The following is a 288,358-nucleotide window of genomic DNA, read 5'->3' on the forward strand; positions in this document are numbered from 1 at the left end:
ACAATTGAGTAGGACCACAGTTGCTCCAGATATTGAAGTCTGTAGACAAAGAATTCTAAATAACTGTGATTAATATGTATAAGAAAATAAAGAAAAATGACCAAATAGATGAAACGATGGAAAAATCTCACCAGAGAATTGGAATCTATAAAAAAGTGAAATGGACAATGACAGCTATAAAAAAACAACAATATTTGAAATTAAGAACTCAATAGATGGGTTCTATGAGGTTGGACACAGCCCAATACAGACTTAGTAAACTGGAAGACAATTCAGGAGAAAATATCCAAGTTCAAGCACACAGAGACAAAATGATAGAAAGAACAAAAAACAGAGTATAACAAATGTGTACAGTAATCCACCTCTCTGAAATAAGAAAGCCTGGATTTGTAGGTGATATACTAGTAGCCGATTGCCAGGCTGTAAATACTGCCACCATGGCTGATTTCAAGCTACCAATGATTTAATAGTCATATCACAAAATACTTGAATATTTAACAACTGACTCTGGCAAGTTGATGCAAGCTGTCTCCAGCACACCCTTCATGGGAATCATATTCAGAAGGTCTAGAATATGTCAATTAGAGACACAGAAAGAGAGAAGAGAATAAAAGCAAGATTTTATGAGGTTATAGGTGAGAATATTCCAAACTTTAAAAATAAATCAAGCCACAATATAAAGAATTTAGCCAACTACAAGTATGATAAATATGAATAATTCTACATCTAGGCACACCATTGCAATACTGATGCAAACCAAGTTGTAATGGGCTGGGTGGTGATACCCAAATGATATGTCCATGTCAAATCCCCAGAACTGTAAATGTTGCCTTGTTTTGGAAAAAAGGTGTTTACAGATCTAATTAAATCAGGATTTTGAAGTGAGGAGATCATCCTATATTATTTAATCTAGGTGGAATTTAACTGATATCTTATTGTAAAAAAAAAAAAAGAGAGAGAGAGAGAGAGAGAAATACAAATTACCTGTATCAGTTATGAAAAAGGTGACATTACTATGAATTTTACAGACATCAAAAATACACTACTGTGTATTGGCAAACTTAGAATAAAATGTAATTTTCTTAATTTGATAAATATATCTATTAAAATAACCTGTAGGAGACATCACATTAAATGATAAATATTCCAAACTTTCCCTCTGATATTGGGTATGAGACATGGAGGCCTGCTACCGTCACTTCCGTTCAACATTTCCGGGGGCCTAAGGAAGTGCAATAAGGCAAGAAAAATAAGTAAATAAAGATTAAAAAGGAAGAAAATAAACTTATTTTTAGATGGCATGATTGTATATGTAGACCATTAAAAAGAATCTACAACCTCTTCAATCAATAAGTGAATTTAGTACAATTCTTGGAAACAATTTATATGTACAAGAGTTAAGTGTTTTGTTTTTTTTTCTGTACGCCAGCAAAAATGAAATAAAAAAATGAAATTTGAAAAATGATAACATCTACAATAGTGTCAAAGATTTAAATTTATCTAAATTTAGGAATAAATTTGACTAGGGATAAATTTAATAAAAAATGGACAAAAGCTGCTAAATATTATTGTAAGAAATAAAAAACTCTAAATACATTGCTTGATATGTCTTGTTATTGGATTGAAAGACCTAATATTATAAAGATACTAGAGGCCGGTGCATGAAATTCGTGCACGAGGGAGTGGGGGTCCCCTAAGCCCAGCCTGCACCCTCTTGCAATGCAGGACCCCTCGGGGGATGTCCAACTGCCGGTTTAGGCCCAATCAAGATCGGGCCTAAACTGGCAGTTGGATATCCCTCTCACAATCAGGGCACACTGGCTCCTAACCACTTGCCTGCCTGCCTGCCTGATTGCCCCTACCCACTCTGCTTGTCTGCCTCATCGCCCCTAACCACTCACCTGCCTGCCTTATCACCCCTAACCACTCTGCCTACTGCCTGATCACCCCTACCTGCCTGTGCCTCAGCCCCCGCTACTGTGGCTTCATTCAGAAGGATGTCCGGAATGACGTCCAGAAGGTTGTTCAGTTGTCTGGTTTAATTAGCATATTATGCTTTTATCATTATAGATCATTTTTCCTAAATTAATCTATGGTTTCAACACAATCCTAATAAAATTTCCAGGAGATTTTATTGTGAAAATCGAGGTGCTGATTCTAAAATTCACATGAAAACGCAAAGGACTATGAGTAGCCAAGGCAATCTTAAGAAGGAGAACAAAGCTGAAGGACTTACACTACCAGGTACCAAGACTATTACATACCTGCAGTAATAAAGACAGTGCAGAGTTGGAGTTAGGGCAGAAAAACTGATCAGTGAGCACAGAGTAGAAGAATAAACCCCCCTGCATACACAAATCACAGACAAAGGCTACATACCTTGCAGTTCTGTAAGGAGAGGGCTGGCCTTTTCAATAATGGGGCTGGGTTAACTGGCTGACTCTATCTCACACCATACACAAAAATAAAATATACATGATTTCAGATATAAATGTGATAGATAAAACAATAACAGTTTTAGAAGAAAATGTAAGAGGCCATCTTTCTGACCTTGCTGTAGACCTTATCTGTGGCTGTGTTATTTCAACTTTAGGAACCCTAAATGGACACTAGTTTCTTTTGTTTTCTTTTTTTTTCATCTCAGAGTGCCTCCCTCCCCTCAGTCAAGAACATAATAACTTCGACCTCCTTTCTTCCCCATCTTTATGGAGTGTGGGAAACTCTGGGAGACTATCTCTGGCCTGCCCATCAAGACTATTCTCCAGCCAGTCTCGTCCTCCCATTCTCTAAATTGTAGCAGTGCCTTCTTGAACTGCTATGCACGGCAAGGAAAATGAGGACACTCAGATTTGACTTCCTGGCCTCCCCACTACCCCCGCTCTCTCTTCCCTTCCCTTCCCTTCCCTTCCCTTCCCTTCCCTTCCCTTCCCTTCCCTTCCCTTCCCTTCCCTCCCCTCCCCTCCCCTCCCCTCCCCTCCCCTCCCCTCCCCTTCTCTCTCTCTCTCTCTCTCTCTCTCTCTCTCTCTCTCTCCCCACCTCCCCATTGGTTCTCTTTGAAAAGTTTCTGTATCTTTCTTGCTAGGGTTGGAACCTAATTTATGTAATATCCTTGACCTGTTTTCAGGATGACTTAACAGTAGAATCCTATCCTTTTGTTTGAATCCATTTGGCTTCTCTCTCGATTCTTAAAAAGGAGTTGTTGGAATTAAAAGCAAATAAAACTGCAAACAATGACAACAACAATAAAAGTAGGTAAAACTTTTCTTTCTTATAAAGCCTGGATACAAGAAAGTAGCCTCTAGAAGCAAGCATCATTCTCGAAGCAGAAGAGTGACTTTTTTCCTTGGGTACCCATTCTCTCATTATCTGTGCACAACAAAACTCGTGGCTTGATCTAAAAGGGAGGAACACATCAGAAAAACATGGTTTACAAAAGGGAATTAAAAATGCATAATTTTGTTTCAAAATATCTCCATCACACATTCTGTTGCCTGTGCCAGAATTTATTACTTCCCCATTGCCTAGTCAACCTTCAGTCCTTGCAGATGAATCATTTCTTCAGGGAACTCTTCCTAGGTCTTGTTATTTATGTTAAATTCCATTAGAGGCCTGCTTAGCAACCAACCTCTCTCCTTCATACCACTGTGACATTTGTTTTGAAGGATTATGTGATAAATTTCTGCATTTTCTATGTATGAGGTTAATAAAATGACTGGGTTAACAAAATGGCTAATTGCCCAGTTTCATAAGAGCAGAGAACTTTTGATTTTTGTTACTTAATGTATCACTAGTGCCTTGGGCAAAACATGGGATATGGTATACTCTCAACAAATACTGTAAACCGTGTTATAATATGCCCCATCATTAATGAGAAGTAACATATAATGAGTTTGGCAATTAATCTCTGTCCTATGTGCAGCCATTTTTGATACGGGAAGGTGGAGGATAAAGTACATACTTTCTAAGGGAGGTTCTGGTGGGATGAGTGAGGTTAGGCGGTTAAATGGCAGTCAGTTCTATCTTAGGAAGCAGAGGGCGTGTGCCTGTATATTATGACCAAGGATTCTTGCAGTAAACTGATGAAACACATGCCAACTCGCTGTTCTGGAATCACTGATGCCGCCCTAAACTATCAAGAGAAGGACCCACAACCATTCTCACCAATAGCTAAGCTTTAGATTGAAGTGCCACCAGGTGGCGCTAAATCACAGCTGGGGCGGGAATAGATGTGGATCCAGCAACAGAATCCCTGGAATTACTGGACAATTAGCCACTTTGTTAACCCAATCATTTTATTAACCTCACTAGAGGCCCGGTGCATGAATTTGTGCATAGGTGGGGTCCCTCTGGGTGGCCTGCGGGGATCAGGCTGAAACCTGAAGTTCAATGCCACCTGCAGCTCCTACCTGCTGCTCCCGCTCATCCTGGCCCCACTGCACCTGCTGCAGGCTTGCGCCCAATCAGTCCAGATCAGAGAGGCTGGCACCTCTACAGCAGTGCTCTCCAGACATGAGCCCTGAGTCTGGCGCCCTCCCAAGGGGAGTGGCCTGTGGAATCAGGCCAAAACCAGCTCTCTGACATCCCCCGAGAGGTCCCAAATTGCTAAAGGGCTCAGGCCAGGTCGAGGGACCCCACCAGTGCACATTCGGGGCCAGGGAGGGACCGCAGGAAGGCTCCAGGGCGTGTCCAGCCCATCTTACTCAGTCCTGATCGGCGGACCCTAGCAGCAAGCTAATCTACCGGTCAGAGCGTAATCTGGTGGTCAGTGCACATCATAGTGAGTGATTGAGTGGCCTTAGCAAATCATCAGCATATTACACTTTGATTGGCTGAACAGTCGACTGGTCACTGGACGACCAGACACTTAGCATATTAGGCTTTTATTATATAGAACTAGAGGCACGATGCATGAAAATTTGTGCAAGAAATTCCTTCCCCCGGCTGCCGGCACTGGCTTCCCTCTGGCACCCGGGACCCGGGCTGGCTTCCCTCAGGTGGCATGCAGGCACCCAGGTCCCAGGCTGGCTTCCTTCTGGCCCTGGCTTTGTCAGGAAGGATGTCCGGAAGGACGGCCGGTATAATTAGCATATTACCCTTTTATTATATAGGATAATAATGCAATAATACATTTTACATAATCTAATTGTCTAGTTGCCACAACACAGCATAGTGTTTGTTGAATTGATGAATGACTGCTTGAGACCTATGAATGAACACTTAGTAATGGTGGAAAGACAGGGCAGGGTTGGTTATGAGGCAAAGGTATTTTATTAAAGCCATAATGCTTTGAAGTCTCTCACTTCAAAGATCCACACAGTGGTCTTCTCAGTTTATTCTGTGGAGTTACCTTAGTTCTGAGCATTAAATGAATTCAAATATTTTCTTATGGCTACAAAATACAATGCAATAAAAAGGTTTTTTGTGAATATCAAGTCCACAAAATAGATATTTTACCCCCATGATGGCAGGATTTCAAATAAAATCAACAATAAAACCAATAATCTATAAGTAGTAAGTCAGTAATAATTTGATAATGGTAACAGCAGCAGGTAATATTACTTGCCACACATTATAATGGGAATTTTCACATATTTTACCTTATTGAATTCTTATAATAACCTATGAGGTAAGAATTATATTATATTTTTATAAAGGTGATAGTTCAGGCATAGAGAGGTTAAAGTGATTTTGTAAAGGTTATAAAAATATAGCAGAGTTGAAATTGAGAAAACCTTTTATTATTTAAAATTTCAAATGCAAAAGCTCTATTTTGAATATGCCTTATTGGATTCTAGTTATCTAGAAAGATACATTAGAGAGACCTGCCAATATCTCTAGGACAAGAAGAATAGTTTTGATGTTATAATTTGTAAAGAGTTGGCTATTAAAAAAAGCTATAGTAGAATCTTAGTAGGAACCATATTCACAGATACATAGAATCTTTTTATTTTTTTAATTAAAAATTTATTTTTGGTGATTTCTTTTTTAAAAAATTCTTTATTGTTTAAAGTATTACATATAGTATTACATATGTCTCCTTTCCCCACCATTGACCTCTCCTCGGCCACCCTCACCTTCACCCTCGCACATACCCTCACTCCCCTAGTGGCTGTGTCCATTGGTTAGGCTTATATGCATGCATACAAGTCCTTTAGTTTATCTCTAACCACCCCCTCTCCCCTCCCCACCTTCCCCTGCCTTCCCTCTGAAGTTTGATGGTCTGTTCGATGCTTCTCTGTCTCTGGATCTATTTTTGTTCATCAGTTTATGTTCACTATATTCCACAAATGAGTGAGATCATGTGATATTTATCTTTCTCAGATTGTCTTATTTCGTTTAACATAATGCTCTCCAGCTCCATCCATGCTGTTGTGAATGGTAAGAGTTCTTTCTTTTTCACAGCAGCATAGTATTGCATTGTGTAGATGTACCACAGTTTTTTAATCCACTCATCTGCTGATGGACACTTAGGCTGTTTCCAAATCTCAGCTATTGTAAATTGTGCTGCTATGAACATAGGGGTGCATATGTCCTTTCTGACTGGTGTTTCTGTTTTCTTGGAATATATTCCTAGAATTGGTATTACTGGGTCAAATGGGAGTTCCATTGTTAATTTTTTGAGGAAACTCTATATGTTATCCACAGTGGCTGCACCAGTCTGCATTCCCACCAGCAATGCATAAGGATTCCTTTTTCTCCACATCCTTGCCAGCACTTGTTTGTTGATTTGTTGATGATAGCCATTATGACAGGTGTGAGATGGTATCTCTTGTTATTTTGATTTGCATCTTTCGGATGATTAGTGATTTTGAGTATGTTTTCATATGTCTCTTGGCCTTCTGTATGTCCACTTTTGAAAAGTGTCTATTTAAGTCCTTTGCTCATTTTTTGATTGGATTGGTTATCTTCCTTTTGTTAAGATGTATGAGTTCCCTATAAATTTTGGAGATTAAACCCTTATTGGATATAACATTGGCAAATATGTTCTCCCATGCAGTGGGCTTTCTTGTTGTTTTATTGATGGTTTCTTTTGCTGTGCAGAAGCTTTTTATTTTGATGTAGTCCCATTTGTTTATTTTCTCTTTAGTTTCCATTGCCCTAGGAGCTGTATTGGTAAAGATATTACTATGACATATGTCTGATATTTTGCTGCCTATGGATTCTTCTAAGATTTTTATGGTTCCCCATATTATGTTTAAGTCCTTTATCCATTTTGAGTTTATTTTTGTGTATGGTGTAAGTTGGTGGTCTAGTTTCATTTTTTTTTGCAACTATCTGTCCAATTTTCCCAATACCATTTATTGAAGAGACTGTCTTGAATCCATTGTATGCTCTGGCCTCCTTTGTCAAATATTAATTGAGCATATTGGCTTGGGTCAATATCTGGGTTCTCTGTCCTGTTACATTGGTCTATAAGATTCATAGAATCTTAAGGAAAGGTATCTTACCCTGGGTTTCCCTAAAAGTTTGTCCTGAGTCAAAGGCTTATGTAGAGTTAGTTTATTTATGAAGTAATTTCAGGGAGCAGGGTTAATTGATGGGAGAGTGAAAAATGGAGGGAGGAAAAGCCAATCAAGGATGTACTCTTTGTTGGATGCTGTCTGTTGGTTACTGTTTTTTGTTTTGTTTTATTTTTTAAAGATTTTTTTTATTGATTTTGAGAGTGGAAGTGAGAGGGAGAGAGTGAAACATCGATCTGCTGCCTCCTGAGTGCTCCCCTACCAGCGATTGAGCCCACAACCTGGACAGGGAAACCAGTGGGCAACCTTTTGGTACATGGGTTGATGCCCAACCAACCGAGCCACACCAGCCAGAGCTGTTGGTTACTGTTGATCATGGCATGACGTTCTGAGGAGCTTGAGGAACTAAGAGCTGCCCACTTGGAGAGTGCATGGGAGTAGGATTACCTATTGGCTCCTGTCCCACACTAGTCAAGAGTGGCCCTATATGTACTGATATTCCGGTGCTTCCAGGTTGGGCATGCTAGTGCCATCAGATCTCTGCTGGTGTCCCAGGCAGCAATGTCAGAGAGGCTCCTGAGCAGAGAGAGGTACTTGGTATAGGCCACAGTGAAATAAGCTACTGTCAGGTCACACCTGTGAGAAGCTAAGCTTGCAGCCAAAGCTGGGATAAGAGGTAGGGCTGAGAAGATTTGAAATATTGCACAAGAAGTTCTAATGCTGTGGTGCTCTTCCGTTAGAAATATATGGTATTAATTTATGAATTTTGGCAATAATAAGAATTAGATATATATGGATTTTTCTAAAATGATGTTAAAGCTGTGAAACAGTTTATTGGAATTAAAACATCTTTGGGCCAACTAATTATTTCTCATTGTGTTACCATAGAAACAAAGGATGGCTCACTGTTTTTGAATTCCAAATTTATGGGTCATTACTGATTTTATTATTAGTAGCACATAAAATCCAGGTATTATTCAGTTTTTCAACCTCACTAAATATAAAATTTTAGATTAATTTTAAGGGGGTGGTGGTATTCATTTAATTGTGTAAGTCTTTATCGTTTAAGGAAGAGTATTTACTAACAAATTCAGAAGATAGGCTAAAATCTGAAAAACTCATTATTTAGTATTAAAAAGTAGCAGAAGTTTTACCAGGTCCAAACTTTTGATCAGGTTGCTAGTTCAAATAGAGGTATCAGGGTAGAGTGGAAAGAATACTGGCCTCAGAGTCAGCAAAGTTGGGATTTACTACTTACGGGCTTATTGACCAAGTAGTTTAAAGTTTCTCTGAATCTCAAATTTCTTCATTGGAAAAATGGGGTAAAACTAATCATCTTACAGTGTTGTTTTGAGGATTTAAATGAGAATATGCATGTTAAAGCACATAGCATGGTTCCTGGCACATAGTAGGTACAATGAGCAGAGTCAGTGAGGGGAAAATAGAAGAAGCCATTAGAGAGATAATGGGGGACTAGGTCAAGTTGGGCCTTGTCGTAAGTAGAAGAATACCCCCCGAGCCCCAAAAGAGGCCAACTTCCTAATCCTTAGAACATGTGACTATGTTACCTTACATGGCAAAGTGGAATTAAGGTTGCAGATAGAATTAACTTCAACTGACCTGGAGATGAGATTATCCTGGATGAGCCAAGTGGGCCCATTGTAATCACAAGGATTTTTAATGTGGAAGAAGAGGCAGGGGAGAGGGTCAGAGACATGGTAGTGTGAGAAGGACTTGGCTCAATGTTGATGGCTTTGAAGATGAAGGGAAGGTGGCCATGAACCAGGGAAAGTAGGTGGACTCTAGGAGCTGGAGAGGTAAGGAAAAGGACTCTCCACAAAGGAACCATCTTGAGTTCAGCCCAATGAGACCCATTTTGGATTTCTAACCTCAGAATCATCCTATATAATAAAAGGCTAATATGCAAATTGACCAAACGGCATAATGACCAGTTGCTATGACGCGTACTGACCACCAGGGGACAAACACTCAATGCAGGAGCTGCCCCTGTTGGTCAATGCACTTCCAGGGGGAGCACCACTCAGCCAGAAGCTGGGCTCACGGCTAGTGAGTGCAGCAGTGGTGGCGGGAGCCTCTCCTTCCTCCACGACAGTACTAAGGACACCCTCCAGGGATCCTGGACTGTGAGAGGGCGAAGGCTGGGCTGAGGGACAACCCCAACCCCGAGTGCACAAATTTTGTGCACTGGGCCTCTAGTAAGATAATAAATTGTGTTGTTTTATGCTACTAAGTTTGTAGTACTTTGTTACTGCAGCAATAGAAATTGACACAAGCCCAGTAGTTTATAGTAAGGACTTTTACTGAGTGAGCCAGGAAGCCACTGGGAAGATTTGGTTAGAGGAGTGATCTGATCATCTTGACTTAATAGGATCACTCTGGATGCTGAAGGATTCCTTTCTTCATCTAGATTTTGGCTTGATTTTTCCATATTTGTTGAGAGGTCATCAATTTAAGATTTCTAAGAATATGATTTTACATTTTTTGTAAGTCAAGTTCTCTAATCTGTTTTGTTGCCAAAAAAAAAAAAAAATGAAAGTCTGTCCTGCACTTCAAATTAAACTTCTATGAAAAACTCATCAGAATTTGAAAATACTGAGTGCTCCAATATATAAAACAAAATGAGAGTTTCAAACAGATTAGCTTAGGTTAGAGAATACTGGTAAAGAGACCGAAGATTTTTAGAAATTTATCATCCTTACAAGAAAGAATACAAAACATTTTCAGTGTTCATAAAATGTTTCCTATGTTATTGCATTCATAAAATGTTTCCTATGTTATTGTGTTTTCAAGTCTTAGAAAACACAGTGGGGCCCTGGCCAGATAGCCCAGTTGGTTAGAGCATCATTTCTATACACCAAGATTGTGGGTTCGATCCCCCATCAGGGCATATACAAGAATCAACCAAAGAATGCATAGACAGTGGATCAACAAATCAATGTTCCTTCGCTTTCTCTCTCTCTCTCCCCTTTTCTCTCTGAGTATCAACAAACGAAAAATTAAGAAAAAGAAACCCCACAGTGGTGACATTTAAAATTTGCCATTTGAATGATTTTAATAGCACTTTGTTACAATGAACTCTGCTCAGAGAGGAACTTTGCCTGGAAAGAAATGTGTTCATAATGAAAAGATTTAAAGGAAAAACATAAACTTACCCCAAAATGAATGTAGATTTTGTGGAACTTTGCTTCAGTAATATTCACAATGGTGATAGGGACCCAGCTTGGAGATGTTGTTTACCTTTGTGTAAATCCTATCCAGCAAGAGTTACCAGAGCAGTGAGCAGAAACAGATATGAGACTAAGTGGTCAATATGTCTAAGTTGTAAATTGATTCCACAATGTGAGAAGTATGTTTTAAAATATTAAATGGTTTATTTGACTTAATACACAATAAACACTTATTGGCTTGTTAATTACTCTAGCAATTCCACTATTATCTTCTCCACAAATTATTACTTCAGAGCCTTTACTGGCTCTTCACAAAGTGCAGCGGAGAAAAACTCTTCTCATATTGTACTTCTTACAGGAGCAAGCTCTGCTCTAGACTGTACATGGTTCTAAGCAACCGGATTAAAATCGTTATAGAATGAGTTACTGGTTCAAACAAGGATCAGAAGGGTATTTTCTAACTTTAAGAAAGAGGTTCTTATAAAATATTCCATAGACAAACGTCTTCAAAAACCTAAATGCAATACACCTTTAATGATATACATTATGGAGATGGGTAGATGGCATTCATCATTTAAGATAGCTAATTAACAATATCATAAAAGAAATATATTTAACTTTAGAAAGTCTAATAATTTCCTCCATCATTTTTCTTAATTATTTTTCTCTTAACTGAATAATGAAATTAATTTTTCATTTTTGAATGCAGAGTAACTGGTTGTGGAAAGAGATGATCTGGCATTTTGATGAGTGGAGGAGGGAAGCTGGTCTAGGATTACAACTTGAATTTGGATAATTCACATTTAGATATCTAGAAGTTGACTGCATTCTCATGGCATCAATGTTTTTGAGCCAAGATTATTATACTACAGCAGAGTCTTTTGCTCCAGGGTCCCCTGTCCTAGTCATTCCCATCTCCATTCCTTCCATAGTTAAGTAGACCAAACTATAGCTCTCCTAGAGGGGTATGTGTGTGTGCGCGCAATGTTAGGGTGTGTTGTGGGCAATGTTATCCAAATTTTACAGTTACTCATGTGGGCATAGGAGTGGGGTGGGGGTGGGGAGGCATCAGCAGTGTTCCCCACAGATGGCTTTAAGACACTATGATTTATATAAATTTCTTTAGATGTTGGTCTGTAAAAAGATAATAGAGGTGATGTGGTAGAAACAAACTAGGGCAAATGTGAGAAGACCTTGGTTCCAGTTCTGCCCATTGGCATTTGCAATCCTGGCGGTATCCCTTGACCTTTTTGAGACTCAATATCTTACTATGTGAAGGAGGTGGGAGCGACAATACCTGTTTTACCTACCCTCTGGGGTTGCTATGAAGATCAAATCAGATAATATAAGTGAAAGTACTCTGACATTTATAAAGTATTAAACAAACATAAGATGTTGTCTGTTGCTTTAGCACTTAGAATAATTCAGAGATTAAACGAAATCCTATTGTGGTCATAAGGCAGATTAGGATAAAGTAATTTATAAAAGTCATCATTACTAATAAAATATTTATCAGACTGAACCTGGCTGGAGAACCTGGCTAGAGAACCTGGCTAGGCTGCTGATCAACTGAACGCAGTCTCCATGTCATTCCTTCTCCGCCAACTCCATCCACAACTTTGGGAATCCCAGACCTGCTGGGGTTGGACCCCAACAATATCCTTGGGTGAGGATTAAAACATTTTTAAAAATGAAGTTAAAACTCATGTAGATTCGCTTTTATTGCTTGCATTAAAGTCAATTTAAATACCAAAAAAATTAAAATATTTAATCAAAATATATGCCAGTGGTACTATCTCTGTGAATTAAAAAGCACATTTTTTTTTGGCTTTGCTTCCTGTGAGGGTGCCTTTGGAAGCCTCTTTGTACAGCACTTGGAGTTTCCAGTCCCCCAATCTGCTTCTTTCAAGTCCACCATGGACCATCTGCCTCCTGCTCTGGGCAGCCAGATTGCCTCCTGAAATCTGATCGGCCCCATTCCTTCAGAAGCCACACTTCTTTTTCTATTAAAAGGGCTGTTCCAACGAACTGTGAGCACTCTGTCATTTTAATAACTCCCCAGCTCCTGTCGGGCCAGGCAGAGTACACTGTGGTGACGAAGAGGCACGCGAGCTCTCTTTCTCTGCTGATTCATGACAGTGCAGACATGGCCCATGTACAATGAAAAGTTATTTAAGGGCAAGGATTGTATATATTACATTTTGTGTCTAACCTTCCACCAGTGCCTTACGTCGTGTAGAGACTCAGTAGACATATACTTGCTGAATGGACATGCTAAGAAGTATATCAGCTATTTAGCTTTATAAGGTTTTTCAGCTTGGATTATTAGGTTATTTATTTAATTATATAAGAAATATTTAAATCTGGGATGTAGTGAAGCTAAGTCCTGCTCTAGTAGCACCTGCCAACTGACTAACTTCCTTGGTTTTCTCTTTATATCGCTTATTCTTATGCTCCCTTTGTGACTGGGTTAGAATGCAGAGATTGGCTTCGACAGAGGGAAAAAACACACACATCTAGTCCTTGCTCTGGAGTTTAAATGAATGAGAATAAGCCCAGGGATAAAATCAAAATTGAAATTTTAACCTTCTGTTATTAATATAAAAGCCTCTATACGGTTACACCATTCTCTTCTTGCCACTAGACATCTGGTAAGAGATTCTAGCAAATTGGAAGTAGAGAGCCAAGTGGAGGCACCTCTAATTCTTAATCAAACTATACCTTGTTAGGGTATTCTTATTAAAGGCGACTGGCATTTCTGAATGTGTCCCCTTTAAAAAAAACAACGTGAAATTATAACAGCACTGTTATTTTCCTTTCTACACATATCTTCTAATCTTTATCCAAATGTATAGACGTTTTACATATTTGCCTTTCTCCTGTGGGTGCTATATTCCGTTCTGAGTTGCCCTGGGAGGACTGTATCTGTTAGATGAGGGCTCAGAATTTCTGAATGGCTCCCGGAACCCTAATTTATGTCACTGCAGAAATTGACCAGAATGGTCTGATCTTTCCTGGGCAGGTATGCCCTCAAATTTAGAAGGTTAGGGGTAGGGGCTGAAGCAGAAAGTGAGGGGGGGGGGTATAAGATACTGACCAGTGACCTCAACGGAAATGGAATGAAGATTAGGTTTTATAAAGGAAGATGTAGGTAGGTATTCAAGTAACATTATTTCAGATGCTAGTAAGGTTTCTATTCCCACCCAACAAAAGTAAATGAGAAACAAAAGTGAAAACCTAACCAAAGTAACAATCGCCCTAGTAAAATCACCTCCTCACTCGTTAACAAACACTTGAAGTTAGTTTGAGAGAACCACAACACAAATGAAAATTGTATATATTAGAAGTCGACATACATTTCACTAAAGGGTCAAGAGAAGATGGTAATCTCTTTGATAGAATGAGGAGTGCGGATCATGGTATGGCCCCTAAACTCTTTTCAAAAAAGAAAGGGTGCCAGGAAACTAACAACAAAAAGCTGTAAAATAGAACCCACCTCATCGATACTTAATTTTGCCTATCAGGTGCTTTCAGATTCTTTAGGTTACAGAAGCGAGGGCTGGGAGAAAGTGAACTTGCCAAATAGAAATCTTAGACCGGCAACAGGAAGAATCCCTCCTAGACCGCTCTGGAGAGGAGGGCTGACACCACCTGTCTGGCTAGCCTAGCGGTTCAGAGTCCCCGGCGCTCGCGGAGGGTGCGGGGGCGTGGGCCGCACCGCGCACAGGTGGCGGCCGCACCAGCTGCGCCGCGCTCGCTCCGCGGGTGGGCCGCCAGGCGTCGCGCTGGAGCCGCGGTTGCCCGGGAGACCGACAGGGGCCAGTGGGCGGCGCGGAGCCTAGCGGAGCCCGGCTGCTGCGGGAGTAGCTGGGCGAGAGTTGGGGGGAGTGGCTCCCCGGGCGGCGCGGGGGGCCGGCGGGTCCTGGGGCAGCGCGAGGTGGCCGTGGCGCTGCGGGGCGAGGCCGGCGAGCGCGGGACGCCCCTGGTTGCCGCTCAGCCTCCGCGGAGCGGGGCGGCGCGGGAGCCGCACTTGCCTCGTCTGCGCGCCCGACGGTGTCCGCCCCGCGGGGCGGTCTGCGACCCGGCGGCGAGTCGGGGCGGACCCGGCTTCCCGGGAGCGCCGAGAGCCCGGCACGCGCCTCCGCGGCCGCGAAGAAGAGCCGAGCGGGCGGCGGGCGCGCTCCCGGCGGCCCCGGCATGACTTCTCGGGGCTCCCCGCTGGCGCCGTTGCTGCTCCTCTCTCTGCAAGGTGAGTAGCAGAGCCCTCCCGGCCAGCGGGGCCAGGCCGGGCCGGCGGTCCCTGCAGAAGCCGCGTGGGGACCGCCTGTGCCAGGTCGTGGGAGGCAACTTTCTCGGCCCTCCACGGCCGTTCTGTTGGCCGAGGCTCACGCGCCCACCCGCCGCTGCCTTCCCGCCGCCCGCGCCCCGTCCCCGCCGCCCGCACAGCCCGGTTCTCTGATCAGTGGTGGCTACACCTGCTACTGGGTTACCGCGATCCCGGACCGGACTCTGGCCCCGCGTGTTTAGATAATGAACTCCCACACTTACTGGTTCCAGTGGCAAAAACGGCAGTATTTTAGAATCAGTTCCGGTTACCAGGCTGCTCCAGGAAAACGGGAGATGCCTTTGAAATAATTTAGAAAACTTTAAATCGTGCCTTTACCATAATCTTTAATGAGCATACATAGGTTTCACTGAAATTGTGATCCTTATTTTTAAAAATGACTATACAGTGTGCTGCACTAGAAAACAAGAATTTATTTTTTATATTCTAGCATCTTCCCCAAAGGATTTAAATTGACTTGCAAAAATACCTAGAATATAACAATAATAGCACAAAGGGAATAAACGTGTCTTCAGTTTTCTTGTAAGTGGTTTCTAAAAACCTAAATTGAATTTTACACTCTCCATTTACTCTTTCTTAGTTTTATTTTTATGCATAGCCCATATTTAAACAATGATTCTCATCTTATATGGTGCCTTTCTTTTGTGAGTGCACTGTCCTGTGGAATCACATTTTATGTTCCATTTAATTAATTGTTGAGATTTACTGAGATTTATCTGAAGGGTTTTATTTTAAAAGCAGGTTCAATGATTGATGGAAGATTGTGGTTAACCCTGGTCCCTCCCACTCCCTCGAGATTTCAGTATGTTTTCCGTAGTTTTATGGTCTTATTTGAACTGATAATGTACCCATAGATCTTGAAGTAACATCATATTTACTAGCTGACCTAAGTTGTACATACTCATTTGGAAGGGGAGAGATGAATACAAAACTTTGTATACCTTTCCCATAGAAGCCAGTGAAGGAAATAGTTACAGATAACTTTCATGGAGTTCGATAGGTATATTTTTAGTGATGATGTGTAGATTAATAATTAAATGATATCAGTATGTGCTTACAAATAAATTTTGTCTGAGAGCCAACATTTTTCTCTGTCTTCAAGTGTGAAATAAGATTAAGTAAATAGTCTTAAATATTACTATAAGAACAGCTGAAATTTTTGGTAAAAAAATCTGTTAACCTTTGTATATTACAGTAAATGCCACTCTTTTTTGTAAATAGCACTTGTGTTGAGTTTGTTTTTGAATTCTTAGGCAGTACTTTTAAAGAATTGATATAATTCTCAGAATCAGGCTTACAAGGTCATCTGTGTTGTTTCTTTTCCTTCAGCAGAACTATTCCTAAGCCACCCTAGAATGTTTTTAACGGCTTGCAAGGACATTTTAGCCTTCATGATAATCTATTCTGTAAAGGCACTTTCCCCCTCAAAAATGAAAACGTGTGTTCATGTGTTCAACGAATTGTTACTGAGCTACTCTGGTGGGGAGGGACGGTGGTGGAAGACAAAGATGCACAAGAGTTTGTCCTTAAGGAGCTTACAGTTTTACAACAGGCTGTAAGCACGCACCGTTCATTTATGATACAAGGGATACTAGTGTATGATGAGTGCCATTTATTAATGGTGATATCAGGGAAGACTTCATGGAAAAGTTGACTTTTGATCTGGACTTGGATCCAATGAATAGGATTTGAACTGACTGACTTGGCAGTGGTTGGGCTTTCCTAGCCAAGGGAACAACCCGGATGAAGGATATGAAATGGAAAATGCAGGGGCGTATTCTGGAAGGGACAAGCCCTTCTAGCTGCTGGAACAGGAGGTTGTGCAAAGGAGGAAGGGCTAAAGAGGTAGGAAAAGGAGAGTAGAGAGCCTTGAATGCTGACTTGGGGATTTAGTCAGCAGGCGGCTCAAAGGCCACTGATACTCAGTTTCCTTAAGATGGGGGAGGGGAAGAGGGTGAACAGCTTTTGAGTGCCAGCATAACGGTCTCCAGGAGAATACCATGTCCTGACTGCATTAAATTATTGAACCAGCCAACGGCAAAGTTGGCTTCAATGAAATAGGGTCCATCCCTAAGACTTCCAGTGTGGAATGAGGGGGCGGAGTGTATATCTGAACAAAGTTGCTTCCATTATGAAGAAGGAAAAGGGAAATAGATGCTAGACAGATATCCATTGTAGCAGTGACCACTACAATGGCATAATGCACCAAAGGTAGAAATAGTGTCTTAAATTTATGAAAGAAAATGGATGTCAAGATATTTCTGTTTAAATATCTGTGGAGTAACTTCCAAGTGAATTTGAATTGAAAAGTTGACTACTGTTATATAGTTTTTCCAGTGGGTTAGATATATCTAAAATGTTTCTTGTACTACTGGTGATTCCTTGAAATAGTGGATAACGTTTCAGAGTATGAGAAAAGCATAAAATAAAGACCATATAAAATGAAATAAAATGAATTATGAGCCTAATTATTAGCATTATGCAAAATTTATTGTAAGCTTCAGTTTCTTAGCTCTAATTTTAGTTATGTAACTTTTGGAACCATTCACTTTTTAGTAAAAAAAAATCTGTAGTCTGACCTACATGAAAGGCGACAGCCACTGGATGGAAATTTTCGATAAATTAAACTGAATACACTATATATTCAACATGAACTATTTAGGAAACAATTTAAATATTAAATCACCAAGTGCTTCAAAATGTTATGCTTAGTACTGTTGTCAGACCCAAGGCAATGATGCCATGGGTAAGACCCCTTCCCCCCGCCAAGTAACAAACAGTATGTGGCACATTTTCAAATGTGTTTTCACACTTCGGTAGTGAACAGTCTCATTTGACTCTTCATATGTAAGCCATGTGATTTAGTGCCAAACAAGGTGACTTGCTGGTACATAAGATCCTTGAGTCACACTGAGTTATACAGAACAAGGGGCTGGAAGTCCTAGCTGAGTTGGGAGAAGTGGTGTTCCCACTTAAATTCTGATCTATGACTAGTTTATTCAGAATAGGGATTGTGTACCTATTTGTATCTACACAAATGATACCAATTAATTTCTATATGTCAGGCCAATTGAGGTAAGATTGCCAGATTTCTGGTAGTCCGGTCCCCTCCTTGGTTTGATGAGGACTGCTTGGCACTCACACAGCTCACACTCATTTTGAGGGCAGCTCCCAGACCATCTGGAGGCTCTGAAATCCTCCCTGGATCATACTCCGAGAGTAACTGGTTTCAGAGAGGTTGTCAGTTCTTGGGTGGCGTTCAATAGGGCATCTGATTTGAGCTGAATTTGGTCTTAAAAGTGGAAAGTTAATTAGTTTACTTGTGCGTTAATCAGATCTTACTAAACAGTGGAAGGATTTTTTCCTTTCTACTCAAGTTTGAGCAATTGATTCCCTCTGTACCTGGTTTTCTACCACCTAAGAAAGAGACTATATAGAAGTAGTTTGCATTTTGTGATGGTTTTAAAATTGTAGAAATGCAAACTCAGTCAAAGAGAGAAAATCTATTTCCTAATTTCACGAATGATAGACTCAGCCGTTGATCTTATAGCTGTTCATCTTTCCCATTATCAGACACTGCACAATACATGCTATATGGTGTGGCTCTGCCTCACTCATGTATAGTTGGAAGATCACATTTTAATAAATATCACTAAAATTTTTGTTTATAGGATAGGATTAACAATACAGATTCATCAATGTGAACAAAACGTCTATTCAATAGAAAATCCTTGGAGGAAATCTACTTCTTTGTTACTCTTCATTTAGCAGTTCGATCTTTTTTTTTTTTTTTTTTTTTTTTCTGTTCATCAGATTATTTATTCACTTGATTCTTAGATTCACTTGTTGATAGATGCATATTTGTTGTTCATAATTTGTATCTTTACCTTTTTCTTCCTCTTCCTCTTCTTAAAGGATACCTTTCAGCATTTCATATAATCCTGGTTTGGTGGTGATGAACTCCTTTAGCTTTTCCTTATCTGTGAAGCTCTTTATCTGACCTTCAATTCTGAATGATAGCTTTGCTGGATAAAGTAATCTTGGTTGTAATTTCTTGGTATTCATCACTTTGAATATTTCTTGCCACTCCCTTCTGGCCTGCAAAGTTTCTGTTGAGAAATCAGCTGACAGTCGTATGGGTATTCCCTTGTAGGTAACTGAGTTACTTTCTCTTGCTGTTTTTAAGATTCTCTCTTTATCTTTTGCTCTTGGCATTTTAATTATGATGTGTCTTGGTGTGGTCTTCTTTGGATTCCTTTTGTTTGGGGTTCTCTGCGCTTCTTGGACCTGTAAGTCCATTTCTTTCACCAGGTGGGGGAAGTTTTCTGTCATTATTTCTTCAAATAGGTTTTCAATATCTTGCTCTCTCTCATCTTCCGGCACCGCTATAATTCTGATGTTGGTACGCTTGAAGCTGTCCCAGAGGCTCCTTACACTATCCTTGCATTTTTGGATTCTTTTTTCATTTTGCTTTTCCCGTTGGATGTTTTTTGCTTCCTCGCAATTCAAATCATTGACTTGATTCTTGCGCTCCTCTGGTCTGCTGTCGGGCGTCTGTTTAATATTCGTTATTTCAGACCGTGTGTGCTTAATTTCTAGTTGGTTCCCCAATATAAGATCGAGGGTCTTATTAGTTTTCGTGTAGATCTCATTAAGTCTATCGGCAGCTTCTAAACAGTTCTTGAGAGACCTTAAAAGTGAGGTTCTGAACTCTATTTCTTCCATTGACAATTTTGTCCTGTTTCTTTGTCTCCGCATTTTGTTATGCTTCTTTGGTGCACCCCCTAGTGGTCTTTGTTCGCAGTCTTATAGATAAATCTTGATTGTTGTAGCTAATTCCAGGGAGGGTTTGACCTCCAGGCCAAGTGGCTATGAGAATCAGCTGTGTCTGCAGTGAGAGAACTTCTGTCCTCTAGGGAGGTGCTAATCTAGCCTTTGCCTGAGGCTATCCGGCAAATGCCTCTGTGCAGGGCTTGGGCGGGGCGGGTCGAACAGGATCAACAGGGTGGGCCGGAGAGAGCAGTTATGGCGGCTCTCAGTCCTGTCCCCAGGGGCTCTGCCTCTCTGAGTCCCAGCACCCGCTGCAAGGCTCGGAGAGAAAGCTGCACTCGCTCTGACCGAAGCCAGACAGTCCACTTCTCCCGTTTGAGCCTGGGTCCCTAAAGACTCGCCTGTATCTGGAGCTCAGAGTCTGCGACTCCCTCCCGATTGAAAACAACAACCGCGCCCTCCACCGCCAGCCTGCTCCGCGCACTCCGCACCTCAGAATTTGACTTAAGCACTGCGCCTCCTCTGAGTGTCCGTGTGCGTTTCTCTTTCCTCCTAGTTGTAGGACTTCCACTCAGCCAGCGTTCCTGTGGTTCTGGGTGATGTCCGTTCCGTGTTTTAGTTTCACTTTTGAAGTAGTTGTTCAAAGCAGCAAACTCCGGCGTTAACCTATGCCGCCATCTTGGTTCTCTCTAGCAGTTCGATCTTGAGAGAAGTAACAAAGTGACTGGGTTAGACGCACACTTTTATTTAGAAAAGCATGTGGGTAAAGAATGTGAGATGCCAGAGCACTGAGTTCAGGAAATCCTTGTACCCATAGAGTTCTTTGGAAGAATCTTCAGAAAATTTGGTGAATGTCAGCGGCTATGAGTGGAAGCGGGTGGGATTTAGGGTTGGGATATCAGTGGTCGGCAAACTGTGGCTCACGAGCCACATGCGGCTCTTTGGCCCCTTGAGTGTGGCTCTTCCACAAAATACCGACTTCTGCGCATGGGCCACGAAGTTTCAATAGCACTGTACTTGCGCGCCCGCACGTGGTATTTTGTGGAAGAGCGACACTCAAGGGGCCAAAGAGCCGCATGTGGCTCGCAAGCCGCAGTTTGCCGACCACTGGGATAGATGGTTAAAGTATAATAGCTTTGGATATTCAATGATATTTTTCGACCAAGGGTCACAACTATGTAATAGAACAACGTGGCGTTGTGAATGTAACTCTAATATCATGAGGCCACTTCTAGTTCAGTCTTAAAAGACTCCTTGATTCTACATTTTTAAAAATTGAAAAGAAATTTAAATTTTTATTGAAGCCCGTTGAAGATCACACCAGTGGAAATGTTAATAATGCCCTAATTTATCCACCTTTGCCCAGAGTCTCCCTGTTCACAGCAGTTGCTTATGTAAAATCACTTTTCTCTCACTCCTGTATTCTCAGTAACGATGATTCTTTTCTGTCCTCGTTCCTTCTTATCCTCTCCATTTTGGAGGATGTTATCTCCTTCTGCTAATAGCATCAGGTTCTTTTAAGGTAAATAAGTCTAGCCATCCCTGTTCCCCCCCCCCCCCCCCCCGCAATGATTTAACTCTTTCTGTTTGGAGGACTGATATATAAAAAACACACAAAACAACCCAGAGCCAGGCAGGCAGACCCAGAAATCACCTTAGAAGGTGGGCATTGGTGGAGCTATGTGAGGATGTAGACATAGTTCTGTGTTAATATTTTATTCTTGTTCAATGAAGTTAACTTTATGATAGACACAATTCTCTGTGTGTGTGTGTTTTCCCTAAAGGACACTACTATGTTTGGCACATAGTATGTGCTTAGTAGATATTGTGGATAAGTAAGTGTGTTTACTGATATAAGGGGTAATCCAGTGTGCTTGGAGTACCTAAAAAGAATTTTTTTCTCTTTTAAGGAAAATGAGACTTGTGTTAAAATTTTCTTTAGGGATTTGGTGTTACTGTGTCAGCTTCAATTCCTTTTAACTTTAGTATATAGTTAATAGAACAGATAATAGAGATATATTTTAAAATTCTATAACTTTGGAAGTTTATTTAAAAATACAATACAGATCTTTCAAAATCGAGTCTTAGCTTATATTTAATTATAAATTTTGAAGTTGTCCATTTTAGAAATATTTTTTCCTAAGGAATTCCCAAAGGTTTTGCTCCATTTATTAGTTTTTTTTAAGTCAAATATATTGGGGTGATATTGGTTAATAAGATTATATAGGCTTCAAATGTACAATTCTGTAATATAGTATCTGCATATTATATTGGTGGTGTTCACCACCCAAAGTCAAGTCTCCTTCCATCACCATTTACCCCCTTAAAACGTTTTGCCTCATTTAATAAAGAACAATCTTGGACTTTGGGGAATTCACTTAGAACCTTCAAGTTTCCCATTTCCATGTATTCTTAGTTCTGAGGGCCTGTATGTTAGAACTAATAGCCCAAGCACAGATATAAATAAATTAACACCTCGTATAGTCTAAGCTCAGCTTCCCCCACCCCACACCATGTGTATAAAGTACTGGAGATCCTTTTTAGAAATAAGAGCATTAACTAAATCAACTCCATGTAGGGGCATTATAACCTAGTCCCAGTAGAGATTTCCCTCCCCTCCTATTCCCTTCCCTTTTCCTGAAGTCTGCATCTTTCTAACCATAGTTTCTTCCAGCTATGATTCATTTCCTTATTGACCATTGTCTCATTCTGCAGTGATGTTTATCTCTCTCAAAATGTCAGAGGTTTTCAGCTAATCAGAGCCAAGTTGTCTACCATGTCCTCAAGAAGCCTTAAGTAACATCAAACATCGATCATAGTACTTACTCTTTGTTTCTTTGGACCAGATCCATCACTACCAGTTTTACAACTTCTAGCAGCCCCCATGGATCAAGATCACTTGGTAGAACACAAAATAATGGCAAAAGAGGGTTTTGAGTGTAGTAAACATCACGTGTTGCAGAATGTATTTAAATCGGGCTAACATTCTAGGCTTTTATTGGTTAAGAAAGCTTGTAGTACAGTTCACATATGCATATTGCCCATGCGTAAATACAAATTGCTATACTGGCACTTGTTGGCCAAGACTTAAAACAGTAGGCAGAGCACATGAAAATGTGTTAACAGTATACTGCAAGGCTCTTCAACTTTTGACCTCAAAGGTTAATGGGGCCTTAGAGATTATTGAGGATGATAAAAAGCTTTTGTTTGTGTGGATTAGGTCTACAATATTTATGATATTAAAAATTAAAAGTGAGAAAGATTTAAATATTAATTAAAAAACAATAACAAACCCATTATATATTGACATAAATAATGTGTTTTTTGTGTCAAAGTATGATCTTTTTTCCTAAAACCAAAAAATATTAGTGAGAAGAATGATACTGTTTTACATTTTTGGAAATCTCTTTACTGTCTGGCTCATTAGAAGAGAGCTGGATTCCCCTATCTGCTTCTACATTCAGTTTACTATGATGTGTTGTCTTGGTTTGGTTGAAATATATAAAGACTACATGGCTTCACACAAATATGTAGTTTGAAAAATAAGGAGTATTTTGATAGCATTAACAAGTAATTTTCAATATTCTTTGATATTCCACCCAAACTCAGTAAGTAGTACTTTACTAAAGACTAGTGGCCTCGTGCATGAATTCGTGCACATTGAAAGGAAATTAATTAGAAAATATTTTAATATCACTATTCGCCTTTTCTCTATAATAGAAGCGTCAACCAAATTCACGATTCTCAATGACAGATGGGAACACATGCAAGCGATTGGCACCAGTGAGAGCTTTATATGTATTGCACATGCGTGAGTCAACTTAGCCTTTTATAGATATAGATAAACTTGCTTAATTAGACCTGCTTTCTGATTTAGCTAAACTTTCTCCAGCCCAGTGAAGCACCCCAACTTCTCTTTCAGGTAATTGTCAATAACACAGCAGTAAATATCAACATGAAGCAGATTATTATTGTAGATCATGCAGGAAGAACAAAGGGTAAAATATTCAACTGCAACAGCGTTTGATTGTATTCTGTGCAGTGAGAAAACCTGAAGTCATTTTCAAGGTCCACTATTTCTTACTTTTTTTCAGTTGGGTCAAGTTTCTAAGCTTTCTAAATCTCCATTTTCTGGCTAATGAAAAGAAAATAGGATTCTACCAAGTCTTCTACCTACCTACTCCAGGACTTCTGTGAGGATCAAATGAGATGAGGCACCGGAAAACGCTTCACAGACATTTGGTTACAGTGTAAAATGTTTCCACCTGACTGTAAAGCAAGTTGGGTTCTTGGCCTAAAGAAACTGCAAGGAGGCTAGTCGCTAGGGAGAGGAAGCTAGGTGTTGCTATTTGACATCCATTACTTAGATGGTCGGACACTTAGCATATGAGCCTTTTATATATATAGATTGGTTGCAGTGTGGAATCAGAAACCATATCAATAAACATTTCTTACTTTGTTATATTAAAACCCATTGGTTCACCTTGTACTTTGAATGGATATTTTATTCATGCATGATTTTTTTGGTAACATTATGCATTGATAATTTGGAAAATATTGGTTCTTTGATATAGATGTTAAATTAAATAATAAAAATACCACATTTGTTAATATCACCATTGGTCTTTTCAGGACAGTCTTTAAGTTTTGGGAAACTTTTTAACTCACAGTGGCAGATACAGGTTTTCCAAAATTTTAATATTTCCTTCAGTTGGCACCAAACACATATCAGTTATTTCCCTTGAAGTAATACTCCTATTTTCGATTTTGAGAAAATGTCTGCCAAATACCTAAGTCTGTTATAACCATAGTCTGAGTTGTTCTTCAAGTAAAAATGCTGATACATGAAAAAAAGCAAGTAATTCACTCAACTTTGAGCTCCTGCAGTTGCAGCAGGGTTTGCCTTGGGACAAGCACTGCCTTGGTATGCAGCACAAGTGATTCATGTTTCATATTCCCCATTGTGCCACACAGAATATCATAAAAGGTCAAGATTTAATAAAGTCACTGTTATTGCTTCATCAAAGACCCTCTTTAGTGAGACTGGAATTTCTTTTTAGTTGTGAGTGCATGACAGGGAGGACTACAGTGACTTGGAGTGCAGTTGTGCCAGGGCCTTGACTTGTGTGAAGGTGCCAGCAGTTGCTCTCACCACTGCTTCTGCACCATCAGGGCAGATGTCAGCACCGGCAAAAAGGCAAATAGCACTTTACCATTATTTAAAAAAATAGCTTTTTCTTCATGGAATTTTTGACAGGGTCTTGGAGACTGCCCATGGACTATAGTACTTGAACTCTTCGTGTGCTGTTACGGAATGTTAGATTTTTTAAAAAATTGCACCAAAGATAAATAGCCACAGAATCATTTCATGCTATGTGGGATGGCATTAATTGGAGTATGCATATTTTATTTTAAAATACTTAATATGCTCATTTAAAATTTTTTAATTTTGTATTATAATTTTTTAAATTATAAAAGTAACATATCCTAGGCATAAAAATTGAAACAATGCAGCTCTGGCTGGGTGGCTCAGTTGATTGGAGCATTGTCCCGTACACAGAAAGGTTGGGGGTTCCATCCCTGGTTGGGGTGCGTACGAGAGGCAACTGATTGATATTTCTCTCTCACATTGATGTTTCTCTCTCTCTCTCTCTCTCTCTCTCTCTCTCCCCCCTCGCCCTCCCTCCCTCTTTCCCTCCCTCCCTCTCTCCCTCCCTCCTTCCCCTTCTTCTTTCTCCAAAATCAATAAACATATCCTTGGGTGAGGATTATAAAAACAAAAAATCAAAAGAAACCCAATGCAGAAATGTTTAAGAAATGACTCGTATCTCACCTGCACCTGTTGAATTCTCTGGTTTTGCTGTGCACTGTTCCAGACTTGTTTCTAATTACAAACAAAGACTGCATGTACTTTTATTTTTTAAAAAGTAATGCCCTGAATATTGTTCTACGACTTATTTTTAAAACATAATTTAATATGGACATTTTTGCCACATCTATTACATGGGTCTACCTCATTCTTTTCAATGACCTCAGTTTAGTGTTTCCTAGAAAGTCTATACCATAACTTATTTAGCTGTTTCCCCGTTGTTGAACATTTATGTTGTTTCTTATTTTTTTTTGACATAAGAGATGTTATAGTGAACATCTTTGTATGCATAACCTATAAATCTGTGTAGATATTTTTGCAGTCTGTCTTGGCCCAACTGGAGTTATTGGATGTACCTATGTAGCATTTTGCAGGGGGCAAATAGCATTGTGTGAAGGCTTTGCATAGTCAGACATACTGGGTTTGAATTCCTGGATTGTCATTTTTTTGTGCTCTGACTTTGGGAATGTTTAATGTCCTGAGCTTGAGTTTGATTATCCTGTAGAGTGGAGCTGGTCCCCTCAGTGCATTAAGTATGAAGCTAAAGGAAACGACACATCTTTATAGTATCTGGCATAATGGCATCCAGAAAAGGCTTGGTTAGTGGCAGTTATCGTTTCAGGGATTGATTAGCCCCGACCTGCATGAGGAGGTACCAGTGGAGGTGCGACCTGGGAGACAATCATACATTTCCTCCAGGTCTGCTTTCATTTGCAAAATGAGGAGGTTAGATTCGGTAATCTGTAATCTCGTGGCTCTTTGAGTTGGCGTCCAAGTATTGAGAATAATGTCAATAAAATAAGCCAGAGATAATATATGGCTGGTTTTAACATATCCATAAAACTTTTCCTAAAGTAGTTACTTGACTTTCCCTCTGCCTCTCCCTCCAACAATATGGTGATGTCATTTCTATGAATTTAAATCATCTTTATCTGTTGTAGAAATATAAAAAGTGGTTTCAAATATAAAGAATATTATTTTTCAATTTGATTTAATTTTTTTATTTAAAAATGCTTCCTGTTCATGTTAGCTCAAGCTATGTACATACCTCATTATTCTCTTACATCCTTTATATAAAAGATATATGTGTCAGTAAATGGTCAGTTGTAAGCAGGGTATAAAGATGACAAAAATATGTATTATATATACTTTTTATCATAATTACTGTATTCTGGTCTTTTAACTTGATTTCTCTACTTTTCTATCATAATGAATTTTCTTTGTATAAGTCACACTTAGGTGCCTAAATTTTATCTATACTGGGTTATATGATGAATATAGATGTTTTTAGTATTTCTGGTATGGACTAAAAGCGAAAAGACGTGAGCTTTTACAAAACAATTTTGCCAGGGAAGTGGTATACTTAAACTGAAAGCTATAGAGGGGTGTGGTTAGGGCACATCTCAAATCTGACTTTAGATTGTATGTCATAGATAGTGTTTCCCAGCTGTTCTTTTTGCATTTTCATTAAAGAATTTTTTTTTTTATAGAAAGCCAGGTGGTCTCCAAAATGGGCATTCACATTAGCAGAACTTTCAGAATAATCCCGAGATTCATAAATTCACTGCCTATTGTGTTATCATGGCAATTATAGTTTGTTTTCAGATCATTAAATTTTTCCTGAAACTACACCACACTAGTAGAAAGATTATTAAGTTTTGTACTCCAAAATAGTTACAGAAACTTAAACATGGTTTGTTTTCATGAAAATATTTTCTGAAATAGTGACTTTTAGTTCTTCCTAATTCATAATTTCATTGCCCGTAGAGCAAGACATGTTTTAGTTGACCTTTGGTCAATCTCTATTTCCAGTTTCTGTCCTAACATTTGCGCTTCTTTGGACAAATATAGTGTTCTTCCCTCCTCCCTCTCTGGTTACTTTGAATTCAGGGGGTTGGGTTGTCTTTCTAATTAATATGAAAGTGTAATGTTGTGAGCCATGGAGAGCTGGCCCAGTAAGGTCTCTTAGAGCCCTTTAATTCCATAATGTCCTTGAGCTGATGAAGCCGCTCAGTAAATCCCTTCACAATTTCCACAACCAAGCCATCTGCCTGTATTAAAATAAATCAGATCTGCTTACTCCTTCCGTGTCTAGCAAATATTCTGTAAAATAATGATGATGGAGACTGTGACACAAAAATAATTTGCAGTCTTGAGCACTTCCTCTTGAATTCTCAGCTCAGATTCTCTGGACTAGTGGAAGTTGGCATTCCAGCATTCTCTCTGACTTGACTATAAGGGTGGTGAGACCCTTTCCCTTTTTTTTTTTTTATTGTATTTATCCCATGTGTGGCGAGTGAACTAATTCAGCTTTTCCACATTTACATTTAACTTCACAAAACCTTTACTTGTCATTCTACTTAATAGATACTAGCTGATTAGGTAAGCACACACACATTTATCTAATTTTAAATATGGCAGTTTGCATATAGGATATGTATATATGCTGAATGTGTCAGACAGACTGCTTTTGCGTCTGGCACAGGCTTCTGGCACCGTCACACTTTGAGACTGTGTAGGTTGTGGCAGCATCACATGTACCGTGCATGGTCCCGTGGCCTGTTCTTAGGCAAAAATAGTTTTGTGTTCTTTTTTACATCTGATAACCATGGAATCCTTAAGGTATTTGTTCTTAGTGTTCTTAACTCCTTATTATCCTTCCTTCCAGTATCACCTTATTAATGTATATCCTTATTGTTTTAACTTTATATTATTCCAACAGTTTTCTAGCTGCTCTTTACTTCACCTTTCTTCACTTTGACCCGTCTTTTGCTCTCTGCCAGGTTCCTTTTCTGTCAAACACTGCTTTCATTACAGTATTCTCTTCCTTCAACAACAATGGCCACAGCAAACACCAAAAATCTTCAAGGATAAATTCCAGTGTCCTCCATGGCTGTCTACTCTTCCCTCTCCAACCCATCATGTTTCCACCACCCTCTGTTAACACTCTGGGGTTAGCTACCTCTTCAGCATGTTGCTCACATCCCCCATCCCTTCTGGTTGGTCTGCAATATCTCACCTCCTCCTCTTGATATCTATACTACTCACCCATCCATGCCAACTCAAGCCTGTTTCCTTTGAGACCGACTGCCTTACTTTCTAGCCTGACTTCTCGGTGAGAGGTCTTTTTTCCCCCTAGTTTCCTAAGCAGCGAGTTTGTGTGCTTCCATGATGGCATCTCCAAAAGCTGTGCCTTGTTCTCTGACACTTTTTTGGCAGGTGCTTAATTTATTGAGTGAATGGATGCATTTTAGGTCTTTACTTTTCAGCAGCCCTTTTATCTTATATTAGGTAATAGATGATCCACTTCTTTTATTTTACAGGCAAAACATTGAAATTTTATACATGCAGTTGAGATACACATGTGAAGCGGAAAGTTTTATTAAAGCACAGACATTTCTCATTCACAAAAAAGATAAGAATAGGTTCTTTTATGCTGTGGATTGAATTTACATTTTATTTGTGCTCAGGTTAATTTGAACAGGTTAATACAGTTTCTTAGCCTCTTCCTTTGTGTAAATGAAATTTACATGATCTTCCCACTATCTTCTAACCTATTCCCATTGCCTTTCTCTATACTTTGTTCATTCCACTGAAGAGCATTTTTTTAAAAAAAATATGTTTTTATTGATTTCAGACAGAGGTAGAGAGGGGGAGAAAGAGATAGAAACATCAACAATGAGAGAGAATCATCGATTGGCTGCCTCCTACACGCCCCCTACTGGGGATCGAGCCTGTAACTCAGGCATGTACCCTGACTGGGAATCAAACCATTACCTCTTGGATCATGGGTCAACACTCAACCACTGAGCCACACCAGCCAGGCGTCAATATTTCTTTAATTATGATGTATTTGAAAGCCACTGTATTTATTTGAAAAGACAGTAGTGACAGAGATTAACTGTTTAAAAGTGTGAGATATACAAACAGTATAGAAGTATTAACTACTATTTAATGAATGATCATAAGTGAATATACTTGTATACCACACTGAAGACAGAGCATTGCCAACTCCCAGGCTCCCCAGAAACCCTCTTGATCATCCTACCACCCCTTGCCCTGCAAAGTTAATCATTATTTGACTTCTAACACCTGAGGTTAGCTGGCCTATTTTGAAGTTTATACAAATAGAATCATGCTTATTCATTATGCATTCTTTTGAGTCCGGCTTTTAAAATTCAACATTGTGTATGCAGTTTATCCATGTTACCTATAGCTGTCATTTCTTCACCTTCATTACATGCTGTTACTTCATTGCGTGAATACATCGTGATAGCTATTTATCCATTCTACTACTGACAGACATTTGGGTTGTTTCCATTTTTGGCCTATAACGAGTAATACTGCTGTGCACATTCTTACACGTGTTTTCATGCATATCGAACTGCATTCTGTTAGGAATATACCTAAGAAACAAATTGCATATATTCAGCTTTAGTAGGTTCTGCCATTTTTCCAAAGTGGTGTGCTGATCTTTATGTCTGACAGCTGTGTATGAGAGTCTGTTTCCTCTACATTCTTGTGAATAGCAGGTATTGTCCATTTATTTTGCTTTAGCCATTCTGATGAGTGAATGATGGTATGTCCTTGGGTGCGCATGTTTATAGCTGTTTTGCACTTCCCTGATTAATAATGAGGTTGCGCACCTTTTCCCCTTATTACCAGCCATTTAGGTATCCTCTTTTGTAAAGTATCTGTTCAAGCCTTTTGCCAGTCTTTTTAAAAATAGCTTTATTGAGATATAATTCATATAACTTACTCATTTAAAGTGTACAATTTAATGGTTTTTGGTATATTACATTATTAGTTTTTAAGAACTGTTGTAAAATATAACAGAAAATTAGCCATTGTGACTATTTTATATTTACAGTTTAGTGACATTATCATATTCATTCACAATGTTGTGAAATCATCAGTACTGTCTATTTCCAAAACTTTTTCATCACCCCAAACAAAAACACCATGAATATTAAGCAATAACTCCCCATTTTCCTCTCCCCCAACCCCTGGTAACACCTAATTTATTTTTATCTCTATGAATTTGGTTATTCTAGGTACCTCATATAGGTGGATTATATGTCCTTTTGTGATTGGGTTATATCACTTAGTATAATGTTTTCAGGGTTCATTCATGGTATAACAGTTTCAGAACCTCATTCTTTTTGTTTGACAGAATAATTCATTGTATGCCTACACTGTTTTACTTATCCATTATCTATTGAGGAACCCTTAGGTTTTGCCAGTTTTTAAGATTGGAGAGTCTGTGTCTTTTCCCCCTCTTCTGATTTGTAAAGTTATAGAATGTTTTAAAATTATGACTGTTAAGAACACTGGCACTTTATTAGTTATGAGTGTTGCAAAATCTTCTTTTACTAGTACTCTGTGTTGTGGCTTTTCACTCGTATTTTTTGTGTTTAAAAGAACAGTTCTTAATTCAGTACTAACAATTTTTCCGTTCTGACTAGCACTGTTTGCATATTGGCTGAGAATTCTCTGCCTATCCGGAGTCATGAGATACTCCATTGTCTTCTACTCTTTACCTTTCATATTTTGAGCGATAGTCCACCTGGAACTGATTTTGTGTGTGTGTGTGTGAGTGTGTGTGTGTGTGTGTGTGTGTGTGTGTCAGTTGGGAGTCGAGGACTAAAATGTACATTTTGAGAAGGTTTACCTATTTATGTTTATGTCTAGTCTTTTTGGTTAGATAAGTCCTTTGAGGTGGTTTTACACTCCATTTTACCTCCAGGGTCTAGGACAGTGCCTTGTACATAGTAGGTGTTTAAGAAATGCATATAATCAATGGTTAGGCCATAAAGACTCATTTCCTAAACCACACATAAGGACTGAAACAGAACACTATGAATTTTGACTTTAAGTAGTTTTTATTTCCGCTTTACAGCCTTATTTTATTTTCTCCTTTTTTAAGGGGGGGGGGGTATGTTATCTCCCTCTTCTTCTCTATTGCCACTGCCATCTCTATCATCATCATCTCCTTTTCCTTCATTAACATCATCTTTATCATCTGGAACTGAGGTTAAGTTCTAAATCTTGTGATCTTAATTTTACCATTATATAATAATTTCCTTTAAAAATACTAATTTGCATTTTATATTTTTTGAGTACTGTGCATCATAATACCTCCACCTTACATTTGTTTTGTACAATGAATTTTTTTGAAGATGGCAAGTTTTTAAAATTTTATTTTATTGATTTATTTTTATCGAGTTATACTTGACAGGCAGCATTATATTAGTTTAAGGAGTACAACTCTATTTGTATATATTGAAAAATATCACAGTAAGTCTAATTAACATCCATCACCATTACATAGTTATGATTTTTTTTGACGAGAACTTTTAAGATTTATTCTCTTAGCAACTGTCAAATATGCAGTACAGTATTATTAACTATAGTAACCATGTTTTACATTATATCACCTGACTTGTTTATTTTATAACTGGAAGTTTGTACCTTTTCAAAATTCCCTTCCCCCATTTTGCCTACCTCCACCCCCTGTCTCTGGCAACCACCAATCTGTTCTCTGTATCTATGAGCCTGTTTTTTTTTGTTGTTGTTTTGTTTTTTGTGTGTGTCTGTTTGTTTTCTTGATTCTACATATAAGTGAGATCATATGGTATTTGTATTTCTCTCTGACTTATTTCATTTGGCATAATGCTCTCAAGGTCCATCCAAGTTGTCTCAGATAGCAAGATTTCATTCATTTTTATGGCTCAATAATCCTGTATAATAAAGAGGTAATATGCAAATTGACCATCACACCCTTGCACAAAGACGGCCACCCCCATGTGGTCACAAGATGGCTGCCACAAGATGGCTGGCAGGGGAGGGCAGTTAGGGGCGACCGGGCCAGCAGGGGAGGGCAGTTGGGGGGATCAGGCCTGCAGGGGAGGACAGTTGGGAGTGACCGGGCTGGCAGGGGAGCAGTTAGGCGTTGATCAGACTGGCAGGGGAGCGGTTAGGGGATAATCAGGTAGGCAGGTAGAAGCGGTTAGGGGTAATTAGGCAGGCAGGCAGTCAGGCAAGCGGTTGGGAGCCAGCAGTCCTGGATTGTGAGAGAGAGGTCCGACTGCCAGTTTAGGCCTGATCCCACAGGCAGTTGGACATCCCCCAAGGGGTCCCAGATTGGAGAGGGTGCAGACTGGGCTGAGGGAAAACCCCTTCCCCCCCAGTGCATGAATTTCATGCATTGGGCCTCTAGTATTTTATATATTACTAGAGGTCCGGTGCACGAAGTCCGTGCATGGGGGGGGGTGTCCCCTAAGCTCAGCCTGCACCCTCTCCAATCTGGGACCCCTCGGACATCCCTCTCATAATCCGGGACTGCTGGCTCCTAACTGCTTACCTGCCTGCCTGCCTGATTGCCCCTAATTGCTCCCCCCCCCCCCCCCCGCTGGCCTGGTCTCCCCTAACTGCCCCCCCATCCTGGTTGCCTCTTACTGCCCCACCTGCTGGCTTGGTTGCCCCCAACTGCCTCCCCCTGCCGGCCTGGTCACCCCTCACGGCCACCCCTCCAGCCTGGTTGCCCCACGCAGCTTGCTGTTCAGTCGTTTGGTCGTCCCTCACTAACCCCCCTGCCAGCCTGGTTGCCGCATGCAGCCTGCTGTTTGGTTGTTACTGTGACAGTGTCCTGGACAATTTGCATATTCCTCTATTATTAGTATAGATTTATATATTATGTATACATTTTCTTAATCCATTCATCCATTGATGGACATAGGTTGTTTTCATATCTTTTATTTTTTAATATATTTTATTGATTTTTTACAGAGAGAAAGGGAGAGGGGTAGAGAGTTAGAAACATTGATGAGAGAGAAACATCCATTAATCAGCTGCCTCCTGTACACCCCCTACTGAGGATGTTCCTGCAACCAAGGTACATGCCCTTGACCAGAATCAAACCTGGGACCCTTCAGTCTGCAGGCTGACGCTCTGTCCACTGAGCCAAACTGGTTAGGGTGGTTTTCATATCTTGAATATTGTAAATAATGCTTCAGCAAACATGGGGGTGCAGATATCTTTTCCAGTTAATGTTTATTTTCATTTCCTTTGCATAAATATCTAGAAGTGGAATTGCTGGATCATATGGTAGTTCTATTTTTAATTTTTTTGAGTAATCTCCATGTTGTTTTCCATAGTTGCTGCACCAATTTACATTCACACCAGCAGTGTACAAGGGTTTCCTCTTCTCGATATCCCTGACAACACTTTTTATCTCATCTTTTTTAAATAGCCATTTTAAAGGTATGAGGTTATTTTCTTATTATGTTTTCAATTTACTTTCCCCTGATGGTTAGTGAGGTTGAGCACCTTTTCATGTACCTGTTAGCCATCTGTATGTCTTCTTTGGAAAAATGTCGATTCAGATTCTCTGCCTATATTTTTGTCAGATTGGTTGTTTTTGCTATTGAGTTATACGAGCTCTTACATATTTTGGATATTAGCACCTATCAGAATATGATTTGAAAATATTTTCTCCCATTCAGCAGTTTGCCTTTCCAATTTGTTGATTGTTTCCTTTGCTGTGCAGAAGCTTTTTAGTTTGATATAATCCCACTTGTTTGTTTTTGCTTTTGTTGCCTATGCTTTTGGTGCCAAATCAAAAAAATCCTCACCAAGACCAATGTTACCAATGTAGTTATAAATATATTTTACAATTATAACTATGTTTTCTTTTAGTTTTATGGTTTCAGTTATTACATTTAATTTAAGCCTTTAATCCATTTTGAGTTAATTTTTGTGTATGGGGTATGATAGTCCAATTTCATTCTTTTGCATATGGCTGTGCAGTTTTCCCAGCACCATTTATTGAAGAGACTATCCTTTTTCTGTTGTATAATCTTGACTCCTTTGTTGTAAATTAACCACATAGCGGTTGATTTCTGGGCTCTCTATTCTGTTCCATTGATTTATGTGTCTGTACAAGGAATTGTAACCTGTTGTCTGAAAACAGTTTTAGATGAGTCACAGAAATTTTATGCAAAATATAGTGTTATGTGCACTTGCTATTTTTCTTTCCCTAGGGAGAATATCTCAACATTTTGAAGTGTCTTCTTTCATTTTCCAATAAACTGTTGAGAAACCGACTCTATGTACACCACTGTACTAGGTATTGTGGGTTATACAGAGTATTTAATATGGTACCTTGTCGTAAGGAACTTAATACATGTGTAATATAGTTACACTTTATAGTTATAAAGATATTTTACAATTACAGTTACTATTTGGACATTTGTATATATTAGAAGATTATAATCATGTGAGGAGTAATTGTGGAAAAGTTGTTGTCAGAATCATGAGAGGAAGTAGAAATGCAGCTAAAAAAGTGTTATGTGGAAGAAGATAAAGCCAGGTAGTGGCTTTGTTCACTGTCTATCTGGTCTCTATCCCACCCGACAAGGGAAAACACCTGTGTTTCTTCTGTATTAAGCAGTTTTTCAGGAAAAAAAATAGATGATTTTTTATATTCCAGGCATCTGGGGATAGAATGATGAAAAAAGTGTAGTCTAAAGTGTAGTCGTGCTTTAGTCTAAAAGACAAACACAATTCAGCTCATTATGATATATAATGTGTTACATTAATGGCATGAATGAAGTGTGGTCTCCTGCTCAATTTTCATTGTTTTTTTTAACCAAGGCATGCCCTTTCCCTAGGTGGTATGGTTGTTGGGATCTGCAGGCTCTTAAAAGCTCATCACTTTTAACATGTGCTAGAGTGATGGTGTGGAGGCAGTTGCAGAAAGCAGGTGGGGTCTGAGGCGGTGCTCCTGGTTCCTCAGGGCCTACGTTCAGTGTGTAAGGACCTAGTAGTGCTAGTGTTTCCTAGTGAGAGAGACTGATAGAGGTCTGAGGTTAGAACAGAGTCCACATGTGCAGGAATTTTGAGATCAGAGACAAATGATCAGGACCACTGTACAAGGATAGGAACTGGCACATACCCACCACTATTTCCCATTCAACACCACCACCACCACCACTGGCAAGAACATCCCCACAGCCAGCCAGTTGTACCCTACTAGTTACCAGTCTGGGCGTAGCCAGTAAAGGGGCGTTTAGCAGAGGCAGTGCAGACCCCAAAAACTTTGTTTGGATATGAGGTCCACCTGTCTTCTCCTCTGCCTTGGGGTAGTTTGAGGACTCTCCCCTTCATGTAGTCAGATGCCCTTTTGAAGAAAAGCAGGACAAGGGGGAAGGAGTGAAAGACTGATCATTTATCTGAATCATCCAAAAGAGACATCTATACGGTTCCTTCAAGAGGCTGTTCAATTATTGGATCAGCCTTAGATGACTAGATAGGACTGAATTCAGTTCCTCTCCTCCCCCTGCCAGCCCTGTGGTTTTGGGGTGGGTTGATGGGAGGAGAGAACTAGTAAAAAGATCATGTCAGCTTGAGAGAAAATAGACTCTGCTTCTTTGAATATGCTTATTTATTAAGAAAGGAATGTAAATTTACTTATTGTTTTCCTTTTGAAAACATTCTGTTGAGATGCATGGCCAGTCCCACAGAATCTAGAGTCCTCATCGGGCCAGATCCACCAGTCTTAAGCTCTGCCCTGGTTTTTAACTTAAGCCGCTGTACCTACGTGGCAGCCAGTGTGTAAGCAATTGCAAGAACTGTATGCCAGTGCATTGTTGAATCGCAGTAAATGATCTTTTCTTTCAAGAAAAGCCTCTTTATTCATTTGATCACTTGGAGTGTTTTTAAAAAAATACATGGATTTGGCAGGCTTTTTTGACAGAGGTGCCCACAGTGAACTGAATGTGGTTAAACAGCTTGGAACACTGGAGTTGAATAGGCTCTGGGTACATGTGCCAAAGGGTGGCAAGCCAAGTCACCCTGCCTCCACTGCCAGCTCTGACAAGCTTCAGTTCTGCTGGTGCCACCACTCAGGATGCCTTTCTAAATCACACACTCGTCTGCTTTTGGTGTCACAAGTTTCTATTCTGGATGTCAAATTTCTATTAAGATCAGAGCTTCCATTATTGGCCACCCACTATGTGTCATGCATTGCTAGGCATTTTATGTGTGTTTAACTCATTAATCCTCAAGACAAGCCTGTGAGATAGATGAATATTAGCCCTATTCCAAGTGAGGAAATTGATTGTGCTTGTGAAGTTCATTGAATTTCAATACCTTGAGTTAAGTGCTGGAAGATTAAGAAAGATAATATATAGAGTGCCTAATATTGTGTCGGGCTCACACAATCAGTAAGTGGATTGCTTTTTCTCTTTGAAGCTTTATTTAGCTCTGTGGTGGTTTTGTCTCCATTCTAGGGCCTAACTAGAAAAGATTTTTGGGAAGCTTTGTATGAGCTGTGAGCTGGGCTTTAAAGACGTTTAGAATCCTAAGCATAAAAAGATTACGGTGCCCCCTCCTGCGGAACTCAGAATGAGACAAACTATAAAGGGTAAGCAAGTACAACACAGTTGTGCTTTTTCCCTCAAGAAGACTACTTTAATCTTTTGTTCTGATATATCAGATATCACTCTTAAAAATGTTTCTCTCTCAGTGCTCCTGCTGAGTGCCTTAAGTATTTGGTGTGCGTGTTGGTGAGCACCAGCCATATAAAAGAGTTTAAAATTTTATTTATTTATTTTTAATATACATGTTCTTGTGGATTTCAGAGAGGAAGGGAGAGGGAGAGAGAGAGAGAAATATCAATGATGAAAATCATCGATTGGCTACCTCCCGCACGCCCCTACTGGGCATCCAGCCTGCAACCCGGCCATGTGCCCTTGACTGGAATTGAACCTGGGACCCCTTAGTCTGCAAGTCTGCGCTCTATCCACTCAGTCAAACTGGCTAGGGCTAAATTTTTTTTTTTTTATAGAATATGTAGGAGTGTTAGAGTATTTATATGTTATTAAGTTTGAAAGGCAATGATTAAAAATTAATATATTTCTCAAAAATTGTGCCTGGCATTTGTGTTCCACACTGTCAGTGATGGAAAGGAGAACAAAACTCCCTTCCTGCCTTCGTTGAGTTTAAGTTTTCGAGGGAGGAAACATTATTTGAATGCTTTTTAGGTACCAGTTCTTCAATATGCATTGTATAATTGATCTTCACCACACCCTTGCATTATTTCCATTTTATAAACAAGGAGATTGATGTTCACAAAGGTAAAATAAGGTCATAGCTCAGATCCCGTGGTTTCTAAATCTACCTCCTTCCTGCTTCAGGAAAAAGAGAAAAGAAAATGCTGTTGTTTCAACTTGAAATCCTCCTTCCTCCTCTTTTTCCCCCCTGGGCCTGGGAAAGAGTGCTTATGTGTCCAAGGTTGGATGTCACCTTCCAGGTGGTCTCCCTCGGTTGCCTTTTTTCCTTCCCTGACTCCATTGAAAGTTGTTCAGACATTAGGCCATCTCTGTTTACTGTAACCTACAGACTCACCTCTTTAACGTTCATCTCCCTTCCTTGCCCCTTGCATTGGTACATGGCCAGTGCTTACTAGATATTTGCTTCATAAATAATAAGTGATAATTATATATAGCTCAGGCTACAAGTGCAGCTGGGGCTCAGAGAGACTTTATGGAGCAGGTGGGGACTAAGGGTCTTGCAGCAGCTGAGTAGGTTTTAGTCTAGTGCAGAGGAGGCGCCGGGTACACTAAATTGGGGACCGTGGGGGTGGGGATGCCATCAGAAGCTGTCACATGGAAAGGACAATCCGCTAGTTCCTGTTAGGAAGTTAAATTTGGACATCATGGTTATTATTTCAGCTCTTTGAAAACTGCCCCTAATGACATCTCTTCTGTAGTTTCCTCAAAGTTATCTTTTAGTAGCTATGGTAACTCATTTGAAACTCTTATTATGCTTGTAATCTGTACACATTGAACTATTGGCTTCAGCATTCTAAACATTTTCCTGCAGAGTCAATAAAAAATCTGTATTTACAGTGTTCTCTTCCTTCTGGTGAAAATCAGCTTTTCCTTTTAGATTTCTAAAGATGATTTTAAAAAAAATGAGGAATGACAGTTTGATAAATTATTCTTAGTGGCCATCATCTTTGTCACAAATGTTCATGCCATTATTTGCTTGTACTGACATATTTCTAGGCAGTTTACTTTGAGAAATTTTAAACACATGACACACACCATCCTGGTTCCCCCAGTTTCCCTGGCTCTGAGGAGCCCTGCTCCCTCACTCCTGAGAGCTCCCATACCTCCCGCCCTCCCTCCTGGACTCCTGCAGCCCAGTGGGACGCACTCAGTGCCTTTTGCCGGGTCAGCCAGGTACACGTCTATGTTTGCGCCTGTTCTCTTCCTGGGCTGTCGTTTACCTGTCGCTAACCTTCCTCGCTCAGACTTTCTGGCTAGTCTCAGACTGTTTGCCCTTTATGTCCTCTCTGTCTGTCTGTTTCTCTCTGTCTCTCTGTCTTGGAGGAGTTTTGCACCTGCAACCCGGATCACCTAGGTATACTAGATAGTCCCATGTTTTCTTCTCTTTGGCTGCAGGGGTCCTCAAACTATGGCCCGCGGGCCACATGCACATACAAATATTGTATTTGTTCCCATTTTGTTTTTTTACTTCAAAATAAGATATGGGCAGTGTGCATAGGAATTTGTTCATAGTTTTTTTTTAAACTATAGTCCGGCCCTCCAACGGTCTGAGGGACAGTGAACTGGCCCCCTGTTTAAAAAGTTTGAGAACCCCTGGAGAGTATTGTTTAACCTTTGAATTTTTTTTTTTCCATCTGGAAAGTGAGGCAGGCAGGCAACACCTGACTGAGTGGCTGGCTTATGAAGAAGTGGCCTTAATAAACCTGCTACATAGTAAAAGACTTAACTCATTCTTTCCCTCAGCCCTTGTCATTATAAAACTAATTTTTAAAATTATTGTTCATTTATTCACTAAATATTGATTGAGTTCCTACTTTGTGATGGGCACTGGGATGTAGCGGAGGCAAAAACAGTCTAAACACAGGCTAACAACATCTAAGGCAGTAACAAATAAGATCACACTAACGTTTCTTTTTTGCAATTCCTGGTTCTTAAAGTGTCTGTTCACCTATAAAACAGTGGTAGGCTAAGAATAATATAATTGATTTAGAAAGAAATTATGTCAACAACTTAAGTCTCCTTTTTAAAGCGTGGCAACCCTTTCGGTTTTGTTTGTGTTCTCCGGGTGCACAGTGGTTTCCTAAGAAGTCACAGGGCCGGCCTGGTGGTTGCAACCTGCGTTACAGTCTGTGCTGGGTCTGTCTCTGAGACACTCGAGGTTGGGGTTCAGCAAGCTGGTTCTTACACGGAAATGGGAGCTGACTCTGGTTAGTTGTATGGTTTTATTTCTAATTGAGTGTCTCCCTACTCTGAAGAGCAGTAATAACTTTAACAGTTTTGTCTGAGACAGTCATTGCTCAGTATTGCTTATATCAATCACAGCACCTAACACGAGAAAAGTACTCAGGAAAGGTTTATGGGCCCAGAAACAGTTTATTTCTCTGGATGAGCTTGTGTACTTCTCTTTTTGGGACTTTATCAACAATTACATTGGATGGTGTTTTTTGTTTTTTGTGTGTGTGTGTGTTTTAATTTCTTTATTGATTAAGGTATTACATATGTGTCCTTACCCTCCCACCATAACCAACCCCCCCCCCCCCAACCTCCCCAACTCATGCCCTCACCTCCCTGTTGTCTGTGTCCTACATTGGATGTTTATCACCAATAATAAACGTCATCCTAGAGAATGTTTGTTTCCTTTTTCATTTAACTTAGATTTGTACTTTAGAGGTGCAAAATTATTCTGTTTGAATTGTGTTTATTTAAAAAGCAGTTCTATATTGTTTTAGTGTCTACTAAATATTTATTTAACTTTCAATATATATAACAGATACACTTTAGAGGTACATTGAAAGGTTTACAAATAATTACTTATGGATTTGCTTCTGAGTGTAGTGTTGACCATTTCAAACCAGAGGGGAAAACTCACATTTACAGTGGCTTTTTTTGTGAAAATGTCCACAGCTGCCATGCAGTCGAAGACTGAGGTCCAGAAAACTCCTTCAGTCTTCCTTCCCTTCCTGCTCTATTATTTATGTTATTTATATAATAAGAAACCCAGGGAGGTAAAACAATCTTTTCAAAACTACATAGCATATAAGTGGCAAAGTCTGGACCAGAATCAAGGTTAATGCTCTTTCTAATAAGATAAGGGAAATGAATAGCTAAGGAGTATTTAAGTTACCTTTTCTGTATTTTTCAAGCTTAATTTTAACCTTGATAGAATCAAGTCATCTCTTTCTAGGGTCTCTTTGTGTCCATCCCCATATCGCCCCAACAAAATATTACACAAGACCAATGTGCATGTACTGTGAGTGCACAGAGTTGTGTATAGGTCATGCATGTGCTTGTGTAGTTGTGGAAGGGTTGGTTAAGCACAATGGAGGTGTTGTGTGCGCCAGAAAAAATACACATCGGATACCCTGCCCTTAGTCACTTTCATGAAGGCTTCTGTCATGTCCTTGTAATCCGGACTGGGTTAAGTGAAACAGACAAGAAAATACTCAGATTTCATTTCAGAATCTGTAGCAGCTGGAGTGAGCATCAAGCAGATGGGCTTTTCCACCCTGATTATCCTGACTTCCTAAATTTAGAAATACATGCTTTAAAAAAATGTAAATTACCCGAGGGGGTGGTGTAGCACATGCCAGGCAGCGCTAACGAGTGCAAATAGATGTCATCTGCTGACTTAGACGAAATCTCAGCTCCCACTTCTGGGTCTCTGTTATTTCATTCCCTTTACATTTGTTTTATGTCACTGTTTTCCTTTCTGAAAATGCAGTGTCAAGCCTCTTTTTACATGTAGATGAACATGACTTTGAAATGTTGAGATTTTTATGGTATTGTAAACCAAAATAATGTTTAATCTTTGTCTTCATCCAAAATTCCTCCAAACTGAGGTAAAGGGATAGGAAAGAGACAGTAGATGAGAACTCTCTTGTATCTTACCTTTGCAGTTAACTAGCTGGGTGAATTTGGGCAAGAAACGTCCTCTGCCATAACATGGGGTCTGGACTTGGTCTCCGATGTGCCTTTCAGTTATAAAGTTTTTTTGGTTTCTATAAATTACCTGTATCTATAAAATTACTTTGTACTGTGTTGTGTCTCTAGAATCAAGCACAGTGTCTGGCACATAGTAGGTATTTAATAAACATTGCCAAAATAACCAATAGAGTCTTTTATATTCATTTAACAAAATTCACTGGACAGATTATTTATGGTCACCCTGTCCCTGTTAGAAAATGCTGTTTCTCTGTTGTATCTTAAAGTTAAGTTGAGGAGATCAGCAGAGATCAAAGGACATAAAAAAGCAGTATCCAAATGAGTGAGGAGGTTTGAATGTACGCATCAGCTCCCATCGGAGTGTAATTTGTGTGGGGAATCACATTTTATGTACATGAATATGTTGCTAGAACCACCTTTATTCCAAAGTTCCAGGAGGGAAAGCAGAAAATGATCTGTAAGTCCATCACTAAAGGAAGAGGAATAATCAAGTTTTTAAGGTGAGGTCCGGATGCTTCATCTTAGGGAAGGGTGGGAGTTCAGGAAGCAAGGCGGTAATGGGGAAGGGAGAGGAAGTGAGAGAGCTAGCTAGCATTTGTGGACAAAGAGAGTAGACAAGCAGAGTTATAGAGGCATAACATAGTCTGGGAGCTGCAAGTACTTCTGCATGACTGGAGGGTAGGGCTCAAAAGGACCAGAGGCTGGAGATGGGGCCGAAGGCAGGCAAACACCAGGGATCTGGACTTTAAATGGTGAGCGGTGTGTGGGAAGCTTTCCAAAGGTGTTAAAGAGGAATAACTTGCTCAACTTTGCTCTTTTAGCAATCTGACTTTGCAGCATTGAGGAGGAAGTGGACCAAGAGGGAGACAAGGAGATCAGTTAAGCTGCTTTTGTGCTAAAGATCATGTGAGGTTCCTCATAAATGTTAAATTAAGTGTAAGTCTAAGAGAAGAGACACATTATCAATAGTTTTTTTAAAAACTAGGCATAATTACTGCTTCAGCCTCCCTAACATCCCCCCCAATCCCCCCTGCTCCAAAAGGAGTGAAGAAGACTTGTAAAGAGAGTATTCTCTTCTCAGGATAGGGGGGATGTAAGAAGGAAATGTTAAACTTGTGGGAGTTTCATTAATATATGGGTATCTATAATAATAAAAGGATAATATGCTAATTAGACTGGATGCCCTTCTGGACGTCATTCCGGAGGAAGCCGGGGCTGGAGGGAAGCCCAGGTCCCTGGTGCTGAGGGAAGACAATGCTGGCAGCCGGGGGAAGGAAGGCCTACTCTTGCACAAATCTCGTGCATCGGGCCTCTAGTATATGAATAATCAAAAGGTTATTAGTGTTGTATTGAGATTGAAATCTAGCCATTTGTATCTGTTTTCTAGGTCTAGTGTTGGTGACCAGGTCAGACCTTTGAAATCTAGATGGTGTGGTAATAGAAGAAATTCAATTTTAGTTAAACAGTACCCATCTGAGCACAAACTAAACCAAACAACCTTTTCTGGGGGGAGGGGGAGGGAATACATAATTCTGAATATGTTAAATAAAGCATGTAGAATCATAGTGTAGCACTCATTTGGGAATTTCATGAGAGGTTTGGGACATGTCATTCATCATGAATACTCAGAGAATGGCAGACCTTTTCAGCTTCTCCTTTCTTGAATTTTCCCTGAAACACTGACCACTGATAGTTTGACAGTTTCTCCATATTTCTCAGAGGCCCCCAAGAATCTGCCGATCTCTTGGCCTCAAGACTCTTCAGAAATTCTGATTAAGTTGTATCTTATACTCCCTGGAAGGATCCTCTCCCACAATCCTGGAGAGGGGGGCAGCACATTACTCCCCTCTTCTCTCTTACCCTAGACTCCCAGTGGATGCGCCGCCCACCCTTGAGTCACTGGTGCAGCCCTGCCTCCCTCTCCAGCCCTTGAAGCAGCCACAGCTGCTGCTGATCAGGCCCTCCCCCAGCGCAGGCACCCGAGGCCCCTGCTACCCCGCCCCCGATGCTGCGTGCGCAGCTTCCTCCTGTCCGGTCGACCCATTACGGAGTACCAGTTAATTAGCATATTTCATATATATATATATATATATATATATAATATCTAATAATAGACAAACATGGTAATTAACCATACCTCTGCTACACTTCCCATTGGCTAATCAGCAGGATATGCAAATTAACCGCTAACAAAGATGGTGGCCAGCAGCCACACAGCTGAAGCGAATATGAGGCTTGCTTGCTCCAGTGATGGAGAAAGCCAAGGTTCCCCACCTGCCGCGGCCCTGCTCTGAGCTCTGGATGCAACAGTGTTACAATTATGGAAGCTAAACAAACCCCAGATACCTGCTTTCAGCCGGCAGTGGGCTCAGAGCTTAGAGCGCCAGTGATGGCAACAAAGTTTCAATTATAGAAGCTAAACAAACCCAGATACCTGCTTTCAGCCAGCCACGGCCTCAGAGCTGGAGCCAGCTCTCAGCTCCAGTGACAGCTATAGAAGGTAAATAAATCCCAGAATAAAAAAGAAAAAAGAAAAAAAGAGGCTGGGAGCTTCAGTCGCCCGCCAGCCTGAAAACGGCCCTCTGCCCCTCACCCAGACTGGCCAGGCACCCCAGTGGGGACCCCCACCCTGAAGGGGGTGTGGCCAGCTGCAAACAGCCATCAGCCCCTCATTCAGGCTGGCCAGACACCCTAGTGGGGACCCCCACCCTGAAGGGGGTGTGACCAGCTACAAATAGCCATCAGCCCCTCACCGAGGCTGGCCAGGCACTCAAGTGGAACCCCCACCCTGATCCAGGACACCCTTCAGAGCAAACCAGCCGGCCCCCACCCGTGCACCAGGGTAATATACAAACTGACCCTAACAAAGACTGGGAATGACTGGTCACTATGACACACACTGACCACCAGGGGCAGATGCTCAATGCAGGAGCTGCCCTCTGGTGGTCAGTGCGCTCTCACAGGGGGGAGCTCTGCTTAGCCACAAGCCAGGCTGATGGCTGCCAGTACAGCAGTGGTGGTGGGAGCCTCTCCTGCCTCCTCAGCAGCGCTAAGGATGTCTGACTGCAGCTTAGGTCTGCTCCCCGCTGGCAAGTGGACATCCCCCGAGGGGTGCCGGGCTGCCAGAGGGATGTCTGATTGCCATCTTTGGCCCAATTCCCCGGGGAGCAGGCCTAAGCCAGCAAGTGGTCACCCCCGAGGGGTCCCAGACTGCGAAAGGGCACAGGCTGGGCTGAGGGACCCCCCTATCCCCGAGTGCACAAATTTTTGTGCACTGGGCCTGTAGAGTGTGTGTGTGTGTGTGTGTGTGTGTGTGTGTGTGTGTATATATATATATATATATATATATATATATATATATATATATATATAGAGAGAGAGAGAGAGAGAGAGAGAGATTATATATAGAGAGATTGTGGATATTTTTTTCATCAGATATCTGTATTGTGAATATTTTCTGCCATTCTGTGGGTTGCCTTTACACTTTATTAATGGTGTCTTTTTAAGAGAAAATATTTGATGTTTTCTTGGAAAATCCACTATATTTTTTTTTCTTTTCCTTTATGGTTTGTGCTTTTTTTAAGACATTGTGTCTATCAAAAAGTTGCAGATATTATTTTCTATGTTTCCATCTAGGAGATTTATAGGTTTAGCCTTTACTTTTTCAGTCTGTGATTAATTTTGAATTAATTTTTTTATATGTTTGAGGAAAGGGTAAATGTTTATTTTAAAAATGCACATATTCGGGGTCAGCTTTAGCTCAAGCGGTTACTTCGGATTCTGCTTGTTGCAGACACATAAAAATGCACATATTCGGGTTTATTTTTTTTTATTTTTATTTTTTTTAAATTAAATCTTTATTGTTCAGATTATTACATTTGTTCCTTTTTTTTCCCCCCATAACTCCCCTCCTCCCAGTTCCCGCCCTACCCTCCGCCCTCACTCCCCACCCACTGTCCTCATCCATAGGTGCACGATTTTTGTCCAGTCTCTTCCCACATCTCCCACACCCCTTTCCCCACCAAGAATAGTCAGTCCATTCCCTTTCTATGTCCCTGATTCTATTATAATCAACAGTTTATTCTGTTCATCAGATTATTTATTCACTTGATTCTTAGATTCACTTGTTGATAGATGCATATTTGTTGTTCATAATTTGTATCTTTACCTTTTTCTTCCTCTTCCTCTTCTTAAAGGATACCTTTCAGCATTTCATATAATCCTGGTTTGGTGGTGATGAACTCCTTTAGCTTTTCCTTATCTGTGAAGCTCTTTATCTGACCTTCAATTCTGAATGATAGCTTTGCTGGATAAAGTAATCTTGGTTGTAGGTTCTTGGTATTCATCACTTTGAATATTTCTTGCCACTCCCTTCTGGCCTGCAAAGTTTCTGTTGAGAAATCAGCTGACAGTCGTATGGGTATTCCCTTGTAGGTAACTGAGTTTCTTTCTCTTGCTGTTTTTAAGATTCTCTCTTTATCTTTTGCTCTTGGCATTTTAATTATGATGTGTCTTGGTGTGGTCCTCTTTGGATTCCTTTTGTTTGGGGTTCTCCGCGCTTCTTGGACCTGTAAGTCCATTTCTTTCACCAGGTGGGGGAAGTTTTCTGTCATTATTTCTTCAAATAGGTTTTCAATATCTTGGTCTCTCTCATCTTCTGGCACCCCTATAATTCTGATGTTGGTACGCTTGAAGCTGTCCCAGAGGCTCCTTACACTATCCTCGCATTTTTGGATTCTTTTTTCATTTTGCTTTTCCGGTTGGATGTTTTTTGCTTCCTCGCATTTCAAATCATTGACTTGATTCTTGCGCTCCTCTGGTCTGCTGTCGGGCGTCTGTATAATATTCGTTATTTCAGTCCGTGTGTGCTTAATTTCTAGTTGGTTCCCCAATATAAGATCGAGGGTCTTATTAGTTTTCGTGTAGATCTCATTAAGTTTATCGGCAGCTTCTAAACAGTTCTTGAGAGACCTTAAAAGTGTTTTTCTGAACTCTATTTCTTCCATTGACAATTTTGTCCTGTTTCTTTGTCTCCGCATTTTGTTATGCTTCCTTGGTGCACCCCCTAGTGGTCTTTGTTCGCAGTCCTATAGATAAATCTTGATTGTTGTAGCTAATTCCAGGGAGGGTTTGACCTCCAGGCCAAGTGGCTATGAGATTCAGCTGTGTCAGCGGTGAGAGAACTTCTGTCCTCCAGGGAGGTGCTAATCTAGCCTTTGCCTGAGGCTATCCGGCAAATGCCTCTGTGCAGGGCTTGGGCGGGGCGGGTAGAACAGGATCAACAGGGTGGGCCGGAGAGAGCAGTTATGGCGGCTCTCAGTCCTGTCCCAAGGGGCTCTGCCTCTCTGAGTCCCAGCACCCGCTGCAAAGCTGGGAGAGAAAGCTGCACTCGCTCTGACCGAAGCCAGACAGTCCCGCTTCTCCCGTTTGAGTCTGGGTCCCTAAAGACTCGCCCGGATCTGGAGCTCAGAGTCTGCAACTCCCTTCCGATTGAAAACAACAACCGCGCCCTCCGCCGCCAGCCCGCTCCGCGCACTCCGCACCTCAGAATTTGACTTCAGCACTGCGCCTCCTCTGAGTGTCCGTATGCGTTTCTCTTTCCTCCTAGTTGTAGGACTTCCACTCAGCCAGCGCCCCTGTGGTTCTGGGTGATGTCCCTTCTGCTTTTTGGTTTCACTTTTGAAGTAGTTGTTCAAAGCAGCAAACTCCGGCGTTAACCTATGCCGCCATCTTCGGGTTTATTTTTTTTTTTAAAGATGCTATTTCCCCCATTGAATTACTTATTATCTTTATTATTTTCCCTTCTATGTAATTTGTTTTTGCTCTTCTATTTCTTGATTCTTTCAGTGGAACTGTAAGTCACTGATTTTAGACCTTTGTTAAAAAATGTTTTATTGATTTTAGAGAGAGAAAGAGAGAGAGAGTGGGAAAGAGGAACATTAGTGAGAAACATCAGCATTGATTGGCTGCCTCCTGCACACGCCCTATTGGGGATTGAGCCTGCAACCTGGGCATGTGCCCTGACCTGGAATGGAACTAGTGACCTCTTGGTGCATGGGTTGATGCTCAGTCACTGATCCAAACTGCTTGGGCTAGACCTTTTTTATTATAACACTAGAGGCCTGATGCAAGAAGATTTGTGCAAGAATGGGCCTTCCTTCCCCTGACTGCCGGCACTGCCTTGGCACCAGCCGGAGCCGCCTTTCTGCCTTCCCAAGCTGCCCAGAGGCCTGGAGCGGCTGGGATGGTGACGATGCGAGCATCCCGTCCTGCCCCCGCCTGCTTGGCGCCTGCGTATGCAAATTAACCCGCCATATTTGTTGGGTTAATTTGCATACTCACTCTGATTGGCTGGTGGGCATTGTGAAGGTGGGAGTCCATTTACAGTCAATTTGCATCTTTCTCATTTATTAGTGTAGATAAGCATGTACAGTTATAAGTTTCCAGGTAAACACTGTTTTTCTTTCATCCCATGCATTTTGATATGTTGTATTTTTTAGCACATTGTTTGCGGGTAGTTTTTATCGCGCGCTAGCAGGTGGTGCGGGCCATTTTTGTTAATTTTTTGCGCAAATGGCACCGTTCAGTAAAATTATGATAACTTTAGTTTACGTATTTATACATTACCCGCATTCTACCGCTAGTCTACATAAAACATATCCTGCGCCTATGAAATACATGTCCCACGCTCTACTACAAGTCAACGTAAAATGTATAAATACGTTTCCCACATACAATGTGTTAATTTGAATTCAGTTCAGAATGTTTTCTTTGTTTGCTTATTTATTGAATTGAGAGAGAGTGAAACATCGATTTGTTGTTCCACTTATTTAGGTCTTTATTGGTTGATTCGTGTATGTGCTCTGACCAGGAAACAAACCCACAGCCTTGGTATCTCAGATGTCATTTAACCAACTGAACTACCTGGCCAGGGCTAAAATGTTTTCTAACTTCCATTGTGATTTTCTTCTTTGATTCACAGCTTCCTTAAAAGTGTCATATTTAATTTTTAATCACTTGGGAGTTTCCCTAAATATATTATTGTTATTGATTTCCAACTTAATTCCTTTTTAGTCAGAGGGCATACCCTGTATGATGTCATTCCTTTTAAGTTGATTGGAACTTGTTTTACTGGAAAATACAGGCTCTCTATTGGTGAATGCATGACATGCACTTGAAAATGATTCATATTCTGTGGTTATTGGAGGTCAAGGTAATAATGTTGTTCTGATCCTCTTTTTTCATTATTATTTGTTGTCCAGTGTGTATCTGAGAGAGGGATGTTAAAATCTTCTAGAATTGTTTTGTCTCCTTTTTGTTTGTCAATTTTTGATTCATGTGCTTTGAAGGGTCTGTTATTAGGATAATATATGTTTATGATTGAGTTAACTCTTTTATCATTATGAATTGTTCCTCTTTATGTTTGATTTTACTCTAGTCTTTACTTTCATTCATATGATTTTATTATAATTCTTTCAGACTTTGTATAGTTACCATTTTAATAATTTTATCTCTTCCCATCCATTTCTTTTTAATTTATCTCTGTCTTTATATTTAACACACATCTCTTGTAGATAGCATGTATATGGGTATAGGTTTCTAATATATTCTGTTAATTATTTGTGGACTTGTAAACTATTATTCCTCCTTACATTATTATTATTATTATTATTATTATTATTATTGGTGATTGCTCTAGAGATAATAATATGCACCTTTAACTTCTCATGGTATAATTAGGTATTATACCATTTCACACAAAATAATAGACATCTTGCAAACATGGGAGTTCATTTACCATAAGTCACACTTTCCTTTATATGATTGCTGTCATATGTCTTATACCTACATATATTATAAATGCAAAAGACAATTTATGTGTCAAATGGTTATATTTATTTCAAAGAAGTTAAGAAATAGATATTTTGCATTTACCTAGATAATAACTATTTCTGATGCTTTTCATTCATTCATGAAGATTCATATTTTCCTCTGGGATTATTTCCCTTCAGCCTGAACAACTCCCTTTAGCAAATCATATTGTGCAGGTCTTCTCATATCAAATTTTCTTTTGTTTCTTTATCTGAACATGTCTTTGTTTCTCTTTTATTGTTCAAGGATATTTTTGATGAATATAGTACTAGGTTGACAGTTTTTTTTTCTTTTATTAATATGAAGATATTGTTCAGCTGTCCTCTGGCTTCTGTGGCTTTGGACAAGAAGTCTGCAGTCATTGGAATAATTTATCCTGTGTATGTAATGCTTCATTTTATCTGACTGCTTTTAAGATTTTCTCTTTTTTTAAAAATATTTTATTGATTTTTTACAGAGAGGAAGGGAGAGAGATAGAGAGTTAGAAACATCGATGAGAGAGAAACATCGATCAGCTGCCTCCTGCACATCCCCCATGGGGGATGTGCCCACAATCCAGGTACATGACCTTGACCGGAATCGAACCCGGGACCCTTCAGTCCGAAGGCCGACACTCTATCCACTGAGCCAAACCGGTTTCAGCAAGATTTTCTCTTAGTTAAAAAAAAACATTTTGACTATGACATTCCTAGGTGTAGTGTCCTCCGAATTTTTCCTGTTTGCGTTTGGCTGAACTTTTAAAATCTGTACATTTATGCCATTCACCAGATTTTGGGAGTTTGTGGTCATTTATCTTCAACTATTTTTTATCAGCCCTATTTATTCTCCTCTTTCTTGGAGTATAATTACTATATGCTAACATTTTGAAATTGGCACATATACCCCTTAGGTATTATTTATGTTTTTAAAATCTTTTACTTCTCTCTTCTTCAGTTTGGGTGATTTCTATTACTCTGGCCTCAAGTTCATCAATTTACCCTCCTCCCCCCATTCTGCCTTTAAGCTTAACCAGTGACTTTTTAAATTTCAGATTTTTCCAGTTCTAAAATTTTATTTTATGCTCTTTTTTTTAAACCGAGATTGCATATATTTTCATTCATTACAAGTATACTTAAATATCTTTAAATTTACTTATTCATTTTAGAAGGGGAGAGAGGGAGGGAGGAAGAGAGAGCATCAACTTGTTCCACATATTTGTGTATTCATTGGTTCACTCTTGTATGTGCCCTAAGGATTGAACCCACAACCTTGGCGTATTGGGATGACGCTCCAACCAACTGAGCTACCCGGCCAGGATCTCACAAGTGTATTTTTTTTTCTTTGTTGAACATAGTTTGTTATAAGCAATTTAAAATCCTTGTCTGATAATATCAGTATTTGCCTTATATTGAAGTTAGCATCTGTCAATTGCCTTTTTCTTTGGGAATGGATCAGATTTTCTTAGCCTTTTTTTTTTTTAATGTGGGGTAATTTTAGATTATATTTTTGACATTGTGAATGTTATGTTGTGGAGGGACTGTTTCTGTTATCTTGCTCTGAAGTATGTTGATATTTTTGTTCTTTTAAGCAGCCATTTTAATTGTCATGCCTGTGGTAGAAGTAGCTCTGATCTCATTTCAGGCTGTCTTGGGTCTGTCCTGGACATTTGTGGTTCAGGAGTCATCCAGACACTTGTTCAGTATTTATACAAAATTTTGGTTTCTCTGCCTTTCTTTTTTACAGGGTTGCTCCCTCACTCTCTGGTGGCCTTTGTTTCTTTGGATCATGATTTTTTTTTTCTGCCATAAAGACAAGGAATTATTTTATTGGAGATTTAGTCTTCACTTGCTGTGGCCATGGTGGGTGATGGCTCATGCCACAGTTTAGACTAATTTTGGTCTGTCCCATGCATACATGCTTTGAGAGTCTGCCAGAGACTTGGACGGAGTTTTTATATAGAATTTCATGTTCTTCTCATGCTGTCTCCTTTGCAGGGTTTTATCATGCTGTCTGGTGGGCCTGGTATCCCTTAACTCCTCTCCCTGATTCATCTGGTCATTAAGAAGATGGTGTTTTGTTTTGTTTTTAAAACGGGAGTTTAGCTGTCCAGCACCATGACTGTGGCTGCTCTCAATGAAAAGCTGCAAACTTGAAACTCACCTACCCTCGTCACTTCCTCCAAGTTTAGATTTTCCTTCCAAAGGTGTAAACTTTTGTTCACTTGCCAGATCATCAGGTGATTGTTTTTATATGTTGTCCAGAGTTTATAATTCTTATATTGGGGAGGATTATTATGTTAGAAGCTTAATCTTTCATGCTAGAAGTAGACCTTGCAATGATTTCTTTTCCCAAGTACCTACTTAACCTCTAAGTAGGGAGGCTGGATTAAATGACCTTTTAGTTCATTTTTAACTAGTATGATTCCTTGAGTTTAAAATTATGTTTAAGGTAACCAGTTGGTCTTTAGTTTGGCTACCAGGCTTTAGTGTTGAGGTATTAAGAGAAGCATCATGCTGTTTGCTAACACAGGAATGGTTCCAAACTTTCTTTCCTTTCCCTTTCATGTGTTTATCTTCTTTGCTAGAGGCCCGGTGCACGACATTTGTGCACTAAGCAGGAAGTGGGGGAGGGTCCCTCAGCCTGGCCTTCACCCTTTAGCAGTCTGGGAGCCCTCAGGGGATGTCCTGTGGGGAGCAGGCCTAAGCTGCAGTCAGACATCCTTAGTGCTGCCATGGAGGTGGGAGAGGCTTCCACCACTGTCGCGCTTGCCAGCCATCAGCCTGGCTTGTGGCTGAGCATTGCTCCCCCTGTGGGAGTGCACTGATCACCAGCGGGAAGCTCCTGCGTTGAGCTTCTGCCCCCTGGTGGTCAGTGCGCATCATAGAGACCGGTTGTTCTGCTGTTCAGTCAATTTGCATATTAGCCTTTTATTATATAGGATTTATTTTAAACAAGGCTGCTGAGGAATCCCTGTTGAATCTCTAACCTCATGCTCACCACTATGCCAGCGGAAGCTCTGTTCTTGGGTATACTTTATGCTCCATGCAGGGATGTCCCCTGCCTTGAAATAGGGGTGTGGAGGAAAGGAAGCCATGCTGATAGAGCACAGGGCCCCAGAGGGCAGCATATGGGATGACTCTTCTCGTTTTAATTGCTTCTCCTTTCCCTTTTTGTGCCATTCCTCCATCTTTTCTTCCCCCTCATTTGCGCATTACTTTTCCTCCTCCTCTCCTCATTCTGCTTATTGATTATACTAAATTAACACATTGTTTGCGGGTAGTTTTTATCACGCGCTAACAGGTGGCGCCAGCCATTTTTGCTAATTTTTTGCGCAAATGGCAACGTTCAGTAAAATTACAAAAACTTTAGTTTTACATATTTTTTTCAGTGAAACTTTTTGTGATTTACTATAAAATGTATACTGAATTATTTTTCTTAGAATCGCACTGAATGCGTGGCGAGGCAGAGAAGGGATGACTCTACGCAGTTGAATAGATTACTGTTATACCTGGAAGTATATACATAATTCACCATTGTATGTGTTAGAGACCCAAACTTTGTCCTTTGGAATTCGTGTATCTGCATGTTAGCGTCCCTTTAGAGCAATAAAAAAGTATAAAAATAAACATATTTATACGTTACCCGCATTCTACCGCTAGTCTATAAAAAATGTATTAATACGTGTCCCGCGCTCTACTACCAGTCAACGTAAAACGTATAAATACGTTTACTGCATGCAATGTGTTAATACTCAAACTTATATCAAAATAGTATCTTATGTTTTCTAACTAGTAAAATACTATTTTACTTTTTAAGTTGTCTCTGAACTTTGAAATCTAGGTATTATATACTTCAAGATAGATGTTAGGTCTCTTGTAGTACCTTGTTTTCTTCAGTTTGTGGGGTAGCTGAAAAATGGTGTGACTAAACAGTAAAAAATGATGCAAAGAAGCCTATGAAATCTAATTATTTGGGGTCCTCACATACTGTTGTATTAATTTTTACTAGTATGTGGGTGTTTGAAAGGGTGTGTGGAAGAAGGTGTTGGATGGGAAGAAGCTTCAGTAGAATTTTAAATATTTTTCTTTGAGCCTGTTGGTTGGCTTGTAGAATTTATAGTTTAAGAGACAGAACACAGTGGATTACAAGTAGATTAAGGAATGTACGCTCTTCATGCTCAGATGAGCATGTTTATTTGTAAAGGAGGTTAAGCCCTAATTTAGGAAAACTTCAGAGACTTATTTGGAATGACCAAAAGTGTATGAAAAGAGGTCTATAGGGGAATGTAGACGCATAGTTAGCATTCAGCACTGTTGACTGATGCCTCCTCTGAGAAACTCCTTGCTTCTTATTTCCCTGTTCCTCTTTCTCCTCTGACTACCCCTTCAGTTTCTGTGCAGGATCTTTCAGCACTCAGATTTAGGCTGTGCCCTGCAGACATGTGTGTGTCCAAGGGAGGAATAGAAAAAAGGAAGAGGAAAACTGTCCTGAAAAGATTTCACAGTGGAACTTTATTATTGGATTTAGATGTTCAGGAATTCATAAAGTACAAGGCCATATTCCAAAGCAGGCTGAAATGTGCTTTGGATTATGTGTTGCTATATTCCCATTGGCCTTCGGTTCCAATTATTAATGTCTTTGATTTTCTTTTATGGATACCTGAAATAATCTTGAGTAGGGTTCATCTTGCTTGCTTTAGTTTTTTTTAACCAATAAATTTGTATTCTTCTGGATGGAGGGTTGTCATGATTCCAGGCCACACTGATTCACTGTATAATGTTGTCAAATTAATATCTGACAGGTGTTAGCTTCTTGATCTATATAATAAGCTAGATGGAGTCTATAAGCTTGGAAGGTCCCTTTCACTTTGAATCAGTGCCTAGGGGAACATTAAGGAACTTTGATAAGTAGGGAATATGAACCTGAAGCATACATTTCCTGAGGGATGAAGGAGGCGGTAATGGATGTGGGTTATATATTTGGGCAGCTTGACTAGACAGAGGAGAGAAATATGATAATAGTTAGAGGAGAACATTTTCCAAAATAACAAAAGATGTCTGCTTCTTTGAAGGCGCGAAGATAGGGGTTGAAGCAGAAGAAGCTCTTGAAATGTGAATTGGTTGCGCGATGGTGCAAACAAGATATTGGGGACAGGTTGAGAAGAGATTTCAGGCTTCCTCTAGGATGGGGGAGAGAGGTGAAAGTACAGGCGCAATGATGGACACTGTGGTGAGGTAGGGATAGAATCCCTTCAGTTTTCTCTAGTCAAGATGAGAAATGAGTCACAAGAGTAGGGTGGGAGGAGTTTAAGAAGGATGACTCATTGGAAAACTGTTAAAGTTAGTCTGCCAGGAACTAAGTGAGAAATGAGCAATGGGAGTACCCATTTGAGGTTGGATGGTGAATCAAAAAGCTAACTCCTTTTGTTCATTTTGTTTTATATTTTTAGATTTGTGATTTTTGTTCCTCAACAACTTTGGGTGTCAGCTGGTCACTGGGTGCAGTTGGTCACTTGCTTTGTGCCTTTTTGTGACCCAAGACCCTATTTATCTAGAACTTCCTTATGAATTTTTAGAAAGTTTCTTTCACTTTGGGGCTATACAAGAAAATGTGGTTCAAATAAAATTGATCTTCAGTGGATAGTCTTATTAAGTACTGATTTATATTTTGTATTTAATGTATGATGTAATGTAGCACTAGACACGCAAACATTTTTGCTCAGTCACTTCTTATGGGAATTTGTCAAGAAGCTCATGTTTGTACCGTTTTTCCTTGTAGCCCTGAGGACATGAAGGAACCCATTGTAGCTGATATTTCAACCACTGATGCAAAATAGTTTGAGATGAAATTAACTCTAAGGTTGCTATGCTCCATGTGATTCAAGGGGGCATATGTGGAGCAGTTTTCAGATAATAGACATCATTGCGGTAGTTCCTTTATAAAATGCTTTTATCTATATAATTAGAAATAACATAGTTATCCAGTACTACACTTTTGAAAGTATTCACTCTTTTAAAAATCTTATACATGGTTTTCTTTTTAAAAATGTAATTTATTGTAACCAGTTCTTTCTTGGAATAGGCTATACTTACACATAGTTCAGATTTCAAAAAATGTAATATTTACTGACACGTTTTTCTTGGCCCCATTCTCCTAATTTGTCTCGTTTGCAGGCAACCACAGTGGTTAGTTTTTAAAGAGTATCACTCTAGAGTTATTTTAAGCATCTACCATCAAATACATTTATAACCCATCCCCATTGGCTATATAAGTAGTAGCACACTGTACCTGTATGTCCCTTTATTCTTTTTTTATGTCTGCATACCATTTCTGTTGTATTGTTGTACCATAATTTGTCCCCTATTGGTGGATATTCAGATGACATACAATTTTTTACTATTATTAACTGCTAAAATGAATAACTTTATCCATACATTATTTTGCATATGTAACAAGCTTGCTTAATTTACTATAAGCTAATCATGTAAAATAAAACACATTTTAAAATCACATGTTTTTGGGAATGAATATAAAGTGCAGATTGGAATTAAGGTTGTGTCCAGGCATAAAAAAGAAATAAAACCTTTCTTTGTCATCCAATGATTGAAAGTCTAGGATCTTATCTTATTAAAAGAAATGATTTTGGGGTTTTCTTTTTACACACAATAATAGATAAAATACCTCAAAGTGCTTTTTATAAGTACTTTTCTGGCAAATAGCACATTGTGGGGGTACCCTTAATCCCCTGTAAATGAAAATCCAGTTTTTATGTCATATTTTTCCTCCCCCCCCCATTGGATTTTGAAGTATTGGAGACATTTTGTTGTAAATGTAAGAAATCTGATCAGATTTCTGTAATATGGAGCTGGTAAAATCATTTTGAGTTGAAGTTGCAGGATTTAATGTTTTTATTTTTTATTGTCTTATATTTCAATAATTCTTAAGTTTCCTGTGTTTAACCAGTGGTCCTTTATAGATAAAAAAAACAACGAATGATATACAACCAAATATAAGTCAGTTTAAAACCTTCAGACTGTCAAAGTCACCAGACCATTGTCTGTGATCACCTGAGTAAGAAACCAACTGACCAGGTATTAAGCCAACTGTGCTCCCTGGATGAGTATACAGAGGTTCTCAAAATGTCCTTTTTTAAAGGTTAAAATATTTAAATTATTATTTTATATATCATTTAAAAAATTAAAATATAGCTAGATGCCATCACCATCTTATTGAACCTGAAGGGTTTGTATCCAGTAATTAAGAAATACTGATGGTGGAGAAAGTTAAGGAGGAAAAAGGATATTGGAGATTATTATCGGTGTCTCCTACATCTGCATTTGGAAAGGTAACTGTTACTTATTAGAAACTCTCTGACAGCTCTTAGTGTTTGTCGCATTTAGTACTATTGAATGAAGTACCATAGGGATCCACAGTAAATTAAAACATAATTATTAGTGTCTAAAGACCCTGAGAGCAGCTACAGCCTAAGGCAGCTCTCAGGGGCAGTAGGAGAGAGGAAGGAAGGTAACTTTTGCATCTGGTCCCTAAACTGTTAACTCAGTGGCATCCCCAGACTGAGAAAGTGCCTGGTCGTAGCTGTCAGAACACAGACTTCCAGGCCGCAGCCCAGATGAACTGTCAGAGAATCAGAAACGATTTATGATTAACTAGTGGAGAAGTCATTTGGAAATTGGCGAGGACATCAGAGAGCAGAGGTATTGCAGAAATAGTTGGAGGAACTGGCCAAATCCTAGGCTTTGCTACCAAATTGCTCCTTGGAAAGATCCTACCACAGACCCAGTGCTGGAGCAGTGGTTTCTGTTGTCCTTGAAATGCTAACCTAGACCTGACCCAGAGCCTCAAAAGTTCAGATTGGAGAGACACTTTAATCTTTTCTAAGAAGCTGAGCTTGCCTCAGGCTTTATTAACTTGGTTCATGATTATCTAAAATAGTCTTAGTCCCGTTTACCGTAGATGACTCTACTTAAGTGAGTCCTGAAATAGTGAAGCCAGATGTCAGTGAGGATCCAGGCCCATATTGCCAGTTGCCAGTAGGGTAACTCTACTTGGATGTCCCATGGACTCCTCACACCCAGCAGGCCTGTAGCTGAACTCATCACCTTGCCTTTCTCATCACCTGATCCTTTCTCTTTTCTTCTTTCAGTGTACTAGACATTAGGCACTGAGTGTCCTGAGGTAAATAACTCAGGATGTGTCCGCTGTCTTTAGACTTTAAGTGCAATGAGAATCTATTTGAAGAGTTTTAAACTTTAAAACAGGGCTGGGGACTCTCTGGTTCTTGGTCTGGTCCTGCCAAGGCACTAGGGGTGAGTTAATTAAATGTTTGCCCAAATATAGCAGGCTAATTTTTAAGTTGATAATTTTGTATGGCCCATGAATGATGTTATAAATATCCAAATGGTTTTTGGCAGAAAAAAGGTTCCCCACCCCTGCTTCAAAAAGATTATCCTTGGGTATAGAATGGATTGGAGTGAGTCAAGAACAGTGGCAAAGGGACTGATGAAGAGGCTGTTGGAGAAATCAAAGAGTGAGATTTTAGTGGCATAAACTAGAGTAGTGGCAGTGGCGATAGAGAGGAGTGGTGGATAGGTGAAAGGAATTTTGGAGTTAGAATCAGTGGCACTCGGTAATGGACTGATGTGGAGGGCGGGGAGAGAGATGATATGCCGGGGTCCAACCCCAGCAGGTCCAGGGGTCCCCAAAGGTGTGGACGGAGTCGGCGAAGAAGGAAGGGCACGGAGACAGTGTTCAGTTGATCAGCAGCCTAGCCAGGATCTCCAGCCAGGGTCTCCTTCCAAGTTCTGGTCTGGATCTCCAGAGAGGTTCTGCTTCGGATCTCCAGCCAGGTTCTGTGGCCATGTTCCCTTGCTAGGTTCTCCAGCCAGGTTCTGTCCAGGTTCTCCAGCCAGGTTCAGTCACCAGGTTCTAGTCAAGTTCTCTTGCCAATTTCTGTAGTCAGGTTCAGTCCAGGATCTTTTGCCATGTTCTCTCCAGCGAAGTTCTTCTGTCTCTAGAGAACGTTCTGTGTAGGTTCTGTGTTCTGAATTCTGTCAGTTGTTGTCTTGTTGCATCTGTATTTATACCAGTTGATTCCAGTCCTATCAATCTCTATTCCAAAGGTTAGGGCGTTTCTTATCTCAATTCCAGGGAGTAAAGATTATGTAGCTTAAGCATGATTGTTCATAGTTAAAGTGATTAATTACCCGCCTGGCACTTAGTTAAGAGGTTTTATTCCCTCCCTAACTTCAGGGGAAAATCCCTACCTGGGGAAACAACCTTTCTCAGAGACCTTGGTTAAAACACATAGTGCCAAGAAGGTGAGCAAACATATTAAGAACAGTATGCCATATATGCCAGGTCCCTTGAAACAGCAAGCAGTGACCGGCTCCCGGCAATGATAGGTGATTCCAGGTTTCTGGCTCAAGCACCAGCCTCATTCTGGTGCCATATACCAGGTTTGGAGGGAGGGGCAACAGTTCCTTTTGGGAATTATTAGGCTGAAATATCTTTGGGAAAGTCATCAGTTGATAGACATTTGAGTTAGTTCCACATTTTGGCTATCATGAATACTTCTATGAATATATACACTGAGTGGCCAGATTATTATGACCGGCCAGATTATTATGACCACCCCATCAGTACTTCATTGGGCCACCTTTTGCCTTTAATACTGCGGCGATTCTTCTTGGCATTGACTCCATGAGATGTTGAAAGGTGATGTGAGGAATCTGACCCCATGCCTGATGAATAGCATTGTCCAGTTCTGTGAGATTTGATGGTTGTGGAACCAGCTGCCTGATGGCTCTTTTAACTTTGTCCCACAAATGCTCAATTGGATTGAGATGTGGTGATTGTGGGGGCCACCTCAGCAAGGTAAGGTTTCCCTCATGTTCTTGAAACCACTCGTGCACAATACGAACACCGTGGCATGGCGCATTGTCTTGTTGGAAGAAGCCATCTCCATTGGGATACGCCACCAACATGATAGGATGAACTTGATCAGCAACGAAACTTAGGTATGTTGTGCTATTCAGACGTTTATAATGATCTGGCCCTTTAGCAACTTCAGTGCGAAATTATAGCTAATTTGCCTACAAACGTCAGGTGGTCATAATAATCTGGACCAGGGGTGGGCAAACTTTTTGACTCGAGGGCCATAATGGGTTCTTAAACTGGACCGGAGGGCCGGAACAAAAGCATGGATGGAATGTTTGTGTGAACTAATATAAGTTCAAAGTAAACATCTTTACATAAAAGGGTACGGTCTTTTTTTTTTTTTTTTTTTTTTAGTTTTATTCATTTCAAGCGGGCCGGATCCGGCCCGCGGGCCGTAGTTTGCCCACAGCTGATCTGGACACACAGTGTGGGCCTAAGTTTTAGTTTTCCTTGGATCCCAGGAGTGGACTTTCTGGGTCTTGTGGTGACTTTCTGTTTAACTGCAAACTATTTTCTAAAATGGTTATACCATTTTACATTTTCCCCAGCAGTGTGTGAGGGTTCTGATTTCTTCACATCTTCACCGACACTGTCATTTTTTTATTGTAGCCATTCTAGTGGGTTTGAAATGGTATCTCATTATGCTTTTGCATTTTTCTAATAACTAATAGTGCTAAGCATCTTTTCACATGCTTATTGACTATTTGTTTTCTTTGGAGAAATGTCTTATTCACACCCCTTGTTGTTTTTTTTTTAATTTGGTTGTCTATTTGTTATTAAATTTAATGATTTTCTTGTAGATGTTGGATACAAATCCCTTATTAGACATATGATTTACAAATATTTTCTCTCATTTTTTTGATTATTTTTTCCACTTTCTTGATGGTGTCATTTAAAGCCCAAACATTTTAATTTTGATCAAATTTAATTTGTCAATTTTTTTTTCTTTCATCACTTGTGCTTTTGGTATAATAGCTAAGAAATAATTGCTTAACTCTGGCCCAATTTATTGAATCTCTTTCCCTTGAATATTTTTCTTCAATCTCAAGGTGGCCATGGAATCTTTGTAACTTATTGGTGAGCAGACTTGTTATAGCCCAGGATCAGACTCAGAAAGCCAGATCTGTAGGTCAGGTAGGCCAAGATTGTGTGTGTGCATTTGGAGATGGGGGTGAGGATGGTGACTATTTGTTTTGTGAATGTTGGAGAGGTATTTGCAAAACTCTGTTAATCTGGTGAAAACAGGCTTAACAGTAGATTCAAATGATGCAAAAAATAGGCTTTGTACTTTTAAAGTCAATGTTCAAGAAACACCATCTAAACCATGTGCTGGAATCTTAGACTATGGTTTACATTTGCATTTAATAAGAGATTTACTACAGGGGGGATTTTTGGGTGAAATCTACCAGTGTGGGTTGATAACTGGGAGACCCACAGCATCTAGGTTTATATCTGCTATGTGACTTTTTCCAAATGCTAACAATAGTAGTCTTCAATATTTATTTCACATTTTGGAATATAGGTTGTTTGTGATCATTTCTGGTACATTTCCCTGTTCTTCCTCTTCGTGCCAGTTTAAGGAATTGCTAATTGTCCATTCTTGCTGGAAAGTACTGATTTCCATTTGAATATAACAGTCTTTCTGCTAAAACTTTCCTATGGTTGATTCGAGCAAATACAAGAAGCCTCTGTCTGTGGACTGAATGTTCAGCCAGCCGTGACGTAGTAGCCATTATCAATGAAGCTTATTCACCACTTTCCATGAGAGTGCATTGTGCGGGGCTTGCAGAGGGTCTTGGGGACTTTGAATGGAGAGCTTCTCCTCTCTCGCCTCCATACACTGTTGGTATTAGCGCTTCTGTTCTCTGTCTTTTCCAGACCTTGTGGATCTTTTTGATTTCCATTGTTTCCCAATAGCGTCTTACAGACGGGTAGGCACTGATTGAGACTTTGTTCATGTTCTAATAAAATTAGCAATTAATGCTATTAGAAGACAGTTTTACATTCTCTTCCCTTTTATGTGAATAATTATCTTATATCCAATGTCATTTTACAAAGACATAGGCCATATCATCCTATATAATAAAAGGCTAATATGCAAATCAACCGAACGGCTGAATGACTGGTCGCTATGACATGCACTGACCACCAGGGGGTAGATGCTCAATGCAGGAACTGCCCCCTGGTGGTCAGTGCACTCCCGCAGGGGGAGCGCCGCTGAGTCAGAAGCCCGGCTTACAGCTGGTGAGCGCAGGGGTGGTGGTGGTAGCCTCTCCTGCCTCCACGGCAGTGCTAAGGATGTGCAATTGATGGCTTAGGTCTAAGCTGTCAGTTGGACATCCGCCGAGGGCTCCTGGACTGCAAGAAGGTACAGGCTGGGCTGAGGGACCCCCGCCCCCCCTCAGTGCACGAATTTCATGCACCAGGCCTCCAGTGTTTTTATAAAGGAAAATCAAGCAGCAGTTGATGATTTTAGATTAAATTCTTATGCTTTAGGTAAATTCAACTTTTTAATATTTAATCTAGTATACTTGTGAAATAATTAGATTAAATTAACAGGCTAACTGCTAAATTTCACTTGTGTAGATACTGCTGTAGAGATACAAAAGACATTATTTGTCCCTGCTCATGACTAGAATGAAGTAGAGTTACTATAAAACTAAGTCTATTGTAGATTTTGGTAAAATCATTTGCCTTGAAATGTACTAGTAGTTGGCACTTACTGTGAGTGCCTAGTAAAACACAATCAGATCACCATAGCAGAGATATTGGGCCTGTCCCACAATAGTGTTAAGCTAAGTGGAGTTCCCTGTATGTGTTAGTTGTTTCCAAGATGGAGCTATATTTGAATTGTTTCTGACTATATCTAATGACAGGCTTTTAATTCAAAATAATTCATGAAAAATGGTATACACTTTGTCCTACATTCCCCATCCCTATTGCTTTCTCTTAAGAATCACTGAGTTTCAGGGACTCATGAAGCTTGTGATCTCTACTCTAAGGAGGAGAATAGCTCTCTGGATCACTGTGGAGTGTGTATTGGGTTTGGGAGGGCTATACCCTTTCTGTGGAGAAAGGGTAGAGCCTGTGGACTGGCTATAGCTCCAGGATCAGACCCAGAAAGCCAGATCCCTGGGTCAGACAGGCCAAAAATGCGTGTGTCCTTAGAGATGTGGGTTTGAGAGGGCTTAAAATTTTTCCTGTGGACATTTTAGAGAATATTCATTTCTTTTAGCTAAGAAGTTTTCTTTTCCTGTCCACCAGCTCCACACATGCATGCATGCATGTGCGTGCGTGCGTGCACGCGCGCACACACACACACACACACACACACGCACATGCACACACACACCTGCTCTTTAGTGATTCCCTGAACCCATAGAATTCTCTCAATTGAAAATGAGTCTTGGTTTGATATTTGTTGAAGTAAGTACCTCAGGCCTCCTGTGGTACTGAACCAACTACTAGAGGGTCTCAAGAGCTAGTAGTTAAAGGACTATTCTTATTTCCCTTTGTGTCTCCCATAGTGTTTAAATTACTGCTGTGTACAATAGAACGTGCAAAGGAAATGTGCTGGCTACAACTCTTTGTTCATCACACACATGAATCTACTTAGATTATTAAAGCCCAATATCATTTCAGAATTTCACATTTCATCCCAGATATCTCTCCCATCTCTCAGCAGCACACTTACCACACTTACATTTACTGGACTTCCACATTTTCATTCTAGAATTTTCCATTTTATTCTGATATATGTCTTCTGTTTTGTAGTAACCCACTTGTCATTCTGATACTTACTTACTAATCTCCTACTTGTATAATCAGGCCACTTAATGAATTAAGTGAACAGCTATCTAATTAGATTATGATTCATATTGATAAGTAAGGAGTATTATACATTCCTGCCTTTAAAACATTTTTCTCAGCCATTCACTTTTGCCAGTTTCCCATAGATTATTCCATTGTGTTCGTAAATGGACTGTTTTTTCCTGCTGGTCTCTCCCCCTTCAATCTACCTACCACACTGTTGCTGAATAACTTTAATGAAAATAGAAACACATCATTCTAATGATAAAACTATCCAGTGGTTCCCTCTTGTGTTTTGGGTAAAGCCAAAAGCCAAAACTGGAGTCATACAAGTCTTTGAATCTCTTTGTAGCTTAACTTTCTGCCCTTTTACTATTTATTACTGTGCCTCAAATTTATGCTGTAAACATACCATCTTCTTTTATGATCCAGGCTCTTGCAGATGCTCGTCTTCTGCCTGGGGTGCCTTTTGCTTCTCACTATCTCTGACTAATCCTTTGCAGCTCAAAGGTTATCTCATCTCTGGAGCCCCTCTTAGATCTCACAAGCCATTTCTTATCTGCGCTAGCATAGTACAGTATAGAATGCGTCTGATATAGCACTTTATTGCATTGCTTCTCAAACTCTTTGTGGATTGATAATTTTGTAAAATGTAGTAGAAATGAAAAACTGGAAAAATGAAGTGTAATAGATACATGCAAAATATAATATAGAAGCCTCAAATTGTTAGATTCAACAGACCTAAGATTACTACTAAATTACTCTAAAGGTTCCTGTTTACTCTCAATTTCTGAACATAGTTGTCTTCTTATGGACGATTAGTGAGCAAATGGCAGGGTGGCATTGATCCGTTGGCCCATGGGCCACATTTGGAGTGGCACTGCTTTATAACAGGGGATCAGCTTTACAGTTATTTGGATCAGCTTGCCCCAGGGCAACCCCAGCCTAGGGTGTGCATGAGTACAATGCGAAGGCAGCTGGTCCTCACCCATTTCCTGGAGGAGGGAAATACTTGCTTTCCTCACTGAATAGGGGCTGTATATTATATATCTTATTCATCTTATGTTTTTTCTTTGTCTAGCTTCTCAACTTTCATCCCATCTTCTCCAAAAAAATCAGATCTTAAAATAGTGCATGACCCAGAAATGGTTAGCAAATGTTTTTTGAGTGAATTAAGTGTAGCATTGGTCTCATTACCTTATCATTGCAACTCGCTTGTGTTTCAGTTTGTAAAGTAACTTGGGTAGAACTTTCTGTTAGTTTATGTGCTTATTATTTGAACTTCATGAGACCGTAGTGAAGTTCTGCTCGAGAAAGAGCTTGCAGACTCATTCTGAAGTAGACTTAATTATGTGGTAATATGCCTTAATTTCAGTGGTCTCTAAGAAATCATCATGCAAGACATCTTCCCATTCTTAGCATAAGTGATGAAATAGTTCTCTGTTAGGGGAGGAGTATAGAACTAGTAACACCACTGAAGCAACCTTTTAGCAAACGGTTGCTTTGGGAATGTTTGTTGCCAATTGCAGAAGAAATATTTTAATTTTCCTGGCTACTGACATAGACATGCAAATGCCATTCTGTCCTGCAGCTCTCCCACCCCGGAGGACATCCAGCCCTCCCCCTCCCTCTGTCCCCAGGCACAGTCATTAGTCAGTTTGTCTTCAGAGTCTGCGTGTTTGAAAGTGTGTCTCCTCACTCAGCTTCAGAAGCCGAAACTTGCCCCGTCTTCTGCGTTCTGGAACACTGTGCTGCGATGGTAGAAAGCACTGGAAACCTGAGTACCAGCCCTGGCCTTGCTGCTGATGGAAAATCTGCATGAATCTGGGCAAGTCACACCCCATTTATATCTCCATTAGAAAATCCAGACGTGGTGATCTCTAGGTGGTTTCCTAACTCTTCCCTTTGGTCCTCATGGGGGTCGATGCTTACCTGTTTGCTTTCGGTCTTTTAACTCTGGCAGGTGATCTTCATATACTAAGATATACATACTATTCCAGCAATTGCCATATTATATGGACATTCCCTTTGCTTTTTTCCCTCCCCCAGAATATTGAATCTCCCCCAAAGACATTTTATTTATCTTTGTATTAGCTGCTCGTGGCCCAGTGTCTCAATTCGTATACTTTTAGTGTCAGTTGACTTGTTAAGCTGAACTCTGTCCTTTGTTTTTGCTTCAGAGTTTTGTCTAGCAATCTGCCGACCAGGTGAGAAACCTTGCATTGGCTGCATATTTGATACCCCATTAATATATTACTGCTCCAGGTTGTAGAAGTCATAAAGCCCAGTTAGAGTCATGCTGATGTGTCACATGCCTGTGTAAAACAGATGCGCATTGTGGTTATTCATTCATTGTTCTCCTATGAAGATCTCATTGATTATTAGCTTGATGAAGGATCTGACTTGGTATTCCTCTGTCTGGGTCTTCTTGGCCTTTGGCAGCAGAAAGAAAGATGGGAATTCTCTGCCCACAGGCCGTCCAGCCCCACAGGCAGCCTGCCAAGAGGCTCAAGTCACATGCCCAGTGAGTTGCTGCTACATTTTTTTCTTCCTTGTCTTTTTCAAGGCTGGTGCTGTTGGGCTCTCTGCCTGCTGTTCCTGAATTGTAACTCTTTTAGTTCTCTGGGTGATGAACTCCAAACATTGTTCAGCAGCCGATGCAATCTTTATTGGGACTGGACTACCTCCGCTGAGTGGGCCAAGCATGTTTTATGACACCACGCTACCAGGCAGGACTTGCAGAAGAGGGCATTAGGACTCGTTCTAGTCCCGGCTCCTGAGCTTGCAGTCATAGGCTGAGCCCACAGTCCTCAGTACCGACAACTTGCCCCAGGGCAACCCCAGCCTAGGGTGTGCTTGAGTACAGTGTGAAGGCAGCTGGTCCTCGCCCATTTCCCGGAGGAGGGAAATCCTCATCCTCTGGGATGAGCACATGAAATATCCTCACATTTCACTTTTCTAGTTGGGTGTTTCATCGTTGTATTGTTTGCAGAGCTGAGCCCTGAGCCTGACTGTAATGGCTCTCGTATACCAAGATGTACAGGCCCCATTAGGAAGGTTAGTGCTTTGAGCATTTGTCACGGTGGTGATGGGTTAAAACTGAGCCTCTGTCCACAGTGCCCTGGTCCACGTGTTTGTGAGATGGTTCACTAGGGTTAGGAGTTTAGTAGATGGATGTCTAGTGGAATGAAACTAATTAATGTTTGTTTATTGAACCTTTAGCCTTAACCTTTCTTAACACCATGTTCTAGGCAACAACTGTGGTCTTAGAACCACCTATTCTGATGAGAAATGTGGAAAACATGCTGAGACCGGAGAACTTAGGACATTTTCTTTTTAAAATTCTTTGCATTGCCTTTTCTTGCCATTTGATTTCTGTGTTCTCTCTCTTATGTGAGGACTATTGAGTTCATATAAAACCTGTATTACAATTTGACTGATCCACTTTCCAGCCATGTAACATTGGGAGAATTCATTACCCTCTCTGAGCTGTGGTTTCCTTGGAAAACCAATAAGCAATGCACCATATGGGTCTAGGGCTTAAGTGGAAGGTCAGAGCTAGAAATACAGCTTTTTTACCTTAATGTTGATTGAAGTAATAACATAGGAAGCAAGTAAAATGGTCCTTTGTTCTTGCATTGCAACAGGTACAGAAATTAATAATATACCACAAATGAAGCTGTCATTAAAAACATTCAAAAGACTCCTCCCCTCCATTTCCCCTCTCCTTTTACCTTAGTTCTTTCCTTGATAGAGATAGAATATTGTTATCTCCCCCATTTCTCTCAATTCCCATCGTGCCTTTTGGTTTGAAATACTGCTTTGAAATTAAATAATATTGAATTTTGAAGGGTCTTGAATTTTAATATGATACTGTATATAACTGTGCTGCATATTAATGTGGCTCAGCATATCTTGTGAAGCCTCTGGGAGTTCTTCAAAGAAATTGATTATTATTATTTATTATTATTATTTTATTATTAGCTCTCTGACAAAAGTTTAGACAATATTATTAGAAAAATCAGGATGCATTCCCTAGGCTCTAAGAGGGATACACGCTGGTTTTTGTCTTCTCACTTGGCACACCCTGCCTTCTCCCTCCTGGAGACTCCGCAGATTTAGATCACAATCAAGGTGCCCCTGAGTGGCAGCGTTCAGCGGCAGAGTTCTTGCAACTCAGAATTTGTTGGATATGCTTCCACACATTCACCTTTTCCCTCACCATTCCCTTCCCCTTTCTCAGCAAGGAGGACAGACTTTTATCTTATTTCAGAGGACCTTAGGAAATCATATTCTTGGGTGTTATTTTATTCCTTTGTGGTATATAATGTTTTTCTTAATTATCCTGTCAGTATTGAGGTTTGTGGTAACCTGTCCCTTCCCTACCCTCTTCCATCTGCCCTGGCCTCCTTGAAATTATAGGGTTGTCTGGCTTTAACTTCTCTACCTTTCTCTCTCTTTCTCGCTCTCTCCCCTTTTTATATAGGTAAAAATATTCTAGGTCCAATCAATCCCCTCCTTCCCCATATACCTGTTAAATCTCTCCATTGCTCTAGCTACATGACCAACCATCCTTTCCTCCAATACTTCTTGTGCTGGGAAGTTCACTGTGTCATACAGCTCATTTCATTTTTAGCGGCTTTAGTTGTCAAAAGGCTGTCTTTATAACAGGTGATACTGTGATAAATTAACCAATGTGCTTTCCGTTCCTGGTATTTCCTGTTGCCCTCTGATAGTTTTACTTCATCTGGAAATCAGGGGAGGAAAGTGACACCTCAGCAGAATGCAGAGAAGAGGCAAGTGTCTGGTTTTTGAATTCTGGAAATTATAAAGGCTGGGCTAGACTATAAAGCTAAATTTGAAAAAGTCAGGAAAAAGTATTTTATGGACTAGTTTAGGACGGAGAGTCAGCTACGGAGCTGAGAGAGCCTAGATATTGGCCCTGCTAGGAGGATTTGATGAATTCTGGAGGAGGACAAAAATGCAAAGATTACATTTCTGTCTCTCAGCTAAATAGGGGCTTAGAACCAAAATTAAGTTTAGTTACAGAAAGAAATTTACAAAATGGAATTAAATGTATCTGCTATCTCTATATTGAATAGCAGGGAAATACAGTGGAAAATTGCTTAGGCTTGGATTCCAGATTGATTTGGGTTTAAGCCCTGGTTCTGCATGATATCTTAGTCAAGTTACTAAATCTCTCTGAGTCTGTTTTCTCACGTGTGTAACTGGAATAACAATACCCACTTGTGGGAGTGTTTTGATGCTTAGATGATGTATATGTGCAGCAGCTAGAATGATGCCTGGCTTATAGTAGCCACTCAAATATACTCTCATTCACTTAAATTTTCCCTCAGTGCTATGTCTTATTTGTCCTTTCAAGAATCATAGAGACTATGTAAATCCTTCTTTTCATGTGATAGCCTGACAAATGCTTGAAGACCAATATCCTCACCAGTTCCTCACACTGTGTCTTAAATATTTGAGGGTCATGATGACATAGTATATTTTGGAGCTTATTGCTTGGATTTGACTCCCAGTTAGGACACTTCTTAGCTTAGGTAAGTTGCTTAACTTCTTTGGACCTCAATTTCCTTGTTTGTAAAATGAGGTGATAATAATAACAATATCTGGCCCTAGCCGGTTTGACTCAGTGGATAGAGCGTCGGCCTACGGACTGAAGGGTCCTAGGTTCGATTCCGGTCAAGGGCATGTACCTTGGTTGTGGGCACATCCTCAGTTAGGGGGTGTGCAGGAGGCGGCTGATCGATGTTTCTCTCTCATCGATGTTTCTAAATCTCTATCCCTCTCCCTTCCTCTCTGTAAAAAATCAATAAAATAAAAATTTTTAAAAAAATTTTTTAAAAAATAACAATTCCTGTCTCATGGAGTGGTCATGGCTGCTAAAGCTGTTAACACATATAAACATTTCCAGGTGCCTGCTAGTTAATTATGCTAGTTAAGTAGTCAACTCATTGCAACAAAGACTGTGCTACCTATTCACCTAGGCCTGTTTCATGTTCCTCTTTAGAGCCCGACCAAGGCTGCATTTTCCTGCCATTCCTGCAGTTAGTTGGGGCTATGTACTTACTCTAACTGGTGGGGCTGATAGATGTCACCTATGAGCCAAAGGCCTTTTCAATGCAGACACTAAGAAGGAGAGAGAAAGGGATTTTATTCAGGAAACAGAAACTGGGTTTAGACTGGGACATAACTTTTTCTTTTCGGAAAGGGTTTCATGTAAATTCGTGTCTGGGTGATAAAATTATTTGCTGTTTCTTTTCTTGTCCTATAACCTATAATAGAAATTATTTGTTCTTCTGGCTTATTAAATGTCAAACAGTTGTGTTCTGGAATAGTAACTGATAATTTTCTTAATGAATGAGTTTATCAGATCCTGAACTGGGGAGTAGGTTTTATCAAAGGGAGTGGGAGAGAGAACATAAGAGCTCCAATTAGGTTTTTGAGGAAGCAGGGGACATTTCATGGAGGGTGAGGAGGAAGCATGGGCCATTTCTGTAAACAGGGTCAAGTGACAAAATGTTGCCAACCATTGTCCTGACAGTTTCTGTGCTTCCCCTGCATACCACACAAAATGGAAAATGGATTTGACTCTTGTAAAACAATTTTTTTCAAATATCTTTAGACAATTGACACAAGAAAATAAGACGTCTCAAAATATTTTCTGTATCATTTTTCTCTTCAGTATTTAAATATTCACGTGTTTCTCAGATTACGTCATTATGAAGATGGGCAAAGAAGTGCTAGAATAAAGTATAAGAAAAATACAAATCAAGTATTAAGGTAACTTAGAGGTCAAAGGAAATTAATGTCAATTATTTATCTATATCCTCGCCTAAGGATATGTTTATTGATTTAGAGAGAGAGGAAAGAAGGGAGAGAGAGAGAGAGAGAGAGAGAGAGAGAGAGAGAGAGAGAGAGAAAGAGAGAGGGAGAAAGAAAGGAGGAAAAATCATCATGAGAGAGAAATATGGATCCATTGTGTATGTGCCCAACCGGGGATCAAACCCACAACCTTTTGGTATATGGGACAATGCTCCAACCAACTGAGTCACTGGTGCAGAGCCCATCTTCATTTATTAATGGAAGTTGATGTGTGAGAAAATAGTTGGCCCCTAGCATTACTGGATCAGTGGTGACACATCCCATATGTTCACGTCATGTTACCTGGATGCCTGCCTTTGAGAAAATATGAGCATGAAAAGAAATGTGCCCTAAATTTTCTTTTTAACAGGTAGGGGCTGTGTAGTGCTGCATCAGAGAAGTTGATAAAATTCAGTCACTTTTTTTTTCTGCAGAGAATAGAAATTGCCGGTACTGACACTGGAGTGTTATGTTGTGGGGAGCGGGGGGAGTATGGACTCTTCTGTGATTGTTGTATCTCTCCTGGTCCGTTGCAGAGTACCATGGCAGTATGACTTTCATTCGCATGAATAATCTAGATAGAACTGATTTTAGAAATGAAGAGAACAACACCACTTTGGGAAAGAGGTGTTGCCTAGATCTAGTTTTCAGAATGTCCTCTATTTTCAGACTGGGATAAAAAAGTTTGATTCTGAGCTGGACCAAGATGGTGGCATAGGTAAACACTGGAGAATGCTGCCTCGCACAACCACTTCAAAAATACAACTAAAAGACGGAACGGACACCACCCAGAACCACAGGAAAGCTGGCTGAGGGGAAATTCGTCAACTAGAAGGAAACAGAACAGCATACCGAGACTCAGAGGAGGCGCAGTGCAGAAAATACAAAGGTGTGGAGGTGTGTGCAGAGCAGGCTGGTGGCTGAGGGCACGGTTGTCGTTTTCAATTGGAAGGGAGGCTCAGGCCCTGAGCTCCAGTTCTGGGCGAGTCTCTAGGGACCCATACTCAAACGGGAAAAGCAGGACTGTCTAGCATCGGTCGGAATGCGAGGGCAGCTTTCTCTCTGAGGTTTGCAGCGGTTGCTGGGACTCTGAGAGGCAGAGCCGCTGGGGACGGGACTGAGAGCAGCCATAACTGCTCCCTCCGCCCGCCCTGCTGATCCCCTGCGACCCGCCCCGCTCAAGCCCTGCGCAGAGCCATTTCCTGGATAGCTTCAGGCAAAGGCTAGATTAGCACCTCCCCAGAGGACAGAAGTTTTCCCACTGCAGACACAGCTGACTCTCACAGCCAGTTGGCCTGGAGGTCAAATCCCCCCAGTATTAACTACAACAATCAAGGCTTAACTACAACAAGACTGCGCACAAAGACCACTAGGGGGTGCACCAAGAAAGCATAAAAAAATGTGGAGACAAAGAAACAGGACAAAATTGTCAATGGAAGATATAGAGTTCAGAACCACACTTTTAAGATCTCTCAAGAACTGTCTAGAAGCTGCCGATAAACTTACTGAGATCTACAAGAAATCTAATGAGACCCTCGATGTTACGATAAAGAACCAACTAGAAATTAAGCATACACTGACTGAAATAAAGAATACTATACAGACTCCCAACAGCAGACCAGAGGAGCGCAACAATCAAGTCAAAGATTTGAAATGTGAAGAAGCAAAAAAACACCCAACTGGAAAAGCAAAATGAAAAAAGAATCTGAAAATACGAAGATAGTGTAAGGAGCCTCTGGGACAGCTTCAAGCATACCAACATCAGAATTATAGGGGTGCCAGAAGATGAGAGAGAGCAAGATATTGAAAACCTATTTGAAGAAATAATGACAGAAAACTTCCCCTACCTGGTGAAAGAAATAGACTTACAAGTCCAGGAAGTGCAGAGAACCCCAAACAAAAGGAATCCAAAGAGGACCACACCAAGACACATCATAATTAAAATGCCAAGAGCAAAAGACAAAGAGAGAATCTTAAAAGCAGTAAGAGAAAGAAAATCAGTTACCTACAAGGGAATACCCATACGACTGTCAGCGGATTTCTCAACAGAAACTTTGCAGGCCAGAAGGGAGTGGCAAGAAATATTCAAAGTGATGAATGCCAAGAACCTACCACCAAGATTACTTTATCCAGCAAAGCTATCATTCAGAACTGAAGGTCAGATAAAGAGCTTCACAGATAAGGAAAAGCTAAAGGAGTTCATCACCACCAAACCAGTATTATATGAAATGCTGAAAGGTATCCTTTAAGAAGGGGAAGAAGAAGAAAAAGGTAAAGATACAAATTATGAACAACAAATATGCATCTATCGACAAGTGAATCTAAGAATCAGGTGAATAAACTGATGAACAGAATAAACTGTTGATTACAATAGAATCAGGGACATAGAAAGGGAATGGACTGACTATTCTTGGGGGGGAAAGGGGTGTGGGAGATGCGTGAAGAGACTGGACAAAAATCGTGCACCTATGGATGAGGACAGTGGGTGGGGAGTGAGGGCGGAGGGTGGGGTGGGAACTGGAAGGAGGGGAGTTATGGGGGGAAAAAAGAGGAACAAATGTAATAATCTGAACAATAAATATTTAATGATAATAAAAAAAGTTTGATTCTGTCTCTGGTTTCACTAGTAGAGGAGCTTTGTTCTTTCTTGCACCCCGTCCCTGTAGTGGCACAGGGGCATTCTTTGAGCCCAGGACATAGCAGTGGTGTTCGGTACCTCCTTTGACATATTGGGAAGTAGGTGAGGAGAGTCCCAGCATTTGGGTGATGATGGGGATTTGGTGGGGTTATGACTTAGGGACTTCCTGGATACAAACTACTGTTTGATAGTACAGACAACAGCATGAGAGGAGTTAGGGTTTGAGCCTGTTCTTATCATTAGCCATCCAAAAGAAGTTGGGAAGGCAAACCTATTTTTTTAAGGGGAAGATATTGACTTCACTTTTGGACATTGAATTTGAAGTGACATGTGGTGACATGGTGGTTGGAAGTTTGACAGTCCATCTCTTGTATAAAGCCGTGGCTGACAATGGTTGGGATAGAGACTTTTGTTGTTAGGCCCTAATTAAAGACCCCCTTCCAATTCTGTATTTGAGAGAGCATATCTTTGAGACTTTAGGTCAGGTTTGTGAAATTATAGGACTATATAAACTTCTGACAAGCAACTGAGCACATCTTTTGTTCAGCAGAGGTACAGATTTATCTCTTTTATATATAGTCACAGAAACCTACATGAAGTGAGTAAATTTTTTAAAAAGGAAAGATACTATTGAAGAAAAAAGAAAAGTGGGATAGTCTTATTTAAAACATACATTTGACTTTGTGAACAAAACAATTTACCTTTTTTTCAAGGCAACGTTTCTTTAGTAAGAGGAGAGAGAGGCGAGTTCTTGTCTGTCAAATGTAATCTGTAGCCATCTGCTGCTGTATCTCTTTATGTTCTTCATGTAATTAGAGCAATTAGGATGAGGTTTGCACCATGGATTGGTCTTGGAAGGAGGGTTGAGCTATTTGCAGGCTTATTTCGAGATAGTGGAGATGAATGGCCTAATCTTTTAGGAAAACTGATGGAAACTGAGAAATGTTTTAGCCAGTCAGAAGAGAAGGGCAGTTTTTTTCCTCTTCTCTGTAATATTGTCTTTTTATCACCATGGTAACTAGGTATCTTGACAGATATGTTTTTAATGATAGTAACTCAAACAGTGATAGAGCAGAGAGGTTGAAGGAGAGAGGACACAGGTTCTGTGGTGCTGTGATTGTGGGAAGAACCTCTCTCCGGGTTTTTGACTCTGAGCTGGTTGGAGGGCATGGCAAAAGGAGAACTTAAGGGAGACGGCGTTAATCAGTTGTGCCAAACTCTTTGGGAAGCCAGTCACATGAATGTGGTTTGTGTACCGAAGAAGGGGATTGGGTGCTGTAACCACAACCTGCGGAACCTTTGTTGGGTCCCTTGGCCAGGACAGCAGTGCCATTCCACATACCCACTGAGGGTCAGTGTGCCTCCCACATCCTGGAAGGGGCTTGTCGTAAGAGCAGACACTTCTTCCTTCCTCCTCTCTGTCCCCTCTTAGCCCTCCTGTCTTCGCTGTGATTACCCATACACTAGTGATTCTCATTACTGATAATTCAACCACTGCTTTATTTTTCCAGCTGATCTTTTTTTTGTACTTAATAAGTGTATAATGCATATAAAAAATAGGATATTGTGTGGACTTTAAGTTCCAGGTTAAGCTGTGGGAACACAGAGCAACTGATTTAACTGGGAAAGTAAAATTTAAACTCATTTAACTTAAACATGATTTTTAGTTGAAACTTCAAGTTTTGCAGTTCTGAATTTTGCTTTTTCATGACAAGAAGCTATCATAGATCTCTCCACATTATTTTCCTTGTGCTTAGCTACAGTATCGAGTCTAGGATCCTTAGCATGGTCCCTAAAGACCTTCATTTTCTGGCTCAAGCTTCATTTTTTTCACCCTCCTCTCAAGGGACAGCCATAGCCCAGCAACTCCTTATTTCTAGAACTACCATTCGCTTTTACAGTTTTTTTCTTTTGATTAATGACTTTGACTTTCTTCTTATCCATCAAGGATCAGCTCAAATATGACATCTATAATCTCAGATAAAGGCAGTCACTGCCTCATTTGTACTCCTTAATGTATGGTGCCACTTCATAACTTTTTATCACCTTTTATCATAAAGAATTGTGTACATCTCTTTTCTCGCTGAACTATAAATTCTTTGAGCATAAATCTTTTTATTATTTTTGTATCCATACCAACTGATCTTTCTTAAGTCATTAATTACTCCAGTTCAACCTACCTGTGGCCAACAAATACATTTTAATGAAATATCAGTTCATCTTTGTCTTTTTTGTTTGTTTGTTTAAATGCTTTTAGTAAACACTCTGCATTGATCACAATGCCAGTCAAGGTCCTCTGAAGGGAGACTGACCCACATTATTGCCCATAGCTCTTGTGAGTGACCCCTGCTCCCAGATAGTTCAATGTCTTCCCTGTCTTAACAAGGTGTCATGTTCATGTCTGCCATCGCTTCTCCGCACATGCCCTCACTCTGTCTGAAAACTTCCTTGTTTCTGTATCTGTGTCCTAAATCCTTCAAGAGCCAACTCAGTACTTCACTGTTTTCTACCACAATTGTCTTGTATATTTTTTCTAATTTTATTTTTTAAGTGTATATTTTTATTTAGTTGTCCTTACAGTGTCAGAATAGTTGTTTGTAATACAGTGGGTGGTGAAAAGTTGGTGTTGATTGAGCTATAGGCTCTTAGAAGTGGAAGACACATCAGAGACCAAGACGGTCCATCTTGGTTTGCATCTCAGGTGGTTATGACACCAGGTCTTTGGAACTCAGACAGCAAGTGAGCTTAAAGAATTGAGTTGGGTCTTTATTTAATTCCGTTATTTAACCTCCTGTCAGAGCCTTGGTATTACTGAATTTCACCAGGCTCAGGCAGTCAACAGAGAAAAATGTTTTTTTCCACTTTTGAAGGGATTTATCCAGGATGCGTTGAAAGCATTTAGCCTCTGGGTGTGTGCCCAGTGCTGTGTGCAGGGAACAATTAATTCTAGGGGCTGTCCATGCACCACTCTGTTCACATCAGGGCTCATTTATGTGTGCCAGGCCACTGCTGAGCTTGGCACATGCTGGTGGGCAGGAGAGGGCAGCTTGTTTTTCTGCATATGACAAGTTCTGGTCCTGCCGGGTGGAGCATATGCCTGGGTGAGAGATCCTGTGGGCAAGACCAGCAGGGAGAACAAAACATTGGGCCTGAGAGACTGAGAGTGAGCGGTAAAAGCAGAAAGAAAGGGAGATATTAAAAATAGAAGGAATTGGTGTCTACATTCCTAGTGGAAACATCCAGGGGGAGCAGAGTTGTGATGCCTTTCTCAGTGTCATGCATCTTCACTAGGAAGGTCCTAGCACCACCTGAAGGCCACTGACTCCAACTCTTATTCACTTATGGCATGGTACGTACCTTCTCCAACTCCACTTTAGGAAGGTGTTCATTCTTTATGAAAGATGCCCATATTTTAGTTCTCCAAGGGCAACTGAACTCTTTAATTTGCTTTTAGTTTATGCCAGTGATACCCGAATCTACATATCTGCCACTGTTCCATTTATCCTAGAATTATTCCTCCCAAACATGAAGCTGCAGCTTTTACAAATTCAGTGATGGTGTCTGCCCAAAGTGACCAGGCTACAGCTGTCCAGCCCTGTGCCCATACTTGATGTTGCAGCCACGTGGATTTTGTTGATTCAGAATGGCAAATTTATAGCGTGTCAGGATTTGCACAGGTTATACAAATCCACTTATTCAGCAATTATTTATTAAGCAGTGTTCTTTGATATAAAAAATGAAGATCCTTGCCTTCATGGAGCCTCCATTTTAGCCTGGAGAGATAGACAATATTATTATTGAGCATAATAAGTATGATGTGTGGTATGTTACAGGGTAATAAGTACATTGGGAAATAAAGTAGAGACCCATAAGGGGGTGACTTGAAAATACATGAATGAGACTGTAGGTTAATATTTTTGATGTGAACACATTTAAACCTTATATTTCAACAAATATATAATTTGAAGAGCTTGCGCCTTTTCCTGGGTTTTTAGATTGCAGGACCACAAGGAGCCAGGCATTCAGACCCTTGTTTCTAGACCCCACAGGATTAATTGGCCATTTAGTCCTGTCCATCTGGGACTGGAAAGAAGGACAGGAATAAAGCCAGACACCCTGAGTCTAGATGACAATTTAGCGAGAAGAAGCTCCAAAGCCAAAAAGACATGGAATTTACCACTTCTGTTCTCATGGACTTGGGAGTTCCTCCTTAAAGATAGAAATGCAACTTGTTGTAATATTTGTCTTCAATGTAAACCAATACTTATTTGAGTTTTAGGTAGTTTTGATAAATATCTTCTCATTGAATAGATTTAAATATGATTTTGGGCATATGTTATCTTAAATACACTGTTCTTCCTTCATTTATGCACTAAAGTGTTCAGGTGTGAGGGAAGGCTTAAAAAGGTGGTGAGCAGGGGAAGGGTTAACATTTCTTTATCCACCTACTATGTTTTCATATCTTTAATTTTCCCTTTTTCTCCCAGTCATTTCTTTTTAGGATAATTACTCTCACTAGAAATGAGGAAATACATCTCTGAATTAAGATCAAACCACATGGCCTGAGTTTTTGAGGTTCTGTTTTTTATGTGCACACATCAACCTAAAACGTTTTCCTTTAGGAATTTATTTTCTGTTACCGCATTCTCACTCCAGGAAGTTTGCTAATCTTACTGAAGCTGACCTAGTTAATTTATGATGTGGGAATCTCCCTGCTCCCATCCCCTCTCTCTATAGCATGCCATAGTACCCATTGTACGCGACAGTCATTCCAGAGCTTTTTGCTCTCTCATACTGTAATTGACTCATTTCTTCAGGTTATCATCCAGGGGGAGAGTTAGTGAGGTGGCAGTAGGTACTGCTGTAGGTTCCAAGGCCAGGACCCACTTCTAGGCTCTGGTAGGCTGTGAAGCTGGGACAGTACTCATTTTTCTGTCAGCCTCATTGTTGTCCATCCTGCTTCAGTTGCCTAGATACTGCTGAGACACCACTGTGTTCATCTTGGTCTTTTTTTTTGTAGGTAAATATTTTTTTTTTCAAAGAATAAATAATCCATGTAACTATTCCTACAGAAGAGACCATTTAATAGAGAAGTGTGGATGGGAAGACAGATTTTAGTGTTTGAAGATTTAATTTTTTTAAAAAAAGTTCAATTGTGCTTTCTTTCATAAAACTACAGCTATTTGAAATCTGATAGTATTTGAAAGCCATCGTATTACTGAGAAACAGCTCATCATACTGACTCCTAGCATAAGACTAGAACCCATTTTTCAGGTTTGTAAATCATTGCCTTGAACTAGGAAAATCTATGTGCACATAATTCAGAACCAAGTTCAGAACCTTTTCCACTCTAAACTGGCTGTCTTGATAATGCCATGAATCTCAAAAGCTGGAAATCCTGAGTTGATTACATTTCATTTCTTATTTAGTATTCTCTATTTCTGTCAGTTTTTCCTTTCAACATCTGCAAATATACCTACTTACTTTCCGTTCCCAAACATCCCTTGTTAAGTGCCTCTTTACCTCCTGCTTAGTTTGATGTAATGTTTGAGACAATAACCAGTGCCCCTTCCTGTTGTATACTATTATACTTATTCTGTTTTTCATTTGGCGATCTTTTTTTTTCTGGTTGAATATTTGTGAGTGTGTGTGTGTGTGTGTGTGTGTGTGTGTGTGAGAGAGAGAGAGAGAGAGAGAGAGAGAGAGAGAGAGAGAGAGAGAAGGAGAAGAAGAAGGAAGAGGAAGAGGAGGAGGAGGTGGGAGGGAAGGAGGGAGGGAGGGAGGGAGGGGAGAGTAAGTAAACTATAATTGAAAGTAAACTATAATTTTTTCAATTATAGTTTACTTTCAATGTTTTTTTGTGTGTGACTTATTTGTTTAAGGAAAAGATAAACACAGCATATCTCATACCACAAAAGTATCAAGTTATTGACCATTGAGTTTTAGAAGTGATTTTTCAGACATAAAGGGAATTGATCTAGAAGATTACAAATCAGTTCTTCCTTTCCTCCAAAAAGTAGAGCTTGGAGACTTGCATAGAGGTCCTCTGAAGCCCAGCATGGTTGGAGATGGCTGTGAGGGCTGTCTAGTTAGATGGAACTGCAATAGTTTGTCAGTTTTCCATGGCAGCAAGGAGACACCTGTGTGCCACAAAGGGCATGGGCATAGGCAAGAGAGAGGCAGACTTGCAGAAGGCTTGTGGAAGGGAGGTGATGAAGGAAGGACCTAGGTAGACTGCTAGTGGGAGAGCATCAGATGTTTATAGAGATAAAGGCAGACAGTGACCTCGGCTCATCCTCTCCCTGCACCCCCCAAAATCTAACATTTTGTAATCCTCTGGAATTTAGATTCATCCCTGAGAAAGAGGAAAACAGAAATAGGCTGATATAACCCTGAATTGACCGAAATTTAGTTTTTACTATCCACTGGAATGGGGGCTCTAAAATAAATTGAGTTCAGTTATACAGACATAAACTCCAATCTCTTGCACCTCTGAGTTTGTGCTTTGCAGTAGCACCTGTTGCACTGGTTCCTTTCAGTGCTCCCTCTCTCATCTTGCTGCTTTTCATGGGGAAGTGTAGTGGGACTGTTTGCAGTACCCGTTGTGGTTTTCCAGGTTCTTCAGAGTCCGCGTCTACTCCACTGTTTCCCACTGAACCTCATTTAGACAGGCCAGTCCCTTCCTTAGCTTCATGTCTGCCAGGCGACCTCTCCACTTCCCACCCAACACTTTATTTGCTTATTTAGAGTGTCCTAAAAATGTATACACAGACGTTGAATATGATAAAGGCAGTGTTTATTAAAATGCACTTAATTTTCAAAGTAAGCTATTAGCAGTATAATTTTTTGGGACACCCTGTATTTCTCCTCCTTACATTCTGACATGGACTGCCCTCTTCCTTATTTATTTATTTTATTATACACTAGAGCAGCCGTGGGCAAACTACGGCCCGCGGGCAGGATCCGGCCCATTTGAAATGAATAAAACTAAAATAAAATAAAAATAAAAAGACCGTACCCTTTTATGTAATGATGTTTACTTTGAATTTATATTAGTTCACACAAACACTCCATCCATGCTTTTGTTCCGGCCCTCCGGTCCAGTTTAAGAACCCATTGTGGCCCTCGAGTCAAAAAGTTTGCCCACCCCTGTACTAGAGGCTTGGTGCATGAAATCGTGCATGGGAGGTGGGGTGTCCCTCAGCTTGGCCTGCACCCTTTCCAATCTGGGACCCCTTAGGAGATGCTGACTGCCAGTGGAATCAGGCCTAAACCAGCAGTCGGACATCCCTCTCACAATCCAGGACTACTGGTTCCTAACCGCTCGCCTGCCTGCCTGCCTGATTGCCCCTAACCGCTTCTGCCTGCCAGTCTGATTGCCCCCTAACTACTCCCCTGCTAGCCTGATTGACACCTAACTGCTCCCTTGCCAGCCTGATTGCCTCCAACTGCCCTCCCCTGCCAGCCTGATCACCCCCACTGTCCTCCCCTGCCATCTTGGTCACACCCAACTACCCTCCCTTGCAGGCCTGGTCCCCCCAACTGCCCTCCTCTTCAGGCCTGGTCAGCCCCAACTGCCCTCCCCTGCTGGCCTGGTCGCACCCAACTGCCCTCCTCTGCTGGCCTGGTCGCACCCAACTGCCCTCCCCTGCAGGCCTGGTTGCCGCCAGCTGCCCTCTCCTGCTGATCTTATTGCCCCCAACTGCCCTCCCCTGCTGGCCTGTTTGCCCCCCCACCCCCCGGCAGCCTGATGACCCTCAACTGCCCTCCCCTGCCAGCCATCTTGTGATGATGTGAGGGCAGCCATCTTGTGATGACTTCGCATGATGCTGACTTCGCACGATGCCACCTAGGCTTTTATTATATAGAATTTTTCCAGTCTAAATCCTATTTATTTTCAAGGTTCAGCCCAGATTGTGCTGCCTTTTAAAAATCTTTATTTTCAAATTCACAGTGGTCTTGGGTTTAAAAAAACTTACAATACCACGTAGCACCTACAGAATGCTATTTTTTTCCTTGACTTTTGCCCTGTGGCCATTAATTGTTTGTTTTTTTCTCCAACTAGAATCAGGGGTGGGCAAACTTTTTGACTCGAGGGCCACAATGGGTTCTTAAACTGGACCGGAGGGCCGGAACAAAAGCATGGATGGAGTGTTTGTGTGAACTAATATAAATTCAAAGTAAACATCATTACATAAAAGGGTACAGTCTTTTTTTTTTTTTTTTAGTTTTATTCATTTCAAACGGGCCGGATCCGGCCCACGGGCCGTAGTTTGCCCACGGCTGAACTAGATGCAAAGCTTCCTAATTAGGAATATGGGCCATGCACCCCATATTTGTCCTGCATTCCCTTCAATGCTAGCACATGGTAGGCACAGATTAGATAATGAAAAATTACTCATTCATTAGTAGGGTAGACGCCATTGCTGTTTACACTGCTTATGAGATGGATTTTATCTTTATCTGTGTGTTCTTTGTGCATTTCGGTTTCTCCACCACTCCAGCAGTTAAATCAGAAAAGCAAGCAGTGGGTGGATGCACTGTGCATGTCTCTGACAAGTAAAACAAAGCTGATTTGCTCTATTTTTAGAAAGCTTGATGGTGTTCATTTTTCAAGTGTCACTTATAAATGGGTAGCTAAATGCGTGCTCTGAGTGTTTCTAATGCAATGCTATACTCTGGTAAAGAGGCCTCGGGATACAGGCATCACAGTTTTAACATCTTTAGTTGTTACTTGCTCACTGTTGTTGAAGGACAAAGAGAACTATTTCTCTTTCTCGTTTAATATTTTAAAAATTATTAAAAATTTTTCAACATTAGAGTTCCTTTTTGACACAACCTGTAGAATGATTTTGTCACAGAATTTAGTTCTGTGTGTCACTTGTCTGCTTGGAAGAAGCCCAGCTGGTTTCCTGCCCTGTCCTGTACTTTATTTTTTATTCAGTGCTAGGGGCCTCAGCATGGAAGGGTCTCTTTCCTTAGGTTTTGGAGAGCCTAGGTCTTTCTTATGCCACATGACTACTCTGGCTGTAGTAATTCCCCGGAGGCCCAAAGCAGGCAGGAGACCCGGGGGAGGAAGGAGCAGAAACCTGAGAAGCTTCAGGCACGCGGGCATGTTATCCTGTTCCCTTCCCCACCCTCCCCAACAATGCATCTGTTTTCTCCAGTCCCAGAGAAGACACAAAAATCTATTTTGCAGAAGTAGTCCATATGCCCCTGTTTAGGGATGTCCTATGAAGCATGTGTCTTTCTTCAAATGTAAAAATACATAGTGCACCTAATATTTTTTGAATCCTCAAATGACCCCTTATAAATTACTTGAAGTTTTGTTAAAAAGCTCTCAAAAACTATGTGTGTGTATATATATACACACACATAAATATATATATGTATGTGTATGTGTATGTAAACGTATACTTTCATACTGGTAATGACTCTAACACTGGCGTCTACCACAGTACAGTTATTGGAGAGTGTGTTTTTATTGTGAGAATTAGGAAGACTATGCATTAACTTTGGGAAGATTCCTTGCCACATTCTGTGGCACTGCTTGCCAGCGCATAATAAAAAATAAAATAAATAGAAATCCTGCTACAAAGAGAAAGTAGCAAACCTATGTTTATTCACTTTCTTGTTCATTTATTTAACACATTTCAATAGATGCTGAGAAGAAAAAAAACATGGAGTACTATAGAAAGAATGCATAAGAGAGGGTCGTGCCTGAGAAGGGGTCTTTCAGAAAGTGATGTCTGAGCTGACCCCTGAAAGTACAAAGGGATTAGAGGGTGAGAGATTGGAGGAGAAGCTGCTGCCCTGAAGTGGGAAGTGGCGGAGGTGGCCGGAGAACTTGAAGGCTGGACCTGCGGCACAGCCACTCAGGAGGAGAGTGGCAGGAGGTAGAGGCAGCTCATTTAGAGATGCTCATGTTTAATAATTAAAAGATGAGTCTTGGTTCATGGTTGGCAAATAGCTGTGGAAAGGAAAATTGTTTTGGAGGATCTCCTGACATAGCAAATTCTTATAAAGTTGTATGTAACTCAATAGAGAATATGAAGAAAGACTAGAGGAGCCATTCAACACAGGCCAATCATACTATGATCACTGGCTTTTATAAACTTTATTTTCAAATAATGAGTGGGGTATCTGAACATTTACTTGACAAATTGCATACACACACACACACACACATACATACATACATATATACACTTTTATTTTAATATTTGGCATTAATTCTTGAAACTGTTTCCTAGCATCCCCATATGCTCATTAGCCTTTAACTGAGACTATAACAGGATGGCTGGGTTAGAGCCCTCCTTCAAAATCCCGAGGTAACTTGGGAAAGTGTCTGTCTTTTTCCCTTCCCTTCCTCAGCTTATCTGCTAGATAGAATTACAGCGGCGGTGAGAGCAGTTGTCTCTTCCAGAGGTGGTGCTGTGTTACCCTCCCGTGCAGGCAGAGCCCTGGGCGGTCCAGAGAAGGCTTGGGAATGGAAACCAGGGAGAGGAGTATGAGCTGGCTTGGTGACGCTGCAGGGTGTTTGCGTTAGAAAGAATAAACGGGATATAAAGAACAGGAAGCGGCAAATAGTTTTTCACTTGACTCTTAAATCTGAATCTGGCCTTTATTCATGTAATCTGGCTGCTTTTTATTTGGGTAACTATATTTAATGTTCGATATACTTAAGGCTGCTTCTACCTGAGCCTGGAAATTCCTACGTATGCCTTTGGAGAGACAAGCTCGCCATGAAGGTGAAGGGTTTCTTTTTAATTCTGCTCCCTACTAAGACATTGTCGACTTGATAAAGAAATTAAAAATAAATCAGAAAGGTTAGGTGTCCTTTGGTAGACTTTCCACACCATTTCTGATTTTTAACCCGAGTAGAATATAATTAGGATAAAACGACTCATTCAAATTTGTAAAGGAGCTGTGGGGTAGAGGAAAGCCATGTGAAGTCAGGGGCCAATAGCACGCCTGCTCTGCTACAGATTAGCCATGTGTCTTTGGGCAGAACACTAGCCTTTCTCAGCTGTCTTCTCATCAGTATTTGTGAGAACTGAGTCTCTTCCAGTTGCTGCATTTGTTGTTTGAAAAGCATTAGCAGTGCTGTTTCTACATCCGCTTTGATTGAATGGCCAGACCCTGTCGCTCACAGGGTCCTGAGGCACACAGTGGGCCGCGAGGTGGAAACTCACTGTGTTGCCGTCCTGTGGGACCGCCCCTGATCAAGGGGCGGAAGAGTCATCCTAGTTTGGCTGCTGCCCAGGTTGTTGACATGCAGGTGAGTCCACCAGAATCAGGATGTGGAAGGGAGCCTGCAGTCCCTGGAATGATGCTGGGAACCCAGCAGTCAGGGGCGGCATGGAGGCATTGTTTGATGGACACCGTGATGAGTTCTGAACATGAGGGCTGGCGAGCGTGTGGCAAGGCAAAACTTACCTTGTTGGCTCTGTGTTACTCATTATGTGTTTTATATAAAAAAGACACTATTTTTGTGCACCAAAATGGGTTGTGATTATATTTTTATCACACTACTTAGATCTGCTACTACTGCAGTTCTATCCCTGTAAGTCTCCTAAATTTTTTATTTCATTTTCCTTTCTGTGGCCACCTCTTTCTTATCCTTTCTTAATCTTTTCTGAACACTATGAATGTTCCACCCCCAGAATTCATCCACCCAGCCTTTCCTTGTGTTTCTTCCATCTTTCGAAAGCAGTGGTTCCCAATGTTGGGCACATGCCCCACGGGGGGGTGGGGGGGGCAATTTGAGAATGAGTTATTAACAGTGAACTTTTTGCATTTCTTATGGTTCCAGGGGCCTCATGTACAGTATATAAATATAAATTGTGATTTATTATACATTTCAGTTCTCTGTTATATGTTTTGAAACTTTATTTGCTATTTTTTCATATCACTTCATATTATTATTTTTTTAAACAATGTCTTAATGATTTCTTCCTCAGTACTTCAACTGTCCTTTAGTTCTTTTATTTTTCTCTTTCATGGATGCCATGTTCTTTGGAAGGTTGTTTAGACTAAGGTAATGGCCTTTTAGGCTTCCTCCACATGAATAGGAGTCCACTTTTTGAATAATAAGAATTACATGTCACAGGGGGGGCATCAGGATTTTAGAGATGCTTAGGTGGGGCATGGCCAAAGAAAGGTTGGGAACCACTGCTCTAAAGTGACACACACTGCTGTGCAGTGACAATGTAGACTTGTATTTAATAGGTGCTTCTCTAATTCTAGGCATATTACACATTTTTACAAGAATTTTCGTAGATATGGGAAAGTATGAAGAAGGAAATTAAAACTACTTCTGATGCTTTAGCATCTGAGGTAATATCTCCTAAATGTTTGGTATAGTCTTTCTCTCTCTTAAAAATTATTTAATATGAAAGCCTGGGGGAGGGGACGGGAATGGGGAGGATGGTGTGTGTGTGTGTGTGTGTGTGTGTGTGTGTGTGTGTGTGTGTGTGTGTGAGGGAACCATGCCAAAGTCGCCGGATAGCCAAGGCTAATTAGAGTGTAGGGGTCTTGTTGATAGTATGCCAGACAGCCAAGGCCACTCTGAGCATGGGAATCTTAATAAGGTGTCCAAGGACTACGCAGGTGCAAGCACACAAATGTACACTATGCCCTTCTATAACCCAAAGGATTGACGTCACTGTTGGCAACTGGCCTCTTTTGTCTAAGTGGTATAATACATGTTGTTAACCAGCCCGTATACTGGAGACAGGAGAGGCAGGCTCAGAGGTAGCTACTATGTGAGGCTGCAAAAGAGGGGAGGCTAGAGAGGCTAGAGAGGCTAGAGAAGCTGCTAAGGCAGAGAGCTCAGGTGCCGCTCCTATGTGAGGCTGTGAGTACTGAGGCAGTGTGCAGCTGCTCAGATAATAGCTGTGGGTACAGAGACTACTGCTGCTCTATGGGAAAGATGTATTGGTTTATCAGCCAGTGTTGCAGCTACCTGTATGGGATTCTGCTATGAAGGACTGTTTTGTCTGATGGCTATATGGCCACTGGCTTCTACAATAAAGGCTTTCTTATATACACCCACAAGTTCTCATGGCTTCTCCATCTACCACCCACGTTCAAGAAGGTCCAGCCCCTGGCAGAGGGGCTTGGCCCCGACAGTTAGTGCAATGGGCAAGGTTTGAGAAGGAACCTGCCCTGACAGTTGGCTTAGTCCAGCAGAATTCAGAAGACTGTATGGATTCAGAGCACCAGTGCTCCAGCAGTGCTCTGACAGGGGGGTCAATGGGGAAAAGGGGGGACATCTGTAATACTTTAAACAATAAAGATAAATTTAAAAAATATTTAGTAAATGTTTGGATTTTCAGTGCAACCCACATAGACTTGTTGCATTTATAAAACAACATCACATTATGATCTCTGAGAATTTAGAACGATTTTTCCTCAAGAAGTGTAATCACTTCTACAGAAAAGTACTTTTCTTTCCTTTTAGCTATATCTGATACAATGAGACTCTGATTAGTAACCTCAATTCACTTTTGAGCCAACCAAGAAACAATGAAGTGGAAATTAGGAGCGATAAGAGCTCTTCTATTTAGTAACTTATGACACAGAGGCTCAACAGTTGTTAATTTTCTTTTACCTTCTCCTCTTTTTATTTTCTTATACTAATTTTCAACTCACACGTGTAGCTGAGGAGCGGAGCCCCACTGGATCTCTTTGGGGTTCTTGTGTGACGCCTTGAACATGGCCCCTTGGCAGTTACACTGATTCTTCTAAGTTGAAGGCTCCAGATCCGGGGGTATTCATATTCTCTTAAATTGTATGTCAAAATATATTTATATTTTTGGGGAAGATGATTGGCCCATGAGTTTCATCAGATTTTCAAATGATTTTCAAATGATTCAGTGACCTGAAAAAGAAAAAAAGAGGCAGGACTTGACTCCAAGATCTGGTTGTGGCCTAGACCTTGAATTGTCAGTCTGGACAAGTCACATGACCTCTCTGGAAAGAGGGGAAGTTAGTTGTGTATAGTGTACATGGACATTTGTAAAAAATTAATAAAAAATTTATGGCAAATTGGGTTTATGGGTCAAGGGACAGTTTACTGTCAATCTGAACCATAGAAATTATTCTGTAGCTAGCTATTGAGCTGTGAGCTTTGGAGGACAAAATAGGCTTCAGCTGTAGTATGATAGATTTGGGTAAACTATAAAGAGATGTTTCCTATGAGAATTGCAAACACAAGAATGAATTTGCGTAATCTTTTCTACAAGCCCTCATAAATTAGGTAACATTTTTATTTGTTTGAGATGATTTAGAAGCGATCTTATTTGGAGTTAAAATAGGTTGTATTACCTATGAAAGAGCCATATACTGAGTCTTAAAAAACAACAACCGAATACTAGTTAAAAGTATAAAATGTTTCCTCTTATTTCCATTTGTATTTCCTCCGGTTGTCCTGCTTTTCTTCATGCAAGTAACTTGTGTGTTTGCTGTAATGTGTGTACTTACCTAAGAAGAGGGTGTTTTCAAACCCTCTTCTCATCCTGTAATGTACTGGTGGGAAATTTTCTACCCTGACCCCATTCCTTCCCTCTTTAGTTCTGCCCATTCTTTAGCCCATCCTCTGATATACACTCATTACCTGCGTGTATGTTAACTGTCTGTGAAATACTGTTGTTAATACACAATCATAGATAAAACCCATCTGACTTTTGGACTACTTGCTATTTTATTTAAGAATCTGCAAAGCAAATACATCATGTAATGATGCCCTAAGACTATCTTTCCCAAGGTAATTTATCGCAAAGAATGCTACAGATGTGTCTAGAGGAAATAATTGGAGGAACTCAAGAGAAATGAGAACATATTTTAATTAGACTCCATGTGGGGGATGGGAGGTGTTGGAATGATTTTTAGATGGCCTCTCAGGGGTCATCCTGGCTCCAGCATTCTGAGACCTAAAAAGTGTTGCTCAGTCGAAGACCACTGCAAACAAAAGGCTTCTGTGCATAATGAGCTCACTGTGCTGCTGACCCGGGAGGCTTGGCAGAAAGGCCCATCATACGACTGCCATTAGTCAATTAAGGTCAATACCAATTAGGGAATATTCATTAAAACTGTAGGCTCCCTAAGCAAAAAACAGCATTGATTCTCTGTGTGTATAGATAAAAACATCCACTTTATTTCTATGTATAAACAAGTAGAAACAGTTTTTCCCAAACCAAAAGAAAGAGAATAACACTGAATATCTTTTGAATGTATCTAATAATAGTAACCTGGTGCTTTTAGGTTGCATGACTTCTTTTTAGCACCTCATTACCACCATGCAGAACTTTTTCATTCTTATTTTGCATAGTTCACCTAGCCCACAACCCCATCTCCATGGGTGGGGTGGGTCTCCTAGCTACCCAGGAACTTGATTCTCTCCCACAGCTATGGCCTTTCCACAACCTGCATTAGAATAATGGTACCACATAATAGAAATGGATTGATGTAAATGAAAAACCAGTCTTCTGCCCTGAATATTTCTGAGTATTGTATGTTTATCTGGTAATTTTTGACTTTTGGGTGCATTTTTTTTTTTGTAACCATTGCTTTAATATTCTATTTTCAGACAGAGACAACTCTTGAACTATAGACTGGACCGTGGAGAGCATGTCCTCATATTTTAGCATGCATAAGAATTACCTGGGGAGCTTATTAAAGATGCCTAGTCTTGAGTTTTTACCTCCTGAGATTGTGATTCAGATGTCTGAGGTTGAGTCCTTGAATCAGCAATTTTAAACAGGTGTCTCATAATCCTGATGCATGTGGCCCAGGGAGCTCATTCTATAGGTCGCCAAAGCCCAGCAAGTCCCACTCGGGCTCATCTGGGGCTGGGAATGTGGGCTTCTAATTCTGCAGTCCTATGTCTCAGCAAAGTGGCCTGGCCTGCCTCCCTTTAGGAATTGCTTTTGTGAAGACCACCAAAGACCTGGTTGCCAATCTAGTGTAGTTGGCTTGCAGGTTTTATAATAAATTGACTTAAACATACAGATCAATTTTATAGCTTTTTATGTCTGTAACTAGATGCCCGGCACACGAAATTTGTGCGCAGATATGGTCCCTAGGCCTGACCAGCTGGCCCCGCCCCTCCCCACCGCCACCCATCCCTGGTTCCCCATTTGCCATCCGGTGATCGGAGCCTACTGGTGGGGGGGGAGGAACAGAGAGGTAGGCCAGTCCACCCGTTCACCGGCCCCGCCTCCCCCCACCCCCCACCCTGGCTCCCCATTCGCCATCGGGTGATCAGAGCCTAATGGCCGGGGAAAGGGACTGAGAGGTTGGCCGTTCTGCCTGCTCACCAGCCCCACCCCTGCCGCGTGTTGCACTCTGTGTGTGGGGCGACTGGTGGGGCAGGGGACTTGGCCTGGCACTACCCGCGCCCCCCGCCACCAATCCCCAGTTCGCCATTCACCATTGGGCGATCAGAGCCTGCCGGCCAGGGAAAGAGACCAAGAGGTGGTCAGTGCGCCTCATAGTGACTGGTCAAGTGGGCATTCTGGTTGTTCCACTGTTAGGGTCAATTTGCATATTACCCTTTTATTATATAGGATAGAGGCCTGGTGTATGGGTGAGGGCCGGCCGGCCTGCTCTGATGGGGGTCCCAGATTGGGGTGGGAGTCCCCGTTAGGGGGCGGGGATTGCCAGGGCGAGGGGCCACGGGCAGTTTGCAGGCTGGCCATCCCCCCAATCAGGGTGGGGGTCCCTGCTGGGGGTTGGGGCCGGCCAGGGAAAGGGGTGGGCGTGGTCATTCTGGTTTCTGGTCATTCTGCCATTTTGGTCACTGGGCTTTTATTATATAGGATTACTCTTTTTTCCTTCCTTATTCTACCCTCTCTAGGTACTTGTCTGACCCTTCTAGTCATTCGTTCTTGTGCTCTTTTTCAAGTTCCTTATATTTCCAGCTACCTACTGGGTATTTACATCTGCTTGCTCCTCAGAACTTGTCAAACTCAGTGTCTAAAGTTGAACCCCGAATCATTTTCTCCAAAATGTTTCCTCTACCTTCATTTCCTTATGGTATACGTTTTACATGCACATATTTGACATAATACTTTTTATAGAATTATATCTCCTGTTTTTTATCACCTAATGTTACAGCATGATCATTTTCCATTTTCCCTAAATTTTTTTCAAAAGCATTTAAAAGAATAGTTGTGTAATAGTTTGTTATTGAACTATTTATTGCTGGACATCTAGGTTGTTTTAAAATTTTTACTATTTTAAGTGACCCGGTAATACTTTATAAATCTTTGCATTTTTGGTTGTTTCCTTAGGAAAGATTCCTTGAAATGGTATTACTAGGCCAGAAATTAGGAATGTTTTCAAAGTACTGGGTATTAGACAGTTTTAATTTCAGTGATCCTTTTTGAGCCTTGACTAAGGACTTAGCTACATTACCTAGATACAAGCTTTTCATCCCACACATTCATTATTTCTTAAAGAACAACAACACAGCAACACCACCACACACACACACTCACACACACACACACTCACACACACACACACACACACAGTCACACCTGTCCTGTCTGTCTAATCTAGACTTCCTCAGGACATACTCTCCTAAGAATTTAGGGCACCTATTGTCTTTTGGTCATCTTTGAGGTGAATCCTCACACTATACAGAGTAATTGTTCTCCTTCTATAAATTCAACAGGGACAACCAGCTAGAATGGCTTTGATAATCACTTTTTTCACGTGGTCACATTGTCCTGGGATGTTATTCCTCACCTATTGTACGATGAAGAGTAACTTTTGACATGTGTCTTTAAGTGATTCATTGCTGTTTTCTCTGTCTGGAGTGTGGTGCTACCTTTTTTACTGTTTAAATCTTCTCTCTGTCTTTCCAGGTCCCACTCAAGACTCAGACTATCCACAATCTTTCCTTTTTGAGTCTAGCTGTGTCAGTTGCTTCCTTTTCTGAAATCCAGTAGCACCTTAATCTGAACCCGGAATCTTACATAGGGGCTTGGATCTTCTCTAAGAAGAGCCGTGTAGCCTACAGTTCATGCCAGGGATCATAAAAATTGGCTCCTCTTTTAAAGAAAAATCTTCCATACATATTGGAGGGCAGGTAGTTTATTTGTACTTCATGCCTAATCTAGACAGAACCTCCAAAATCTAGCCTTTAACATCCAGGGAATCTGGTGCATGCAACTTTATTTATTGGTAGAACAGCCTGCTCTTCCTCACACATATTTTTTCAGGTGCCTTTGCAGTGCACAACATTCAGCAGATATAAATTACTGCTGGGAGGAAAGGGGGGAGTTAGTGCTTGGAACCTATGAAACAGGATAATGACTTCTATTAATGTAGAGAATCCCAAAATGCTTAACTCAATGCTAAGGACATAACGAGCCCTTACTAAATATCTGTTCTCTCTTTACCTACATGTTAGTTTCATTTTATTTTTATAATAATGCCTCTTGTGATAACTAGGTAGGATTGAAGAACTTACATTATAAAATGAACTTGTTAATCCTTCCAGTCACTGGCTGACCTCGGCTTTAAATCAGATTTTATTCACTGCAATTAAATTTAGCATTCTTCATTTTTTTATTCACTCCAGTGGCAGAAGCAATCATAACTATCCAATGTTTACATTTATTGATGTTACTATAGTGAAAATGCATGTATCCCTTTGTAATATTCTCTTTATCTTGCTCCTCATAACATCATCCTTGTTTTTTTCCACTAAGTAGGGAAAGTTGGAGACTAATAAAATGCATGACCACAAGATTCCTGGCTGTAGTCCTCATATAAGTCATCTCTGAGTACATTGTAATAAAGTAAGGAAAGGGAAGGATTAAACTACCAAATTTAGTCACAGAATATGCCTGCATTCCCCCTTGCTTTTCCCTCAAGCATGCATGATGGTCACAGTGATGGTAATTATGTTTTCTGGATTCTGTTTACTCCACATTTGTCAACTCTGATTTATTTCTCTTCTCCCTTCAGAAAAGAACAACAGTGTGTTCACTATTGGCTGGCAAGGTTAATTGTTCAACTTTGACCTTTTTTAAAGTCCAATTTCCCGTGAAATAGTATAGAGAACTTCGTGGCAATATTCATGATTCTGAGAAATACAAGAAAAGAGGTGATTTGCAAGTGATTGTAGAATAAGCAGTATTCAGTTTGAGTTCCTTTTTCTTTAGATTTTGGGAGGGCTTGTGCAGGTGCTGTGTACCTAGCTCATTTTGCTAATGTCTTCCTAATCAAATGGGCAATATGTAACAGGCCCATTAGCCCAGGGGAAGTAGGAAAGATAAGGAGCTTTAGAGGGTGATGACCTTTCTGGGAGGTTAAGAAAGGAGTACTGGTCACTTGAGCCCTGCTCAGGTTGGTAACCAAACCACCTGTGCCTTTCCTTTAGCCTATAGATGAGGCGCCTTCTACTAAAGCCTCTGAACAGTGGGCTACTGTTTTAAAGTATAAATTACTTTCACTCCTCAAAACAAGGGTGAAGTGGGACCTAGTAATTGCATTGACAAAATTGTGTTTGAAATATTTTGCTTGTGAAATAAGTGATTACAAGAAGTAGGGAGCCTGCAAGAAGTGGAGAGCATGGTGGTTAAGAGCATATAAGGACTCTGGACTCGGATTTTTTGCATTCAAACTTTCACTCTGTCATTTACTAGCAATAAATTGGTAAAACACTTAATCCCTCTAGCTCACTTTTCTTATTTTTAATGTAGAGATAATAGCATATAATGACAGTATCTATGTTATATAAAGGTTGTAAAGATTGAACTAATAAATACATGCAAAGAACTTAGAATCAAGAATTGTTAGCTGTGGGGCCAACCAGGGAGTGCCCTGTGTAAAAGTATTTGATTTGCATTAAAAGACAAAGCTGCACTGATCACTTATCTGTCAGCCAAAATTGTCCATAGATTACCAGTATGCAAACGCTGGTATGAGAGACGCATGAATGATAGTTTAGCTCTATAAAAATACTAAGAGTCTAAAGCTGCGCTAACCATCATGTTAGCCATTAGCTACTTGTAGATAATTACATTTCAGTGAATTAAAATTCAGTTTCTCACTCACACTGGCTCCATTCAGGTCTCAGTAGCCACGTGTGGCTGCCAGCATATACAGTGGTGTGGGGTTGGGAGGCATTGTTTCCTGCCTGGGCTTACACTGCAGCTTTTCATCCACTCTCTAGCAGCAGTTTTTACATTTGTTTTTGAAGTATTTTTTAAAAGCTCTTTGTTTGGTGACCCTAGGCCCCTGGTGCTAAAAGAAAATTTCATAGGGGAATGGAAAGGGTGGTTTTCCTCAGTGAACTTCAAAGGATACATTTTAGTGCCTTTCCAGGCATGAAAGGAAAATTGAGTTGGGTTATATATGTATTTGCATGTGTATATTCCCGCACGCCCCCCACCCCCCCGCCCCATCCCCACACCACTAAGAAAAGCATATCAGTGAGAAACTTCAACCTTTAGATACTTTTAATAAAATATATAAAATTCATATTACCCTAGGGATTTTTTTTCTGTGTCATAATAATGCTGTATCTCATTGTGGCAATCAGTATCTGCTATTGCTAGAATAATGCTTTATCATGTGTAATGGGAAATAGCACGCTTAATCATTTAGTGGTGGTTTGAAGAATTTTTACTAAGTTAAAACCCAACTGGAGGAAGATTGAGCTGGTGGTGGGCTATGACAGATAAAGCTCTTAGGCTTATTTACGTTGTTGGATGGGAAGTATCTCTGTTGCTATTCATGATGGAGCCTGTGTTACTCCTTAATCAGAAAGGATAGAGTACAGAGGGAGCCTATGTGTGCATATGATTTCTTTAGGAAGAGCTGGTAGCATCAAGCATTACAATAGTCCCCCTTTATCTGTGGTTTTACTTTTGCAGTTTTAGTTACCCATGGTCAACCATGGCCCAAAAAGATTAAATGGAAAATTCCAGAAATAAACAGCTTATAAGTTTTAAATTGTGCACTGTTCTGAGTAGCATGATGAAATATTGTATCTTCTTGCTCCATCCCATTCACAATGTGAATCATTCCTTTGTCCAGCATATCCCACTGTATTTGCTCCCTACTTGTTAGCCACTCAGTAGCCTCCCCTTAGTTATTATTAGATTGACTGTCATGATATTGCACTGCTTGTGTTCAAGTAACCAATTATTTCACTTAATAATAGCCCCAAAGTGCAAGAGTAGTGATGCCGGCAATGTGAATATGCCAAAGAGAAGCCATAAAGTGCTTCCATTAAGTGAAAAGACATGTCTGTATAGGAAAAACCAGTACAGATAGGGTTTGCTACTATCTGTGGTTTCAGGCATCCACTGGGGGTCTTGGAATGCATCCCCCTTGGATAAGGGGGACCTACTGTTCATGTGTCAGGGGGAATTACCTATTTTCCCAAAACAAGTCTATACTTGCATTTCTGACTCAATAAATACAGAGTTAAATCTTTGTATTTTCTCTTTACTAAGTTTTGCATTGGTAACTGTCCACATACCTCCCCAACATAATCTGTAATTTTTCCCAAGTCTTGAGTTTGAGGACTACAGCCAGTTGTCAGTGGTGAATAATTTCAGATGCTCACATTAAAATGAATGCATTCCTTCCCCCAGAATGATGTAGGCAGAGGCATATACTTGATTGAGATGTGTGCATTTTTCTTTATGCCTGCTGTACTTCAAAAATTTTACAGAAGATTTAAAGTTATAGCTGATTTTATCTTATTTCTAAGTATTGGATTTATTTACTTTTGGTAAATAAATAGTCTTTCGTGCTGATCAAGCAATTTAAACGTTTATTGTTCTTTAATTTTATTCCTGGTTATAACAATAACAACGGTTATAAATTTTATTTGGTTTATTATGTAATTTTCTAAAATAAGCATTTAGAGCTATAAGTTTTCCTTTAAACACTAGTATAACTGCATCACAAATATTTCAGGGTTATAGAGAAAAAGGCCCATAGCACTAAGTAGCAAAAGTGTTAACGCAAAGCTGACCCAGTAAAGCCATCATCGCCATGGGGAAGGCCCCTAACTCTATTGATACTTATTTGATACCCTCTGGAGGAAGAAACTTACATAAATATGAGCAGGGTAGATAAAATCTTTTCTGAAGTAAATCTAGCAACCACACACATACACAAAAAGCCAACAAGCACACAAGTACTTGGATACTCAGGGAGGTAACAAAATATTGGATTAGAGGTCCACAGTTTGGCCCAATTGGAAATCCAAAGTTTAGTAAAAGAATTTATACAACAAAAAGATTAAAGGGAACTGTTTGACTTTTGCACTTCTACAACATAGGTTCTGAATTAAGTTTAACATTTGTTGAAATGCTCCTTCATGGTTTTAATTGATCTGGGACTCAAATTATAATTATACCTCAGTATCCCAATATATGTAAACAAGGTAACCCTATACACAGGGATTATACTAAATTTGAATAAGGTATCTTCTATACTTAGAGGGAAGTTACCAAATATAAAATAGAGAACAAATAGCATGCCTTAACTTAACCACTTAAATTATTACCTTACCTATATTCCCCATAGTCATAGAATTTATAGCCCTGAAATAGCTCATAGTCAGCATGGGTGTTCTGACTCAGTGAGTAGTAAATTAAATTTAATTTAATTTAATTACATCTTTGGCACTTAAAATTGTCTTGAGAAAATGGGACAACCTTGACCTCCTCTCCAGTCCATGATTAAAGTAGTTAATATTTCCCAATGCAAATTAAAATAGAACCTTCAAGAATTGAAACCCATATATAAGACCTTTCTAAAGAAAGGGTCATCATTCCTACTATTTCTCCATTTAACAGCACAATCACAATTTGACCTGTTGTTAAACTTGGAAAGAATAAATGGTACCTCATAGTGGATTAGCATAACCTTCATGCCATGATCCTACCCATTAAGGCCTGCATTTCCAGTGTTGCTGAAATTACTGACTTCATCTAATCACCAACAGGTAACACTTTGCTGTCATGGATTTGGCTCAGTTTTGTTCAGAGCCTATTTCAACAGCCTCTTAGTTGCAATTTGCCTTCATCTTTGAAGGGATACAATACACCTTTACTCAGCTGTCCATGAAGTACAACTTAATATAGTCTTTGCAAGCAAGGTCTTAGCCACAAGTATGACATCACATTCATGACATTTCCTTCAGGGAGATTCATTTGATGTACTCATTCAGGACATACTAATACAAGGAACATGAGCCACTGCTCCACATAGTGCAGGACCCTGCTTACCTTTGTTAAATACCTGAAAATTGATAAGTTGAGAGCCATTTCATTCCCTGACACTGTCAAGGAAGAGCTATGAATTGCCCTTTCAATATCCACAAATGTTAAAACAGGCTCAGCATTTTTCAGGACGTTTTGGGTGTACCGTGCCAGCACAGCCAAGGGTGAACCTGAGGAGGGGCTGTGAAGGATTAAAGAAGACAGACAAGAGAATACAGCTGGGGTTCGGTGGATCTCCCGTGCCTGGATGAGGACACAGAAAGACCCAGCCCACAAGCTGAAGCTTTATTTTATAGTCAGATCACTCAAAGCAAAGCAAGGGTAGTGGTGAACATGTTTACAATGTTCTTTGAGTTTCATCTTGTTTTGGCAGCACTTGTTGCACCTCCCACGGCCCATTAGCTATATAGGAAGGAGCAAGGGAGGACTATAAGGTCAAGCTTAATTATGCTAAGAGGGCTCTGCCCTCCAAGCTGGGACTTGTTTGTGGCCCTGCCACAGGTCAGCAGCAGCAGTCCAAGGCTTAACCCTATAACCACTCCGTACATCTGGGTTTTGGAGACAACATATTTTTCATTAACAAACATTAAGCCAATTTGTACAATTTGTTACAGGAAAACCAGCCTACAATGGAAGGCTCTAGAACAGGGGTCCTCAAACTACGGCCCACGGGCCACATGCAAATACAAATACTGTATTTGTTCCCATTTTGTTTTTTTACTTCAAAATAAGATATGTGTAGTGTGCATAGGAATTTGTTCATAGTTTTTTTTTTAAACTATAGTCTGGCCCTCCAATGGTCTGAGGGACAGTGAACTGGCCCCCTGTTTAAAAAGTTTGAGGACCCCTGCTCTAGAATTTGTGCAAATTGCAATAGAGGGCTCTCCCATTAGTGCCCCTCTTCCCATGTCAACACTTTTTTACTAAAGGCTTTAGCAACCTACTCTCATGCCTCCTAGAATCTCTGGACCACCCATGATGGCCACAAGTTGTCTGTAGACTTTTTTTGTTCCCCTCACCTCTCCCACCCCCAGTGTCTTGTGTCCATTGGTTGTGCTTATATGCATGCATACAAGTCCTTTCGTTGATCTCTTACTTCCTCCCCATCCCTCCCCAGCCTTCCTGTTGTAGTTTGACAGTCTGTTCAATGCTTCTTTGCCTCTGTATCTATTTTTGTTCATCAGTTTATAGTGTTCTTTATATTCCACAAATGAGTGAGATCATGTGGTATTTTTCTCTCACTGACTGGCTTGTTTCACTTAGCATAATGCTCTCCAGTTCCATCCATGCTGTTGCAAATGGTAAGAATTCCTTCTTTTTTACAGCAGCGTAGTATTCCATTGTGTAGATTTTTGATGCAATCAACTGCCCTCCTATGCTTTATACAATTTGCTTTTAGATACTGAGATCTGGAAATGGAGGCTCTCATAGGCTCTGAGCACATCAACCTCTGCAGTATCTCTGTTTAGCTACTCAGTAACTCTTCTTTATTGAGCTGTGTGGAATCATGTCCTTCATATGTGCAACTAAGTCTTCAGTCAAAGACTTAAGGGAATTCTCTATAGATATCTGGAGTTCTTTGTTTCTACAGTTCCTACTCTCTGGTAACCTACTCCACAAATTCACCCATCTCAGTAGCCCAAACTTGAATTTCTCCTCCTTAGTTTAATGAGTATTCTATGCTCTGCTTTGATACTACCTCTCTACACTAAGTCAGGAATGGGCTTTCAGGCAGCTCACCTGTTTTCCAACTTTTGAAAACAATTGCTTCATGTATTTTGCTCAGTTTTATAGTAATTTATGCACAATGGGAGGGATAGTAGTAGAAGTTATAATACACTGGTACTGGAAGTTATAATACACATTTTACTAGTACTTACTGGAAACTTTCTTATTCTCACCATTTCAGTAATAATATCTGTCTTGCTGAATGGTATGCTTTGCCTTCATAGTACATTATATTTAGCTCCACTTATATAATCTAGACCAGATATTATTTTTACCACAATAATACTTTTATTCCTAATTCTTTTTTTAAAAAATATATTTTATTGATTTTTTTACAGAGAGGAAGGGAGAGAGATAGAGAGTTAGAAACATCGATGAGAGAGAAACATCAATCAGCCGCCTCCTGCACATCTCCTACCGGGGATGTGCCCGCAACCCAGGTACATGCCCTTGACCGGAATCGAACCTGGGACCCTTCAGTCCACAGGCTGATGCTCTATCCACTGAGCCAAACCGGTTTCGGCAATTCCTAATTCTTAAGTAGCTTTTATTTGTAGATTTTTCCGCAGAACCGTTTAATGTTGCCAGCTTCAGTTGCCTATAGCTGTGGTACATATTTGTATATTTTATGCTTTACCACTTTTTATCTAATTCAACTCTCAATATTTCACTAACGTTTAAAAACTGTATTTGAAGGTTTCACATTGCAGCCAGATTATCATAACTAGGATATCCTGGCAATAATTGTAGCCTAATATTTTTTAGGCATTTTCCCTCTGACAGAGCAAGTTTTCAAAGCTCTTATATTTAGTTTGAGCTCATGCAGAAACATTAGCACCAATGTTTGACTTTCTCATTTAGGGATTATTTGTTGAGTTTTCATGGGGATTGTGATGTATATTAGAAGTTTAGGGCACATGAAACATAGATCATTTAAATTATTTAAATAAATTGAGGTTCTTCTCTATAATTTTAACCTCTCTTCATCTAAAAACTTTAAAATAAGAAATCTTCTCAAAATTATTAGAATGGATTGATTTCAGAATCATTTTCTCTCCATCATTCATCACTTGGTAAATGTCCAAATGAGAAATGGGATAAATAACAGTGGAAAGACAAAGAAGTAGAAATTTTAGGCTTCTTATTCATAAATACTCGAGATTTATTCCTGGGTATTTGAGTTTCTGTCTTTTATGCAACAAATCTGATACAGTGGAAATAAAGCTTATCTGGGAATTGAGGATTGACACTAACCGTAATTTTAGACCAATGACTTCCCTGTTGTGGGGGTAAGGTTTTTTAAATTTATGAAATAAAAGATATTGAATCGGATGGCATTTAAGGTCACTTTCCATTCTTTTAACATTCTGAAAGGATCCAAATAAAAAAACAAACATTAAAAAGGTATCTAATGTTTGGGACTTACCTTAAACCTTTATTTTTGAAAAGTGAAAGAATCTGTAAGCTCTACAGGAAATATTCAGGGTGGCACATAAAAACCATCCAAAATAAATACTTTCAAAGAGACTTTTAATGAAAGTAGAGCAAGAGGGCAACATTGGCCAATGCCATCTGGTCGCTGACTTGATTTCTGAACACAGTTTGGGTAACTGATACTCCCTTAGGAATAGAAAACTCACTGAAGGCAGAGATAGGGATCACAAGGTACAGAAGCTAAAAACAACTTGGAAATGAAAACTAGTGAATTTGAAACAATATATACAGTTAAATATTTTTTCTTTAAGCTTTAGTTTATAACATTTAGAAACTCTTTGTTGACTATCCTTTTATTTAAAAGCTAGCTCACTGAATGTACCTCCTGGACACTGGATTGGTTGGAAGGTGTCACTTTTTTGTCAAAAACTCATTGCCTGAGTTGATTGGTTGTATTTTTTCTGACCATACTCCCACGTCAGTTACAGAGCCAGCACCTATACAGTTCTGTCTAGCAGCGTTTGCCACTAAACACTGGTGGCCAAGCACCTAGAAAATGCTATTTTTATTAGCTCCTAATTTAAAAATAGGAAATGATTGTTTTAAGTAGAACAACTACTAAACTATAAATTGGGCTGCGTATCTGATCCAACTCTCAGTCTTCAAGCATTTCTGTTATTTGTGTTTTATACACACACACGTACACACACATCTTGAGATGTAGTGATAGAGTGCTCCTAAGTCAGTGGTTCTCAACCTTGGCTGCACATTAGAATCACCTGGGAATCTTTTTAAAATCCTGATTTCTGGGCTTCAGCCTCCGGAAATTCTGTTTCTTTGTTATGGGGTGGGGCCACAACATTAGTAACAAAGAAACAGAATTTCCGGAGGCTGAGGCCCAGAAATCAGGATTTAAAAAAGATTCCCAGGTGATTCTAAGTTGCAGCCAAGGTTGAGAACCACTGTCCTAAGTACTACAGCGGAATCCTTGTAATTGAGGAATTACAAGGTTACTGCATTTGTGGATTGTTTGACCTCTGGCCTCAGTGTTGTTTTCCTCTTTATTGATCGTTTAGAAGATAAGGTGGGGTTCCCACTGGAATCTGGCTTGAAGGGACGATGTGGGGGTGAAGGAAGCAGATTGTTGCTTTGAGGATATCTTCATTAGGAAACTGGCTTGAGATGGACAGATCTGTGACCCCTCATTTATTCTTTTTTTGTGCCATGAAAAATAAAGTTTAATCCTTGAAAATTGTAGATAATGTGGCAGTCTTACTGTTCTCACAATCTTCAGCTCAATGGCTACTTTCTTCATGAAACTTTATTAATACTGTGTTTTTTTGTTGTTGTTGTTGAAATCTGACATGAGTGATTTTATCTCCATATTCTCAGATTGTACATGCACTCATTTGTTGGATGCTTCTGTGGTTAATTGGTTGCAAGCCGTTTTGCACTTAGTAGCCTCTTTTCAACTGGCTGAACCTGAAAACCACCGACAGCTTTGAAGAGCCACGGAATTGTCTGGAAGGAATAAATTGGAGTGTTCTGAGACTCTTTAGTTCATAGGGTGCTGGAGAGGCGTTGCCTTTTTGGGTTCAGGACATACTAGTAAGATGGTGTTCACTGTACAAAGAAAAATAGTCACAGTCTAGACGTGCTGCTGCTTCCAGTCTCCAACTACAAGGTAGTGTTTTGCAGGGGAGAAAAGGAGAGAACAACTTTTAAAATTGCTTGGAAGGAAAGATTATTAATATTGTGTAAGTAGTTGTAATATCTTAGATCAGATAGGGTTTTGCAATTTTCAAAGCCCTTTCACTCACAAGTTGGTGGAAGCACATATTTTATTGCATGTAACTTTTTTGCAGAATGGAGCTGGATACTCTTAAACCATCAGCCTGGCTCTCACAGGGAGCAGCTACATGTTTGCAGAAGTGGCAGCCATGCAGAAAGTTCTGCCTGTCCTTTGATATCTCCAGTTCGCTATCATTTTTTCTCAGGCAAAGAAAACATCTCTCCACCAGCCTGTCTGGGCTCCCTCTGAAGATCAGTTTGATCAAAATTCAACAGAAGCCCCCTCTGAACCCGAGAAGCTCTGGAAGGGCTGGAGCGGGAGCCGGCAAACCCTCCGCACCTCAGCACAGCTGCAGGGCTCCAGAGAAGCGTTGCCTCTCCAGTCACCCGCTGGGCAGTGGGTGTCAGTCACAGCCTTGGCCTTGGTTGCAGGTTGTTTTTCCTGAGACCTGAGGACTCAGCCGTTTGTTTACAGGCGCGTGGTTCCAGAAGTAGCCGTACTTATTAGAGAAAAGCCTCTCAAATTATAAGCAAATCTCTCAATCCAGAGGTGCCGCATCCTGAGAAATAAAAGTACATATCTTCTGCAAAACATTCATCACCGTTGTGTTTAATTAACAGCTCTATTTCCACGAGATTGTAGGTTCCGTAAGGATAGAATCTGTGTTTCTTGTGTTTGCCCCTCTTTCTTTGTTTGTTTTAAAATGAGATTTTACTTTTCACATAAACTGAGGTCCAGAGTCGGGCTGTTCCTGGGTTGGTCATTAAAAACTAGGGGGCTTTACCACTTTCAACTCCAGGTACCAACAAGGTGCGTGTGATTTGGTTGGTTGCCTGAATAAAAAGTGTAAAATTTAAAACTGGCCTGGGTCGTTATGGCCTGTGGGCTGAGGTAGAAGCATAACAAGCGTGATGTCCCTAGGGCTCCCCAGCCCTCAGCCATTGCCTCCTCCTCCTCTCTCCCCCACCTCCCTGCCATGTGCACCAGACACCCACCAGTGCTCTGGCCTCAGTTTCCTTCCCATCCTTCCTATTAGGCTATTAATCATACTGTTGTCAAAATGCCTTTTTATTCATTTCTCTTCCACTTTACCTGTTGTGTCCATGTCCTTTATTGCCAGTCCTTGCCCGATATTTTAGTAAAGGGAGCCATAAAATTTATCTTCCCATCGCATTCAAATGGCCAGTTATACATTTACTAGGGGCCCGGTGCACGAAATTCGTGCACTGGGTGTGTGGGGGGGAGTGTCCCTCAGCCCAGCCTGCCCCCCCTCACATACTGGGAGCCCTCAGGCGTTGACCCCCATCACCCTCCAATCGCAGGATCGGCCCCTTGCCCAGGGGACCCTCATTTCCCCCCATCACTGGTTCTGCCCCCAGCCCAGGCCTGATGCCTCTGGCCCAGGCATCAGGCCTGGGCAGGGGACCCCCAGACCCCTCCGATTGCTGGCTCTGCCCCTTGCCCAGGCCTGATGCCTCGGCCAGAGGCGTAGACCCCCATCACCCTCCGATCGCCTGATCGGCCCCTTGCCCAGGCCTGATGCCTCCGCCAGAGGTGTCAGGCTTGGACAGGGGACCCCCATCTCCCCCCAGTCACTGGCTCTGGCCCCCGCCCAGGCCTGAGGCCTCTGGCCCAGGAATCATGCCTGGGCAGGGGACCCCCATCTTCCTCTGATCGCATGCTCCACCCCCCTGCCCAAGCCTGATGCCTCTGACCCAGGCTTCAGGCCTGGGCAAGGGGACCAACATATCCCCCCAATCCCTGGCTCAGCCCCCCGCCCAGGCCCGATGCCTCGGCCAGAGGAGTTGACCCTCATCACCCTCCGATCACCAATCACCGGATCGGCCCCTTGACCAGGCCTGAGGCCTCCGGCAGAGGTGTCAGGCCTGGGCAGGGGACCCCCAGCTCCCCGCGGTTGCAGGCTCCGCCCCTTCCCAGGCCTAATGCCTCTGGCCTAGGCGTCCGGCCCGGGCAGCGGGGACCCGCAGTGGCAGCGGGGGGGTGCTGTGATCATGGGCTTCGCTTTAGGCCCAGGCAAGGGACCCCTAGCTCCCGGGACTGCCAGCTTCGACCGTGCCCAGCTCCCATCGCTGGCTCCACCCCTACTTCCTGCTATCACTGGCCAGGGCGGCAAAGGCGCCTGATTCTCCGATCATGGCTGGGGGGGCAGGGCAAAGGTGGCCCCAGGGCTGCCTTTGCCCTGCCCCCCAGCTCTTAGCTCCCCCCTGGGTTTCCGATCACTGTCAGTGGCAGGGGGCTTCTTCCTGCTTTCCCTTTCGCCTCCCTGCATTGTGCCTACATATGCAAATTAACCGCCATCTTGTTGGCAGTTAACTGCCAATCTTAGTTGGCAGTTAATTTGCATATAGCCCTGATTAGCCAATGAAAAGGGTAGCTCGTACGCCAATTACCATTTTTCTCTTTTATTAGTGTAGATGAGCCAGGCCAGTAATAAGGCTTCACCATTTAGTGAGAGAACAAAGTGAACATCTCAGAGTCCCCAATGGGCAGGCCTTCTGGATTCTAGTGTTGACTTCTCACCGGTGTTTAGCACCTTCCGAGATGGTGCCCAGGCACCCAGAAGCTAGGAATGGAAGCAATGAGAAGATGTGTAACAGTCTGTCTCTCACAAGAGCAGGTCTTACAGGGGAACATGCATTCATCTCATGTTGTCATTACCTTCTCAGCCCTAAGAGGTTTTTATCCTTCCTGTAAATGGGGCTGTTGGGGGGCAGGGGGTAGTGCCTTTTCCGGTGAAATCATGTTTCCCCATACCGGCCTGGTTGTAGGACCTCTTCATGCTGAAACCTTAGGTTTTGCATAAACTTGTTAATCCTGAAGTTAACAATCAAAGTTAAGCCCAAATAGAGGAACTCGGACTGTAAACTAGGTCACCAAAGGGTGACCATAGTCCTTTCCTGCTCTTACCTGGCATAAAAGTCCTTGTCAGTGGAACTGACCTTTTTAGTTTTTCTGCTTTTAAACTTCTCACCAGCAGTATAACGTGCAGTGGACACTAAGTCACAATCTTATGGCGTTACTGGTATACCAGTCTTAGTTATTTAGGAACGGTAGGGGAGGCCGCAGCCTATTCTACACCAAACATTGGGAAACCTGATCGGCCTCAAAAGATTTTTTTTTTTCCAGAGATTAGATCTGTCTCACAGTGCTATACTGTAAATATGTTACAGATATAAGCATTGTAGAAAAAGCACAATTGTGCTATGCTGGCTTCATTCTGGTTTTTAGTGGTTAGTCTTCCACAGTAATGTGAGATTTCAGGGAAATGTGTGATTTTTTTCCTTTTAAAACCATTAGTAAATTCAGAAGTTTTGCAGTTTTGTGTGTATATATCATGTGTATATATATTTTATCTCCCCATCTCTTTCTTGCCACTGCAGTTCTGTGGTTGCTATGGAGAAGGTCTCGATAAGGAATCATATCAGAAGGCTAAAAGTTCTTCCTGCATCAGGGACAGAAATAACGATCCCCCTCATCTCTCTGCGTCCTGCCTTCCTGCGTCGATCTTCAGCACCGCACTGCCTGCTGCCGAGGCGAGGGTGGCTCGATGCTCTATTTTAAAAATTACACAGAGAAGCCAATTCTTCTTTTTTACTTTTCAGCTTTTCCATTTTACTGTAGGCACAGAATGGAAGGAAAGAATAGGCACACTAGATTGAATCGTCAACTCAGGACGTTTCTGTTTTGTATGAGTGATTTCCCCCCTATTTTATTTGCGTGTTTAACTTTTAGTCTTTATTTGCTGATATGAGGGAGGAAGAGCTTAGGGAAAGGACCTGATGTAGAACAGTTGGGATTTGGTTAATCTGCTTAGAAATAACATTAATCGGTGTGTCAGATGCTGTCAACAATACAGGGCCTTCTAGCCCATTACCTTCCCCAGTTTTTTCTTGCTTATTCTTCCTGTACTGTCTTTGTTTCATTGAGATTTATGTTTTTGTGTCCTGCCAGTTATTTGTTTTCTAACGTTTCCTTTATGTTTTTACTTTACATTACATGAATTTCACTCCTGCTTTGCCATGGGAAAGTATCCAGTCTTTTGGCTTTTTACTCGGGGAGTGGAGGATAGAGATATGTAATATCACATATACCAAAGGAGGTTTTCTCTTAAGCATAGCTTATATGAGACTGGGTGAATCCATATCTATGACTTTCTTTTATCTGTTTCTCTTTTTTTAAAAAAAATATGATTATTGATTTCAAAGAGAGAAAGGGAGAAGGAGAAAGAGATAGAAACATCAATGAGAAAGACTCATCAATTCACTGCCTCCTGTACACCCCCTTCTGGGGATCAAGCCCGTAACCCAGGCATTGGACCTGACCTGGAATTGGACCTTGACCTCCTTCCTATTCATGGGTCTGTGCTCAACCACTGAGCCACACTGGTTGGGCCTTTATCTGTTTCTTACTGCTTATTATTACGTTGTGTTGTTTTTTTTTTCTTGGCATGAGATTCAATTACTATTTATTGAGAGCTTCCTTATGCCAGGTACTTTAACGTTTGCTTCTTCAAAGTGATCTCATGAGATGTAGATATTTTTATCCCTTTTCTAAAAATGCACCCCCCTTCCCACAGTGCTCAAAGAGTTTAAGGTACATGCCCAAGGTTACATGGCTGTTCTCACATTCTAAGTCCTGCACTCTTTTCACTGTTGCCAGGAGGCTGGGTGGAGTAGACATAGGAAGGCCCTGCAGGCAGACTAGACATAGGTTTGAATCCCAGTTCTATCTGTGAACATTATTTAATATCTCTGGGCTTGGTTGCCCTCGTGTGTAAAATGTGATTAATAACCATATCCCCTCCCAGTCTTGTTTGTTACTAAATTTATATAAAGTGCTTAGAACAGTATTTCACACTTAAGTTCTTGATGAATATTATCAAATACATATTGGATATTTACTGTACTGGGATCTGGGCACAGAGTTTCTACCTAGAATCTGGTGAGAAAGACATGCACTAAGAGAATCTAAAGTGTTACGACAGTTTAAAGGCAGTATGAGGTGCAATGGAAGCATTTAAAGGGGGAAAGAAATGTAACCTGTTCTGGGAGTTAGGGGAATTTTGAGATATGGAGAGGTAGGAATTAGAAGGATCATTTGTGTGTTGGGGGGAAGGCAGGAGAAAGGGAGGTTATTTCAAGCTAGGAAACGAGGCCATACGAATCCAGGAGAGCCCCGTGTACTCCTGGGCCTGGAAAATCCACCATGGACGAAGTTCTGTAAGACTGGCCGGAAAGACAGGCGAACTCCAGATTACACGGGGCATGGAGGGCCCTGGAAAGTCCTCAGACACCTTCTGTCAGCACATAATCACGATGCCACATAACTTCTCCCATCATCCTTAGATTTCTAAGAGCTTCTAACAGGATAAACACCCTATTTCCACATTTCAGATCTCTTATTTTGTTCATGTTGCATACACTGAAGAATGCTTTAAACTAACTAAACGTTAAACTAGTACTGCCACAAACATATCCAAAAGATCAAGAAATGTTTAAGAATAATGTTGTTGGTGAACAAGAATAAAATATTTCAGTTGAGCCATTGTTTAGAATTTAATTGATTTCGGAATATTACATCCTTCCTGATGGTTTCAGATGGCTTTATTTGTTCATAAATAACCCTGCTTGTTGATTTAGCCACTGTTATCATATGAATGCTTCATTAGACAAATGGAGCTTGCTCATTAGCGCCAAGTGGGGCTGTATTCCAGAATGCGGCGAAGCTGAGAGCACATGGCTGTATTTAACAGGAAAGGCCATTTATCTGGCCTTCTGCCATCTGGAGACTCGAGTTAGTCTTTCCTAATATGTCTTCAATCTGCTAACCAGACTGATACTGGCATTGAGCTACAGTGTGGCAATGTCAGAAAGGCCCACCAACATATAAAGTCCTCTGTGGTTTCTCTAGAAAACAAAACAAAACTAAGCCAGGAAAGAAAAATACATTCCTCCCACCTTAGTCATTGTCCAGATTAAAAACCTAGATTTTTTTCAGAAGTTCTTTAGAAAGCTAGACAGTAAAGAATTTTGATTTTTTTCCCCCTGAAAAGGGCCAGTCAAAAGTTTGGATTTGGCTAGAGGGTTACCCTTATAACAAGAGGCTGTGCTTGGACTGAAAAACTAGCCCGTGGACGGTCAGTTTTCTCTCCCCAGGCCCAGCCCTGTCTCTAAACTGATACCTGAAATGTGGAAGCACAGACATAGTGAAAAGAGTACTTCTTGGGACAGAGCCATTAAGATTTATTTTAAAATTACACCTACCTTTCTAGGACCCACAAAGGTTTGCAAGAAATGTCTATTCATCTATTATCTTTAAATCACATGAAATACAAATCTGAGATTCTCTTCTTACCAGTGTGGCAGGAAATGTAATACCAACTATTATTCAGGCCTCTTCCTGTACCCTGAAAGATCTCTTACAGAGCCAAAATACTGGGGGACTCCTTGGATCACTAACATTCCTCGCGTTTACTGCAGGGTCCTTTGGAGTCTTGCTCTGCAGTTTCTGTGCCTCCTGGAGCCCCAGGAACCTTGCCCCCACAGAGCCCCATGTCCAAGGGCAGCCATCCTCTGAGTAGCTGTTAACCTTGGCCTCTAAGGAAAGTAGAGCATGGGTCCCCTCTTCTCCAGGAACTTGGCCAACGTCCATGCTCTTCCCAGTAGCCTTTTTCTTCTTTCTCATGTTCAAAGGCAGCCCCTCCCACCTCCTCTTCCTCAGTACAGTCTCCTCAGTGAGCACTGGCTTTCACAGGGACAGGAAGCCTGTTCGTCTTCAGTAGTTTCAGCTTTCAGAACCTTGCGAAGGCCTACGAGGTAAGGAAATACAGAGGTCTTCACAAAGACAGGCTTAAACGAGGTGGAGGAGAGGAAAGAGAAAGAGAAACAACTCTTACTGTTTCCCTGCTTGCTGTTGTCACCATGTGTCCTATACATGTCTGGCCATCATATATTGAATACTATTTCTACATTTGGAGAAATTTCCACATTATGAGTCCACCTCCCCAGTGTCAGAAGTGAGAACCCAAATTTCCAGCCTCTTCTGCAACTTGGATTTTGGCTCTCCAGTCAGGAGCACGCAGGTGAGACCATCATGTGGATGAGAACAGGGGAGATGTGGGCTCTGTGCTGAGCTTGAGAGAGACCTGGCATCATTAGTAGTTTCAGTAAGGCTTTGGCATTTGAGCTTTGGTGACAGGGACAGTAATTTTCCCATCAAGCCACTTCTACAGCCTATTTTTTTTTTTAAAAAAAACAACAACCAGTGGTGGTTCCACTTCTAGGAATATGTCCTAAGAAACCTGAAACACCAATCAGAAGACTATATGCACCCCTATGTTCATAGCAGCACAATTTGCAATAGCTAAGATCTGGAAACAGCCCAAGTGCCCATCAGTAGATGAGTGAATAAAAAAGCTATGCTATATTTACACCATGGAGTATTATGCAGCTGTAAAAAAGAAGGATCTCTTACTCTTTGAGACAGCATGGAGGAATTTGGAGAGTATTATGCTAAGTGAAATAAGCCAGTCAGAAAAAGACAAGTATTACATGATCTCACTTAAATGTGGAATCTAATGAACAAAATAAACTGATAAACAAAATAAATCCAGAGAAATATGGACACTGGGATCTTTGACTCATGCTTACTTAGGTTGTTGATTATAAAGCTTTCTTCTTTTTTACTACTGAAGGAGTGAGTGGCTGCCACCAGGCTGGTGGGCCGCTGGGATGGGTCGGTCAGCTGAGTGGTGCTCCCGCTATGGGAGTGCACTGACCACCAGGGGGCAGTTCCTGCATTGAGCATCTGCCCCCTGGTAGTCAGTGCGCATCATAGCAACTCGTTGATCCAGTCGTTCCAGTTATTCAGTCGTAATGGTCGATTAGGCGCATATATATATATATATATATATATATATATATATATATATATATAGTTTTTGTGTGTTTTCTTTTACCATTAAATGTTTGTCAGAGTTCACCAAAAAGCTATTGGGACCTGGCATTATCTTGGTGGGAGAATTTTGAAATGCAAATTATATTCAGTTCTTTAATGGACATAGGGCTATTCAGGTTATCTGTATATTTTAGAGGGAGCTTTGGTACTTTGTCTTTCAGGGGATTTGACCATATATCTGTTACCAAATATATTCGCATAAAGCTATTTATAATATCCACTTATTATTCTTTCAATAGCTTTAGAATCTGTAGTTATGTCCCCTTTTTCATACTCCTGTCTTCTCTTATATATTATCCATCAGTTTGGTTAGACATTTATCAATTTTATTAATGTTTTCATAGAAGCAGCTTTTGATTTCATTGGCCTGCTCTATAATTTTTATGTCTTCATTTTCATTAAATTCTACTCTTAATTTTTTGACTTGCTTTTGATTTAATTTGCTTTTCTTTTTCTAGTTTCTTAAGGTGGATGCTTATTTAGGTTGTTGATTATAACGCTTTCTTCTTTTTATAATGTGAGCGTTTTGATGTCAATTTTTTGCTAAGTAGTGCTTGGTTGCTATCCATAAATTTTGGTACATTGTATTTTCATTTTCATGCAATTCAACAATTTTTATGATTTTTCCTTGTAATTTCACCTTTGACTCATGAATTATTTTTTTCAATTCCAGTATCATTTATTTTCTCCTGGTATCTGGATACAATTAAAGGTAGCAAACAGTGTTCAATACTATTTAAGCTTCATTTTAGGTTCTTTGAACTATCTAAGTATTTGTAAGTATGAGAATTCATATTCCAATAACTGGGAAACAACCCATGATTTATTTATAAGTGGATTTTTATAAATATTTTATTATTTCCTAGATTTATTTTTGTTATTTGGTTCTAATTTAATTCACATTCTTTGTATGATTTTAATTTGTTAAAGTTTATTTTGTATCTCAGAATATGGTCTATTTTGGTGAATATTCCATGTACACTAGAAAATAATGTGTATTTCATGATGCTGGGTAGAGTGTTCTAAAAATCTGAGTTATGTTACGTTCACTGGTTAGTTCATAAGTTCATTATTTAGGTTTTCTATATTTTTACTGATTTTTAAAAACTGATTTTTATCTGTTTGTTTTATGGATTTGTTATATGTCATTGTTAATGACAAAAGAGTGTTCCAGTCTCTAATTATGAAACTGTTATTATAAACTGCAACTTTTTTTTCCTTTTTCTTATTTCAGTTTATCAGTTTTTGCTTCATATACTCTGAAGCTTGGTTGTTAGGTGCACACACAGGACTATTATGCTCTTGATGAATTGACCCCTTCATCATTATTTAATGCCCCTCTTTATTCGTATTTTAGTGACCTAGCTCTTTTTCTTCACATGTTGCTGCTTTTTCAAATGACCCACAAGAGGGAAGGTCTTACTGTATTTGCTGGGCATCATGGTATTTGGTGTGTCTTTTGACAAGGATCTTAAGATGGTCATCTCATAAGCAACTGTCCAGCTTATAGGTGACTGTTTTGGTCCAGTTGTGATTCCTGGTACAATCACTTGTAGCCAGTGTGTGAATGAGATTCTGTGTCACAAACCATGGTGACCCATGTTTAGGGAACTGCTTTATTTTGCTTTCCCTGCAGGGAATTGTGGCTGTGGTGGTAATCATAAGGTCATGTCCATCATAACATTGCAAAACCCCATTCTGCTTTTGTGGCTTGCTTCTTTAAACAGCTAATTATAATCCATTACTCACTGAGTTTTCCAAAAGGACTTGCAAACACAAATGCCCACAGGAGTCAGGCAGGTGTAAATTGGGCTATATTGTAAAGTAAATAAGAAATGGTGGGGACTGTGGGGAGGTAGAGAGATCATGCTTTGTCTATGGAGCAGCACGAATAATTTGTCACATGAATTGCCGGCCCAATGATACCAACTTAAAGATAAGCTGGCCATCTAGAGTTTTATGCTGTATAATTATAAGCTGTTCAAACTATTAAAAACTCTGAGAGGGTCATATAATATAGGCCAAGCAAAATATAGCCTTGCCAGACTATGGTCACCCCTGTAGGGGACTTTCTCATTGTACTAGAACACCTATTCGTGAACTTGGATATGAACTCAGGAGAGGGAGGTAATAATAGGAGACTTGCTGAAGTGGATTCTAATCACATTCTCATCAAGCGTTCGGAGCTATTGCAGTCAACGTCACCCACATTCTAGGGATGAAGGGGCCCAGTAGGCAGATGTACATGCTTTCCGATGGTCGGAAAAGTGACAAAGGGAAGTGTCAATGTAGAATATGGACATTTGCTCAGGACAAGGCTTCATGCTTCCCTCTGCACCTTATCGCATCTCTGGACCTGCTCTTTGGAACTACACCCGAGGGAATCATTTCTGTACTCTAGTATTCTGGCGTGCTGTTTGCCCTTGGTATGCTTCCTGAGGAATGTTTAGGTTGAGGAGGAAAAGTCTGTGAGAAGGCACTGCAATAGCATGTAAAGGCGGACTATAATACCATGGAAATATAATATTCTCATACCATGAGGCATGTATGAGTGTCCATTGCTTCAGCCAGAAGATGAAGATATATAATTTTATAGTAGCCTATTTTTGTATACCAACAATAAAGTACATTGTTTAATATGGCATAAAATGAAGTCAAGATGTGGCCATGATCTCATACATTAATTAATGTAGTTGACCAGTGCATAATAAAGCCATCTATATTGATTAACAAGATATTTACTCTTCAACTTAGTTTAGTACTGTGTTGATGACCAAAGCATACTTTAATGTCCTTTAACACAAACATTATTTTTAATTAAGATGGCAATGTTTTTTTAATCTCCTTTTAGCACTTTGTGTATTTTATTTTAAATTCTTTATTTTTTAATGTATTACATATCTATACTAATAAAAGGGCAATATGCTAATTATACCAGGATACCAGTCATCTTCCGACCGTCCGACTTCCTTCCAGACAAAGCCATGGTGGTGGGGGCCAAGGCGGAGGCGGTTAGGGGTGATCAGGCCAGCAGAGGAGGGCAGTTGGGGGTCATGAGGCCAGCAGGGGAGGGCAGTTGGGGGCCATGAGGCCAGCAGGGGAGGGCAGTTGGGGGCCATCAGGCCAGCAGGGGAGGGCAGTTGGGGGCCATCAGGCCAGCAGGGGAGTGGTAAGGCAGCGATCAAGCCGGTAGGCAGGCAAGTGGTTAGGAGCCAGTGGTCCCGGATTGGAGAGAGTGCAGGCTGGGCTGAGGGACCCCCCCCCCCACTGTGCACAAATTTCATGCACTGGGCTTCTAGTAGTATTATATATGTCTCCTTTTTCGCCCATTGACCTCTCCCTGCCCTCCCCACCCCCCAGCACATGCCCCCATCCCCCTAGTGTCTTGTCCATTGCTTATGCTTATATACATGCATACAAGTCCTTTGCTTAATCTCTTACCTTCCCCTTCCTCCCCTGCTTCCCTTTGAAGTTTGACGGTCTGTTTGATGCTTCTCTGTCTCTGGATCTATTTTTGTTCATCAGTTTATGTTGTTTATTATATTCCACAAATGAGTGAGATCATATGATATTTATCTTTCTTTGACTGGCTTATTTGGCTTAACATAATGCTCTCCAGGTCCATCCATGCTGTTGCTAATGGTAAGAGTTCTTTCTTTTATATAGCAGTGTAGTATTCCATTGTGTAGATGTACCACACAATTGCAGTTTTTAAAATACAATGATATAATACAAATTATAAAGATAGATTATTTTACCTAATTAAAATTTGGTTAAAGTGTGAACATAAAGTGATCTGTTTTAAAATTCACTGCCATATTAGAAACTTGTGATATTCTACAGTTTCCTTCAAAAAACAGAATTTTTATAATTTGAAATATATTTCAGTCTGATGGGACCACAAAACTGTATTTGAATAGGTTAAATGAATTTTAACATACTTTTTATATGCAAGAAACAGTACCTATGAAGTCATAGGGGAATCATAAAAGCCAATAAACATTTTGTGGCTGCTGATGTTAACATGTTGGGTGAAAAGACAACATAGATCTTCCCAAATGCCATCAGATCCTTTTGATGCTTTGCTGAATACATTCCCAGAGGGATGTATTTTGTCAGTTGGGCTGATCCTGAAACATGAGCACACACGTTCCACAGACATCAGCAAACACTCTACTTTGAAATCTCAGTTGGATTGCTTGGGCCAGTTCTCATTCTGAACTTTCGGTGTTTTGGCTCTGATCCATAGGGGAGGTTTCTGTCCTTCTAGCATTCTCACTATAAAATATCCTTTGTTCTCTTGGCTATGTATCTAGTGTGTGGATGGTCCCTCTTAAGATTTTTAAGGATTCTTTGCTGCCAGCTTATTTTCTTCTAACATTTATCTCTTGGTCTGAGATATTGTGAATTTCTTTCTGCTTTAATTCTTGGGAAATAAGGGACTAAAAAAGAGTACAGACAACTGTTATATATGATTTCAACTCCTCAGAGGAAACAAGGCTATGTGCTTATGTCTTTCATATTTAATTGCTAAGAATCATTCAGAATTCATGAGTTGACTTAATTTTTCTTGGGTGAAGTTACTAAGAAAAACGCTGCCAATTCAGCTCTTAAATTGTGCATTTTACATGTAAATATTGCAAATTGCAAGATATTTTCAATGACTTTTAATCTGATATTTAGTATTAAAGTTTAAATTCTTGCATAGAATTTCAAACATGGAAATGCACTCTAAAAAGAAATAGGGCTTTTAGGTGTTTCTTTTCTTTTCTTTCTTTTTTTTTTGTAAGCTAGAAAAAAAAAAGTATGCATTTAAAATGTGAAAAACACCCATGTAATTCCTGCTTAGTCTTTCTAAGAAAGTTTTAATTGTACTTAATTGAATCAATATGTTAAATAGGAATGCTCAGACTCAATCACAAAGCAACTCCACTTTGTCTTCCATATCCCTTAAAATTTATTCAAGAACCAATTATTTCTGTAGATGTAAACTTTAGGTTACATAACTTTTTCTGATCACTCTGAGTTTTGAAATAGAGCAAAATAAGAAAATCTCAATTTATAAACAGAAATATATGTGTAGTTCTCAGAATGCCAGTGGTCCACTCTCTAGGAAATCAGAGGTCTACCTCCAGCTTCCTTTTATCGGAAGGCTCATTAGACAGCCATTTGGAGAGAATCTAAGATGACCCTGCACCGGCTCTTTATTCTGGGAATGTAGACCCTTTGGGTGGGAATGGTATGGTATTTACAGCACACCATAGGCACACCAGAGTTCTAATAAAAAATGCTCTCCATAAAGTCTCTTACAGATGTTTATTCCTGACCCATGTATTCTCTGTGTAGTCCTAAAAGTTTTATAGCCATCAAAATTATTTCTGAGAGATTTCTGAAAGCTAAAGAGCAGAACAGCATTTTTTAAAGAGTTAACTATTTGTATCTGTATGAGATTGAGGAGAGACGATACATTTACAAATAAATCGAGTTTTTATTGCTCAGTGCCAGTTCTGTTGGTACAGAAATATCACTTCACCCAAAAGATAATATCTATCTATCTATATAAAAGCCTAAGTAACCTCCATGGTGTGCAGTGACCACCAGGGGGCAGATGTTCAATGCAGGAGCAATGGTCAGAGCGCTCCCATAGCAGGAGTGCCACTCAGAGCTGACCGACCCATCCTGGCGAGCCACCAGCCCAGCGGCAGTAGTCATTGAAAATATCTTGCAATCACTCCCCGCCATCACCCCCACTTCCTCAGTAGTCCTTCAGGTCCAATCTCTGGAGAACGGGCCAGGTACTGATGGACCAGTGCTGCCTGCACGATCCTGACAGCACAGCCAGCCTCTTGGAAGCCCTTGGAAGCCGAGGCCACTTCCCCTCCCTAGATGCCCTGCAAGGAAGAAACAATATAAAAGCAGCCACCAGGTGGCTCCCGACAACCAGCACGAATGTCAGCGGGGTGGATCCAGATCCAGGGCCTGCAAGGGTGTCCCACCACTCACTTGGAGGGCTGATCGCGTCCTGGTTCCTCCCTCCCTCACCCCTCCGCCCCTCGGGACCCCACCCATGCACGAATTCATGAACCGGGCCTCTAGTAGGTAATAATATCAGTTTTCTGAGATATGGTCTGTGGAATACATTGGTGTGGTAGAAAACCTATTTTATTGGAAATCAGAAAATGCAGGTCTCAATCTTAAGACCTTTGCTATCTCTTTGGACCCTAGTATTTTCATGTGGAAATTGAATTCGATCAATTCAGCAGTGTGCATTTATTGAGTTTTTGTTGAGTGTTTACAGTAATGGAGAAATGCACTGTACACTAAGTGAAGGTCTTAAATAATCACACTAATGAAAGTATGATTACGAGTTTGGATAGTGTCCAGAATGAAAGGAGCAGTGCCTTATGAGACCCAGCCTAGGCTGAGGCTCTTCCATGAGAAGGTAATGCTTGAGCTAGTATGAAGGACAAGTAGGAGGTCACCAAGTAAAGGGATTGGGCTGAGCAACAGAGCAAATCAGACAAAAGGAAACAGAGGACAGAGCAGAGGCTCTGACTGAAGAAGTCAAGAGAAATTTAGTCTGTAAAATGGACCAGATTTGATCAAGGATTGGGTTTGGGAGGTGATGAGAGAGTGAAGGAATCAAGAAAGATTTCTGAATAGAAATTGAGAACATGATGATTGGTCCAGCCACTCACTAATGGTAGGGGACACTCGAAAGGAGCCAGATAAATAGTGGGGGCAGGCACAGAGGGGAAGATCAAGTTTCATCTTGAACAAGTTGACTTGAGGTGCCTTTGAGATAGCTACATAGAGATGTCTAAAAGGCAGTTGGATATAAGAAGAGAGGTTTGTGGTGAGAGAAGTTTGGAAGCCATTGTCATGTATATAAGAATTGGAGCCATGATGATGGATGAGTCTGTAGAGAGAGTTCAGAATTAGAAGGCAGCCATTTAATAGCCATGCAGAGAAGGGTGAAACAGCAAGAGAGACAGAAGTTTTCTGTGATCTAGAAAGAAAGCCAGAGTAAATGATGCCATTGAAGCTAAGGGAAACGTGTTTCAAGAAGGAGGGGGCACGGTCATTACTGTTCGATGCTCCTGAGAGTCCAAGAATGATCACAAGAGTCGTGAAGGCATCAGGAGGTCTCTGGGAAACCTAGGGAGAACTCTATTTAAGAAGAGGTAGTGGCAGGGGTGCATTAGAGATGGAGTAGAGGAGTATCTATGGAGAGAGTGAGTATGGACAACTCTCACGAAAAGATTAATGATATATCAGAGAGAGGGCAGTCGCTGGAGAGGACTGTGGAGTGGAGGGAGGGGGGGATTTTTATTTTTTAAAAGTGGAAATACTTGAGGATGTTTAAATGCTACCAGGAAGGCTCCAGAGCAGTGGGAGAGATTGAAGCTGCACGAGAGGGAGCAGTCTCTGATAAGGTTGCTAAGGAGGCCTAGAGGATGGATTATAACATGTATGCTCAGATGAGTTCCTTTAATCTAACAGGAGAGAGGAAGAAGAGGATGAGGCAGATCAAAGCTGATTTGTATCTTTGGAAGCAGGAAGTTGAAAGGGGGTTTCCATCTGATGGCTTGACATATAAGTCCATACTAGTTTTACATTTTGTGATTGTTTGATATAGTATTGATAATAATAACATGTATGGACTGATTTTTGTGTGCTGGTTATGTGTGGTATAATATATGATCTGTATAGATACATTCCTAGGATTTGAATCCAGGACTTACCATTTCCTATGTGTCCTTGAGCTGGTTTTGATTCTCTCTGGGTCTCAGTTTCTTCTGTAAAATGGGGATAAGATACATTATAAGATTAAATGTAGAAGTGTATGTATATGTTTATGTATAGTGCTTAAAGTGGACTTGATATTTGGCCAGTGTGCCCTAAACGTTAGCTAGCAATAGCCCAACGGTAGTATTCATCGTCAGCCATCAGCATCTGGCACTGCCCTTATCATTTCCTTTGGATGATGTGCTGGTGGTATTTAGCCTTGTTGAGCAGATGAAGCAACAATCAGAGATTAAGTGATTTATTTGGAGCCACACAGCTAAATAGATGAAAGAGCCAGATTTCAAACTAGATCTGTCCAGCTACAGACTACACTTTTACAAGTTCTGAAAGCAGCTTATCTAGAATATTTCTTCTGTAGTTCCCTTGATACTTGTAAGCTCAGGATTAACCTAACATAAAGATGTGAAGTTGATGCAGCTGAAGTCAGTCTTTCATAGCTTCTCCCTGCCATCCCCCCACCCTAGAGGCTTGCTCTCCACCAGCAGACCTGCTCTGCTTTCCCCAGGTCCCACCCCTGTCCTGCAAAGCTACTCTTCTGAAATCCTTCCATATAGTGGTAGTTTTCTTCCCCATCTACATCTTTCTCATTCATTAATTTACGAGAGGCCCGGTGCACGAAATTCCTGCACGGGCAGGGGGGCGGGGGGCGGTGTTGTCCCTCACCCGAGCCTGCACCCTCTCACAATCCGGGACTGCTGGCTCCTAACTGTTCACCTGCCTGCTTGCCTGACGGCCCCTAACCATTCTGCCTGCCTGATCACCCCTAACCACTCTGCCTGCCTGCCTGATTGCCCCTAACCTCTCTGCCTGCCTGATCACCCCTAACCACTCGCCTGCCTGCCTGATTGCCCCTAACCGCTCGCCTGCCTGCCTGGTCACATCTAACCACGTCTGCCTCAGCCCCCACTGCTGTGGTTTTGTCCAGAATGATGTCCGGAAGGTTGTTTGGCTGTACAGTCTAATTAGCATGTTACACTTTTATTATTATAGATATTGGCCATTTTTTACTTTTAAAATTTGTATCAAAGATTGTATGAGTTCAGTTGGAAATGAGTGATTTGAGGGTGGAGGATATATATTCTCCTGGGGAGGTTAAGTGGAGAACATTCCCTTCCTTGGAGTATGATCAGAAGCATGAAATGATGGAGGTTTTGTCACCAGTTTGGCTTTTACACTTATTCTTTTTTTTTAAATATATTTTTTATTGATTAAGATATTACATATGTGTCCTTGTCCCCACGTTACCCTCTACCCCCCCCCCCCCCCGCTCATGCCCTCACCCCCCCCCCCCCCCCGTTGTCTGTGTCCATTGGTTAGGCCTATATGCTTGCATAAAAGTTCTTTGGTTGATCTTTCCCCCTTACCCCACCCCTCCCCTCCCTTCCCTCCAAGGCCCGACAGTCCAATCAATGCCTCTCCATCTCTGGATCAGTCCTTGTTCATCAGTTTATGTTGTTCATTATATTCCACAAATGAGTGAGATCCTGTGGTATTTATCCGCTCTCCAGTTCCATCCATGCTGTGGCAAATGGTAAGAGTTCCTTTTTCTTCTTCCTCTTCTTAAAGAATACCTTTCAGCATTTCATATAATGTTGGTTTGGTGGTGATGAACTCCTTTAGCTTTTTCTTATCCGTGAAGCTCTTTATCTGACCTTCTATTCTGAATGGTAGCTTTGCTGGATAAAGTAATCTTGGTTGCAGGTTCTTGCTATTCATCACTTTGAATATTTCTTGCCACTCTCTTCTGGCCTGCATGGTTTCTGTTGAGAAATCAGCTGACAGTCTTATGGGTACTCCCTTGTAGGTAACTGACTGTCTTTCTCTTGCTGCTTTTAAGATTCTCTCTTTGTCTTTTGCCCTTGGCATTTTAATTATGATGTGTCTTGGTGTGGTCCTCTTTGGATTCCTTTTGTTTGGTGTTCTCTGTGCTTCCTGGACTTGTAAGTCCATTTCTTTCACCAGGTAGGGGAAGTTTTCTGTCATTATTTCTTCAAAAAGGTTTTCAATATCTTGCCCTCTCTCTCCTTCTGGTACCCCTATAATTCTGATGTTGGTACGCTTGAAGCTGTCCCAGAGGTTCCTTACACTATCTTCATATTTTTGGAATCTCTTTTCTTTTTTCTTTTTCGGTTGGGTATTTTTTGTTTCTTTGTATTTCAAATCTTTGACTTGATTCTTGGGATCCTCTTGTCTGCTGTTGGATCTCTGTAAATTATTCTTTATTTCAGTCAGTGTATGCTTAATTTCTAGTTGGTCCTTTTTCATGTCCTCCATGGTCTCACTATACTTATTGAGGGATTCATTAAATTTATCGGCGGTTTCCATAAAATTCTTGAAAAACCTTATAAACGTGGCCTTGAACTCTATATCCAGTCGTTTGCTTTCCTCCATTTCTGCCATTTGTGACCTGTTTCTTTGTCTCCGCATTTTGGCTGCTTCCCTGTGTTGATAGAGTGGCCCTGCGCACCAGGTGTCCTGTAGGGCCCAGTGGCTCAGCCTCCCCAGTTACCTGAGGTGGACACTCTTGGTGCACTCTTGGTGCCTTGGTTGTTGTAGGATCACTGGGAGGAATTGACCTCCAGGCCAATTGGCTGTGAAAATCAGCTGTGTTTGGAGTGGGAGAACTTCTGTGCTGAAGACACCCTTCTGGGGCAAGACTTGCTTCAGTGGGGCTTTGGTGCTCACTGAGTCTGCTCCCGGAGTGTGTCCCTTATGGATCTGAGGGGTTGCAATCTGACCACTGGGTACAGTGGCTCCTGGATCTAAGGAGGTGCTAATTCAGCCTCTGCCTGAGGCCACACAGCAGGAGCCACGAAGAGGCTCAGCTGTGAAGCAATGCAAGCCGATGCGGGGCCTTGGGCCTTCTCTTGGAAGTTCCAGGTCTGCCTGGCTCAGCTGCAGTTAGGTAATTATCAGTTTGCAAAGGGCCGGTACATTCACATGCAAAAGCCTCTGCTGCAGCCTGGGTGGGGCGGGGTCTCAGGGAATCAAAGGGCGGAGCAAAGAGCTATGGCTGATTCTCCGCCCAGCCCTAAGGAGTCCCGAGTCTCAGTGACCCGATAATTACTGCAAGCACCTCTGAGGGAAAGCCGCCCTCAAGTTCGCCCGCTGCCCAACAGTGCAGCTTCTCCCGGTATGAGTCCTGGGTCCCCAGAGACTTCCAGGAACCAGAGTTCAGAGCAGTCGGGAGCTTGTGATTCAAAAAGACAGCCGCGTCCTCAGGTGCCACCCGCTTTCCGCGGGCGCGCGAGCTGCCGTACCTCTGCACTTCACCTCCGCAGCTCCTCTGGCTCTCCCTGTGCTTTTCTTTCCTTCTAGTTGTAGAATTTACACTCAGCCAGCGTTCCTGTTGTTCTGGATGATGTCTGCTCTGTCCTTTGAGGTGTTTTTCAATTGTTGTGGGAGGCGGCAGTTTCCCGGTGTTTATCTATGCCACCATCTTAGTTTCTCCCCTACACTTATTCTTAAAAACATCTCCATGGCATCCTATATAATAAAAGGGTAATATGCAAATAGACTGAATGGCAGAAAAACCGAACAACTAATCAAAGCATAATATGCTAATGATATGCCGAGGCTGCTCAACCAGTCTCTATGACGTGCACTGACCACCAGGGGGCAGATGCTCCGACTGGTAGGCTAGCTTGCTGCTGGGGTGCGGGCGATTGGGACTGAGCAAGATGGGTTGGACATGCCCTGGAACCCTCCCGTAGTCCCTCCCCAGTTGGCCAATCTCCCACATCTCTCCCTGGTCCTGATTGTGCACCTGTGGGTCCCTAGGCCTGGTTTGCACTCTCTCGCAATCCGGGACCCCTTGGGGAATGTCGGAGAGCTGGTTGCAACCCAATCCCGCAGGCCAGGCCGAGTGACCCCACTGGTGCATGAATTTGTGCACTGGGCCTCTAGTCTACACTAATAAAAGACAAACATGCAAATTGACCATACCTCTGCTATGCCTTAAGCCACGCCCACCAGCCAATCAGAGCAACTAAATGCAAATTGACCGTACAATTGCTATGCCTTGAGCCACGCCCACCAGCCAATCAGAGCGACTATATGCAAATGAACCCAACCAAGATGGCGGCTGGCAGCCACGGAGCTGGAGCAAGCAGGAGGATTGGTTGCCCCAGTGATGGAGAAAGCCAAGCTTCCTGCCTGCCGCGGCTGGCTCTGAGCTCCACTCAAAGCAACAAAGTTTCAATTATAGAAGATAAACCCCAGATGACTGCTTTCAGCAGTCCATCGCCACGGAGCTGGAGTGAGCAGGAGGCTTGGGTTGCCCCTGGCGATGGAGGAAGCCAAGCTTCCCTCCCGCCCACCCTGGCTGGCTCTGAGCTCCTCTCAAGGCTACAAAGTTTCAATTATAGAAGGTAAATAAATCCCAGAATAAAAAAAGAAAAAAGAAAAAAAGGGAGAGGCTGGGAGCTTCCGTCGCCGGGGGGGCTTGGCCAGCCTGAAAATGGCCCTCAGCCCCTCACCCAGAATGGCCAGGCACCCCAGTGGGGACCCCCCCCCCACCCTAAAGGGGGTGTGACCAGCCTGAAAACAGCCATCAGCCCCTCACCCAGGCTGGCCAGGCACCTCAGCGTGACCCCCCCACCCTGATCTGGGACACCCTTCAGGGCAAACTAGCCAGCCTCCCCCCTGCACCAGGCCTCTATCCTATATAATAAAAGGGTAATATGCAAATTGACCCTAACAGCAGAACCACTGGGAATGACTGGTCACTATGACACACACTGACCACTAGGGGGCAGATGCTCAATGCAGGAGCTGCTTCTGGTGGTCAGTGTGCTCCCACAGGGGGAGCTCTGCTCAGCCACAGGCAAGGCTGATGGCTGCCGGCACAGCGGTGGTGGTGGGAGCCTCTCCCGCCTCCTCAGCAGCACTAAGGATGCCCGACTGCAGCTTAGGCCTTCTCCCTGCTGGTAAGTGGACATCCCCCAAGGGCTGCCGGGCTGCCAGAGGGATGTCTGACTGCCAGCTTGGGCCCAATCCCCCAGGGAGCGGGCCTAAGCCAGCAGGTGGACATCCTCCAAGGGATCACAGACTGCAAGAGGGCATAGGCCAGGCTGAGGGACCCCCTGAGTGCACAAATTTTTGTGCACTGGGCCTCTAGTTTATAATAATCATTCTAACACATACTCCCTTAACCCACTTCTCCCTGATGATGCACTTGTTTCTTTGGTCAGCTGGTTCTATGATCAAATTACCTCCCCGTTCTGCCTCTTAACACCCAAGGTTCTTCCAACTTTCCTTTTTAAAACTTAGAGACTTTCCCTAGTGTTATTTAACCTAGAGACTTTCCCTAATGTCATAAAGTGCTTTGTATTCCACCTCAGATGGGGCTTGTTTTATGAAACATTTTATCCTGCAAATTTAACTCCTGAGAACACCATCAGACTGTATGTGAAGAACATGAAGTTCTATAGAAGGAAGGTGTTATGTACATTTATTTTTGTAGACTCAATGTCATCATAACAGTGTTCTACTGTGTTACTTTTTTGGGGAGAATTGAGATTATACCACTCCAAAATAAAACAGTTTGAGATACTGCCATGGACCTAATGTATTTTTTGTGATTAGAATAGCTTCTTTGTTGGCTCTCCCTGATGGATTTTAATCTCCTGTTAGTCCCATATTGTTCTGTAGTCCCAGGGCGCAGACATTCTTTTCAGAAGAGGTAACAGTTGATTTTGGCTTCCCAGGAGTTGGCTCTGGTAAACCACTGCTTTCTTTCTTTTAAATTTTAATAGAAATATTGAAGTATAATTTATATTTCACAAAATTTACCCATTTAAAGTATAAAATTCAGCAGTCCAGTTTTAAAAGTTTTCCATAACCCTTAAAAGTCCTTGAACCTATTTGCATCAGTCCCTCCTCCCGCCACTCCAACCAATGTAACCACTGATTTGCTTGCTGTCTATAGATTTGTGTTTGCTGGGCATTTCATATAAATGAAATAATAAAGGATGCTGCTGTCTTTTGCATCTGATTTATTTCATTCAGCAAAATACTTTTGTAAGACTCATTATCCATGCTGTAACATGTATCAGTAGCTTGTTGCTTTTTATTTCTTGTGGTTAATTGTATGGATATTCCACATTTTGTTTATCCATTCACCAGTTGGTGAATGTTTTTCCATTTGGGGGTATTATATGAATAATGCTTTTATGAACATTCACAGACAAGTCTTTGTGTACACATATATTTTCGTTTTATTTAGGTAGATTCCTAGGGATGGAATTGCCATGTTATATAGTAAGTTTATGTTAAACTACTTAAGAAACTGAAACTATTTTACATTCCCAGCAGCAGTGAGAGAGGCTTTCAGTTTCTCTACGTCCTTGTCAGTACTTGGTTTTGTCTTAGTTATAGCCACTACTGTGGGTGTGTAATGGTATCTTATTGTGGTTTTAATATGCAGTGTCCTGAAGAGTGAATGTTGAGGGAGGGAGGGAGGGAGAAAGGGAGGAGGGAGAGAAGAGAGAGAAAGAGAGAGAGAGAGAGAGAGAGAGAGAGAGAGAGAGAGAGAGAGAGAGAGAGAAAGAGAGAGCGAAAGAGAGAGAGAGAAGGAGAAGACAGAAACATCCATTGGTTGCCTCTGGCACGTGCCCTGACCTAGTTAGTTATGTGCCCTGACTGGGGGTCAGACCTGTAATCTTTTGGAATATGGGATGATACTACAACCAACTGAGCCACCTGTCTAGGCCTAGGTCTGTGGTACATTTTGAGTTGACTTTTGTGTGTGCTATGAGACAAGGTTCTGAGTTACTTTTTTTTTTCCTATTAATATTCAATTGTTCCAACACCATTTATTGAAAAAAACGATTCTTTCCCCCATTTAATTGTCTTGTACCATTGTTGAAAAGCATTTGACCATAAATATAAGGGCTTATTTAAAGTATAAAATTCAATTATTGGTGGTCTGTCCTTGTGCTAGTAGCACAGTCTTGATCATTATAGCGCTATAGCAAACTTTGTATGTACATAGTATGAATTCTCCAAATTATTTTTCAATATTCTTTTAGACTATTCTAGCACTTTCCATTTTCTTGTGTTTTAGTTTGTCAATATCAACAAAAAGCCTGCTGGGATATTGACCGGGAGTGCTCTGAATCTATAGATCATTTTGGGGAAAATTGGCACTTTAACAATATTGAATCATCCAGTCCTCATGACCATTCCATAGCTGAACATTTATTTAGTCTTATTTGATTTATTTTATCAGCATTTTAGAGTTTTTGGGCTATAGTTCCTGCAGATATTTTTTTTAGATTTATGTATAAGCGTTTAATATTGCAGTTGTGCTAATACGATGCTTTTTAAAAAATCAACCTTATTTTTCATCCCCATCACTGTGTCAAGTTTTGCTCAAACCCTGTCAGTTGAATTCTCCTATGTTATATTTGGCTAAATACCAAATAATGTCTTACAAAATGGAATATGTAGTCTCTACTATTTTTCATTTGTAGTTACTAAGAGGTAAAGAAAGGGATGAACAGTTTCTATTACTTTTTCTCAGTGACTGGTCAGTAGTTGTTTAGTAAGACTGTCATAGTTTGTATATACTATTAATCACATGAAAACACAGCTCTTTCTGTCCAGAAAGGATGGGCACATAACCTCCTGTCGGTTCTTCCGTAGGTGTCACGGTTTCCCTGGAAGTCTCAGAGAGCCCTGGGAGTGTCCAGGTGGCCCGGGGTCAGACAGCAGTCCTGCCCTGTACTTTCACTACCAGTGCTGCCCTCATCAACCTCAATGTCATTTGGATGGTCATTCCTCTCGCCAATGCCAACCAACCTGAGCAGGTACTTCTGTTCCATCTTGTGCTGCCTCTAGGATATTAATCTTTCCCGAGGAGGCGGGTAGGAAAGCATCCTGAGTACATGTTTGATTTCTAGAGAAAGGTGGCAAGTTCAGTGTGCACCGCCTGTGCTGCTTTAAGTCCTACTCCTGCATTAAGTCAACTATCAGAAGAGACTTTTTAGAAATATTAATAGATGTCAAGATCTTTCTGAGAATTTTAGGTAGGAACCTGGAATTTCATTAAAAAAAAATCACAAGGCTGATTATATACCAAAGCAAAATACATTTTGAAAGGTAAGGACTGAAACTAGTTGGATGAGAAAGTACTTTTTAAAGATTGTGATAATATTAAGAAAGTAGTACTTGAATTTTTTGGCTGATTTTACAAGTATTTTAAACAAAGCCAGCTGGCATACTAGAGTCTCAAACAAATTAGGGTACATGAAAATAGAAGTTATTTCCTAATAAGGTGTTTCAATTATAGGCAAAAGACCCATAATATGTGATAGCCACTGCAGAAAAGAATGCTCAGAAGATTAATGCATTGTGATTATGACTATACCTTCATTCCCAGAGTTAATTATTTCTGTTATGAAGCTTTCCTGCTTCAATAAACTTATCACCACCTAAAATATTTGATAAGCTGAATTTTCTGAAGGGATTTGGGCTGGCAGGAAAGGGTGAGGACATAACCTCCTATTCATTCCTCTGTAGGGGAACAAATAGATTTAATTGGAACTTCTTGAATTTCTTTAAACTATGGAACTTGTGTAATTGGACTGAGCCTTTGAGATCATTTTGTTCAACTTCATCATTTTAGGAGTCAATGACTGAGTCAAACAGGCAAAGAAAGACTTGGCCGTGGTTACGCAAACATTTACTGGTAGAGTTGAATAGAACCAAGTCCCCCACTCTCAGACCGAAGGGCTTTTTGCAGCACCGCTCCTCTGAGTCCCCTCCCGTGAAAGTTAACTTTGATAACAGAAATTGATATAAGAACAGCAATCATGGGTTTATAACTCTCCTTCCCTTTTATGACATTCATGTATATTCAATCATTACCTGTGATCTATTTTGTGACCTAGTAAGCATGAGAATAGCAGTGCTCATTAAAAAATTTTTTTTTTAATTTGGATCTAATTTTTTGAACTAGTAAAAATATTTATGGGCTGATAATAGCATAGCATAAAGATATTTTCTTCATTCTGATGAGTCAGGTGAGGAAATAACGTTATTCTAATTTGGTATGTAAGAATTTAGTATCCCTAGATACTTACAGACAGGTGTTATAGTCAGAACTTGGTGGCAACTCTAAGTTAGAAATAAAGTTTTCTAATGTTTAGTGCCGTCTAGTGTTTACTAGGTAGTTATAGTTATGTGTCCAGGAGATGCAGTGGCCAGTTCATTGACGTTGCTTTCTTTTGCAGGTCATTCTGTATCAGGGTGGACAGATGTTTGATGGTGCCCCCCAGTTCCATGGCAGGGTAGGATTTGCAGGCACCATGCCAGCCACCAATGTCTCTATCTTCATTAACAACACTCAGCTATCAGACACTGGCACCTACCAGTGTTTGGTTAACAACCTTCCGGATAGAGGGGGCAGAAACATTGGGGTCACCGGTCTCACAGTCTTAGGTGAGTGATAGCAAATGTCCCAAGCACTTGGACCTTACTTACAAATCTCCTCTCAAGCGCGTTTACTTCTGCCTGTCCTACACTCACAGTCCTCTTGTGGCCTTCTCCTGTCAGCTCTCCGGCCAGCCCACGTGCTCTCTGCTTCTCTGTGCTTCTTAGTCTCCCCCACCCCCGCCCCCGCCACGCTCCATTTTAGTAGCTCTCTAAAGTTCACTTCCTGGATAAAGATGATATACAATACCATCACAAGTGGCCTCTCACTTACCTTAGGATCAGGGGTGGGCAAACTTTTTGACTCGACGGCCACAATGGGTTCTTAAACTGGACCGGAGGGCCGGAACAAAAGCATGGATGGAGTGTTTGTGTGAACTAATATAAATTCAAAGTAAACATCATTACATTAAAGGGTACGGTCTTTTTTTTTTTTTTTTTTTTTTTTTAGTTTTATTCATTTCAAACGGGCCGGATCCAGCCCGCGGCTGCTTAGGATTCTGCAGGATAGGATGTATTGTTGAGAGCAAGTTAAATCAAAAATTATTTATGAGTATGAAGCGGAAGTTTCAGCCCATGTGAAAATAGTTAGCTACTTCATCATGTCTATGTAACTCTGAGTAGGCTCACCAATTGTTGGTTTACACTTCTCATCCTGGCAAGATTTTAATAATAGTGCCTCTCACTCTCAAAAATATCCTTATTTAAATAATAAGTTATATGATCAATTTGGTCTTAATATGAAGACCAAATAGATTAGGGCCTTTTCCAAGGTTATATAGTCAAGAAGCACAATAAAGTTTAGATTAAAATATAGGTCTCTTGACTCAACTCAGAATTCTTTCCATTATACTGGCAAGTTAGACTATCTAATACTTAATTATATCCACTCTCAACCATGTTATATTTCTCAGTTTCACTGCCTCTGAGGTAAAACATTGCCTCTGAAATGAATGCTTATGGCAGAAGTGGCTAAGTGCAGTTCATTTGGGGAGACCGAGGAAGTACTTAGAAAAGGCTGATGCTTTTGATGGTCCTTCATCCTATTCGAGTATCAGAACTTGCTCCCATGCTCCTTGGCAAGCTCTCTCCCCATCCCTTCCATTATTGAGTCACTTGAGGACACCAGTGCCTGGGGTTCTTGACATTTTTCTTCCTTGGGTGAGGATATGCTATAGCCTTGGTGCCTTGTCCTCCCAGTTTTCAAACAGATTAAGAAAACTAAGAGCCAGGTTGGAGAATTCTACCCTAGAAGTATCATTCATTTTAATATTTTAAAATTGGAGGCTTTTAGATACTCTTGAGTACTGAATACTATTGGAATTTAATATTATTTTGATGCTTATGCCTGTAAGTTAGATAACTAACTTCCCACATTCTCCAAGTTTATTTTTTTTCATTTTTTTAAAGGAAGGAACAAAGCCTTTAATTTATTTTATAGTTAATGCTGCCTTCAAAGAATTATGTTGGTTTCCCCTCATAGCGTCACAGTGGCAATGTTGAAGGCACTAAACTGAGGCATTTGGTTTATCCTATCATAGCAGGTAGGGTACCCTGAGATTTTTTTACTCTTCCTACCTATAGGTTATTCTCATTGTTCTCTTTTCCTCCATCCACCTTCTTTCCTGGTTCTTCTGTATACTGCATTTATTTTTCATTCATTCCTTCATTCATTTTTGCAAGATGGAACACATTTACTGAAAAGCATTACAAGTACATCATTACTTGGACTTAATCTCTACTGCCTCTATTTCCTAATAAGGAACTCCAAGCCATGGGCTTACTTTCTTTATATTTTTTTGCTTGCTTGTTTTTTTTTGTTTTTTTTTTGGTGCTATGAATCACCACCTTCTTCCTTTAGTGTCCCCCCCCCCCCCAGTAATTTTTTATTTCATGATCTTTGTGTCCTCATCCGCCTTAATGATTAGAAAATGTGCACTGTATTGCTGTCAAGTAGTAGGTAGACTTGAACCTTACCATAACTTCCCCTACCACAAAGCAGCTTAGGTATAAAGAAGGACTGCCTGGTTTTTGTTTGTAAAGTGATAAAGGACCTTGTTGAGATGATCTTAGCCAGAGTGGAGCTGGCAGGGTAAGTGGTCGCTCTCCCTTGAGGTATCTTCTCTACAAGTGGCCTCTTTCAGTAATGAAAAGAATTAACTGTGGTAAAATTCATGTAACATAACATTTACAGTGCAGTTCAGTAGTGTTAAGTACATTCCCATTATTGTGCAACCAATCTCCATAACTACTTTCACTTTGCAAAACTAAAACTCTGTACCCATTAAACAACCTGCCACTCTACCCCCAGCTGATGGAGACCACTGTTCTACTTTCTGTTTCTATGAATTTGATTACTCTAGATTTCTCATGTAAGTGGAATCACAATTTGTCTTTGTATGACGAGCTTATTTCACTCAGCATAACGTCTTCAAGGTTCATCAATGTTGTAACCTGTCAGAATTTTCTTATTTTTCAGGTCTAAATAATATTTTATTGTATGTATAACTACATTTCACTTACCCATTCATCTATCTATAGACACTTGGCTTGTTTCCACCTTTTAGTATTGCAAATAATGCTGCTGTGAACATACGTATTCAGTAGTGTTTTTAAAGGCAATATGTTGAACAAAGGATCTCAAGAATTCTTTTTAGGAAGCAGGGTGAAAGCAAGTCCATAAGATACCTTGAAAATGTGGCCAGAGAGTGTAGCCCCTTTTACATACTTGTTCCCTGCTAACTGAAGTTGTAGGCACCTATGCCCAAGCCCTGTGAATAGTACATGACCGTCACAGGCTTCACTCAGGCAGTCTCCTGGTATGTGTCCCAAAAGCAGTGAGGTTCTAGTGCACTGAATGTTGGATCTCACCTCTGTCATCGTTTGACTTGTAGTGATTGCATACTTTGTTGCTTATTCTTCCTATTATAGTTCCCCCTTCTGCCCCTCACTGCCAAATCCAAGGATCCCAGGATGTGGGCAGCGATGTTATCCTGCTCTGCAGCTCTGAGGAAGGCATTCCTCGGCCAACTTACCTTTGGGAGAAGTTAGACAATACCTTCAAACTACCTCCAACAGCCACTCAGGGTATGTAGAACATTGCTTTACTCATTTAATTAGTTACTGTGGAAAATTTCGGTTCTAAGACTCACAAAGTAATAGCTTTTATAGATTTAAAAAACACACACACAGTATTTGTAACTGCTGAAAAAGCTATCTGGATCATTTTGTGTTTTCAACTATAAAGAGAACAAAACATTTTCTTATATCTTCTCATTGCTGGCTTTATGAAATGTAGATTATTCAGTGGTAACTATATATGGAAATTCTTTTCCATCATAGTGAAGATTTAAAAATAGCTCAATGGTAGCTTCTTTGTATTGTTAACTGTAAGATAATCCTTGAAGTTCATCGCTGAGAATCCACTTCCTACTTGAGATGCAACTGCTTACTTTAGTATGAGGAACATCTGCATGGTCATGGAAGGGCTAATCATCCTGTTTGCAGCCTCATGCCTAATTATAGGAGGAAGATGGGAAAGAGAACAGGAAAAGGCCCCGCCAATCATCCAGGAGTTGATCACACCAGACAGGTAAACATAGGGAAGGCATGAACATCACTGATGGTTTTCTACATGTTCATCCAGCTATTTATATTTGATATTAAAAGAAACACCCCTGAAAAATTGAGGAAAATGTATGAAATAAAATGAGGAAAATTATAGAATTATACATAAAATCTATTTAAAAAATTAGGAATTAGCAATCTCAGCTGTTGCATCATCTATAATACAGAACACGTTTCCTGCAGCATTTTCAGGGAAGATGTAAAAATCTTAAAGAATTGGCAGTTAATGGAGAGATCTAAAACAACCTTAGTTATGCCTGAGTAGTATGAACAATGGAAAAGGAAAGTCCTAAGGTGTATGTGAAGTTAGACATATCAAAGAACCAGGACCACCAACTTCTTAAAGAGCATGTAAGTTTTCTTCCAGAATCAAAACAGAAATATCCTGGGCCTCCCATCACCTTTAAGTTAACTTAGTCCAAATTTCATTATTTTAAAACATTTCTTTAACATAATATTTTTGTTACTCTAATAATGATTACTGCAATATTGTTGTTCTCTACTGATTTTTTTTTTATTGGTTAAGATTTTAGCCACAGTGTGGGTTAAATAGCTTTATTTCTGTACTAACTTGTTGATATCACCATTGTAAGTGGTATGTTTGAAATAGAACTTGTCTTCAAATCCTGAAATCATATTTAAATTGTAAGTTTTTCAGTGACAGTTTTCTGTGGTAGTTTACCTCTTTTGGCCTGTGTTGCCTTTTGTAAAATAAGAGGGTTAAACAGTATCTTGAAGATGATCTTGTTCATCTTAAGATTTTATGATTTATTTTAAAACATTTCTTTGAAATACTGGATTGAGTTTAGAATTACAAATGAACATGTAAAAGTGGGTGTTTGTATATAAGTTGTGAAATATCTGTAGAAAGAACTTTTCATACCTTCGTATCAGTCAAAATTTTTAAAAATTGATTTCAGAGAGGAAGGGACAGGGAGACAAAGATAGAAACATCAGTGATGAGACAGAATTATTGGAAGGCTGCCTTCTGCACACCCACTTCTGGATATTGAGCCTGCAACCCAGGCATGTTCCCTTGACTGGAATCGAACCTGGGACCTTTCAGTCTGCAGGCTGATCCTCTGTCCACTGAGTCAGACCAGCTACGGCACACTTTTTGATATTTTCTTTGAAACTTGAATATTATTTGATTCTTTGGGTATAAAAGAGAATTGGGATGCAAAGATGAAAATGTTTGTCTTTTATAATTCAAACTCTGGATCAGTTGTCAGAATTACTTTAGATGATTTCATGTTTCAGAATAATGCACATTACATGAGTCTGAGTTTTATTTTAAGTCTACCTCTTGATAGCTACATAAATAAAGTAGATCTCAAAATAACATTTAATCTCAACATAAGTTTTTTCAAATTTACTTTACTAATATGTTTGCAGTTGCTTAATATAAACTCAGGATGCATCTCTGAGAAAAGAATGTTTGACATCAGGGGAGAGCACCCCAGATGTCTGATTAGTGACAGGCACATAATATGTGGAGATTAGCATTGATCTTGTGTATAGGGGCCAGCTTGAAGGCATTTCTTTCAGCCAAATCTGAGACATTTTGAACATTAAAATAAATACATAATCCATTGAAAAAAATGAGATATACCTGGATCTCTGCTGATATACATAAATAAATGGGGGAGAAGGGAAAGCATTTTCCAATAGTAGAATACCTATTAAGGTATATAGAAGGAATGGTGGAGTTAGGAAAGCCATCACTGATATCAAAATAGTGGACAAAAGTTTGATAAGGAGCAGGATATTTACATAGTTCCAAAATATGTCTCCACAAATTACTTATTAGTTGCACAGAAAAAAATAATACAGTTGACCCTTGTACAACAAGGGTTTGAATTACAGGGATCCACTTATATGCAGATTATTTTCAACAAATACTGTAAATGTATTTTTTCTTCCTTATGATTTTCTTAATAGCATTTTCTTTTCTCTAGCTTTCTTTATTGTAACAATACCATGCATAATACATATAACATACAAAATATGTGTTGACTATTTAGGTTATCCGTAAGGCTTCTGGTCAACAGTAGGCTACTGGTAGTTAAGTCTTTGGGGAGTCAAAAATTATATGCACATTTTCTACTGCTTGGGCTGGGGGGTCGGTGTCAGTTCCCCGAACCCCTGTGTTGTTCAAGGGTCAACGGTAACTTTATAGTAGAGAGACCTGGTGGACACCACTTTAACCAGGTGATCAAAGTGAACATTATCAATATTGTTAGAAGCTCTTACCCTGTGCCTCCTAATATATACACTGAGAAGGACATAACATCATTGCTGTGGTATTCCTGTCAAAAGCACAACTTGAACCCAATCAGGAGGAAACATCAAGCAAACCAAAGGGAAGACAAACTGTTGCAAGCAGGAAGAGACTAAGGAGATAAAACAATTAAATGCAGTGCGGAATTCTGAATTAGAATCTGGATAGAGGAATAGCCAAAAAGGACATTATTGGGACAGTTTATGAAATCTGAGTATAAACTGTGGGTTAGATAATACTGTTGTACCAATGTTAAATTTCTTGACTTGGATGCTTGTCCTGTGATTGTGTGAAGAATGTTCTTAGGAAATACTAAGTACTTAGTTGTAAAGAGGCCCAATGTCTTCAACTCACTCTTTAAAACACACACACACACACACACACACACAATATTTTTATTGATTTCAGAGAGGAAGGGATAGGGAGAGAGAGAGATGAGGAAGGAGAGTCATGGATCAGCTGCCTTCTGTACTCCCCCCACTGGGGACCTAGCCTGCAGCCTAACTCAGCATGCGCCCTGACTAGGAATTGAACCTTGACCTCCTGATTCATAGGTCAATGCTTAACCACTGAGCCACCATGGCCGGGCTTCAACTCACTCTTAAATGGCTCATAAAAATATTTATATGCTTAGTGAGAAAATTATAAACCTAATAGGGCAAAATATGAACAGTTGTTGAATCTGAGTAGATGATATACAATATATAGAGTTCCTTGTGACGGTCTTGCAACTTTCTGTAAGTTTAAAATTATGTCAAAATAAAAGTTACTCAAAAGTTGTCCTCATATAGTTCATATGTGGATAGTCAAGAGATGAGTAGATTTAGAACCAGTATCCTAGGAGGTACACTTCATTTTCATATGGAAAAATAATTGTGGATTCAGTATTATCCTTTTGGTGTATACTTTCGAATTCTAAGGTAAGTGAAAACTGTATTTAAGGTCGATATTATTTCAAGCAAAATGTAGCCCTTTGGTCTGTGCTTCTAAGGCTTGTACAACTGGCCCAGGTTCCACTAAGTGGAAGCATAATGCCTGAGACAGTTCAGCAGCTTCTACATCAGGGGTCTCAAGCAGGGACAGTTCCACTGGGCAATGTCGGGAGATGTTGATTGTCACAGCTGGGAGGAGATGCGTGGGTAGAGGCCGAGACTGCTGCTAATAAGCGTCCTATGATGCATGGGACAGCATCCACAATGAGGAATTATCCAGACCAAAATGTCAGTAAGTGAATTACATGAATAGATTTTCAAACATTGCACCATCCTTACACTTCTGAAATAAAGTCTGTTTGTGATTATTTTTAAACAAATTGCTCCATTCAGAATCCTAATATTTTAATGGAATTTTTGCATCTGTGATCATAAGTGAGGAGAATGGCCTATGAGTTTTCTGCCTTCTATTGTCCTTGGTTCTATTTTAGTATCACATTATACAGTGGCCTCAAAATGAGTTGGGCAGCTTTTCTTCATTTTCTATTTTCTGCAACAGTATGAATAAGATAGAGATTATCTGATTATTTTATAGAATTTGCCTAAGCTTTGCCTTGCTGTTATGTTTTGTTGGTGGATTTTTGACTATTGATTCAGTTTCTCTAATGGTATAAATTTATTTTTATTTTTCTGTACCTGTTTTTCTAGTAAATTTTTTTTGGTCAAGTTTATATACATATCAGCATCAAATTGTTTCTGTATACAAAGCAGAAGAGTGTATCTTAGAGGGTAGGTTCTGGAGTTAGAGGATGTGGTTGGAATCTTGACTTCAGAAACTACTGGCTATGTTTTCCCCGTTGTGGCTTTCTTTGGTTAATTCTTGCTGGCATGTTTCAGGTGTCCTTGCTTTATGTTTTAGGTGTATCTCCTGTATATAACATGTGTCTAGATTTAGTTTGGTTTTCAGTTTGCAATCTGAGAGCCTTTGTCCATTGTTTGATTATATCCATTTATATTAATTGTGATTATGGATAAATTTAGATAGATTGCTAATATTTTGTTTTATATTTTATCCTCCCCTATACCTTCTGATTATTTCAGTGTTTTTATAAATTATGCCTTTTTTTCTTCATGGCTCCTAATGAATCCTGTGTTGTCCTCATCCTTTTATAATTGAATAGCACAGTGGAGAGAGATGATGAGCTCTGCAGAACTTTGTGTGGAGATCACAGATGGAGCATGAGGATATCTTAAGCATCACCATAGTCCAGCACTCACATGTTACAGGGAAAAGCCTGAGGTCTGGGGAGGACACTGGGCTTGCCTAGGGTCTGTGGATAGAAAGAACTACTGTTCCTCTTCCGTGTTAGGGAGCCTCAGACGTCTTGATTCTCCTTCCTGAACTTCCCTTGTCGACCCCCTCCCCAGTGAGAGTGTTTCCATAATTCTCCTAGGAGATTAACAAAGTCTTCATCCACTGAAGTTGCTGAATGAACAGGCACTTATTTTTCTCTTTATCATTCTGACTGAAGACAAGAGCAAGTCCCATGGGATGTACTCCCTGTTCTTAAAAAATTAAGGTTATCACAACTGTATTTGTTTTTCTGTACATTCTTCCATTCTTTAAAGATGTGTGTGTATGTACATACATAGATACAACCCTTATTCTGTATAACTACTTAAGGATAGTGTATTACGGAAGGTAGAGAGACATAAGTGCAATTAGACATATTATCGCCTGGCCGGTGTGGCTCAGTGGTTGAATGTTGACTTATGAACCAGAAGGTCATGGTTTGATTCCCCATCAGGGCACATGCCCAGGTTTCAGGCTCGATCCCCAGTAGAGGGTGTACAGGAGGCAGCAGATCGATGATTTTCATCATTGATGTTTCTGTGTCTCTCTCTTTCCCCCCTTCCTCTCTGAAATCAATACAAATATATTTAAAAAATTAAAGAGACATATTGTCTAATGGAGGAAACGTATATAAAGATACTAGAGGCCTGGTGCATGAGTTTGTGCATGGGTAGGGTCCCTTTGCATGGCCTGCAGGGATTGGGCCGAAACTGGCAATCCAACGCTGCTTGCGGCTCCTGCATGCCGCTCCCTCTCATCCCTGCCCTGCTGTACCTGCCCCGGGCTTGTGCCCAGTCAGTCCTCATTGGGAGAGGCTCATGTGATTCTATGTAATCTATAATAATCTATAATAATAAAAGGGTAATATGCTAATTGGACCGGATGTCATTCCGGATGTCCTTCCTGACAAAGCCAGGGCTGGAGGGAAGCCAGCCTAGGTCCCAGGTGCCTGTGGGTGGCCCGAGCAAAGCCAGCCCAGGTCCTGGGTGTCTGCCGGTGGCTAGAGGAGGGAAGCTGGTCCCAGCAGCCGGGGGAAGGAAGGCCTACTCTTGTATGAATTTTCGTGCATCGGGCCTCTAGTGTTAAGAAAGGGGATCCAAATATCACATTATTCAGATAGTTCCCACTAATATTCATTGCTATTTTCCAGTGTTTGAATATTTGCTGTAGACTTCAGTTCTTTGTAAATGCTTCAACAGCAGAAATGCAAAGAGAAGGAGATGGGAATGTTGCTGTAGAATACACTGACATGAAAACAGAAATGGATTTAAAATCTGAATTGGCAAAAGCAATATCTACTTCAATGGCAAAATCAGACCAAAGAGACAAAACATTTTCAATGTTAAATACAAGAAATGAGGAAGTACGAAGCGGATGTACCCTAACATCTGCCTTGAAGGTGCTTTGGGCCTTCTCTTAATGGGCATAGGTTCTCTTCCTGTCCAGTCTCCATTTATATCTTAATTCAGCATTACCATAACAATTAAATAAAATTTTTACCTCTGGAAAATTTGGCATGAAACAAAGATCAAGTCTGTTGAATAGTGCACTTAATGCTGTATTGTTTTAAAATTTTCTTTTAGAATGACAGAGCTTAAATATTAAGTATTTGTGATACTACCTTTGAGTATTTAAATAGACTTTAATTTGGCATTTAGTTTTACTGTTTTTTATTATCAAATGTTTATATCAGTTTGAGATCATGTTTTACATGTTATTGAAATGTATTATTTTGCCATAGTATATTCATAAGCCATCCATTTATTATTGTTTTGTACAGAATACCTCTGAACTTTTATGGAAGAAATGACTTTATTATGATTATTAATTATTTAAAAATACATAAGTCATATAAAAATATAGAGTGATTTATGATTTGTGAATGCCTATCTCTCAACCTCAAGTCCTGAGCTACTAGTCTGTATTGAAAATTTGGAGACATTCAACATTTTCCTTATGATTTTTTTTTTTATGATTCAGAAAAATTTACATTTCCCAAGCAATGCCAGGAAGGATTTTTCCTTGGCAAGCATGATAAGGCACCATACTAAGCTTGTTCCATCCATTATCTCCTTTAGTCCTCATAGAGACATGATGTAGAGGCACGTTGGTAGCTCCATGTCACACATGAGGAAACAAAGACATAGATGAAGATGAGGTAACACATTCGGGACCACATGTGTTAGGGCAGATTGCAGCCCAGGCGCTCTGAGTGTAGAACACATGCAGAAGTGGTCTGGAAATGAGCAGAGAGGATGGAAGTGGAAATGTACACCTTTACTTCTGTCTGCCTCTGACGGGCACTTTAGTCCGGCTGCATAGCTTACATGGGACAGTGTTGCTGCCAGCTAAAACCGAGTGGGGTGCAATGTCATGTGTGCTTTCAAATTATGGTTCCACACTGTTGAACTTTCCCTATTCTTTAAAAGAAAGCAGACAAAAAGAACATTTATTTTCTAACTCCATTTCAACAAATTGCTCCCATCCCAGAGCAGGCCAAGTGAAGTGAAGGACTGAGGAACCAGCCCACCCCCTTTCTGATAGGCCATGTGCTTGTGCCTGAATCAGTCCGGTGCTTGCTGATGAGCTGCTCCCGGCTCCGCTCTGCGCTGCCTGCACAGACAGCCCTGTGCATCTACAGATCTTTAACATGATGTCCTGATGTGGGTTTTAAAAATTTATGGGGAAAAAAATATCTGCCAAATAAAGAAAGCTATTGATACTTCTTCCGTGTTTATTTTTATAGTCTTATCTTCTGCTGATTTCTTTGGTTTTCTTATTTTTGTCCTCTAAATCCTACTTGATTGCTATTTTTCTGGCAGACCAGGTCCAAGGAACAGTCACCATCCGGAACATCAGCGCGCTGTCTTCAGGTTTGTACCAGTGCGTGGCTTCTAATGCCATCGGAACCAGCACCTGTCTTTTGGATCTCCAGGTTATCTCCCGTAAGTATGTAACATTCCGATGTCCACTTTGGGTCTGAGACTGGGAATGAAGGGAGATGCTGACTTGTTTTTAAGATTGTTTAAAGATTACATAGAAATTCGTTTGTTTTAATCATTATTGAAAATATTTTATAAGTGTATTAGTATACTTTACACCTTCAGCAATATGACGACATCTCTATGAAAAAATGTCTTTCTCCCCAGAATCAGTAGAATCAAATCAATTCTGATGGTATAATGCTATAGACATTATACAGTTTGTGATGATCTATGGCCATGGTCAAGACAAGACCTTGTATTTTCTTCAAATTCCTTATAGCAGCTTAATTGTTGAATGCCCCAATCATAAAAAAGGAGTACAGAATTTTTCTCTTCATTTGAGAATTCGGGGTTATTAGAATTCTAGTTGCAAAAGGGAGTGATCTGTTTGGAATGGGCTGATAAGTTAGCCGACAGATTGCTAGGTTCCTGTGGGGCAGGTCGGGTAGGTAAGATAGGCACCATCCTTTTCCTGCTCTGCTGTAGGTGTGGCTCTCCTGAAGCTGAGTCAGGTAACTGTTCATTTCCTAAATAACTGCGAGTCTGCTGTGCCTCAGTCCTAGCACTGGGATACAGAAAGTTAAGTGAGGTTTAACTTTATACGGATGCAATACTTTAGGCAGTTTTGTACATTTTAAGGAGATTCTCTAGTGAACTTAGTTTATAAAGTTGCATGGGTACATACTATTTCTCTCTCTTTTATTTTGTTGTTTAAATACACCTTACATATATTTTGCAGCGCAGCCCAGGAGCATTGGACTAATAGCTGGAGCCGTTGGCACTGGTGCAGTTATTGTCATTTTTTGCATTGCACTAATTTTAGGGGCATTCTTTTACTGGAGACGCAAAAATAAAGAGGAGGAGGAAGAAGACATTCCTAATGAAATAAGGTTTGTGTGTCAGATCATTTGTCCCGCTTAGCCAATGTCTATATTTCCATTCATTTTGGGAAACTAAGATTTCTTTGCTTATCTTATGACTGTGATGGCCAACATAGTTAAAATGGCTAAAGGACATTTTCTTGTATGTGCTGTCACTTTTCCTCATGGTGCTAGTCAGCTTTCTCTGCGGGATCATGAAACGGGAGGACTAGGAGGACACAAGAGAAGAATGTCCCCTTTCCCTCCCAGATCTCCAGGGTCACTGGGGTTAGGTGGCTGCCACAGTAGAAAAGTTAGATTAGAACATGTGTTTAACATTGACACGTAGTATAGATGAGACCATAAAGCACGAAGGAATATGAAAAGAGCATACCTGTACCCAGATAGGCCACAGCACTATGGCTTGGTGTGAAAGACAGTTCAGTCAAGAATATAAACATCTTAAGAAAACAATGTCAAAATGATCTTTAAAGAAAAGTGACTCTTTTTTTGTTGTTAATCCTTGCCAGAGGGTATTTTTCCCATTAATTTTTTTTAGAGAGAGTGGAAGAGAGAGGGATAGAGAGAGAAAGAAAGGGAGAGAAACATCGATGTGAGAGAGACACATCACTTGGTATCTTCCTGCACGTGTCCCAAACAGTGCCAGGGAACAAACCCCAACCCAGGCACATGCCCTTGACCAGGAATTGGACCAGTGACCTGATGGTCCACAGGCCAGTGCTCTAACCACCTAGTGACACTGGCCAGGACAAGAAAAATGATTTTTGGCATATGGTGGAAATAGGAAGGTTCAGGCTCAGAATGAGATCGCATCGTATCATATCCTTACTGAAAAAGCTATCACCTCCTCACATAAACTATTTTTGCTCTTTATCCAACCCTGCAGACTTGTAGATATTCTTATATTAATTGTCACCCCCATTTGATCAGAGGTTTATTGACTATCTGAGCTGTGTCTATTTTACATGAAACATCTAGTGGAATGATAGTCAATAACTGTTAAATGAATTAACCTCTTAAATTAAATTAATGACTTCTCTTAGCATCTTCTAATTCTTAAGGGTTTATGTATGCAGGGACAGATTTCATCCCAGCATAACATTACTGAGGAAAACTTCTTTTCGGCCGACCACAGTGGTCTCTCAAACCCCAAAGTGCAATAAGATCAGGCCTATTCTAACCATTTCTTGAAGTTCTTCACACCCATAGCTTAGTTTCCTAGCTATGTTATAGCATCTAGCTCAGCAGAATTCTTCACAGACTATTTTCCTATTTAGAGCAAATGCATAGACACACACACACACACACACACACACACACACACACACACACACTTACACACTTTTTTTTTGTTATATTGGAAAACACAAGTCTTTGAGAGATTTGAAATGTCCTTTTGTAGTCTTGGAGACTGAGAAGCTGAGGAAAAATTTCTAGGGCATTGTCTCAGAGGGAATGAATGTTAAAGCCAAGGCCACCAGAGCTGCTGTGGCCTTTCCTGAGGATTTGTATTTCACAGACATGTTATCCTTAATGTAGAAGAAAGTCCTGGTAGGTAAATCTGAAGGAAATCCCAATGACAACTTTATTCTGTTCCTTTTCAGAGAGGATGATCTTCCACCTAAATGTTCTTCTGCCAAAGCATTTCACACCGAGATACCCTCCTCTGAGAACAACACATTGACCTCCTCTAATACCTACAACAGCCGATACTGGAGCAACAATCCAAAAGCTCATAGAAACACAGAGTCATTCAACCACTTCAGTGACTTGCGCCAATCTTTCTCCCTGCACTCGGGCAATGCCAACATACCATCCATCTATGCTAACGGGACCCACCTGGTCCCAGCTCCACATAGGACTCTGGTAGTGACAGCCAACAGAGGCTCATCACCGCAGGTCATGCCCAGGAGCAATGGCTCGGTCAGCAGGAAGCCTCGGCTGCAGCACACACATGCCCACACCATCAGCCAAGCAACGCTGGAGCGAATTGGCGCTGTCCCGGTCATGGTGCCAGCCCAGAGTCGGGCCGGGTCCCTTGTATAGGACATGAGCAGATAGTGTTCAGAAAAAAGCCAGTGTGATGCCCCATACACAGGGTGGGGGTGGTGGATGAGTGCGGGGAAAGAAACACTTTCCTTATCACGATACTAGTAAAAAGCACAGAAAAGAAAGTTAATGCTGTTACCTGGCCACTGAGATTTGTGAAATGAGCCAGAATGTCTGTCCTGAAGACTTGTTTCTCCGCCTCCGATGTCCCGGGATCCTAGTCAGTAAGCTGGATCTCAAAGATGTGCCAAGCCAAGGGAAAGATGTGAGCAGAATAGCACGTGAAATCTACACTGCAGTCCAGATGGGTTTGTTCTCTAGCTCATGCCTAAATCTTTCAAGAGACTCAAGTGCCAGATGGAGTTTAAATAATGACATTATTTTAATAGATAGGCGTCTTTAGAAAAGTAATGAACATCTTTCTATCCCCTCTATACATAGAGGGCAAATGGCATGAATGGTTAGTATCTGTCCCTACATCACAGAATCAAAACTTTTTACACAAGCAGAATTCAGTAAGAGGTGGTGGGGGGGAACAGAAGAAACTTCTTTGAGAAGCCGATTCATAGTTCCTTATTTCTGAACCATGAATTTCATATTTGGAATATATCTCTATGGACAGATTCTTGCCTGTCTAGGTTTTTCTAGGGTCTGCTACAGATCCATGACAATTACTGTTCATTATTTCCCGGGAAAGTATTTTTTTAAAAGAAATGTATTGGTTTTTTAAAAAATACATGGAGGCATTGGACTAGGAAATAAAAGACTGTTGCTAGTTAACACCACAATCAGTGACTATTCACTAGGCCCCCGGAGGGCCATCAGCAAAGAGCGAGGCTGGGGGGCGGCACAGGAGGGAGGCAGGCAGGTCCAGGGACTGGAGCATCCCTGGCAGCCTCTCGGAGCAGGGCGTCCGGGGGGCCTTGCTATCACACCAGGTCATTCCTAATGAGGGCAGCACCTGATGCCTTTTGTGCTGAGGGAGATAACTTTCTCCTTCTTTGACAAGCAGAGGTTAGTAGGTTGTTACAGGGCAGGAGTTGTTTTGTTTTTCTTCAAAATAATTATTTTTGTGAAAGATGGTACTGAGACCGAAAGGATGTGTCTTCAGGTATGCTCCTGGGAGGGTTTGCCCTGTATTTGTCAGAGCTCAGGGTTGCAGTTGTGTCCAAATGCATTTTATACCCCTGTAAAGAGACTCCTTTTGTGATTAATTACCCGGTGTGGCCTTAGAGTTCACCCGGTAATTTACAAACTCCCCACTCTGTTTTGTGCTCTGTAGATAGGGTCATACTTGGATTGGTGACTATCTTGCCTTAATCACACTATAAGCAGCACACAAATGTTTTCTTCCCAGACTTTTCCCTAAAATAGTTATGATCCTGATCCCCATGATTCCATAGGAGCATCTTTTCTTTTCCCGGTATTGTCTCTTACTCCCTCATCCCACTATGCTTTTTGCTCTGTTTTCCTACAAGCATAGTTACGACAGGGAGTGGCCTCCTCATTTTCAGACTTATTTGACTAAATGGAAACCAACAGCTGCTGCCTACACTATTTTTCCAAGAGGGCTAAGATCAGAACCTAACCATTCTGATACTGATGAAAACTGAATTTACTTTAGCATTGCTTATTTTTTTCATTTGATGGTTCTTGACTTTGTAAAAAAAATTTAAATAAATGAATGTCTATCCTTTTTAATAAACACAAGTGTGAAAATACTATGACACAAAGATGATAATATCAGATGTTGTTTAGAAAGCATTTATCTTGCATTTCTTTATTTCTAATTATCTAAAATTTAATAAAAGTTTATTCATATAAAAACAAGTTGTCATTAATTATCATAATACTAATGAACGGATGATTTTGTATTCCCCTTAATTTTATAAGCATTTTCCATTCTGTTAGATAGTATTCATAATCATTTTAATGAGTATATAATATTCCAAAAATTACTTTCATTGTTAGAAATTTAATTTGGGTCCAGTTCTCACATGTATGATTATAGATGTAATGACCTTTCTCATTCATTGAGCTATTTTTATATTTCATATTTCCTGCTTTTATCAGCCCTGAATATCACCTAGAACAGTGCCTAACATGGGTGTTTAGTAGACAAATGACTGATAAATTCTGAACTGAAGTTGCAAAGCTTAGTTCATAAAGTTATGATCATGATTGTAACTCTTGACATATACAGGGGTTGACAAAAGTAGGTTTACAGTTGTTTATATGAAAAAAGATAGGATTATACTAATACAAGAATAAACTCTGTTTTGTGTTCTTAGAACTGTAAACCTACTTTTTGCCCATCCTTGTATATTGGATCATTGCTTTGTTTTAATTTTTTTTGAAATAACTATGTATTTACATGCAGTTCTAAGAAATAATAGATTTCCATACACCCTTCACCTCATTTCTCCCAAAGGTAGTATTTTGCATAACTATTATACAGTATCACACATTGACAGTCCATCAACCTTATTCAGATTTCAAGTTATACATGCACTCATTTGTGTGTACATGCACATATTTAGTGCAATTTTATCATGAGTAGGTTCATGTGACCACCACAGTCATGATACAGGATTCGTTATACTTTCCTTATATAGTTACAGCTCCCTCTGCTTCAAGTCCCTAATCCCAAATGTGCTCTTTTTCTCTATAATTTTGTCATTTTAAGAATGTTATGTAAATGGAACCGTGCATTATATAACCTTTGAAGATTGGCTTTTTAAAAAATTCAAAATTTTTTTGAAATCCATTCAAGTTGCATGAATCAGTAGTTCATTCCTCTTTATTGCTGAGTAGTATTCTGTGGTACAGATGTACCACAGTTTGTTTAACCATTTATCCATTGGTGGGTATAAAGGATATTTGAGTTGTTTGCAGTTGTGGGCTTTTAAAAATAAAGCTGCTGTGAACATTTAATTTTTACTGTGAACATTTTTGTACAGGTTTTTGTGTGAATATAAGTTTTTATTTCTCTGAGATAAATACAGTTGCTCCAGCACCATTAGTTGAAAAGCCTACTTCAGTGAATTGCTTTTACACCATTGGAAAAAAAAATCACTTAGTTACAGTTGTATGTCTCTAGCTGTTCCACTGATTTTTGTGTCTATCCCTCCAAAGATAATATGGTGACCACTGTAGCTATTTAACAAGCTTTATCACCTGGTAGAGTGGTTCCTCTCACTTCATTCTTCTCTTTAAAAATGTTTTAGCTATGGTAGTCCCTGTGCCTTCTCATATACATTTTAGAAGAAGATGGTCTATGCCTATAAAACTCCTTGATGTGTTGATAAGGATTGTATTAAACCTATAGATCAATTTGGGAAGAACTGGCATCTTGACTACTTGGAGTCTTCCAGTCCATGAACTTGGTATCTCTCCTTTCATTTATGTCTTTGATATATTTCATCAACATTTAGTAATTTTGTACATGTTTTGTTGGATTTATCCCTAAGTATTAATTTTTGAAGCAATTCTAAATGTTACTGTGTTTTAAATTTTGTTTTCTATATATTAGATTTTAGTAAATAGAAATGTAAAAGAAAAAAGGAAATGTAATTGCATTGTATGTTCTAGAACCTGCTGTACTCACTTTTTCAGAGTGTCTTTTCATTTTTGTAGATTCCTTGAGATTTTCGACATACATAATCATATCATCTGCAAATAGGGACAGTTTTACTTCTTTCTCTCCAATCTGTGTGCCTTGTTTGCATTATTATAATGGTTATAACTTATAAGAGTAGTGAGTATGATATCCTCTTGTTCCTAATCTTAGGAGGAAATCATTTTTTTTTTACCATTAAATATTTTAAATATCTTTTTCTCAGTCATAAGGTGGTGAATAATTTTTGTTTCAACCATCAAGTATGATTAATAAGATTTATGAGAAGTCCATATTTCTGCACTTTCCTGTTACACTTTCTTCCTGCCTGATTCTTTCTTTTATCATTTCCTATATTTGAAGAACTTCTTTTAGCCAGTTTGTTAGGATAGGTCTGCTAGCAACAAATTCTATTTGTTTTCTTTTGTCTGATAATGTCTTTATTTCCCCTTCACTCCTCACTGGATACAGTATTCATGGTTGACAGTTCTTTTCTTTCAGCACATGAAAAATTTGGGAAGTGTTCAGCCATTGTTTCTTAAAATACTCTTTCAGCCCTAATCTCTTTCTCATATCCTTCTGGGACTTTGATGATGGATCTGTTGCTATTGTCCCACAGGTTCCTGAGGCTCTGCTCATTTTTTCAGTCTATTTTATCTCTGTTGTTCAGGGCAAATCCTATTGATCTGTCCTCAGGTTTATTGCTTTCTCTCCTCTGTTATTTCCACTGTACTATTGAGCCCATCTAGCAAGTGTCTTTTTTTAAATATCAGTTGCTGTATTTTTCAGTTTGATAACTTACATTGCTTTTTCAAATTTTACTTATTAACTTAAATTACAATTTATATTGAAATACAATTTACATATCATAAAGTTTGTTTATATAAAGTATACAATTTGGTAGTTTTTAGTTTGTTTATAGAGTTGTACAAACATCACCATAATCTAATTTTAGAAAATTTTCATCATCCCCAAAGGAAACCTATACTCACTAATAGTCCCTCCTTGTACCACTCTAATTTCAGCTTCTAATCTCTATAGATTTGCCTGTTCTAGACTTTTCATAGATGTGTGTGTGTGTGTGTGTGTGTGTGTGTGTGTGTGTGTGTGTGTGTGTGTGTGTTGTGACAGGCTTATTTCACTTAGCATAGTTTTTCCTAGATTCAGCCATGTTGTAGCATGTATGATTGCATCTTTCCTATTTCTTTAGTGAGATTATCTAGCTTTACAGTTAGATTCAAGAGAATTCATAATTGCTCACTGAAGCGTTTTTATTGTAACTTATACAAATCTTGTCAGACAATTCTAATATATGATTCATCTTGATGTTGCCATCTATTGATGGTCCTTTCTCATTCAAGTTGTGATTTTCCTGGTCTATGGGGGTAATGAGTGATTTTTATTTTTTCCTGGACATTTTAGGTGTTACATAAGAGACTCTGGAAACTCCTTTTAATATATACATACTAAAGGTCTGGTGCATGAAATTCGTGCACTGGAGGGGGGGGGGCGGTCCCCTCAGCCTGGCCTATGCTCTCTCGCAGTCTGGGAGCCCTCGGGGGATGTCCACCTGCCGGCTTAGGCCCGCTCCCGGGGATCAGGCCTAAGCCTGCAGTCAGACATCCCTCTCGCAGCCCGGGACCCCATGCTTCTTACCACCTGCCTGCTAGCTGCTCCTTACTGCTTGGCTTGCTGCTCCTTAGCACTGCTGTGGAGGTGGGAGAGTCTCCCACCACCGCCCCTGTGCTCACCAGCTGTGCGCCCAGCTTCTGGCTGAGTGGCGCTCCTCCTGTAGGAATGCACTGACCACTAGGGAGCAGCTCCTGTGTTGCGCGTCTGCCCCCTGGTGGTCAGTGCACATCATAGTAACTGGTCGTTCTGCCATAATGGTCGCTTAGGCTTTAATTATATAGATTTACAGCAGGCATTGCCCTTGTTGAACTGTAACATGGGAGCTGGGTGTGTGTGTTTTTTTCTTGATGTGCCCCACTGAGCGCCTCAGCCCTGGAGACCTGTTTGCACTATCTCTGCAGATGGGAAGGACCATAGCTCCCCCAGCCTGTGCTTGTACCTTAGTGAAAGTGGGGCGCCAGCTGGTGCAAACCGGTGCCTTTAAGTGAGGGTATAAGCTCAGCTCCTGGTGGGGCTGCTGACACCCAGGAGGAAAGAAAGAGAGTGCGGACTCACACCACTTGTTGCTAGAGGGTGGGAGTGAAACTCACCTCCATGCTGCCCTGGGGACCCTGGCAGAAGGGAGGGAGGCAGGTGTAGTGCCACCTCATTCTGCCTTGTTGATGGTGATTGGGTGGAGGCTCCCTTCCCCACTAGCCTGCTTAACTGGGGGAAATGAACCCTGCCTTGCACCGTCTCTTTCCCACCTTGACGCTGGGTGTGGGTGCAGGCTCATCTCCTCCCCAGGGCGGAACCAAGGCCCCTGGGTTCTTTCCACTGTCCAGTGTCTTCCAGTATTTTTTTAATTGTAAGAGGGAAGACTATTTTACTACGGGGTTTGCAATGGGGCTATTCCATCTTGGCTGGAATCAGAAATCCTGGGACGTTACTTTTTGAAATATCAGCAGTTAAGCAAATTTACTATAATTTACCATCTGGAAGCTTTGAGGATTCTCATTGTGCATTAAATAAAATTCTTAACTTTGGCTTACCTCATTCAGTTCCTTCTACAAATGGTCCACTATCTTTCCCTTCTCACGTTCTGCTACTCCTCAAATTTTGCACCTTCACTGTCTCCAAATATTCTGTCCTTCTTCAATCCCTTTTTTCAGTCTCTTGAGAAGTGACTGGTGCTTTTATGAGCTGTAGCATTTAAGGGAATTGTCACCACCTGTATTATATTCCTGTATTTGTGCACATGATTGATCTCCCCTGCTCGGCTGTAAACTGATTACTCCACAATCATTTTTGATCCCTTGCTGTGTGCTTAACATTATTCTAGGTGTTAGAGATAAAAACAGAAAATAAGCCACTATAGCTACCCGCAAGGAGTTCATATTGCAGGAAGAGTACAGACCCAAAAAGAAATAATTGCAATTAGTGTCATAAGGATACAAATAGATGTTTTTACAAGTTCAGGCAGGTGGGATGGTCTCTTCTATATCTTCATTGTGGTCACAACATTTAGCACATTGCTTCACTCGGAGAAAGTGCTTGAAGGATGTGCTAAATTGATGAAACCGAAAATGTATGATCGGTCTCTTAATCTCAGGTGTTAAAAGTAGCAGTCAAATATCAGAAAGCAAGGGTGATGAGAGTCGTTCACCCATGGAGCATATGCTTTTACCAATTTTCTGGGTGGCATTTGATGTTATATTAGAGATTCAGGCATGGCTCAGTGGTTGAGCATGTACCAATGAATCAGGAGGTCATGGTTCGATTCCTGGTCAGGGCATATGCCTGGGTTGCAGGCTCGATCCCCAGTGTGGGGCATGCAGGAGGCAGCTGATCAATGATTCTCTCTCATCTTTGATGTTTCTCTCTCTCTCTCTCCCCTCTGAAATCAATAAAAATGTATTTTTACAAAACCACACCTTCCTGTTCTCTTCCCCCCAAAGAAAAGGTGTCCTGGCCCTAAAATAATTCACTCTTAACTTCTTACTCCCACCTTCTTTCTGCCTACGTAAGTACCACTCATCTTTTGAAGTTAGAACTTATTTCAGGGCTTCTTATTTATATCCCCAGGCTGTAGTCCTCAGGATGGGCCAAATAAAACTCTTTCTTAAATTTACAGAGATTCAATTTTCATTGACAGAAGATAAATGCAATCTAGAGAAAAGGTGACTTTGAAATCCTATGTGTATGCAGTTTTTTATAGCTTTACCTCATATCTCCTTTTCAAATAGGTATTACTTCTCCATTTTAGGTAAAGGCAGGGCACAAAATTCCAGCTTAATCATAAGACATTAACGATAGAGACACAATTATTAGACAAAGCAGTAAGTGCCTACTGTGTATTTAACATTGTAGTTCTGTTGATAATCTGATTAAGTTTAGAAGGTTGGATATCTGGATTAGATAATTTAGCCTAAAATAATTTACATTAAAGCCACAGTTTTATACTAACCATTATTTTCCCCCCAAGTTCATCAGATTGACATAAGTTTTGCATGTTGGGCTTAGACAAAATTATTTGTCCATATCCATGGACAAGTTGCAATTGTTCATTATATTAGGCAAGTTATAAAATTGTCCCAAGGTTCCAATTCATCCACAAAGTGGAGATGGTAGTAGTTTCCTTTGAGATTGTGAGGACTAAATAAAATGATGCCCATAAAGTGAGTAGCCATGTGCTCTGCTCATAGTAAATACTCAATATTAGCCATTAGCAGTAGTAGTAGTTCAGAAGCTTTAAATTTCTAGGTGACAGCTAAGTCATTTACACTTCCTCTGTATTCCAACTCTTCTTGTCAGAGGTACCATTTGAATGCTGCTGCATATAAAATAGCACTTTGAGACTGTTTAAGAGAAAGAAGACTCTAATTATTGTCTGTCCACTCAAATATTCCCTCCTTTCCTATTTTTCCTCCCATTTCATTCCAAAATTGCACATCTATGTTCTGATTATCTTAAGTCACTGAGGAGAATTAACAGTGTGGGAAAACACAGTTGTAGAGTACCTACTGTATACCAGCCAGCATGCTAATCACTCTGTATGTATCCCATGTAATCCTCAGAACACAATTCCAAGTTTAAGGCTATGCTAATTTTGTAGATCAGAAAATCGAGGCTTACATAGGCTAAGTAATCTGCTCAAGGTCACAAAGCTAGTAAGTTGTAAAGCCAAGGGTATTGCTCACTCATTGCCATAGACTTCCCTTCTATGAAGACAGCTAATAAATATTAAAAATCTCAGCACTGCCTCAAATTTGCCAGGGCATAGCTAGAACTCTAAACTCCCTCCAGTCATTCTTTGCCTATATTAAAAAAAATGAAAGATTTCCCAACCTTTGACTTTTTAGACCATTAAAGTAATTTTCTCTACACAGTCAAGCATTCTGAGTCTTCCTTTTAATGTCTACATATTTAGGGAATCTCAGAGCCTCTTAATTTTTTCTCATCAGTTTCCTAGGGCATTTGTAATGTGCATAAAATGCTCGTTTCCTCACCACCTTTTAGCTCTGTAGTCAGAGCTATGGTGAGAGGAGGGTGAATTTGAGGAAATTCTCTTAGATGAGGAGATTGGAGGTGGTCTAAGAAGTCCCTGCAGGCGCAAGGTGGATTTGGAGGGAACAGTGAACTAGCAGGATGCACTGTGTTACCCTGGGAGCTGAATGTCACACCCCAGCTCAGTCATGTCCTTACTGACTCTTCCAGCTGTTTAGCCTCTCTGAGTCTCATTTTCTTAACCTGTAAAATGAGGGTCATAATCCTAACATCATAGTTCTGAGGATTCAATTAGATAACAGATGTAAAATTATATAGTTCTTGACAAATTGTAGCTTTGATTTACTTTAGAAGTAATTTATTTACATTTTATGAGGAAGAGGGGAAAGTTCCCATGGTGAGACTGAAGAAGAAATGCTGATTTGTGTATCTCCTGAACCATGTATGTTGGTAATGATTTTTTTAAATTGATTTTTAGAGAGCGAGGAAGGGACAGGAATAAAGAAATAGAAATATCAAGGAGAAACACCATTGATTGGCTGCTTCCTGCATGCCCTCTACTGGGGATTGAGCCTGCAAACCAGGTATGCGCCCTGACCAGGAACCAAACCAGGGCCCTCTTGGTTCGTGGGTCAGTACTCAACCACTGAGCAACACTGGCCAGGTGGTAATGATTTTTTATTTTAAGTTAAACCCTGCACAAGTTAACTACATGTCTGTGGGGCTCAGTTGGCCTATGGTCCAGTACTGACACTCTCTTGTTCTAGAAGAGATCCATTTCTAGCATCTCCGTGGGTTGATCTACCCTGGCACCCTCCCCTGTGGAACAGTATCTCCTGACCAGAAAACCACATGGCAGGCACTCTTCTAAGCACTTTACATCTATTCGTTCATTTCAATCCTCACAACAACTCTGTGAGGTTGGACCTGAGGTAGGGTATGCAGCAGAACAACTGCAATTGATAAAGCTACAGGAACTGTCAAGAATTAAGCCCCCCCCACCCCCACCCCCAGATTTATGGCTTAAAACTGGCAGAAACAGGCTGGATCCAACATGGCAACTAATGTCACCTAATAATAAGCCCTATCCTCATTATACACTCATTGTAATACATTAGCATGCACAGCACACCCAGAACCACCAGGATCAGAAATGGAAAGCCCATATATGGACATAAAATAGCAAGAGAGTTCCTCTGGGAAATCTCCACCCCTTTTGTAGGAAGACCCTGCTTCACTAAAACACTCACTTTCACTCTACACTCTCCGCTGGCTTGATTTTGAATTCTTTCCTGTGTGAAGCCAAGAACCCACAGTGAGTCTCAGACCCTCACGGACCCTCGGGTCCCCAGACCTCTGGAACGCCTGCATCAGTATGACTATTATCCTCCTTTACTGATGATGAAATGAGTCACAGGCAAGTAATAGTCCAAGACCCACAGCAGTAGCAGAGCTGGGACCAGGATTCTGATGTAGGTAACCTGGCTCTTGGTGGCCACAGTGTGTTTTCTGATATATGTACCTCCAGAAGAAGAATAAAAGATGCATTTCTGATCATTTTTTAAATTAAGAGGAAGATTTGAATGATTGAGTCCAGTACACTCCTCTCCCCAGTTCTCCTTGTAACAATCTGGGCTTAACCTTTGGAGAGGAGGGGGTGGCTGGTTCTGGCATCTGACTTCCTCTGCTGGGTTCTTTTGAAGGAAAGGAGCTGAAAGCCCCCATTGTGCACACCCCCAGACCCCCACCCTCTTGCCCCTGCAGGAGTTGTGAGCAAGTCTCCAGTCTAGAGGCCTATAGAGGAAAACTCTTCATTAGCAATGCATTGATTTGTGACTGCACTTTTATAAAAAGAACAGCTTTAATAGAGGCTTCTGCAGCTTTTTTCTTTTAAGTGTAGTGTTTTTGGTTACTTGCAAAGCACTGAAGAGGAATTAACTTTTAGGTGGTACAAGGAATCGTCGGATGTGTTGCTGCTAGCACTTATTTTTTTCGTTGAGTATAAGGGTGAAAAGAATGTTAAATTTCAGGGAGGATTATTAGGAAACAGTTTCTTCTCAGTTGATGAAACACAGACTAAAGTAGGGGGGGGCATCTTTCACCTAGCTCCGACTTCAATATTCCATATGATGAAAAAAATCACATATTATCTGAAAAAGAGTGAAAACTTGTCATTTTAGTCTTGCACTAAAAACCTTCTAAATCTGTTCAAGAGAGGAGAACAGGACCGGGTAGAAATTTTTGGTCAGATGAAAGGAAGGCTCAGCTTTAGTCACTCCAGTGTAGGACCTTACCATGTGCCAGACACAGTCCATACATTATCGTATTTATTCTCACTTCACATCCCTGAGGTAAGCATTCTTTTCCCTGAGGTGCTGGGACAAGGCAGTCATCCTCCATTCCCCTCCACTTCCACGTCCCCCTTCACCCCACACGCTAACCAGCAGTGGTTCAGAGAGAGGAGCTATTAGAGGTGGCAGTCATTTGGAAAGTGGGCAAAGGAAAGGAAGGCGGAGGATTTTTCCTATCATTCCGCTAGCAGAGAAAATAATCTGTTTTCATTTTGCCTATTGATTTAGAAGGACGGCAGGAGGTAATGGGCGAGCTAGACCTCCCAGCTCCTCAATCCACCCTTTGCCACCACCACCACCTTCACATTAGGTCCAGACTGTGCACTTGGCGTGTCAATATTCTTCCCTTCCTCTCCTTCCCAACTGCTTTTGCTTTTGCCTTTGTTTTCTCCCTCAGTCACCTGGACTGCACGATGGTCTCCTCAGCTGGACTTCCTGCTTTCAGTCCCATCCACGTCCAGTGCACTCTCCACACGGATGTTGATAGAAATGTGGTATTACACCTGTTTGTTGCGCCCCTTAAATATCGCTCATTGCTTACAGAAAGAGGTTGAGTGAGAAATAAAGGTCGGTCTCAGTAAGGCCCAACTAATCAGTATGACACTAGCCAGGCAGCTGTAGTTTCAAAAGCTGTGTAGGCAACAAAAATGTGAATCCTTGTTAAGAATCAGAGGCCCGGAGTGTCCAGGCTCTTTGGTCTGGCACAAGGCCCTCCACGATGCAGCCCATGCTCAGCTCTCCAGCTCCACTTCTCACCCCGTCTTCCCTTACCTTATGCTCCCGTCACACCAATATCCCCGATGTCCCTCAGTTCACCCTGCCCTGTTCCTGCACCCCACTGGGCCATCCTTGTATCTGGCATTGCTCTTTTTTTTCTTCCTTGATGTCTTGGGGTGAGTTCGTGTTTAATCTCAGCCCAGGAATCACTTCCTAGTGGAAATGATGGCCCTATCTCGTTGGGGTCCCCACTGTACATCTATGTTCATCTGCACCACCAGTGGGTTGATTTGTTTAAATGGCTGCTTCCCATGATGGATTTGGAGCACCTTTGCATTTTGGGTCCTGAGTACACAATGTTTATGGTTACTAAATGTTTATTGAATAAAATGAATATACTTTACAATTAGTCCAAAGTCACACAGGACACCAGGACTATCAAAGTCCCATGTTCTGTTCTGCTTCCCTACAAGAAACTATGACATAGAAATACTAGGTAAATTGTGGGCTTACTAAAGCACCCATTCTCTTGATGATGACCCCAGAGAACCATCCCAACGTATACATGCTTAAAAGATATTATATTCAGGCTATAGAAATAATTGGTACCTTGCTTTTCATCACTTAATATTACATTAATATATTGTGATTAAATGTTATTTTAAGAAATATTTATGTAGCTGAATTATATGCATTATATTTTTATCAGATTTTTAATCCAGTTTTTTTCAAACTGTGACTCACAACCCCTTTAGTGGATTGTAATCAACACTCAAAAAAATGAAAGTGGTTGCACTGTATGTAGTGAAGTATGTATTGTCTCATGAAGATATGTATTATCTTATGAAGGTTTGTTTCAGATTATATATATATATATATATATATATCTGTATATCTCTATATATCTCTATGTATCTGTATATACACATGCAAATGTGTGTTTGGCATGTGAATATATATATATGTGTGTATATATATATATATATATATATATGTCATAAAAGTTCAGAAACTATTGTTTTAAGCATTCTCCAACAGGGGGACATTTAGGGTTTTTTTTTACTTTTTACTTTTTTACTATTATAAATAACACTGTAATGGATTTTTCTGTGGATAATTTCTTGAGTTTGTTTTCCTAGAATATATAGATATGGCAAATAACTGGGTCAAAGAATAGGAACTTGTTTAACCTCCTGATATCGTCTACCAAATAATTATCTAAAAAGATCATAGCAAGTTACACCCCCGGTGACAACATATTATAAACTCGATGATTTTTTTCAGAATTGAACTCTGAATAATGAATATCCTCAGGCACCAGATGGGGGAAGAAAGCACATTCTGGGCAGAGAAAGCAGAACAGTGAAAGGACTGGGATGGGTGCTGAAAGTACCTATGATTTGGAGGAATAGAGGGCAGTGCTGTGTGTGGGTGGTGGTTGAAAGCAGCAGGTATATACCAACAGAGCTTGGATCTAGGGTTCAAGGCTTTATGTGCCTTGCTAAGTTTTTTATCCTTATTTTCTGGAAATGGGAGCACCAAAAGTTTGAAAGCAGAAAGTGAAGTGATGGGGGTCTATAATATAGAAAAACTTAGTTTTAGAAACCAGTTAGGAGACTCTTTACATAGTTCATGTGAGAAAATGAACTAGAGTCATAAAGGTGAGGATAGAAAGAAGGTACTACCTGAGAGATGTCTCTTCCATAGAATAACATGGCTTGAGGGTTTGTCAGTAGGTGACCATAGTCAGTAACAGAAATGGGACCCAGTTATTTGAGGAGCGTAGATGGTAACAAAATGCAAACCAGTCTGAGTCCCATTGGAGAAATCATCAGACAACCTACATGAAAGGGTCCTGCAGCCCTGGCCCTCACTTAGTGGCCTAAACCTCCACATGGCCTGGGATTGTTGCTACTGTTATGAATCATAATGTAAATATCTGATATGCAGGACGGTCTTAGGCGACCCCTGTGTAAGGGTCATTCGACCGCCAAAGGGGTCGCAACCCACAGGTTGAGAACTGCTGCCTTACACTATTATGGAGAAAGCGGGGTAAGTGAAAGTCCATAAGAGGGAAAACTAGAGGATTGGAGAAAAATCACTCATCAGGAACCACAGCTCAGCTACGGATTGACCAGGCCATGTGCCAGCGGCCTGAAGTGCTAGGTCAGAGGGGTAGGCAGTTGGGGAAGTAACTCTAAATGGAGGAAAGCAAGGAACCTTGAACTCATGACCATCTCCCTCTTCTGTTTTTATCAAGATGTCATTCATTTTTTTCCACCAAATATTTTTTAAGCACTTACTGTGCCTGGAGCTCTTCTAGGCACTGGAGATGCAGCAGCAAACAAAAGGAAGTTTCTTCCCTCCAAGAAGCATACATTCTAAAACTTGTACCAAAAGTCAGTATGAGGAAAGCCATCGCAGCAGTATCAAACCATAGGTATGGGTGGCGCTGTCAATTAACCAGAAAGTTCCATTCTTTATCACGCTAGAGTCTAGATAAACTGGAGAGTCTGGCTTCCTGGCTATCAAGACCATTGAAGCTGCTTACCCTCTTTCTGTCAAAATTAACCCACAATGGAACATGCATAGGTTATGCTAATATGTATTTATGACTCTGGTTCCTCTACAATAGCAGAGTGTGTTCTGGACTTGGATACAGGAGATACAGTACTTGGCTGGCTAGCTGTGTAACCTTGGCCAATTGGCTTAACCTTTGCAGCCTCGTTCCACTTTTGTAAAATGAATACTATAATATCTGCCCTCCTTGTTACACTAAGTTTCCAATGAAATTATAGATTAAAAAGTTACTTTGAAAAGTACAAGGGGTAAAATAAATATAAAGTTATTAGTATCTCCCAGGGTTTTATATAGGCCAGAAAGGGCTTGTCCAGACCTAAGAACAGTCAAGTTCATTATGACTTTTGTTTTGCAAAAGAACAAAGAAGGTAGGAAGACGATAATGTGCTGTGATGGGCTGTTGGGGTTCAACTCCAGCATGTGCAGGGGTTCCCAAAGGTGTGGATGGAGTCAGCGAAGAAGAAATGACACAGAGACAACATTCAGTTGATCAGCAGCCTAGCCAGGCTCTCCAGCCAGGTTCTGTGTTTGATTGTCTTGTTACATCTGTATTTATACCAGTTGATTTTAATCCTATAAATTCCTATTCCAAAGGTAGGGCGTTTCTTATCTCCATTCCAGGGAGTAAAGATTATGTAGCTTCAGCATGATTGTTCGTAGTTAAAGTGATTCACTACCCGCCTGGCACTTAGTTAAGGGGCTTTATTCCCTCCCTAACTTCAGGGAAAAATCCCTACCTGGGGAAACAACCTTTCTCTGAGAGGTGATCTGGTTTAGGCTTCCTTTCTAACTTAGGGAGCCTGTTTTGAATGGAAGGGCCTTTCTCCTCTCTGCTGATAGCTCAGGAGGCCAGGCTCCTCTGTGAACAGGGAGAGGGGCCCCCTTCCTCACACCTCCCCTTGGGGGTGTGGGGTAAGCAAAACGAGGCCACCTGAAAGTGTGGGCTTCTGGCCAAGGCCTGGTCAGTGCTGGGTCCACGTCACCCGCCCCCTGAGGAAAACCGCCACTCCAAGCAGAACGTGGTAGGTGGACAATCCAAGAGACCTTATGCCTGGGCTGGCTAGCCCTGCTCGCGGCCCGGGCTCATCACCACCCCCACCGTCTCTGCGGAGGTCAGTCCAGGCTCAGGGTGAAAGACGGGGGACGTGGGAAGTGGCAGAGAGGAGAATCATGCTGGCCGGGTCCAGATGCTCTTCACCGCACTCTTCAAAACGGGGACAGCTGTGCCTTCGAGGCTTCCCCTTGGCCAGAGGGACTAGTCCTGCCATCAAGTCAAAGTAGCTGGGACTAGAGGTGTTTGTGTCAGGAGCAGCTTCTGCTCCTCATCCTCCAGGGGCAAAGAGCAAATGGTCTAACTGGCCCGGGTCACGAACGGCGGTCCTTCTTCCCCAGCCAGCCAGGCCCGTGCTCTCTCTCTGTAACTTCAGGAATGAAAGCGGAGGGGCTGGTTGGGAAACTCTAAAGGCCCCGAGGTGTTCGCCACCACCTAGAACAGCACCAACTGGCAGGGCACAAGGCTGATGCGTCCAAGCGTTTCCCTTCCCTAAAAGAGACCTAACATTTCCATGGTTGAACAAAGTTTTTAAAATTTATTTTAAATCACCCACAGACACCCATGACACTCCCAAACGTACAGAACAAAAAGCATTCGAGAACTTGGTGGGAAACGGCTGGCGGCCCAGCGGGGTCCTCCGGCGCCTGGCTGAGGGCTGGCTCAGTTCACCTCCAGGACCTCGGTGTCTGGGAGGCCCAGGCTGGTCTTGTGCTTGTCGAAGAGCTTCACCAGGGCCTCCATGTACATGGCGTGGTACAGGTCGACGTCCTGCTGGGTCGGGTGCTCCAGCTTGGGAAGGGTGATGGGCTCACCCACGGCAGTGGTGATGGGCTTGGAGTAAGGCAGCAGCCCCCAGGTGTCAGAGGAGAAGAGGCCTCGGCCATGGAAGATGCACGGGGCGAAGCCAATGTGCTTCTGGAACTTGCTCTGGACCCAACGGCCCCAGGAGCCCTCCTTAAAGATCACTTGCCTGTAGACCTCATTCTCTCCGAAGGAGTAGGTGGGAACAAGGTCGGCTCCATGTCGCAGGGCCAGTTTCACAAAGCCCTTGCGGTTGCGCAGGGTGACCACATTCTTGCCGGGCACGGAGCTCAGGGACTCGGCTGCGCCCCCCAGTGCGATGATGATGGCATTGCCACTCCCCTTCTTTGAAAGCAAGTAGTCTAGGGTGTCCCGGTTCACCGGGCAGATGCCCCCGGACATCAGGTACTCCCTCAGCCCTGGCATCCGAAAGTTGCCGGCCAGCGTGGCCAGGTAGGGCCTTATGCCGGGGAACTTCTTGCTCACTTCCGTGGCCTCTGTGCTGAAGTTGCAGAAGGCACCCATAGCCATGATGCCATGGGGGTGGTACCCAATGATGTAGTTCCTGGTGGTCAGCAGGTTGTGAGTCTTCACCAGCCGGATGGGAAAGTAGTCTCGAAAGTAGCGCCACACAGCCCAATTTCGGACCCACTGTGACCTCCTGGCACCTTTCTTGGGCGTGTTCCAGTCAAACACCAGCCAGGTGAAGTAGAGCACAGCGATGAGCCAGCAGTCGGTGCATAACGTGTACATGAGGATGATGCTGCAGGCTACTCCCAGCACGAGGAAGGACAGGACATATTGTAGCACCGCGATGACCTGTAGCTGCTTTTCCACTTTGGTCTTAGGGGAATCCTGTTCGGGCGCCATATGTTGGGGTCCAAGCCCAGCAGGTGCAGGGGTTCCCAAAGCTGTGGACGGAGTCGGCGAAGAAGAAATGACACAGAGACAGCGTTCAGTTGATGAGCAGCCTAGCCAGGCTCTCCAGTCAGGCTCTCCAGCCAGGTTCTGTGTTTGATTGTCTTATTACATCTGTATTTATACCAGTTGATTTTAATCCCATCAATTTCTATTCCAAAGGTTAGGGCGTTTCTGATCTCCATTCCAGGGAGTAAAGATTATGTAGCTTCAGTGTGATTGTTCTTAGTTAAAGTGATTAATTACCAGCCTGGCACTTGGTTAAGGGGTTTTATTCCCTCCCTAACTCCAGGGAAAAATCCCTACCTGGGGAAACAACCTTTCTCCGAGAGGTGACTTTGGTTAAAACACATAGCGCCAAAAGGTTTGCAAACATATTAATAACAGTTTGCCCTCTATGCCAGGTCCCTTGATAGATTTGCTGTGCAGATGTTTCTTCCCTGCAGTGACTGTGTCAAACAGCTTGAATGGACTGGCTTATGGCAAGTGGTAGCATTGTATTTAGGAGGTCCCAGCTCTGAATGATAATCTGGAGGATTTGGGAATATCACAGCAGGACAGAAAAAGAACAGCACTGAGAAATTGGCTTAACATTCTGCCACTCCCAGCACTTAGCATGTAGGTGTCACAAAGGCACTTCCTGGTGCCAGTCAAGGAGGGTAGTGTGGGGAGAAATACTCTGGTGAAAAGTTATCTGCAAGGTAACATGAAATTGCGCAATATTTCTTTGTTTTTATTGTTTTCCCAGGTTAAAATGTAGACTGTGTCCTGTATTACATGATACACTTTACACTGATTCTCTTGATCCTGTTAGGTCTCACGCATGATTGTTCAGTAGCTCTAGGGTGATACTTGCTGTAAATTGTAGGAACTGCATCCTTAAAAATTCAACATTCGGATTTCTGCAGGCAAATGCCCTGTGATGCGTTAGTAACTGCACCCACAGACATCTCACGGAGACCAGTTTCACTGTGCCACGGAATTCCACGTGCCTGTTTAGTTGATGTGTAGTTAGACATTGAAAGCGATGATTTTTAACCAAACCTCTTTGAGTGCCACGCTGAGCACTGTGCTGCCCCCATGTGGCATAAGGGGTGTACTGGAGTGCTTTGGCCTTGGCATTAATCAGGCTCTGCTACTGAGTTGTAGTCCTGCCACTTAAGACCTCTGTAAGCTGTGGGTCATAAAACCTATCTTGCCCACTGGGGTGTCCTGTGGGTTAACTAACATGTATATGACAACTCTTTTTTAAAAATGTGTTTTTATTAATTTCAGAGAGGAAGGGAGAGGGAGAGAGAGATAGAAACAATGATGAGAGAGAATCATTGATTAGCTGCCTCCTGCACACCCCCTACTGGGGATCGAGCTTGCAACCCAGGCATGTACCCTGACTGGGAATTGAACCCGTGACCTCTTGGTTCCTGGGTCCATGCTCAACCACTGAGCCACGCCTACTGGGCTTACAACTCTTTTAAATTGTGTATAAAGTGGTTGTACTAAGGCATCCTCAGGGACCTTACCCTCTTGTGGAGTGTAATCTATCTATATAATCTATCTATATAATAGAGGAATATGCAAATTAGCCGGGACACTGTAACATCATGACTGAACAGCAGGAACCTGAAGCTGCATGGCTCCTCACCAGGGCGAGGGACCTCAGGCCACGCCCCCCACCCTGCAGGGCTTGACAGGGGACCTCAGGCCATGCCCCTGTCCCAGCGCTGGGCTGGGGGACCTGAGGATGCATTCCCAGCCTGGAGGGGCTTGATGGGGGTGGGGCTGGCCAGGTCTTCCAAGCGAGTTCAGGTGGTGGGCGGGGACTTGACTCTGGGTCCCACAGCATGCCCCAGATTCTGACAGGAGGGAGATTTTCATATACATTTTACTGATTTTCTTTCATCTCTGATGCTTCTATTATAGAGAAAGGGCAAATAGCAATATTATAAAATATTTCCTCTCATGAATTCCCTTTTAATGTGCATGAATTTCATGCACTGGGCCACTAGTATAAGCAATAAACAGTAACAATACAAGACCCATACACAATGTGGTTAGCAGAAATAATAATAGCAGCTAACATGCTGGTGGTTTTATACTGTGAGAGTTTAGCTAAGCTGGGAATACATCTCTCAGGGTTCCTTCCTCCTGCAGTCTTGGGTTAGGGTGGGCCCAGGAGACAGTCAGGTCCTGGGTTAGGGTGGGCCCAGGAGACAGTCAGGTCCTGGGTTAGGGTGGGCCCAGGAGACAGTCAGGTCCTGGGTTAGGGTGGGCCCAGGAGACAGTCAGGTCCTGGGTTAGGGTGGGCCCAGGAGACAGTCAGGTCCTGGGTTAGGGTGGGCCCAGGAGACAGTCAGGTTCTGGGTTAGGGTGGGCCCAGGAGACAGTCAGGTCCTGGGTTAGGGTGGGCCCAGGAGACAGTCAGGTCCTGGGTTAGGGTGGGCCCAGGAGACAGTCAGGTCCTGGGTTAGGGTGGGCCCAGGAGACAGTCAGGTCCTGGGTTAGGGTGGGCCCAGGAGACAGTCAGGTTCTGGGTTAGGGTGGGCCCAGGAGACAGTCAGGTCCTGGGTTAGGGTGGGCCCAGGAGACAGTCAGGTTCTGGGTTAGGGTGGGCCTAGGAGACAGTCAGGTCCTGGGTTAGGGTGGGCCCAGGAGACAGTCAGGTTCTGGGTTAGGGTGGGCCTAGGAGACAGTCAGGTCCTGGGTTAGGGTGGGCCCAGGAGACAGTCAGGTTCTGGGTTAGGGTGGGCCCAGGAGAAAGTCAGGTTCTGGGTTATGGTGGGCACAGGAGACAGTCACGGAGATTTGGAAGGCGGAAGAGACCCAGCAGCCCTGGTGCCAGGAAAGATGGGGTGGTGCGTGGGTCCATGCTGACTGGTGCTGTTGTTGGTCTGCTTTGTGTTTATGGGAGTCAAGCAGCTCCTGGGCTCATGGCCGCTGCTGCTGGCAGGGAACCCCCTCCAGGTTCAGGCAGGCAGGTGTGCGGTCGGTGGAGGCACCCTTTTCGGGTCACCAGCAGTGCGTGGGATAAATGCGGAGAAGGATGGTCATGGGTTCCAGGCTCCTTGCTTCCCTGTGCTTCGGTTCAGAGCTTCTTCCCCAGCTGCCTTCCCCTCTGACCTGGCACCTCAGGCCTCGGGCACAGGGCGAGGCTGCAGCCTTCCTCACAGTAGGCAATTGGCGCTGAGCCGGGTCCCTGGTGAGTGACTTTTCTCAGGTCCTCCAGCTTTCCCCTTGCGGACCTTCACTTACCCTGCTTTCCCCACAGTGCTGTAAGGTCTGATCCCTGTAATGAAACCCTTACTCCCTATCAGTCCTAGTGTTCCCCTCCCCTGATCAAACCCTCCAGGCTACAGCCTAATTGAGACTCTCCTAAACATGTCACATATATTTGCCTATCTAATGTACAGCACAAGCCTGGTGAATAGGTCCTATTTTACCTGCATTTTGAAGAAGAGGAAGTCAAGGCATAAAAAGGTTAAATAACTTGCTCAGCATCACAGAGCCACTAAGGGGCAGAGCTGGGATTTGAATCCTAGCCTCACTTTGGCTCCATAGCAGCGGTTCTCAACCTGTGGGTTGCGACCCCTTTGGCAGTCGAACAACCCTTTCACAGGGGTCGCCTAAGACCATTCTGCATATCAGATATTTACATTATGATTCATAACAGTAGCAACATTACAGTTATGAAGTAGCAACGAACATAATTTTATGGTTGGGTCACAACATGAGGAACTGTATTTAAAGGGCCAGAAGGTTGAGAACCACTGCTCCAGAGTCTACATGCTCTTACTCCCCGGACTATACAGTCTCTTCTGGTTCTTATTTTCGTTGCTGCGGTTGGAGTTCAGTGTCAGGACTGAGCCACGAGGACCGAAGCTGCCTCTCAGGGCAACGAGAGTTGCAAGAAAAAGCTGAGCCTGAGGGTACTGGTCCCGCACATCAGAGCAAAGGTGAGGGCCACACTGGGCCCCATTCAACAAGGTCAGGAAACAGTCAAAATTAACCTCCAAGTCCAAGGGCCGAATGGAGGAACAGGGTTGGTCAGGTTCTGAGAGGAGTCCCACGCAGGTTAGCATGGGAGAGATCCGCTGCAGGCACTGAGAAGCCAGCTAAAAGGACCTGAGATCAGGAGGGGGAACTCAGTGGGGATTCATTACAGGGATTTCATTACAGGGATTAGACCTTACACACATGACTATGGTGGAAGTAAAAAAAGAGGAACTGGTGGTCAAAATACGACCGGATGAGCAGCTATTAACACCAATCTTCCTAACTGCCCTTGTCCCAGCACTGAGCCTGGGATCTGGGGCCGGTTAGGCCCGCCCGTGGTTGGTAAGTGGATATGTGTGATTTGTGCCCTACTTTTCTTTGGGGACCCATGTTCCTTGATTCTGTGTGGCTCAGGTGGGCTGACCAGTCCTCTCACTGTACCCCCAGGCTCAGAGAGGAGCATGTGACCAGGCTTGGGCGGTCAGAGTCTTGTTTGTCAGGTGTACTGAAGACAATGTAGGTTGGAGTTGGCGTTACATCCCTGGCCTCTGATTGATTGGTTCATGAATAATTATACATCAGCAGGACCAGTTGATGGTATCAGAATGTTGTCTTTTCCTCTGTGACTGTGAGCTATAACCAAAATACTAGTTGGAACTACTTGTGGGCTATCTTGTTTGGCCAAATGAAGGCATCTCTTTTTGGTGAGGATGAGCCCAATATGCAAAGAAAAGCAAAACCGAGAGAGAGCCCAATGACACTACTTGAGGATCCAGTCGGACCTCAAGGTCTAGCGCTAGGCCTCTGCTGTCTAATATGGTAGCCACTGGCACATATGTCTAGCAAGCACTTGAAATATGGCTAATCCAAACTGAAACATCCCAGAAATGTAAAATACAAAGCAGATTTTGAAGACGTAGTGTGCAAAAAAAAAAAAAAGAAAAAAAAAAAAGTAAAATGTCTTAATAATTTTGACATTCTTATTACATTAAAAATAGAATAATTATAGATATATTGGATTGGTAAAATGTACTATAATTAATTTCACCTAGAACTTTTAACTTTTTAAATGAGTCTATTAATTTTAAATTATATGTGACTCACATTATATTTCTATTGGTTGGCACTCCTTTGATTTCTTTAGTTACAGTAGCCAATAAGTCCCCCTCTTTACTGATTCTAATTTGAATTGAGTTTTTGTCACTTGCAAATGAAAGAGTTAGGACAGGCACATATTAGATGGCAGCTTGGGAGGTTAGGAAGACACAGGCATGCCAAGCAGAGCCCTGCAAAAGTCCTCAGGAGGGAGACCACAGACCATTAAGCTCTCTGTACATGTGGCTTCTGTGACCTCCCAAATCACATCTCTTGTCTTCATTTCTCTTCTGAGCTCTAGAGACAAATTTACAAATGCTAGCTAGATATTTCTGTTTGGCCATTCCTCACCACAAAGTCAACATGTTTATCACCAAACTCCCAGGTCCTTCTGGCCAACCACATTCAAAGATTTGAAGTAATTCTTAATTTCACCACCCTCCCCTACCTCTTGATTTTCAACAAAACAGACTTTTGAGCTAGATAGGATAAACTGTTAAGGTCCTCTCTAGTTGGGTATAAACAGAAATTCATACATATGAAAACCAATTTGAAAGTCTGTTGAATCTTTTTTTCCATGCTCTTTGCCTGTCATAACTCTTCCCAAGTGACAGAAGCGGGCATTTGCTGCATTCTGGTCCTACCTTTCTCTAGGAGCAAGCTCCTGGCCACCTCTTCTGGTTCCTGGAATTACAACTGCTTGGGTTCAATGATCAGCTTGCTTGCACTGCCCCCTTGTGGCACCAAGAAATGTTGGTTAAAAAAGAAGTCAGGATTAGTTACAGGAGTTATTTTAATTTGGTTTTCACTTGCTCATTTGTTTTCTTTCTTTCTTTCTTTTTTTTATAATTCTCAGTTTGTTTTATGAAATTAATACAATCTCATTTTCCTTCATGTTTCTGGATTTAAGCCATGGTTCAGAAAGTTTTCCTCATGCCCAGGTTATATAGAAATTCATCCACCTTTTTCCTAGTACATATATGGTTTCATTTTATTTTTACATTTATGTCTCTTGACCCATTTTGAATTTATTCTGCCCTATACTATAAATAATAGATCCAATTTTACTGTGTTCCCTTATGGCTACACACAGTGGTGTGCTGATGCTGGCTCATGCCAGTTCAAGAGAGCTGATTGTTAAATTTTCAGGAATGTTGTGAGCTGACTGCTAAGCAAAGTCATTATAACCAAATAGATTACATAAACTTACAATTAAATAAATCATGTTAAAAACAAACCTCATTACCTTTAATTATTTTAATATACACTGAGTGGCCAGATTATTATGACCACCTGACGTTTGTAGGTAAATTAGCTATAATTTCGCGCTGAAGTTGCTAGAGGGCCAGACCATTATAAATAGGGAAGCAGGTTGTTTATCACAACAGTAGAAGTGATTTTTCTCTGAAGATATGGGTAAATGCGATTTAACAGCCTTTGAACATGGGATATATTTGAACATGAGTGGCCAGATTATTATGACCACCCCATCAGTACTTCGTTGGGCCACCTTTTGCCTTCAAAACTGCGGCGATTCTTGGCATTGACTCCATGAGATGTTGAAAGGTGATGTGAGGAATCTGACACCATGCCTGATGAATAGCATTGTCCAGTTCTGTGAGATTTGATGGTTGTGGAACCAGCTGCCTGATGGCTCTTTTCTTTTTTCTTTTCTTTTCTTTTCTTTTCTTTTCTTTTCTTTTCTTTTCTTTTCTTTTCTTTTCTTTTCTTTTCTTTTCTTTTCTTTTCTTTTCTTCTTTTCTCTTCTCTTCTTTCTTTCTTTCTTTCTTTCTTTCTTTCTTTCTTTCTTTCTTTCTTTCTTTCTTTCTTTCTTTCTTTCTTTCTTTCTTTCTTTCTTTCTTTCTATTTCTTAGAGTATTACAAAGGGTATTACATATGTCTCCTTTTTCCCCCCGCCCTTGACAATCCCCCAGCCTCCCCTACCCCCCAGTGTCTTATGTCCATTGGTTATGCTTATATGCATGCATATAAGTCCTTCGGTTGATCTCTTACCCCCCCCCCTTCTGCCCCCCCTACCCTCCCCGGCCTTCCTGCTGCAGTTTGACACTCTGTTTGAGGCAGCTCTGCCTCTGTACCTATTTTTGTTCATAAGTTTATAATGGTCTTTATTATCCATGAATGAGTGAGATCATGTGGTATTTTTCCTTCATTGACTGGCTTATTCACTTAGCATAATGCTCTCCAGTTCCATCCATGCTGTTGCAAATGGTAAGAGTTCCTTCTTTTTTACAGCAGCATAGTATTCCATCCTGTAGATGTACCACAGTTTTCTAATCCATTCATCTACTGATGGGCACTTAGGCTGTTTCCAGATCTTAGCTATGGTGAATTGTGCTGCTATGAATATAGGGGTGCATATATCCTTTCTGATTGGTGTTTCTGTTTTCTTGGAATATATTCCTAGAAGTGGGATCACGGGGTCAAATGGGAGTTCCATTTTCAGTTTTTTGAGGAAACTCCATACTGTCTTCCATAGTGGCTGCACCAGCCTGCATTCCCACCAGCAGTGCACAAGTGTTCCTTTTTCTCCACATCCTCTCCAGCACTTGTCGTTTGTTGATTTGCTGATGATAGCCATTCTGACAGGTGTGAGATGGTACCTCATTGTTGTTTTGATTTGCATCTCTCGGATGATTAGTGACTTTGAGCATGTTTTCATATGTCTCTTGGCTTTATGAATGCCCTCTTTTGAAAAGTGTCTATTTAGGTTCTTTGCCCATTTTTTGATTGGATTGTTTATCTTCCTTTTGTTAAGTTGTATGAGTTCCTTATAAATGTTGAAGATTAAACCCTTATTGGTGATACCATTGGCAAATATGTTCTCCCATGCAGTGGGCTTTCTTGTTGTTTTGTTGATGGTTTCTTTTGCTGTGCAGAAGCTTTTTATTTTGATGTAGTCCCATTTGTTTATTTTCTCTTTAGTTTCCAATGCCCTAGGAGCTGTATCAGTGAAGAAATTGCTTCGGCATATGTCTGAGATTTTGTTGCCTTTGGATTCTTCTAGTATTTTTATGGTTTCCCGTCATACATTTAAGTCCTTTATCCATTTTGAGTTTATTTTTGTGTATGGTGTAAGTTGGTGGTCTAGTTTCATTTTTTTGCATGTATCTGTCCAATTTTCCCAACACCATTTATTGAAGAGACTGTCTTGACTCCATTGTATGTTCTTGCCTCCTTTGTCAAATATTAATTGTGCATATTGGTTTGGGTCGATTTCTGGGCTCTCTATTCTAGTCCATTGATCTATATGTCTGTTCTTGTGCCAGTACCAGAGAACAGTGGCTTTGTAATACAGCTTGATATCTGGTATTGAGATCCCACCTACTTTGTTCTTTCTCAGGATCGCTGCAGCTATTCGGGGTCTTTTTTTATTCCAGATGAATTTTTGGAGAGTTCGTTCTAGGTCTGTGAAATATGTCGTTGGTATTTTAATGGGAAGTGCGTTGAATTTATAGATTGCTTTGGGTAGTATGGACATTTTAATGATGTTGATTCTACCAATCCAAAAACATGGTATGTTCTTCCATCTGTTTATATCTTCCTCTATCTCATCTTTTAACATCCTGTAGTTTTCTGAGTAGAGGTCTTTTACCTCTTTAGTTTAGTTTATTCCTAGGTATCTTAATTTTTTTGGTGCGATGATAAATGGGATTTTTTTTTAGTCTCTCTGTAAGTTCACTATTGGTGTATAGAAATGCCATAGATTTTGTATCCTGCTACATCTTCATTTATTATATCTATTTTTTCCTCTTAAATCCTTAAACATTTTTATACTTGCTATTTAAAGTAGTTGTTTGCTAATTACAAAACCTCTGTCATCTCTGCATATGTTTCAATTGATTTTTTAAAATATATTTTATTGACTTTTTACAGAAAGGAAGGGAGAGTGATAGAAAGTTAGAAACATCGATGAGAGAGAAACATCGATCAGCTGCCTCCTGCACACCTCCCACTGGGGATGTGCCCACAACCAAGGTACATGCCCTTGACCGGAATCGAACGTGGGACCTTTCAGTCCACAGGATGATGCTCTATCCACTGAGCCAAACTGGTCAGGGCTCTATTGATTTTTTTAAGAAAAATTATGGATAACATTACTTCTCATGTCTGGTAATTTTTGATTGTGTGCTAGGCAATTGTAGATAATACATTTTTTTTTACAAACATGGCTTTGGTTGTCTTCATTTAAAGAGTGTTGGATTTTTTCTATTGAGCAGTTAATTTAATGGGGGATCAATGTGATGTTTACAAGGAATATTTTTAAGTTACGTTAGAATAGACCTACTATAGGCTTAACTCTGGCTAGAATAAGGCTACTCATTTTTGGTGTTTCTGAGGTCTCGGTTGAATTCTTGGAGTATGCAGTAAGGCTTCTTTACATTGGGTGGTTGGGATACTCATATCTCTGTGTGCACTCTGTGACCTCTGCAGTCTCCACTCCACTCTGCATAGATCTCATCCCCAGTAGTTATTGTCTGTGTTGCCTCACCTACTCTCATCTTGTGCATGTGAAACTTAATCTTTGTTCAAAGTGTCAAGACCCTTTGCAGATGTCTTGTTCCCTGGCTCTGTGAAGCTCCCTTTTTGTTAGTACAAGGCTCCACAAATTCTATCCCCTTGAGGTCCTAGTCTCCAAGCTCTGTCTCTCAGGCAATGAAGTCAGTATGCTCTGCATGACCATACCTCCCTGAACTATGACCCAGAAACTGCTTTCCCACAGGGAGTTTATAAGGTTTACCTCATCTGCTTATCCTCTTTTATAGGCTGCTTGTTGGCCAACATCTAAACACATTTGCATCACAGGTTTGTCGAACTTTACAAGTGATTGTTGTGAGAATTTTAGTTTAGCATCAGTCACTTTTATGGTCAGAAGCAGAAGTGTGGTCTGCATTGTTTTTTCTTGTCCTTGTTACTTAGCATGATGTTTAGGAGGAAACTTTATAGATTAGACAAACAAAACCTTTCTGCTTTCCATTATCCTACAGGATCCTGAAATTCTCATCCATGGAGTTGACTATAAATACAGAGTGAGGCAAAAGTAGGGTTACAGTTATTTGTATGGAAAATAATAGAATAATCTATACTGATAATAGTGGAATATGTAAATTGTCCAGGATGCCATCATAGTAACAGTAATGACCAAACAGCAGGCTGCGTGGGGCGACCAGGCCAGCAGGGGGTTAGTGTGGGACAACCAAATGACTGAACAGCAGGCTGTGTGGGTTGACCAGGCCAGCAGACGGGGGCAGTTGGGGGTGACCAGACAGGCAGGCAGGTGAGCAGTTAGGAGCCAGCGGTCTTGGATTGTGAGAGGGATGTCTGATTGCCAGTTTAGGCCCGATCCTGGGGATTGGGGAGGGTGAAGGCTGGGCTGAGGGGACCTTCCCAACCCCCCCATATGCACAAATTTTATGCACCGGGCCTCTAGTTGATAAATAATAGTACAAGAATGAACTCTGTGTTTTGCGAACTTACATCTGTAAACCTACTTTTTCCCACCCTGTACGTTCTTAGCTCTGTAGCAACTCTCTAAGTCATTGTAGCGATCACATTTGCCTTTGGAGTTTTGGCAGTTTATCACATTTGTCCCTGAGCTTGTCACTATGTTGACCCTCAAGTCTTGTGGGGCTCTGTCATGGCCTGGGCTCCTCTGAGTACTCTGGCCCTAACCTTACATCTCATGCCACAGCTGTGCCCTTGCCTAGTCCTTTTGCTTTGGTATATAAAATCCCGAGGAAGGCTTCAGTTCTTCACGGAATAGGATGAGAGAAATAAGCCTCACCATTCACTGTGGAGTATAAACACTCCAGTGCATGTGGGCATGGCCTGAGAATTCATGCCAGCAGCCCTTGGGGTGGTCACTGCTGACAGCACACCCTTTGCTGCAAACCTCATAGGGATTAATAGTTCTTTGCCTCTAAAGCGTTGACCCTTTGTGGCAATGAGGCTGTCATTTCCCTGGAATTATAGATTCATACAGTGCAGCTGCTTAATTCCCATAGAGAACCAACATGGTTCTCCCTGTCATGCGGAGATGCTCTTTACAAAAGATCTTTACAAAAATAGCATCTCCACCCCCAGCCTTTCCTTCTCCTCTACCAGGCAGCCTGATGACAATGTGCAACTGTTTCAGCAAAGGGCATGAGGATGCTGATTCCTTTTATTATTTTATCTTGGGCTGAAACTGTGGGCTCACATGACATCCCGTCACAATTCCATTTTGTCTTTTCTGGCTTACAAATGGCTTAGCTTCTCCTATTTTAGTTATAGAAACCCCTCTTATCAAAGGAGAGACTGAGGGAGATTTTTATGTCATATGGGTCCTAGCAAGAATCTTTAGATGTTACATGCTTTTCTCCCTCCCTACAGATATGCAGTCTGTCTTTGGAAAGGGCACCGAAAGACCCAGCCCCACCTTTCTAACAAATAATGGTCACCACCTATTAGATCTGTTATGTCCCAAGAGAAGGAAAAGTCCTCATGTGATGGTGCCCAGAAATGCAGACCTCATTTAGGATATTTTCTAGAGAATATTTGATATGTCATTTAATATAAATGTGTTGTGACTAGACTCAGAGACCTTTTACAAAAAGTTCTCGGGCGATTAATTTTATCTACCATGGATGCTGTTGCTTTATTTCCTCTTCAGCACTCTATAACAATTAAGATTTCTTATGAAAGGATTAGTTAATTAGAAATTTAATTTGGAAATACCACACAATAAACATTAATTTCATATAGAAGCCAAAATATTTTGTGTTGTCAGATGTGATGTTCTTTACCTGCTCCGTGTGGCTGAAGACTCGGGGTACCAAGCTGATATTCCTCACTGAGGCCCTTGTGGAACCCACTCTTCCCCCCAACTCCATTGCCAAAGCATCCTCTTTAGTTGTTGCTTGGACTCCTGGGTAATAGAGATACCTACTGTGTATGGCCTTCTGTAAGGGGCTTAAAGGGGAAGGAAGTGCCGTTCCTTTTCTCTGTGTCACACTCTCTGATTCTTCTTGCCCTCTTCTGGCTGGTTTCCTCCAGTGTCTAACTTCAGTGGTTCCTTTACTGGCCAGCGTGTTGGTGCTGGTCTTTCACTGAGAGGCTTTCCCAGTCAATTATTCAGCCTCTGCTTCTCTCTGTGGTGTGTTCCTGTCTTGCAGCCATATTGCATTATGAAACATCTTCATGATGAACAATTCAGTGTAACATTCAAAATTAAAAACATTCATCCCAAGGCAACTAGGAGCTCTAGTTTATTGGAATGTGCTTTAACGATAATGTGATATTCCTCAGAAGCAGGTTACCAAATTACTGTAGGACTCGCTGGGTGGTAGTTATCTTTCTAGGGATCAGGACCAAGTGACCCTCTCTGAATTTGCCCTGGGTCCTCACTGAAGCTCTGAGCTTTTCTCACAAGAGCTGATTTTCTATGAGGAACTTTTACCCACCTTCTCTCTCTTACCACACCTCTTTGAGAAAGAAGAGCCAGTTTGCTTCCTCCTCCTCCATTTGTTCTAGGTGGACGGCATTGTGCTATTGTCTTAATTAAGGTTACACTTTACATAATGCACCAAGCTCAGTGTCATGTTAGTGAACAGAACTTGAAAATTCTCAACATTTCTTGAGGAACTCTCTAGGGTAATCTCAGATTCTCCCTCATGTTTCATAAGTAAGTGGCATTGCCTTTATTTACTTATTTATTTTTTGTTAATCCTCATCTGAGGATATTTTTTCTATTGATTTTTGGAAGGGATGGAGGGAGGGAAGGAGAGAGGGATGGAGGGAGAGAATGAGAGAGAGAGAGAGAGAGAGAGAGAGAGAGAGAGAGAGAGAGTAGGAGAGAGAGATGTGAGAGAGACACATCCATTGTTTGCCTCCCACCCTCACCCTGACCAGGGCTGGGAATGGAACCTGCAACCCAGGTACACGACCGGGAATCAAACCTATGACCCTTGGATGTGCAGGCTGACGCTCTAACCACCGAGAAACACCACCAGGGCAAGTGGCATTGCCTCTAAAGAGGTGCTTAAGTCTACCTTTAAAAAGGCAGAACTACAAAAATCGTGGATGCATTGCTTCCTGTATTTCCAAGACTTCACAGCTCACATCTCAGTACCTCAGTTTCTCAAGTGCAAAAGGAAGGTTATAATAGTATCCAGCATGTAAGGTTATTCTGAAATACAGTGAGTTCATAACTGTGAAGCCCTTAGAAACATTATTCAATAAATGTTAGCTACTATCACTGTTATTTGAAAGGACTTGTTATAAATACATATTTTAAAATGTGTATCAGATTAGCATTGTATTTAACATGATTCTATCCCTCCAGTGCCCCAGTACCACTCATTAGATTTGTGGTTCAGGTCTTTCCAGACAGAACCTGAGTGAGCTCAAGGTTGTGACTGGGCTTTACCACCTTTCAGTGGACCGTTTAGATATTGCATTCTTGCTTCGACTTGCTGAGTTTCACTCATTCTTTCAATGGTCTCTGCTAACCAACTGAGGTAGCCTCTAGTTTTATCTTTGCTCCTCCTCCTCCTCCTCTCTCCCTAGCCACTGGTGAATATTTACACAGGCTAAGACTGGAGAATGATGTAGACCAGAAGCCTCTTGGAATTTGCAGCTGAGTCAGTTTCCTCAGTGCCTGTCCCCTGTACCTGGGTCTCCCCCTCTCCCATCTCCCCTCTACCTATTTTAAGTAATAATCCCTTCAGATGGGATACTACTTTCACTATTAAAAATTGCAGTTCATCCTCAACATGATGTAGGAAGACCAATAGTGATGACAAGGTATGTTGTAAGGGCATTTCCCATTCATTTATCAGATGCTGTAGACAAATGTTTGTGTTCACTCAAAATTCAGATGTTGAAATCTAACCCACATTGTGATGGCGTTTGGAAGTGGGACCTTTGGGAGGTGTCGTAAGGGCGGATCCTGCATGAATGGCAGCAGTACCCTTATAAAAGAGACTCCAGAGAGCTCCTTTGCTGCTTTTGCCATGTGAAGTTGCAGCAAGAAGATGGTTATCATTGAACTAGGAATTGGGCTGACACCAGTCACTATGCCTTGATCTTGGACTTCCATGACTCAAAAACTGTGAGAAATAAATGTTTGTTGTTCATAAGCCACCCAGTACATGAAATTTTTGTCATAGCAGCCAGAACAGAATAAAATACACAATGACTGGAAATCTGGCTTTGCACTAGGGTGACCCTATTACCAGTTCATCCAGGTTCGTCTCAGTTTATACCATCAGTCCTAGAAATTATTACTCTTTTTTTAAAAAATATATATTTTATTGAGTTTTTACAGAGAGGAAGAGAGAGGGATAAAGAGTTAGAAACATCTATGAGAGAGAAACATCGATCAGCTGCCTCCTGCACACTCCCTACTGGGGATGTGCCCGAAACCAAGGTACATGCCCTTGACCGGAATCGAACCTGGGACCCTTTAGTCCGCAGGCCAACACTCTAGCCACCAAGCCAAACCAGCTAGGGCTTATTACTCTTTTTAATTGAGATATAATTGACATATAACATTATATTATTTTCAGATGTACATGATTTGATCTATGTGCATATAGCACAATGATCACAATAACTCTAGTTAACATTTATCATCACACAAAGTTAGAAATTTTTTCTTGTGTTAACTTTTAAGATCTCCTCTCTTAGCAATTTTCAAATATACAACACACTATTTTTAACCATAGGCACAATGTTGTACATTACATCATCAAGACTTTTTTATTTTCTAACATTAAGTTTGTACCTTTTGACACCTTCACTCATTTTGTCCACCCTCCACTCCCCATCCCCCATGTCTGTTAAGAACCAATGCACCAATCTGCTCTGTGTATCTATGAGTTCAATTTTATTTTACTTTATTTTTTAGATTCCACATATTAGGGGATCATACAGCATTTGTCTTTCTCTGTCTGACTTATTTCACATAGCACAAAGCCCTCAGGGTCCATCCATGTTGTTGCAAATGTCAGGAGTTCCTTCTTTTCTTATGGCTGAATAATATTTCATTGTATACATATCAAATCTTCTTTATCCCTTCATTTATCAATGGACATTTAGATTGTTTCATTTTCTTTGAATACATACCCAGAAGTAGATTTCTGGAACATATATTAGCTGTATTTTAAATTTTTTCAGGAACATCCATACTGTTTTCCATAGTGGCTACACAAATTTACATTCCTACCAACAGTGCACAAGGGTTCCCTTTCCTTCACATTCTGGCCAGCGCTGGTTAGTCATTCTAACAGGTGTGAGATGATAGCTAATTGTGGTTTTGATTTGCATTTCCCTAATGATTCATGATGTTGCACATCTTTTCATGGACCTGTTGGCCATCTGGATATTTTCTTTGGAAAAATGTTTATTAGATCCTCTGCCCAAATTTTAATTGGATTTTTGCTATTGAGTTATATGAGTTTTTAATAGATTTTGGATATTAACCCCTTATCAGACATATGATTTGCAAATATTTTCTTCCATTTGATAGGTTGCCTTTTCATTTTGTTGATGGTTTCCTTTGGTGGGCAGAAACATTTTAATTTGATGTATTTCTACTTTTGTTTATTTTTTGCTTTCATTGCCTTTCATTTCAAATCCAAAAAATCATCACCAAGACTGATGTCAAGGAGCTTACTACCTATGTTTTCCTCTAGGAGTTTTATGGTTTCAGACTTGTACTCTAGGAATTATTAACAGTGTCCCTCCTTCACTCTTAGAAGTGCCTCAGTTTGGACAATAAATTGTAATGTCATTATCCTATTGTCTCACAATCACCTTCCAAATTGTTTTATGAGAGAAGCTCACACTCTAATATCAATTTCCCATAGACCTCCACCTCTGCATTGTAGCTTGTGGCTTCTAGGCTCCTCTATTTTGACAACTCTGCTACAAAGCTTCCAGGAGAGTTATGTTGAGAATTATGTTAGAAAAACCTAGCATAAACATATTTGTGACGAAAGGTGTGATGAAAAGGACATCAGTTGCCACTACTGAAGAATAGAAAAATCTCTTCTCAGGTGAAACCTCCCCAAGCCTTCTGTGCTTACTAGTATATATGACACCCTATGCTTATATCTGTTTTAGAATTTACCATATCATACTCAAATTAACTTTGCCCTGTGACTATATTCCTTCAAGGCAGGGGTGATTTTGCAATTATGTGTGCTTTCCCAGGGCCTGGCATAATGCCAGGCACTAGTAGGTGCTGAAAAAATGTTTGTTGTTCTGAACATTTGTCATGCTCAGTTAAGCTCAAGGCTGTTTTTATAAACTCTACTATTGATTGAAGTTTATTAGTACCTACTAGAGGCTGCTGTCCACCTGCATTATAAAATAGATTAATCTGATGTGTTATCAGTCATTCAGGCCCCGTACCCAGCCAGTGCTTCCAGTCTTCCATGCCTGGAACATTCTCTGGCTTCCACTTCACATGGAGACATGTGAACCTCTCTCACTTCTTCCTACTTCAGTGATGGCGAACCTTTGAGCTCGGTGTGTCAGCATTTTGAAAAACCCTAACTTAACTCTGGTGCTGTGTCACATATAGAAATTTTTTGATATTTTCAACCATAGTAAAATAAATACTTATATTTTTGATATTTATTTTATATATTTAAATGCCATTTAACAAAGAAAAATCAACCAAAAAAATGAGTTCGCGTGTCACCTCTGCGCGTGTCATAGGTTCGCTATCACTGCCCTACTTTTATTTTTAAAATATATTTTTATTGATTTTAGAGAGGAAGGAAGAGGGAGAGAGAGATAGAAACATCAATGATGAGAGAGAATCATTGATTGGCTGTCTTTGGAATGCCCCCACTGGAGATCGAGCCTGCAACCCAGGCATATGCCCCGACTGGGAATCAAACCGTGACATTCTGGTTCACAGGTTGATGCTCAACCACTGAGCCATGTCAGTTGGGCCTCCCTAGTGTTAATAAATCTTATGACACCCCATGTTCTTGGTCATCGGATCCTAAAGCATGAAAAGTAAGGTTTAAAAATATGCAACACCTACCTTAGCCAAGAATTTCTTAGTAAGATCATATTAGGGAGTATAGCCAACCCTAGAGAGACACTGTTAAAAGGCCCATGTCCAAATATATTACCACCTTCCTTCCTTGGGCCTATTGCCACAAGTAAAGCCAATGACCCAGTAAAGAGGGTGGTAATAAGCTGCCCTGGCCAAAGTCTTCAGTCTGGAGCCTGAGATAGAAGCTGATCTTTTTTTAAAATTTATTTTATTGATTTTTTACAGAGAGGAAGGGAAAGGGATAGAGAGTTAGAAACATCGATGAGAGAGAAACATCGATCAGCTGCCTCCTGCACACCCCCTACTGGGGATATGCCCACAACCAAGGTACAATCCCTTGACCGGAATCGAACCTGGGACCCTTCAGTCCGCAGGCTGACGCTCTATCCACTGAGCAAAACCGGTGAGGGCTAGGAGCTGATCTTGACAAAGGAGAAACCAATTAGAACTTAGAATAATTTTCATTCTCTGTGTGTAATTATGGTAAAACATTTGAAAGTAGAGCTTCACATATGGTATTTACACTCTGGATTTAAATGACCTAAACTGCTGTTATCTTGCTTTACCATGAATAATTGCGATTTGGGCATTACAGGATTAATAAAAAGAATGTTCCAAAATCCAAACTGACTATGGCAGTTCCTGCCTTTCAAGTGGGGTAAGGATGACATATTTCATATCAGAAGAAAATATTCGTCTGTCCTGCTTCCCTCCACTCACTGAGGCCAGAGGTGAGAAAGAAAGAAAAGCATCACACTTCAAAGTCTCTGCAACTTTTTTTTGGGAACCAAAGGTTGAGATAACCCATTGTCTTATCACTGGACATAAGTGAGTTTTTAATATATGCAAAAGTGAGCAAAGAGCTAAAATAGAACAGAGAATGGAATTACTCTGCCTCATAAAACGAGGGGAATTGAGCTGTAAGATTTGAGGGAATGAGATAGTTGAGCAACAAGTCACGGTGATCTGAAGACTTTAAAGTACAGGGATAGTTTATAATCCCATATGAGGTATAGGAATTGCTTCTGTGCAAACCCCTCTATTGCCTCAAATTTGTAATGATCTCCTCATGCTTTTAGGGAAATAAAAGGGCAACAGAGTCCCTCATCTACACTATTCACATTGAGTATAGCAGAGCTCCTTGAACTTTAATGTATATGCAAATCACTGGCATCTTGCTAAACTTGCAGCTTTGATTCAGTTGGTCTGGGGTAGGGTGCAATATTCTGCATTAGCAACAAGTGTCCAGACCCTGGTCTCTAGACCACATTTTGAGTATCAAGGGGAGAAGCAAGAGAACCATAGGTAAGACATGCAGCTGAGCTGTCACATTCAGCAGATTGAGAAACTTAGAATCAGAAAAACCTTGAGAACGTAAACTGTAGAGATCCTCAGAAATCTTAGGGGGAGAAGTAGACTTCCCACTTAGCACAGCAAAAAGGGATGGAATCAGTTTTATTAAAATCTCAAATTACAAGGAGAGAGCAGGCAACACTTGAGTTACAGGTACTGAATTACCTACCTCTTGAGTTTTAGGATGGAAACCTTCCTGATTTGCTTTTGTGGTACTTTTTGTTTTTAAAATATATTTTATTGCTTTTTACAGGGCGGAAGGGAGAAGGGTAGAGAGTTAGAAACATCCATGAGAGAGAAACATCCATCAGCCTCCTCCTGCACACCCCCCACTGGGGATATGCCTGCAACCAAGGTACATGCCCTTGACCAGAATCGAACCTGGGACCCTTGAGTCCGCAGGCTGACACTCTATCCACTGAGCCAAACCAGTCAGGGTGGTCCTTTTTTTTTTTTTTAATTCTCCACTGTTCCTTCTTTCCCTTTCTTACTTGAATCTGCATTTTGCTCACATCCAATGCATGGTCTCAACTGGAATCCTAGGAAGAAAAGTCAAGCTTGCCCTGAAAGTGTCACCCCTAATTAATATCCTAGAAGGCCACCCTGTCATTAGTATTCAGACCTGGTTTCAGCTCAGATCATTAATGGGCTCTTTTCTCTGAGGATGATAATTACCGGTGACGCTGATGTTTCCTGCTAGTCTGGGGAAGTGAAGAGCTCTATCACCGTGCAGGCTGGGTTCATCAGAGAGTTAAATGGCACAGCTGAGAGCTGTTCCACCAAGAAAACGTCATCTGACACAGTAAACAAAGTTTCAATCGTCGCCAAAACCTGAGGTCACTGCATAACCTCATGTGAAGGTCATGTAACCACCGTCTGGTGAGAGTGCCAACACTGCTGTGTCCGAAATCAGTAAACTCTCTTCATTGTTCTCAGCTCCTCTGTTGTGTTCCCTGTAGGTAGGTTAAGTGCAACAAAATCAAGAGCTCCTCCTCAGAAATCAATTCCAATCTAGGACGCTCTGCATTCTGACTTAGTTCAGGTGAGCTCTGAAATTGTAGATCACACCATGTTTTCAAAAGCCTCATTTTTTTTCTCTCTCAGCCTTTCACTCTGTTGACCATCCTCCAATCTAGACTTTAATAGCTGCATGTATATCAGAGAATTTCTGCATACATTCTTATTTGGTGCATTTACCGTTTTCTCTCATTCTCTTAGTCTCTTCCACACCTTCTCAATGGAAAATTAGCTGTCACTTCCCCTGGCTTATATTCACAGGGCCGTGTGTTTCACAGTATTCTGAAGCATTTCCCCCCGACCCCTCTCCTGGATATTTTTCAGAGCTCTGGCTATGTCTGACACATTAGAGTGTAGACAGCAGCTTTTCTTGTGTGGTGGGTGAGGGATAAAGGTCTGCCATGGAGGGCAGTGCCAGGAATGAGAACCAGGCCAATGAACAGGTAAGAAACCATGCGGGCAGATCAGAACCTGGAGCTACAATTTCCTAAAGAGCAAAGTAGTGCAAGTGTCCTTCCTTCCTTCCAGGGAGAGGGTCAGGACTTGTGATACAGAAGCCGAAGAGATAGAGAAAAGCAAATAAGAAAACTGCAGTTTATAAGAACAGCTGTAAAATCAAGCTGTGTCATGAAGCCATCTGTAGTCCCAGAAGTTTACGGATGCTTCTTGCTAAGGTCAAATCTGTTCCCTGCAGTGGCTGCCTCTCGTACAAGTGAGTGAAATAACTTGCTAGAGCGGAGGATGCAGTAGGAATCAGGAGCACAAGGAGAAAGGCAGTTCCTGATGTCGACACTATTGTTCCTGTAATTTTGCATATCTCCTGTATCCAAAATTATAGGATGACTCAGGAATACTGCTGAGTGAAAGGGACACCACCAATCATATTGCAATCCAGATCTGAGAAATATTTATATTGGGCTGGTGTGAACTTTATTTCTAGCTCTGAGCTGGAAGCATGAGCAGGCTGGGGTCTGTACAAATGGAAGCCCTAGATGTGTGAGTCAGATAGTGGGGAATTAATATGAGTTAAAAGGAGCAAAAATATTGAGAAAATGGAACACAGCAATGAAAGGCAGGCTGCATGTTGGGAGAAGGGCTGTCAAACAAAGGACAGTGTCAGAAAGCCAGAGGTGGGGCATCCCCAGACTAGATTAATCCAGTCACTCACTAATTAATGTCTTCGTGTGGCCAGCATCTTTCATTCTTTCTGGTCTCACTGCCCACTGAGGTGCTTTTTTCCTTAGGATCAACCCTCCAATGTTGAGATGGCTGCTGCTGTTCTGTAGTTGCCTACAGACACAACATCAAACTGGATTATGAGGACTCTTTCTTTCAGGTTCTCCTTCTTCATAGAAAGATCCCAGTAGACACCTCATACCTCTTGGGCAAGAACTAGGTTCCTGTTAACTCTTGAATTGATCACAGATAAGCAGAATGAGGTTTCCATGCTTAGCATATATTATGCTGAGCAGAATGTATTCCTTGGGGTGTGGGGGCTAGGGTTGGAGCTAAACTCTTTAAATACTAGATAGAAGAGGGTGGGCTACCATCAATGTCTATTATAACAGGTGTTTAGGGGGTTTGAGAAGCTATCAGAATCAGGCCTTGTGAAGGCCAAAGTCTAGTGTCTGATGTTCAGGCCATATTTATCTCACCGCTGTTAGAATGAGTGTTGCTATCTGAATCACTGAACTGGGGTTGTGCTGAAGACCATGCGTGCTGAGAGGTAATGAGGGGACAGGAGGGGAGAGGCTGCACCCCTAAGTCATGATCTTTGGAAATGGAACCCACCTGTTCCCTTTGACGTTGTAGGGGTGTGTCACAGGAGCCTTCTTTTAGACAGCGGTTCTCAACCTGTGGGTCGAGGCCCCTTTGGGGGTCGAACGAGCCTTTCACAGGGGTCGTCTAAGACCATCGGAAAACACATATATAATTACATACTGTTTTTGTGATTAATCACTATGCTTTAATTATGTTCAATTTGTAACAATGAAAATACATCCTGCATATCAGATATTTACATTATGATTCATAACAGTAGCAAAATTACAGTTATGAAGTAGCAACAAAAATAATTTTATGGTTGGGGGTCACCACAACATGAGGAGCTGTATTAAAGGGTCGCGGCATTAGGAAGGTTGAGAACCACTGTTTTAGAAGATTGCCATTAACCTGGCTCACTGCATAGCTCTACTGATGATCCACAGAAGTCACTTCTCTTGGTCCAGTGACTCTTTTGTATGGTCCTGGTTTAAGGACTAACACTGTGGATGCTTGTTCTTCAAATCCCTCTCTCCTCACTAGCTGGATGTCTCCCCACAGTTCTCAGTCCGTCCAGGCCCTATTTCCTTTGCTGTAAGCTCAGGCTCAGGTACTTTCCAAGGTCAGCTTTGAACAATGCGGGAATGCATTTCCCTCTGGGACTTACAGACAGCGTCCTGGGGGAGTTGGGAGCAGGATACCTCTTTCATGGCACCGCTTGTTTTACTAGATAACTACTCTACCCAATCTGTCTCTTCCTTCTGCTCCTTCTTCCAGATTTATTTCAATTCACAGAGGCCAAAGTGAATGGTGCTTTCTTCCTAACCAACTTTTAATCATGTTTTCCACTTCCTGTTGAAGTGGTTGCAACGTTCATGCCATTATAGTTTTAGGTTTGGAGGGTGCCTTATTCTTATATCATCCTTTCCTCCCTAGTAACAGTTATAAATTCCTTGGCCAAATTTGGTTGGAAAATGAGATTCTCCTTATCTCATTTCCAATTTCTTTATGTGAGAAAGTCACAAAAGGTACTTTTTATGTTCTGTCTCCTGAGGTTTAAATGCCAGTCTAACCTCTTGTACCCTTGACACATTGTCTCAAGATGATTTGACAATGGAGACATTTTACATACCATAGGATATTTCATAACTTTAAATATTTTATAACGAATTAAATGTTAATTATATGCTGGTCAGGGAAGAAAATTGCCGAAGTATTTAATTAACATTTAATTTATTAGTCATCAAATATTTAAGTAGCTCCTATCTGAGGGACTTTACCTCCTCATTAGTTGTTAGTAACAAGTTATTCTTGTTAGTTGCTGCAGCTCCTACTACTCCAAGTATGTGTGGTCTTCCTAGATTTCTTTAAAAAGATCTTTGCATATATGCTCAGGTAGATTCTGATATAATAGGTCATATTTCAAGAGCCTTTTTCTCTCTAAGTCTTTCTGTGAGCCCAGTTGATTGCTGCTTAGACATATTTTCTCACAGAAACCCTACATTTGTATGGTACTTTATACTTTGAAAAATGCTTTAATTTGCATGGTCTCAATTTGCCTTATCACTGGTGGAAAACTTTTATGAAATTTGTAGTATGAGTAGAATAACTGCTATCTTGTGGAGTTGGAATCTCAGAGTGTTTGGGTAACTACCAATATCACAGTCTTGCAAAGGTGGAATTGGATCCCAGGTTTTCTTCCTACAAGTTTAGCCTTGTATCATGTTCAATGTCAGGTGGTATTTCAGCCTCAGAAAAGTCCTGACAGTTGCTTTCATTAGCCACATTCATCTTTTGTTCCTAATGTATTATGAATAAAAAAGGTAGGCTGTAAAGGATTTTCTTGATATATTTTTATTTAAGAAAAGTACAAAAATCAATATTTTTATAAATGTTTTATGGACAGAAGACAAAATATATATCGCCTATTTGGAGCCATATGGTTCTCCATGTATTTAATACCTTTGTTGCTTATATTATTAAATTTATTGATTGTGTTATTCAGTTCCTTTAGGTATTTGCTTTTTTTTCTTCTAGTAGGTCTACTCATTTTTAAAAAAAGTATATTGACTCTTCCTAGTATACTTGTTAAGCTTATTTATTAAGTTTTGTTTGCATTTTTAATGCATTTTGCTTAGCATATTTATCTACTGTGTTATTTGGTAACTTTATAAACAGGGAATTCTTATTAGTGCAAAAATGTTTTAGCTTTGTTTGATGTTTTTATAACTTTGTCTAATTTTAAAAAGCTCCATTTAACTTTTATTTATATTTTCCCAGTGTGTCTTTGTATATTTCTTTATTTTCAACCTTTCACTATCACTTTAAGTATTTCTTGTAGGCTTAGAGTTTTTTGTTTTTAGAACAAATCTGATTTTTGTCTTTTGTCTTTTAATGGGAGAATTCAATCACGCACAGTGCACAAAGACTGGTATACTTGAAGTTATTCTATCTCTCTTGCTTTGTTTTGTATTCATTTACACAGTTGAGTCCTCTTTTTATTTATATGGCTTATTGAGACATAATTGAAGTATATCAAATGCACATATTTAAAAGGCACTATTTGATCACTTTGATATATGTATACATTTGTGAAATCATATCTTCACTCAAGATAACAAGCATTATTGTCACCCTCTCTTCACTTCTGGCTTTAGGCAAATGCTTCTGCTTTCTACTAATATAAATTAGTTTGAATCTTCTAGAATTTTATATGAATGGAATCATAGACTATATACCCTTTTTTGCCTGACTTCTTTCAAATGGCATAATGATTTTGAGATTCATTCATTTTCTGTGTGTAGCAATAGTTTTTATTTAAAAATATATTCCATTTTATGGATGTACCACAATTTGTTTATCTAAAGACCTGTTGATGGATATTTGGGTTGTTTCCAGTTTTTGGACTTTATGAAGAAAACTGCTATGAATGTTCACATAGCAGTCTATGAATGGACATTTGCTTTCATTTCTTTTGGGTAAAATATGTAGGAGTAAAATGGCTGGGTTATATGATAGTTGTATATTGAACTTTATAAGATACTCCCAAACTATTTTCCAAAGTGTTTATAGCATTTTACATTCTACCCAGCAGTATATGAGAGCTCTAGTTGTTCCACATTCTCACCAACACAGAGGATTATAATGACACTAGGGGCCGGGTGCACGAAGATTTGTGCACTGGGGGTGGGTGCTCAGCCCAACCTGCACCCTCTCCAATCTGGGAGCCCTCAATAGTTTGTGTCTGTCTTTGCAATCATATGAGCGAATTGTCTGAGACCCCCAACCCAGTTTGGTTTGTTGCTCACAGAATAATAGAGGCCTTTTTTTTTTTCTTTGCTTCATTGGTGGAGATTTCCTGGAAGTTTTAGGATATCTTCCCTTTAATTTTTTCTAGGCACTCTGATTTTACTTATGTCTCTCTCCTTTGCTTTCCCTCCATCCCCCACCGCAACAGTAACTTTCTCCAGACTCACTTTGCTCTAGTGTCTAGGAGATCTGTCTGCCACCAGAACTAGTATTCCCAGAATTCCTGGTGCTCCCCGCACTCTTGGTTTTCCCTTCCTGCTCTGTCTCCGACCCATGGCCTCCCACTCTGCCAAGTCCTCCAAACTGCCAGCTCTCCCTCTCTGCTCTCTGTCTGGTGGCTTGGGAAGCCAAGTTCCCCAAGCTGCTCCATTCTTTGCTTGGCGCCTGTGTATGCAAATTAACCCACCATCTTTGTTGGGTTAATTTGCATGCTCACTCCTGATTGGTTGGCAAATGGAGCAGAGGGACAGTCAATTTACATGTTTCTCTTTTATTATATAAGATTATAGAGTCTATATGACATAACATTCTCAATTTCTAGTTACTTGATATACAGAGAACCAGGAAAATGTGACCAATTGTCAAAGGAAAAGATAATAAATAGATGCCAACCCTGAAATGGCTCATATGTTGCAATCATCATATAGTCTTTAAGCATCAATTGTAACTATGCTCCTTGTGGCCAAGGTAAACACACTTAAAATGAATGAAAAAATAGGAGCTCTCTTAGAGAAGTAAACACTATAATAAAGAACCCAAAGGAAATTTTAGAACTACAAAACATAATATCTAAAATAGAAAAGTTCACTATGTGAACTCAATGGCATAGTAGAGAGGACAGAGAAATAAGTCCGTTAATTTGAAGATAATCCTATCTGAGAAACAAAGACATAAAAGACTGAAAATGTTAACAGAGCCTCAGAGACTTGTGGAACGATATCCAAAGGTCTGACATATACATCATGATGGCCCTAGAGTGAAAGTAAAGATATTGAGGGAGAAAACATATTTAAAAAAATAATGGCCCAAACTTCCAAATCTGAGGAAAATAAACTCACATGTTTACAGATTTAGGAAGCTCATTGAAACTTAAACTGGACAAACTCAAAGAAAGTTGTGCCTGGATACATCATAGTATAACTGATGAAACTAAAGATAAAAGACTTGAAGGCAGCTGTAGAAAAGTGACACATTACATATAGGGAAGCAATGATTAGAATGACTGTGGTCTTGTCATAAAGAAATGTGGAGGCCAGAAGAGAGTGAAACGACAACTTTAAGTACTAAAAAACCTTCAAAAGAGCTGTCAACCCTAAATTCAATGTCCATTGAAAATATCCATCAAGAATGAAGACTAAATAAATGTTTTTCTCAGATGAAGAAAATCTAAGAGAATCCATCATTAGCAGAGCTGTTCCATAAGAAATGTCCAGGAAAAATTTCAGGATGGAAGGGTCTTCAGGAATAAAGGAAGAGAAACAGGTATGGCAAATCTCTGCATGAATAGAAACTAGCTTTTTTCTCTTAAGATTTTAAAATATAGGTATCACTGAAAAAGAGCAAACACTTGTGGGATTGTCAATATATGAAGATACAACACACATAGTATGACAATTATAGCATAAAGGTTGGTGGGAGGACCTATATGGTTGGGTGGCTTCCACCTTTTGCATGAAGTGAAACATTAACTATTCTGAGATCGTAAGGTTAGCTATTTACATTGTAATCTCTAGAACAACCACTAAAGGGCAAAACAAAGCAAAATATATCTAGCCCCAAAGTCAACAGATAAATTTAAATGGAATACTAAAAATCATATATAATAAACAGCTAATATGCAAATGGTCATCACATCCTCATGCTGTCACGCCGTAATGGTTCAGACACTCAACACTGGGGAGAGAGGAATGGGGACCAGCCAGTCTGTGTATGGCCCAGGAGAGGGATAAGCCACCCACCCCATGATCCCAGGTGCCTGTGGCTGGGGCCCGGGTGAAGCGACCCACCCATGGTACCCTGTGGCTGGCCCGGGTGAAGCCAGCCTGGGTGCCTGTGGCCGGCCAGAGGGAAGGAAGCCTGGGTCCCAGGTGCCTGTGACTGGACGGAGGAGGGAATCCTGGGTCCTGGGTACAGGGTGAGGCATAGGCGGTTAGGGGCAATCAGGCAGGCAGGCAGAGGGGTTAGGGGTGATCAGGCAGGCAGGCAGAGGGGTTAGGGGTGATCAGGCAGGCAAGCAGGTGAACGGTTAGGAGCCAGCAGTCCCGGATTGTGAGAGGCAGTCGGACATCCCCCAAGAGGTCCCGGATTGGAGAGGGTGCAGGCTGGGGTGAGGGATCCCCCTCTCATGCACAAATTTCATGCACCAGTATTTAAATAATCTAAATGAGTACTCTTTGCCATTTTCATTGTTTTTGCTGATTTGTTGAAGTTTATATTCATTTAATTTGTTTCCTCTTATTAATTTGGAAGTTCTGTACTTTCCTGTTCCCTTTTCTATTACTCAAACTCATACATATTTCTGTACTATTTATTATATAAGAAAACATTTTGTCTATCTCCCCCCTCAAGACCCTGTGTCTTCCCTCTATTTTCCTCACCATTGCTCCAATAAAATTAGACTTTTAAAGATTACTTTAACTTCCCCCATATTGTAAGCTCCCAGCTGCAACCCAGATAAGACTCCTGGAAGACATCTTTCTTTTCTCTATCCTCAACCTCAGGGTTTTGGTTAAAAGTTTATTACTTAAACTATTAGTTCCCTAGTACTTTAAAATTTTCCCTGAAGTATATCCCTTCTGTTTTGATAAACCTTATTTAGTGCATATATCACTCATTCCCACAGTTTTTAGTATCCATTTATAGTTCTCCCCCCTCTCTCTCTCTCTCTCTCTCTCTCTCTCTCTCTCTCTCTCAAAAGCTTGAAGACAACCATTGTTTCTTCTTTTCATTATGTTGCAAACTGAGTTCCTAGCTCTGATTCATTAGGTTTTTTTTTTTTTTCCCTAAAGTTCTGTCTTGAACATTTTCTTCTGATGAGGAATGGGTGCCATTAATATATAGAAATAGTTTTTCTCCTAACAGTTCAATATCAGAGTTGGACTTGAAATTCTTGGGTTTAAATCCTCTCTTCTTTGTAGGAAAGATGTCCTCCAACATCTTATCTTCTAACTTCCCATGTGATGAATACAAATTTCTATACCAGTTCTTAGTGGATAACTTATTCTTTCTATTAGAAACCCATAAATATTTTGTTATCTGTAGAGTTTAGGAGTTTTAATGTGATGTGCTCAAGAGTATATCTTTTTCACTCATATTTATCTAGAACTTAATGTATACGTTTAATCAGAAAACTTGCACTTTCTTTCATCTCAGGAAAGTTTATTATTTGTTTATTTTAATTATTTTCTCTTGTCACTGTATTCCACTGGTGATTTTTAGAACTCCTATCACTGGCATCTTAGTTTTCCTGAACCTATTCTTTAAGTCTTTTATCTTTTCCCTCATAATTACTTTTCTGTATTTTGAGATTGTTCTAATTAGAATTCCAGGGCACTAAATTGTGTCTCAGTGTTCACCACTTCTCTGTCAATTAATTTACTAAGATGCTTAATTTGAAAAGCAAGATATTCAGTTCTAGATAATCTTGTGTGTATGCTTATGAACTGTGCTTGAATTTCATGAAGTGCTATTGATAGTAATACTGTTGGTCAGTTGTCACCTGTCTCCTCTGAAGCACCACTTTGCTGGGTGCCCATTTTGTCTGGTCTTACCTTCTCTGGAACCATTAGCTGTGTTATTTTCCTTTGTATGTTAGGGATACTCAGATCTGTCATTGGGTTGTACCAAGTGGCAGCTTCCTGATGGGAGTGAGAAGTAATGTGGATGGTGAAATGGAAACAGTCGTCTAAAATTTCTGGACAAAGTTATCTTCTCCCCAGACTTCACACAGTTTCCTTACCTGAGGGGCAGATAGACTTCAGCCTCATAGCTCAGCACATCTCAACTTTCTGGGAAGCCGTGAGACCTCTCACAAGGGGCCAATGTTGACCTCACCCTTAGAGGGGTAAAAATCTTGGGACCAAGCTCCTTCAAGGTATCTAGTCATTACCCCAGCTCTTTGACTGTGGTCTTCAGGCCTCCCCATTACACATGAATTCCCCTCGTTACACATGGATTGCAGCCTGAGACCCCTCTGGCATTCAGCTGACCATCAGCCCCAGCAACTAATTGGGTAGGAGCAGCAGACCATGTGGCTTTAGGAGTATAGCAGGGACTTGTACCAGGTTGCCATCATCCCAGACTCCCCCTTCTTGTGGAAATTTAAAAAAGCCCAAGCTGAGTCTGCATAAAATTAGTAAGGGAAATGGGAATGGGAATTTAAACTAAATAAATGCAAATAAAATGTACATACACATTTCAGATGTGAATTTGCCCATGAGAACAAAGAGAAAACATTTATCTTAGAGGATGATGGCAAGTTTGGGACATACTATATTGCTGATGTTGTATTAAGTGGACTGTTACCTAGTGCTCATTGATTAATACGATCTTGTGTTGTAGGCTGGAAAATGTGGCCAATAAAATAAGGAGTGACACAGCCTTATACAAAATATCAGGCTGTTTTAACCCGCAGGAGATAGATCTGGTGTGGGCAGTGTTAGAAATTCCTTTAAGACTTTCATATCCTTGGGAAATTCCTACCTTGCTCAGGGACTATTGGGGCTGAGAGTTGGAGGTGCTTTGAGCAGAGAAGGGCATAGCGGATGTCTCTGAAAGCTCTAATGATTTCCCAGTGGGGGAAATCCCTAGTCAAGGGGGAGGAGAGAAGACTTGTGCTAGTCAAGAAGCTATTGTCTCTCACCTCCAAAGCCACCCCCCTGTATCCTGCTTTGTGATAGGCTGCCAACCACATTTATGCTTTATCAGCAGGTTCCTCATTCGGATTTGCCAGTAGGGGGCAGGAAGAGGGAGACTGCAAGGCTAGAGGAGGAAGGAGGGCTTTACTCCTTTTGCTGTTTGCTCCTTTGCGTGTCACCCAGTAAAGCTTCTTCATTCTGGAAGCAGCAGTTCCGTCCTGTAGCAGCCCCTGAATTTGGTTTGCAGTTTTCCCAGCATCTGGAGAATCAGTCTCATTGCAAACCTGCCCCCTCCCCTCACCACCCCAGACACCAGCCCCAGTCAGCAGGCACTCCCCTCTCAGAAGACTGTATCCCTCCTGAAAGTTTTTATCCCCTTTTCTAAGTTTTAATAATTACATGCTTTTCCCTTTGCTCCTCCAGCCTTAGGGGTGTTAGCTACTTCTTGTACTTGCTGCCTCTGTGATACCGTAATGTGCTCTTAGTTTCCTTATTAATAACTTCATATAATTATTTGCATTAAATTCTCTCTATTCACATCTCTTCTGTGCTATTTGCTTTCTGACTGCCTTAACTGATGCGAGACCCTACCTGAGCTTTTGTACCTGGGTCAGTAGTGCGGATTTTCAGAAAAGGCCAAGGTGGGAACCCTTGACACGCATAGTCTGCAGAAAATAGGAAGAGGCGTGAACATTCTCACTTTCTCAGGTGTCGGGACTCTCTCTGAAAACAGATCACATGGATTCTGCCTTATATGTGGGTCTAATTGAGAGCCACCCTTTCCCCAGAATGCTCTTTGGGTCACCAGAAGTTATAGGCATCTAGAGAAGGGGGAGACTAAGGTAGGAGTGTTCAGACACCCAGAAAATGAGGCAGTGATGTAGAGGTATGAGCCTTAGCCCCAGTGAGAGTCTGCAAAGCCAGCTAAGGATTGGTTCTGGAAGGGGAAGAGTTAATGTTGCAGAACTCGGAGAGACTCATGATAATGGCTGCTCTAATAGCTGCAATAGGTCAAATTATCCTGGTTCTTGGGAAGCCAGAGAAGGCTGCATCTATAATTAAGAATATGGGCAAAATTTTGAAGTATGATTGGCATATGGCTAATAATAATGGTATTTTCAATTTATTGAGCCCTGTATCTTAAACATGTTACATGCATAAATCTTAATCCTTACGCCAACTCATATTGGAAATGAGGAAATAGTTTTAAAGAGGTTCAGTAATTCACTGAGTCACATAGTCATATGTTAGTTCATACTGGGACTGGGCTTTGGATCCAGGTCTGTCTTGAAACTAGAACTCCTGAACACTCTTCTTGACCTTTTCATGATGCTAAAATTTGGATAGGTGAGAAGTCAGTATTCCCAGTGTGAGGAAGAGCATACAACCTGCTTTGGCGATGACGGCCTAGCTCCTGCCTAGTTCCCTCTCAGTCTGAAATTAGTTTTAATAAAACATTAATTTGAAATAATAATTGATATATATTTTATCTCTAGGCAGTTTGACTTTTTTCTCCTTTGATTCAATGTGTGTTTACTCTTTAGTAACTCACGGTATCTCTAGAGGACAAATTGCTTTTCTTTTTTCTAACTGTGCTCTCTTTGTTCCTTCTGCCTAGACCCATATAATTTCATAGAATTGATTGATCTTGAAGTGAAGCAGGGTGACTTCCCCTGTGATGGTAGAGAGAGTCCTGATTCAACCACAATTATTGAGCCCACACATGAATAGAATTAATCACACACCAGGGCAGCTGGAGGAAGGAGCCGAAGGAGGAAGGATCACCATCTTCTCTCCTCTCATTAGTAGCAAACTCCTGGAAGGCCAGAGCTCTGTTTATGATTCCACACTGCATAGCAGACATTGTTAATTGGTGCTAAATAACAGACCTAGGGCTTCTCACTTCATGTACTTTATAGCCTGCCCAATAAGAACAACATACTTACCACCTGCACATGCTTCTGCAGCCTATCCTCATGCCTGATGTTGTTTGTGATGATATGAGTGGAGCTGTGTGAGGGGTTTAGCATCTTACAAGTGGGTTATAGCTATGAAAACAAAATAAAAACACTACTTCTTTAATAGGCTAAAATATAGTGAGCCAAGACTCACATTTTTTGTTTAAATTGTGTAATGTTGGAATGCTTAAAATCAAAGTTAGTGGCAATCATAAAACTGAAAAAGGGGCTTTTAAGGCCCATATCATGGAGATGGCATGTGGCCATGCACTGGTCCTGGTGTCAGAGGACATGAAAGATGGTTTCATCACTTCATCACTTATTAACTGTGTGCTCTTGTGTAACATCAGATCTCAGAACTTCAGCCTTATCTCTAAAATGGAGATAGGACTCTTGCCTAAATCACCTTACACAGCATCTATATCAGTTAGGGTGAAATCAGCTGCAAGTAACAGAAATTCAAGTCCAATCAGCTTAAGCACTAGAGGGAATTTATTAGCTTATGTAAGTGGTGTCTAGAACTAGGTGGGCTTCAGGATTGGTGCGATTCAGCAGAGCACAGTGTCATTAAGGATTATGTTTCTTTTCATCTCTGTCCCTTTTTTTTGCCTTTCCCGGTGCCAGCCTCATCCTGAGAATGACTTTCCATCATTGTCACAACTTAAGGCCCATATGCTTCCTTGTCCATGCTTGGAGTGTGTATATATACACATACATACACATATATGAACCCTCTTAAAATCTTTGGGAGAAAGATGATGATTCTTTCTTGCAGACCCCTAGAAAACTCCAGTGTACAATCTCATTGTCCCAAACTGTGTCATACTCTTACCCTTGAATCAGTAACTGAAGCTGGTGGGATAATACTCCTTTTCCATAGGCTCCATGTCTAGAACCAGGTGTGGCATGACCTGCCAAAGCATGTGGGCTGCATGGACCTCAGAATGGAAATCTTGTTGCTACCAAGAGGAAGGGGAAGGGAAGTTGGGTGGCAACCAAAATGTCCATATTAATCACATTGAGGATAAAATCAGGTAATTTATGTCTGTGGTTTTCCAAATTCTGTCTCCCATTGAGCTTCAAGGGCCACCTCCAAGGATGCGAGGGAATGAGGGGATATGGGACACTCAGCCTCAACCTGCTTTTAACACACACCTGCTCCTTCAACTAAAGCAGCTCTCTCTCTGACCAATGAAATGTGGAAAAATACTAGAAGATTATGAAGCACTGTGTATGGTATTATTATCCTATATAATAAAAGCCTAACATGATAAGTGTCTGGTCATACAGTTGTCCATTCAGCCAATTAAAGTGTAATATGCTAATGATATGCTAAGGCTGCTTAACTGCTCGCTATGGTGTGCACTGACCACCAGGGGGAAGACGGTTGACTGGGTGATCAGTTGCTATGACCATCAGGGGCGGATGCTCTGACTGGTAGGTTAGCTTGCTGCTGGGATCTGGCTGGTCAGGACTGAGCGAGAAGGGCCGGACACACCCTGGAGCCCTCCTGCGTTTCCTTCCCAGCTGGCCAACCTCCTGCATCCCTCCCCAGCCCTGATCATGCACTGGCAGGGTCCCTTGGCCTGCACCCTCTTGCAATCTGGGCTGAGGGACTCCCCCCGCCCCCAAGTGCACAAATTTTGTGCACCAGGCTTCTAGTTACTAATAATACTAATAAATAAAATTATCATCACCTTAATTGATTTAGCTTCATATTCCATGGATTTCATTATTCACTTTCTATTTGGCCAGGAGAAGAAACAGATCATTTTGTATCTTGCCAAGGTACAAAAAGTGTGAGTAATGCTGATTCCAATAGGCTTATGTCATTCTCTGCTGATAATATATTTGAAAGCACCTTTTCTGTACCTGCAAATGTGGATTGGTTTCTGTTTACTGCTGCAAGAGACACCTTTTATTAAGATGTAAGCAGAGTGGAAATAAAATTATAGACGGAGTCTTCAGTTTTGACCCTCTTGACTTTGTTGCTAATAAACTGTCAAGATAACACATTACCTTATACAGAACACCTTAAAATATTCAAGACTTGAGTGGTCAGATTTCTTAACCAAAGGAAAGATAAATCTATGTATAAACAGGTAGATTACCAATTTATATTGTCTGTTTCTTGTTTATCAGTCTTTGAAGTTCAAGGCCACAGTAGCTTGAATTTTTCTGTCTGAAAGGCTAACTTGGTGTTTTTGGATAAGGACTCTTAGTCTTCTGACCTTGGAATGTCATTCAAACTATAGAGTCTCCCTCTAATGTGGCCTCAATTATTGAAAATGCCTTTAATCTTACAAATTAACCAAATCCCTTCTACTGCCCTTGCCCAGGGCTCAGGTAGACCTTTATCAATTAATGAAATTTGACTTGAAAAATTTTGAGGTTTTTATCATTTATGTTTAATTTTAAACTCTTTTTCCCCTTATTACAGGAATTAAAGCTACAATGAAGAGCAGGCTTCCCCAGAAATCTGGCAGCATTATTTTAAAACAATGGTTTTATTCAAATCCTAAGCAATAGAATAAAATGGTTCTATCACACTTGGGCTGGCCTTGGATATAGAATTTCTTCTTCTGGTATTTGACCTTAATTTAGAAGCTCTATCTCCTCTCTCCTCCTTCTCTCTCTTTCCTCCCTTCTTCCCCATCCCTCCTTTTCCTTCCTTTCCTCTCCCACCTTCTTCCTTCCTCCTGGGCTATAAGACAGAATTTGTCCTCCTCAGCCAGCATTGCTTGATTAAGGGCCTGCTCCATAGGTTACTGGCTATCATGTAATTTTATTCCTGAGACAAACTTTTCTATCCTGAATTTTATGACTTAGATAGGCTTGGGGGCTAGGGCCTAACACTCCCTCCCATTCCCTGCATCACAGCCTCAAATCCGCGAAATGCCTCCTCCCCCTCTTCTGACTTTACTCAGAGCTGCAATTTATCTTTGGGTTCACATCAAGCCCTTCTGGAACTTCTCTCCCCTCTGGCATGCAATAGTGGAACCTTTAGGATTGGTCTTTACTGAAGCATTGGGGCTACCTGCTGTGGCCAAGTGCAAGCAGGTGATGTTAAAGCTCACTACACCCTTCCCTACCCTCACACCCCTTCTTCCTGGAAACTCTCATTACTTAAAGACCCTACTGGCTTTCTTCAAAAATCATGCAGGGCTGGCCAGATTTGGCCATCAAATTCCAACCTGGAAAAAAAAAAAAATCTCTTTTCCATGATTTAATCACCACCCAGGAGCTTTTGCCTCTGGATTGCCAAAGGCGGCTGCAACCAAGCAGGCTAGCCGTGATTCCATAGGGTGCCTATGGCCTGATGTGACTGCGGCCAGGACGTCCACTGCTGGCCTTGAACTGCACACTCTTGCTCTGTAGGACGCCTTGCCGGAGGGCCTGGAAGGAAGCTCCTGACTGGACATCGGCACAGAGAATACCACGGTCACCCTAGGTGCTGGCATACATCCCTCCGGCTACTGTCACTCAGCTGGACTAGGTGGGTCCCCTTGACAGGATTTCTAGTTCTTTCTCTGTCTCAGGCAGAGCTTGCAAATTGAAATCAAAGGATTATGCTTGTTAAACTGACCCCAGGAGGGGCCCTTGACGGTTGCAGCATTCATAGCCCACCTTCCCACTGAGCTTGGCTGGCTCACCGTTAACCTGACCTCTTCTACTCTCCTGCATCCGTGTTCCCAGAGCAGGCAATATTTTCTGTACTCAGACTGTGTTCAGATGCTGGCCCCACTGCCTTCTATCAGGGTGCCTGGGTCAAGTAGTTAGTTTTCCTGGCCTTTAATTTCTTAGGTTGTAGAGTCGAGTCTAAACTGGTATCTGTCTCCTGGAACGGGTGGACAGCCTAATGTCTCTGAAACACTTAGTCTAATGCCTGGCACATTGTAAGTGCTCACTAAACCCCAGTAGTAGTTATTACAATCAGACCTTGGAGTATCTGTCAGTGTGTTCACACTCATCTGACTAAAACTCCCCAGCAATTTTGGGAGGCAGGAATTATTGATCTCTTTTACATATGCAGAAACCAGGGCTCTGGGGGTGAAGCATCTGTCCAGAGTCATGCAGCTAAAGCATGAGAACCTGGCTCCCTTGGACTTTGGTCTGTGTAAATTCCAGAGCATACACTCTTCTCCTCGCTGTTCCCTAGATGAGGTGACTCAGCCAAGCTCCCAGTGTCACCTCCAGACCCTTCTCCCTTAGGCAGGCCCTACACCTGTACACCCCTCCTAACTTGGCATCTCCCATTTCTGCGAGTCCTCCTTCCCCAGTTTTCTGGGTTCAGTCTCAAGCCTGCCCAAGCCCCCATGGCCCTAGGTAAGGGACTGCTGAGCACTGAGCCCCATTCCCTCCCCTTCTTCCTGGTGGGCAGCCATGCCCAGTCATCCCCGGGCTCTGTGCTCCTATGCACCACTTCCTCTTGGCCATGCCCGGGGGCTCTTCCTGCCAGAGCACAGGGTGCCCTCCTGTTCAGGCTGTGGCCTCACAGTAGGAAAGGGCAGCTGGGCAGGGCAGAGTCCTGGAGAGCCAGGTTTAGGCTTGGGAGCTCCGGCGCCTGAGTCTGCAGGAATACCCAACCTCAGCAGTGATTCCTGTATCTTCCCTCGGGGACAGCGAAATGCCTTTAAAATGAGCCCCGCCAGCTGCTTAAAAAGTCATTTAAAGGTTTCCAAATGTGGATAAACATGGCAAAGGCACCAAGACTTGTGTGAGTATATGAAAAATTCAGATGTAACCTTTGAATTGGGATTAACTTAACCCTTTCTCTCTCCTATAGCTCATGCTTTGTGTGTGGCCTGGGGGTACTAATAGGTGTTACGGAGTTCTGTGGGATGGTGAAACTCCAGATCAACTATGCCTGAGAAATGCTGGATTAGACAGGTTTCTCTGATGGAAGGAAGGCTTTTCATAGCTTTAATATAATGTGCACCAAAACTCTCTAGAGAGAATGTTGTTTGCAGCATTTCCAAACATGGTGGACCCTGGAGTTGTTTTTTGTCGCCCCCCCCCCCATAGAACACCCACTGAACCAAGTATCTTAATGGACTAGGGAGGAGGAGACTGGGGCTTTATCCCCATGGCCACCAGCAAGGCGGTGACCTGAATAAGTCACTTCCCCTGCATGGCCTCCAGCATCCTCAGCCACAGAATAAGGAAGTGGGGCCACTAAATGATTTTCTCCAAATATGCCATTCCATCCTTGGGTTACATGTGTTTGATGGGAGATGGAGAGGAGATGGAAGGGTCATGAAGAGAAAGGAAAATGGTCCCGGTGGCTCCTGCATTGAGTGTCTGCCCCCTGGTCGTCAGTGTGCATCATAGCGACTGGTCTACCAGTTGTTCTGGTCGTTCAGTCGTAATGGTCACTTAGGCTTTTATATATATAGATTGTCCTATTTCCTTTACTTGGGACCCAGCATACTTGTGAACCCCAATTTCACCCTGTTATTCCTTTCCTAATGACTCATTTTTACCTCACACCATTCCATCTACAACTAGTCACAAGTCCTGTTGGCTTAGCCTCTAAAATCCACCCTTCAATTAATTTCTTTTCCCACCACTTTCAGCCTAGTTCCTGCCATCATCTCTCCTGGACCCCAGGTGGTGTTCCAGCTTCTGTCCTTCTCCCTAAAATCCAGTTTCTACTCCAAAGCCAGCTTAGAACTCCTTCATTGGAAACAAAATTCATGGGAGAGTTTTCTTTTTAAAAAATATTTATTTAATTTTTTTTTTGATTTGAGAGAGAGAGAGAGATTGATTTGTTGTTCCACTTATTTATGTATTCATTGGTTGATTCTTGTATGTGCCCTGACCAGGGATCAAATCTGCAACCTTGGTGTATTAGGATGACATTCTATCAACTGAGCTACCTGGCCAGGGCTCTCATATGAGAGTTCCCTTTCAAATAGAGCTTTTGTTAGTATTCTAGTGGCTTTAAGTTGGGACTCTGGTTGGGACATGGAAATTTTTTTGGCCATATGTGACTTAATTTGTCAATAGATAAATACTTAAAAACGATACCAGATGTCTATTATATGCACTATTCTAGTGCAGGGCACACAATGGCAGACAAGACACACCTGGTGTCTACTCCCCTGTGGTCACAGTCCAGGGCAGTGGTTCTCAGCCTTCAGCACCGGACAGTTTACGGGGAGAGCTGCTAACACAGCGTCTAGGCTCCGCCCTCAGTGTTTCTCAGGAGATGTGCAGCTTTCCCCGGGGCCACACTTTGAGGACCCAAGGTATAGTGGAAGAGAAAGAAAAGTACATGAGTAAACAAGTGAATCAATTGCCAGTTATAATGCATGCTGTAAAGGAACAACAGGGGCCAGAGAGGGACCTATGTAAGGTGAGGTGGGCAGAGAGTTCTCTCTCTGAGAAGCTGATAGTTAGGCCTACACCTAAAGGAGGAGTGGGATCTGTCTGGCAAAGAAAAGTCAACAAGAAATGAGCATGAGGTAGGAAAGAGCTTAGTATGTTTAAGAAACACAGAGAAGGCCAGTGTGGCTGAAGCACAGAGAGGAAAAGATGAGGTTCAAGAGGGATGGAGGGCTGAGATCACGTAGGGCAATTCAGGCTCCATTGTTCTGAGTGCAGTGGGAAGCTTCTGAAGGAGTTTTACTAGTAGGCCAGCTGTGGAAGAGGAAAGAGTGCTAGGGAGCTAGATAGCAGTTGGGACACCAGCTGGGATACTTGCTCTGGCCCAGGTGAGAGAAGCTAGGGGCTGGGACTATGATGTAGCAGTGGAAAAGGAGAGAAGGAGATGGATGAGGATGGATCTTACAGACTGAGCTGGTAGGATTTGGCAACTGGACTGGGGAGAAGGGTGTGAGGGTAAGTGCAGAGTTAAAGATGACTCTCCAAATGGTTGCATTGACTAGGAGACTGTAATGGGATTTATTTTTAATCTGCTCAGGAAGATGTAGCCCTTAGGTGACTGTGCCTGCCCTAAAACATGTAGTCTGTGCCCCAAAGAGAGAGATCCTGACACTGTTTTCTGTTGGTAGACTTGCTGCTAAACTCCTGGGTGAGGGCCACTCCCTACCTCCTCACACTACTCTTAATTCTGCCAATCAGTCAACTTGTTGTCTTATAGTCATTTATATAGAGAACGCCATGTTATAAATTATCAATAATTTGTCTGACTTGTGGCAGAGTAGGCATAGAAATCAACAGGGGAGTTTGATAAACACGCAAATTAGCAGGCATCATCCCTAGAGATGCGAGTGTGGGTAGGTGCTTTTGAGCTATAACTAGGTACTGAATGATGCTGATGCAGGTGAGAAAAACACTATGTTCCATTCCGTGGTCCCTGGAGCAAAGCATCAGCATCACTTCAGAGCTAGAAATGCACATCATCAGGCCCACCCAGACCTTCTAAATTAGTGGTTCTCAACCTGTGGGTTGCGACCTCTTTGGCGGTCGAACGACCCTTTCACAGGGGTCGCCTAAGACCACCCTGCATCTCAGATATTTACATTATGATTCATAACAGTAGCAACATTACAGTTATGAAGTAGCAACGAAAATAATTTTATGGTTGGGTCACAACATGAGGAACTGTATTTAAAGGGCCAGAAGGTTGAGAACCACTGTTCTAAATCATCATCTGTATTTTCATAAGGTCCCCTGGGGTTCAGTTGCCATGGCTGATTCCAGAAGCCCTGTTCTTAGTAATTGCCACTGTTTCTCACAATGCACTTTAGAGAATCCAGGACTGAGCCTGAAACCCAGACCTGTGCCTTGACCAGAAATTGAACTGTGACATCCAGGTTCATAGGTTGATGCTCAACCACTGAGCCACACTAGCTCTTCCCCTTTTTATAACTGTTCAGTTTTATTCCCATAAGCCAGCCAGACTCCGCCTCTACTCTCTGCTGTGCTCTGGGCAGCACGAGGCACTTTCTGGCCCAAGGGGAGTGGCTGTGGGCAGGGGACCTGGCCATGGCCTGGGAATGAACTGGCTGGACTTCTCTTTCTCTGGGTGGTGAGTACAGTTCTGCATGTCTCCATTTCTCCCTGCCCCTGAGGAGACCCCTCTGCCTGCTGCAGTTTTATTGCTTTTAAAATCCATTTTATATTCCATTATGTGATTCCACTGTCCTCCCTCTCATTCAGCTGTAGTACATGCTCCATTCTAATCTGGGTTCTGAACATTTCATCAGATGGTCTCTGATTAAAATCCAATAAAATTTAAAGCAGGGGAAAGTCCAGAATAAAGGAGATGCCATATAACGAATGAGGTTGGAATGAAATTCCATTGTAACCTTCCGAACACGTTTTGGAGACCGCCTCTGAGGCCTGTATTAAAAAGGAAAGAAAACAACAATAAAAACCCCCTCCCTGGCCTCCTGCCACACAACCTGCTTTGTGTCTTTAACCTTAGGAACCAGATACTGTCTCTGAGGACCTCGAGATTTTGGTACATTTATTAGGCTCTTCTAGGCTCGGGGTGGGCACCGAATATTTTTCTTTCTCTATGTGTATCTATCTAAGCAGTTGTTTGCATATCTATCAGTCTGTCTGCCTGCCTATCTGCCTGTCTGTCCGTCCATCCATCCATCCATCCATCCATCCATCCATCCATCCATCCATTCATCTTCATCATCGTCATCAATCTTCTATTTCCCATCACAGCTGCAGTTCCAGGCCCTTGGATCCAGCCTTCCCGGGCCATACACTGTCTGCACTCCAACCACCTTTTCCCTGGCCTGATCTGCTCAGGGCGGTCCCCCCACATGACTCTCGGCCTCCTTGGATGGTGCTTTCTCTGAGCAGCGCCATTTGCCTCCTCCCATAGGCAATGCTTCCTTTCAGGGCAAAAACTGACATTAGGGAGTGAGAAGAACTCTACTCCCTTTATCCCCGGCTGAGTGCCTATTATGGAAAATGGATTGTCAACCCGTTTCCAGTATATGTTTTCTTGTCACATTTCTCAAAATATGTAATTAGATGCACCCAACTTATATTTACTCTCTGCCCCTCCATAACTATGCTCCCTCCCGTTCTGCGAAAGGAAATGTTTCCTCCACATCATTCCCCTCACTCTAAAATAGCAAACAGAGCTGCAGCCAGATCCGCAGGCGTGCACATGCTGACACCTTCACTCACCACCTCCATTATGATGCTTAGTGCAAATAATTTTTTGCTTTATGCAGCATTTTTCCCCCCCAGGAACTTAAGGAATTGTCATAATTGCCTGGGACAAAGCATGGGCAGTGTGATGGGAGAGACAGAGTCCAATTAATTTTGTCATTGATTTGGGGATGGTCCCTCTGCCCTGGTAAAGTAGGCTCACTCCTACCTAGGTTTTGCTCTAACAAGAGGTAGGATATAGGGTGCAGGAGGGAAGGAAGAGGGGGTGGAGGGAGGGGCTGTGTGCTCATGAATATGATCTTACTGTTGATGTGCAATTATTTTCCATTAGACTACCAGAGTGGGAGTGAGAGAAGGGAGCTGAGTTAAAACTCAAGTCGGTTGTTTTTGTTGTTAAACTGGGGGAGGGAAAGAACTTCAGGGAGGTTCTGTATTATCTTTTATTCAGTTTTAAATATTTCAATTATGCTTCTCCATTGGTATGGAAAATTGAGAGTTGGCTATAAAAATGCTTGTAAAAATAACCATACTTGAAGCACTTTAATTACTTTAATGAAATGGAGACAAATATTTGTAAGTGAAGAGCATACTCATAGATAATGCAAGTAGAGTATATGTATTATTCAGCAAATGACTTAATTAGTTTTTAATTAGTAGAAATTGCAATAATGTTTCAGCATATCTTTTATTGGAATGTTTTTAATAATAAAATAGCATGTGGATATCCCTTGTAGAAAGCCATTTACTGTAAAGCAGGATAACAGATTTGTTGTTTCAACTAGAAGAATTTCAGTTCTATTATAAGCTAATTATGGCTCAATTGTCTTAGTAATGCTCAACATAGTGCTTCTGGTGTGTCATCTGCTGTGTGTACACATCTAAATATGAGAAGCAACTTGAGGAGGACTTCCTTTCTACATTGTTTCACCTTTTGAAAATCTATGGGTTTCTAACCTGTCTCTCATACACCCAGCCATTCATTCATCTACCCATCCACCCCTCCACCCCTCCTTCCTTCCATTCTTCCATTTATCACTCATTCATCTATATATTTAATGTTTATGACATGCCAGGAATGATACTAGATAGTAGAGATTTAAAGGTTTCTAAGACCTAGGGCCTTTGAAAAGTTCAGAGTTCAACAGAGGATACAGACAAATAAATGAATAATTAGAATTAAATTAGTAAATGGCCTCTTATGACCAAGTATCCAGTGGTTTTAAAATAAAGGTGCAGGATAAACCAGTTCTCACAGAGAGTGTCACGAGAAGTGACTTTCAAGTCCTTGTAAGGATTTCCAAGCATTAGGGACTTTAGGGAGAAAAGCAGGGAGTGTGGAAATGCCTGCTGTGCTTAAGAAACAATCAGGGCTAGACCGAGGAGCTGGAACAGAGTCTTTCCTTGAGTGCCAAGCTATGGTATATACTCATTTATTTTTTCTTATTTCTTTTAATGAAATTTATTAGGGCAACAACATATAAATTTCAGGTGAACAACTTTATAATAAGACATCGGTAAGCTCTATTGTGTGCTTACCACCCAAGTCTAGTCTCCTTCCATCACCTTAAGTATTTGACCACATTAAATATTTTCTCTGCCTGGATGGTGTGGCTCAGTGGTTGAGCATCGACTTATGAACCTGGAGGTCACGGTTAGATTCCTGGTCAGGGCACATGCCTGGGTTTCGGGCTGGATCCTGTGTAGGGGGGCATACAGGAGTCAGCTGATCAATGATTCTCTCTCATCATTGATGTTTCTATCTCTCCCTCTCCATTCCTTTCTGAAATCAATTAAATATATTTTAAAAAATAAACATTTTCTCTAATAGTTAAAGTATTACATGTTCATTCCAGAGAATTTGGAAGAAACAAAGAAGTATTACAAGGAATAAAATAGAAATCACTTGTAATCTTACACATTGTTCATGCTTTGGCACTTTCTGTTTTTCTGCATACAAATGTGTTTTTTAAAAAATAATGATGGAATTATGCTATATAAAGAGCTTTATATACTGTTTCTTTCACTTTGTGCATTGTAAGCATTTCCCCATGTTGTTCAAAAAATTCTCTGTAAATGAAATTTTTAATGGTGTGTAACAGTTCACAATATGCATGTTTGTATGGCCTGTAATTTATTTAAGCAGTCCTCTATTGTTGGGCATTTTTATCTATCTCATTTATTACTATAATAAATAATGCTATAATAAACATATATGCACATAAATTTGCCTGTATTTCTGATTATTTCCTTAGGGTGGTTATCTAGAATAAAATTACTAGGTCAAAAGCTATAAAAATTTTGAGACTTTTGATGCATAGTGTCTTAGCATTTTCACAATGGAAGAGAATTAGCAATATGAAAGGTATAAGTCCTATTGGACAGTAGGGAGTTTTTATAATGTTTTTAATCTTTGCCAGCTCAATAGAGAACATAGTATCTTGTTGCTGAGGCAATTTCCATTTCCTTACTTATAGTTATTTTTATTTACATATATTTTAAGCAGCTGATGGGCTCCAGAGTATTAGCAACCATTAATACTTTCTCTTGGAACTGCACAATTCTTTGCCTATTTTTCTGTACTTTAATATTTTTATTATTGATTTGTTATTTTATTGTTAAGTAAAATATAGGCCAATCTATCAGAAATATCCTTGAGATTTCTTCCATCCCTTAATGATATCATTTGGCAACCCTGCTGCCACATGCCAATGGTTTCTCTGACACTGCAGCCTTCATCTGTGAACAGTGAGGTCTACGATAATATCATGTTATTTACAATGGAAAAGAGAATCAACACTTAAGGTATTCATTGTTTGCTACTTTGTAATATATTTTTAGAGCATGGTAAGCTCACTTCTTGGCATTCTGATGAAAAAAGGAAAGTTATAATTGGACATCATTAGTGTCAATCATGCTTGGTTATAATATACGAGGCTGTGACCTCTTAAGGGAGAGAAAGAGGAACCAGGTCTTAACTACGGTTAACCTAAGCCAGTGAATGTGGTGTCTGTGTGTCCAGCTTGGCTCAGGCCTTTGAGACATTTCAAGGAGAATTGATATCTGGTGATTTCTTAATGTTAACTGGAGTAGAAAATAAAGGGACTTGGTTGAAAAAAATGTCTGTTTGATGTCTGGGCCATTCACCCACTGCTTTTAAAAAGAAACCTATTAATTAACTTGGCACTAACTAAGGAGAAAGGGGTACTTATCTTTGGCCAAAAATTCTTCTAAATCTTCCAATTCTTGTAATCTATTTCAAATAACCCCATCATCAAATTAAAAGGCAAACAGCAGAAAAAGGAAAAGTACCTGAAATAATATAATATCCTGGAGAGAGTTCCTCATTCCTATTTTTAAGGTATTTAAAAAAGACATCCTTGTCTGTTCATTTTCCCAAATGGAATTTAGAATAACTGTCAAGCTCTGTGCCTCTCTATTCCAAAAATATCCAATAAAATTAATTAGAAATGCAGACATAGATGAATGTATACACATTTTTGTAGTATGTTTATGAACAGATTTGGTGAATTGGCATTTGAGATAAATAAGATTAATGCTGAACACACATATGACCAAATGTATCATAACATTATACAAAAATAAGAAATCCAGTAAGCCCCCTTCCAGAAGGGACAGGTGAACACTGCACCCCCAACACAGGTCCCGCTAAGCATAGTCCAAAAAAGTTGACTGCTGCGTGCCTTCCCACAGTGATCAGGCCACAGGCTTAGCAAGAAGACTGCACATAGGACTATTATCTGCTAAGTGGAGTTTCCTGGCTCAATCTAAACAGAGGGATGATGTTCAGTGCACAAGAAAGAATAAGCAGATTTTGGATGACTTGGAGATCGTTGTGAGGTGGTTTGGTTAAGAAGATGCAATCATTTTGACAGTGGTTTGATGAAGCCAGCTTGGTAGAAATGTCTTTCCATGTCAGTATGTTGACCCTGAAGGACTTCAGTGATGGACCAGCACATGGGGCTGCCCAGTGTTCCAGCCAATTATGGCTGCTTATTTCAGGGAGTGTTTGTTGCTATGGTTCTGTTCATTTTTTGGACCTGTGGAAGGCATCTTTGCTGAGATATCAGCTCTTTAGAAGTCATTTAAAAGTGAACGGAACATTTACTTGACTGAGTCTTTATTCTCATACTTGGCCTTTTCAGTTTTTTCAGTTGCTATGCAGGCTTATTAACTTCTTAGTTATCTTTAGAAGCTTCACAAATAACTTCACAGTGAATGTAACACAAATTAACCTCAATTTCCTCATCTGTAAAATGGGATAAATTTAGTCTGCCTAAATCACTGCTGTTTTGATAATAAAATAAACATTATGTATGCAGAGGTGCTATATCAATGTGAGATATTGTCATATCTCAACATTAGGTCTTAGCATTCACCAATAGATTCTCATGATATTCATGAAGATATCTTTGAGAATATAAGGACTAGCCTTGTTTTGAATTTTGCCCTATCTGGGATAAAACAAGATTTCCACTAAGCAGGATATTGGGTCAAAATAGCTATCATCACTTAAGTGAGTGAAATTCTGGAGCCCTGTGATTTGTATCCAACATTGTTTTACCTCCATAGCTAAGGCATGTTTTATTTGTACAGGTAGAACCTTGCAAGTTCCTCCTCTTCACCACAAGGTGGTGCTAGTGTACCCAGTAAAACAGCTTACCCAGCAATTGAATCAAAAATCCTCTTCTTTCAGCCCTAATTTATGATCAGGATTTACAACCCGTTGTCATGACTTTACCTTTCCTAAGCCATCAATTCTTGTTTCTTTTTTAATAATTCTCCTCCTATGAAATGACCATTTTTTATTTTGGAGAGTTGTTTGCTTTTGTGATAAATCCACGTTTACATTTTGAATTATTGACTATAGATGTCCTTAGGGGCCAGTGCTGGGCTTTCTTCAGTAGAATACTATGAGGCCCAGTCTTGGGCTTATTTGCAGAATGTCACCGTCAGGTTCTGGCTTTAAATGTTTTACGATGGATGGTCAAATGGGAGGAGGGTGTGAAGGCATTTTGTGTGTTGCTGAGATATTGCTCTGTGAGGGAGCTTTGCTTTCCATCCATATCAGAGACCTCTGTGAGCCATGGGAAAGTTACTTGACCTTTTTGAGTCTCAGTTTGTCTTCTTTAAATGGTGGTAGTGTAACAGCAATAACTTTGGGTTGTTATGAGGAATACAAATAGATGACAAAGTCGTTTTTTATTTTTCTGTAAAATTGGATAGTAATAATAGTTACCTCTTAGTGTTGTAGCCCAAGTAAATTAGAGGAAACTTAAAATTCGTAAGCACAGTGCTTGGGACTTAGAGGGTGGGGTGCTCAGTGAACATTAGTGGTTGTCATTATCATTGAGGATGCCATAGCATCTGTGCACGGAGCTGGGGCTTGGGCTGGAGGACTCTGCTCTTCCATTCCTTGACTCTTCATGATGGCTCATTACTGTTGCTCTGCCCAAGCATGAGGATGGTCATAACTACCTTTCAAGTGGTAGGTTGTTGCTCCTTTCCTTTTTCTACTCCTTTTTGTTTTCCATTTTACTTAAAGGGAGAATATATCATTTCCATTTAAGTCTCCCGTCCCCCCACCTTTAGGGTACGAATTTGTGTTTCTATAAAAAGACCAGAATAAGAAGATAGGAGACCTAGTTTTCCTTATAGCAGTGCTGTGAAGAGGCCCCATGAGATTAAAGAGAGGGGACTCTAGATCTAGAGACTTGGAAATATAATTTCTTAAAATTTAATGACTGATGTTCTCTGATTTGATGACTCTTTAAAAATGGAATGATAGTATTTTTTCCTTCCTATCAGACAAGGTTGTAATGAAGGTAAAAGTGAACATGAATGATAGGAATGAAAATGTGTTCCAGATGTCAAAATTAAAAATAGAGGTTATTAGGTATATGATGATGCTTATGTGTATATTGGGTGGAAAAGGTCATGCTTTCAGAATGCTGATTGGACAAAATATGATTGACCTAGCAGTTTTCAACTATAAAATCAGGAAGCAAGGGTATTATATATTTCTCTCATATTCTCTCCACTCAGACACTTGCATACCGCCCCCATCACACACACCCTAGTTCCAGTTTAAAATATAGGACAATTATTTGTCCCAGTGGAGTTGAAAATGGAACAAACAGTAAAATATGGGTCACTCCCAACTGTGTTTGGGATATCTAGTGATTTTGCTTTTGGGGGAACATGCACATCATTTTCTAGGGCAGGGTCCAACCCCTGGCCTCTCTTTAAAAACTCTAGTGGAGCCAAACCTGCCTGCACATGAGTAGGGATAGGCATAGGCAGGGGAGAAGGTAGAGAGCATGTCCTGAACATGCAAGGAGGTGGGAAAGAGAGAAAGAGAAGAGGAAGGCAGAGAAGGGGTAAAGAAGGAGTCCTCCATTGTTGAGAGTGAAGGCAATTAGCAGCTATGTGTTTATATGTGGTGTAGAGAAAAAACTGGAAGTCTTGGGGAGTTAGGAAAACTAGGGCTGGAATTCCAGCTGTACTGCTAGCTGACCCTGTGACTCTAAGTCATTGATTTAACAATTCTATCAGTTTCCTTAATTCTGAGGTGGGGTTAACAATACATATCTCTGCATGGTTGTAGTTAGTTGAACAGGACAAAATGTCCAGTATTAATGTGTGTGTGTGTTCCTTTTTTAATGAAAAACTTTAATGTTGACATTATTACAGGTATTTCTCTCCCCCTCCCCCCACGTTGCCCACCCCCCACCCACCCCTGCATCCCCCTCCCTTGGCCTTCACTAAACTGTTGTCTGAGTCCATGAGGTATGCATACATGTTCTTTAGCTAATCCCTTCACCTTCTTTATTCAGCCACCCACCCCCCTCCCCTAAGGAGAGGCCTGCCTGCCCCTTCAAAGCCTTCTCTGCTGAGGCCTAGCTGATTGTTCAGTGTTGTCATATGCAAACACTCCATTGAGAGCATTCATCATTGTCAAAACTGTGCAACAGAATGGCTCCAAGGACAATATTCTCCAGGCCCCCTTTCAAGCTAACTTTGAAACATAATCAATACTACCTGAGGGAAGGTTTTCAAGCAGACACAAATAGAATCACATACCCATTAGTCCCCATTTCACCATCCAGATCCCCGGGAAGGTTGAAATCAAAGCATACCATGTTTGCAATATCCCTGAAGATTTCAGCTTGGTAAGTAATTCTAAAAAATACATTGTGTTATAAATATTTTAAAATATTTTGTTATAAAGTATGTTCTAAATTTTTAAAGAAATCACATGGAATGTGTTGGTCTGTGGCTGGCCTAGGAACTCTTCTTTTTCCTCCTTTAAAAAGACCCATCCTCAGTCTCGTAAGGTACTGTCTATTTTTTCTGACTTTGTCATGCTAACGTAGCATAACCCTGAGATATAGATGCATTTCCTCTAGCACTTGAGATACAATTAGTCTGGGTTCTGCTACATTTTTTTCCCTTTTAAAAATAAAATAACTATCGGTTTTAGTTCAGGTTCCTATAACAGAATACTGTAGACTGAGTGGCTTAAAAAACAGAAATTTATTTCTCTCAGTTCTGGAGGTTGGCAAGTCCATAATCAAGGCACCCACAATTCCGTGTGTGGCGAGAGCCCACTTCCTGTTTCATAGATAACCATCTTCTCACTGACCTCACCTGGCTGAAGGGAGCTCTGTGGAGTCGCTTTCATACTGCCACTGATTTGCTTTCATACTGCCACTGATTTGGTACGTGAGGATCCCCATCCTTATGACCTAATCACCTCCCCAAAGTCTCACCTCCAAATACTATCTCATTGGAGATGAGGTTTCAACATATGAATTTGAGGACACAAACATGCAGTTTATAACATGATTCTTTTTTAGAACTGGAATAACATTAGCTAAATTTGGGTGTCATCTTAAAAATTTGAAAGTACTTCTACATGAATTATCTTAAGTGATCATTATAACCACTTGAGAGGTTCATAGAACAGGTGTCATTATTGTACCCATTTGAAAGATGAGGAAACCGAGGCTCAAAAGATTAAGGAACTTGCTCAAGATCCCAATGTCATCTGTTTGCAGAGGTTGGTTCTACAAAGCATGGGATTTCTAACTTGATTCTTTAATGTCTTGTTATATATGTTTTCTATTGTATATATATATGCTATTTTTGGAAGAAAGGAAGCTACAAATAAGAATACACACATATCTACACATGTAATACAGACATAGAACATTTTCATATTCACAGAATATTCTATTGGACTATATATACAGAATATTCTATTGGACTATATATACACACTTTGAATGGCTATAAAGTCAGTGTTTATTAACATACCGTTCATTTTAAAAATTGAAAAAGAATCAATGGAAATTAATAAATTTTTTTGTCAATGCCTGTTTTCAAATTGATGACCATTCTGGTCCAGACACTGCTGATAACATGAAGCAAAGGAATCTCCAACATCTAGAATCATTTTCTTCAGTATTTGTGTGCCCTCAATTTATCTACTGTTACCAATTTTGTATCGCAAACTTTATCTTTTATGTACCCCCATAAAAAGTCTAGTGGCACTTTAGGATTAATTTTCCTTGTTCAAAACTTAGTCTGGCTTCACTCATAATTTCAAATCAGTTAAACTTGAAAAAGAGTGAAAATTAAGTGAGTAATCAGCTGTTAAATTGTATATACATTTTTGGGGACACCCTGTGTGTGTGTGTGTGTGTGTGTACTGTCCAGTAGAATATTTTGTGACAATAGAAATGTTCTATATTTGTACTATCTGAGTCTGGTAGCTGTTAGCCACATGTGTCTGCAGAAAACTTAAAATGTGGCAAGTTTGTCAACAACATAAAATTTAAATTAAAAAAATGGCAAGTTTGAGTGAGAAACTGAATCTTTAATTTTATTAAGTTCTTGAAATAGCCACACGCTAGAGAGGCCCCTGCCCAGGAGGAGGTGGGGCAGGACCCTCAGCCAGAAGCTTTCCCAGGGCTGGGCAGTGGGGCAGTCGCCCTCTGTGGACTCTAATGGGGTGAAACCTGAGTGCCCCGAGCATTCACCCAAGGGGACTGTCTCAGGCCACAGGGGTTTGCCTGGAAGCCTGATGGGGGCAGGCAGAGGGGGCGAGGGCTCCAGAGCATGGGAATTAAACTCTATTTCTGCACATCTGAGTCTTAGTGTGTAAATATTAATTTGCCGCCTGACCGGGCTTTTGCTCTACTGAATTATTCTCACGGGTCATGCCTTCCTGTGTGTGAGGCTTTGGTTATCGGGGCCGCTTTCTAATTCTGTGCATTTCAAAGTGTGGTTCTCCACATAGGTACCTGGTTGCGTTCATGTTGGTCCTGAGCAGAAAGAACAGGGCGTCCTCTGACCACCTCCCTCGGGGTCCCACAGCAGGGGCCTCGTGAGCTGTGGCTACATTTAGAGCGCGGACTGTGGCGCCAGCCTGCCCAGGTTTAGATCTCCGCTGTGCCACTCACTAGCTGCAGGCATGACCCTGGACAAGCACTTAAGTACTCTGTGCCTCAGTCGCCTCATCTGTAAAGTGGGGGTGATAACAATAGTGCCTACTTCCTAAGACTATGCTTAACAGTGTCGGGCACAGAGTGTGCCATATTGGGGCTTGTTGTTGATACTCCTGTAGGCTCAGCTCCACTCTGGTCTCAAGTGTCAGTTGAGACCCAGGGGAGTCTAGGCAAGGGAGATAGATTTAAGGAACGCCAGGCTTCCTTTCAGCGCTGTGCAATGAGAGCTTTCCTGCTGACTCTGCATAAACAGTGGGTGCTTACCTAGTTCCTAGAGGTCCTACCTGTGAGCCCCAGGCCCCGTAAATCAGTCTCAACTGCAGCTAGACTTCACCAGGGCTTAACCCTGCCAGCCTGGAGGTGGCCTTTTACTTATGATGTTCAGACCACCTGGCTATACTTGTGCTGTCAAATCCTAAAGCTTGCAGGACCACTTGCCCTACGCTGGAGGGTTTGTCCATTTCCCAGGTTCCAACCCTCGGTTGCTTGGCCCCTTCTGCTTCTTATCATGTCTCCTTTTTTATTTCCTATCAGGCACTTTTTTGGGGGGTCAGATAAGACTTTTTGATTTTTTTCTTTTGTCATTTCCTACTTCTATGTTTCTTTGAGCAGTGGATCAAAACTAACCTTTTTGGTGAAAATTTGAAATCCTTTTTACAGTCTAAGCCAAATGATCATTTATTCAACAAACTTTACTTACTGAGTCTGCTATGCACATGGCACTGTGCTAAGTGCTGGAGATATAGGGTTTTGCATAATTCAAGGCTTATAGGAGGGTCTCCAAGGATGGTTGCCTAATTGCACCCTGGGGGATTAAGCAGAGTCACACTTTCCTGGATGGCTACTGTACCTTTACAGAGATGCATGTCAATGCTCATAGGTGAGAAGGAAAAGGGAAGTTAAAATTCAAAGAGCTGAAGAAGACAATGACATCATCGCCAGGTCGCCCATCCCTTAGTTCGTGGTCATTCTGTTCCGTGGCTTTATCCACCTGCTCATTGCAGAGTGGTGCAGGATCCTGAGGCAACAAATCCCTAATCTTGTCTACAGCAGCCACCGATGTTCTGCAAAATGGAAATGGCAAGATGTATCAGAACCTCCACATTTGGAAGAGGTGATTGTACCTGTACATTTGAATTCACAGGTCAAATCTTGCTTGAGATCAAGGCTCTGCGTGTCCCAGATCTGATCAGTTATTCAGGAGGAATTTACAGAGCAGAGCACAGACGCACACCCACAAACATGCCATTTTGGTTTATTTGCTTTTTCAAGTACAAGCAGTGTAACCTGAGCACTATTTACCTGGGACTGTCTTAGAGGAAAGAGATGTGAGTTTCATGTCACATTTATTGGCTCAGGAAGTCGGGTCCCTCCTGGAGGAACCCAGCAGGGCTCCCCTGGCAGCGGCAGAGGCCTCCAGGTTGGAAGGTGGTGGCGAGTGCAAGAAAATGTAAACTCGACGTGATATTATGCAAGTGAGGCATGACCGATGCTTGGAACAGAGCAGAGAAACAGCGCAAAGGCGCAAGAATAAGAAAAACCCTGCTTGTTACTATGCATATTTTACATGGCATCTTTGAAGATGAAGCTGCTGCTTATGCTACTTTACTCCAATTCAGTGAGTTTTACAAGACCACAGGGGGACGCGTTCCAGTGTGAGCAAGCCGAAAATGTCTCAGGGCTGACAGAATAATGAGTATTTTTTCTTTGTTTAATATTTTTGATCCAGATCGGGTAACTGCGATTTCTGTCACTTCTACCCACCTAAACTTCTTTCACTTACTGGAGGACTTACTTTCATGTGTGTGTGTATAATAAGAAACCCCAATCAAAGGCAATCATTTCTAGTTATTGTGAAGAATTTCCCAAAATTATGTAATGAATGTTTGATTCTCTGGTTAGCTAGTTAATTTTAAAACCAATGGTTTTGACAGATGGGTTGTTTTATCTTTTGTTCTTGCTGTTGCATTTCTATTCTTGACTTGATAATTAAATTGTGACTTGAGTTTGGCTTTCTCTTCCTGGACAATCAGGAAGGGACGGAAGGGGAATTTTACAGGACAAAGGTGTATTATCCAGGTAAGCCCACCTGGGGTTGGATTTATAATGGGCAGGTGAGTGAACGTTTAGAAGAGAGATTTGGTAATGGCCCTGAGATTGACTGTTTCTCAGAGAGAGCTATATTAACATCTCTGTTTTTGAAAATATTATTACTCAGGGCTCCGATGGACTGATTTCCTCACCTGTGCTGGGAGCCTGAGGTTTGGCGAGGTTAGCTCCCGCCGCTGCTGTGGAGACCCAGCTGTTTGGCTCCACAGCCTGTTCTCACTTCACAGCATACTTTCTTCCTCTCTAAGCCTCAGGATTCTATGTCACAAACTCCCTCAAGCCCTAGGTGATTTTTGCCCCTGGGGTAGTAGTGACTGTGATGCTAGAAGTAACAGTGTGAGCTCAGCCTCCTTTAGGATTTATGTACAAGTTCACATGTCTGACTTCATTTTTCACATGAACCCCTTTTTCAGATAAGGACACAGAAGCTAGAAGCAATTTTCCAGAACATCTATTGCACCTTCTACCTCCCTAAGTGCACGAATACATGGGTCAGTCTTTGTATTTTGTACCTGTCCATGGACCAGGAGAGAAACGAGAGGGTCTCTGCCCTGTGCCAGGCTCTGAGGATATCTCTGGAACCCCCGTGCCATCCTGCGTGGCCCTGTCTGTGCCTGTTGCTGTGGATTGCCTGCATTGATTCCCTCTGAGCCATGACCTGTACTGCAGGTCTGCTCACCGTCTCCTGTGTGTGCATCAGTTTTCCACACTCGTCCAGGGCCCAGTCTTTATTCCCATCCCGTTAGGTTTCATTCTGTTTCCTTTATGGATTGCTAGTTGCTGCAGCAGCTCCCAGCCCTGCTGTGCTCTGTGGCATTCAGGGGCGTGGTGAGGTGCGTTGGGAGCAGAACTGAATTCAGCTGGGACACTGGAGCTCTGGCCTGATTGGCTGTGTGGTTCTGCGAGGCCAACTTGCCTCTTTGTGCACCGCTGTTACAATGGGTGTGGACTAGATGGTTGCTGATATGTTTCTCATACACAGGTTCCAAATGCAGCGTTCATGGAACATGAGGGGCTTATCTCCTCAACGTTCTGGGAAATGGATAAGCTTACTTTGCTGCTCAGAACAGTTAGTACTAATAAGGATAGTTAGGGGTTTTATGTTATTTTTTTCTGACAAAAAATGTGAAAGTACATTTCTCTAGAGTATGGACACACCCAAGGGATGCTGCTCTTACCCGTGTTGCCATCTGCACTGCAGGAAACAGCAGAAGTGAGAAGCCCCCAGGATGCAGTGCGGTGTGCTGGTGCCCAAAGCAGAAGTTAGTGAAATACACCCCAAAGCGCCAATTCTACGAGCTCAAACTTGATTAGGAAGAAGGAAAAGCTGGGAGACAGGGCCAACCCTCTGGGAATTTTATTGCCATTTTTTGTAAAAGCTCCGAGGAACAGAGTCCTATTTTTCACCTAGAGGATGGCAGAAAGACCGAACAATAAAGCCTTTGGGTGTAATCAATGTGTAAATATGGCTCAAGAATTCTATATAAAATGCTGACAATTTCTCCTTGAGGTTGCAGTCTTGATTTGGGTTTTTGTCATTTTTTCTTCTTTACTCTCATTCTTCCAGGAGAGGGTGAGAATGCTCCATTTTATTAGGCTTTTGCCTTATAAGTTTTTTCACGTTTTTTCCTTGAATCCCAATTTCAACAACTTATCTCCATTTTGCTTCCTGCTAGGTTCTCTTATTTCTCAACCCCTAGGTCCCAACTTGCTCCCCTCACTTTCGTCCTGGAGACGGAAGTCCTCACCGGCAGTGACACTCACAGCATATGTTCTCATTGAAAACAAAGGTAAGGGATTAACTTCATTATTTCAAAGGTATTCTGAATGTCTGCCACAGTGGGATCTTGCGTGTCAATGATATCAAATGGGGAATAGCTTGTTTCTCTTTATTGAGTGTTGGTGTTCAGTGGAATCCAAAGAATAAACAGTGTTTGAAGGAGAGGACATATCAATAATAATGCCTTTGCATAAAGACATGGTTGAGATCTCAAGGGGAAATTCCTGCACTTACTTGTTTATATTATGCTTTTTTCCAAAATAATTTCAGGCAGTTTTCACGAAGGCTCACATGTAGTGGTAGTGTCCTTCCAATTTCTTTAGTGAGGTGCTTCCAATGGCAGAGGAGGGTGTATGGCACTCTTCTCAGGAGGCCTGGGGGAATAGCCAAGAATGATCAGTTATAACATACTATGTTTATCCTAATATTAAGACATTGATATGACCCAACTCTGATTATATCTGGGATTCCAGACTTATGAGCCACCTTTGTCCTGTGCTTCCTGGATCCCATGATGCATCGCGGCATAGCCTGGGAGACATGTCCTTTAGTGTGAAGAGGAGCATTGGCCACAGAGTTTGCAAACAGATGTAAAAGAACAGGAGTCAGGGACTTTCAAAGGTGTGTGTGTGTGTGTGTGTGTGTGTGTGTGTGTGTGTGTAAAATTCCCAAGGACAAAATTAGCCTCTGAGTTCCCTAGCAGTAAGGACAAAATAGGAAATTTGAAATATACATTTAAATCAATGAAGCCTAAGACTTTTGAGGAAATTGTTACTTTCTCTTTTATTGAAATACTAGAGGCCTGGTGCACAAAAATTTGAGGGGGTGGGGTGGATGTCCCTCAGCCTGGCCTGTGCCCTCTCACAGTTTGGGACCCCTTGGGGGATGACCACCTGCTGGTTTAGGCCCGCTCCCTGGGGAATTGGGCCTAAGCTGGCAGTCAGACATCACTCTGGCAGCCCGGGAGCCCTCGGGGGATGTCCACTTGCTAGCGGGGAGAAGGCCTAAGCTTCAGTCGGACATCCTTAGCACTGCTGAGGAGGCAGGAGAGGCTCCTACCACCACTGCTGTACTGGCAGCCGTCAGCATGGCTTGTGGCTGAACAGCTCCCCCTGTGGGAGTGCACTGACCACCAGGGGGCAGCTCCTGAATTGAGCATCTGCCCCCTGGTGGTCAGTGTGTGTCATAGTGACCAGTCATTCCCAGTCTTTCTGCTATTAGGGTCAATTTGCATATTACCCTTTTATTATATAGGATAGAGGCCTGGTGCACAGGTGGGGACCGGCTGGTTTGCCCTGAAGGGTGTCCCGGATCAGGGTGGGGGTCCTGCTGGGGTGCCTGGCCAGCCTGGGTGAGGGGCTGATGGGCTGTTTACAGGCTGGTCAAGCCCCCCCAGTGGGGAACCTCACCCCATGGAGGTTTGGCCAGCCTGGGTGAGGGGCCAATGGCTGTTTGCAGGCTTGTCACACCCCCTTCAGGGTAGGGGTCCCCACTGGGATGCCTCGCCAGCCTGGGTGAGGGGCTGATGGCTGTTTTCAGGCTGGTCAAGCCCCCCCTCCCCCTCAGTGAGCACCCTCACCCCATGGAGGTTTGGCCAGCCTGGGTGAGGGGCTGATGGCTGTTTGCAGGCTTGCCACACCCCCTTTAGGGTGGGGGGGTCCCCACTGGGGTGCCTGGTCATTCTGGGTGAGGGGCTGAGGGCTGTTTTCAGGCTGGCTAAGCCCCTTGGTGACAGAAGCTCCCAGCCTCTCCTTTTTTTCTTTTTTTTTAAAATTCTGGGATGTATTTACCTTCTATAATTGAAACTTTGTTGCCTTCAGTGGAGCTCAGAGCTGGCTCCTGCTCACTCCAGCTCCTTGGCCTCAGCCAGCTGAATGAGGGTATCTGGGGTTTATTTATCTTCTATAATTGAAATTTTGTTGCCTTCAGTGGAGCTCAGAGACGGCCGGGAAGTTTGGCTTCCTCCATCACTGGAGCAAACAAGCCTCCTGCTCGATTCAGCTCCATGGCTGCCAGCTGCCATCTTGGTTGGGTTAATTTGCATATAGTTGCTCTGATTGGCTGGTGGGTGTGGCTTAAGGCATAGCAAAGGTACGGTCAATTTTCATGTTTGTTCTTTTATTAGATTAGATGACCAAGGGAAAATGCTGCTGAGTCTGTCAGTATAGACTACCTATTATTCTTTGTAATTGATGGCTCTGAATACCTGTTGACTGCTTGTATGCTTTTTGCCCTAGGTGTGAGAAGTTGTCTATTTCCATTCATTGTCTATGTTCTAGTGTTTTTCAAACTTCCTTGAACATTAGAATCACCTGGGGAATTTAAAAAAAAATTCAATGGTCTTAGCAGCACGTGGTGCTAGTTAAATCAGAATCTTTGGAGGTGGGAGAGAAAGTAGGAACCAGGCATCAGCATTTTGCTTTTTCAAGTTTCCTAGGAGATGCCAATGCACAGCCATGTTTGCAATTCAGTGTTGTAGACCCATGGTTCTCAAACCTGAGCGTGTTGCCACCATCCCCTGGAGAGCTTGTTAGACACAGATTCTGGGCTCTGCCCTCAGATTTTCTCAGTAACTGTGCTTCAAGTGGGGCTTGCAAAATTGCATTTCTACCAACTTCCCAGGTGATTCAGATGCCAATGGTCCAAGGATCACATTTGGAGAACCATTGTTGTAGAGTTTTCTGGTATGTTAATATTACTAGAGTGGATGGGATAAAAAAATCTCCAAGCTCTAAAAGACAAATTTGGGTTAGCTTGGTAAAACCAGGTGATGTAACAGGCCTTGGGAAATACTTGTTCAACCAGGCTCTTCTGCTACCCTGCTCGTATTTGAATTTGATTGACAACATGTTTGCTTTCTGTCAGATTTTATCCAGGTCTTGGAGGCCCAGCAGTCTGTTTTCCATGGGTTAATACCATTTCAGACCTGCAAATGAAGAAACTTGCCTGTCTGCTGTTGTTGCTTGCCATAGGAGTCCTGTGAGACACCATGGTGCACTGTGAATGTAATCTCATTACACTCAGTGTTTGGTGGTTGTGGTGTGCGCTGCGATGCTGTGGAGGTCTTCAGAGGAGTGATAAATGTCTTCCTCTAGGAGGGCTGCAGCTTTTTCTCTACTGGGCTTAACAGTGCCTAGCAAGCTCTTGCTTCAGCTTACTGCGTGGTTTCTTTTTCTTCTATTATAAATATTATCTGCACAACTCTCTTAGCTTTACTTGTCCCATTAAAAGGTCATTAGGCTTCCCATTAGCTGCTACTGTTGATGGTTTCCCGCAGAGGCCTCAGCATGGGCCTCCTTGCCATGAATTTGAGCTGGGGAAGAGCTAGAGAAAGGAGGGAAATGTGGAGACTCCACTAATATCTGCCGTCCAACTTCACAATACAAAAGCTAGGCTGGAACCAACGTCTCCCTTCTTCAGCAGAGTGGGCAGCAGGTAAAACAAAGTTTGTGTATTTGTTCCTATTACCTCCAACAGCAACTTCCACTTAATTTCTTTGCTTCTTTTTATGTCTTTTAAATATCTATAATAATAAAAGCACAATATGCTAATTAGACCAGATATCCTTTTGGACGTCCTTCCGGATGACCTTCCAGACAACCTTCTGGATGAAGCCAGGGCTGTGAGAGAAGCCCCGGTCCCAGGTGTGGGAGGGAAGCCCAGGTCCCAGGTCCCAGTAGGTAAGCCAGTGCCGGTAGCTGGGGAAGGAAGGCCTACTCTTGCACAAATTGCATGCATCAATCTCTAGTAGAAATATAAAAAAACGAGTCAGTAAATAATGAACAAATAAACAAACAAATATAAAAGCAAAGGAGTCCTTCAGCTCAGTTTGTCACCTTTTATGTCCCCACCTCCTGCCAGTTGCCAATACTTGATGGTATTTTGTTTGATGTCTGGTTTGCCCCCAGTTCTAGATCTCGCATTAATTTCTTTATATATATATTTTTATTGTTGCCTAGAGGCCCAGTGCATGAAATTCGTGCATGAGTAGAGTCCTGAGGGCTGGCCGGCGATCTGGGCTGATTGGGGCCTTCCTTTCCCTGGTTGCCAGCTACTGGCCTGGGCCTTCCTTCATTCTGTGCCTCCCCCTGGTGGTCAGCACACGTCATAGCAAGTGGTCAAACTCTTGGTCAGTTGAACTCCCGAGGGGACAATTTGCATATTAGCTTTTTATTATATAGGACTAGTGGCCCGGTGCATGAAATTCGTGCACGGGGGAGGGTGTGTTCCTCAGCCTGGCCTGCACCCTCTCCAATTTGGGACCCCTCGAAAAATGTCCTGCCAGTTTACAGGGATTGGGCCTAAACCAGTAGTTGGACATCCCTCTCGTAATCCGGGGCTGCTCTCCCCACACTGCAGCCACCGCTACTGCCTCAGCCACTGCCTGCCCAAGATCCATGGCTGTGGGGAGAGGGCCCACGCCCACGCCCTGCAGAGAATCAGCTGGGAGGGAGTGCTGTATGCTGGCAGTGGGGCCAAGGACCGGTCCCTGGGCCCCGCCAAGTGGGCCCAGCTGCAGAGGAGCCTGGATAAGAAGCTGGGCGAGCTAAGTAGCCAGAGGAGGAGCAAAAGGAGGGAGAAGGAGATGTGAGCCGGCCCTCACACCCTCCGGCCTTGTCTTAGCAAATGCAAGTGGGAGCAAGCGGCTGTCCATGGTGCTTTCTGTGCCTTATAGCTGCTCTGGTGATATGAGCAAACCAGGGGCCTCTGGGAGGGGGTGGGTCCTCGGGCCCAGCGTGCCATGCCTTGAGCTGGGGTGGGGGCGGGCTGCAGTGGCTGTTCTCTGGACCTTCTGGGGAGAGCCGCCCCAGGTCTCAGTTTTGCTGGCACCAGGGCCCCCTGGGGCTCTCCTAAGTCCCTTGCCAACTGCCTTAAGAGAACCTTTAAGAGAGGTTCCGGGAGTCTGGGTTGCAGCCTGGCCTGCGCCCCGCCCTCCTGCCCTCGGATCGCCATGGCGATGGAGGGGCGCAGGCCCTCCCGCCCTTCAGTTGCCATGGTGGGGGTCCCGGGTTGATGCCTGGCCTGCACCCCACCCTCCCGCCCTTCGATTGCCATGGTGGGGGTCCGTGGCTACTCCTGGCCTGTACTCCGGCCCTCCTGCCCTCTGATCGCCATGGTGGGGGTCCAGGGTTGCTGCCTGGCCTGCTCAGGCCCTCCCACCCTCCGATCGCCATGGTGGGGTCCGTGGTTGCTGCCTGGCCTGCAACACGGCCCTTCCGCCCTCTGGCAATCGAGGGACACAGGCCCTCCCGCCCTCCAATTGCCATGGTGCGGTCCCCGGTTGCCACCTGGCCTGCGCTCCGGCCCTCCTGCCCTCCAATTGCCATGGTGATCAGGGCCGCAGGCCAGCCGGCAACCCCAGCTTTCCCATGGCGATCACCCTCTGGGGGGTGGGGAAAGGCAGCCATTGCCCACCCCCCAGCTCTTGCCTGCCGCCTGGGTTGCTGATCACCATTCTTCAGTCCTTCCCCTTTCGCCTCTCATCATTGCTAGTATGCAAATTAACCGCCATCTTTGTTGGTGGTTACCGCCATCTTGGCTGTCAGTTAATTTGCATATCTCACTGATTAGCCAATGGGAAGGGTAGCAGTGTACCCCAATTACCATGTTTCTGTTTTATTAGATAGGAGGATAGTATTACAGATGTCTCGTTTACACCTTCTCCTTTACTCCCCTCCTCCCAGCCCTTACCTGCCACCTACCCCTAGGTCTTCACCACCCTATTGCTCATGTCCATGGGCTATGCATATCCTATCTAATAAAAGAGAAACATGGTAATTGGCGTACGACTGCTACCCTTCCCATTGGCTAATCAGGGCGATATGCAAATTAACTGCCAGCCAAGATGGCAGCCGGCAGCCAGGCAGCTTGAAACTAACATGAGGCTTGCTTGCTTCAGTGACGGAGGACTCCAACGTTCCCCGCCTGCCGCTGCAGACCTCTGAGCTGCAACTCTAAGCAACTATGTAACAAATATGGAAGCTAAACAAAACCCCAGAAACCTGCTTTAGTCCCGGGCTTCAGCCAGCAGGATCACAAAGGCCAGAAACCTACTTTCAGTAGCAGAGGCCTAAGAGCTGGAGCCAAGCCTCAAAGCTAAAGCTGGCCCAGAATAAAAAAAAAAAGAAAAGAAGGAGCAGTTGGGAGCTTCAGTCACCCCCAGCCTGAAAACAGCCCTCAGCCCCTCACCCAGACTGGCCAGGCACCCCACTGGGGACCCCCACCCTGAAGGGTGTGTGACCAACTGCAAACAGCCATATCCCCTCACCCAGGCTGGCCAGGCACCCCAGTGGGGACCCCCACCCTGAAGGGTGTGTGACCAGCTGCAAACAGCCATCATCCCCTCACCCAGGCTGGCCAGGCACCCCAGTGGGACCCCCACCCTGATCCGGGACACCCTTCAGGGCAAACCAGCCGGCACCCACCTGTGCACCAGGCCTCTACCCTATATAGGAGAAGGGTAATATGCCTCCCAGCACCGGGATCAGCGGAGCCGCGAGGCCTCCTGGGACTGGGATCAGTGTGACAGGGGGCAGCGCCCAAACCCCCTGATCGCCCTGCGGCTCTGTGTGTGACAGGATGCGGCGCCCCAACCCCCCCCCCCCCACCCCACGGGCCCTGCTCTGTGTGTGACGGGGTAGAGCCATAACCTCCCCATCGGCCCTGCCCTGAGTGTGAGAGTGGCGGCACCCCAACCCCCTGATCGGCCCTGCTCTGTGGGTGATAGAGGGCGGCGCCCCAATCCCCTGATGGGCCCTGCTCTGCGCATGACAGGGGGCAGTGCCCCAACCCCCTGATTGGCCCTGCTCTGTGTGTGACAGGGTACAGAGCCCCAACCCCCCTGATGGGCCCTGCTCTGTGCGTGACAGGGGGAGCTCCCCAACCCCCTGATGGGCCCTGCTCTGTGAGTGACAGGGTACGGAGCCCCAACCCCCCTGATGGGCCCTGCTCTGTGCATGACAGGGGGTGGCCCCGCAACATCCCCATCGACCCTGCCTTGAGTGTGACAGGGGATGGTGCCCCAACCCCCCAATCGTCCCTACCCTGAGCGTGACTGAGGGTGGCATCACAACCTCCCGATTGCCCTGCTCTATGCATGACAGGGGAAGGCACCCCAAATCCCCAATCGGCCCTGCTCTGAGCCCGACCAGGGGCTGCACCTAGGGATTGGGCTTGCCCTCTGCCACCCGGGAGCAGGCCTAAGCCAGCAGGTCGTTATCTCCCGAGGGGTCCCAGACTGCGAGAGGGCACAGGCCGGGCTGAGGGACCCCCCTCCCCGCCGAGTGCACAAATTTTTGTGCCTCGGGCCTCTAGTAAGTATATAAATTCTTTGGTTTATCTCTTCTCATACCCTCAACCCCACATCAAGGTATGCTAGTTTGTTCCATGCCTCCATGCTTTGGTTTTTATTTTATTGGTCAATTCATTTTGTTCATTAGATTCCACAAATAAGTGAAATCATGTAATATTTATCTTTCTCAGATTGGCTTATTTCACTTACATAATGCTCTCCAGGTCTGTCTATGCTGTCCCAAAGGGTAAGAGATGCCTCTTTTTTACAGCTGCATAGTATTCCAATGTGTAAATGTACCTCAGCTTTTTATCCACTCATCTATTGATGGCCACTTGGGCTGTTTCCAAATCTTAGTTATTGTAAATCTGCTGTGAACATAGGGGTTCATATATTTTTTCTGATTGGTGTTTCAGCATTTTGGGGATATATTCCCAGAAGTGAGATTGCTGGTTCAAATGGAGTACCATTTTTTAATTTTTTGAGGACACTCCATACTCGTTTCCATAGTGGCTGCATCAGTTTGCATTCCCACCAGCAGTGAACTAGTGTTTCCTTTTCCCTGCAATCTCGCCAGCACCACTTGTTTGTTGATTTGTTAAATGATAGCCATTCTGACTGGTGTGAGGTGATATCTCATTGTGGTTTTCATTTGCATTTCTCTGATAATTAGTGACTTTGAGTATTTTTTCATATGTCTCTTGGCCATTTGTATGTCCTCTTTGGAGAAATGTCTAGTCAGATCTTTTGCCCATTTTTTAATTGGATTGTTTGTCTTCCCTTTATTGAGTTGTATGAGTGCTTTATATATTTTGGATATTAACCCCTTATCAGATGTATCATTGGCAAATGTGTTCTCCAATACAGTGGGTTTCTTTTTCATTTTGATGGTAGTTTCTTTTGCTGTGCAGAAGTTTTTTATTTTGATGTAGTACTATTTGTTTATTTTTCTCCTTAGTTTCCTTTGCCCTAGGTCACCGTGGTCAGCCAACTGCAGCTCGGGGGCCACATGCGGCTCTTTGGCCCCTTGAGTGTGGCTCTTCCTAAGCCTTAGGAGTACCCTAATTAAGTTAATAACAATGTACCTACCTATATAGTTTAAGTTAAAAAAATTTGGCTCTCAAAAGAAATTTCAATCGTTGTAGCGTTGATATTTGGCTCTGTTGACTAGTGAGTTTGCTGACCACTGCTAGAACCTAGGAGATGTATTGGAAAAAATTCTGCTATGTGAGATGTCTGAGATTTTACTGCCTCTCATTAATTTAACTGGATTCCCAACTGGACCACTGTTGAGGTTGAGTACCAGAGACAATGGTACATTTTTTTTTCTTATAAAAATAACAACCTTTGTACTAAATTTCCCATCATGAAGAATATATAAGCAGAGTAAATATTAAAGTTAATTTATATATTTTTATTTATTTCAGAGAGGAATGGAGAGCGATAGAGATAGAAACATCAATGATGAGAGAGAATCATTGATTGGCTGTCTCCTGCATGCTCCCTACTGGGGATTGAGTCTGCAACTCGGGCATGTGCCCCTGACCAGAATCAAACCCAGGACCCTTCAATCCGCAGGCGGATGCTCTATCCACTGAGCCAAACTGGCTAGGGCTAAAGTAAATTTAAACATAAAACCTAGGTATAGTTAGAAATCTTGCTTATTAACTTCTTATGGTGATTGATTTCAATCTTTAAAAAAATCTATAACATTAAAGAATGCTATCATCACTTAAGAATTTCTGACATCAGAAGCCCCTTCAGTTCATGTACTTCCTCGGGCTGCTGATATCCTCAGCTCTTTACCAGGACAGTTATCAAGGCTAACCTGTCTCCTCAGGTGACCAAGGAAGTCATCTCCCAGAAGTTTTAACTTCCTTCCCCTCACATGCCAACCTTTCCTTCTTCACACTTTGGAGAAAAAGAAAAAAGATCCTAATTATACACACGAGTTCCTTTACCTGCTCCACTGCACCCTGACTGTGCTCTTCTGATTAGGAGGAAGTGTGCTTTCTCTGGCTGCGACTTAGATTTAGCTCTTTGCCCTTTCCAGCCGAAGAGAGTCCTAATTTACATTGAATACACGTGTTTAGCCATTACCACTAAATGTTTCGTCTTGCTCAGTGAGAATCTCCTGGAGCTGTTCTGTCCAGCCTTTGGTGCAGTTTGGCTTCTTGTAAGGGGCTTCATTGAAGGTTGAGCCTATGTGAGAGCCCACCACACACTCTGATTGTTCAGTTAGGAATGGGAGTGATTTTTTCCCCCGTGAGGGGAAGTGGGTCTCTGGCCTCTGGGCCAGGTCTATCCACTGAATGGAGATCTTGGGTTGGCAGGGATGCAGTCACTGGAGGGAGGAGAGCATGGCCATAGTTCCCATGTGCTGTGCATTGACAAGCTGTTAAACTCTTCAGGAAAATTTTGAATAAACTAAAAAGAAGCTTTTAAAATCACCTCCACTTACTAAGCTTCTTGGAATAGTAGAGCTCTCCCTTTCCTCTGAAAACACAGACACTGCCCGGAGTCATGGCAAGTCGAGAGCTCTCATACACCAACCACGCCTGCTCCCACGGATGACTTCTCCACCTCTCAAGAGTCAGCTGCAGTTGTTGCAAACTTGTTTATGCCAATTGTATTTGTTTTCATAATTATATGATTTTATTAAATATTAAACTAGTAGGACATTAATGCAAGAAGAAAACATATCCACGAAAGCTAAGTTTCTTTGGAAAGAATTGATAAAACAAGTTGCTAAGAAAAGTTGTCATCAAAGTAGGGATGGGAATACCTCTGTAAAAGATTAGAAAAATATCACAGACATCTAGGAGAGCTTCTTCTAAAGAAATTAGAGCCTCTTCTAATGAAATTAGATTCTACATTATTCTGGATTCGGTTTATACAAGAAAGACAATAGGGAACTTCAGTCGACAGATTCATGGACGAAGGAGCAGCCTTGTCTCCAACACAGTGGTTCTCAACCTTCCTAATGCTGCGATCCTTTAATACAGTTCCTCATGTTGTGGTGACCCCCAAATTTCATTGTTACAAATTGAACATAATTAAAGCATAGTGATTAATCACAAAACAATAATAATTACATATGTGTTTTCTGATGGTCTTAGGAGACCCCTGTGAAAGGGTCGTTTGACCCCCAAAGGGGTCGTGACCCACAGGTTGAGAACCACTGCTCCACATGAATACCATACATTGGAGAATAAATGTACATGTGTAGGTTTAAGTTTTAATAAAATGTTTAAGAAACTTTAACTGACTTTACTGAGTAATCAAACAAATGTCAATCCCTATTGCACTCACTTGTTATGCAGCCCCAGTGTGAACTGGGTGTTCCTGCTCTGTGAGAATTGCAGGACATTGTCCCAAAGTTCCATACTTGGCTCTGGGTTTTGAGAATTCCTGGAGGGCTTACATGTTCATGGTCACCTCTGACTCTAAACTTCTGGTCCTCTGTATTTTGGCTTTGCATTATCACTTGTCCTTTGTGTGTTCTCTTTGTTCTGTGTATCTTAGCTGTGAAACTTATTTCCTTCATTTCTACATACACACACACACACACAAAACAAACAAACAAAACAACAACAAGAACAACAGCACCTTACTTACATCAAGCATTTACATGTATAGTAGACTTGACTGAAGTGGTGGAAAGAAGGGCAAGGCAAGTTTTTATATTTTAGGAATAAAAATAATTTCAAATTGGAAACCAGATATCTTGTCCTGAGGTTACCTTGCAACTGGGGATTTGGGAGTTAACTCCACACGGTGTCCCAGCCACACATTATTTGCCTAGCTTCTTGCAACTCTACTCACTTCTCTTCTTTCTTTTGGCTCTTCTTTCCATTCCTACTTATGTCAAGAGCATAACAGTTTGACCAACAACTGACTGCCTGCTAACCCTGGCTCTTGGGTAGGATCTCACCTCCCTTCCTCCCTGCCTCCTTTCAGATAGCTTATATATAGTAGCAAACACATCTCAATAAGGTGATCACATCTAACAACTAGAACACCTTTGAAGGTAAAAGTGGGCAATATTAATTATTTCTCTAAGACAAAAGGAAAACATTGGGATTGTGCTGGGCAAACCAGGATCTGCTATTTATCAAAGTATTTTCCTAACCACAGATAGTTTTCCCCTTAACATCATTCTGATATTAACAGATAAAACATTTTTCATTCTATCTCATATAATCTCCAAAGCTGATTACTCAAATAGCCAATTCTTTTCCTAATTAGCGGGGGGTGAGGGGGTGGAGTGTTATTCACTGAAGCAACGTATGTTCTTCATTGGCCCTCACCATCTACTGTTCTGTGTACATCACCCTCTCCAAGCTCAGTTTTTCTATCTATGAAATGCCTGCTAAGGGACTCAAATGAAAAGCGTAGACAGTAAGCATTTTGGAGGGAATTAAGCTATAGAAATACAAGGTTTATGTTAATCACTATTGTTATGCATATTTTTAATGATATGAAGAGTCAGAAGTCACAGGGGTGAGGCAAATGATAGGGTGCTGCATCAGCCTGATGGCTTGTCTGGGTTAGAGCCTCTGGGTGCCCTTTATTCTTGCTCCATGACAATATACCTGGTCCTTTGAAACAACTGTACCAGTAATTGTGGATCCTGACCTTCAGCTTCATTATTTCGGTCTTGGACCTCTACTCAGCAATTTCATCCAATCACCCTGAATTGTATATCCTTGAGTCAGGTTATTGTGATTCTGATAAATGAGAACTGAATTGAAGCCATCAGCCTTATGTTCTTTACTCGCCTGTTTCCAGATGTGGAAGTTAATGGGCTTGGATTGGCTGCTAACTGGGAGTTTCATCCAAAACCATTTTCCCTAAGGGCATTGACTGCAATTTATTGATTGGGTAGAGGGCTGAGTCTTTTGGGGTCTGGGTTTGTTCTATGGCCTAGGAACATGGAACTGAATCCAAGCCTGTCACCTGAGCTTTTCAAATTGAACAGGAACACTGTGACTTTCAATTCAGAAGCTGGGTAGGCTGACAAAATGAGCAGTTAAAAAATGTCTCACCTTATTACAAAGCGATGAGCAATTTTTTTCCTTCCTCTGAGAACAGGAATATGGGCCCATTTTATATATACCAAGTTCTACTTAATTCGGGGGATATGTCTATTTAGTTCTTCATTGTCTCCTACAGTCAGTGACAGCTACTTGGATTGTCTATACCTGCTCGTTCCACTCTGCTCCTGCCTTGAGTTCATTCTGTGCAAGCTTTTTACCTCCTCTATTCCGACCAAGCTACTCAGATAATGACCACCAGTGCCCACTCCATTGCTAAACAGGTCAGGTCTCAGCCAGCTTCTAATCGCTCTGTCACAGCATTTAACATGTACGGTTACACGCTTATTTGAAACAATTTCTTCCCTGGGCTTCCAGGACAGCACACTCTCTGGTTTCCTCACACGTCAATGGTCAGTGGCCACTCCATCTCAGTCCCTTTGATTGATGCTTGTTGTTCTTCTTGACCTCCAAATATTGGGCTCTCCAGGGTTCAGTCCTCAGATGCCGTCCTTTTTCTGCCTACACTCATGCTCACCCAGACTCATGGATTTAAATACTTTCTGTCTGCTGAAGATTCCCAAATTGATATCGCTGGCCTGCAACTTTCAGATAGACTTGAAATGCACACAATCATGTGCTTGACTCGGCACTTTAATTGGTAATAGGCATGTTGAAAACTTAATATGTCTCATATTAAACTTCTGTTCTCCCCCACACATGCCCCCGCTCATCTCTCCTTACCAGTAAAGGGCAACTCTTCCCTTTCAGTTGCTTGGGCCCATACTCTTGAAACCATCCTTAACTTATCTTTTAACCTCATATTCTACTTTCAGTGCATCAGAATATCTTATTGGTTTCCTCTTCAAAATACCTAAAAATCCAGGATTTGACCACATCTAATCCCCCTTCACCTGCTCTTTACCCTGGTTCTGAAGACAGTCCTCTCTCACCTGCTTTATTGCAGTGTCCTTCCTGAATGGTCTCCCTGCTTCTGCTCTGGCCCTAGACTGCTAAGTTTCAACATAGCAGGCTGAGTGATCCTTTAAAAAACAAAGTCAGATATGGTACTCCTCTGCTCAAAACCTGGAAGGGAGGTCCCCAGTTCACTCGGTCCTTAAAGGCCTACAGGGCTCGTCACCTGTTTCTGAATTAATGTCCTAATAGTCTCCTTCTCTCACACTACGTGTTGTCAGTGCCCACACTGGCTTCTGATACTCCAGTCACATTCTTGCCCATGAGATTTTCACTGCATTTCCCTCTGCCTGGCACTTTCTCTCTCCAGATTGGTTCATAGTTCCTTCACTCCTTAGGGTCTTTGCTCAAATGTCACCTTCAAGGGGCCCTCCCTGATCATCCTATTTAAAATGGAAAATCCCATTCGCCCCAGAGCTTCCTACCCCTATTCCTGCTATATTATAGAATTTACTATAAATTAACAGAATAAGAAAATAGTCTTAAAAATAAATTTTGAGGGCTGTGAGTTTATTAAAGTGCCAGGTAGGATTTTTATTTTTGAAGGTAATGTTTTCAATTTCTTAAGCTGTTTACCAAGAATATAGGAAATCACCCCTAACCATTCTTTTTAAACATACAGCTTAAAAGAGCAGTGTCTGTGTTATTTGGATCATAGATACCACATACTTGCCTCTGAACTGACCTTTTTTCACTGCATTCTAGAATCTTTGAGTACTGACTGTGGACATGGCATTGTGCCTTCCCACCTCCAACTTTCTATGTTGGAAATTAATTATCTTTGTCTCACTGTGTTTTTAAGACCTTATATTTTAATGATATGATAAATTTATTCTAGCATTATGTTCTCTCCTAAGAATGTGAATGTAAATGAGTTGAATTCCCAATCATTGGGAACCACAGGTAGTGGCAACCAAATACTGAACAGGCTCAGGTGCCAAAATAAGGAACATAGAAAGCAAGTGAAGGGCCACCTGAACTAAGAAGCTATCGCATGGAATTTGCCTCTAGTTATTGGATTAAAGGAAAGTTCAGTGCCCATCCCTTCTGTTTTTATAGATGTGTAGCTGACTGGTTTATTTTATCTAGACCAACACCCCAAGCCACTTTCAACCTATTAAAAAGTGATAACATATTCTTTAAATATATCTTACCCTGCTTTCAAATGTGGCATATTTAAAATACAGTTGAATATAAGTGAATAATTCATTTACTAAAGAGCAGACTTTTACAAAAATAGTTCAGGATAAAAAGCAGCATATGAAATTATCTGATTGTCACCTACTTGCATTCTAACAACCATATGTACTCTCCCATTACCATTTGATATTTTTAGTCTTCGGGCTGAGAGGTCTCAAACCGCATTTTGAGGTTTGAGAATTCTGAGGCCTTTGATTAAATCCATACCTACTGGTGATCCAACTGTTGGGGATTCTATATCAGGAAACTTCAGGAGAAGAGCTTTGCATGTTTGGACAGCCAGTACTGTTTACAAAGTGAAAATTCAATTATTTAGATTTTTGCAAACTAAAAACTAAGATAATGATTATGTGCTTTTATCTCTCTCTCTCTCTCTCTCTCTCTCTCTCTCTCTCTCTCTCTCTCTCCTTGTCTTTCTCAATTTTCTATCTTCCTGTTTGGAATATTGCCTTATATGCCTCATTAGTTTAACCAGTGTTAGAGAACGTGTAATGGATTGGGCAGTCAGTCAAAATTTGAGTGTTTTGAATGGAAGTGCTCATTTCCTCAGATGTTGAATCAGTCTAAGTTTGAAGTAGCAGTTGCACATCAGAATCATCTGGAGAGTGTTTTAAAATGCTTTAGACCAGCAATTTTCAACCTTTTCCATCTCATGGCACACATAAACTAATTACTAAAATTCTGTGGCACACCCAAAAATATATTTTTTGCCTATCTGACAAAAAAAGTATAATTTTGATTCATTCATACCAGACAGCTATTATTGTGTTGGCTCTTTTCTTTTTTTAATTTGAAAATTTAATGGAAAAGAGGTCAGTGCTGGAGCTAAATAGTCAGGTATTGCATGTTTTAAAAATTTTGGCAGCACACCAGTTGAAAATCACTACCCTAGACCAGTTGAAACAAAATTTCAGGTGATTGTGCCTAGGTAGCTGTATTAAAACAACAAAAAATACAAAACCCTTAGTGATTTTAATATGCAGCAGGATTGAGAGCCATGATCAACACAAACCCACTTGATACTTAAATCTCTGAATCATTGTCATTGCCCAAAATTTGGCTGGTCTCCATTAGATACCTCCCAGGAAGAACTGATCACTCTCTAAAGAAGAGCTCTATAGGAAGTTCTTCCTTCTACCCATTGTTCTCAATTCTGTTATTTGGGAGCACAAAGAAAAAATCTCACCATTCCACATGGTTGAAATTTGATGGCAATTATCAGTAATTCACTTTTTAACCAAATATTTCCTGAGTACTTATTATAGGCACAGACCTGCCCTGAGTCCCCAACATAAATAAAATATGGTCATTGCACCCATGACGCTTACAGTCTGGTGGGGAAGATGGATACACCACTGACATTGGTGCAGCTCAACTGCACTGTTGCCTTCCTATCTCTCCACACTCCACCCCACCCTATCTTACTCTTCTCTAAGCAGAATACCCCCAATTCCTTCTACTTGTCTTCATATGACATTGTTTTGAGGGCTTTTGTCTACTGAGACTTAAATTTACTTCAGGTTGTCTACATCCCTTACAAATGGCTCCTAGGGTGAATTGCAGATGTCAGATGTGTGGTCTGAATATAGAGAGGAGAGAGGGTGACTGCCATCTACTTTCTTTTACTTCTAGATGATACATTATTGGTTTATCATGAAATTTCTGACAGTTAAAGCCATTAGGACTTTATATATCTAGGACCACTTGTAATGAGCTCATCTCTCCTTTGAGTGGACAGGAGTGTAGGGATGGCAAGGCTGAGGATATCAGAACAAGGGGGGTGCAGGAGTTTAACTTCCTTTTCTCTTTCTACCTTCTCCCTGGGCTTAGTCATGGATTCCTAATGTCATATGTGAACATTTTGATAACTGACCACTTATGTCACTGGTCCTAAAGGTCCATGGATGAGCTTGTTTAGAGGTGGGCACATTTGGCAAGTGAACTGGACCTAAAAGGGAGAGATGGGGTGGGTGGGCAGTAACAGTGATATAGAACTCTTTTCTGTAACAAGATTTTCATATAACTGCTAATCAATACTGAGAGGAAGTAGTTTTTCTAGTGGTCAATTCCATTTTTTTCAGCCCTCTTTTTTTCTGAGCACTAAGCTAGATGGTAGGGTACATATGTTGATCTCTGATATTACCTTATGGCTTTATGAAAACTCAAATAAGTGACCTCTGATTTTTATCTTACTCATTGTTTATACATTTTAGGGTGTCAGGGTTATTACAGACAAGTATAAACCTTCATCAACTGACATTTTCAGTGTTTGCCCCCAACTACTCTCCCTTTATGTTTGTCAATTAGCATCTCAAGAAGAAATGTCGCTATATATTTGGATTTTTGCATTTACACTTGATGAAATATTTCACAGATATTTATAACACTACCAGTTCTGCTCTGCTGAAATCAAAATGTGTACAGTGCCGATAAATCAAAGGCCATAAATAACTTCACCATCAGGGTCAGTAAACATCCATTGAGGATGTATGACATAATTGGTTCAGATTAGAATCAGTTTGAGTTCTAATCTGGGGAAGATTTGGGAAAAACTCTTTCATTGTGACTTTTTTAGTATCTCTTTTTTAAAATATATTTTTTATTGATTAAGATATTACATATGTGTCCTTATCTCCATGTTACCCTCTACCCCCCCCCCCCCCCCGCTCATGCCCTCACTCCCCCGTTGTCCGTGTCCATTGGTTAGGCCTATATGCTTGCATATAAGTCCTTTGGTTGATCTTTCCCCCTTACCCCTACCCTCCCCTACCTTCCCTCCAAGGCCCGACAGTCCAATCAATGCCTCTCCGTCTCTGGATCAGTCCTTGTTCATCAGTTTATGTTGTTCATTATATTCCACAAATGAGTGAGATCATGTGGCATTTATCCGCTCTCCAGTTCCATCCATGCTGTGACAAATGGTAAGAGTTCCTTTTTCTTCTTCCTCTTCTTAAAGAATACCTTTCAGCATTTTATATAATGCTGGTTTGGTGGTGATGAACTCCTTTAGCGTTTTCTTATCTGTGAAGCTCTTTATCTGACCTTCGATTCTGAATGATAGCTTTGCTGGATAAAGTAATCTTGGTTGTAGGTTCTTGACATTCATCACTTTGAATATTTCTTGCCACTCTCTTCTGGCTTGCATGGTTTCAGTTGAGAAATAAGCTGACAGTCATATGGGTACTCCCTTGTAGGTAACTGACTGTCTTTCTCTTGCTGCTTTTAAGATTCTCTCTTTGTCTTTTGCTCTTGGCATTTTAATTATGATGTGTCTTGGTGTGGTCCTCTTTGGGTTCCTTTTGTTTGGGGTTCTCTGCACTTCCTGGACTTGTAAGTCTATTTCTTTGACCAGGTAGGGGAAGTTTTCTGTCATTATTTCTTCAAATAGGTTTTCAATATCTTGACCTCTCTCTTCTTCTGGTACCCCTATAATTCTGATGTTGGTATGCTTGAAGTTGTCCCAGAGGCTCCTTACACTATCTTCATATTTTTGGAATCTTTTTTCTTTTTCGGTTGGGTCTTTTTTGTTTCTTCGTATTTCAAATCTTTGACTTGATTCTTGGGATCCTCTTGTCTGCTGTTGGATCTCTGTATATTATTCTTTATTTCAGTCAGTGTATGCTTAATTTCTAGTTGGTCCTTTTTCATATCCTCGAGAGTCTCACTAGATTTATCGAGGGTCTCACTAAATTTATCGGTGGTTTCCATAAAATTCTTGAAAAACCTTATAAACATGGCCTTGAACTCTATATCCAGTCGTTTGCTTTCCTCCATTTCTGTCATTTGTGACCTGTTTCTTTGTCTCCACATTTTTTATGCTTCCTTGTGTTGGTAGAGTGGTTTTGTGTGCTTGGTGTCCTGTAGGGCCCAGTGCCTCAGCCTCCCCAGTTACCTGAGGTGGACACTCTTGGTGTACTCCCTTGTGGGCTTTTTGCACAGTCTTATTGTAGTTATGCCTTGATTGTTGTAGGATCACTGGGAGGAATTGACCTCCAGGCCAATTGGCAGTGAGAATCAGCTGTGTCTGCAGTGGGAGAACTTCTGTGCTGAAGACACCCTTCTGGGGCAAGACTTGCTTCAGTGGGGTTTTGGTGCTCACTGAGTCTGCACCCTGAGTGTGTCCCTTATGGATCTGAGGAGTTGTAATCTGGATGGTCCTCCTCTGACCACTGGGTACACTGGCTCTTGGATCTAAGGAGGTGCTAATTTAGTCTCTGCCTGAGGTTACACAGCAGGAGCTACGAAGAGAACTGCAGATTCCCCCTTTTTTTTTGGAGTTTGGCGGTACCCTGATGAGGCCCAGCTGTGAAGCAATGCAAGCTGCTGTGGGGTCTTGAGCCTTCTCTTGGAAGTTCTGGGTCTGTCTGGCCCAGCTGCAGTTAGGTAATTTTCAGGTTGCAAAGGGCCGGGGCATTCATATGCAAAAGCCTTTGCTGCAGCCTGGGTGGGGCGGGGTCTCAGGGAATCAAAGGGCGGAGCCAGCAGCTATGGCGGATTCTCAGCCCTGCCCTAAGGGGCCACGCGTTTCAGCATTCCGGTAATTGCTGCAAGCACCTCTGAGGGAAAGCTGCCCCCAGGTTCCAAGTTCTGCCCACTGCCAGACGGTCCAGTTTCTCCCCGTATGAGTCCTGGATCCCCAGAGACTTCCTGGAACCGGAGTTCAGAGCAGTCGGGAGCTTGTGACTCCCTCCCCATTCAAAAAGACAGCCGCATCCTCAGGTGCCAGCCCCTTTCCGAGCGCGCAAGCCTCCGTACCTCTGCACTTTACTTCCGCAGCTCCTCTGGCTCTCAGTGTGCTTTTCTTTCCTTCTAGTTGTAGAATTTCCACTCAGCCAGCCTTCCTGTAGTTCTGGATGATGTCTGTTTTGTCTTTTTGTTGTTTTTTTGAAGTTGTTGTGGGAGGCAGCAATTTCCAGGCGTTTATCTATGCCGCCATCTTAGTTTCTCCATAGTATCTCTTAATAAGAACAAAATGTCTCCATTCATAAGGGCATAGGAAAGCAAGGTGAATAACCATGTCTAAGTACACAGTGTGTGCAGGTCAGCAAGTATTCAGGATAGATGCTCATGAACAACATGAGAGTAGAGCTCAAGTGTCTGAGGAGGAAACTGAGTTTCATTTGCCACCCAAGAGCCTCTAATCTGCCTAGTGCTTGGCACAATGACGTAACCAAGATGCTGGGGTTACATTTGCAGATGTACAGGTGGGAGGTGTTTGGAAATCGGCTTTTATCTACCTTCCTGATACTCTTACCCATCCTTCATGATAAGTTTTTGAGTGCTCAGCTCTTTGAGGAGTAAACTTGCGCCAATACCAGTGGCCTGTTTGACACTCACCATCCCTATGTTCTCCACAGTAGTTGACTTCTTTGATAGTTCAATTCTGGAAAATCCCTCCTTAGTGCTTTCTTTTTTACTACACCATGATGGTTGGTTATGTCCTCTGGTCCATCCTTCTCTCATTTGGCCCTCCCACCCCCAAGGGCATTGGTAACTTCTTTAGTGTCTCTTAATAAGAACAAAATGTCACCATCCATAAGGCTCAATATTTGGTTCTTTGATATTGTTTATATGTACTTTTGCATTTGAATTTCTCAGGATTTAACTATCTCTTATATAATTACTAGAGGCCCGGTGCACAAAAATTCGTGCACTTGGGGCAGGGGAGGGGGTCTCTCAGCCCAGCCTGCACCCTCTCACAATCCGGGACCTCTCGGGTAGGGTCCCTAGGCTTGGTCTGAGATTCAGGGCCTATCGGGTATTTCCTTCCCTTGGCTACAGGTAGCTGGCCCCACCCCCACCACTGCCACTGCTTGCCATCTGTGCAGTGCTGTCCCCCCATCCCCTGCCACTGGTTGCCTCCCTCTACGACAGGGGTGGGGTGCAAAGGCTTGGTTTGGTTCCCCAGAGCCTGTGGGCAGGGGGAGAAAACCAGAGGTCTGTCCAATCACAGCATGGCTCCAGTTCCCCAGGGCCTGCAGGTTGGAGGAGGGACCAAGAAGCCAGTCTGATTGCAGCATGGCTCTGGTTCTCCAGAGCCTGTGAGCCAGGGGTAGGGACCAAGATTCCAAGATTGCAGCATGGCTCTGATTCCCCGGAGCCTGCAGGAGGGAGGAGGGACCCAGAGGCCAGTCCGTTGGCAACAATGCTCCGTTCCCACAGCTCCTTCCAGCCGCTGCACCACAGGCTGCCAGGACCCAGAATGACTCCTGCCTCACCGGCCAGGACCCAGACGAATTCCCATCGTGCTGGCTGTGACCCAAATTCACTCCTGGTGCATCGGCTGGGACCCAGACTCACTCCCACTGTGTGGGCTGGGACCCTAGCCTGCTGTTTGGTTGTCCACCCAGTCATTTAGGTCGGGATGGCCCCTGGCTTTTTATATATTAGGATATGATCTAAGTCTTTATTTTCAGCCCTAGACCACAACTTACATTATCAATTGTCTGTTAAAGTCAAATGTCATTGTAATTTTTATTATCCTTACTTAAGTCCACCTGCTTTTGTTGCTATCAACAGCATCAACACTTGAAATGAAACACTTCATTTTATTTTCCTTTCCTGATTTCCATGCTTCTTCATGGTACTCTTATTCTCTTACTCAGTCAAATATATTGCCACCTCCCACTGTCAGCAAACACAAGTAGCTACTATATTTCAGACACTGTTGTTCTAGGTGCTTGGTAGATTATGGACTAAAACATATGGTCCTTCCTTAGTGGAGTTTGGATCCCAAAGGGAGAGTTAGAAATTAATCACACACTCAAAAAAATATACCTTAATGCATGCAGGAAAAGAACAGCAGAGGAAGAGTGCAGGGAGTATGAGCACCTGACTTAGACTGGGAGGAGAGGGAAATCTTTTCTGCAGAACTGATGTTTGACCTGATATTTGAATGATGATTCAGGGCTGGAGAGTGGCATCCAGGCATAAAAATAGCATTCCTTAAAGTCTTGGGTTTGGGAGGAAACTGTGTGATTCAAAGCAATGAAGAAAACGATGTAGGTATGAAAGTGACCTGGAAGGGAGAGTAGCAAGAGAGGAGGCAGAGGCAGATCATGAAGGGCCTTGATGTCATATTAAAGACTTTGATCTCTACCCTAAGAATTATTTCAGCATACTAAGTAAGGGAATAACACAATCAGGCTTTCATTTTTAGATGATCAGAATCTGCAGGGAAGAGAATGGATTGGCAGGGAATGGGCAAAAATGGAGATACGGACACTGGTCTGGAGGCTCTTCCAATAGTGCAGAGAAGGAAAAGGGTGATGGTTATGCAGATGGAGAGAAAAAGCTGGCTCCGGGACACAAATCCAAACCTCAGAATCACTATGTCTGAACATATTTCATATTTAACTGTATGTGTTTAACCAACACATTCCATGAAATGTTCCTGTATAATATCTTTTGCATGTGATTTGCCTTTCCATTGCTGTTCTTGCCACTAATTCCAGAGCTGTGAACTCATGTCTGAATGATATCCCTCTCCTGTTAGGGTTTGCTCATGGAGAACAGCTGCTCCCCTGCTCCTCAGTTTCCCACCTGAACCCAGGTCTCAGAGCTCCCAGTGGCTTGTCCCTCCTCCAGGATCTGCAATAACAGTGCTGAGACTGGCTTCTACTTGGACAAAACAGTATGAACGTGCATGTCTTAAAGGCCATTGTTCCAAACATGAATAAACTCTCTCACGGTGCATTTTGAAAATGTCCAGATTCCTTGGCTCATTACCAGAGGTTTGGATTCAGCAGGGTTTTTTTTTTTTTGGGGGGGGGGGGTGTGAGCAAGAGTCTGCATTTCACAAAGTCCAGGTTTCTAAGGATCAGGTAGGTTTTGTTTGCTCTAAGGAACCGCTCAGTGCATCTCACTTTGTCCTGAAAAGGTCAACTGTGTTTTTCCAGATCGGGTCATTTTTTTCTCTGTGCTGTCTTCCCAACCACCTTCCTCCCCTAACTAAGACAGCTTTCCTCACTTAGATCTTCCCTTAACTTTAGCCTTCTGTTTTGTGGGTTTTCCTCCCACTGTGGAATCTCTGATGTCTTCTCGGCAGGCGTAGCCACCTGTGAAGGGACATGCCATGCCATAGAGGACTGCTCCCTGGAAGGCTGAGTGACAGGGAGGATTTCCTGAGATTCATTAGAAAGCAAACTCTATATTTGCAAAGATGAGGTGTTACATAGAGCAAGGGAGGAAAGTCAGCAGCAAGAAAACAATCTTTTTGAGAATGCAGCTCTGTTTCATGTATCTATCAATTAAATTTGCTTCCTTTTGGTCTTTAGATAAAAAATTTTCAAATAAACATGACTGTGGTGCATCTGTTTTAATGCTTCTAATCTTCTGACTACTAGAGCAAAAAATTAATATCTTCCTTCCTCGGTAACAGTAAAAACTTAGATACCAGTGGAAGGAGGGAAATGAAGAACAGAGGCAGTTTATCTCTGGGTGGGGGACTTGCATGGTGCGCGTGAGCATGCAGTCACATATATATGTGATTAGCATCAATTTCTTATTTTTATGAAACGGTAGCAATAGATCATGTTAGATATGTGAAAAATATAAAAATTGGATCCCTGACCTACTATATTTAACTTTCTAGAAGCACATTATCAGCTATCCATGAGCCAAAAATAAATAACATTAAGGGAAGTTTACTTGGTGTCCAAATATGGATTTATTACTTTTTAATCTTCTCTAATGTTTATTCTTTGAATCACAGGTCTTTTCAGATGTCCTTTAATTTCATCTACAGTCAGTATACTGACAAGTGATTGCTGAACTAGGGAAGGTAGTAAGAGAACATATATTTGCATTTCCTAAAATTAAATCACTGAAACCCAAATGAAGGAGGATACATATGAATTATAAGTTTAAATTGTAACGTGTGTGTATGTGTGTGTTGAAATGGGGGAGGCGGTGAAACTGGAAGGAGGCAGGAGAATGATTTGCTTCCACTCATAGCACAGACAAAGATAATTCACAGAAGATTAAAAAATGTAAAAAGCTTTTCCCACTCGCCTCGTTTCCTCATGGTGTCTTTGAATGTGTTTGGCAGCAGTGGGCCATGTCAGGCCACCTGTGCAGTCAGCAAATGGCTCATGGCATTCAAAAGACTCCTTTATTAATCTCCTCCAGCAGCCCCTTGGATGCTTGCTTTAGAATGCCCACTGTATTTTTACCCTGCTTGAGGCGTTATTATATTTTCTCTTGTTAATGATGATTTTCTGTATCCCCGCAATCAACAATAAGCTCCTTTCTTCCTTTGGTGTCATTCAGAATGCCTTGCCCAATGGTAGACATTTTCTGTAAGTTGTGAAGTTCCAGGGCACCAGTTCTTGTTGTGCAGAGAGGAAGGGGTGACTGTGGAATACATTTTGGGTGGTGCCCCCTGAAGTTGTGCCCAATAAAAGCATAATGAATAAGCAACTGAATGATTGAACAAACACCTTTTTTTTTTAAATTTGCAGAGATAGTTTAGTGTAGTTTATGTTGAGTCCAGATGAAATAGAAATAGATAGACTCAGGATTAAGAGGGATTTGGGTTCAATCCTGGATTCCCTCATTTACTTCCTGTGGGACTTGGGCAAATTACTTAATTTCTTTGAACCTCAATTTACCTATCTGTAAAATAGGTAGAGTAATACCTACCTTACCTTGTAGAGTTATAAAGAGAATTATATATAATATTTATACAGAAAACACCTAATATAGTGTCTGGCATAGAGCAGATACTGAATATTAATAATAATAATTGCAGTTTTATGTTTTTTCAATCCAACTTTGGTTGTATTAGCATCAGTGAGTGGAGACAGTAGAGCATGGACATAGGACTGAACTAACACCTGTACCTACTGAAGGCAGGGCTCATGTCTCTTATCCATAAGTGCAGTCCCCAGTCTGTGTCTATCATAGGGATCAATGGTGTGTTAATTATCATATCAGTTGCTAGTATAAGCTTGCAATGTATTTCTTTGTTGAGACATAAAACAATTAGTTGAGAATTACTGCTTTTACATTGTGCAATATGCAGGATGTGCATTTGATCATACATTGACTTTACCCTGTGGCTATACAACCAATTAGAAAGAATACTCAGTGGGGTTCTGGTACCAAAGTGTGAGAGCTTCACACAGCATGGCTGAGAGAACAGGCCCAGATTCCTCTTTCAGGGCCTGTGGATCCTCTACCACGTTCTACTTTCTTTTCTACTGTAATGAATTACTTATCAAGCCTGCAGCCTGCCCTGCAGAACTTCTTAGACTTACTACTTTTTTAGTATTATTGCCTCCTTCTTGCTGCTTCCCCTTCCCCCCATTATCTGTGCCTTTCCTCTTTCTATGCATTTATTAACTGAATTGGCACATTCCCAATGTTTGTTCACATTTAATGAGGTATTGGTATTTTGATGGCAGAAATGAAGAAGTGAGACCCACGGGTGAGAATTTTATTGAACTTCAGTGTATTTATTTTTCAAGATGTGTGATTCACAAAGTCATAATCTATTGTGTAACACAAAGTGATATGTATACCTACAGTATCTGATATTTTATTGGCTGGAAATATAACACAATTAAGGAAAGCTCCTTAGACAAAGTGACTATCTCCTAAATAATTCAACTTTATTTGACAGAAAATGAACAAAAGTTTTATCAGCTACAAAATACTTCAAATATATTAAAAAATTATTAGAAATACAAAATTAAACTGAAAATGCCTCTGACTAATTGGATTAAATAGTCTTAGTCAAGGTTCTTTTGGTACAAATAACAGATAGTTTCCCAAACTGGCTGGAGCAGGAAGGGAGAGTTTATTATAAGGATACATGGGTGTCTCCTATTCTCAAGGGCAGAAAATGGGGCTGCAACCTGGAGCTGGGAACCCTCAGAGCCTGGGCCGAGACACGTTTCAGCCTCAGGCCTTCTCTCTGGTTGCATTTGTTATATGTGCTTCCTTCTGTCCAGTTGAAGTTGGCTGTTCCAGAAGGGCAAACTCACCTCCTGAGTCAAGTGAAGAGCTCAAACTACCCAGCATCTCCACATCCCAAGTCCAGATTCCTAGGAGAAAGATTGTGATTGGTCAAGGATGTAGGAGTCCTATAGTGAATACATGGCTGCCTGAACAGCCTAATTGGGGTGAGATGGGATGGGGTGGGGGAGAGAAGTTCTCAAGGAAGTGGTTTGTAGGTTGAGCATTGTCTACTACACACTTGTCTTGCTTGATCCTTTTAAAGAAAGCAGTTCAATGTGGGCATAAAACAGTTGTAGCTGAACTATTTTATGACGTTTGGTTATTATTAAAAGGCTAAATCCATATATGCATTCTAGAATGACCTATTAAAGACACTTTCCTTAGAAATTAAACCCTAGTATCTGAAATAAGTAGGAAATTTTAGAAAGATTGCATTTATGTGATTTTTAAAAAATATATTTAATTGATTTTTTTTTTTTACAGAGAAGGGAGAGAGACAGAGAGTTAGAAACATCCATGAGAGAGAAACATTGATCAGCTGCCTTCTGCACACCCTCTACTGGGGATGTGCCCACAACCAAGGTACATGCCCTTGACCGGAATCGAACTTGGGACCCTTCAGTCCACAGGCTGACGCTCTATCCACTGAGACAAACCAGCTAGGGCAGCATTTATATGATTTTATATTTATTTTGCTTTCATTTGTATTTATAATCATTACCATAAGCTCATTACAGTGGTGCCCTTTATTTAATTACTCAAATATTTATTATTGCATTGATATTTTCTCATCTTTATTCCTTCCTTTGTTATATTTTCTCCTCTACCTCATTCTATCTTATGTTTTCTTTTCTCGCCTCTTTTTTATCACTCTCTTCTGAGGGCTGAAAAGATGTGTGTGGGTGTTGTTGCAAGTGGGAGAGAGGAAAAATTGAGCAATGACAAGTTGAAAGTAGCAAAATTATTTTAGTAACTCACTGTCTTGGGAGGATACATATTGATGTATAATTTATACACAAATGCAAATAGTCATGTAAATTGGGTGCGTATTTTAGTTCTTAGAAAATGACTGCCCACACTGTGCTCTGCAGTCCTTCTTATGCTCTGGCTTCAGACGGCTGCCCTGCAGTCCTTAGGAGTCAGAATTAAGAGAGTCTTGTGTAACTTGGATGAAATGTGTGGCCTTTATATTTCCATAAAATGACCAAGGCATGTGATAGGAGAATAGGGCGAAGAATAAATGAAAGAGTAAGATCTGTAAGAAGACAGTGGGGCTATTGGAGGAGGGGAGGACAAGCAAGGAAGGAGAACTGGGGACAAGCAGTTGGTGAACTTGGCAGGTTTCTAGAGGGCATTAACTTGGTCAGAAGAATTGGCACATGTAGTGTATGTAATATGGGAAAAGACAGGGCCTTGCAGTTATGTGGCTGAAGAGGAGGAGTGCCTCCCTCTACTGGGTGGGCCCCTCTGTGTGGGACTGACTTACGTAATGTTATGCAGCATTCCCGAGGCGTCAGAAACATGAGCATCGGATAGCCAGGATGAAAATCTAAGGTTTGCCAAGAGCCCTTTCTTATCTTATGACCGCTAGGTCAGGACTTCAGACGAAGCTGCAGGAGTTGTGTGGGTCAGAGACAAACTTTGGGGAATTATTGCTTGGAGACCCCAGAGCAGGGAGTCAATGGGACACTAATCAGAGGAGACAAGGACTAGTGTGTGGGCCATGCCGCCAAATGAAGGTGATATAGGAGCATGTGTGGCTGTTGACAGAAGGTAGCCTTGGGGTGGAGAAGGCCAGAGGCAGGCACCTATGTCATTACTGTGTTAGGTAATGTTGGGGGACAAGCTTCAACTGCAAGGAGAGGGCCTCCTGGTTCCATTTCATCCCCAAGTGGAGGAGGAAGAGCACTTAGATGGGCTGATATCAGCCTCTGTGGAAGGCAATTGCTTGGTTAGGAAGTGGTAGAGATGAAATTAGAATTTCAGCCTGTCTGGCTGCACAGCCCATATGCTGTATGTCCTGCCTTGCCACCTGTATCATCTCTCCTGCCCTCCCTAAGGGCAATGCTGACGATCTTCAGTTTTTAGCCAATATGCTGCACAGTGCTTGCAACCACACAGCTCCTGTTCCTAGAGAAGCCTCAGTGTAGGGAAGTTATTGCAGCAAATGTTAAGACTTACAAATTGTCATAGGAGACAAGACCCCTGAATCTGGTCTTCAGATTTTCTGGAACAAAAATTGTATGTGACACATGGCCTAACAAAAGAATTTTGTGCTGCTTCATGCTGTCAGATCAGACTGGGAGACAGAGATAAAAGATGAAATATTTAAATTTCAGGGACTCTGCAGGTTAGGGAACAACACAAGAGAGTGTTTGAGATAAAAACTTTCCTGGAAAATCCTGGATGTAAGCTTATGCTGCTTATGGAAACCAATAAATACAATAGGTATACCATATCTAACAGGTTCTGAGGGGCAATTGCCGGGGTCCAACCGCAGCAGGTCCAGGGGTCCCCAAAGGTGTGGACAGAGTCGGCGAAGAAGGAAGGACACGGAGACAGCGTTCAGTTGATCAGCAGCCTAGCCAGGATCTCTAGCCCGGATCTCCAGCCAAGTTCTGGACTGGATCTCCAGAGAGGTTCTGTAGCCATGTTTCTTTGCTAGGTTCTCCAGCCAGGTTCAGTCACCAGGTTCTAGTCAGGTTCTCTTGCCATATTTCTGTAGTCAGGTTCAGTCCAGGATCTTTTGCCATGTTCTCTCCAGCGAAGTTCTTCTGTCTGTAGGTTCTGTGTAGGTTCTGTCTTCTTGGCTCTCTTCTAAGTTCTGTCTTCTAAGTTCTGTCTCTTTCTGTCTTGTTACATCTGTATTTATACCAGTTGATTCAATCCTATCAATCTCTATTACAAAGGTTAGGGCGTTTCTTATCTCCATTCCAGGGAGTAAAGATTATGTAGCTTAAGCATGATTGTTCGTAGTTAAAGTGATTAATTACCCGCCTGGCACTTAGTTGAGGGGTTTTATTCCCTCCCTAACTTCAGGGGAAAATCCCTACCTGGGGAAACAACCTTTCTCAGAGAGGAGACCTTGGTTAAAACACATAGTGCCAAGAAGGTGAGCAAACATTTTAAGAACAGTATGCCATATATGCCAGGTCCCTTGAAACAGCAAGCATGGACCGGCTCCCGGCAGGCAATCAAGGATGTATTAGAATTCATAGCAAATATTTGCCCTAACACACACCATGGTAGGGAACTACCTCAAATAGTTGTGATACAACAGTAACTTAGGAGTCTATGAAGGATAGAGCTGGAATTTGAGAGAATTAGACAGAGAGACCCTGGAGGGACCAATTAAAACAAAGAGGCATAAGGGAGACAAGAAGTAACTCAATGGTAAAACAGAGAAAGACATAAAGAGAAAAAAACAAGATGGTGAACTACACATAAAAGAAATTAAGTTCTCTCTTCTCCTGATAATCTGAGAGAAGGCTTTTGTGAATGGCATGTGCTTGCCTGAAATTAGTTCTTGAATGTACAGAGTTCTTCTTCACCTCTGTACCTTAAACTTGGAGCTTCCACACCAGAAGCTGATCCCATCCATCCTCCTTGAAGCCCCGGTGTACATATCTTCTACTCACTTATGAAGCCTTTATTGATTTGCTCCTTTCAACTCCCACCACAGTGGAGTAGATTACTCAACAATTTAATAACACATATTCATTGTGTGTCTAATGTAAGGGGGCTCCATGCTAGGCACCGGCTATAAGACAGCAAATCAAACACACCCAGTTCCTGCTCTTGTGTAGCTCTCCCCACTTGGTGCCACTGCCAAGCCTTCTCAAACATGTGTGCTACTATTATTTGAAATACTTAATTGTCTTGAAATTATGTGTTTCTGTCCCCTATCAGATTGTTAGTCCTTGAGGGCAAGCACTATGTCTTAATCAAGTTTTTATCCTCAGTACTTACTGGAGTGCCTGGAATATAATAGTAACTAGCAGGCATATGTATAATGAATGGACACTCTTTGTATTTTTACCTTTTATAAATTTGCAGACTTTGAGCATGTTCTCATTCATCTTTCACCTTCCAACAATTCCATTTCCATAAAGAAGAGCCTCCCAGGAGAATTCAGTCCCCTTTACAGACATTTTTTGAGAAATAATATCCAACTCAAGGAGATCAACCAAAACTGGGGCAGAATTATTGTGGTGACATTAAAATGAGTTTGTTTTATTTTACATGACTATTTTCTGAAACGTTAGATTTACAAAAATATGCATTATTGGAAATTGCTTAATTTTTCATCATAGATTCCTTTATCTAGCAAATTCTAGTACACTTGAAATATGGTTTAGTTTACAGAACATTGATTTACAAATAGCTTTATCAGCAATTTATCTATTGTTTGAAATATGCAACAGCAATATATGGGAGCAGAATGAATGATAAGTTAATTAAGAACAGGGAACATAAAACTTTTTAATCAATAGATGTAACAGATAAAATGTCCTTCAAATGAATAGTATGGTAGGTAAGTGGTAGGGAGAGGGACAGATGAAAATGGATCTTCCTGTGAGGTGAGGGGGTGGGAGGAAGAGGTACAAAGGGAGATAGGAAAGATGAAGAAAAGGGGATGAGAGACAGAGGGAGTCAGGTAAAGCAGAGGCATGAGCTAGAGAGAGAAGAAAAATTGAGAGAGTAGAAGTAGAGAAGCCTCAGAAGGGTCAGCAAGAGAGATGAGGAGCAGAGAGACTTGGGAGAATTGATAGAGAAGTAGATAAAACTGATAGATAGACAAAAAAGCAAAGGGAAAGAGAGAGGGGAAAAAGGAGAGAGAGCGCAGGGCTAAGTGAGTGTCTACTTGTTTGGCAAAGGCCTATGCTTGCAGGGTCATCTTGGAACTTGGTCCTTCAGTCATTCATTCATTTGGTGGACCTTTATGGAACATGATCCAAATGCTGGGCATCGTTCTAGGTGTGGGGATACAGTGGTTAACAGAAAGATGAGATCTCCGTCTTCTCTGAGTTAAAGTTTAGGTATGGTGATGAGATTGCCTTCTAACTCCTCTGATGTCACAGCTATAGCAGGAGGACTTGGGTTCGCACTTGGATTAGGGGCCCTTGGCACAGACATCTGTCATACTGTAGGCTTTTCTTGGAGTTTTCCTTTAAGGCCCTTTGAAACCCTCAGCATTCATGACTCTAATCTCTTGAGCTGGACCCTTTAGTTGTAGCTCCACAGTGGATCCAGAAGGAAAAAATGGGCACCCAGCAGTCACTAAATGCAATGTCTCTTTAAGTCTTGCTGTTTATGCTTCCAAGATTTCCGTGTGTGCATGCACGTGCTGGCAGGTGTGCACACAGATTGTGCGATTGAGGCTGTGCTTTTATTGGTCACTCTTCCTGTGTTTTCTCTCCCCATAAGAAGACTGCTGAGAATATCCAACTTTTGTTGAATCCCCCATCATGGGAAGTTGTGATGATCTTGGTAGGGATGCCAGTTAAGTAGACCTGTGCTGGGATTGGGCAATAAAGACCAGGGGTTGGCCAGGCATGGGAGTTACCCAGCACAGACATAAGTAGATGGGCCCAGGGAGAGACCTGTTGCAGAGGGGGCACTAAAGCTAATTAGAAAGAACAGATCTATCAAGTCTAAAGAAAGAGGTGAGGGCTAGAAAGAAAAAATGAGGCCAGGAAGACTGGAGCTGAGAAAATGCAGGGTTAAGGCTGAAGATGGAACAAAATGAGGATGAGGGAAGTCTTTTGAGGGGATTGGGAGGCCTGGAGTTTCTTCTTAATGGTTGTTGGCAGTGTGGGTAAATGGACAGTCTGCTAGGATGAAAGAAAGCATCAGACATAAACAATTCCAATTTGGTTTGTGGCGATCTCAGTGTAAAGAAGCAACATAATAAACAAGTAAGACTTTCAAGGTGTAATCTGAAGGCAACTATGCTTCTTGTGCTGCCCATCAATTCCCAGACTTTGGGGCCGGTGGCTACCTTCCTTTCTTGAAAGCCAGGGCAGCAGGGCAGTTTACCTACCACAAACACAATTCCGAGTAATAATAAAAACTAATCCTTATGTAAAGTTATGCTTTCCCTCTTCTCCAGCTAGTTCTTGGCCTTAAGCTAATCCCTTGCAAAGAGACAGAGTAAGGTCAGCTTTTTTCCCTTCTTTTCCCCACCGAGTAATTTGACCAATCCTTTCTCATCTTGTAAACCTTAATTTCAACCCCCATGGAGTTGTAGTGTGTGTATATTATTTTTATATTGATGTGAAGCAAATTATTACTTTAGTAATTCATGAGCTCACAGTGCAGGCACAGCTGAGTCCTTCACTCAGAGTCTCATAAGTGGACCCAGAAGAACAAAAGGATGTACAGCAGTCACCAAATGAAAAGTCTAGCTGTCTGCTGGGTTGTGATCTCATCTGAGGCTTGAGATCCTCCTCCAAGCTTACATGGCTGCAGGCAGAATTCAGTTCCTTGCTCCTGTAGAACTCCTTGTGACTTGCTTCTTCAAGGCCGGCAGGAGAGAGCATCCCTGATCTCTAGAGGCTCTTTTCAAGGGCTCCTTGACCAAGTCAGGCCAACCCAGGACAGTCTCCCTTTTGATTACTTCAAGTCAGCTGATTAGGGACTTTACTCACATTTATAAAATGCCTCCACTTTTTGTTGTATTCTATTGGTTAGAAGCAAATCACAGGTTTTTCCCGCACTCAAGGAGGAGGGGTGTCACACAAAGGCTTGGCTACTGGGGGCAGGAGTCTCAGAGGCCAGCTTAGAAAGCTGCCTACCACAGGTGGGGAGAACATTTCTCACTTGATAAACATTGCTATGAGCTGGCCTCAGTGCTTTTTGGGCTTGACAAGTGTTTGCAGCTGACATTCTCATTAGCAATTCTGATAGGCTTTGGAAATGCCCCAATTCCCTTTCCTGCCCTGACCACCATAGGGGTTCTTTTACCTGAGGTTTGCTAGAAACATCTGAATGTACTTGTATTACAGCTGTAATTTATAATGCTGCTCAGACCCCTGGCCTACAGCTGGCCACCTGCCCAGCCTCTCTTGGCAGAGTTCCTTGCTCCTGTAGGGGGCTCTCTTGTTCAGATTCTATGAGAATTCCATGTTGGCTCAGGGGTAGCCAGCACCTGGCTCACCAGAAACACTGCCATATGTATTTTCCTCACAAATAGTGGGAGTGCTGGTTGCCTCCATAGGACAGTCTCTCTTTTCTCATGTTATGAGAGGCCAGCCATAACTTCTCTTATATTTTGGATTTTACAGGAATGAGCTATTCACTATTCCCTGCTCTCTAAACTGCAGAGAGCATGTTCAGTTCTCTGGGGGGTTCTGTTTCAGCTCCTTGCCCTTGGCTTGACCGGAGGGGGCAGAATCACCTCATTGAGGTCAACATTCTTGATCAAACCACTCTTGAAAAATACTTGCCTAACTTCCAACTCTCTGTTTTTTAAACCCAAGTGGTGTTGTGTGTGTGTGTGTGTGTGTGTTTTTAAATACCTACTTATATAAAAACCCTGGGTGTAACATCACGTCCAGAAGCTCAACCAACCGGAAGGAAGTCAGTCCTGAAGGGGTTGTCTTGGAAACGGCTGCGCCCTCCCCCAGCTGTTTCCCAAAGGGCGAGGTTTCAGGCAGGAACCCGCCCACAGGGTGAGGTTTCAGGCAGGAACCTGCACTCAGAGCAGAGCATGGAAGTACTGAGTCCAGCCTTCAAACCAGACCCTGACAGTAGGGAGGAGCCAGCCCCATTCCTCACAGAATCTGCTGTTGGATAGCTTGCTGTCAGTGGCCTGCCAGCCAGGAACCCCATTCACCTGCAGCCTGGACCCTGACAGGAGGGAGGAGGGAGCCCCATTCCTCACGGAATCGACAGGTGGCCAGCTTGCTGTCAGGGGCCTGCCAGCTAGGAATCCTATTCACTTGCATATCTGTATAAAGTTTTAATACATTATATTAGAGGTTGTGGTAGTACTTTTTTACCCACAGTGTCTACAGGAATTGCTGCAAATTTACTTCTTGGTGGAAGCACCTTTCATTCCCAATATAAATTACTGATTCCATAAATGAAACTTCAATTTCTAGACTCAATATAAAGAATGACTAGAGGCCCGGTGCACAACAATTTGTGCACTCGGGGGGCAGGGGGAGGTCCCTCAGCCTGGCCTGTGCCCTCTCGCAGTCTGGGATCCCTCGGGGGATGTCTGGCTTGTTTTGTCCCCACCTCCCTCTGCCGCCCGGCCCGGCTTGTTTCGCGCCCGCCTCCCTCCGCCCCCTGGCCTGGCTTGTTTTTCCCCCACCTCCCTCCGCCCCCTGGCCTGGCTTGTTTCAACCCCACCTCCCTCTGCCACCTGGCCTGGCTTGTTTCTCCCCCGCCTCCACCACCTGGCTTGTTTTTGGCCACCTGGCTTGCTTTGCTCCCAGCTGGTATATGCAAATTAACCACCATCTTTGTTGGCAGCTAATTTGCATATCATGCTGATTAGCCAATGGGAGGCATAGTCAAGGTACGGTCAATTACCATGTTTGGCTATTATTAGATAGGAAGTTGCTAAAACTATTAAAAAGGCCCAACTTCTCATTATTGATGAATGCATCATGGCATCCAGTCATGCTATAAACGCCATAGACAGATTACTAAGAGAAATTATGAGTTTGAATGTTGTATTTGGTGGGAAAGTTCTCCTTCTTGCAGGGGATTTTTGACAATGGCTCAATATTGTACCAAAGGCTATGTGGTTGGCCATAGTACAAACAAGTTTAAAGTACTGTAATGTTTGGGGATGTTTCAGGAAGTTGTCTCTTACAACAAATATGAGATCAGAGGATTCTGCTTATAGTGGATGGTTAGGAAAACTTGGAGATGGCAAACTTGATAGCAGTTTTCATTTAGGAATGGATATTATTGAAATCCCCTGTGAAATGATTTGTAATGAATCTATTATTGAAGCTACTTTTGGAAATACTATATCTATAGATAATATTAAAAATATATCTAAATGTGCAATTCTTTGTCCAAAAAATGAGCATGTTCAAAAATTAAATGAGGAAATTTTGGATATACTTGATGGAGATTTTCCCACATATTTGAGTGATAATTCCATTGATTCCACAGATAATGCTGAAAAGGAAAATTTTCCCATCGAATTTCTTAATAGTATTACTCCTTTGGAAATGCCGTGTCATAAATTAAAATTGAAAGTGGGTGCAATCATCATGCTATTGAGAAATCTCAGTAGTAAATGGGGTCACTGTAATGGTACCAGATTTATTATCAAAAGATTACGACCTATCATTATCCAAGCTGAAGTATTAACAGGATCTGCAGAGGGAGAGGTTGTTCTGATTCCAAGAATTAATTTGTCCCCATCTGACACTGGCCTCCCATTTAAATTGATTCGATGATGGTTTCCTGTGATGCCAGCATTTGTGATGCCTATTAATAAATCACAAAGACAAACTTTAGACAGAGTAGGCATATTCCTACCTGAACCCGTTTTTGCACATGGTCAGTTATATGTTGCTTTTTCTCGAGTTTGAAGAGCATGTGATATTACAGTTAAAGTTCTAAATACTTTATCACAAAGATAAATTAGTCAAGCACTCTGAAAGTGTTTTCACTCTTAATGTGGTGTACAGGGAGATATTAGAATAAGTTGAATCACTTTATCAGTCATTGTTTGCATCACTGTTGTTTTTATATCATGTTTTTGTTGTTTTTTATATCATGCCTCTGTTGTTGTTATATCCTTTTGTTACTGCTTATTTATTAATAAATTTATATATTATTTTCATATAAATTTTACTAGTTTCCTTTCATCTCTCACACTTCTATTATAGAGAAAAGGAAAATAGCAATATTAAAATATCTCCTCTAATTAATTCTCTTTTAATGTGCATGAATTTCATGCACCAGGCTACTAGTCTACACTAATAAAAGACAAAGATGCTAATTGACCGTACCTTCACTATGCCCTAACCCACGCCCACCAGCCAATCAGAGCAACTCTATGCAAATTAACCCAACCAAGATGGCGGCCAGCAGCCATGGAGCTGGAGCAAGCAGGAGGCTTGGTTGCCTGGGCGATGGAGGAAGCCAAGCTTTCCACCGGCCCTGAGCCAGCTGTGGCCTCCGCTCATGGCAACAAAGTTTCAATTATAGAAGACAAATAAATCTCAGATACCTGCTTCCAGCCAGCCTCCACTGGGAGCTTGGGTGGCTGGGGCCTGTGGCCAGCCTGCAAACAGCCATCAGCCCCTCACAAAGGATGGCCAGGCACCCCATGGGGGACCCCCACCCTGAAGGGGCTGTGGCCAGCCTGCAAACAGCCATCAGCCCCTCACCCAGGCTGGCCAGGCACTTATATATAATAAAAGGGTAATATGCAAATTGACCCTAACAGCAGAATGACTGTGAATGACTGGTCACTATGACACACACTGACCACCAGGAGGAAGATGCTAAATGCAGGAGCTTCCCCCTGGTGATCAGTTTGCTCCCACAGCGGGGAGCTCTGCTCAGCCACAACCAGGCTGATGGCTGCCAGTACAGTGGTGGTGGTGGGAGCCTCTCCCGCCTCCTCAGCAGCACTAAAGATATCCAACTGCAGCTTAGGCCTGCTCCCTGCTGGCAAGTGGACATCCCCTGAGGGCTCCTGGGCTGCCAGAAGGATGTCCAACTACCAGCTTAGGCCCAATCCCCTGGGGAGTTGGCCTAAGCCAGCAGGTGGTCATCCCCTGAGGGGTCCCAGACTGCAAGAGGGCACAGGTCGGGCTGAGGGACCCCCCCAAGTTCACAAATTTTTGTGCACCGGGCCTCTAGTATATATTTAAAATTTAGAAGTGAGCCCAGAATCAGTGAAAGGCAGGTGCAGAGTAGGACCCCAGAACCACCAAGAGGCAGAAGCACACTGAGGTGCGTGGGGATGAGGAGTAGAGGATGGCGGGTCTGTCTGCAGCAAGGAAGGCCATTTAGAGACCAGACAAAGCAAAGCCATCACACTGAGAGCAAGCAGTGGAAAAGCAGATGTGCAGGAAGATGTAGACATTGCCAGGAGGGCCCAGGGAAGGGCTATGAGTTTAGGAAAGCTGTCAAGAAACAGGGAGCCAAGGGCAAAGGAGTGCCAGACAGGCAGCAGATGGCACCAAGGAGACCTTGGCTCCCAGCCAGCATCCTAACTAGATGGTATTACACACATGAAATGATTGGTGGAAGTTGAAAATTAGTAAGAAACATCAATAAATGTGTCTTTTTATTTCTATTTCTTTTAAAATTTTTGTACAAGTTGGGGTGCAAAAGTAGGTTTACTGTTGCAAGTACATGAAACAGTTTATTCTTGTGTTGTTATTTATTAACTAGAGGCCCGGTGCATGAATTTGTGCATGGGTGGGGGTCCCTTGGCCTGGCCAGAGATAGGGCAATTGGGCCGTCTTGCCCAGTCCCGATTGGGCCAGGGGGTGGAGGGGAGGAGGGGATGTGGGAGGTTGGCTGGCTGTAGGAGGTTGGCTGTGGGAGTGCACTGATGACCAGGGGGCAGCTCCTACATTGAGCATCTGACCCCTGGTGGTCAGTGCGTGTCATAGCTACTGGCTGGTCATCCTTTCATCTGGTTGTCCTGTTGTCTGCTCATAATGGTTGCTTAGGCTTTTATATATACAGATTATTGTATTATTTTCCACATGAACAACTACTTTTGCCCCACCCTGTAAATAACCTTTTAAATTAAATATAAGGCTGAAAGTTCTGTGTTGATCACAATAGGAAATACACAGATAAGCTTTCAAAGAGTTTGTGGGGGTAAGATAAATACATAAATAACCATAGTAAGGATCAGATATACTTGTCAAAAATTCTCCATTCTGTTTCACTATATTATTTCATACTTATTTTAAGGTTAAGCATATTATTAAAGTAATCATAATGAAAATGTTTTAAACTACACAGAAGGGTTACCCACCTACTCCACAGGTAGCTGCTCTTTTTTTTTTAACTAATAGACTCTTTTAGAGCAGTGTTAGGTTTACAGAAGAACCTACTCCCAGTAACTACTAGTTTCTGACCTTTAGTTTTTCTGATGCTCATTATTATAAACTTTAAATCATTACCAACATTTTCTTTTCTTGATTTATTAATGCTGGATTGTATTTGTTGATTCTCTGACATGAAAGATGAAGCATTTATTTCACTACACTTTCTCCCAGTCTTTCATCTCCCTTTTCTCTCCTCAATCTGTTCCATTTGTATTTTTTCATTTGCATTTCTATTTCCTGCAATGACATTTTCCCCTTGCTTTGACGATAGGTTTATTACAAAAATTAACCCCCATACAGCATTTGCAGTGCTATGATTATGCATAGAGTATCTATTGCCACACCAAACTTAGTGTCTGGCCACAGAGAAGGCAATATCATCCAATGTCACTAAACCACCCATGCTCAAAAGAGAATATCCAAGTCAAGTTCTTGTTTAATTTCTTGTCAACTCTCTTCAGTTCTTCCAGGTCATATTCAGCAGCTTATTATATCTCATATTGTCTTTTTGTATCTCTTTTAAGTTTTGTTGGAATAGCTTCTAGTGGTTTTTATTTTTCACATGGGGCATGTGAATTTTCTGAATCTTAAATGTCAAAGAATGCCTTTATTTTGCCCACACGTGATTAATGGTTCAAATATGTATGGGATTTTGAGCTTAAAAATATTTTTCTTATAACTTTGAAGATATTAGTTGATTGTGTTTTAGTACTCAAGCTTGTTGATGAAAAGGACTGTGATACTTTAAATCACTGAATGAGTTCTTGTTTTTAAAGTGTCTTGAAAAGGGCCTGGCATAAAATGAGAGCTATGTAAGTGGTTGATAAATAAAACACTGGAACTGCGTTCTGATTTTTCTTTTATAAGTGGTTATAAGTGGTTATTTTCTCTCTGAAAACATTTAAGATTTTTTTCTTCATCCTTGGAATTCTGAAATTTCATCAAGATATATTTCTAATTCTATTTGGCACTTGGTAGGAACTTGTTTGAATATTCTTGTGTCTTAAGCTTTGGGAAATTTCATTTCTCTCTCTCTATATATTAATCCTCACCAGAGGATATTTTTCCCATTGATTTTTAGAGTGGAAGGGAGGGAGGGTGGGTGGTGAGAGAGAGAGAAAAAACCATCAAAGTGAGAAAGACACATCAATTGGTAGTCTCCCCTATGTGCCCCGACCAGGGGCTGACACTCCAACCTACAACCCAGGTAACTGTCCTTGACTGGGATTCGAACCCATGACCCTTCAGTGCAAGGGCCAACACTCTAACAACTGAGAATATCTACCAGGGTGTCATTTCATTATATTTTATTTACTCACATCCATTGTCTCTGTTTTCTACTTTCAGAGCTTTCATTAAATAGATGTTGGATTTCTTGACTCTATCCTCCATGCCACTTAAGTTTTCTCTCCCCTTTTTTTATTTCTTGGACCCTTTGCTTCATCTTTTGGATCCACACAAGTCTAGTTTTATAAGAAATAAAACCTTTTTGGATATCTCAGAGCAGAGTAATTAGATTTTTAAAAAAATTCTTATGTGCTCACTATAGTAATACCTGATACCTTTTTTTAACTTTCTTTTTAAACTTTTATTTTTTAATTCAAGTATTACATATAGTATTACATATGTCTCCTTTTTCACCCATTGGCCACCCCCAACCCTCAGCACATTCCCCCACTCCCCTAGTGTCTGTGTCCATTGGTTATGCTGATATGCATGCATATAAGTCCTTTGGTTGATCTCTTACTCCTCACCCCCACCCTCCCCTGCCTTCCCTCTGAAGATTGACAGAATGTTTGATGCTTCTATGTCTTTGGATCTATTTTTGTTCATCAGTTTATGTTGTTCATTATATTCCACAAATGAGTGAGATCATGTGATATTTTTCTTTCTCCAACTGGCTTATTTCACTTAGTATAATGCTCTCCAGGCCCATCCATGCTGTTGTGAATGGTAAGAGTTCTTTCTTTTTTACAGCAGCATAGTATTCCATTGTGTAAATGTACCACAGTTTTTTTTTTTAATCCACTCATCTGCTGATGGGCACTTAGGTTGTTTCCAAATCTTGGCTATTGTAAATTGTGCTGCTATGAACATAGGGGTGCATATATCCTTTCTGATTGGTGTTTCTGATTTCTTGGGATATATTCCTAGAAGTGGGGTTACTGGGTCAAATGGGAGTTCCATTTTTAATTTTTTGAGGAAACTCCATACCGTTTTCCACAGTGGCTGCACCAGTCTACATTCCCACCAGCAGTGCACAAGGATTCCTTTTTCTCCACATCCTTGCTAGCACTTGTCGTTTGTTGATTTGTTGATGATAGCCATTCTGACAGGTGTGAGGTGGTACCTCATTGTCATTTTGATTTGCATCTCTCTGATGATTAGTGACTTTGAGCATGTTTTCATATGTCTCATGACCTTCTGTATGTCCACTTTTGAAAAGTATCTAAGTTCTTTGCCCACTTTTTGATTGGATTATTTATTTTCCTTTTGTTAAGATGTCTGAGTTCCCTATAAATTTTAGAGATTAAGCCTTAATTGGATAAAACATTGCCAAATATGTTCTCCCATGCAGTGGGCTTTCTTGTTGTTTTGTTGGTGGTTTAACGCCTGATTTTTATTGAGTCTGTTATTTGATTCAGTTACTGTGATAGAGATTCTTTCTCTCTTGGTTTCACTCAAATGTCTAGTGAGTCCTGGTTATTGGTGAAGACACATGGATGAAGGGCTAGATTAATTAGTATATATTCCTGATACAATTTTCTCTATGGTTGTGTTGGTGTCTGTCAACAGGAACTTCTTTCATGAGAGGGAAGCATGTGAGTGGATGGGCCAGGTGATGGGTACCTTGAGGTGAAGCAGACACTCAGTCCGCAGCTATCACCGCAGCTGAAGGTGCTCCAGGAGAGGGCATTTGGAAAGAGAGCTCTCTCCTCCTCGTCCTCCACCTTCTCCTCCACCTTCTCCTCCTTCTTTTCTCCTTTTGTTATTCTTCCTTCTTATCCTCCTCCTATTCCTTTCTTTAAGGGTCTGATGAAGAAAACAGAAATGCATGAGCTTTATTCTCTTTCTCTCTCTGCCTCGAACACCCACACAGTGACCTTTATGCAGATGATTGCCTGTTTTTGTTAGGGAGTGGTTGTAAAGCTTCATCCCATCAGGCCAACGTTCTGCATTTGTGTTCTGTATACTTTGAAGGGGAATCAGCACTTTGCTGGCTCAGTTGGTCTAAAAAGAGTTCTTCAGTTAACTCATCCAGCTGCCTCAGAGGCTATTCCTGAGCTTTGTCATTTGTTGACCCCAAGTTGCTTGGCTCATCTCCAACTTCTCCAGGGAGCATGTCTTATTTCTGGTGCTTTGGGTTGTAATATCCCACCTTCTGTCTTCCAGGATTTCCTTAAACTTTCTGATGCTCGGATCACTCTCTTTCTTAGGTGCTATCACTGTTACAATTTTATTTTTAAAATAATATCATTTTGTGGGAACTTGGGTTTAAAGAGAGGTAATTGGGGATTCTCATGAAAGCTTCTTGAACTGGAAGTTTTCTTTTTAAAGTACTTGTATTAGTAGGAAATTTTGGATGGAGGCTTGTGCTAATTGCTGCTCCTCACTTGACTATACTGATGGAAAACAGAGCTCCTCTGACTCCTAAACTTTAAGAAAGGCAGCACCTGGTGACATATTGGAATTGTGGTCGAGTCCTTATGAAGAACTGGGAAGCTTCATTGTCAGTAGCCCTGCAAACCCAGATGTCTATAAAGGGATAGCAGATGCCACTGCCACTCGCTGTCACTGACAGCTTCCTCACCTTGTAGGCAAATGCACCCATCACTTCCAACATCTTGACTGGGCTGCTCAGGAAGTATTAGGAGACCACGAGGGCTACAGACCTTCATGCCCTGAGGTGGGAATGGTTCTAAATCTGAGGAGAAAGCCTTCTTTATCAGGCCTTTTGGAAGTGTCCCCTTTCTTCATGACTTAGTGTAATGCACATCTCTATGCCCAAAGTATTCAGCCAGTGGATGATAGGAAACAGTGATGTTCTTAAGATTCAGGGAAATTTCAACAGAGCAAACACTATTTCCAGTCTCTCTGAAAACCTTTTGATTATCAACTTGTGCTTGGAGCCATCCCTGAAAAAAAATCCAATTTGGCATATTTTATGGATTTTATTATAGTGCCATCTATTCTCCACCCCAATAGCTAACACCAGTGTTAAATAATGCAGGCATTGTAGCTCAGAAGCTCCAATATAGACTGGGTCTGTGTGTTCTGCTTTCAGAGAATCCATGGGCGCAGGAGGGGAAGGCAGCTGTAGGAGCTAATGCACAGCCCTCCTGTGCTGCAGGGAGCATGGCCCACAGGGACCCTGGGAAAAGCCCGCCTGGAAGGCGGGACACCTGGGGCTTCTGACTCAGCTCTGAGACTGGAATTGGCTTGTGTCCTTGGGCAAATCGCTGAACCCCTCTGGACCTGTTTCCTCTTTCAGAAAATGTTTAGTTTACAAGTACCTCCTCAGGCAACTTCATGCTAGATGATCTCTAAGGTTTATTTTGCATATTATGAGTCTCCTTTAGTAAGCTTACCTGGAACAACACAACAAGCATTTCCATGAGCAAAAGAAATTCATGGAAATAGGATGCAGCGCTAGTCTACTTAAGAGACAATATTCTGCAGGCCACAGGTTTCTGCAACCTCAGGAGGGGAATGTCTATCAATGGTCAATGACTGAAATGAGGTATTGTCATTATAACTAAAAACCTTACCGATGGATAACTATATGGGGAATCTAGGATCATATACCCCATAAAACACAGAGTGGGGCAAAAGTTGGTTTACAGTTATGAGTACACAAAACACAGAGTTTATTCTTGTATTATTATTTATTAGTTATTGTATTATTTTCCATATGAACAACTGTAAACCTACTTTTGGTCCACCCTGTATATCTCCAGTACCCTGTGTATTTATAATGTATCAGATGATATTCAGTTTTGGGTAACTTGGTTTAAAGAATACATGGATAAAGAGGAATATGTAAAAATAGGATTATATGGGTAACAGGAAGACTTGGGGGTGTAGGGGAGGGGTGTGGGGAAACTTTGGCACTGGAGAAAAAAACTAAGAGATGCATAGAGTAACACACACAGCTCTTAGAAGCCTTGGGTTTGATGAAAAAATAAGAAACAAAAAATGAAATATGCACACTCCCATTCACATGAACTAAAAATAAATATTATGCAAGACCAGATACAAACATAATTTTAAGATAATTTAATAAAAATAAAATGTAAAGGACATGGGATAATAGAAAAGGTTTGAGGGGATGTGGTGTATATTTGTAGGTATGGAAGAAAGTCCTGTAGAAGAGAGATTGCCTCTGGGTAACCCTGGAGGTAAGATAAAGGACCATTTGTTCTGTAGTTTGGGGAGCAGGTTTTGGTTCAATGACAAGAACCTTCTGTGTGCCAGTGAAACCTTACAAAATAGGCAAATTGGGCTCATTTAGGGTAATTAGGGGGACTAATCTTGGGTTATGTGGAAGTGACCCCTATATTGGGCATTTTTTTTTTTTATCATATAATGTCTAAGGCCCTTTTGGTGGCTGATGTTCTACATGTGTAGAACAATCTCCAAGGCACTCTAGAATAGATAAGAAAGAGAGTGCTATGAAGATATGTGCTGTTCAAGGGGGTGGGGTGGGGCAGCTAATCAGCCACCAAAACATCCCCAGGGTGGCCTTAGCTTGGATTTGCCACTAACACTGGGATAGAACTGTCTGAACTGTCAGAACAGCTGTTTTCAAACTTTAATGAACATATGAATCCCTTTGTTTGTTTGTTTTTAAAGCCCCACCCACCCCAGGTGATGCTAATCTAGAAGGTGGGATTATTATCTAATGCTGGGCTAGAATTAGAAATTGCTACCCTTTGAAGCAAGCACCCATAAAAAGGTGGTGGTCACCAGATAAGCTTTGAGAAACTTGGTGTCATGGCCAGATGCTGTAGGCTGGGTCAGGTTTTGAAAGAGAGTTTTAATTCTTGACCTCTGGGGACTTTTTAACCCTGATCTCCCGAGATTCTCTGCCCACAGCTCATAAAAGACTCCTGGCTCCTCACTTTCTCCCCACGGCCTCCTTCTCGTACCCTGGAGGGTCCCTGTCTCCCCAGCTTCCATGACTGTTACCAAGAGCACCACTCTCTCTCTTAACATGAACACTTGACAAAGGTTCTAGGATAATTCCTGGTGAATATCATTATTCCTGAAGATAAACATGTTGATTTGGAAATAGATGTAAATATTTAGTACAGAGTTTTGCTTTTGGCTGCTAATGAGTCTTTGATAAGTTTTTACAGTTTTATTAACAAAACATGCACCAGTGATCCTGAGTACTAATTGCATTTTTTCACACACAGAGCTGGTTGATTAGGTTGGCTCTAGAAATAAAATTAGCTTCTTGAAATTCCATGTTTTTGTTTTTCTGATCACTGGGCACTTTTTCCTAACCTACACCGGGGAGCCCAGCAGGCAGCCCTGTGACCAGGAGCACGATCAGGTGTGAAACAGGATTCCCACACTGGCTGAGCAGCAGGATCACCTGGGAGTGTTTTAAAACAGGAGTTCTCAGTTGTTTTTACATTTTGTTGAGTGAGCCTCACTCCAAGAGATTCCTATTTCATTAATCTTAGAGGTGGCCTGGTCGTCAGGATTTTTAAAAAGCTCCGCACGTGGTGCTTCTGTGCAGCCACATCTAAGAACCACTACGTCTACATACACAGATTTTCAAACCCCAACCAAGAGATTTTGGTTTGATGTGTCTGGGGTGGGGCCCAGGATTCTACATTAAAAAAAACTCCCATTATTTCTGATACTCTTATTTGAAAACTGGTGTAAATGAAAACTATTTAGATTTGGGAATAGGAAGATTTGCTTCTGATTCCTGTTTTATCACCTATTAGCTGGTAGCTTATTAAGATGTATGTTCATTACCCCCTCTGAGCTGTTTCTACATCTACATCTGTAAGTTGGGTAAATATGCATTGACTTCACAGCCCACAGTGGTGTGCATGGGGTCCTCACCTCATTCTGGGGTCAGGCTGCCAGAGTTTGAATCCCAGCTTCCCCACTGGACACCTGCGATTCACTGAGCAGATTCTCTAATCCTGGGCTTCAAACTTTAATGTGGACCTGGACTTGTATCACCTGTGGTTCCTGTTCCAGATCTGAGAAGTGGCCTGGGATTCTGCATTTCTAACCAGCTTCTAGTGTAGTGATGGCAAACCTTTTGAGCTCGGCGAGTGAGCATTTTGAAAAGCCCTAACTAACTTAACTCTGGTGCCGTGTCACATATAGAAATTTTTTGATATTTGCAACCATAGTAAAACAAAGATATATTTTTGATATTTATTTTATATATTTAAATGCCATTTAACAAAGAAAAATCAACCCAAAAAATGAGTTCACGTGTCAGAGGTTCGCCATCACTGTTCTAGTGCATACTGATGCCACAGGCAGGGTGGGCACTGTAGAGTTCAGTGCAAAATGAGAATGTGGGGCCCTTTGTTCTCAAAGCAGGAAGAAAGTGTGGTTAAAGGCATTAAAATATGAAGCTTTTTCCTTTCTTTCATAGTCTCACGTTTTGCTCCTCATGGTATGTTTTGTTATTTAATGTCATACTAAGTAAAGAAAAACTAAACTTTTAAGTTATTAGCATAGAACTTATCATTTATCTTCAAACTGTGCAATGTCTTATTTCAATACATTAAATGCAAATATAAGAGCATTTAACTCATATGCATTCACTGAAATGAAGCAATTCGCATTTCATTGCTCGTGTGTGCATCCATATGTATTCTGTTCTTGTTAGGATAGCGGCATCACTGAACAAAACCAACGCAACTGTTGTTTCACTTCTTGATACACTAATAGTCTACATTCCCTCTCTTCCATTAACTGATGAGTAAGGAGGGGCTGGGAAGGAGGGACTGAGAGGAGAAGCTATGGGTTGCCCGACCTTTTGTTTTTCCTTTTCCGTCAATGTCATTATTTTCAGCATAAGTGGCTGGCTAACACAGGGATGTGATAGGAGTAAAAAGGGTTATGAAAGGGTTCCTTGGTAGTTTGTGTTTCTTAGAAAACCATTTCCTCCTTTTTGTGTTCAAAGAAAATTCTGATGGGAAAGGAAAGTGTAGTTTTGGGGGCTGCCAGGACTCTCACCTAGTCATGAACTTAACATGCTTACCTTGCCCTTGCTTTGAGTGTTGTTGAATTCCCACACATCACGGATCCACTGAAATTCTGTGCTTATGGGCATCACAGGTGCCATATGTGAAGGGGTATCACGGTAAATATGCCTGCACCTCCTCTGCTTGTGTGAGTGCTCTGTGACCTATTGGATTTCATTTTCAAAACAGAAGGTGAAAGATAAAATCATTTTGAATTCAAGACAGCAGGGCATTTAACCAAGTGTGGCCATCCTGAGCCAAGGGTCCTATGTGACTGCCAAGTCTCACATTCATGAATCCAACCCTGGCCAGGCTTTGAGTAGGATCTCTCTACACTACTATGCTCTATACGTTACTATAAAACGAAGATAGGCTAATCCTATCTCCATGGTAGGCAGCTATTGAAATGTAGTAAGGCTGAGCAAATGTTAATTCTGTACTTTCTTGTTTTCTCATTTCTCTCCTTGAAAAAAAATAGCAGTTCAATGGAACACCTTTAAGGTGCTGTAGGAGACAGTGAAAAGGATCATTTCCTTTGAACACACAGAATCTTCTGATGAAAGCACGAGTGACCGTGGGCTGAGCTAAGCTTGATTTCCAGTCCTAGAAAGAGCTATGTGACTGGTCATGGCCAAGTGTGGCCATTGGCTTAGGAATTGCAGTCTCCATTCCAGGGAGGCGAGAGAGGGCCAGTTTCCCAATCACTGAGTGGGAGGACTGCAGCACTTTCCTCTATTTGTCCCTTGTCTTCCTGCTGCTTTTGTTCTCTGAGCTAATTTGTGTTTGAAGAGCTGATATTTAATTCAACAGCCCCCCATGGAGCCTTGTGCCTGTGATAGAAGTTTCTAAAAATCTCTCAGTCAACAAAATGATAACAGCTGGTCTTTGAAACTCTGGGAGTTCTAGCCTGGAATGGTGCTGGGAGAGGGAGAACTAAGGGAGCCCTGGATTGAGGCTGGGGAATGCACTATTTGTTAAGGATAATGAGGCAAAAATGTGACAGAGGTTTTTATTATAAATAATAGACAGAAGTCTTCAAACAACAGCAGAGAGTCATTAAAAAAAAGAAACAGAGTTAAATAATTGTCTAATTAGCAGGCACCAAGAAGACAAAATTTATTCCATTAGAACTTATTGAGGGAGAGTCAATAAATTCACAGCTGGGTGTTCACTTTCTCAGAAATACAGAGAATGTAGATTTTTCTGGTGCCAAGTTGTTCTTCGATCCCTTTGCCAAACTTCTTTTCTGATTAACTCAAGGCGAGTCTTGCATCAGAGAACTGCTAGGCTCAGTTGCTTTACTCAACCATGTCATTAAGTTCAGGCCCAAGTATTGAGCCTTCAAGAAATCAGAAGCTGCAGGGACCACTACTATTAACATTGCTATCGGCTAACACTCATACAGTTCTCCACAGCTTAAAGCACGTTGACATACACGATTTCATTGAATTCTTACAGCTACTCACTAAGGGAAGCTGAGTGTGTGTAAGTGAATGTTTATGAATATTTGTTAGATGGATGACCATAACAAACTATTATAGATTGGATGGCTTAAACAACAGAAATTTATTTTTTTCACAGTTGTGGAGATGAAGTCAGAGATCAGGGTGTCATTGTGGTGGGGTTAGATCTCTCTTCCTGGCTTGCAGATGCCGCCTTCTCTCTGTATGGTTACTTGGCCTTTCCTCAGTGTACATGGAGAGAAATGTGGGGAGAGAAAGGGGATTAAGGGGTGGGGAGAGAGAGAGAGAGAGAGAGAGAGAGAGAGAGAGAGAGAGAGAGAGTTGGGAGGGGCAGGAAAGGGAGGAAGAGGGAGAGAAAAATTGCTCTTTTCCTCTTCTTAAAAGACCTCCAATTCTCTGATCAGGGCCCCACCCATATGACTTCATTTGACCTTAATGACCTTCTACATACCCTGTCTTCAAATACAGTTGCACTGGGGGTCAGAGCTTAACATATGGGTTTTGATGGGGGACACAATTCAGTCATACCAGCTAGCAACCACCTGCCACCTGGTGGGAACAGAAGCCATCTGCAGCCACACAGCTCACTCTCTGCATTAACATGACCTTATTTTATGACACTCTTGCCCATGAATATGATATTGCAAATGTTATTTGGTTAAGGAACTTCCTGAAAATCCATTTATCTAAATAAAGATTATTCAGCTATCCCTCATGAGAGCAAATAACCTCTTTTCAGGACGATGAATCCCTTTACCGGATTCATCAAGCTACTGTTTGCTCTTTAGGATTCTTGGAACACTTTCCTTGCTGTGTCAACCAATCCCAAACTACTGTGCCAGGAACTTGGCCCAATCTGAACCAGGCTCTGCATTGAAATATTTTTCTTAAACAAGACCCTAAACATCATAATAATCCCTTCTAGAAAATAAGACTCTGTCAAGGACGTTTTCTTTCTTACTGCAGTAATGAACTTCAACTTTGTTTCATCATGTAGTCAGCAATCAACATCAGTTTGAACCTTGACTGGCCCCAGTACTTCCTAGCTGTTTGTATAATATTGGGAAAATTTTCTGAACCTCTTTGTGCCTCATTTTCCTCATCTGTAAAATGAATACTAACCACAGAGGATCATTATAAGATTTACATGAGTTTATAAAAATAACTGTCAGGGATCTCAATAAATACAAGTTTGTATTGTATTTATATTATTGAAATCTATTGAATGAGCATTTTTTCTGGATGTACTTCCCTAAAACAATGCTGCCTAAGAGAAATAAGATGTCACATGCTTTTTATTTACAATGCATATACCTAATTTCCTTCATTTGTAAAATGCCACCACTGTTAAATATGAATTTAAGCACAGTTGGCAGCAAAACAATGGAACACTGCCATATTAAGTGTACACATTGATCATAATGTGCACACCAATTTCAGAAATGATAAAATGTAGGAAGAATTGTCTCAAGGATTATGTGCAGTGAATTTTCCCCTGAAGCACTCAGAGCTTTGTGGGCAGGATAGGCGTTCCCCTAAGGTGTTTCAAACCCATCAATACAACTGCATTATTTCTAATTCCTTTCTGGGGACAGGCCAGGCCAGCTTGGGGGAAAGGCAATGAGCCTAAAGTCATTTCACATATGTTTGTGTTCCTCATGGATTTGGTCATGGGGCCCTATGTTTGCAGACACTTGGGCAGTGTTGAAGGCGGGAGATGGTGTTTGCTGAAGCGAGGCTTGGGAGAGGGTCCTCCTCTCACAGGGCTGGCATTCTGTTTGGCTGCGCTGATGGAAAATATTGGCTCAGCCATCATTTCCTCTCCCATAGAGAACCTTTTGCTCTGTCTCCACTCATTGGTCTCCTCTTCTTCCTTAGTCTCATCTCATGGCATATTCATGGCCACGGGATATGATTCACATGGTCAAGGCCATGGTCTATACAGTGCTTCCCAAAGCAACATCTGTAGACCAGGGTCACAATGCAAACAGTTTCCAGTCTCTGACGAGAAAAGTGCAGAAATTGAGAGCATTTTATAGCAATTTGATGTTATCATGATATCCAAGCAGATGATTCATGACCTCATCTCATTGATTAGGACCAGTTGAGGTGTTGTGTTATGCCCTTGTTAAGTAGAACTTAGTACAATATACATTCTGATCATGTGCAGTAGGACTATATACTGGTCTGCAGTGGGGCTGAACATTAACAACAAACAAACAATAAAAAGTCAGCCCCATAACCACAGATTTATTGCGAAATATCATTCTAAAAACTAATCATTTTTTGTCTAGAAGCTATACCTGGCATTTCAGCAGCTGCCACCATATCATGCAGGATCTTGGGACACTGACCAAGAGTTCCCAGCCCAGCTGGTTAAAAATGACTAAAGTTTACAATTCATTTGACATTTGACATAGTTCTGTATTAAAACAATGATGCCATATTAATAACTGTCTAGATGTGTACAAATACAGATCGCCTATTTCTTCAATTTATGAAAATATAATTTGAAGCAAGTTTTGAAGAGACCTTGGACATAGATCAGCATATTCAGCACAGATAGCTTCAGTGTTGGTCATAACATGACCCTGGATGATAGTATCACTGTCCTCACTGCTAGAGGGAGAGCACTTTCTGGACTAACCTACCTTGTAGTTAGGGGTACTTTTGGAATTAACAAAATAAGCACTTCCTGCCACAGGCTGTTCTCTAGCTGTTTCTCTTTATCAAAGATGGGAGTAAGATGTTCTCTTAAATAGTCAAGAGTCATTCATTTCAGCTACTTGGCCCTCTTCTACTGAAGAGACACAAACCATAACAATGTCCCCTTAGTTATAACATAATTTCACTTGATTTAGACTGAGCATTCATATCAAAGGTCTCCCCATTTTTTCTCTCCAGAGATTCTTTAGCATTCCTTAAGTTTCTAGCTATAGTTGACAAAATTGTTTTCGTATGTAAAATTGAACATTTTCCTGATGGAATCACTTAAATACATTTTGAGTAGACTCAAACTGCTTAAAAAAATGATTTACAGAGTAATTTCCTTATACTTCACTTACAATATTTGTTTTTCCTTCCACCCCTCCTAAGTTATTATATCTACCTTGGAAGTTTCTGCTGATTCTTCAAAACACTTTTTAGGTTATACAATGTAATGGTTAAAAGCCCAGATATATCTTGTTCTCACACTTACTAGTTGAGTGACTTTCACAAATTATTTCGTTTCCCTTAGTCTCTGTTTACTTATTTGTAAAATAGAAAAAGAATAGTAGCATAAAGGGGGTTATGATATGGATTAAATTAGGTAGTTTTCCTAACCTAATAGATATTAAGGGCGTGCTAAATATTTGTGATTTTTTACTTTTAGGAAACACATCCTATGGGCAGACTTTCCAATACCTTTTTTCTAAAACTGAGCTCACTGAGCCACCTTGGATTACCCTATTGCCTTGTGATTCCTTCTAATGTTCTGCCCACATGTCTCTTTCTCCCATTAGATTTTGGGGTCATCCAAGGCAGACTTTTTTTTTTTTAATCTTAGACGTCATAGTATCTCATCACATGCTCAATGAATATTTGATGAGCTGAATTCAATTGAATTCTTCTCTTTCCATATCCTTCTAGCATTTCCTAGTGCAGGGTAATGAGAATTCTTACTTAAATATAGATTCCTTGACCTTCACATAATCAAAATTTAGAAGGATTACTGAGAATCTTTATCTTTAACAAGCTTCTCAGAGATTGTTAAGCTTAATAAACCATTGACCCATACCTCCTCAGCATGTCCATTTTTGACAACTTCTACATGTCTTAGACCTGTGTCCCAGCCTCTGCTTATAGATTCTGTAGTGATGCTTTCTATCAGTCATTGATGTCCATGGCCTCTGCCCAGTTCCAAGCCTTATCATCTCTTGGCCACAATCTTGCAGTGGCATAACAATGCTGACAGACTCTTGGGGTGGTCCTCATGATCCCTGCTTCTTAGTATCCACTTTGTTTGTGGGCAGGATTTGAGACTTGCTTCTAACCAGTAGACCACAGCAAAGGTGATGGAATGTATGTGATTATATTGTATAGAAGACTCTCCTCTGAGTCTTATGGCTCTGAGGAGGCAAGTGGCCATGTTGGGAAACCATATGTATCAAAGAACTCTGAGCAGTTTCAGGAGCTGAGAATGGCTTATAGGTGGTAGCCATCAAGAAACTGAAGCCCTCAGTTCTATAATGTAAATGAATTCTTCCAGCAAACTGAGTGAACTTGGGAGCAGATTCTTCGCCAGTTATGCCTCAGATAATACCATATGTCCAGTGACACCTTGATTACAAGCAAGTGAGACTAAATAGAGGACCCATCTGAGGCTAGACTTCTGACTTGCAGAAACTGAGGTAATATATATGTGTCAATGTAAATTGTTAGGTGGTGATAATTTGTTCCACAGCAGTAGAAAACAAATATGCATTCTGATTAGTGTTTTTGATTTCTTTTTCTCTTATTTCCATTGCCCTTTCTATTTATTCCAGACAATTTCAGGTTCCCAGAGTTTTCTTCCTAACATTATATAGAGACTCTGAGCAGCCAACTTCATATCATTCCCCATATCAAATACTTTTATTAGCCCCTCATTCCTTTCAGAAGAAATTTCAGACTCTTCAGGGACTGGGCTCTACCCTTCCTGCTCTCACCCCAAGTGGCCTTTTCAATTTTTGTTTCCCACCAAATCTCTCCTTGTCCTGTGTCATAGGGATAATCAATATATGACTTGCACTTTCATATTTGAGGATATTCATTGCTCAATCTAGAATGTTTTTTCTCTATTCTTCCCTTTAGTGTTCCAGTACCACATCCTTCTTAAATGTTTCTCTTTTCTGCCCAGCAGAGTGAGTTGTCCCTCTGTGGGACCTCTGTAGACATTTCTCATACCTCAGACCAACACTTGTTTTATTCTGTCATATTTTCCAGTCGGTCATTTGTGAGATGGTCCCCACAAAATTATAAGTTCTTTGAGAGCAGGGAGAGTGCTGCCTTCACCACTTCTGGGAAAAGCATTCCATGTGTTCTCTGACCTCAGTGTGGAGTTTCTATATGCTCTTTGGCTGACATTTACTCAATGTACTAGTTCAAGTTTTACAAGTATATTTTCAAATGCTTTAAAAGACCCAAAGTTTTCTAAAACTGAGAAAGGGACTGAAGAGAAATCAGGATCAGATCTAAGAAAAGCATTTTTATGAACTTAATACTAGAAGAAGCAATCAATTATTTTTAAAAGCTCATGTTCTTGATATTCCCAGAAAGAATCAGGGTACCCACTCCATCATAGTGGTGTTCATACCACATACATAAATTCTCCAAACCTTTGTCATTCCAAATCAAAAGCAAATTTGACACCATTGTAGTTGAGTTCCCCTTCTCTCCTTTGTTTGAAGCATTAAGAAAAGAGAGATGTCAGGGAAGTAGGCATAGCATCTAGTGTCATAACAGATAGACTATCAACCTAGGTCTTTATCTGTGTCATTAGGGAATGTGACACATTAATTTTATGTGTCAGTTTGACTGGGCCATGTGTGCCCAGATAGTTGGTTAAACATTATTCTGGTTGTGCCTGTGAGGGTGTTTCTGGATGAGATGAACTTTTGAATTGGTAGGCTGAGTAAAGCAGATTGTTCTTCCCAATGTGGGTGGACTTCATTCAACCCTTTGAAGGTCTGAGTAGAACAAATGTCCGATTAAGGAAAAATTTGTTCTTTCTGCCTGTGTTCCAGCTAGGACATTGGTCTTCCATTGCCTTCACATTCTGATTCAGATGGGAGCTATACCATCAGCTCTCCTGGGCCTTCGGCTTCCCGCCTTCTCAGCTTCCATAATTGTGTGAGCTGATTCCTTATAATAACTCTCTTGGAGTAGTAAACTGTATTCTAGTATCTATATTTCCTATTGGTTTGTTTCTCTGGAGAACCCTGTAGTCAAGGGGAATGTTTTAGAGGCTACAGAAACTATTATTTTGATGAATCAATTCAGTTCACCAGTATTTATTAAACATCTGTTAGATTCAAAGCAATGAAATGTACTAAGTGCTATGAGGACTATAAAGATGAAGAAGTTTCAAGCCTTCTGGTAAGTCCTTAAAGTTGCTCTTAAATTATCATAAGAGAGGGAATTTTAAGAGCCACAAGAGAGGTGCAATACAAATGCTGTGAGGTTTCAGTAGAAGGAAGGTCACTTTGGCCAGGTAGTTAGGGGATGGCTTTTAAAACAGGCAACACTAAGTCAGGTTCAGTTCTCTATTTAATGTCACTCAATTTTCCAACTATTGTCCTTCTCTCATTTATATTGGAACAATCTTGAACTCCTCTGGTTGTTGTTGTAGGACATGCCAAAATCATGGAGGCACTATTCTTAATTAAGATTTAATAACCATTCAATCAAATAACAGCATCAAAATAAATAGAGCAGAAACTATCAATTGAAATACATTAGTACAAGTAGACTTTAATAACTTTTCCTCAGTTCCCTGACAAATTAAGTAGACAAATGAGTACATAAGTATGTAGAAGACCTAGAAAATATAATTAACATGATAGACCTAACTGATACCAGCTGCATCAGTCTATAGTGAACCATACTCCCAAAACAGAAAATACCTTCTTAGCAAGTGCTGTAGAATATTTACAAAAGTGGATCTATGTTAGACCCTAAAGAAGGATTCTAAAAATTTTCAGAACCACAGACAACATTCACAGAATCCAATATAGTAACAATAAAGATTCATTACAAACTAGAAAACAAAAATTTATAACCTGTACACTAAAAGCTCTTTCTTAAACCATTCTTAGATTAAATGTGAATTCAAAACTGAAATTGGAGACTATCTAGAAAATTTAACATATGAAGGCATTATCTATCAGAGTATGAGGGCTATAATTAAAGCTAAGTGCACCAAAAAAATGTTGTGGTCTTAAATTCATTAATAAAGAAGAAAGAATAAAAGGATATGTAGTAGCCATCTATGAAAATAGAAAAAGGACAAAATTACCAAAAACCCCCACAACCTCCTAAGTAAAAGAAAGAAGGAATTAATAGAAGTAAATTCAGAAGTATTAACTTTATTAAAAGTCAAAAACATAAAAATGATGGAACTAAATTTAAGAACTGTATTATAAACATTAAAATCAACACTCAACTAGTCTAATAAAAATGTGCAATAAAATTCCATTTGCCAGCATTTCCTTCACTAAATGCAAAAGAAAGTGCTGCAAAGAGTGATGCTGCAGGCTCAGTTTCTCTGATCTGTTTGTCTAGATGTCCTTTCAATTGGTTCCTTGTGTTGACTTGTGGCTCCTGGCAGGCTCTTCCTGTATAGTCATGTAGTAAGAGTGGGCCCCATTCCCCTTATGAAAGAAGACACTGTATCACAGAGACTAGATTGTGGGTCCCAGTCTCTGGAGGTATCAGGAGCCATGCATACTCTCCTGTCAGCCTTTTCCACTTCTCTGACACTTGATGTGTTACTTAGTGAGAAGACCCTGGATTGAGGCTCATGCTGCCTGAGTCCTAGTTACATTTTTGCTACTACCTTAGATATTCTCAGGTGAGAGGCTCAAACAATTGGAACTCCAGTTTTCTCTTCTCAAAATGAGGGCTATTGGATTTGATAATTTCTGAAGCATCTTATGGAGATAATGTGGTTGCATTCACTACCTTACGATACTTAGGATCCTGTTCTCTATAACTCAGTGGTTACTAGTAACTTGGTTGCCCAGACTCTCCTCTCCTCTGCCCTAGGGTAGTGTCAAGTGTCAATCAGCCAGAGGACACAGTGACCTCAGATTTCTTTGCAGACTTTACTAAAGTTGTTTCTACAAATTTCATCAATGATTTTTCCCCTTGAACTTTTGTACAAAAACACTTTTTATTGGGTTTGTAGTGTGATTGACAGTGAGTTCAGTAAGAACTAAGTCAAACTCTAAATGCTTCATTTAAAAACTAGAAAAATGCATTATTATTTTTTTTCATTGAATCCTGCTTTATTCTGCCCATTTTCATCTGGGCTCAGACCTACCATGACTGACCAGAATGGCCATCTATTCTAGATTGTGTTTCTGTCATATATAAAGGAAAGTATTAAGTATGTTATTTATTTGGGCCTTCCTCACAGTTTAGTCCACAGATAGTAAGTAGATCTTCTGCCAAAAAGGCTTAAAAAAATCCCCAAAGCAACTTTCTCCCCCACACTCATGAAGTCTGAGTAATTCTTAGAGGACGCAAATTTCTCAGACATTTCCCTACAAAGGAAGTAGTCCTTTATGAGAACAGAATATGCAGCGACATGAGAACAGAATATGTAACAACACCTCCTCCCAGATCATGTCTGTTTACTTGGATACTTATCAGACTGACTGTGCTAAGCAGCCTGTACCCGCTTCCTAATATTATTACTGATACTAATTGTTCTCTACTGAACATGGGTCAGAACCAGGAAAGAACACCAGCTCCAATCTGCAAGGCATCACCTTCTGTGAGCCCTTATTGAGCATTCATGCAATGAAAGCAGAGCAAAGTGGGGGGGGGGGGGATTCAATTTGCATTCGGAGAGTGAGATAGTGAATAGAGGATAGAAGAGAAGTCAATTCCATAAAAAGAAATTATAAAATTCATTCAGACTTATGTGCTGAAACCTTTCCTTGCTGCCCTTTCTGACTAGAGAGAATGTCAGGGAGTGAGTGATGAGCCAGCAGGCTTTGGGGTGAGGTGTTGCTTGCTCAGGGGTGGGCCTACATTTTCCGTGATTTTTTTTTTTTTTTACTACCTACACTAGTGCAGTAACATAGAGACTTAGTGTGAGTGGGAGGGGATGGAGAGACTTCCAAATCAGTAATGTCTGTGAGATTGTTGCTATTGATTTTCCCTCCTGAGTGACACAATTTAAGTGACTCTTGACAGGAATTTTCTTCTTGATGACAATCGCCTTCTGATTGCCTGGACATTTCATAGCCGCAAACAGGAGAGACAGGGGGCACTCAGAGTGTCACCTACAAGAGGGAGCCCAGAGTTTCTCCAGCTTCTTTTTAGGTTTTTCCCCAGTAGGAGACCCCCAAACTGCTCCCAGGAAGGGCCGAGTGGCAGCAAAGGTGAAGTATGACCACGGAGACAGGCCCGTCTGTTGTGGACTCTCGCTCTGATCAGTTTGCCAATTCTGATAATTCCTGACTTGTCTATATCAGTTTGTTATCGCTATCATCATAATACTTTAGGGTAGGCATGCACAGTCCCAAAGATATACACATGGGAAGTGAAAATTGTTAGGTTGGAGAGAGCCCAGAATCGGATACATGCAGACATGTGACGAGATAATGGACTCCCCCTGGCATGTCTAACAGATCAGCATGCCAGACACAGATACAGGCTTCTCCCTGAATCCACAATGACCCCCACACAGATACTGACTCATTCCTGAATACCTGGCTGACCCCTGCAGCTGCAACTTCCTCAACTGAATACCTCAGCTCATGTCCCCGCCCCTCACCCAACTGCAGTATAAAAAAAGCTCCCCCCTCCCTGTTGGTGTGAATCCTTGGGGTACGTGGGTCTCCTGGGGACGCAGAAATAAACCTTTTCCTTTCCTTTCTTTTATGATTCACTGGACTCTCTATTTCTTGCGCTGCCTCCTGAGCCACCTAACCTAACAAAAATATTTTCAATTATCGGAATAGTTTGCCTGCAGTTCACTAAACATAAGAATGTCTGTGAATCTGCTTCATTCTTCCCATTTTCATCCAAGTTCAGAGCTACCATGTTTAATAAATAAACATGAGAATGACTGATTGAGATGTCTGGGTACTATACAAAGTGGAGTTTATATACAGATTTCTGGGCTCGTGACTAACCCGGGAGGAGTGGACAGTGCTCAAAAGACTGATTTCCTCGACACTCCCTGGTTAGAATAAAAAGCAGGGACGAAACATCAGGGGCATTAGAAACCTCTTTGCTTTACTTTTTTGGACAAGACAATAAAAACATTTAATTATAATGTCTATTCTACTTCCAAAGGGGACCTGAGGCAGCCTAAATTAAAACGTACGAAATGGGAGAGTTAAATTCCAGACAAAGGGAGTTCAGAAATTCAGATGAAGGACAGAAAGAATTGCACTAAAATACAATTAATGCAAGTGAGTACCCCACTTGGTTCGGATTGAAAGGCAGTAACAATAGTAGTAATAAGGATAATAATAATGGTTACCACTGTTTTGCACCAAGTGGCTTTCAGACATTATTCTGATTTTTGCAACAGCTTCACAAACAACAACAATAATCCAGGGGCTCAGAAAAGACAAGTGATTCAACATGAGCTACCGAGAGTAAATGGTAGAGCCAAGATTCCAATTTAGTGCTGTTGAGATCAAAGACCATATTTGGTGGTCTAAAACATGGCTTTGTAGCACAGTAGCTTCTTCCTGGGCCACAGGACGGTTGCTGAGATATAAGATGCCTGACAGCCCTTCTGAAGGCCCAGTGTTGGAAAGAATTGTGAGTGGCTTTGGAATGTTGATTGCACGTGTGTAAGAGGAGCTCCCTGGTGTTCTTACTGCTTCTGTTTCTGGGAAGAGATTCCAACTTTAAAGGCCTTTGGAAAATTATCTTCTAGAACCTATATTTCCATTGTAGGGACTGTTCAAATGGAGCCACCTAAAATATAGCCTGTCTGACCAATTCTACAAAGGAAGCACCAGTTGTTCTATGCTAAGATGGGAAGAAGGATTCACAGTTTGACCCCTGCACCCTGGTCTGAGCAGAAGAAAGCTGATGCCAGCCCTGGCTACCTGATGCCACCATCCATATGGCACAGCAGACTCAAGCCCTCCATGCCAGAAATGAGGATTATGGTTAACTATGAGTCTTGGTCTCTTGGTGGCAAGTTTTTTTTTTTTTGACAAAAATATACATAAATGGTAAGTAAGTTCGCAGCCATAAGAGTCTCTGCTCTGTAATAGCCATGTTAATGTTCTCATAAAAAGATATGGGGCAAGAGCAAAGTGACAGAAAGGCTGATTAGCATTTTATGACAGAATTAAGCTGCATGACAAATAATTCACTGGTTTTACAGCCCAGCAAATTCTACATTCAAATGCAGGAGGTGCTAGGATGTTTTTGTTCATTTATTTGTTTTTCATATTTAACCATGAAAGTGTCCAGAGCAATTTGTAGAAAAATGGAATATAAATACAATAGTAATAAATATGATGATTAGTGCTAATATTTTTAATAATCCATTTACTCCAAAATGTCTGTAAAATTACTACATCCAGCTACAAGATTTTTCAAGCATACATTTGTTTAGAAGAGTGATTTTCAACCTTTTTATCTCTGGGCACACATAAATTAATTACTAAAATTCTGTGGCACACCCAAAATACTATATATTTTGCTGATCTGACAAAAAAATAGGTATAACTTTGACTCATTCACACTGGATGACTATTGTGTTGGCTATTTTTCATTTTTTTTTTATTTGACAGTCTAAGGGAAAAGAGGTCAGTGCCCCTGACCTCAGGTATTGCATGTTTTAAAAATTCTTGCAGCACATCAGGGTGCCGTGGCACACCTGTTGAAAATCACTGGTTTAGAAGAAGAAAAAGTTCAGACCACTACTTATCAGTGTCTTGGTTTATATTATTGGTTCTGTATAGTTGAACAATTGTTCCATTAGTTCTCCCTAACTTTGGGAAAATCTCACTGAGGCTTCTATTCTGTGAGTATTCATGGGGAAACAGCTTCTACTTTGTTCAAGGTACCAGATTCTAGATTAAGAAATCCCTCTGTTCTTGCAGTTTTGTTACTGAAGGTAAAGAATGAGAATGGGTAAAAGAGGCAGGGCAGACACCTTGGTTAATCAGCAAAGGAAATGCATATTAATAAAGCATTAGGTGTTGTTGCTGAGAAATGATTCAATACCTGGTTTCCTCATCTGCAGATACAGGAGTCACCCCAGGTTTCCTTAATTACTAGTGGTAGATGAGGATATCAGTTCTCATTTACTCCATTCAGATTATATTGTTAATATACCTAAATTACCAACATTAAAAAAGTGAAAAAAAAATCTGATCTCAATTTTACCCTCCTAATAGAGCATTGGTGATCTACTACATGATATGTTTAAATACAAAGGGTGCAAAAGCCCATCTCTTCTTTGCAATCAACAAACATATTCTGTAATTGTTAGGGGTCTACTGTTTGTCGAGCACCATGCTGGGCTGCTGAGGGTGAATGAAGGCAATCTAGTGCCTGCACTCCAAGAATTCCAACCCATTTAGAAAGTCAAGATGATTGAATAAAAACAATTAATAAGCAATACAGAGCTATATAAAGTGCCATAGAATGTGGACAAACATTATATAGTCACTGTGGTCTTGATTGCATCTGCAATTTAGATTGATAACACTTTATATATACCAACTGCTAACAAACATTATTGGATTGAGTAAGGGGATGTTAGTTTCAGATGCTACTTTGTGTGACTATGAATGCACCACTTCACATTTTTGTTTCTGGGTAAAATGAGGGAAGACAGGTCTAGATGATTTCCAAAAAGCCTTCCTGTTCTAGAATTTTATGAGCTCTGACTCTGGCTGCTATCACTGGGGTGATTTAAATTCTTCCCATAAAGCCAGGGAGGTGGAGACACTTGGAAAGTGCTTTTCCACTGAGGTGACAGTGATTATTAATCTTTCCTGGTAAGTGGTGTCCTAGGGCTCCAGACCCAAGAGGTTTCAGATCCTGGACTGGATCAGGCAAGGGCTGCAATGGCTCTTGGCTGCAGAGTGAGGAACCAGAAAGATCTGAAAGCACCATCCCAGGGAAAACATTAGCATGAAAAGTCTAGGAGTCTGGTCAACCAAAGTACCAATTTGCAACCAAACAAAGTACTGGTGGACAGAAAGAGAAACAAAGTGAAGGTCAACTGGGAAGAAATCAGAGATAGCATAACTGAGCCGAGGGTAAGAAGCATAGTCTATGAAGAGATGTACTGTGTTCAGGAACATAAGCACAAGGTGAAGAGGACCTTTTAATTTGAAAGACAGATGGCAGAGACTAGCCCATAGGTGGGCAGTGTGGCAGCCACCTTCATATGCAATTTATATGGACTTAGTTTTTTATTGTAATGATGGGGCACATAGATTCATTTATGATCTCCTAACTTATCCCTTCTGTTGGCAGGGGCAGGCCTCTGAAATGGTGGTTGCCTACAGTTGAGGGTGAAGTTGATAGTTTAGGTGTGAAGATTTTTCAACTCTTCTTCAGAGCTCTCATCCAATCTATTGCTCATACCACTACTGGCATAGTGATTTTTTTTTACAGTATATTATCTCTGATCTTGCCAATCTTGTGCATGGGAACATTAATTAACTATCTTTGTCAAAACTTAAAATTTTAAGACCCTCTACAATATGGCTTCAACTTACTTTTTCAATTATATTGGCCACTTGTACCCTATAAACATTTTATGTTCTGGCCAAATTATGGTCCTCAGTGGTTCTCAAACAAGTCCACTACTGTGCCTTCATTCATGCTGACACTCTTTCTCGGAATGCCTTTTCTCTGTGCAAATCCTCCCTAGGGTCTAGTCCAGCCGTGGGCAAACTACGGCCCGTGGGCCGGATACGGCCTGTTTGAAATGAATAAAACTAAAATAAAAAAAAAAAGACCGTACCCTTTTATGTAATGATGTTTACTTTGAATTTATATTAGTTCACACAAACACTCCATCCATGCTTTTGTTCCGGCCCTCCGGTCCAGTTTAAGAACCCATTGTGGCCCTCGAGTCAAAAAGTTTGCCCACCCCTGGTCTAGTCCAATCTAGTTTTCCTTTTAATCCTCTTCAGAACCCTTCAATTAGATTAAATCTTTCTGTCCTTTAAATTTATACAGCTAATTCTCCTTTCCCCACTGTTCAGAATGTATTATTTCTACCTTATATTTCACTTATTTCTACATTTGTCTTTTCTGTACTGTGAGACTGTGGCCTATTTGGGGAGGAAACATGTGTTTGCAGTCTTACATAGCACCTGCTACATGGTTCTTCTTAGATGTCTGTCACGGTCCTGATTCAGGCTGGGGATGTGGATCAACATTCAGAAAGAAAAGAGAAATCATGTGAAAGCAGGAAGTGCTTCTATTCAGGATTACCTTTTTTTTTTTTGGCATTATTCATTTTTGATACATATATTCCCTCCTCCCAGCAAAAAACAAAACAAAAAACATGCTTTTGCCCATAGAACATTAAACAGTGTAGAAAAATTGATTTTTTCCCCACGATGACTAAACATATTCTAAAAAGCACAAGCCTATCTTGAATTCTTTTAATCCTTCAATTGGGACAACGCATTGAAACTGCCCAAGCAATTGTGTCAAAAATCCATGTTCCTGTTTCAAGCAAATTTATTTTACTCAAATGAATAAAAATGTAGCTCATTTCTTCTCTTTCCCCTCCAGGGAGGACTCCTTCTTTTATTCCCTAGTATAAAAAAGCTGATTTTCTTGAAATTAACCTTGTAACTCTTATTTTGAAAACTTCCTTCATTTATTTGTGTGACTCTTCTTTTTGGCCCCCACTTTCTGTTCCCAAGAACCATAGGCAGCCTGGAGTAATTGTCTATGCACACTTCCTCGATCAGACTGCCTGGGTTCAAATATCCCTTCTGCAAAAGTACCAGCCCTGTGACCTTCCACTACCTTGTTTGTCTCTCTCTGCTGTGTTTCCTCATCACTAAAATGGAAATGGTGATGGTTAAGTTGTGGTAGAGAGATTAAGTGAATTAATGTGTGCAACACATTTAGTACAGTGCCTGGTGTCAGCTATATTAACTCTTCTTTATAGTTATGCTTAGAACCAACCTAGTCCTCTACAGCTGTTTAAGCTTTGCTGCCACGTGACTATTTCTTGGTCAAATTGTGATCCACGCTGATTGCTAGAGTGCCTTTCCCATTCATTCCTCCACAGAAACACCTCTCCTTCTTGTATCTGTGCAATCTCCCCCCCCCCTCTTTTCATTTCCAGAGGTGCCACTATCCCCTTATTCGTATGGAGACTTCATTAGGCTCTGACGGGTATGTCCCTTCGTTGTCTTAGATTGAGAATGGTAATGGCTGATGCCCCACGTTGTACTTGGGGAGAGGCTGAGAGGAACACTTCCACTATGAACAGCACTGTGCTATTGGCTGGAGGCATAATGAAACTTTTTACCTTTCCCTGTAGAATTCAGGGAGAAGCAGCAGGGCCTTGGTGGAGAGCGTTTTGATTTGAAAGAGCAAATTCTAACAACAGCATAGAGACTGGGGGAGAGCTGTTAGGCAGCCGTCCAAACACACCACACTGTCGATTCTAACAGTAAAGGGGCTCTCTTTCCAATCACAGAATTTGTATTTCTGAGCCCTCTTTACAAAAGCGGCAGAGAGGAGGCCGCTATTACAGATGTGGCTTGCGCACTACAGTTAGCCAAATCTTGAGATTAAAAGTAAATTAGAAAAACTTGTGTGTGAATTGTGCTGCTTGGGAAGCTTTTTACTCCTGTCAGGAGGTAAAAATAGTAAATTTAATGTATGCTCTTTCCTTTAATTCCAGTCAGGAGTGAAACCAAATTAGAGTAGAAACTCTTTATACCATTTGATCCAAGACAGAGCTGGGCCCACTGTGGGCACCGGATAAATGTCTGTTGACTCTGAATTGACTACCCAGTAGCCATTCAGATCATCCCATTCAGAAAAACTTTTATTCTTCTACTTACTAATAGTTTCCAAGCTGCTACAAATGCAGTGTGCAGCATTATAACATAGTTTAATGATTTTTTTAAAAAATAAATGATTATTTGTTTTTTCTAGGATGTAGTCTCTTTCCTTATCTAATCAAAATGAAAGCAATGGCCCTTTTTTTTGTTGGAATAACACATTGAGATTTTATATTTTATTCATATTTATCACCAATATTCATTCTTACCTATCATTCCCTAGTCCCTTTCAGCTCTTCTGTTTATTTCATTCACAATAAATATTTGTGCTTTGGAATAATTTTTCCTAAAATGAGCATATACAGTGGTTTGCATTTTTAAGTTTAATCTCTTCTTTATATAGTTAAAGCCTTAGGGTTTTGTGTTCCATTTCTAAGTTTTCACCATATGCAGTGTTTTCCCATCCAATATTATCTGCATTGCAGGCTAATTTCTTCCTGTTCCCAGATCACTCAAATGTGAGTGCAATCGTAGACTCTGAGAAAGCACTTAACAAAAAATCTCTACTTTGTTGAGTAATAAGCTGAAGGTATGCATGATTAGATTATTTCCTCAATGAAATCAGGGCAGATTTTCAGATACAAACCATGAGAAGGTGGCACTCGGAGGATCGTCCCATCTGCATTTGTCCATTAAAATTCATTGTATTTTTCATTCTGACTCTTTTGGCAAAGTCATGGCACCTGCTCCTGGCGTCTGGGATTAGGAAGGGTGAAGAATGAGGGAAACTGGCTGGAAAGAGCGGTTGGGGATGAATCAAGGTGTGTGCTCACTTCATCACTCTGTCCATTTCATGGCCAAAGCAACAAACATGACTAAGCTCGACATCAATGGGATTCGGAAGGTATAATCCACCCCAGAGATAAGCAACACATTTTAGGTAATAATATAATCTCACAACTTGCTTTTCAAAATGTGGGCAATCAACCAATGAATTAACATCACAAGGAGTTTATACAAAGTGAATCTTCTTAGACCTTGGCCCAAACCTACTAACGAGAAAATGTCTTTTAACAAAATCTTGAGGTGATTCATATGTCATTAGAGTTTGAGGAACACTAGTCTAACACACTGTTCAAATGTTACTGTTTTTAATTTTTTTTTGCTTTAAAAAATGACAATTGTATTTATATATGTTTTATGTATTTTAAAAATGTATGACTTATTTCACACAACTGTAAATAAAAGTACTAACACTGATACAACAAAATCTATGGACATTTAATATTTTTTGCTTTATATGTTAAAGAATAAAATAACATGTTCCGTTTTAGTACAATGTGTACTCTTCCCTGATCCCAATTCTTCCCTCCTTTCCTGAACTTTGCAATGATCTTTCCCCCCCAAATTTTTATATTTCATATCCATGCATCTATAAAATATGTTTTTAAGCTTTATATAAGTATCATCTATGCTAATAAAAGAGTAATATGCTAATTAGACTGGGAGACCTCCCGGAGACCTTCTGACGTCCTTCTGAACAAAGCCACAGTGACTGCAAGGGCCGAGAGCCAGCAGCCATGATGGCTGTGAGTGCTGGTCCAGTGCTGGGTCCCTTTTGTAGAGGCCTCGGGAGAAGGCAGAAGGGAGAAGGCCAGCGCAGCGGGAGAAGGTGGCAGTTAAGCAGTTAGGGGGATCAGGCCAGGAGGGGAGAGCAGTTAGGCAGTTAGGGGGATCAGGCCAGGAGGGGAGAGCAGTTAGGCAGTTAGGGGGATCAGGCCAGGAGGGGAGAGCAGTTAGGCAGTTAGGGGGATCAGGCCAGGAGGGGAGAGCAGTAGGAGTAATCAGGTTGGCAGAGGAGCAGTTAGGGGCATCAGGAAGGCAGGTAGAGGTGGTTAGGAGCCAGCAGTCCCGGATTGTGAGAGGGATCCTGGATTGGAGAGGGTGCAGGCTGGGCTGAGGGACACCCCCCTCCACACTCTGTGCATGAATTTCGTGCACTAGGCCTCTAGTACTATAATATCTTGCTAACCAGCCTTTGTTGTTCAACATTGTTTCTGACATTTCACTTTCTGCATACAGTTGTCATTCATTCATTCATGTTCCTGGTTGCATAGTATTCCATTTAGCTTAATTTGAAACTTAAGATGATGCTTCTGGTGATGTACATTAGTTGCTTGTGGTTTTCCTTTTTCATTACAATTTGGGCTGTAATAAGTATTTTTTAATACAAAGCTGTATATACTCTTGTAACAGTTTCTCTAGGACATTTATCTAGTAGTGTTGCAAAGTTGAAGGTGCGCATATTTTTAACTTTAGATTTAGCCAAATACATTTCCAAAGCAATTGTACCAATTTATATTTCTACTAACTATGTAAAAAAAGTTCACAATAGTTGTTAATTATCACACTTTAAGGTTTTGCCAATCTAATAGCTGTGAAATGTGACACCGTTTTTGTTTTAACTTTCATTTCCCAAGTGCTAATAAGATTGAGCATCTATTTATACGTTAATATGTCTTTGCTTTGACTTTTTATGAATTATCTGTTCACATAAACAGTATATTATGGGATATTTTAAATTGTAACCTGTTAATCTGTCTTTTAACTTGCATGTATAATATACATTTATATGATTAATAACATAATTGACTTTATTTTTTTCATCTTGTTTTTTTCTTGACTCTGTTTATTCTGTTTTTATCCCTTTTCTTAAACTGCCTTATATTGATTGTTATTTTTATTCATTTTCCAGTTTCTACTATTTGAAGTTCATGCTGTCTGCTTTCATTTTTTTAAAGGTCACGCTTAACATTTTAGAATGAATGTTTGGCTTAACAAAATTTCTATTTTTCTCCGGAACAACAGAAGAATCTTAGAATTTATTTATCCTCTAACTTTTTATATGTAATATTTAGGATTTGTCTGGTTTTAATTCACCAATTATAATTGTTATTATTGATTTTAAAATTAATGCTTGTCTAGGTTAACCACATTTTTAACAGTTTTATTAGTTATCATTCTTTCATGTATTTTAGCCCTTCCTTTTGGGTTGAGAATCCTTCTTCCTAAAGTATATTATCAGTCCTTTGAGCAAGTATCTGTTAGCAGGTGCTCTCTGACTGGTGTGCCTGAAATGGTCTTTATTTCACTTTGAATCAAGAATGGTAGTTTAGCCGAAACTGGTTTGGCTCAGTGGATAGAGCGTCAGCCTGTGGACTGAAAGGTCCCAGGTTCGATTCCGGTCAGGGGCATGTACCTGGGTTGTGGGCACATCCCCAATAGGAGATGTGCAGGAGGCAGCTGATCGATGTTTCTCTCTCATCAATGTTTCTAACTCTCTATCTCTCTCCCTTCCTCTCTGTAAAAAATCAATAAAATATATTTTTTAAAAAAAGAATGGTGGTTTAGATTGCTGAAGAATTCAAGGTTGGTATTATTTTACTTTACTACTTCAAAGGTATTTCTTAGTCTGCATATTTCTATTTTTGCTGTTGAAAAATCTATTGTTAGTCTAATTGTTTATATGTAGATTACCTGGGTTTTCTCCCTGGATGCTTTTAAGATCTTTTTGGTGTTGTGGAGCTTCACAATGGGTATCTGGGTGTGTATTTATTTTTCCTTATTCTGCTCATAAATAATTGTACATCATGAATTATGTCTTTCTTCAATACTGGGAAACCCTCTGCTATTATCTTTCAGCAAATACATTTGCCCATTTCTCTCTATTTTCTCTTTCTGAGACTACCATTGGACATATGGTGAGACTTCTTATTCTGTTATTCATACTCTTCAATACTATTATATATTTTTTAACTGTTTAGTTCTCTAAACTTAATTGTTGGCAATTTCCTCATAAATACTTTCTTGTTCATTGTTCTTTCCTCCGTGATATCTAATCAGTTTACCTCTGACCGAGTTTGTTTAATTTTTAACTTTTCCAATTCACTATTTTGTTTAGACACACAAAAGATATAGAGAATGTTGTAATGAATGCTTGGTAACTCACCATTAAGCATCAAAATTAAAAACTTTATATCTTGAGAGAACCAAGATGGCGGCATAGGTTAACGCCAGAGATTGCTGCCTCGAACAACCAATTCAAGGGTACACCTAAAAGACGGAACGGACATCATCCAGAACCACAGGAAGGCTGGCTGAGTGGAAATTCTACAACTAGGAGGAAAGAGAATATCATACCCAGACTCAGAAGAGGTGCAGTGCTGAAGTGAAATACTCAGGTGCGGAGTGCGCGTGGAGCAGGCTGGCCGCGGAGGGCATGCTTGTTGTTTTCAATTGGGAGGGAGTTTCAGACTCTGAGCTCCAGATCAGGGCGAGTCTCTAGGGACCCAGACTCAAACGGGAGAAGCAGGACTGTCTGGCTTCGGTCAGAACTCGAAGGCAGCTTTCTCTCCGAGGTTTGCAGTGATTGCTGGGACTCTGTGAGGCAGAGCCCCTAGGGACGGAACTGAGAGCAGACATAACTGCACGCTCCACCGACCCTGTTTGATCCCATGCGACCCGCCCCGCCCAAGCCCTGCACAGAGCCATTTGCCAGATAGCCTCAGGCAAACGCTAGATTAGCACCTCTCCAGAGGACAGAAGTTTTCCCACTGCAGACACAGCTGACTCTCACAGCCAGTTGGCCTGGAGGTGAAATCCCCCCAGTATCAACTACAACAATCAAGGCTTAACTACAACAAGACTGCGCACAAAGACCACTAGGGGGTGCACCAAGAAAGCATAAAAAAATGCGGAGACAAAGAAACAGGAAAAATTGTCAATGGAAGATATAGAGTTCAGGACCACACTTTTAAGGTCTCTTAAGAACTGTCTAGAAGCTGCCGATAAACTTAATGAGATCCTCAAGAAATCTAATGAGACCCTCGATGTTATGATAAAGAACCAACTAGAAATTAAGCATACACGGACTGAAATAACGAATACTATACAGACTCCCAACAGCAGACCAAAGGAGCGCAAGAATCAAGTCAAAGATTTGAAATGCGAAGAAGCATAAAACACCCAACCGGAAAAGCAAAATGAAAAAAGAATCCGAAAATACGAAGATAGTGTAAGGAGCCTCTGGGACAGCTTCAAGCGTACCAACATCAGAATTATAGGGGTGCCAGAAGATGAGAGAGAGCAAGATATTGAAAACCTATTTGAAGAAATAATGACAGAAAACTTCCCCCACCTGGTGAAAGAAATAGACTTACAGGTCCAGGAAGCGCAGAGAACCCCAAAACAAAAGGAATCCAAAGAGGACAACACCAAGACATATCATAATTAAAATGCCAAGAGCAAAAGACAAAGAGAGAATCCTAAAAGCAGTAAGAGAAAGAAACTCAGTTACCTACAAGGGAATACCCATATGACTGTCAGCTGATTTCTCAACAGAAACTTTGCAGGCCAGAAGGGAATGGCAAGAAATATTCAAAGTGATGAATACCAAGAACCTACACCCAAGATTACTTTTTCCAGCAAAGCTATTATTTAGAATTGAAGGTCAGATAAAGAGCTTCACAGATAAGGAAAAGCTAAAGGAGTTCATCACCACCAAACCAGTATTATATGAAATGCTGAAAGGTATCCTTTAAGAAGAGGAAGAAGAAGAAAAAGGTAAAGATACAAATTATGAACAACAAACATGCATCTATCAACAAGTGAATCTAAGAATCAAGTGAACAAATAATCTGGTGATCATAATAGAATCAGGGACATAGAAAGGGAATGGACTGACTATTCTTGGGGGGTGGGGGGAAAGGGGTGTGGGAGATGCGGGAAGAGACTGGACAAAAATTGTGCACCTATGGATGAGGACAGTGGGTGGAGAGTGAGGGCGGAGGGTGGGGCGGGAACTGGGTGGAGGGGAGTTATGGGGGGAAAAAAGAGGAACAAATGTAATAATCTGAACAATAAAGATTTAATTTAAAAAAAAACTTTATATCTTTTATTTTCTTTAATAACATCACTAAATTTCTATAGATACTCTGATTTTTTTCAAACTTTTCTTATATTCATCTATAATAATAAAAGAGTAATATGCTAATTAGACTGTCATTCTTCTGGATGTCCTTCCGTCCTCCTGGATGAAGCTGGCGGCCGCAGGGAAGTCTGGGTCCCAGGGTCCCAGGTACCAGAGGGGAGCTAGTGCCGGTAGCCGGGAGAGGGTAGGCTTACTCTTGCACAAATTTTGTGCATTGGGCCTCTAGTTTAAAAATAATTTTCCATTCCTCTACAACTCACCATTTAAAATTATATATATATATATATATATATATATATATATATATATATATATATATATATGTTAGAGGCTCAATGCACGAAATTTGTGCAAGAGTAGGCCTTCCGTCCCCTGGCTGCCAGCACCGGCTTCCCTCTGGCACCCAGGACCCGGGCTTCCCTGAGGCTGCTGGCTTTATCCAGGAAGATGGAAGGACGTCTGGAAGGACATCTGGTCTAATCAGCATATTACGCTTTTATATATATTTAGTTTTCCTGTAGTCCCATCATTTGGCAATCTTAAGAGTCTAATCCTGTTATGTTTTATATATATTGATAAATATATATATATATATATATGTTATATATATATTTACTCACTAAATAAGAGTGAGATTTTCTTTGTTTTACAATTTCAGATTATAAACTAATTCAAAAGTGCTTTTTCTCTTTGAATCTTGAGTGGCCTGGGTTGAGGGCATGTCCTTTTATTTAGAAAATGTTGTTTGTTTTTTTCTTCTGGGTGCTCCAGAGGGCATTAGCAAGCTAGAGATCACTTTTATGGTACCTAGAGCTTGAGAGAGGTAAATCAATGCTCAACACACTAACAGAGACACATTCCTGGTTACAAGTTCTTAGGATAAACTTGAATTTATTTCTACTAGTGCCCAGGCCTTGGCAGAAAAAACTTTCCTGTTTTTCTCTATTCTGGTAGATAGTGTGTGTGTGTGTGTGTGTGTGTGTGTGTGTATTTTTAGTTCATCTTTTCATTGAATTTATAGCCTATCGAGTTTCCTATTGAGGTTTTATGTGAAGCGACTTAATTTCAACTTTGTGCCTTACTTTATCTCCTGGCCCTGCCTGGGCATTAAATCGCAGGAACTTGGGTTATAAAACCAGGAGTCCTCCCCACCTCCTAGATTGCTGCAGCTGCAGCTCATACACTTACTCTTGTGGATTCTGATCCCTCTTTGTTTTTAATCCTTGGCATTGTCTCTAGGCTTGTCATATGCTCAGATCTTTAACAGATGTTTATATTATTTTAGCCCATATTTCGATGTGATTTTTGGTAGGAAGATTTATTTGGATTTCTGGATTTCCAAACAGAACTGCCATTTAAGGTACTCATTTTATTTTTTAAAAGTCAATAATGAAACTACATACTTTTAAACTTTTTAAAGGATTGGATATAATATATGCAAAATATCTCTGTGTCTGACAATGTCTAGCACCTAGTAGATATTTGAAAAAAAATATTTACTATTTTTATTATTTGTTAACGCATAAATAAAACATGAAAAAATAAGCCATGAAAAACTGTTTGGGATTATTTATTATTGTTAAGAAAGCAATTCTGGGAATGTTCCATAGAGTAATAGTTTGGATAGGACCCAACTCTTGATTAGCTTTCATAAAAATTAATTGAAGGCCTACAGTGGGGTTAGGACTCTATAGGTTTCTTGGTTCTCAGCATGGAACCTTTAAAAATAGGTGCTGCTTTTCTTGAAAAAAATTTCTAAAGTTTACATTGAGTCACAAAGCCAATATTAAAGACACCACAAGGGTTAACTTCATTATCTCTTCATTCTTTTATCATTTAGCCATCTGGCTGCTGTGTCACTTCCTACCCACTTTGCACTTCTCTTGCCAGTTCAGTAAAAAACATTGAGTAGTTATAATGTGAGCTATGTACATATTGTTAGAGCATTGTGAAGGATAGAGACATAGTACAAGAACATGTTTTTACACTCAGATATCTTAGAGTCTATTTGGAAAGGTAAGCTATCCAAAATTATAAACAAGATCAGTAACAAAAAAAAATCTATGTAATTAAGTACCATGATTAGCTATGGGAGTTCAGAGAAGGGAAAAATGAGAATATAGATTTGTCAGTAGAGCATGAGTGAATTTACTCATGTAGGAAAGGAAGAGTGAGATTACACAGGCCAAGGAAATAGCATACCCAAAAGCATGGAGGGAAGCACCATGGCGTCAGGGGGAAGAGCTCCTACCTAGTGACAGACTATTTAGGTTGGAGTTCTGGCTGTGTAACCTTTTATGTACTAGTTTTCTATCTGGGAAGATCATCCTTTTTGTTTTGAGGGATATTTGGGGGAGGGACTTACCCAAGGAATTGGGTAATGTATCAGTTAGAACAAGTGAAAGAAAACCCAACTGAAACTAGCTTAAGGCAATAAAAAGAAATATGTTGTTTGACCCAGGGGTCCCATAAAGAGCCATTTGGTTCTACTTGCCCCCTAGCCCTGAGCCCTCAGCTCTTCACTCCTTCATAGTTGATTGTAACATCAGGTTCTATATGATAACTGTTAGAAGCATCAGACCTTCATCTTGTGAGGTTCAGGTCTAATGTGAAAGAGATCACCTCTTTATTCTGCAGACCCATCCAAATATAATTTCATCTCATTAGTCCAAATTGGGTTATATCTCAAGGTCATATGTCGCTTAATAGGCCAGCTCTGAGTCATAAGACTTTGGATAAAGTCAACTCTACTTGGAAAACATGTATTGAGAGAAAAAGAGGGACTAGTTGCCTAGATTAAATGTTGTGTTTGATTATTTTTAAAAGGGTAAATGGATTTGGGTAGCTAAAACAGCAAAGAAAAAGGAGGGGGGTAATAAATGGATATGTGTTATAGCCAGAGAGATCCTTATAACATGTTGGGCGAAAATCTCAGTATTTATGAGACTCAGTGTTCCCATCTGTAATGGTGCCTACCAGTAGGATTGCTTGGAGAACTAGGAGACCTAATGAATGGGAACGTGCTTTGTAAATCAGAAAGTACTGTATAAATATAAGGTGTTTATGTCATATGGATTGGAATAAACATAGGGGAATAGAACATGCTAAATAAATGTTTCTAGATGAATTCCCTGGGAGTCACTAAAAACTTGCTCTATAAAGGACAATGCTGTCTTTATATCACATGGCTGATCTTCCTAAACTTTGACTCATTCTTTCTAAAATCTATGCATGCTCTGTCCTCTCTTTCCACCTGCCAGAAATTCTCTCTCCTGATTATAGTCTCTGAGCAAACATTATGGGTCTAAATGATCTTTAGTAATTGCCCTGGTTTCTCATAGTACCTGGGTAGAGAGGGAGTGAATAGAAAGAGATTTCTAGGCCTCAGGTCTCCAAATTCTTTGTTCTCTTCTGTGTCTTATTGAAGTTGAAAATGCTGACAGCGTGTCTTGTGTTATTTTACAAAAAGAAGCTTTTGTTCCATCCTGTATCTTGCTTTCCCAGCCCCATTTCTAAATTCTCTGGATTATAAAGTATTGCTAGACATTCAGGGGGCTGAAACTGAATTATTTGGTAAGCAATCCCTGATGAATAGGAAATCAGGTTATTCCTTTGAGTAGGTTTCATAGGAAACAAGCCCATGAGCTAGCTACTTCAGACCCTAAACTCCGATAAATTGGATATATTTTCTTTTCTGTCTTCAAGCATAAGATACAAGTTAGGATGATTCCATTGAAGCAATATCTATTATCTTTAGGCAGTTTATGTTTTGTGTGACTATCGAGCTCTGCTTATGACCCTTATGATGTGTTTCTCAATCATCTACAGTGGTGCTTCTTTCGTTTTGAAGCCTGTGTCATCACTCTTTTCAGCCATTCCTTCCCTCTCGTTCAGATCAGCTCTTTATATCAGTGAGAAGTGAAAGAGTTACATATTTCCTGCTCAGACGTTAAGAGAAAGTAAAATGGATGGCTATCGGTTGGCTCAGAGCAGTGAGTTGGTTTGAACTGTATGATGAGTTTGCAGGTTGATTTTGGGTTCCTTCCTGGGAAGACACACAAAACAACAATCTAATTCTTTGTAATTAAAATACATGTGGATTTTTAAAAATTGCAAATTTTATTTTCAATCTTATTTTTCATTGGGCTAAATACTTGCTAACACTGTGATATAACATATTGCTAGTGTCTGTAACACCCAAACCACCACTACTCATTGTCTCCATGAAGACTGAGATTGGACTGTCACTCATGGCTTTTATAGCCAAATAGAATGTTAAAAAATGGAACATTGTTGATCTATAGGTCTTAACATTCAGGTGAAAATTAAAATGCAATTAGAGTTACTTGATGGCTGAGGCAGTGGTTTAAATCACAGGGCTGACAAATTGAAGCAATAATAATTTTTTCAAAATTTTTATCCTTATCCTCTAGTTGCCTACTAGACTGACCTGTTTGCTGATGCCCACTAGATTTTCACTCTGTGATTCTGAAAGCCACTTGTTGGGCTGTAGTCCCTTAAAGAGAAGGAGGAACCTAGGGACTATATTGCCAATCCACCACTTAGAGCATAGGCTGAGAAGCTATACTCTAAGAGTTCAAATCCTGGCTTTGCCACCTACTCACTGGATGACACTGAACTAGTTACTTAACTTCTCACTTAATTTCTCCATTTATAAAATGGGGATAACAATAATACCTATGCTACGAAGTTGTTAGAATTAAATGAGTACATGCATATAAAATGGTTAGAAGCTACCATATAGGAAGAGCTCAGATGTTAGGTTAGTGTTAATTGGCATTACTTATGATTATTATTATGGATTCAGGATAAGACGATACTATGTGACTACAAATAGGAGGGATGTTTTCCCTTCCACTGCTCAAGTATACTAGGCCAAGTCTTTTCTCCTTATCTTCTCAGCAGATTAGCTTTTACATGACATGTTTTCAGTCAACACATAGACATGAACACACATACACACATGTACATACTCTTGCACCCACAAATGAATGTTCATGCTAATTTAGACAGGGAAATTTTGGTTGCAAGAAGCATGAAGTTACTCAAGCTAGCCTAAGTAAAAGGAAGTTTATTTTGAGTTTGATCAATAGGCATTCAAGAATAGGAAACATAAAAAAAAAATGGACAAAGGATCTGAATAGACATTTTTCTAAGGAAGACATACAGATAACCAACTGGCATATGAAAAAATGTCCAGCATCACTAACTATTAGAGAAATGCAAATAAACACCACAATGAGTTATTACCTCACACCTGATAGAATGGCTATTATAAAAAAGAGAAGAAATAGGAGAGGATGTAGAGAAAAGGGAACCCTTGTGCACTGTTGGTGGGATTGCAGATTGGTGCAGCTACTATGGAAAACAGTATGGAGTTTCCTTAAAAATTAAAAATAGAACAGCCATATGATCCAGCAATTCCTTTTTTGGGTATCTGCAGAATATGAAAAGTCATTCAGAAGATATATGTACCCCTATGTTTATTGCCACATTATTTATAGTGGTCAAGATATGAAAACACTCTAAGTGTCCATCAACAGATGAATGGATGAAGAAGATGTGGTATATAAACACATACAGTGGAATACTGCTCAGCCATAAAAATATGAAACATTGCCATTTGGGACAACATGGATGGATCATGCGAGTGTTATGCTAAGTGTAATAAGGCAGAGGGAAAAGGACAAAAACTGTATGATTTCACTCATATGTGAAGCCTAAAATAGAACAGTAAACAAACAAAACAAAACAAAACAGAAAAAAAATTCATAAAAACAATAGAATTGTGCCTACCAGAAGGGAAGGGAGGTGGGGGGAGGGAAAATTGGGCAAAATGGGGGTGACCTATATGTAACAGAAGGAAATTAGACTTTTAGTGGTGAGCACACAGTAGAGTATGTAGATATTGAGATATGTTGTACAGCTAAAAATTATATAATGTTATTAATCAATGTTACCTCATTAATAAATAAAAAGACAATATACAAAGAAAAATAGGAAACAGAGGCTACATGAACATTGAATCTAGAATGTTATACTGTATTATGGAGGCTACCCCCTTTATCTCATAACTGCATTCTTTTCTGTTTTTTGTCTCTTTTTTTTAAATTTATTTTTTTAATTAAATCTTTGTTGTTCAGATTATTATATTTGTTCCTCTTTTTCCCCCCCATAACTCCCCTCCTCCCAGTTCCCGCCCCACCCTCCGCCCTCACTCCCCACCCACTGTCCTCATCCATAGGTGCACGATATTTGTCCAGTCTCTTCCCGCATCTCCCACACCCCTTTCCCCCCACCCCCCAAGAATAGTCAGTCCATTCCCTTTCTATGTCCCTGATTCTATTATGATCACCAGATTATTTGTTCACTTGATTCTTAGATTCACTTGTTGATAGATGCATGTTTGTTGTTCATAATTTGTATCTTTACCTTTTTCTTCTTCTTCCTCTTCTTAAAGGATACCTTTCAGCATTTCATATAATACTGGTTTGGTGGTGATGAACTCCTTTAGCTTTTCCTTATCTGTGAAGCTCTTTATCTGACCTTCAGTTCTAAATGATAGCTTTGCTGGAAAAAGTAATCTTGGGTGTAGTATCTTGGTATTCATTACTTTGAATATTTCTTGCCATTCCCTTCTGGCCTGCAAAGTTTCTGTTGACAAATCAGCTGACAGTAATATGGGTATTCCCTTGTAGGTAACTGAGTTTCTTTCTCTTGCTGCTTTTAAGATTCTCTCTTTGTCTTTTGCTCTTGGCATTTTAATTATGATATGTCTTGGTGTTGTCCTCTTTGGATTCCTTTTGTTTGGGGTTCTCTGTGCTTCCTGAACCTGTAAGTCTATTTCTTTCACCAGGTGGGGGAAGTTTTCTGTCATTATTTCTTCAAATAGGTTTTCAATATCTTGCTCTCTCTCATCTTCTGGCACCCCTATAATTCTGATGTTGGTACGCTTGAAGCTGTTCCAGAGGCTCCTTACACTATCTTCGTATTTTCGGATTCTTTTTTCATTTTGCTTTTCTGGTTGGGTGTTTTTTGCTTCTTCGCATTTCAAATCTTTGACTTGATTCTTGCTCTCCTCTGGTCTGCTGTTGGGAGTCTGTATAGTATTCATTATTTCAGTTCGTGTATCCTTAATTTCTAGTTGGTTCTTTATCATAACATCGAGAGTCTCATTAGATTTCTTGAGGATCTCACTATATTTATTGGCGGCTTCTAGACAGTTCTTAAGAGACCTTAAAAGTGTGGTTCTGAACTCAATATCCTCCATTGACAGTTTTGTCCTGTTTCTTTGTCTCCGCATTTTTTTATGCTTTCTTGGTGCACCCCCTGGTGGTCTTTGTGCGCAGTCTTGTTGTAGTTAAGCCTTGATTGTTGTCAGCAATACCGGGGGTGATTTGACCTCCAGGCTAACTGGCTATGAGAGTCCGCTGTGTCTGCAGTGGGAGAGCTTCTGTGCTGGATCTCTAGGGCGGTGCTAATCTAGCATTTGCCTGAGGCTATCTGGCAAATGGCTCTGTGCAGGGCTTGGGCGGGGCGGGTCCCTGGGGATCTACAGGGCGGGCCGGAGTGAGCAGTTATGGCTGCTCTCAGTTCCGTCCCTAGGGGCTCTGCCTCACAGAGTCCCAGCAACCACTGCAAACCTCGGAGAGAAAGCTGCCTTTGAGTTCCGAACGAAGCCAGACAGTCCCGCTTCTCCCGTTTGAGTCTGGGTCCCTAGAGACTCGCCCTGATCTGGAGCTCAGATTCTGAAACTCCCTCCCGATTGAAAACAATAACCGCGCCCTCTGCCTCCAGCCCGCTCCATGTGCACTCCGCACCTGAGTATTTCACTTCAGCACTGCACCTCCTCTGAGTCTGGGTATGATATTCTCTTTCTTCCTAGTTGTAGAATTTCCACTCAGCCAGCCTTCCTGTGGTTCTGGATGATGTCTGTTCCATCTTTTAGTTGTTTTTTGAAGTGGTTGTTCGAGGCAGCAATCTTTGGCGTTAAC

General features: G+C 41.3%; 2 protein-coding genes across 3 annotated transcripts; one reads left to right on the forward strand and one right to left on the reverse strand.

Annotated features, from left to right (window-relative positions):
• Positions 1-14,501: 14,501 nt before the first annotated feature.
• On the forward strand, positions 14,502-141,679 carry IGSF11 (immunoglobulin superfamily member 11). 2 transcript variants are annotated; one of them, XM_059687779.1, is made up of 7 exons: positions 14,502-14,897; positions 124,441-124,604; positions 126,030-126,237; positions 129,160-129,315; positions 137,245-137,367; positions 138,230-138,296; positions 139,892-141,679. In XM_059687779.1, the coding sequence occupies exons 1-7, from the start codon at positions 14,846-14,848 to the stop codon at positions 140,331-140,333; spliced, it is 1,212 nt and encodes a 403-aa protein (XP_059543762.1). In that variant the 5' UTR covers positions 14,502-14,845; the 3' UTR covers positions 140,334-141,679. The 2 variants fall into 2 exon arrangements, with proteins under 2 accessions (XP_059543762.1, XP_059543761.1); XM_059687778.1 differs by having other exon boundaries at positions 14,503-14,897; positions 138,146-138,296.
• A 14,736-nt stretch (positions 141,680-156,415) lies between these two features.
• LOC132229268 (diacylglycerol O-acyltransferase 2-like) lies at positions 156,416-157,457 on the reverse strand. Its single transcript, XM_059685997.1, has one exon. The coding sequence runs from the start codon at positions 157,441-157,443 to the stop codon at positions 156,433-156,435; it is 1,011 nt and encodes a 336-aa protein (XP_059541980.1). The 5' UTR covers positions 157,444-157,457; the 3' UTR covers positions 156,416-156,432.
• Positions 157,458-288,358: the final 130,901 nt, after the last annotated feature.

This window comes from Myotis daubentonii, chromosome 3 (assembly GCF_963259705.1).
Source record: "Myotis daubentonii chromosome 3, mMyoDau2.1, whole genome shotgun sequence".
NCBI classification, from domain to species: domain Eukaryota; kingdom Metazoa; phylum Chordata; class Mammalia; order Chiroptera; family Vespertilionidae; genus Myotis; species Myotis daubentonii.

Coding starts and splice junctions, on each gene's coding strand:
- IGSF11 (XM_059687778.1), top strand. CDS start 14,846: ATGACTTCTCGGGGCTCCCCGCTGGCGCCGTTGCTGCTCCTCTCTCTG. Junction 14,898..124,440: donor GCTGCTCCTCTCTCTGCAAG/GTGAGTAGCAGA, acceptor GTTCTTCCGTAG/GTGTCACGGTTTCCCTGGAA. Junction 138,297..139,891: donor GACATTCCTAATGAAATAAG/GTTTGTGTGTCA, acceptor GTTCCTTTTCAG/AGAGGATGATCTTCCACCTA.
- LOC132229268 (XM_059685997.1), bottom strand. CDS start 157,443: ATGGCGCCCGAACAGGATTCCCCTAAGACCAAAGTGGAAAAGCAGCTA.